At 44.5% G+C, this 288,358-nt stretch overlaps 4 protein-coding genes and 1 long non-coding RNA gene across 18 annotated transcripts; 2 read left to right on the top strand and 3 right to left on the bottom strand.

Moving 5' to 3' along the window:
- Positions 1-78,827: 78,827 nt before the first annotated feature.
- IER5 (immediate early response 5) lies at positions 78,828-80,499 on the bottom strand. The gene has a single exon (XM_083511292.1). It carries the CDS (start codon positions 80,305-80,307, stop codon positions 79,510-79,512), a length of 798 nt encoding a protein of 265 aa, XP_083367418.1. The 5' UTR covers positions 80,308-80,499; the 3' UTR covers positions 78,828-79,509.
- Positions 80,500-95,133: 14,634 nt separating this feature from the next.
- On the top strand, positions 95,134-121,061 carry STX6 (syntaxin 6). Of its 3 annotated transcripts, none has more exons than XM_083507234.1 (8): positions 95,134-95,332; positions 98,493-98,662; positions 99,213-99,307; positions 99,731-99,793; positions 100,744-100,866; positions 102,664-102,770; positions 103,666-103,764; positions 120,450-121,061. In XM_083507234.1, exons 1-8 carry the CDS (start codon positions 95,298-95,300, stop codon positions 120,499-120,501), a joined length of 744 nt encoding a protein of 247 aa, XP_083363360.1. In that variant the 5' UTR covers positions 95,134-95,297; the 3' UTR covers positions 120,502-121,061. The 3 variants fall into 3 exon arrangements, with proteins under 3 accessions (XP_083363360.1, XP_083363359.1, XP_083363361.1); XM_083507233.1 differs by lacking the exon at positions 120,450-121,061 and adding an exon at positions 105,011-110,543 and having other exon boundaries at positions 103,666-103,760; XM_083507235.1 differs by lacking the exon at positions 120,450-121,061 and adding an exon at positions 104,180-104,978 and having other exon boundaries at positions 103,666-103,760.
- KIAA1614 lies at positions 117,464-157,086 on the bottom strand. 8 transcript variants are annotated; one of them, XM_083507044.1, is made up of 11 exons: positions 156,723-157,086; positions 149,143-149,254; positions 144,803-145,795; positions 143,327-143,390; positions 139,945-140,079; positions 135,867-137,566; positions 133,700-133,880; positions 127,662-127,923; positions 125,405-125,532; positions 124,041-124,225; positions 117,464-119,501 (listed from the first exon to the last, which is right to left on the bottom strand). In XM_083507044.1, the coding sequence occupies exons 3-11, from the start codon at positions 145,767-145,769 to the stop codon at positions 119,308-119,310; spliced, it is 3,816 nt and encodes a 1,271-aa protein (XP_083363170.1). In that variant the 5' UTR covers positions 145,770-145,795; positions 149,143-149,254; positions 156,723-157,086; the 3' UTR covers positions 117,464-119,307. The 8 variants fall into 8 exon arrangements, with proteins under 8 accessions (XP_083363170.1, XP_083363167.1, XP_083363171.1 ...); XM_083507041.1 differs by lacking the exon at positions 149,143-149,254 and adding an exon at positions 143,618-143,701 and having other exon boundaries at positions 156,723-156,859; XM_083507045.1 differs by lacking the exon at positions 156,723-157,086 and adding an exon at positions 149,399-150,033 and having other exon boundaries at positions 149,143-149,298.
- On the top strand, positions 152,521-166,439 carry LOC310708650. Of its 5 annotated transcripts, none has more exons than XR_014527114.1 (5): positions 152,521-152,688; positions 153,230-153,710; positions 156,251-157,379; positions 158,431-158,552; positions 161,506-166,439. It is a non-coding gene; the product is annotated as an uncharacterized lncRNA (long non-coding RNA). The 5 variants fall into 5 exon arrangements; XR_014527115.1 differs by having other exon boundaries at positions 153,209-153,710; XR_014527116.1 differs by lacking the exon at positions 152,521-152,688 and having other exon boundaries at positions 153,017-153,710; positions 161,506-161,726; positions 162,296-166,439.
- XPR1 (xenotropic and polytropic retrovirus receptor 1) lies at positions 162,423-265,754 on the bottom strand. The gene is made up of 15 exons (XM_083507130.1): positions 265,377-265,754; positions 253,899-253,950; positions 214,975-215,076; positions 211,669-211,892; positions 205,331-205,480; positions 204,557-204,640; positions 203,089-203,170; positions 199,613-199,800; positions 197,936-198,112; positions 195,530-195,695; positions 194,856-195,050; positions 176,015-176,181; positions 172,841-172,980; positions 170,979-171,200; positions 162,423-169,137 (listed from the first exon to the last, which is right to left on the bottom strand). Exons 1-15 carry the CDS (start codon positions 265,443-265,445, stop codon positions 169,077-169,079), a joined length of 2,079 nt encoding a protein of 692 aa, XP_083363256.1. The 5' UTR covers positions 265,446-265,754; the 3' UTR covers positions 162,423-169,076.
- Positions 265,755-288,358: the final 22,604 nt, after the last annotated feature.

Genomic DNA, 288,358 nt, shown 5'->3' with positions numbered 1-288,358 from the left:
GTGCCAAGTGGTTGCAAATGCTCCCCTGAGAGTTTTGGCGGTCGAAAGAGAAGGCTTTTTATTACAGGAAAAGAAATCAGCCCTCGACAACTTCACCGGCAGAAAAATTTTTTTTTGAAAAAATCCCTAAGCCCCGGGGTCACAATTTCATAGAAAATCTGACTTTCGGCAATTCACTCAAAAATGGTGCCAAACGGTTGCAAATGCTCCCCTGAAAGGTTTTTCGGTGGAAGCAGAAGTCTTTTTATTACAGGAAAAGGAATCAGCCCTCAACAACTTAACCGGCAGAAAAAGATTTTTTTGAAAAAATCCCTAAGCCCCGGGGTCACAATTTCATCAAAAATCTGACTTTCGGCAATTCACTCAGAAATGGTGCCCAACGGTTGCATATGCTCCCCTGAGAGTTTTGGCGGTCAAAAGAGAAGGCTTTTTATCACAGGAAAAGAAATCTGCCCTTGACAGCTTAACTGGCAGAAAAAGATTTTTTTGAAAACATCCTTAAGCCCCGGGGTCACAATTTCATAGAAAATCTGACTTTCGGCAATTCACTCAGAAATGGTGGGAAACGGTTGCAAATGCTCCCCTGAGAGTTTTGGCGGTCAAAACAGAAGGCTTTTTTATTACAGGAAAAGAAATCAGCCTGCGACAACTTAACCGGCAGTAAAATATTTCTTAGAAAAAATCCCTAAGCCCCGGGGTCACAATTTCATAGAAAATCTTTCTTTCGGCAATTCACTCAAAAATGGTGCCAAACGGTTTCAAATGCTCCCCTGAGAGTTTTGGCGGTCAAAAGAGAAGGCTTTTTATCACAGGAAAAGAAATCTGACCTTGACAACTTAACTGGCAGAAAATGATTTTTTTGAAAAAATCCCTAAGCCCCGGGGTCACAATTTCATAGAAAATCTGACTTTCGGCAATTCACTCAAAAATGGTGCCAAACGGTTGCAAATGCTCCCCTGAAACGATTTTCGGTGGAGGCAGACGTCTTTTTATCACAGGAAAAGGAATCAGCCCGCAACAACTTAACCGGCAGAAAATGATTTTTTTGAAAAAATCCCTAAGCCCCGGGGTCACAATTTCATCAAAAATCTGACTTTCGACAATTCACTCAGAAATGGTGCCAAACGGTTGCAAATGCTCCCCTGAGAGTTTTGGCGGTCGAAACAGAAGGATTTTTATCACAGGAAAACAAATCAGCCCTCGACAACTTCACCGGCAGAAAATAATTTTTTTGAAAAAATCCCTAAGCCCCGGGGTCACAATTTCATCAAAAATCTGACTTTCGGCAATTCACTCAAAAATGGTGCCAAACGGTTGCAAATGATCCCCTGAAAGGTTTTTCGGTGGAAACAGAAATCTTTTTATCACAGGAAAATGAATCAGCCCTCGACAACTTAACCGGCAGAAAAAGATTTTTTGGAAAAAATCCCTAAGTCCCGGGGTCACAATTTCATCAAAAATCTGACTTTCGGCAATTCACTCAAAAATGGTGCCAAACGTTTGCAAATGCTCCCCTGAGAGGTTTTTCGGTGGAAGCAGAAGTCTTTTTATTACAGGAAAGGGAATCAGCCCTCAACAACTTAACCGGCAGAAAAAGATTTTTTGGAAAAAATCCCAAAGCCCCGGGGTCACAATTTGATCAAAAATCTGACTTTCGGCAATTCACTCAGAAATGGTGACAAAACGGTTGCAAATGCTCACCAGAGAGTTTTGGCGGTTGAAACAGAAGGCGTTTTCTCACAGGAAAAGAAATCAGCCCTCGACAACTTCACCGGCAGAAAATCATTTTTTTGAAAAAATCCCTAAGGTCACAATTTCGTCAAAAATCTGACTTTCGGCAATTCACTCAAAAATGGTGCCAAACGGTTGCATATGCTCCCCTGAGAGTTTTGGGGGTCGAAAGAGAAGGCTTTTATTACAGGAAAAGAAATCAGCCCTCGACAGCTTAACTGGCAGAAAAATATTTTTTTGAAAAAATCCCTAAGCCCCGGGGTCACAATTTCATAGAAAATCTGACTTTTGGCAATTCACTCAGAAATGGTGGGAAACGGTTGCAAATGCTCCCCTGAGAGTTTTGGCGGTCGAAACAGAAGGCTTTTTTATTACAGGAAAAGAAATCAGCCCGCGACAACTTAACCGGCAGAAAAATATTTCTTAGAAAAAATCCCTAAGCCCCGGGGTCACGATTTCATAGAAAATCTTTCTTTCGGCAATTCACTCAAAAATGGTGCCAAACGGTTTCAAATGCTCCCCTGAGAGTTTTGGCGGTCAAGAGAGAAGGCTTTTTATCACAGGAAAAGAAATCAGCCCTCGACACCTTCACCGGCAGAAAATCATTTTTTTGAAAAAATCCCTAAGCCCCGGGGTCACAATTTGATCAAAAATCTGACTTTCGGCAATTTACTCAGAAATGGTGCCAAAAGGTTGCAAATGCTCCCCTGAGAGTTTTGGCGGTCGAAAGAGAAGGCTTTTTATTATAGGAAAAGAAATCAGCCCTCGACAACTTAACCGGCAGAAAAATATTTTTTTGAAAAAATCCCTACGGGGTCACGATTTCATAGAAAATCTGACTTTCGGCAATTGACTCAAAAATGGTGCCAAATTTTTGCAAATGCTCCCCTGAGAGTTTTGGCGGTCGAAACAGAAGGCTTTTTATCACAGGAAAAAAAATCAGCCCTCGACAACTTAACAGTCAAAAAATATTTTTCATCAAAAATCTGACTTTCGGCAATTCACTCAAAAATGGTTCCAAATGGTTGCAGAAAAATATTTTTTTGAAGAAATCCCTAAGCCCCGGGGTCACAATTTCATCAAAAATCTGACTTTCGGCAATTCACTCAAAAATGGTGCCAAAGGGTTGCAAATGCTCCCCTGAGAGTTTTGGGGGTCGAAAGAGAAGGCTTTTATTACAGGAAAAGAAATCAGCCCTCGACAACTTTACCGGCAGAAAAATATTTTTTTCAAAAAAATCCTTAAGCCCCGGGGTCACAATTTCATAGAAAATCTGACTTTCGGCAATTCACTCAAAAATAGTGCCAAACGGTTGCAAATGCTCCCCTGAAAGGTTTTTCAGTGGAAGCAGAAGTCTTTTTATTACAGGAAAAGGAATCAGCCCTCGACAACTTAACCGGCAGAAAATATTTTTTTTGAAAAAATCCCTAAGCCCCGGTGTCACAATTTCATCAAAAATCTGACTTTCGGCAATTTACTCAGAAATGGTGCCAAACGGTTGCAAATGCTCCCCTGAGAGTTTTGGCGGTCGACACAGAAGGCTTTTTATCACAGGAAAAGAAATCAGCCCTCGACAACTTAACCGGCAGAAAAATATTTTTTTGAAAAAATCCCTAAGCCCCGGGGTCACGATTTCATCAAAAATCTGACTTTCGGCAATTCACTCTAAAATGGTCCAAACGGTTGCTAATGCTCCCGTGAGAGGTTTTTCGGTGGAAACAGAAGTCTTTTTATCACAGGAAAAGGAATCAGCCCTCAACAACTTAACCGGCAGAAAATGATTTTTTTGAAAAAAATCCCTAAGCCCCGGGGTCACGATTTCATCAAAAATCTGACTTTCGGCAATTCACTCAGAAATGGTGCCAAACGGTTGCAAATGCTCCCCTGAGAGCTTTGGCGGTCGAAACAGAAGGCTTTTTATCACAGGAAAAGAAATCAGCCCTCGACAACTTCACCGGCAGAAAATGATTTTTTTGAAAAAATCCCTAAGCCCCGGGGTCACAATTTCATCAAAAATCTAACTTTCGGCGATTCACTCAAAAATGGTGCCAAACGGTTGCAAATGCTCCCTTGAGAGTTTTGGCGGTCGAAACAGAAGGCTTTTTATCACAGGAAAAGAAATCAGCCCTCGACAACTTCACCGGCAGAAAATGATTTTTTTGAAAGAAATCCCTAAGCCCCGGGGTCACAATTTCATCAAAAATCTGACTTTCGGCAATTCACTCAGAAATGGTGCGAAAAGGTTGCAAATGCTCCCCTGAGAGTTTTGGCGGTCGAAAGAGAAGGCTTTTTATTATAGGAAAAGAAATCAGCCCTCGACAACTTAACCGGCAGAAAAATATTTTTTTGAAAAAATCCCTACGGGGTCACGATTTCATAGAAAATCTGACTTTCGGCAATTGACTCAAAAATGGTGCCAAATTTTTGCAAATGCTCCCCTGAGAGTTTTGGCGGTCGAAACAGAAGGCTTTTTATCACAGGAAAAAAAATCAGCCCTCGACAACTTAACAGTCAAAAAATATTTTTTTGAAAAAATCCCTAAGCCCCGGGGTCACGATTTCATAGAAAATCTGACTTTCGGCAATTCACTCAGAAATGGTGCCAAACGGTTGCAAATGCTCCCCTGAGAGGTTTTTCGGTGGAAACAGAAGTCTTTTTATCACAGGAAAAGGAATCAGCCCTCAACAACTTAACCAGCAGAAAATTTTTTTTTTGAAAAAATCCCTAAGCCCCGGGGTCACGATTTCATCAAAAATCTGACTTTCGGCAATTCACTCAGAAATGGTGCCAAACGGTTGCAAATGCTCCCCTGAGAGTTTTGGCGGTCGAAACAGAAGGCTTTTTATCACAGGAAAAGAAATCAGCCCTCGACAACTTCACCGGCAGAAAATGGTTTTTTTGAAAAAAATCCCTAAGCCCCGGGGTCACAATTTCATCAAAAATCTGACTTTCGGCAATTCACTCAAAAATGGTGCCAAACGGTTGCAAATGCTCCCCTGAAAGGTTTTTCGATGGAAACAGAAGCCTTTTTATCACAGGAAAAGGAATCAGCCCTCAACAACTTATCCGGCAGAAAATGATATTTTTGAAAAAATCCCTAAGCCCCGGGGTCACAATTTCATCAAAAATCTGACTTTCGGCAATTCACTCAAAAATGGTTCCAAATGGTTGCAGAAAAATATTTTTTTGAAAAAATCCCTATGCCCCGGGGTCACAATTTCATCAAAAATCTGACTTTCGGAAATTCACTCAAAAATGGTGCCAAATGGTTGCCAATGCTCCCCTGAGAGTTTTGGCGGTCAAAAGAGAAGGCTTTTTATCACAGGAAAAGAAATCAGCCCTCGACAACTTCACCGGCAGAAAATGATTTTTTTGAAAGAAATCCCTAAGCCCCGGGGTCACAATTTCATCAAAAATCTGACTTTCGGCAATTCACTCAGAAATGGTGCCAAACGGTTGCAAATGCTCCCCTGAAATGTTTTTCGGTGGAAACAGAAGTCTTTTTATCACAGGAAAAGGAATCAGCCCTCAACAACTTAACCGGCAGAAAATGCTTTTTTTGAAGAAATCCCTAAGCCCCGGGGTCACAATTTCATCAAAAATCTGACTTTCGGCAATTCACTCAAAAATGGTGCCAAAGGGTTGCAAATGCGCCCCTGAGAGTTTTGGCGGTCGAAACAGAAGGCTTTTTCTCACAGGAAAAGAAATCAGCCCTCGACACCTTCACCGGCAGAAAATCATTTTTTTGAAAAAATCCCTAAGCCCCGGGGTCACAATTTCATCAAAAATCTGACTTTCGGCAATTTACTCAGAAATGGTGCCAAACGGTTGCAAATGCTCCCCTGAGAGTTCTGGCGGTCGACACAGAAGGCTTTTTATCACAGGAAAAGAAATCAGCCCTCGACAACTTAACTGGCAGAAAAATATTTTTTTAAAAAAATCCCTAAGCCCCGGGGTCACGATTTCATCAAAAATCTGACTTTCGGCAATTCACTCAAAAATGGTGCCAAATGGTTGCAAATGCTCCCCTGAGAGTTTTGGGGGTCGAAAGAGAAGGCTTTTATTACAGGAAAAGAAATCAGCCCTCGACAACTTTACCGGCAGAAAAATATTTTTTTCAAAAAAATCCTTAAGCCCCGGGGTCACAATTTCATAGAAAATCTGACTTTCGGCAATTCACTCAAAAATAGTGCCAAACGGTTGCAAATGCTCCCCTGAAAGGTTTTTCAGTGGAAGCAGAAGTCTTTTTATTACAGGAAAAGGAATCAGCCCTCGACAACTTAACCGGCAGAAAAAATTTTTTTTGAAAAAATCCCTAAGCCACGGGGTCACAATTTCATAGAAAATCTGACTTTCGGCAATTCACTCAGAAATGGTGCCAAAACGGTTGCAAATGCTCCCCTGAGAGTTTTGTTGGTCGAAACAGAAGGCTTTTTATCACAGGAAAAGAATTCAGCCCTCGACAACTTCACCGGCAGAAAAAATTTTTTTTGAAAAAATCCCTAAGCCCCGGGGTCACAATTTCATAGAAAATCTGACTTTCGGCAATTCACTCAGAAATGGTGCCAAAACGGTTGCAGATGCTCCCCTGAGAGTTTTGTCGGTCGAAACAGAAGGCTTTTTATCACAGGAAAAGAATTCAGCCCTCGACAACTTCACCGGCAGAAAAATTTTTTTTTGAAAAAATCCCTAAGCCCCGGGGTCACAATTTCATCAAAAATCTGACTTTCGGCGATTCACTCAAAAATGGTGCCAAACGGTTGCAAATGCTCCCCTGAGAGTTTTGGCGGTCGAAAGAGAAGGCTTTTTATTACAGGAAAAGAAATCAGCCCTCGACAACTTCACCGGCAGAAAAATATTTTTTTGAAAAAATCCCTAAGCCCCGGGGTCACAATTTCATAAAAAAATCTGACTTTCGGCGATTCACTCAAAAATGGTGCCAAACGGTTGCAAATGCTCCCTTGAGAGTTTTGGCGGTCGAAACAGAAGGCTTTTTATCACAGGAAAAGAAATCAGCCCTCGACAACTTCACCGGCAGAAAATGATTTTTTTGAAAAAAAATCCCTAAGCCCCGGGGTCACAATTTCATCAAAAATCTGACTTTCGGCAATTCACTCAGAAATGGTGCCAAAAGGTTGCAAATGCTCCCCTGAGAGTTTTGGCGGTCGAAAGAGAAGGCTTTTTATTACAGGAAAAGAAATCAGCCCTCGACAACTTCACCGGCAGAAAAATATTTTTTTGAAAAAATCCCTACGGGGTCACGATTTCATAGAAAATCTGACTTTCGGCAATTCACTCAGAAATGGTTCCAAAACGGTTGCAAATGCTCCCCTGAAAGGTTTTTCAGTGGAAGCAGAAGTCTTTCTATTACTGGAAAATGAATCAGCCCTCGACAACTTAACTGTCAGAAAAAGTTTTTTTTTTTTTAAATCCCTAAGCCCCAGGGTCACGATTTCATAGAAAATCTGACTTTCGGCAATTCACTCAGAAATGGTGCCAAACCGTTGCAAATGCTCCCCTGAGAGGTTCTTCGGTGGAAACAGAAGTCTTTTTATCACAGGAAAAGGAATCAGCCCGCAACAACTTAACCGGCAGAAAATGATTTTTTTGAAAAAAATCCCTAAACCCCGGGGTCACGATTTCATCAAAAATCTGACTTTCGGCAATTTACTCAGAAATGGTGCCAAACGGTTGCAAATGCTCCCCTGAGAGTTTTGGCGGTCGACACAGAAGGCTTTTTATCACAGGAAAAGAAATCAGCCCTCGACAACAGAAAAATATTTTTTTGAAAAAATCCCTAAGTCCCGGGGTCACAATTTCATGAAAAATCTGACTTTCGGCAATTCACTCTAAAATGGTCCAAACGGTTGCAAATGATCCCGTGAGAGGTTTTTCGGTGGAAACAGAAGTCTTTTTTTCACAGGAAAAGGAATCAGCCCTCAACAACTTAACCGGCAGAAAATGATTTTTTTGAAAAAAAATCCCTAAGCCCCGGGGTCACGATTTGATCAAAAATCTGACTTTCGGCAATTCACTCAGAAATGGTGCCAAACGGTTGCAAATGCTCCCCTGAGAGTTTTGGCGGTTGAAACAGAAGGCTTTTTATCACAGGAAAAGAAATCAGCCCTCGACAACTTCACGGGCAGAAAATGATTTTTTTGAAAAAATCCCTAAGCCCCGGGGTCACAATTTCATCAAAAATCTGACTTTCGGCAATTCACTCAAAAATGGTGCCAAACGGTTGCAAATGCTCCCCTAAAAGGTTTTTCGATGGAAACAGAAGCCTTTTTATCACAGGAAAAGGAATCAGCCCTCAACAACTTATCCGGCAGAAAATGATATTTTTGAAAAAATCCCTAAGCCCCGGGGTCACAATTTCATCAAAAATCTGACTTTCGGCAATTCACTCAAAAATGGTGCCAAATGGTTGCCAATGCTCCCCTGAGAGTTTTGGCGGTCAAAAGACAAGGCTTTTTATCACAGGAAAAGAAATCTGCCCTTGACAGCTTAACTGGCAGAAAAAGATTTTTTTGAAAAAATCCCTAAGCCCCGGGGTCACAATTTCATCAAATATCTGACTTTCGGCAATTTACTCAGAAAATCCCTAAGCCCCGGGGTCACAATTTCATCAAAAATCTGACTTTCGGCAATTCACTCAAAAATGGTGCCAAATGGTTCTAAATGCTCCCCTGAGAGTTTTGGCGGTCAAAAGAGAAGGCTTTTTATCACAGGAAAAGAAATCAGCCCTCGATAACTTCACCGGCAGAAAAATATTTTTTTGAAAAAATCCCTAAGCCCCGGGGTCACGATTTCATAGAAAATCTGACTTTCGGCAATTCACTAAAAAATGGTGCCAAACGGTTGCAAATGCTCCCTTAAAAGGTTTTTCGGTGGAAGCAGAAGTCTTTTTATTACAGGAAAAAGAATCAGCCCTCGACAACTTAACCGGCAGAAAAATATTTTTTTGAAAAAATCCCTAAGCCCTGGGGTCAGGATTTCATAGAAAATCTGACTTTCAGCAATTCACTCAAAAATGGTGCCAAACGGTTGCAAATGCTCCCGTGAGAGGTTTTTCGGTGGAAACAGAAGTCTTTGTATCACAGGAAAAGGAATCAGCCCTCAACAACTTAACCGCCAGAAAATGATTTTTTTGAAAAAAATCCCTAAGCCCCGGGGTCACAATTTCATCAAAAATCTGACTTTCGGCAATTCACTCAAAAATGGTGCCAAATGGTTGCAAATGCTCCCCTGAGAGTTTTGGCGGTCGAAAGGGAAGGCTTTTTATTACAGGAAAAGAAATCAGCCCTCAACAACTTCACTGGCAGAAAAATATTTTTTTGAAAAAATCACTAGACCCCGGGGTCACAATTTCATAGAAAATCTGACTTTCGGCAATTCACTCAGAAATGGTGCCAAACGGTTGCAAATGCTCCCCTGAGAGTTTTGGCGGTCGACACAGAAGGCTTTTTATCACAGGAAAAGAAATCAGCCCTCAACAACTTAACCGCCAGAAAATGATTTTTTTGAAAAAAATCCCTAAGCCCCGGGGTCACAATTTCATCAAAAATCTGACTTTCGGCAATTCACTCAAAAATGGTGCCAAATGGCTGCAAATGCACCCCTGAGAGTTTTGGCGGTCGAAACAGAAGGCGTTTTATCACAGGAAAAGTAATCAGCGCTCGACAACTTAAAAGGCAGAAAAAGATTTTTTTGAAAAAATCCCTAAACCCCGGGGTCACGATTTCATCAAAAATCTGACTTTCGGCAATTCACTCAAAAATGGTGCCAAATGGTTGCAAATGCTCCCCTGAGAGTTTTGGCAGTCAAAAGAGAAGGCTTTTTATCACAGGAAAAGAAATCTGCCCTCAACAACTTAATCGGCAGAAAATGATTTTTTTGAAAAAATCGCTAAGCCCCGGGGTCACGATTTCATAGAAAATCTGACTTTCGGCAATTCACTAAAAAATGGTGCCAAACGGTTGCAAATGCTCCCCTAAAAGGTTTTTTGGTGGAAGTAGAAGTCTTTTTATTACAGGAAAAGGAATCAGCCCTCGACAACTTAACCGGCAGAAAAATATTTTTTTGAAAAAATCCCTAAGCCCTGGGGTCACGATTTCATAGAAAATCTGACTTTCAGCAATTCACTCAAAAATGGTGCCAAACGGTTGCAAATGCTCCCGTGAGAGGTTTTTGCGGTCGAAACAGAAGGCTTTTTATCACAGGAAAAGTAATCAGCGCTCGACAACTTAACCGGCAGAAAAAGATTTTTTTGAAAAAATCCCTAAACCCCGGGGTCACGATTTCATCAAAAATCTGAATTTCGGCAATTCACTCAAAAATGGTGCCAAATGGTTCTAAATGCTCCCCTGAGAGTTTTGGCGGTCAAAAGAGAAGGCTTTTTAACACAGGAAAAGAAATCAGCCCTCGATAACTTCACCGGCAGAAAAATATTTTTTGGAAAAAATCCCTAAGCCCCGGGGTCACGATTTCATAGAAAATCTGACTTTCGGCAATTCACTAAAAAATGGTGCCAAACGGTTGCAAATGCTCCCTTAAAAGGTTTTTCGGTGGAAGCAGAAGTCTTTTTATTACAGGAAAAAGAATCAGCCCTCGACAACTTAACCGGCAGAAAAATATTTTTTTGAAAAAATCCCTAAGCCCTGGGGTCAGGATTTCATAGAAAATCTGACTTTCAGCAATTCACTCAAAAATGGTGCCAAACGGTTGCAAATGCTCCCGTGAGAGGTTTTTCGGTGGAAACAGAAGTCTTTGTATCACAGGAAAAGGAATCAGCCCTCAACAACTTAACCGCCAGAAAATGATTTTTTTGAAAAAAATCCCTAAACCCCGGGGTCACGATTTCATCAAAAATCTGACTTTCGGCAATTCACTCAGAAATGGTGCCAAACGGTTGCAAATGTTCCCCTGAGAGTTTTGGGGGTCGAAAGAGAAGGCTTTTTATCACAGGAAAAGGAATCTGCCCTTGACAACTTAACTGGCAGAAAAAGATTTTTTTGAAAAAATCCTTAAGCCCCGGGGTCACAATTTCATAGAAAATCTGACTTTCGGCAATTCACTGAAAAATGGTGCCAAACGGTTGCAAATGCTCCCCTGAAAGGTTTTTCGGTGGAAACAGAAGTCTTTTTATCACAGGAAAAGTAATCAGCCCTCAACAACTTAAGTGGCAAAAAAAGATTTTTTTCCAAAAATACCTAAGCCCCGGGGTCACAATTTCATCAAAAATCTGACTTTCGGCAATTCACTCAAAAATGGTGCCAAATGGCTGCAAATGCACCCCTGAGAGTTTTGGCGGTCGAAACAGAAGGCGTTTTATCACAGGAAAAGTAATCAGCGCTCGACAACTTAAAAGGCAGAAAAAGATTTTTTTGAAAAAATCCCTAAACCCCGGGGTCACGATTTCATCAAAAATCTGACTTTCGGCAATTCACTCAAAAATGGTGCCAAATGGTTGCAAATGCTCCCCTGAGAGTTTTGGCAGTCAAAAGAGAAGGCTTTTTATCACAGGAAAAGAAATCTGCCCTCAACAACTTAATCGGCAGAAAATGATTTTTTTGAAAAAATCGCTAAGCCCCGGGGTCACGATTTCATAGAAAATCTGACTTTCGGCAATTCACTAAAAAAATGGTGCCAAACGGTTGCAAATGCTCCCCTAAAAGGTTTTTTGGTGGAAGTAGAAGTCTTTTTATTACAGGAAAAGGAATCAGCCCTCGACAACTTAACCGGCAGAAAAATATTTTTTTGAAAAAATCCCTAAGCCCTGGGGTCACGATTTCATAGAAAATCTGACTTTCAGCAATTCACTCAAAAATGGTGCCAAACGGTTGCAAATGCTCCCGTGAGAGGTTTTGGCGGTCGAAACAGAAGGCTTTTTATCACAGGAAAAGTAATCAGCGCTCGACAACTTAACCGGCAGAAAAAGATTTTTTTGAAAAAATCCCTAAGCCCCGGGGTCACGATTTCATCAAAAATCTGACTTTCGGCAATTCACTCAAAAATGGTGCCAAATGGTTGCAATTGCTCCCCTGAGAGTTTTGGCAGTCAAAAGAGAAGGCTTTTTATCACAGGAAAAGAAATCTGCCCTCAACAACTTAATTGGCAGAAAATGATTTTTTTGAAAAAATCGCTAAGCCCCGGGGTCACGATTTCATAGAAAATCTGACTTTCGGCAATTCACTAAAAAATGGTGCCAAACGGTTGCAAATGCTCCCTTAAAAGGTTTTTCGGTGGAAGCAGAAGTCTTTTTATTACAGGAAAAAGAATCAGCCCTCGACAACTTAACCGGCAGAAAAATATTTTTTTGAAAAAATCCCTAAGCCCTGGGGTCAGGATTTCATAGAAAATCTGACTTTCAGCAATTCACTCAAAAATGGTGCCAAACGGTTGCAAATGCTCCCGTGAGAGGTTTTTCGGTGGAAACAGAAGTCTTTGTATCACAGGAAAAGGAATCAGCCCTCAACAACTTAACCGCCAGAAAATGATTTTTTTGAAAAAAATCCCTAAACCCCGGGGTCACGATTTCATCAAAAATCTGACTTTCGGCAATTCACTCAGAAATGGTGCCAAACGGTTGCAAATGTTCCCCTGAAAGTTTTGGGGGTCGAAAGAGAAGGCTTTTGATCACAGGAAAAGTAATCAGCGCTCGACAACTTAACCGGCAGAAAAAGATTTTTTTGAAAAAATCCCTAAGCCCCGGGGTCACGATTTCATCAAAAATCTGACTTTCGGCAATTCACTCAAAAATGGTGCCAAATGGTTGCAATTGCTCCCCTGAGAGTTTTGGCAGTCAAAAGAGAAGGCTTTTTATCACAGGAAAAGAAATCTGCCCTCAACAACTTAATTGGCAGAAAATGATTTTTTTGAAAAAATCGCTAAGCCCCGGGGTCACGATTTCATAGAAAATCTGACTTTCGGCAATTCACTAAAAAATGGTGCCAAACGGTTGCAAATGCTCCCTTAAAAGGTTTTTCGGTGGAAGCAGAAGTCTTTTTATTACAGGAAAAACAATCAGCCCTCGACAACTTAAACGGCAGAAAAATATTTTTTTGAAAAAATCCCTAAGCCCTGGGGTCAGGATTTCATAGAAAATCTGACTTTCAGCAATTCACTCAAAAATGGTGCCAAACGGTTGCAAATGCTCCCGTGAGAGGTTTTTCGGTGGAAACAGAAGTCTTTGTATCACAGGAAAAGGAATCAGCCCTCAACAACTTAACCGCCAGAAAATGATTTTTTTGAAAAAAATCCCTAAACCCCGGGGTCACGATTTCATCAAAAATCTGACTTTCGGCAATTCACTCAGAAATGGTGCCAAACGGTTGCAAATGTTCCCCTGAAAGTTTTGGGGGTCGAAAGAGAAGGCTTTTTATCACAGGAAAAGGAATCTGCCCTTGACAACTTAACTGGCAGAAAAAGATTTTTTTGAAAAAATCCTTAAGCCCCGGGGTCACAATTTCATAGAAAATCTGACTTTCGGCAATTCACTGAAAAATGGTGCCAAACGGTTGCAAATGCTCCCCTGAAAGGTTTTTCGGTGGAAACAGAAGTCTTTTTATCACAGGAAAAGTAATCAGCCCTCAACAACTTAAGTGGCAAAAAAAGATTTTTTTCCAAAAATACCTAACCCCCGGGGTCACAATTTCATCAAAAATCTGACTTTCGGCAATTCACTCAAAAATGGTGCCAAATGGCTGCAAATGCACCCCTGAGAGTTTTGGCGGTCGAAACAGAAGGCGTTTTATCACAGGAAAAGTAATCAGCGCTCGACAACTTAAAAGGCAGAAAAAGATTTTTTTGAAAAAATCCCTAAACCCCGGGGTCACGATTTCATCAAAAATCTGACTTTCGGCAATTCACTCAAAAATGGTGCCAAATGGTTGCAAATGCTCCCCTGAGAGTTTTGGCAGTCAAAAGAGAAGGCTTTTTATCACAGGAAAAGAAATCTGCCCTCAACAACTTAATCGGCAGAAAATGATTTTTTTGAAAAAATCGCTAAGCCCCGGGGTCACGATTTCATAGAAAATCTGACTTTCGGCAATTCACTAAAAAATGGTGCCAAACGGTTGCAAATGCTCCCCTAAAAGGTTTTTTGGTGGAAGTAGAAGTCTTTTTATTACAGGAAAAGGAATCAGCCCTCGACAACTTAACCGGCAGAAAAATATTTTTTTGAAAAAATCCCTAAGCCCTGGGGTCACGATTTCATAGAAAATCTGACTTTCAGCAATTCACTCAAAAATGGTGCCAAACGGTTGCAAATGCTCCCGTGAGAGGTTTTGGCGGTCGAAACAGAAGGCTTTTTATCACAGGAAAAGTAATCAGCGCTCGACAACTTAACCGGCAGAAAAAGATTTTTTTGAAAAAATCCCTAAGCCCCGGGGTCACGATTTCATCAAAAATCTGACTTTCGGCAATTCACTCAAAAATGGTGCCAAATGGTTGCAATTGCTCCCCTGAGAGTTTTGGCAGTCAAAAGAGAAGGCTTTTTATCACAGGAAAAGAAATCTGCCCTCAACAACTTAATTGGCAGAAAATGATTTTTTTGAAAAAATCGCTAAGCCCCGGGGTCACGATTTCATAGAAAATCTGACTTTCGGCAATTCACTAAAAAATGGTGCCAAACGGTTGCAAATGCTCCCCTAAAAGGTTTTTTGGTGGAAGTAGAAGTCTTTTTATTACAGGAAAAGGAATCAGCCCTCGACAACTTAACCGGCAGAAAAATATTTTTTTGAAAAAATCCCTAAGCCCTGGGGTCACGATTTCATATAAAATCTGACTTTCAGCAATTCACTCAAAAATGGTGCCAAACGGTTGCAAATGCTCCCGTGAGAGGTTTTGGTGGTCGAAACAGAAGGCTTTTTATCACAGGAAAAGGAATCAGCCCTCAACAACTTAACCGCCAAAAAATGATTTTTTTGAAAAAAAATCCCTAAGCCCCGGGGTCACAATTTCATCAAAAATCTGACTTTCGGCAATTCACTCAAAAATGGTGCCAAATGGTTGCAAATGCTCCCCTGAGAGTTTTGGCGGTCAAAAGAGAAGGCTTTTTATCACAGGAAAAGAAATCTGCCCTCAACAACTTAACCGCCAGAAAATGATTTTTTTGAAAAAAAATCCCTAAACCCCGGGGTCACGATTTCATCAAAAATCTGACTTTCGGCAATTCACTCAGAAATGGTGCCAAACGGTTGCAAATGTTCCCCTGAGAGTTTTGGGGGTCGAAAGAGAAGGCTTTTTATCACAGGAAAAGGAATCTGCCCTTGACAACTTAACTGGCAGAAAAAGATTTTTTTGAAAAAATCCTTAAGCCCCGGGGTCACAATTTCATAGAAAATCTGACTTTCGGCAATTCACTGAAAAATGGTGCCAAACGGTTGCAAATGCTCCCCTGAAAGGTTTTTCGGTGGAAACAGAAGTCTTTTTATCACAGGAAAAGTAATCAGCCCTCAACAACTTAAGTGGCAAAAAAAGATTTTTTTCCAAAAATACCTAACCCCCGGGGTCACAATTTCATCAAAAATCTGACTTTCGGCAATTCACTCAAAAATGGTGCCAAATGGCTGCAAATGCACCCCTGAGAGTTTTGGCGGTCGAAACAGAAGGCGTTTTATCACAGGAAAAGTAATCAGCGCTCGACAACTTAAAAGGCAGAAAAAGATTTTTTTGAAAAAATCCCTAAACCCCGGGGTCACGATTTCATCAAAAATCTGACTTTCGGCAATTAACTCAAAAATGGTGCCAAATGGTTGCAAATGCTCCCCTGAGAGTTTTGGCAGTCAAAAGAGAAGGCTTTTTATCACAGGAAAAGAAATCTGCCCTCAACAACTTAATCGGCAGAAAATGATTTTTTTGAAAAAATCGCTAAGCCCCGGGGTCACGATTTCATAGAAAATCTGACTTTCGGCAATTCACTAAAAAATGGTGCCAAACGGTTGCAAATGCTCCCCTAAAAGGTTTTTTGGTGGAAGTAGAAGTCTTTTTATTACAGGAAAAGGAATCAGCCCTCGACAACTTAACCGGCAGAAAAATATTTTTTTGAAAAAATCCCTAAGCCCTGGGGTCACGATTTCATAGAAAATCTGACTTTCAGCAATTCACTCAAAAATGGTGCCAAACGGTTGCAAATGCTCCCGTGAGAGGTTTTGGCGGTCGAAACAGAAGGCTTTTTATCACAGGAAAAGTAATCAGCGCTCGACAACTTAACCGGCAGAAAAAGATTTTTTTGAAAAAATCCCTAAGCCCCGGGGTCACGATTTCATCAAAAATCTGACTTTCGGCAATTCACTCAAAAATGGTGCCAAATGGTTGCAATTGCTCCCCTGAGAGTTTTGGCAGTCAAAAGAGAAGGCTTTTTATCACAGGAAAAGAAATCTGCCCTCAACAACTTAATTGGCAGAAAATGATTTTTTTGAAAAAATCGCTAAGCCCCGGGGTCACGATTTCATAGAAAATCTGACTTTCGGCAATTCACTAAAAAATGGTGCCAAACGGTTGCAAATGCTCCCCTAAAAGGTTTTTTGGTGGAAGTAGAAGTCTTTTTATTACAGGAAAAGGAATCAGCCCTCGACAACTTAACCGGCAGAAAAATATTTTTTTGAAAAAATCCCTAAGCCCTGGGGTCACGATTTCATATAAAATCTGACTTTCAGCAATTCACTCAAAAATGGTGCCAAACGGTTGCAAATGCTCCCGTGAGAGGTTTTGGCGGTCGAAACAGAAGGCTTTTTATCACAGGAAAAGGAATCAGCCCTCAACAACTTAACCGCCAAAAAATGATTTTTTTGAAAAAAAATCCCTAAGCCCCGGGGTCACAATTTCATCAAAAATCTGACTTTCGGCAATTCACTCAAAAATGGTGCCAAATGGTTGCAAATGCTCCCCTGAGAGTTTTGGCGGTCAAAAGAGAAGGCTTTTTATCACAGGAAAAGAAATCTGCCCTCAACAACTTAATCGGCAGAAAATGATTTTTTTGAAAAAATCGCTAAGCCCCGGGGTCACGATTTCATAGAAAATCTGACTTTCGGCAATTCACTAAAAAATGGTGCCAAACGGTTGCAAATGCTCCCCTAAAAGGTTTTTTGGTGGAAGTAGAAGTCTTTTTATTACAGGAAAAGGAATCAGCCCTCGACAACTTAACCGGCAGAAAAATATTTTTTTGAAAAAATCTCTAAGCCCTGGGGTCACGATTTCATAGAAAATCTTACTTTCAGCAATTCACTCAAAAATGGTGCCAAACGGTTGCAAATGCTCCCGTGAGAGGTTTTTCGGTGGAAACAGAAGTCTTTTTATCACAGGAAAAGGAATCAGCACTCGACAACTTAACCGGCAGAAAAAGATTTTTTTGAAAAAATCCCTAAGCCCCGGGGTCACGATTTCATCAAAAATCTGACTTTCGGCAATTCACTCAAAAATGGTGCCAAATGGTTGCAATTGCTCCCCTGAGAGTTTTGGCGGTCAAAAGAGAAGGCTTTTTATCACAGGAAAAGAAATCTGCCCTCAACAACTTAATTGGCAGAAAATGATTTTTTTGAAAAAATCGCTAAGCCCCGGGGTCACGATTTCATAGAAAATCTGACTTTCGGCAATTCACTCAGAAATGGTGCCAAACGGTTGCAAATGCTCCCCTGAGAGTTTTGGCGGTCGAAACAGAAGGCTTTTTATCATAGGAACAGAAATCAGCAATCGACAACTTCACCGGCAGAAAAATATTTTTTTGAAAAAATCCCTAAGCCCCGGGGTCACAATTTCATCAAAAATCTGACTTTCGGCAATTCACGCAGAAATGGTGCCAAACGGTTGCAAATGCTCCCCTGAGAATTTTGGCGGTCGAAACAGAAGGCTTTTTATCACAGGAAAAGAAATCAGCCCTCGACAACTTCACCGGCAGAAAAATATTTTTTTGAAAAAATCCCTAAGCCCCGGGGTCACAATTTCATCAAAAATCTTACTTTCGGCGATTCACTCAAAAATGGTGCCACAACGGTTGCAAATGCTCCCCTGAGAGTTTTGGCAGTGGAAACAGAAGTTATTTTATCACAGGAAAAGAAATCAGCCCTCAACAACTTAACCGGCAGAAAAATATTTTTTTGAAAAAATCCCTAAGCCCCGCGGTCACGATTTCATAGAAAATCTGACTTTCGGCAATTCACTCAAAAATGGTGCCAAATTTTTGCAAATGCTCCCCTGAGAGTTTTGGCGGTCGAAACAGAAGGCTTTTTATCACAGGAAAAGAAATCAGCCCTCGACAACTTAACAGTCAAAAAATATTTTTTCGAAAAAATCCCTAAGCCCCGGGGTCACAATTTCATCAAAAATCTGACTTTCGGCAATTCACTTTGAAATGGTTCCAAAACGGTTGCAAATGCTCCCCTGAAAGGTTTTTCGGTGGAAACAGAAGTCTTTCTATTACTGGAAAATGAATCAGCCCTCGACAACTTAACTGGCAGAAAAAGTTTTTTTTGAAAAAATCCCTAAGCCCCGGGGTCACGATTTCATAGAAAATCTGACTTTCGGCAATTCACTCAGAAATGGTGCCAAACGGTTGCAAATGCTCCCCTGAGAGGTTTTTCGGTGGAAACAGAAGTCTTTTTATCACAGGAAAAGGAATCAGCCCTCAACAACTTAAACGGCAGAAAATGGTTTTTTTGAAAAAAATCCCTAAACCCCGGGGTCACGATTTCATCAAAAATCTGACTTTCGGCAATTCACTCAGAAATGGTGCCAAACGGTTGCAAATGCTCCCCTGAGAGTTTTGGGGGTCGAAAGAGAAGGCTTTTTATCACAGGAAAAGGAATCTGCCCTTGACAACTTAACTGGCAGAAAAAGATTTTTTTGAAAATATCCTTAAGCCCCGGGGTCACAATTTCATAGAAAATCTGACTTTCGGCAATTCACTAAAAAATGGTGCCAAACGGTTGCAAATGCTCCCCTAAAAGGTTTTTTGGTGGAAGTAGAAGTCTTTTTATTACAGGAAAAGGAATCAGCCCTCGACAACTTAACCGGCAGAAAAATATTTTTTTGAAAAAATCCCTAAGCCCTGGGGTCACGATTTCATAGAAAATCTGACTTTCAGCAATTCACTCAAAAATGGTGCCAAACGGTTGCAAATGCTCCCGTGAGAGGTTTTGGCGGTCGAAACAGAAGGCTTTTTATCACAGGAAAAGTAATCAGCGCTCGACAACTTAACCGGCAGAAAAAGATTTTTTTGAAAAAATCCCTAAGCCCCGGGGTCACGATTTCATCAAAAATCTGACTTTCGGCAATTCACTCAAAAATGGTGCCAAATGGTTGCAATTGCTCCCCTGAGAGTTTTGGCGGTCAAAAGAGAAGGCTTTTTATCACAGGAAAAGAAATCTGCCCTCAACAACTTAATTGGCAGAAAATGATTTTTTTGAAAAAATCGCTAAGCCCCGGGGTCACGATTTCATAGAAAATCTGACTTTCGGCAATTCACTAAAAAATGGTGCCAAACGGTTGCAAATGCTCCCCTAAAAGGTTTTTCGGAGGAAGTAGAAGTCTTTTTATTACAGGAAAAGGAATCAGCCCTCGACAACTTAACCGGCAGAAAACGATTTTTTTGAAAAAATCCCTAAGCCCTGGGGTCACGATTTCATAGAAAATCTGACTTTCAGCAATTCACTCAAAAATGGTGCCAAACGGTTGCAAATGCTCCCGTGAGAGGTTTTGGCGGTCGAAACAGAAGGCTTTTTATCACAGGAAAAGGAATCAGCCCTCAACAACTTAACCGCCAGAAAATGATTTTTTTGAAAAAAAATCCCTAAGCCCCGGGGTCACAATTTCATCAAAAATCTGACTTTCGGCAATTCACTCAAAAATGGTGCCAAATGGTTGCAAATGCTCCCCTGAGAGTTTTGGCGGTCAAAAGAGAAGGCTTTTTATCACAGGAAAAGAAATCTGCCCTCAACAACTTAATCGGCAGAAAATGATTTTTTTGAAAAAATCGCTAAGCCCCGGGGTCACGATTTCATAGAAAATCTGACTTTCGGCAATTCACTAAAAAATGGTGCCAAACGGTTGCAAATGCTCCCCTGAAAGGTTTTTCGGTGGAAGCAGAAGTCTTTTTATTACAGGAAAAGGAATCAGCCCTCGACAACTTAACTGGCAGAAAAATATTTTTTTGAAAAAATCCCTAAGCCCTGGGGTCACGATTTCATAGAAAATCTGACTTTCAGCAATTCACTCAGAAATGGTGCCAAACGGTTGCAAATGCTCCCGTGAGAGGTTTTTCGGTGGAAACAGAAGTCTTTTTATCACAGGAAAAGGAATCAGCCCTCAACAACTTAAACGGCAGAAAATGGTTTTTTTGAAAAAAATCCCTAAACCCCGGGGTCACGATTTCATCAAAAATCTGACTTTCGGCAATTCACTCAGAAATGGTGCCAAACGGTTGCAAATGCTCCCCTGAGAGTTTTGGGGGTCGAAAGAGAAGGCTTTTTATCACAGGAAAAGGAATCTGCCCTTGACAACTTAACTGGCAGAAAAAGATTGTTTTGAAAAAATCCTTAAGCCCCGGGGTCACAATTTCATAGAAAATCTGACTTTCGGCAATTCACTAAAAAATGGTGCCAAACGGTTGCAAATGCTCCCCTAAAAGGTTTTTTGGTGGAAGTAGAAGTCTTTTTATTACAGGAAAAGGAATCAGCCCTCGACAACTTAACCGGCAGAAAAATATTTTTTTGAAAAAATCCCTAAGCCCTGGGGTCACGATTTCATAGAAAATCTGACTTTCAGCAATTCACTCAAAAATGGTGCCAAACGGTTGCAAATGCTCCTGTGAGAGGTTTTGGCGGTCGAAACAGAAGGCTTTTTATCACAGGAAAAGTAATCAGCGCTCGACAACTTAACCGGCAGAAAAAGATTTTTTTGAAAAAATCCCTAAGCCCCGGGGTCACGATTTCATCAAAAATCTGACTTTCGGCAATTCACTCAAAAATGGTGCCAAATGGTTGCAATTGCTCCCCTGAGAGTTTTGGCGGTCAAAAGAGAAGGCTTTTTATCACAGGAAAAGAAATCTGCCCTCAACAACTTAATTGGCAGAAAATGATTTTTTTGAAAAAATCGCTAAGCCCCGGGGTCACGATTTCATAGAAAATCTGACTTTCGGCAATTCACTCAGAAATGGTGCCAAACGGTTGCAAATGCTCCCCTGAGAGTTTTGGCGGTCGAAAGAGAAGGCTTTTTATCACAGGAACAGAAATCAGCAATCGACAACTTCACCGGCAGAAAAATATTTTTTTGAAAAAATCCCTAAGCCCCGGGGTCACAATTTCATCAAAAATCTGACTTTCGGCAATTCACGCAGAAATGGTGCCAAACGGTTGCAAATGCTCCCCTGAGAATTTTGGCGGTCGAAACAGAAGGCTTTTTATCACAGGAAAAGAAATCAGCCCTCGACAACTTCACCGGCAGAAAAATATTTTTTTGAAAAAATCCCTAAGCCCCGGGGTCACAATTTCATCAAAAATCTGACTTTCGGCGATTCACTCAAAAATGGTGCCACAACGGTTGCAAATGCTCCCCTGAGAGTTTTGGCAGTGGAAACAGAAGTTATTTTATCACAGGAAAAGAAATCAGCCCTCAACAACTTAACCGGCAGAAAAATATTTTTTTGAAAAAATCCCTAAGCCCCGCGGTCACGATTTCATAGAAAATCTGACTTTCGGCAATTCACTCAAAAATGGTGCCAAATTTTTGCAAATGCTCCCCTGAGAGTTTTGGCGGTCGAAACAGAAGGCTTTTTATCACAGGAAAAGAAATCAGCCCTCGACAACTTAACAGTCAAAAAATATTTTTTCGAAAAAATCCCTAAGCCCCGGGGTCTCAATTTCATCAAAAATCTGACTTTCGGCAATTCACTTTGAAATGGTTCCAAAACGGTTGCAAATGCTCCCCTGAAAGGTTTTTCGGTGGAAGCAGAAGTCTTTCTATTACTGGAAAATGAATCAGCCCTCGAAAACTTAACTGGCAGAAAAAGTTTTTTTTGAAAAAATCCCTAAGCCCCGGGGTCACGATTTCATAGAAAATCTGACTTTCGGCAATTCACTCAGAAATGGTGCCAAACGGTTGCAAATGCTCCCCTGAGAGGTTTTTCGGTGGAAACAGAAGTCTTTTTATCACAGGAAAAGGAATCAGCCCTCAACAACTTAAACGGCAGAAAATGGTTTTTTTGAAAAAAATCCCTAAACCCCGGGGTCACGATTTCATCAAAAATCTGACTTTCGGCAATTCACTCAGAAATGGTGCCAAACGGTTGCAAATGCTCCCCTGAGAGTTTTGGGGGTCGAAAGAGAAGGCTTTTTGTCACAGGAAAAGGAATCTGCCCTTGACAACTTAACTGGCAGAAAAAGATTGTTTTGAAAAAATCCTTAAGCCCCGGGGTCACAATTTCATAGAAAATCTGACTTTCGGCAATTCACTAAAAAATGGTGCCAAACGGTTGCAAATGCTCCCCTAAAAGGTTTTTTGGTGGAAGTAGAAGTCTTTTTATTAGAGGAAAAGGAATCAGCCCTCGACAACTTAACCGGCAGAAAAATATTTTTTTGAAAAAATCCCTAAGCCCTGGGGTCACGATTTCATAGAAAATCTGACTTTCAGCAATTCACTCAAAAATGGTGCCAAACGGTTGCAAATGCTCCCGTGAGAGGTTTTGGCGGTCGAAACAGAAGGCTTTTTATCACAGGAAAAGTAATCAGCGCTCGACAACTTAACCGGCAGAAAAAGATTTTTTTGAAAAAATCCCTAAGCCCCGGGGTCACGATTTCATCAAAAATCTGACTTTCGGCAATTCACTCAAAAATGGTGCCAAATGGTTGCAATTGCTCCCCTGAGAGTTTTGGCGGTCAAAAGAGAAGGCTTTTTATCACAGGAAAAGAAATCTGCCCTCAACAACTTAATTGGCAGAAAATGATTTTTTTGAAAAAATCGCTAAGCCCCGGGGTCACGATTTCATAGAAAATCTGACTTTCGGCAATTCACTAAAAAATGGTGCCAAACGGTTGCAAATGCTCCCCTAAAAGGTTTTTCGGAGGAAGTAGAAGTCTTTTTATTACAGGAAAAGGAATCAGCCCTCGACAACTTAACCGGCAGAAAAAGATTTTTTTGAAAAAATCCCTAAGCCCTGGGGTCACGATTTCATCAAAAATCTGACTTTCGGCAATTCACTCAAAAATGGTGCCAAATGGTTGCAAATGCTCCCCTCAGAGTTTTGTCAGTCGAAACAGAAGACTTTTTATCACAGGAAAAGAATTCAGCCCTCGACAACTTCACCGGCAGAAAAAAATTTTTTTGAAAAAATCCCTAAGCCCCGGGGTCACAATTTCATCAAAAATCTGACTTTCGGAGATTCACTCAAAAATGGTGCCAAACGGTTGCAAATGCTCCCCTGAGAGTTTTGGCGGTCGAAACAGAAGGCTTTTTATCACAGGAAAAGAAATCAGCCCTCGACAACTTCACCGGCAGAAAATGATTTTTTTTGAAAAAATCCCTAAGCCCCGGGGTCACAATTTCATCAAAAATCTGACTTTCGGCAATTCACTCAGAAATGGTGCCAAACGGTTGCAAATGCTCCCCTGAGAGTTTTGGCGGTCGAAAGAGAAGGCTTTTTATCACAGGAACAGAAATCAGCAATCGACAACTTCACCGGCAGAAAAATATTTTTTTGAAAAAATCCCTAAGCCCCGGGGTCACAATTTCATCAAAAATCTGACTTTCGGCAATTCACTCAGAAATGGTGCCAAATGGTTGCAAATGCTCCCCTGAGAATTTTGGCGGTCGAAACAGAAGGCTTTTTATCACAGGAAAAGAAATCAGCCCTCGACAACTTCACCGGCAGAAAATGATTTTTTTGAAAAAATCCCTAAGCCCCGGGGTCACAATTTCATCAAAAATCTGACTTTCGGCAATTCACTCAAAAATGGTGCCAAATGATTGCAAATGCTCCCCTCAGAGTTTTGGGGGTCGAAAGAGAAGGCTTTTTATCACAGGAAAAGGAATCTGCCCTTGACAACTTAACTGGCAGAAAAAGATTTTTTTGAAAAAATTCCTAAGCCCCGGGGTCACAATTTCATCAAAAATCTGACTTTCGGCAATTCACTCAAAAATGGTGCCAAATGGCTGCAAATGCACCCCTGAGAGTTTTGGCGGTCGAAACAGAAGGCGTTTTATCACAGGAAAAGTAATCAGCGCTCGACAACTTAAAAGGCAGAAAAAGATTTTTTTGAAAAAATCCCTAAGCCCCGGGGTCACGATTTCATCAAAAATCTGACTTTCGGCAATTCACTCAAAAATGGTGCCAAATGGTTGCAATTGCTCCCCTGAGAGTTTTGGCGGTCAAAAGAGAAGGCTTTTTATCACAGGAAAAGAAATCTGCCCTCAACAACTTAATTGGCAGAAAATGATTTTTTTGAAAAAATCGCTAAGCCCCGGGGTCACGATTTCATAGAAAATCTGACTTTCGGCAATTCACTAAAAAATGGTGCCAAACGGTTGCAAATGCTCCCCTAAAAGGTTTTTCGGAGGAAGTAGAAGTCTTTTTATTACAGGAAAAGGAATCAGCCCTCGACAACTTAACCGGCAGAAAAAGATTTTTTTGAAAAAATCCCTAAGCCCTGGGGTCACGATTTCATCAAAAATCTGACTTTCGGCAATTCACTCAAAAATGGTGCCAAATGGTTGCAAATGCTCCCCTGAGAGTTTTGTCAGTCGAAACAGAAGACTTTTTATCACAGGAAAAGAATTCAGCCCTCGACAACTTCACCGGCAGAAAAAATTTTTTTTGAAAAAATCCCTAAGCCCCGGGGTCACAATTTCATCAAAAATCTGACTTTCGGAGATTCACTCAAAAATGGTGCCAAACGGTTGCAAATGCTCCCCTGAGAGTTTTGGCGGTCGAAACAGAAGGCTTTTTATCACAGGAAAAGAAATCAGCCCTCGACAACTTCACCGGCAGAAAATGATTTTTTTTGAAAAAATCCCTAAGCCCCGGGGTCACAATTTCATCAAAAATCTGACTTTCGGCAATTCACTCAGAAATGGTGCCAAACGGTTGCAAATGCTCCCCTGAGAGTTTTGGCGGTCGAAAGAGAAGGCTTTTTATCACAGGAACAGAAATCAGCAATCGACAACTTCACCGGCAGAAAAATATTTTTTTGAAAAAATCCCTAAGCCCCGGGGTCACAATTTCATCAAAAATCTGACTTTCGGCAATTCACTCAGAAATGGTGCCAAATGGTTGCAAATGCTCCCCTGAGAATTTTGGCGGTCGAAACAGAAGGCTTTTTATCACAGGAAAAGAAATCAGCCCTCGACAACTTCACCGGCAGAAAATGATTTTTTTGAAAAAATCCCTAAGCCCCGGGGTCACAATTTCATCAAAAATCTGACTTTCGGCAATTCACTCAAAAATGGTGCCAAATGATTGCAAATGCTCCCCTCAGAGTTTTGGGGGTCGAAAGAGAAGGCTTTTTATCACAGGAAAAGGAATCTGCCCTTGACAACTTAACTGGCAGAAAAAGATTTTTTTGAAAAAATTCCTAAGCCCCGGGGTCACAATTTCATCAAAAATCTGACTTTCGGCAATTCACTCAAAAATGGTGCCAAATGGCTGCAAATGCACCCCTGAGAGTTTTGGCGGTCGAAACAGAAGGCGTTTTATCACAGGAAAAGTAATCAGCGCTCGACAACTTAAAAGGCAGAAAAAGATTTTTTTGAAAAAATCCCTAAACCCCGGGGTCACGATTTCATCAAAAATCTGACTTTCGGCAATTCACTCAAAAATGGTGCCAAATGGTTGCAAATGCTCCCCTGAGAGTTTTGGCAGTCAAAAGAGAAGGCTTTTTATCACAGGAAAAGAAATCTGCCCTCAACAACTTAATCGGCAGAAAATGATTTTTTTGAAAAAATCGCTAAGCCCCGGGGTCACGATTTCATAGAAAATCTGACTTTCGGCAATTCACTAAAAAATGGTGCCAAACGGTTGCAAATGCTCCCCTAAAAGGTTTTTCGGTGGAAGTAGAAGTCTTTTTATTACAGGAAAAGGAATCAGCCCTCGACAACTTAACCGGCAGAAAAAGATTTTTTTGAAAAAAACCCTAAGCCCCGGGGTCACGATTTCATCAAAAATCTGACTTTCGGCAATTCACTCAAAAATGGTGCCAAATGGTTGCAAATGCTCCCCTGAGAGTTTTAGCGGTCAAAAGAGAAGGCTTTTTATCACAGGAAAAGAAATCTGCCCTCAACAACTTAATCGGCAGAAAATGATTTTTTTGAAAAAATCCCTAAGCCCCGGGGTCACAATTTCATCAAAAATCTGACTTTCGGAGATTCACTCAAAAATGGTGCCAAACGGTTGCAAATGCTCCCCTGAGAGTTTTGGCGGTCGAAACAGAAGGCTTTTTATCACAGGAAAAGAAATCAGCCCTCGACAACTTCACCGGCAGAAAATGATTTTTTTTGAAAAAATCCCTAAGCCCCGGGGTCACAATTTCATCAAAAATCTGACTTTCGGCAATTCACTCAGAAATGGTGCCAAACGGTTGCAAATGCTCCCCTGAGAGTTTTGGCGGTCGAAAGAGAAGGCTTTTTATCACAGGAACAGAAATCAGCAATCGACAACTTCACCGGCAGAAAAATATTTTTTTGAAAAAATCCCTAAGCCCCGGGGTCACAATTTCATCAAAAATCTGACTTTCGGCAATTCACTCAGAAATGGTGCCAAACGGTTGCAAATGCTCCCCTGAGAATTTTGGCGGTCGAAACAGAAGGCTTTTTATCACAGGAAAAGGAATCTGCCCTTGACAACTTAACTGGCAGAAAAAGATTTTTTTGAAAAAATCCTTAAGCCCCGGGGTCACAATTTCATAGAAAATCTGACTTTCGGCAATTCACTGAAAAATGGTGCCAAACGGTTGCAAATGCTCCCCTGAAAGGTTTTTCGGTGGAAACAGAAGTCTTTTTATCACAGGAAAAGAAATCAGCCCTCAACAACTTAAGTGGCAAAAAAAGATTTTTTCCCAAAAATACCTAAGCCCCGGGGTCACATTTTCATCAAAAATCTGACTTTCGGCAATTCACTCAGAAATGGTGCCAAAACGGTTGCAAATGCTCCTCTGAGAGTTTTGGCGGTGGAAACAGAAGTTATTTTATCACAGGAAAAGAAATCAGCCCTCGACAACTTAACCGGCAGAAAATGATTTTTTTGAAAAAATCCTTAAGCCCCGGGGTCACAATTTCATAGAAAATCTGACTTTCGGCAATTCACTGAAAAATGGTGCCAAACGGTTGCAAATGCTCCCCTGAAAGGTTTTTCGGTGGAAACAGAAGTCTTTTTATCACAGGAAAAGTAATCAGCCCTCAACAACTTAAGTGGCAAAAAAAGATTTTTTTCCAAAAATACCTAAGCACCGGGGTCACAATTTCATCAAAAATCTGACTTTCGGCAATTCACTCAAAAATGGTGCCAAATGGTTGCAAATGCTCCCCTGAGAGTTTTGGCGGTCGAAACAGAAGGCTTTTTATCACAGGAAAAGAAATCAGCCCTCGACAACTTCACCGGCAGAAAATGATTTTTTTGAAAAAAACCCTAAGCCCCGGGGTCACAATTTCATCAAAAATCTGACTTTCGGCAATTCACTCAAAAATGGTGCCAAATGATTGCAAATGCTCCCCTCAGAGTTTTGGGGGTCGAAAGAGAAGGCTTTTTATCACAGGAAAAGGAATCTGCCCTTGACAACTTAACTGGCAGAAAAAGATTTTTTTGAAAAAATCCTTAAGCCCCGGGGTCACAATTTCATAGAAAATCTGACTTTCGGCAATTCACTGAAAAATGGTGCCAAACGGTTGCAAATGCTCCCCTAAAAGGTTTTTCGGTGGAAACAGAAGTCTTTTTATCACAGGAAAAGAAATCAGCCCTCAACAACTTAAGTGGCAAAAAAAGATTTTTTTCCAAAAATACCTAAGCCCCGGGGTCACAATTTCATCAAAAATCTGACTTTCGGCAATTCACTCAAAAATGGTGCCAAAACGGTTGCAAATGCTCCTCTGAGAGTTTTGGCGGTGGAAACAGAAGTTATTTTATCACAGGAAAAGAAATCAGCCCTCGACAACTTAACCGGCAGAAAATGATTTTTTTGAAAAAATCCCTAAGCCCCGGGGTCACGATTTCATAGAAAATCTGACTTTCGGCAATTCACTCAAAAATGGTGCCAAATGGTTGCAAATGCTCCCCTCAGAGTTTTGGGGGTCGAAAGAGAAGGCTTTTTATCACAGGAAAAGGAATCTGCCCTTGACAACTTAACTGGCAGAAAAAGATTTTTTTGAAAAAATCCTTAAGCCCCGGGGTCACAATTTCATAGAAAATCTGACTTTCGGCAATTCACTCAAAAATGGTGCCAAATGGTTGCAAATGCTCCCCTGAGAGTTTTGGCGGTCGAAACAGAAGGCTTTTTATCACAGGAAGAGTAATCAGCGCTCGACAACTTAACCGGCAGAAAAATATTGTTTTGAAAACAACCCTAAACCCCGGGGTCACAATTTCATCAAAAATCTGACTTTCGGCAATTCACTCAAAAATGGTGCCAAATGGTTGCAAATGCTCCCCTGAGAGTTTTGGCGGTCGAAACAGAAGGCTTTTTATCACAGGAAAAGGAATCTGCCCTTGACAACTTAACTGGCAGAAAAAGATTTTTTTGAAAAAATCCTTAAGCCCCGGGGTCACAATTTCATAGAAAATCTGACTTTCGGCAATTCACTGAAAAATGGTGCCAAACGGTTGCAAATGCTCCCCTAAAAGGTTTTTCGGTGGAAACAGAAGTCTTTTTATCACAGGAAAAGAAATCAGCCCTCAACAACTTAAGTGGCAAAAAAAGATTTTTTTCCAAAAATACCTAAGCCCCGGGGTCACAATTTCTTCAAAAATCTGACTTTCGGCAATTCACTCAAAAATGGTGCCAAAACGGTTGCAAATGCTCCTCTGAGAGTTTTGGCGGTGGAAACAGAAGTTATTTTATCACAGGAAAAGAAATCAGCCCTCGACAACTTAACCGGCAGAAAATGATTTTTTTGAAAAAATCCCTAAGCCCTGGGGTCACGATTTCATAGAAAATCTGACTTTCGGCAATTCACTCAAAAATGGTGCCAAATGGTTGCAAATGCTCCCCTCAGAGTTTTGGGGGTCGAAAGAGAAGGCTTTTTATCACAGGAAAAGGAATCTGCCCTTGACAACTTAACTGGCAGAAAAAGATTTTTTTGAAAAAATCCTTAAGCCCCGGGGTCACAATTTCATAGAAAATCTGACTTTCGGCAATTCACTCAAAAATGGTGCCAAATGGTTGCAAATGCTCCCCTGAGAGTTTTGGCGGTCGAAACAGAAGGCTTTTTATCACAGGAAGAGTAATCAGCGCTCGACAACTTAACCGGCAGAAAAATATTTTTTTGAAAAAAACCCTAAGCCCCGGGGTCACAATTTCATCAAAAATCTGACTTTCGGCAATTCACTCAAAAATGGTGCCAAATGGTTGCAAATGCTCCCCTGAGAGTTTTGGCGGTCGAAACAGAAGGCTTTTTATCACAGGAAAAGGAATCTGCCCTTGACAACTTAACTGGCAGAAAAAGATTTTTTTGAAAAAATCCTTAAGCCCCGGGGTCACAATTTCATAGAAAATCTGACTTTCGGCAATTCACTGAAAAATGGTGCCAAACGGTTGCAAATGCTCCCCTGAAAGGTTTTTCGGTGGAAACAGAAGTCTTTTTATCACAGGAAAAGTAATCAGCCCTCAACAACTTAAGTGGCAAAAAAAGATTTTTTTCCAAAAATACCTAAGCCCCGGGGTCACAATTTCATCAAAAATCTGACTTTCGGCAATTCACTCAAAAATGGTGCCAAGTGGTTGCAAATGCTCCCCTGAGAGTTTTGGCGGTCGCAACAGAAGGCTTTTTATCACAGGAAAAGTAATCAGCGCTCGACAACTTAAAAGGCAGAAAAAGATTTTTTTGAAAAAATCCCTAAGTCCCGGGGTCACAATTTCATCAAAAATCTGACTTTCGGCAATTCACTCAAAAATGGTGCCAAATGGTTGCAAATGCTCCCCTGAGAGTTTTGGCGGTCAAAACAGAAGGCTTTTTATCACAGGAAAAGAAATCTGCCCTCAACAACTTAATCGGCAGAAAATGATTTTTTTGAAAAAATCGCTAAGCCCCGGGGTCACGATTTCATAGAAAATCTGACTTTCGGCAATTCACTAAAAAATGGTGCCAAACGGTTGCAAATGCTCCCCTAAAAGGTTTTTCGGTGGAAGCAGAAGTCTTTTTATTACAGGAAAAGGAATCAGCCCTCGCCAACTTAACCGGCAGAAAAATATTTTTTTGAAAAAATCCCTAAGCCCTGGGGTCACGATTTCATAGAAAATCTGACTTTCAGCAGTTCACTCAAAAATGGTGCCAAACGGTTGCAAATGTTCCCGTGAGAGGTTTTTCGGTGGAAACAGAAGTCTTTTTATCACAGGAAAAGGAATCAGCCCTCAAGAACTTAACCGCCAGAAAATGATTTTTTTGAAAAAAAATCCCTAAGCCCCGCTGTCACAATTTCATAAAAAATCTGACTTTCGGCAATTCACTCAAAAATGGTGCCAAATGGTTGCAAATGCTCCCCTGAGAGTTTTGACGGTCGAAACAGAAGGCTTTTTATCACAGGAAGAGTAATCAGCACTCGACAACTTAACCGGCAGAAAAATATTTTTTTGAAAAAAACCCTAAGCCCCGGGGTCACAATTTCATCAAAAATCTGACTTTCGGCAATTCACTCAAAAATGGTGCCAAATGGTTGCAAATGCTCCCCTGAGAGTTTTGGCGGTCGAAACAGAAGGCTTTTTATCACAGGAAGAGTAATCAGCGCTCGACAACTTAACCGGCAGAAAAATATTTTTTTGAAAAAAACCCTAAGCCCCGGGGTCACAATTTCATCAAAAATCTGACTTTCAGCAGTTCACTCAAAAATGGTGCCAAACGGTTGCAAATGTTCCCGTGAGAGGTTTTTCGGTGGAAACAGAAGTCTTTTTATCACAGGAAAAGGAATCAGCCCTCAAGAACTTAACCGCCAGAAAATGATTTTTTTGAAAAAAATCCCTAAGCCCCGCTGTCACAATTTCATAAAAAATCTGACTTTCGGCAATTCACTCAAAAATGGTGCCAAATGGTTGCAAATGCTCCCCTGAGAGTTTTGACGGTCGAAACAGAAGGCTTTTTATCACAGGAAAAGGAATCAGCCCTCAACAACTTAACCGGCAGAAAATGATTTTTTTGAAAAAATCCCTAACCGGGGTAACAATTTCATAAAAAATCTGACTTTCGGCAATTCACTCAAAAATGGTGCCAAACGGTTGCAAATGAAAGGTTCGGTGGAAACAGAAGTCTTTTTATCACAGGAAAAGGAATCAGCCCTCAACAACTTAACCGGCAGAAAATGATTTTTTTGAAAAAATCCCTAAGCCCTGGGGTCACGATTTCATAGAAAATCAGACTTTCGGCAATTTACTCAAAAATGGGGCCAAACGGTTGCAAATGCTGCCCGGAGAGTTTTGGCGGATGTAATAGAAGGCTTTTTATCACAGGAAAAGAAATCAGTCCTCGACAACTTAACTGGCAGAAAAATATTTTTTTGAAAAAATCCCTAAGCCCAGGGGTCACAATTTCATAGAAAATCTGACTTTCGGCAATTCACTAAAAATGGTGCCAAACGGTTGCAAATGCTCCCCTGAAAGGTTTTTCGGTGGAAACAGGAGTCTTTTTATCACAGGAAAAGGAATCAGCCCTCGACAACTTCAGCGGCAGAAAATGATTTTTTTGAAAAAATCCCTAAGCCCCGGGGTCACAATTTCATCGAAAATCTGACTTTCGGCAATTCACTCAAAAATGGTGCCAAACGGTTGCAAATGCTCCCCTGAAAGGTTTTTCGGTGGAAACAGAAGTCTTTTTATCACAGGAAAAGGAATCAGCCCTCAACAACTTAACCAGCAGAAAATGATTAGGGAGGACCGGTTGGTACAAGGAATACAGGTCGGAGTGAAACAATATAAATTGAAAGCTTTTGCAGATGATTTGGTTTTAACATTACAGGAGCCAGAATCTAGTACAAAAAGAGCTTTAGAATTGATTCATGAGTTTGGTCGGGTGGCGGGATTTAAGTTGAACAAGCAAAAAACTAAGGTTTTGGGGAAAAATTTGACATCTTCAGAAACAGATGGGTTTCAGAAGGAGACAGAATTAAGTGTGGTTAAAAAAGTGAAATACCTAGGGGTTCATTTGTCTGCTAAAAATTTGAATTTATTCAAAGACAATTATGAAAAATGTTGGTCGGAAATCAAAAAAGATTTGGAAATTTGGTCAAGACTGAAACTTTCCTTGTTGGGTAGAATCGCAGCTATAAAAATGAATGTATTGCCGAAAATGTTATTTTTGTTTCAAACCCTACAGATTGTGGACAGAGTGGAATGTTTTGGAAGGTGGCAGAAGGATATATCAAGGTTTGTTTGGCAGGGCAAAAAGCCCCGGATAAAGTTTAAAATATTAACTGATTCAAAAGAAAGAGGGGGGTTTGCCCTGCCAGACCTGAGATTGTATTATGAAGCTGCGGCCTTCAGTTGGATGAAAGATTGGTTACTTCTTGAGAACACTGATGTCCTAGATCTGGAAGGGTTTGACAATGCTTTTGGTTGGCATGCATATTTGTGGTACGACAAGGCAAAGGTTCATAAAATGTTCAAAAATCACATTGTCAGAAAATCAATATTTATGGTCTGGATAAAATACAAGGACTTACTAGAAGGTAAGACTCCGAGGTGGCTATCACCAGCAGAGGCCAAGGCCTGGAAAAAACCCAATATGGAGGTTGGTTGGCCAAAATATGGGGAAATCATAGAAAAAGTTGGAGAAACTTGGAGGCTGCAGAGTTTTGAAAAACTAAAGAACAAGGTGCAAAACTGGTTTCATTATGCTCAAATTCAAGAGGTCTTTAAGTTGGACAAAAAAATAGGTTTCCAGGTGGAAAAATCGAAACTAGAGACAGAATTGTTAGAACCAAGGACCAAGGTACTTTCGAGAATGTACAACTTGCTGCTTAAATGGAACACTCAGGATGAGACAGTCAAATCAGCAATGATAAAATGGGCTCAGGATATTGGGTACAACATTATGTTTGAAGACTGGGAAAGGTTATGGACCACCGGTATGAAATTCACGGCATGTAATGCCCTGAAAGAGAATATTATGAAAATGATATACAGGTGGTACATGACCCCAGTCAAGCTTGCTAAGATATATCATTTGTCTGATAATAAATGTTGGAAATGTAAGGAGGCTGAAGGGACATTCTTTCACCTCTGGTGGACTTGCCCAAAAGTGAAGGCCTTCTGGGAAATGATTTATAATGAGTTAAAAAAGGTGTTTAAGTACACCTTTCCTAAGAAACCAGAGGCCTTCCTCCTGGGCATTGTTGGCCAGAAGGTGTTAAAGAAGGACAGAACTTTTTTTATGTACGCAACAACAGCAGCAAGAATTCTTATTGCAAAATACTGGAAGACACAAGATTTGCCCACACTGGAAGAGTGGCAGACGCAGTTGATGGACTACATGGAATTGGCTGAAATGACCGGCAGAATCCGAGATTTGGGAGAAGAAACAATGGAGGAGGATTGGAAAAAGTTCAAGGACTATTTACGAAAATATTATAAGTTATATGAATGTTAAGAATTTGCATGATTTGGAAAATCTAGCTTCAGCAACAAGATTCGGTGATATGGGAAATTAAGTTATAATTATGAAGGGACTAAGGTTTAAAATGACATTACATTTATATCAAGGTAAAAGTAAATTGACAATAAGTATTTTAAACCTAAAACATAACTATTTGAAAGTACAAAGAAATGCATGAAACAAGGTAATAATTTGTTGATATTTTTAATATAAAGAATGCAGGGTGAGGAGGACGTGGGGAAGTCCGGTTGGTGATGAAAAAATGTCTTGAAAAGATGGATTCTTTTTTCTTTCTTTCTTTTTCTTTTTTCTTACTACTGTTATATATCTGACTTCATTTCTGTACCTGAGAAAAGCAATAAAAATATTTATTAAAAAAAAGAAGTTTTTTTATCACAGGACAAGAAATCAGCCCTCAACAACTTAACCGGTGGAAAAGATTTTTTTGAAAAAAAAACCCTAAGCCCCGGGGTCACAATTTCAGCAAAAATCTGACTTTTGACAATTCACTCAAAAATGGTGCCAAAAGCTTGAAAATGCTCTCTTGAAAGGTTAGGCAGTCGAAACAGAAGGTTTTTTATCACAGGACAAGAAATCAGCCCTCAACAACTTAACCCGCAGAATTTATTTTTTTTGAAAAAATCCCTAAGCCCCGGCGTCACAATTTCAGCAAAAATCTGACTTTTGGCAATTCACTCAAAAATGGTGCCAAAAGCTTGAAAATGCTCTCTTGAAAGGTTAGGCAGTCGAAACAGAAGGCTTTTTATCACAGGACAAGAAATCACCACTCAACAACTTAACCCGCAGAATTTTTTTTTTTGAAAAAATCCCTAAGCCCCGGCGTCACAATTTCAGCAAAAATCTGACTTTTGGCAATTCACTCAAAAATGGTGCCAACCGGTTGCAAATGCTCCCCTGAAAGCTTTGGCAGTCGAAATAGAAGGCTTCTTATCACAGGACACGAAATCAGCCCTCAACAACTTAACCGGCGGAAATTTTTTTTTTGAAAAAATCCCTAAGCCCCGGGGTCACAATTTCAGCAAAAATCTGACTTTTGGCAATTCACTCAAATATGGTGCCAACAGCTTGAAAATGCTCTCTTGAAAGGTTTGGCAGTCGAAACAGAAGGTTTTTTATCACAGGACAAGAAATCAGCCCTCAACAACTTAACCGGCGGAAAATATTTTTTTGAAAAAATCCCTAAGCCCCGGGGTCACAATTTCAGCAAAAATCTGACTTTTGGCAATTCACTCAAAAATGGTGCCAAAAGCTTAAAAATGCTCTCTTGAAAGGTTTGGCAGTCGAAACGGAAGGTTTTTTATCACAGGACAAGAAATCAGCCCTCAACAACTTATCCCGCGTAAAAGATTTTTTTGAAAAAATCCCTAAGCCCCGGGGTCACAATTTCAGCAAAAATCTGACTTTTGGCAATTCACTCAAATATGGTGCCAACAGCTTGAAAATGCTCTCTTGAAATGTTTGGCAGTCGAAACAGAAGGTTTTTTATCACAGGACAAGGAATCAGCCCTCAACAACTTAACCGGCGGAAAATATTTTTTTGAAAAAATCCCTAAGCCCCGGGGTCACAATTTCAGCAAAAATCTGACATTCTGCAATTCACTCAAAAATGGTGCCCAGCTGTTGCAAATGCTCCCCTGAAAGGTTTTTCGGTGGAAACAGAAGGGTTTTTATCACCAGACCAGATATATGCCCTCCTAAATTTAACCTGCGTAGAATTTAAAAAAAAAAAAATCCCTAAGCTGCGCGGTCACAATTTCAGAAAAAATCTGACGTTCTGCAATTCACTCAAAAATGGTGCCCAGCTGTTGCAAATGCTCCCCTGAAAGGTTTTTCCATGGAAACAGAAGGGTTTTTATCACCGGACCAGATATATGCCCTCCACAATTTAACCTGTGGAAAAACTTTTTTTTGAAAAAATCCCTAAGCTGCGCGGTCACAATTTCAGCAAAAATCTGACGTTCTGCAATTCACTCAAAAATGGTGCCCAGCTGTTGCAAATGCTCCCCTGAAAGGTTTTTCGGTGGAAACAGAAGGGTTTTTATCATCGGAAAAAGAATTAGCCCTCGGCGACTGAACTTGTGGAAAAACTTTTTTATGAAAAAATCCCTAAGTCGCGTCGTCACAATTTCAGCAAAAATCTGACGTTCTGCAATTCACTCAAAAGTGGTGCCCAGCTGTTGCAAATGCTCCCCTGAAAGGTTTTTCCATGGAAACAGAAGGGTTTTTATCATCGGAAAAAGAATTAGCCCTCAACGACTGAACTTGAGGAAAAACTTTTTTTGAAAAAATCCCTAAGCCGCGCGGTCACAATTTCAGAAAAAATCTGACGTTCTGCAATTCACTCAAAAATGGTGCCCAGCTGTTGCAAATGCTCCCCTGAAAGGTTTTTCCATGGAAACAGAAGGGTTTTTATCACCGGACCAGATATATGCCCTCCACAATTTAACCTGTGGAAAAACTTTTTTTTTGAAAAAATCCCTAAGTCGCGCAGTCACAATTTCAGCAAAAATCTTACGTTCTGCAATTCACTCAAAAATGGTGCCCAGCTGTTGCAAATGCTCCCCTGAAAGGTTTTTCGGTGGAAACAGAAATCCCTAAGCAGCGCGGTCACAATTTCAGCAAAAATCTGACGTTCTGCAATGCAGTGAAAAATTGTGCCGAACTGTTACAAATGCTCCCCTGAAATGTTTTTCGGTGGAAACAGAAGGCTTATTATCACAGGACCAGAAATATGCCCTCCACAATTTAACCTGCGGAAAACCTTTTTATTTTATTTTTTAAATAATCCCTAAACCGCGCGGTCACAGTTTCAGCAAAAATCTGACGTTCTGCAATTCACGCAAAAGTACCGTTTGCTATTTATATGGCACCTGAAGATGTCCCAGCGGTTGTAACAGCAGGCAGAGTAGAAGCTGTGCCTGAGGGATCCAGCAACTACAGTGATACCTCAGGTTAAGAACTTAATTCATTCTGGGATTCTGTTCTTAACCTGAAACTGTTCTTAACCTGAAGCACCACTTTAGCAAATGGGGCCTCCTGCTGCCGCTGCGCCGCCACTGCACGATTTCTGTTCTCATCCTGAAGCAAAGTTCTTAACCTGAGGTACTATTTCTGGGTTAGTGGAATCTGTAACCTGAAGCGTATGTAACCTGAAGTGGATGTAACCTGAGGCACTACTGTATACATCTGGCAGAGAACAAGTTCTGGCCAGGTATGGCAAAGAGTTTCCTTGCCACATGTCGGCAACCACACCTACTGCGCCACATCTAGCTCTGCCATTAGGCAAAGTGGTGCTGGAGGATCAGAAGTGGGGGCAGCAAGTCGCTGGGTAAGGAGAAACCCTCTCCGTTGTAGACTCCAAGTGTAAATATGTGTACAATAAACCGTACAGTGGTACCTCGGGTTAAGAACTTAATTCGTTCTGGAGGTCCATTCTTAACCTGAAACTGTTCTTAACCTGAAGTTCCACTTTAGCTAATGGGGCCTCCCACTGCCAAGGTACTATTTCTGGGTTAGCGGAGTCTGTAACCTGAAGTGTCTGTAACTTGATGCGTCTGTAACCCAAGGTACCACTGTATTTCTTAGAGACACTGCTCTGCAGGGGCGGAGGAAAGAGGGCAGTGGGGGTGGTGTGCCCCGGGTGTCACCACTGAGGGGGGTGAGAAGATGCCAGGCAGCACTCACTGCAAGGCCTGCAGCGTGCCCGAGCCACGCAACTTCCCTGGGAAAGACGTAGTGGCTTGGGCGCTCGCAGGCTACGCGCTGCCCAAACGGTCCCCCCGCTGCCTCCCCCCGCTGTAGGGCGTCTGAGTGGAAGGAGGCAGGCAGACTCCAGAGGCCCCGCAGTGTGTCCCGCCCTATGGACGGCTTGCCCCAGGCACCCGAGCGGCTTCCTCCATCACGGCTGCTGTGTCTCAATTTTCCCAGTGGAAACACAACTCAGTTATTTCCCCTTCCGAAACAAAGCAAGTGGAATGATCAATAATAATAATAATTTATTATTTATACCCCGCCCATCTGGCTGAGTTTCCCCAGCCACTCTGGGCGGCTTCCAATCAAGTGTTGAAAACAATAGAGCATCAAACATTAAAAACGTCCCTAAACAGAGCTGCCTTCAGATGTCTTCTAAAAGTTGTTTATTTCCTTGACATGTGATGGGAGGGCGTTCCACAGGGCAGGTGCCACTACCGAGAAGGCCTCTGCCTGGTTCCCTGTAACCTCACTTCTCGCAATGAGGGAACCGCCAAAAGGCCCTCGGAGCTGGACCTCAGCGTCTGGGATGAACGATGGGGATGGAGACGCTCCTTCAGATATACAGGACCAAGGCTGTTTAAGGCTTTAAAGGTCAGCACCAACACTTTGAGTTGTGCTCGGAAACGTACTGGTGTTTTGTGGTCCCGGCAGTCGCTCCCAGTCACCAATCTAGCTGCTGCATTCTGGAAAACTGATTGTCCCTCTGTCTGTCTGTGCCTGTCTGTCTGTGTGTCTGTCTGTCTGTCTGTCTTTGTGCACACACACTCACTTCGTCTAATGTGGGTTAAACCACAGAGCCTAGGGCTTGCCGATCAGAAGGTCAGCAGTTTGAATCCCTGCGACGGGGTGAGCTCCAGCTGCTCCGTCCCTGCTCCTACCCACCTAGCACTTCGAAAGCATGTCAAAGTGCAAGTAGATAAATAGGTACCGCTCTGGCGGGAAGGTAAACGGTGTTTCCATGCACTGCTCTGGTTCGCCAGAAGCGGCTTAGTCATGCTGGCTGCATGACATGGAAGCTGTACGCCAGCTCCCTCGGCCAATAAAGCGAGATGAGCGCCACAACCCCAGAGTCGACCACAACTGGACCTAATAATGGTCAGGGGTCCCTTTACCTTAAATCTGCACATGACTTTTGCAAAGTGTGCAAGAAGCCATAGAGAAGGAGGGAGGCTTGTAATAAGAGGTTGGAGAGTGTCTCCGTGCCCAGGTTTTATGTCCCACCCTCCTCAAACAAAAGGAATCGTTCTATGGCAACTGTTGCTGTGGCTACTTCGTTCTCTGGTGCAGTACCACATGTGCCCAAGAGAGGGCTATATTCCACCAGTAAAAACAACCCACCACTAGTGTGTTGAATTGTTCAACTTTCGAATTCGATAAATAAGGCGTGTTATAAAATTGTCTCATGATTTAGAAATTCAAAAGTTTTTTTGGTTAAATCATTATAATTTTGTTTGGTCTGGTAAGTAATATGTGTGTAAATTACACAGAATTCATTAAAATGATTGCCAACTACTCGCAGTTATATTATATATTAATCTTATTATTGTTGTTACTTAGCATTACCTGACATTTCCAAAAACATAAAATTTAAGTTATTTGGTTTTCTGAAAGCAATCAAAAGTCAAATTTTGAAATGTTAAATTGATTGTAAAACTAATGAAATGTATAAACTTCAAAAGTATAAAAACTTTTTTTAAAAAAACACACCTTGATTTCCTTTTCCCTCTTTCTGCGGTTCCTTAAAATTATTTTTAATATTTTCTGCATATCCAAATTAACTTAATTTGCTCATTTATTCATCTACTTTAAATATATACTCTTATCAAACTGCATGTTATTACAGTAATCCTACCAATGTTCTTATCTGTTTACAGTTTGTTTATAAACATTCAATGAACCATTTCCATTCTTTTATTAAAAGTTTATCTTGATTTCTTATTTTTCCAGTAAGTTCCACCATTTCTGCATATTCCCTAAGTTTTTGTATCTGTTCTTCTTTTGCTGAGACTTCTTCTTCTTTCCATTTTTGGACAAGTAACATTCTTGCTGCTGTAGTCACATACATGAATAAATTTCTATACAACTTGGCTAGTTCTGTCCCTATCATCTTGCGTTGCTCTTTTACATGAATTAGTCTGCCATGTGCCTAGAAAGCTTGGCTCTGAGTGGTTTCCCCCCTTGCCCTGCTCCTTTTCCCAGAGGAAAAAAACCTGTGTGCTAGCTTTAAAATTGGAACAAATGGGAAAACTGGTAACTGTTTGCACGTCAAATGTGAAAACCATGTCCAAATTAAATATGGCTCTTCGTCCACAAGGACCAGCAGAGGGCACCAGAGAGCTGCTCATGTACCTCAAAGATAAAAAGGTTGTTATCTATACCAGTGATGGCTAGACTTAGCCCTCCAGCTGTTTTGGAACTACACTTCCCATCATCCCTGACCACTGTTAGCTAGGAATGATGGGAGTTGTAGTCCCAAAACAGCTGGAGGGCCAAGTTTGGCCATCACTGATCTATACTAAACAAGCCTTCTCTGACCTTATGCCCACCAGATGTTTTAGACTGCAGTTCCCTTGTGCCCCTGCTGATGGGGGCTGTCATCATGAAAAGAACCAACCCTGAGCAGGAGACCCATGTGACTAGAAATCACAGAAGGGTTTTAGAAAACAAGAGACTGGGCCAAGAATTTATATCCTCAGATGTAAAAAAGAAAAGGGGAATTGTGATCTATGTGAACCCTAAACTAGATGCAAAAAAAATCTTTAAAGATGATGAGGGTAGATTACTAGGGGTAAAAATAACAAAAGGTAAAGAACATTTAATTATAGTAGGAGTTTATTGCACCGAATGGTAACAAAACAGATTTTTTCAGAAAAGTAGAAGCTAATTTACTGGAATTTATAGAAGAGGAAATTATTTTGATGGGAGACCTAAATGGTGTCACATCAATAGAATTAGATAGGACAGAGAGAGAAAGAAAATTTTAAAAAGGCAGACTCCCAGACACCTTCTTTCAGATGGTAGAAAACTTAAATTTGATTGATACATGGAGATATAAAAACCCAGGAGAAAGACAGTATACACATTTCTCGGAAGTTAAAAAATCAGCCGGCAGAATTGACAGCATATGGATATCAAATAACTTAACAACTAAAATTAAAAAAGCAGAAATACAGACCAAAATTATTACAGATCACAACCCAGTCACATTAGAATTAAAGGAACACAAGAAAACTAATAAAAGATGGAGACTTAATGAAAGACTATTAAATGACAAAAAGATTGTGAAAAAAGCGCAAGAACTATTGAGAGAATTTTTTGAATTAAATAAAGAACAGGATACAGACTTCAGGACAATATGGGATGCAAGTAAAGCTTTTATAAGAGGCTTTTACATACAACAAAGTGCAATAAGGAAAAGAAACAGAGAGCAAAAACTAGAACAAATAAGGAAAGAAATAGGAATAAATGAAAAATTATTAGCAGAACAACCAAAAAATGAATTAATAAACCAAAAACTAAAAATATTACAAACCCAGGCTTCAGCAATATTAAATAGCGAAATTCAGGACAATATCAAATGGATGAAACAAAGGTCATTCGAATTTGCAAATAAACCTGGAAAGATGCTAGCCTGGCAACTGAAAAAGAGACAAAAGGAAAAACTGATTGATAAAATAGTGGAAGAGGGGAGAACTTTAGATAACCCTGAGGAAATTAAAAAGTGTTTTACAAAATATTATAATAAGCTATATAAAGCAGGAAATGAGACAGAGGTTGAAATAAAAGAGTATTTATGTGGAAAGGATATACCTAAAAGTAAGAAAGAAAAGATTCAAGAGCTAAACTCCCCAATAACCACGACAGAGCTTCACCAAGCGATAATTAAGATGAAACTGGGAAAATCCCCAGGCCCAGATGGTCTCACCGCAATACATTACAAAAAATTAGAGGAATCACTATTATCACCTATGAAGACACTCTTAAATAGAATATTAGAAGACGGGAAGATTCCCAACACCTGGAAACAGGCGCACATAGTAGTAATCCCAAAACAAGGACGAAATAAAGAGTTTATAACTAATTATAGACCAATATCATTATTAAATAACGATTACAAGATTTATGCACAAATATTGGCAACAAGACTAAAGACAGTTTTGCAGGATTGTATAAATAAAGAGCAGGCAGGGTTCTTACCGGGCAGGAAAATGAGTGATAATATAAGAACAGTGATTGATATGATCGAGTATTTAGATATGAAACCAAGTAAGAAGGTAGCCTTTGCTTTTGTGGACGCGGAAAAGGCATTTGACAAAGTATCATGGAAATTTCTAAAAATATTATTAGACCAGATGGACATGGGAGACCAAATTACAAGAGGGCTAAAAGCTATTTATGAACAACAAGAAGCAAATATAATAATAAATAATGATGCGACTGATTATTTTAAAATACAGAAGGGCACCAGACAAGGGTGCCCACTTTCACCTTTATTATTCATTTTGGTTTTGGAAATATTAAATCAAGAAATCAGATTGGATCAAGAAATAAATGGAATATCCCTAGGAGAGAAAATATACAAAATAAGGGCATTTGCAGATGATTTAGTTTTAATGGTGGAAAACCCAAAGGAAAGTTTAGCAAAGGCTCTAGAAAAAATGGGAAACTTTGGAAGGGTATCAGGTTTTGCTTTGAATAAAGAAAAAACGAAATTAATGGTAAAAAAACATGGGAGATCAAGAGAAAAAGGAACTGGTAGAAGAATTTGGATTACAAATCGTAAAAAAGTGAAATATTTAGGTATACAATTAACAATGAAAAATATAAATTTGTTTGAAGATAATTATAAAAAAATTTGGGAAGAAACAAAAAGAGAAATGGAAAATTGGACAAGATTGAAATTAACACTCTGGGGTAGAATTTCGGCCATTAAAATAAATATCTTACCAAAACTTCTGTTCCTTTTTCAAATGATTCCCATAATAGGTAAAGATGATTGTTTTAAAAAATGGAAAACGGACCTAACAAAGTTTATATGGCAAGGCAAAAAGCCACGGATCAAACATAAATTACTAACTGACATAAAAGAGCGGGGAGGTTTTGGACTCCCAGACCTGAGATTATACTACGATGCAGCATGCTTTACTTGGATTAAGGATTGGATCAAATTGGATAACAGTGACATTTTGGATTTGGAGGGATGGAATAACAGATATGGTTGGCATGCCTATCTAATTTATAACAAAGTGGCAGTTCATAAAGAATTTCTAAGCCATGTAATTAGAAATGCATTATACAAGGTCTGGGTGAGACATAGAAGGTTGTTAGAACCAAAAACCCCATGGTGGGTCTCACAGCTAGAAGTAATATCGATTAAAAAGATAAATACTATAGGAAGAATGGCAACATACCAGCAGCTCCTAAAGGAAGAACAGGGCCAATTAAAACTAAGATCATATGATGAGGTGACCCAATACTGTACCACATGGTTACAATATCAACAAATTGCACAAATATTCCACCAGGATAAAGTAATAGGATTTGAAAAGGAAGAATCAAAATTACAAAAAGTATTACTACAAAACTCAAAAAAAAATTATATCCAAAATGTATAATTTACTATTAGAATGGGAATTAAAGGATGAAGAAGTAAAAGAAGTTATGATTAAATGGGCATGCGATATAGGATATGTAATTCAGCTGGACCAATGGGAGAAATTATGGAAATATGATATTAAATTCACGGCATGTTATACAATAAGAGAAAATTTTATGAAAATGGTGTACCAATGGTACTTAACTCCGGTAAAATTGGCAAAAATTTACAAATTAAAGTCAAATACCTGTTGGAGATGTAAAAAAGAAATAGGAACAATGTTTCACATGTGGTGGGAATGCCGACCTATTAAACAATTCTGGAATGAAATCTATGAAGAACTCAAAAAGATGTTTAAATTATCTTTCAGTAAAAAACCGGAGGCATTCCTTTTAGGTTTAATTACAAACGAGATCCGCGAAAATCAAAGGAAAGTATTCCTTTATGCAACAACAGCTGCCAGGATGCTTATAGCTAAAAACTGGAAAGGCAGAAAGATTCCATCAGTGAAAGATTGGCAAGTTAAATTATGTGAATACATAAATCTGGCAAGACTCACAGCTTATATAAGGGGACAATCGGACCAGAAATTATTAAAAGAATGGGGTTGTGCCAAAGAGTATATGAAAAAACATTGTTCTGGAGTTAGTATATTGGTATGTAATGAATGATGCTTTACAGGGTTAAAGAAAAAGAAAAATGGTGTAAAAAAAAAAAAGTACCAAGGTGGAAGTAATCTAATTAGACACAACAATACAGTAAGAGTAAATTTTTTGAGGTCTTAGAACAAAGGAAGGAAGTCAATTTGTGTTTATGTAGGTAATGATATGGTTTTTTTCTGTAGATGTGTGCTTTTTCATTTTTGTTTAGTTTAGTTTTGTTTCCTTTGGTGTTTTTTTCCCCCTTTCCCTTTTCTGTTTTTTTTCCCTTTTTCTTTTTTCTATATGTTCCGGGGATTTTTGTTTGTACAGTATTATTTTGGATTCAATGTTTGTAATTTTTGTTATGATTCTGCATTGAAAATTTAAAAAAATCTTTTAAAAAAAGAAAAAAGAAAAGAAAAGAACCAACGCTGAGCTAGGGGGGATCCTGTTAGGTTTCTGTTTGTGCCACTGTGCAGAGCTTGGAGTCACAAGACTCTGTTTACATTCCACACATTCCATACTGTTGGAAGTCTCATGGGAGACGGGAGATGGATGTGATGTTAGTGGTTTCCTGTTCCTTTGTTCCGGTTGCCTCTCTGCTTTCACAGAGAGAGGGTGTATATTATTTTCTGTCTGCGTAGTTAGAAATAAAACTCTTAGCAATGTAGCTCATATTTCTCGTCCTTCTGTTGCTGCTTGTACACTCTGTGTAATGGGAAAGTGCCTGGAAAGCCTCATCAAAGGCTTAGGTCGTTAATCAACGTTGGAGGAGATTCCGGAGGACTCAACAGGAGAAGCAGTTCGGTCATACGGAATTCTGACAAATCCTGGGTGAGCAGAGCTGGGCAGGCTGGTGGGAGATGTAGCGCAAAACATCTTGTAGGCGCCAGGTTGCAGAAGACCACTTTAAATTCTAGACGGGGGAACAGAGTGCCTCACATGTTCCTCAACTTCCTTCAGATTTCAGTGTTGCTGAGAAAATACTGCAGCTCCCAGGATCTGTCCATAACTGATGGAAAACCCCAGAGGTCTTCTGTGGGAAAGGAGAAGAAAAGCAATCACTGTAGGGGTTAAATAAAACACAGCCAACAAGGAAGGAAAGTTGCGCGCAGATGTGACCTGTACACTTCTCAAGGACATCCTCTCAGCTCAGCCATTCCTGTGCTGTGCTTCCTTCTATAACATGGTAAAAGGTGAAGGATCCCTGGATGGTTAAGTCCAGTCAAAGGCGACTATGGGGTTGCGGCGTTCATCTCGCTTTCAGGCCGAGGGAGCTGGCATTTGTCCACAGACAGCTTTCCGGGTCGTGTGGCCAGCAGGACTAAATGCTGGTGCAATGGAACACCATGATGGATAGCAGAGCACGTGGAAATGCTGTTTACCTTCCCGCCGGAGTGGTACCTATTTATCTACTTGCACTGGTGCACTTTCAAACTGCTAGGTTGGCAGGAGCTGAGACAGAACAACGGGAGCTCACCCTGTTGCGGGGAATCAAACCACCGACCTTCTGATTGGCAAGCCCAAGAGGCTCAGTGGTTTAGACCACAGCGCCACCTGCGTCCTCCCTTGACTCCTCCCTTGAGTTTGGAGTGAACTTTGTGTCTCCGAGAGCCTCATAATTTGCATTTTTTCTGCTGAGAACTTTCTCACCAAGGAAGGGGAAGAGGAATCCAAATCACAACCTCCTCCAGCGCCCCTTCCTTTTCTCCCAAGCGTTGCCAATGAGCCAAGAATATCACCTGCCACTCATGGTTTAAAGAGGTGTGAGGGCCACCCCCCCTTCTCTGCTCATGTTTCCCTCCTGCTCTTTGTCAAAAACGAAGACAGGAAAAAAGTAGCTCTCCAGTTCGTTCCTTCTCTTCCACTTTTCTTGGCTCCATTGCCTGCAATCCTAGCTGACAAACCGAAAACCGTAAGCATTCCCAGAAGGGTGACTCTTCCTGTCTGACCTTAAAGTGTCTATTCCTGAACAAAGGAACTTCAAAAGGAGACTCTGCTAAATTACAGCTTTCAGATCCATCACCTGTGGCCTGAACAGAGAGGGTGCTGCTGTGCTAATCCTACGGCAGGTGTTAATTAGTTGATCAGTGTCATTATGTCGGTGTTATCATTAACACTGCTTTGCAAATGGTCGATGTAAGCTTTTAAGCTGTAATGCAATTATCACCATTTTTATTTGTCTTTTTTTGCATTTCATTTTTCTCTGACCTCACTTTGTACATCTCTCTCTCTGAACCCATGTGTTGGTATACGTGCCAACTTAGCATAATACAGTGGTACCTTGGTACTCAAATGGCTTGGTTCCTGAACAAATCGGCTCCCGAATGCCACAAACCCAGATGTGTTCAGGTTTGCAAAAAATTTTCAGAAGCTGAACATCCGACGTGGCTTTTGCTTGAGTGTAGGAAGCCCCTGCAGCCAATCGGAAGCCGCACCTTGGTTTTTGAATGGTTTCGGGAGTCGAATGGATTCCCGGAATGGATTAAGTTTGAGAAGCAAGGTACCACTGTACTTCATGCAAGGTAAAAGGTAAAGGACCACTGGATGGTTAAGTCCAGTCAAAGAAGACTCTGGGGTTGTGGCGCTCATCTTGCTTTCAGGCCGAGGGAGCTGGCATTTGTCTGCAGACAGCTTTCTGGGTCATGTGGCCAATAGGAGTAAACCGTTTCTGGTGCAACGGAACACCATGACGGAAACCAGAGTGAATGGAAACACTGCTTACCTTCCTGCCACAGCGGTACCTATTTATCTACTTGCACTGGCGTGCTTTCGAACTGCTGGGTTGGCAGGAGCTGGGAGGGAGCAACAGGAGCTCACTCCTTTGTGTTGATTCAAACAGCCAAACTTCTGATCAGCAAGCCCAAGAGGCTCAGTGTTTTAAACCACAGAATCATTCGCACCCCATTACCTTTAACTTCATGCATCTGATGATGGGGGCAGTATGATGATGATGATGATATTTATTAAAACAGTCCAGTGAAAGCTCGGTAGCTTTTAAGGAAGGAAGAGGAGGAAAGAAGACTCTCCCCTAAGCAGGTGCTATAGGAGCTGTTGGAGGAGGAAGCTGGGGGGGGGGGATTCATAGCCAAACCCTTCCTTTTGCTCCTGGAGTGTCAGGGAACTGCCATCAGTGCCAGAGGGAGAGAGCAAAATCCAGAGGGATTCCAGAGAGCGTCCCGGGAGTAGGAGATGTTTCTTCCAGTCAGGGGAAGTAAGAGGAGGCCCACCCATTTGTCTCTATGGCAACGCCGCCCACTCTTTAAGTCATGCAAACAGAGGCCCCCATTTTGTAGATACAAAATGGTTGGCACCAACCCCTCAATCCCATAACGATATACTAACACTTCAAGGGAGCAAAGCTGTTCATAATTATAGTAATGAGGAATTGGTCAACTGGTATCAGAGGCCAAGAAAAGCTTGAGGAACCAGATGTTTCTAACAACTGCTGGAAGTCACCTCAGCACATGCCAGAGAGAGACATGTGGAAGAGAAGTTCCTACTGTCCAGTAGCAGAGTTAAGTACAATGACAACTGCTCCAAGCACATTAAAACTAGGCTAGATTTGCATCTGCCTTCACCTACCCTTAAACAAATGTTGCCCACAAAAATACTTGGGCTAGAATAAATCTTAGCTTTGCAAATAAGGGAACGTTTTGCTCACAGAGTTTCCGGAAGTTGCGTCAAACAAGTTTCCATCCGCTGGCAGTAAAGCAAAGAGGTGTAAAGGTTCTAAATGCGAGGGGCCATTGTGGAGAAGGTCCTCCTCCAAGTTGCCACGAGAGGGACCTTTGCAGGCTGCAGCTTAAGTAAAAGGGCCTCCATCAAAGATCTCAGTTAATGTGGAGGTATTCTTGGGAGAAGGCGTTCTTTCAGACCTGGTCCTAGCGCATGACGTGATACCATTCCTCGCCCCCACCAGGCAATGACGTGGAACTGAGGGCAAGAAAACCACAGAGCAAGCACAATGACGTCACGCTGCTGTAAGTGCTAATGTGCAATTTTAGAGGGGAGTTGGGATTCCCTGGGTTGAGTCTGCTCCTCCCCAGCACAATGTGCTGGGCCCAGGGGTAACCCAGGTAACGCAGTCCAGGACCGGTCCAGAATCCAAAGGTTCCTCTGGGAGTCAGTCCGGCAGGACCAAAGCAGGACACGGGGCAGGAAACCAGGTGAGGCCAGGCACAGGATCTCAGGCAGGATCTGGCATACAGGACTGTTGCTCCCGCAACCTGGGGCAGGGTCCGACAGCCTTTTATCTCTGTCGGGGTAACGGCCAGTCCTCATCCCCCAGTGACTCACCTCCCTGTCTCGCCCAAAGGCGAGCACGCCTCCTGCGAGTACTCAGGTCCCTTCTTCTCTCAGACCTCAGTCTCTGCAGCCCGGGAGACGTCGTGGGTTACTAGACCCAGAGGCCGCCTCAGCCTCCCCTGACCAGTAGTGGAGCAGCTGTACTTGATTGCCCAGTAGAGGGCAACGAGGTAATCCCCACATCTGGAGCCAGCTGGTGTTTGTTGCAGGGGAACCTGTGCAGACCGGGACTCTTCAGGATCAGGCCCCAGACTCGGTTCAGATGCCGCCTGAGACAGAGGATCCGGTGCGGACTGAGACTCCTCTGGTTCCGAGTCCGAGCCCAAGTCCCAGGCCATCACACACAAGCCCAGGGGCAAAGAGACTCAAAAGCCTGTCTGCTTCCCATTGCTGGCAACTGGTTTCACCCTTGCAGTGGCGTAGCGTGGGGGGTGCAGGGGGGGCCGGCCGCACCGGGCGCAACATCTGGGGATTAGGGTTAGGGGGCGCAAATCCATGGGTTAGGGGGCGCAAATCCATGGGCTAGGGGGCGCAAATTACTTGCCTTGCCCCGGGTGCTGACAACCCACGCTACGCCACTGCACCCTTGCAAGCAGCCCTGGGGATTTCTTCACCGTAAGACCAATCAAGGTTTATAACAGCAGACCGGGATGGTGAAGAGAAAGGCTCCAGGCATTTATGTATTAGGAAAACATTTGTTTCCTCCATGGGGACCCTAACGGTGGACATTTTCCCCACTTCCATTTTATCCTCACAGTAACCCTGGGACGCGGGTGGCGCTGTGGGCTAAACCACAGAGCCTAGGGCTTGCCGATCAGAAGGTCAGCAGTTCAATTCCCCTCGACGGAGTGAACTCCCATTGCTCGGTCCCTGCTCCTGCCCACCTAGCAGTTCGAAAGCACGTCAAAGTGCAAGTAGATAAATAGGTACCACTCCGGCGGGAAGGTAAACGGCATTTCCGTGCGCTGCTCTGGTTCGCCAGAAGTGGCTTAGTCATGCTGGCCACATGACCCAGAAGCTGTACGCCGGCTCCCTCGGCCCATAAAGCGAGATGAGCACCGCAACCCCAGAGTTGGTTACGACTGGACCTAATGATCAGGGGTCCCTTTACCTTTACCTTTAACCCTGTAAAATAGGTTAGAGCTAGGCTGAGATGCAATGGACTGGTGCAATTTGAGGCAGTTTCCTATATACCTGGCTGAAGCACTGTGAGATGCCACCTATTTTAGGGGGGGGACCAATATGGACGTCTGTCCAAAGCTTTCAGGATTTGGGGGGGCAGCCTTTGTCTGCATAAGATGGTGGGGCCTTTGTGTTTTCCCAAGCCCAAGGGACGCAGAGGGTTCTAAAACTAAGAGTAGGGTGTTCAATTGGGTTCACCCCCCTAGCTAGTCCTCTTCCTGCATTTACAAGGTGCATGGGAGGGAATCTACAGAAGTGAGTAAATCAATGCTATTGCCTCTCCATCAGGGAAAGTGCAGTAAAAGGACTGGCACTGGGGAATAAAAAACGAGTCTCTTGTTTCTAAGACCACTGAGCCCCAGCTGGAGACATTAACCTCAGGATTTTACTGCCTCCCATTTACTAGCTAGAGAATGGCGAGGAGCAATTAGGCAGCCCAGTGTCCCCATACCTTTTAGCGGGAGACCTTTTCACCTCATTACCTATTGGTGCTATTTATTTTTACAGCATTCCCTCCTGGGGACGATCAGGTTCCGTCTTTCTACATTTCCCCCCCAAAGACGCGTCTGGGGGTGGCACGTCCAGCAGCGTCTCGGCCGCCTCTCCTGCACTAATCCAGCATTAATCTCCCTTTTCGCCATCCTCGCTCAGCAAACCAAGGCCAGGTGTCAATCAATCTTGGAGAATCCATCTGAAAGGTTTTTTTTTTAAAAAAACAACGGAAAGAGAGGAACGAAAGATGCTTTAGATGAGATCACATTATATAGAAAGGTGTGCTGTGGAAAGGGTTTGAGAACTTTTCTTGTTTTCTGATCTTGATCCTTCGGAATTTTGAACAGTATTGTTATGTACTGAGTTCACCAAGGTCAACTATCCAGACTGGTCCTACGTGGGCCAGAAAAAAAGCCAGAGAAGTCCCCAAATAGGAGTTCCATCATAGAAGGAAAAAGGAAAGAGGGGGAGGGGATCAAGTTGATTCCAAGCCAAAGGCCAGGCGGAACAACTCTATCTTACAGGCCCTGCAGAAAGAAATCAGATCCTGCAGGGCCCTGGTCTCATGAGACAGAGCGTTCCACCAGGCCGGAGCCAGTGTTGAAAAGGCCCTGGCTCTGGATGAGGCTAATCTAACTTCCTTAGGGCCCGGGACCACTAGGGTGTTGCTATTTATGGACCTTAAGGTCCTCCATGGGGTATACCAGGAGAGGTGGTCCCGTAGGTAGGTTCACCGTAGGTTCATCCCATAAATGAACCATCTGAAGGTAACTGATGGGTCCCAAACCCTCAGAGAGTTATGGACTTGCCCAGCATACAAAGACAGACTCTGGTGGATTGAACGAATGAGACCAATAGAAGGTTCAACAGTCAAGAAGGTGTTTTCTGCACATGCTGTGGAGCAGCCTTTCTCAACCTGTGAGTCCCCAGATGTTGTTGGACTACAACTCCCATCACCCCTAGCTAGCAAGGCCAGAGCTCAGGGACGATGGGATTTGTAGTCCAACAACATCTGGGCACCCACAGGTTGAGAACCGCTGCTGTAGAGGGAAGTGAGGGGCAGCTGGGGCTCATCACCCTGGGAAAGTAGCCCATCTAGGAGAAAGAAAACTCTGGTCCAAAACCTCCACTGCCTTGCGAGATATCTTGGGGAGAGGAAAAGGCAAAGGAGTAAACGCTACACAAATCCAGAGTGGAGTCCCTAAGATGGTTGGGTGGTGCCCTTTCTGGCAACTCCTGCAACCAAACATATTGCCCTGCTTTCCTTTGGACTACATCAGAGAGGCAGAGAGGGGGGTCTTGTCACCTGGGCAATCAAGAACGTACCAGACACACTGCCCAGTCTTGCACCCCGGGGAGGTCACTTGGGTCCTGTCAATGCAGTAGTTCACCCCTGGAGGCGCACTCCATTGTCTCTCGAGACAGACAGATGCCAACAATTGCAGGGACTGTTAAACCAGGCAGGGAACACACGAAGGAAATGCAGAAATGAAGTCACTATGAGCATCATTAACTGCAAAGCACAGTGTTTTGGATTTCGGGGTTTGCAATGAATAAAGCTGCAGCTGTACAATGGTGTGTAGAGTGAAAAGGAGGAATCTGTGGGGCTGAATCTCTCTCTCTCTCTCCTGGAGGTGTAGCTTTGCTGCCCTAAGGTGATGTTGTCTTGGGAACAGGAAGGTGCAAATAGGAGGGAATGAGGGGGAGACAGTCTCCTGGAAATACGATCTGAAGAGCAAAGCCCTTGGGATCGGCATCAGGGGCTGCTGCTGCTGTGGCAATATAATTTCACTCAGGGGAACCATTAAGACTGGTTATATGCTTAGAGGAGTGAGGCGATCCTGCCCCCAGCCTCCACCTCCTCAATTTGGCAACATAAAATGGTCAAAAGGAGTTTCTGTACGAAACAGGCAAAGCCCAAGCAGAGCACACAATATATTTTTCAACGCCCTACGTTAATTTAACGCCATTTGCCATGGGCATGGGAACTGTGTTGCCAACTTTTGAGGTCTTTCCAACTGCAGTCCTTTTCCTGGCTCCATTTCAGGAAATGGAGGGAAGGCGATGTTGTTAGAGGTGTGGTAAGGATAATGCTGCTTTAAAACACATATTAAGTTTTAAAACACTTATTAAGTTTTGGGAGAAAGTAGTGCATTTTATAAACATGACAGTGCAGAAAAAGTTTAAAAAATTTCAAAGGAAAATATTCTTTTGAACTACATTTCTACCAGATGGAATCAGACAACTGGACAATGTAAATGGATTGTGTGCGCCCTTATTATAAAGACTGATACTTATGCACTGGAAAGATAAGGGTACAGCTCTCTTTTAATCAATGAATTGAAGAAATGACCACACTTGCAACTTATGGATTGCTTATAGATAATGTAGACTTTGCATGGACAAGTATAATGATATCCGGAATGTGTTTAAACAAAATACAATAGATTAAAAATAAACATACAGTAGTACCTTGTTTTGTGACTGGGATCCGTTTCGGAGCCCCGGTTGCTGGCCGAAAAGGATGCTGGACAAAGCGTTGCGTCTGCGCACGTTCGCGGAGCGGTTTGCGCTTCTGCGCATGTGTGAAGCACAATTTATCGGGTCTGCGCATGCGCGAGCGGCAAATCCGGAACTAACCCATTCCGGTACTTCTGGGTTTGCTGTGGACGTTCGACAGAATGAGTCCTTGACGAGGCAGACGCTAGACGAGGTACCACTGTATACGTATTTGGATGATGATAATAATAAGAACTACGTATTTGATAAGTATACAGTCATACCTCGGGTTACAGCCGCTTCAGGTTTCATTTTTTCGGATTGTGGACCGCCGAAACCCAGAAGTACCAAAACGGGTTTCTTCCGGGTTTCGCAGTCGCACATGTGCAGAAGCACCAAATCACGCTTTGCACATGCGCAGACACAGGTTGCGAACGCTGTGGGTTGCGAACGTGCATCCCGGACGGATCCCGTTCGCAACCCGAGCATCCACTGTATATGGAATTGTAAATGTTAACTCTTATAATGATATAGTATATCTTCTTTTCTTTTCTCCACCCCCCTTTTAATTTTTATTTTATGTTGTTCAATTAAACTGTTCTTAAAATAAATATTAAAAATGGAGGGAATGGGCTGCCTCTTCTGGTACTGGGAAACAAGGGAGGAAGGGAACATATTGCACAGGAGGGGAGGCACCTGTGACTCTTCAGCAGCCTGAACTCTCTGCCTCTGGGCCTCCCTTCTCCTGCATCTGCTTCCCCTTCTGATTCTGGACTTCTCTCTAACACAGTCTCTCCCAGCTCACTAAGCCCTGTTGCCTCTTCAGCTTCCAGAACCCAGGGGCGGAGAAAGGGAGGTGCAGGGGTGCGGTGTGCCCTGGTTGTCACCACTGAGGGGGTGACAAAATGCCAGGCAGCACTCACCATGGGGCCTGCAGCACGCCAGAGCAACATGTCTCTCCTGGGAGTGACACGGTGGCTCGGGCGCACGCAGGCTCCACATTGCCCAAACGGTCCACCCACCACCTCCCCCCCCAGCTGTAGGGCAGCTGAGTGGAAGGAGGCAGGCAGACTCTGGAGGCCCCTTGGTTCATCCCACCCTACCCCTATGGGTGACCCACCCCACCCCTGGGCGTGCCGCCCCAGGTGCCCAAGTGGCTTCCTCCGCCGCTGCTAGAACCTCTTCTCCCACTTCCCACTCATTATTGTCCCACCACATATCCCTGGGCTCTGAGTCTTCTTCTCTTGGTTGTTTGCCAGCTGGTTCCTCCCACCATTCCTCTAAATCAGCCTTTCTCAACCTGTGGGTCCCCAGATGTTGTTGAACTACAACTCCCATCACCCCTAGGAGTTGTAGTCCAACAACGTCTGGGGACCCACAGGTTGAGAACCGCTGCATCCATCAACCGGCCCATGACATTGGGTGGAAGAGGGTTATGCCTCTTAGTCTTTTGGTTTATTGGACTCATAGGCTCATTGAATTGTAGTATTGGAAGGAAATCTCAACAGGCAGTTTCCCATCCAGTTTGAAACCTTACTGGACCCTGCTTAGGTTTGCAAATATGCTAGCAGTTTCATTGCACACCACTAGGACTCTGCTATCTTTGAAGAAGAAGAATTGGATTTGATATCCCGCCTTATCACTACCCGAAGGAGTCTCAAAGCGGCTAACAATATCCTTTCCCATCCTCCCCACAACAAACACTCTGTGAGGTGAGTGAGGCTGAGAGACTTCAGAGAAGTGTGACTGGCCCAAGGTCACCCAGCAGCTGCATGTGGAGGAGCAGGGAATTGAACCAGGTTCACCAGATTACATGTCCACTGCTCTTAACCACTACATCACACTGGCTGACATACTATCTTGGTAGAGAACCTCAGGCCCAAGGGCTTCCTCTCTACCTGGTCCTCAAGACTCTTTCCAGCCCTAAATAAATAAATAAGGTATGCACCAAAGCCTGTCCCCACCAATTTAGAACAAAGCAGCATGGCTTCTCTGTCGAGTCCTAGATCTAGGCCACAAACGTTGTGTGTGTAATTGGTTGAATCAGTTGAAAAGATATATTTAAGTATCTGCTACCATCTACAGGGACGTGGGTGGCGCTGTGGGTTAAACCACAGAGGCTAGGACTTGCCGATCAGAAGGTCGGTGGTTCGAATCCCCGCGATGGGGTGAGCTCCTGTTGCTCGGTCCCTGCTCCTGCCAACCTAGCAGTGCGAAAGCACGTCAAGTGCAAGCAGATAAATAGGTACCACTCCATCGGGAAGGTGAACGGCGTTTCCGTGCGCTGCTCTGGTTCGCCAGAAGTGGCTTAGTCATGCTGGCCATATGACCCAGAAGCTGTATGCCAGCTCCCTCAGCCAATAAAGTGAGATGAGCACTGCAAACCCAGAGTTGGCCACAACTGGACCTAATGGTCAGGGGTCCCTTTTACCTTTACTTACAGACAGGTGCATCAATTATCTCTTGGCACAGGAAACAGGGCACAAGATGGAAGACTCAGGCAATTGGCATCTAAAGGTTGGAGAAAGTATGGGACTGTTGCCGGGAGGTTTCTCAGACAGCTGACCTAGGGGCAGGTGGAAATGTGTGTGTGTGTTGCTGCCCACCCCCTGACCCCCTAAGCAGCCCAGGCTGTTTTTGACCAGGGGTCAGCAACTTTTTCAGCTGTCCCTCAGGCCATGTAGTGGGCCAGACTATATTTGGGGAGGGGGGGAATGAATGAATTCCTATGCCCCACAAATAACCCAGAGATGCATTTTAAATAAAAGGACACATTCTACTCATGTAAAAACACACTGATTCCCAGACCATCTGCGGGCCGGATTTAGAAGGCGATTGGGCCGCATCCGGCCTGCAGGCCTTTTGTTGCCTACCCCTGGTTTTGACAAAAGCCTAAAGGTCACAGTGAAAGAAGGAGACTAATTTCAGCAGCTCCTGCAAATGTTTTTTTTAGTTTGAGGAGGCGACAAGTGGCTGGTCACAGACAAAAGGAAGAACTGATGAATGAACTAGGAGAGGGGAGGGAAGAAACTCAGACAGAAAGAAAGCAAAGAGAGTTCATACTACTGTATTTCAACTTTGCCCTCTTACAGGCTAATGCGCCTCCAGGGAAACAAATGAGCTGTGTTTTAAGGGGCTCTTCCTAGAAACTGCCAGTTCAAGCCTCCTGCTAACAATTCTTACATTATGGGAATTTCTGCTCTCTCCCCTCTCTGCCCATGTCTCCAGCCTATGGTCCTCTGGCATTGAATTACCTTGCACAAGTGAAGAAATCCTGTAGCTGAGTACCACCCTTAGTTTACAGAATGGGCCAATAATGATTAAAACAGTGTTTCCCAACCTTTTTTGGGCAAAGGCACACTTGTTTCATGAAAAAAATCTCGAGGCACACCACCATTACAGCCCCGTGACGTCAGCGCGCAGCGTCACGCCGGGAGGGACATGAATTGCTAGCAAATTACATAATCACCTCCTTGAGGGCTGGCTCATCTTCTCCGAAGGCAGAACCCCATTAATTAACAGCACAGACTCACACCATAGCCAAGATGAGGGGGGGAAACCTCAGTCATGCACAGTCATGCACATGTGGGGGCTAAATGAGGACGAAGACCGGGCAGAGAGCAGGGTTCAAATCACCCCACCTGGCCAGGACAATCCCTGGGTGCTCCCTTGGGCCACTCGCCTGACCCACCTCGCAGGGCTGTTGTTGTGAGGATAACACGGGGAGAACCACGCGCGCCCCTGGGAGCTCCTTGGAGGAGAAAGCGGGCGATGAATGCAATGCACGAAATATATGAGAGGCGACCAGGTTTTGCAGGTGAGGGGCCCCCGCCAGCCTCCGCTTCCAACACCCGGCGCAACGACGCCAAAGTTTCCCCCCGGGCTCGGCTTGGGGAGCAGCGCTGCTCCCCCCCCCCGGCTCCCCTTCGCTCTCCCGGCTCTCTCTGCCGCCCACTGGGGACCCCCCTCACCTGCCAAGTCCGGAGCGCCGGTGGAAGTTGCATGCATGCATGCAGGGCGCCGCGTTGCCATTGCATTGCACTGCACTCCATGCAACGCCTGCACGCATGCATTGCCTTGCACGCCCGCCAAGGGGTCTCCCCGCGGTCCGATGCGTCCCCTCCGGCGCGGATGCAGCATTGCAAAAATACCCCCCCCCCCCGATGCAGCCCTACCTGGGGGGCAGCCTCCGCCTCCACCGCTCCGCCTCCGCGGGGATCCCCGGGCTCCATCCTGCCGCCCGATCTCCGCGGGGGCGCAGGCAGGCTGCGCGGGGTCTGCACGGAAGAGCCCCTGCCCGCCCGGCCGCCGCCGCTGCGCTCATTCCATGGCCGGGAGAAGAGCGCTTCAAACAAAACGCCCGGCCCGCCAGGCCACGCTGGGAAACGTAGTTCGCGCACCCCGTGCGGGCGCGGAGCCCAAGGGCGAGGGGACTACGGATCCCGGCAGCCCCCGCGCCGGGGACGGAGGGAGAGAGGCCGGGTGCAGGGATGGAGGGACGGGTGGGCGAGCGAGTGAGTGAGTGGCAGCCGCCAAGCCTTGGCCGAGAGCCAGGAAGGGCCTCCCCGGAGGAGGAGGAGGGAGGCGCAGAGCGGGAGGGAGGGAGGGAACCCCAGGGGTCATCTAGTGACGGCGCCCCAATCGAAAATTTGACTTTAAAAAAAAAAAATCTTTCAAATTTTTTAATTTTTCCCGCGGCACACCAGGCAACATCTCGCGGCACACTAGTGTGCCGCGGAACAGTGGTTGGGAAACACTGGATTAAAAGGGTAAAGGGACCCCTGACCATTAGATCCACTCACAGACGACTCTGGGGTTGCGGCGCTCATCTCGCTTTATTGGCCAACGGAGCCGGCGTACAGCTTCCGGGTCATGTGGCCAGCATGACTAAGCCGCTTCTGACAACCCAGAGCAGTACACGGAAACACCGTTTACCTTCCCGCCGGAGCGGTACCTATTTATCTACTTGCACTTTGACGTGCTTTTGAACTGCTAGGTGGGCAGGAGCTGGGACCGAGCAACGGGAGCTCACCCCATCACGGGGATTCGAACCGCCGACCTTCTGATCGGCAAGTCCTAGGCTCTGTGGTTTAGACCACAGATTCAATGTCTAGCACCCCAGAATTAGAAGGGGAGCCCAGGCTGCCCTGAAGGTGTGTTTTTCTCTCCAGCTGCTGATTTGGCGAGGTATCATGTTTACATGCCTCTTCCTTGCCTCAGAGTAATGTGTTGGACGTGGGCCATGATTGGCGCATCTCCCAGTGCTGTGCTGACCTCCCTGTGGCAACACCAGGGAGACAAAACAGCACCTCCTCGTTCTTCCCAGACTCACACAGCCAGCCTGGCAGGCCAGACTTGGGCTCCCCCTTCCTTGCATGCTTTGACCTGCTGTGATCTGCTCCAGGAATCTGGCTCCCAAGTTTCCCTGGTAACAGGTTGTCAGCAGAGGAGGGGAGCTGGAAATGGAAACGACAGGCCAAGAGGCAGGAGGGAAAGGAAGGGCCAAGACAAGGCGCCACATGGGACAGGGACAGGAAATTCTCCTCCCCAGCTAGCCAGCCAGCAGGCAAGCCCTGGCGCCCAGCTCCAGAGAGCAAGGGGGAAGGAGGGAGACCGCTGCAATAATATTTTTCCTTCCACCGCCAGCTGCTCCTCATCCTTCCTCTCCAGCCAGCATGAAAACGGAAGGCCAAGAGGAGCTGCTGCCAAGGGTGTCTAAGGCCATCTGAGGCCACCTATGATCACACCCATGGATTCCCAACTAACACTTTCCTATCACTGTTAGCTCACACTCCCATTTACTCTGTGCACAGAGCGTTCCTGCCACTGGTTTGGGAAGCTGTGTACGCAAGACAGTAGCCACAATCCATATCTAGTCTTTTGTTCCTTATGAAATAAAGGTAAGGGGACTCCTGACCATTAGGTCCAGTCGTGGCCAACTCTGAGGTTGCAGCGCTCATCTCGCTTTTTTTGGCCGAGGGAGCCGGCGTACAGCTTCCGGGTCATGTGGCCAGCATGACTAAGCCGCTTCTGGTGAACCAGAGCAGTTTTTCTTGCCACAGAAATGGAGCGTCATCTCCACGCATCATTTTTTCTCTCTCTCTAGATAGGATATCTCTAGATAGATATCTATCTCTAGTTAGATAGGATATTTATACAGACACAGTCCAGGCCCAAGCTGAGAGAAATTAACATACAACATTCAGGCTTGGTTAAGAATTTCCCATGCCCACCATACTGTGAACCGCCCCAAGACCTTTGTTTAAAGGGCAGTGTCAGGGAACTGACATCAGAGCGAAAGGAGAAGGAGAGGCTCCCCGATTCTGCAGGAGAAGGTACCAGCACCAGGGGGAGACGCAGCTTGGTAGAGGGGGAAGGAAATCGGCGTAACACCAGGGATCCAGGAGGGCAAATGGGGGAAGCGGAGGGAGAGCTCCGGGATTCTTCCCTGGACATCAGTGAGGAGAGCACTGGTCCTCCACTACCCATGCCCTCCCTGCGCAGAAGACTCCCGCTCAGTGAGAGGCGGAGACGACTGGGAGTCAAACAGCTTTTATGCTGGAAAAGGTTTAAGAAACGCCCACAGACAGATTCTGCTAGCGACTGAGGCAGCCACGCTGAGATGGGCTGTGCAGTCAGGATGGTTTAACCCAGGCAATTAAGCTCCCTAACGGGGACAGTTTACGCACGAGTAACTCAAACCCACTACAGGCAGTATACAAAATGTATTAATTGATTGATTGATTGATTGATTGATTGATTGATTGATTGATTGATAGGTGAGGGATTAATACAAGCAGTGTGCGGCTGCCAATAAGCATGGAGGACTGGAATAATGAGACGCCCCAACTTCCCCATTCCTCCAAAGTCCTAGGAAGAAGCAAACTTATCCTAAGATAACAGAGGAGACTTCAGGGTTTGGTATCTTCCACTAGAGTCTCATTTAGGGCAAGTCATCTGCTGCAGTCCAGCCAGCGCACCTCTGCACAGCCATGCAAGGAGAGCCTGGAAAATTAATTTCCCTGGTGGAAATTAAATGGGGATTTTGGCTGCAGGCTCCGGGCCAGAAAAACAAAACAAAACCCCTGCCAAGACAAAAACCTAGCTTTCCCCATGGAGAGTGACAAAAGGCAAAGACAGCTCCGATCAGCTGGAGACGAGTGGCAAAGAACAGGAAGATAAACAAACAAACAAGCAATTAGGAAAGGGAGAGGAAGGAAAGGAGAGACTCACAAGACAGAGCAGCAAAAGGATTTGTTGGTTCAAACGTTTCCACGCCACGTCATGTCTCCCCTTCATCTCACCCTTGTCACCCTTTCGAAAAATAAATTTTCTCACGGCGGCCAACTTTGGAGAAAGGCTGGAATCAGCGTTTGACCTCTGCAGCTCCATCTTAGCCCTGCTTAGGTTGCAATTTCCATAGGGCAGGGACTGACCTCCTTCTCATAGGAGCGCTAGTGTGGCAGAGTGGTTAAGAGCGGTAGTCTCATAATCTGGGGAACCGGGTTCGCATCCCTGCTCCTCCACATGCAGCTGCTGGGTGACCTTGGGCCAGTCACACTTCTCTGAAGTCTCTCAGCCCCACTCACCTCACAGAGTGTTTGTTGTGGGGAAGGAAGGGAAAGGAGAATGTTAGCTGCTTTGAGACTCCTGAAGGGGAGTGAAAGGCGGGATATCAAATCCAAACTCTTCTCATATGTAAGGTAAAGGTAAATGTAAAGGGACCTTTGATTGCTCTTTCAAAGTATAATCAGGAATCATCATCATTGAATATTGTTCAAATATTCCAGGTTAGAGTTCATATAACTGACAAGGCCACATATTTCCTCTAGATACTGTATATGTAAAGGCAAAGGGACCCCTGACCATTAGGTCCAGTCGTGGCCGACTCTGGGGTTGCGGAGCTCATCTCGCTTTACTGGCCGAGGGAGCCGGCGTACAGCTTCCAGGTCATGTGGCGCTTCTGGCGAACCAGAGCAGCGCACAGAAACGCCATTTACCTTCCCGCCGGAGTGGTACCTGTTTATCTACTTGCACTTTGACATGCTTTTGAACTGCTAGGTTGACAGGAGCAGGGACCGAGCAACAGGAGCTCACTCTGTCGTGTGGATTCGAACTGCCGACCATCTGATAGGGAACTCCTAGGCTCTGTGGTTTAACCCACAGCGCCACCCGCGTCTCATATGTACGTGCATGTATATATCGACACATTCTCGCATGCATGGGCACTAAATGCTACGTCCATGAGTGGTGCCTTGGAAATAAATGAGGTGCCTCTGTGGGGCGCTGGCCAGAGCAACATTGAATTGGCAGCCGTGGGTTCCCAAAGCACAAGCGGCTGGGGGAGGGAAATTTGGTGGGCAGAATGGGAAGGCTGTGCAGCTCAGTTGCAGAGCATCAGCCTTGCGTGCAGAACATCTCAGGTTCAATCTTCAGCAACACCAGGTGAGACTGGGAGAAATGAGCCACTGCTAATCAATGCAGGTAATACTAGTTTAGATCAATGATGGTCTGGCGCATACTGTTTCCACCAGGGCATTCATACATATGGGGTTCGCTGCTTCCATATGCATGTTTGCGTGTCTTCATCCACACTTGAGTGTCTTCAATCTTCTGCCTTCTAAATCTATCCAGGTGTTTCCCCAGCCGCCACCCAGAAACCCAAGGTGCGTTATGAACATGTCATTAACCTGTGCACCAGCACCTTTTACTTTTTCATTTTCGAAAGAAAGGTTTTCCAGTGTTCCAGATTTACGCAAAACTGCCGTAAAAAAACAAGAAATGTGTCGCTCCAAATCAGGCATCAACAGGAAAGACGGTCACTTCTATTTCCTCCTCTTTTCCTTCCTTGCCTCCTGGCACCTCCAAGGACGTGCTTTATTTTTGACGCAGCTGTTCTGTGCAAAATCTCTTCTGTAGGAAGGAGCTGTTTCTAATATAGAAAAAAAATACCTAGAACCTGTGTTCTTACCCGAGTGTAGTGATAGCTGGCACCAAACCACACCAGAACCTGCTGACACGTTGCGCTCCTACAATGCATCCACAATCAAGTTACGTTGAATTTACTTACCCGTTTCAGATTTTTCTTGGATTTGGGGAAATCTGAGTTTACTGCTTCAAAAACTGTTAGGTAGCTGAGGAGAATGTCAAGCGGACAATGAAGCCCTTCCAAATCAAATCCGCATTAAATTCCTGGGTGGACGAGCCCAAACTATAATACAGGTTCCTGCACACCTTGTTGTTGTTTAGTCGTTTAGTCGTGTCCGACTCTTTGTGACCCCATGGACCAGAGCACACCAGGCACCCCTGTCTTCCACTGCCTCCCGCAGTTTGGTCAAACTCATGCTGGTAGCTTCAAGAACACTGCCCCACCATCTTGTCCTCTGTCGTCCCCTTCTCCTTGTGCCCTCCATCTTTCCCAACATCAGGGTCTTTTCCAGGGAGTCTTCTCTTCTCATGAGGTGGCAAAGTATTGGAGCCTCAGCTTCAGGATCTGGCCTTCCAGTGAGCACTCAGGGCTGATTTCCTTCAGAATGGATAGGTTTGATCTTCTTGCAGTCCATGGGACTCTCAAGAGTCTCCTCCAGCACCATTAGCCAATGGCCATAGCAGCAGTAAAACATTACAGTATACGCAGAAAGGAAGTTTGATATAAGAGCACAATTTAAAGTCCTGAATCAGCCGTCAGTTAGTGGCCCTTATTCTGATTGCCCCTGCTATGAACCCAGCAACCTTTGCTGTTATCTGCTCATTTTGATCTGATAGGAGAAAGGACATTGTGGCAGTGGTTGAGCGCCCTGGGATGGTTAGTACGAGTGGGTTGATGATCTTGTTCCTCAGGTCTTTGCAGAGAGTACAAGACAGGAGGGCGTGCTGTCATCTCCACAGGGGCAAAGACGTTTCTCAGGTGGGATCTTTTGGAATCAACCCTCAAGTACCGAAGATGGCAAAACATCCAGACTTGCAAGTATAAAAGCACATCTGTACAGTCATACCTCGGGTTAAAGTCACTTCAGGTTGAGCGTTTTCAGGTTGCGTTCCGCGGCGACCCGGAAGTAACGGAATGGGTTACTTCCGGGTTTCACCGCTCGCACATGCGCAGACACTCAAAATGATGTCATGCGCAGAAGCAACAAATTGCGACCCGCACAGACGCGGGTTGCGTTCTGCTCAGGATGTGAACGGGGCTCCAGAACGGATCCCACTCGCATCGAGAGGTACCACTGTCTTTTGGGAACCTAAATGTAGTCACAGAACTGGTCCTCCATGTTCCACTTGGCATGTAGGGTTGCTAGCTGTACCCCACACTTATTCCACCATGGAGCTGTGCAATCTTGTTTTAGTACGGAGCATTTACAAAAGAAGCAGCTGACATTTTCCAGGCTTGAGGATATTTGTCGTTTGCGTCTTCAGGGTTCAAAGCCTTCCCCGTGTCCTGTCGCAACGACCCTTACGAAATCTAAGGCAAGCCGTAAACCATCATCTCCATATTGCAGGTAAGAGATGGCAGAGACGAAGGCTGAAAAGAGAGAGGCTTGCCCTCCAAGTCAAACTGAACGGGGCGGCAGCAGATGCACATCTTGAAGCCCAGGTCTGGACCAGTGATTTAGAAAGCAGCCCCCCAAATTAAACCGCAAAGAGGGTCCATGGGCACATGATGCTAAACTGCCCCCCTTCCATGATGCTAAACTCCCCACAGCCTCTCTTCCCAGGTGCTTTTCTTGGCAACAAAGATCTAGAATTCTGCTTGGCTGAGAGAAAAAATGAGGTATTATGTGGGTGAATTATATACTCTATTCTGTACAGTGGTACCTGGGTTACAAACGCTTCAGGTTACAGACTCCGCTAACCCAGAAATATTACCTCGGGTTAAGAACTTTACCTCAGGATGAGAACAGAAATCGTGCTCTGGCGGCGCGGCAGCAGCAGGAGGCCCCATTAGCTAAAGTGGTGTGTCAGATTAAGAACAGTTTCAGGTTAAGAACGGACCTCTGGAAGTACTTAACCCGAGGTACCACTGTATTCCTCTTTTGCTCATATAAAGCAGCAAATCTGTCTCATTCTCTTTCTCTTTCTCTTTCTCTGGGATTAGAGAAGATCTGAGACTGAGTCTAGTTTGGGCCTTAGGCTACCTTCCAAACTGCTGGCCAAGGCTAGATTTCCACCAGCAACTCCCTAAGTCTCTGCCTGTGCCCTTAGTCACAACGCCTCATTCCCCATATTCCTTTATTGACAGCCTGAGTACGGTAAATTGCTCCATTGTCCTTCCTCCCCTGCCAGTCCTTCCTCTGTATTAGACATGTCCAAACCTGTCCTTAGGCTCAAGATTAATCCCATACGAAACCGAAGATGACAGCTGAGGTCGCACATTGTTGGCAGAGAGAGAGGGAGGGAGGAGGGGAAAGAGATGAGGTGGAGGAGGAGGAGAAAAACTCGCAAGCTTCGTGCCTCCCCCAAACTGGATGCAGAGAGCAGATGGCTGGGTGGGTTTTTCCGCGGCTGCATTAATAACTGTTGGCAAGAGAGCTGAAACCTTGCTCAGCTCCGGCACTGAGCTGCACGAAGGCGGAGGGAAGCACACGCTGTCTGTGACATGCAACCAGAATAACCTTCCCTGTGGGGAAACTCCCATCAGCTCGGCTGAAGAATTAAAAGGAAGAAAGGAGCGCTTAGGAGACTGCTATTCTCTTTGGCATCTAGAGGTCACTTTGAAAGCCAGGAAGGGAGTTTGCAAGGCTGGTCCCCGGCTGGCGTTGCTCAAGGGTGGAAACCTTCATTGCTGGCAACAGCCGACAAGGTCGCCGAGGTGGATTTAGCAGCATCTCAGGGTCACTTCTGTCTGACAGAAGAAATGGAAATCGGCTGGGGAAGGAGCAGGGAGAGAGTTGCTTCTATCCGCCAAAGACAGAAGCTGCTTACATGCAAGGCCTGCTTTTCTTCCAACCATGCCAGACGAGTTTGCATGCACAGAATTTCCACGTGGCTTATAAGGAGGCAAATAGGGATGCCTGAGGATCTTGGGTTCCATTTTGCAAAAAAAGAAGGCAGAGCAAGTTTCTAGAACTCTTTGAGGCTGCGCTATTCCCTTTCAGCTCTTCTGAGCAGGCATTTGGTTGGCGGGGTTTAACTGGAGTTAGAGCATAGCATCTTAAAAAGCAGAGACATCACCTTGCCAACAAAAGTCCGTATAGTTAAAGCTATGGTTTTCCCAGTAGTGATGTATGGAAGTAAGAGCTGGACCATAAAGAAGGCTGATTGCAGAAGAATTGATGCTTTTGAATTATGGAGGGCACAAGGAGAAGAGGACAACAGAGGACAAGATGGTGGGACAGTGTCAGAGAAGCTACCAGCATGAGTTTGACCAAACTGCGGGAGGCAGTGGAAGACAGGAGTGCCTGGCGTGCTCTGGTCCATGGGGTCACGAAGAGTTGGGCACGACTAAACGACTAAACAACAACAACAAGAAGGTTCACATACACCCGCTGCCTTGCAAAGGATGCTCTGGCCGAGGCACCAAGGACCACAAGCCCCGCCCCATGGGGTCACAAAGAGTCAGACATGACTAAACAACTAAACAACAACAACAACAACAAGAGCATAGCACAAGCTGCTGCTGTTATCCCTTGGCTTTTTTACAGCAAAGGGGTTGCGCTTGCAAAATGTGTAAAGAAAAAAAATTAAAAACTAAGTGCTTCATCGCTGTGAGTGCAAGGGCAAGCTACATGTTATGTGGGATATTGTTGATTAGGACTCCTGGTGCTTTTAAGAACAAAAGCTGAAATGCAGTCAGGGGCTCTGTATGTTTGCTTGATGTTTAACTCTCACTTCCCACACTGTTTTTCCATCAGAAGCACTCCCTGAAGGCCAGTTTGTTGAGTATTTTCCTCCCTTGTAGCTGGGGAGAGAGTCAGCTAAAGAAAAGGGGAGGGGAGGGATAAACACCCCTCCCCTAGTGTGGCCCTAGGAAGCCTTGGTTTGCATGGCTGCAGTGCTCAGGTACTTGGTTATAAAATAAAGAGATTAGCAAATGTGCTAGAAGTTCCTGTTCAGAAAGCCAGGCTCACTTCTGTCCCCTAAACATAGCCTTCTAGTCACATGACGCTCTGCACCATGACGGAAGCCAGCCGTCACAAATGGCGCTCAGCATAAAATAAAGACACAGAGAGCCAGCAATATTTTCAGGATGGTATGAGCAGCTCCTTCGACCACTCTCCTCCGATTTTATTCTCCTTTGTTCTCTCCTGTCGCATGGCCGTTTTCCATTGTCTCACGTTACCTCATCCGGTCATGGCTTTTGCCCATCCATCGCCATATAAGGTAATTACTGCCCAGAGGAAACACAACTCTATATAAGGTCAATACATTCTATACATTGTAAGGCAGAGAGTGCTGGTCAGCCGAGGTCAGGGGGCACCCTGCAGTATTACAAGCCTCTGCCATGGCTTTATGACTCCCACAGCACCAGCCTTCAGCAACCTAGCACCCTCAGTGCTGTTGGACTACAACTCCCATCAGTCCATGACAGCACGCAGGTTGGCAAAGGATGCTCTACATACATGGGCACATGCCTGCACATGTGCGCACAACTTTCATTGACCAATGTCTTTTTTTTTAAACCTACTCCTTTTCCATTTCCCACATCACCCACCCAAATTTAGCAATTCTGCACCTTTCAGAAAGATTGCATTCAGAGCCAAACATGCAAATCAAGGAGATCCATGCCTGAAATTTCAAATCTGCCTCTCTCCAGAAATTCCTTAGCAACTCTCATTGCCAAATCCAATCTCTCCATGGCAAACTGGCTTTCAAAGCCCGGGCAAGATAATGTGTTGTTACACATTGCAGACCGGGCTCCCCTTGCCCATGGGCAAACAACCAGGCTGTGCCAGGACTCCCTTTCTTACATTACTATAAGGACAACCAACATTGGTAAAATGTACCATGTAAAATGATGTACTGCTGTCCTCAAGAGCTACAGCATCCCTAATGGAGCCTGAGAGTAACCAACAGGTTATCATACTTCTCTACTGGTCGGGCTTGCCCCATCTCTGGCACACTGGTTGTGGTTGGACTACAACTCTCTTAATGCCCAACTAGTGTCCATGCTGGTAGGGGCTTTGGGGAGCTGTTGTTTGGCGGTGACTGATATAGCTGTTCTACGTTTGCTAGATGAAACTGTTATTTAGGACCTCTGTATACAGCTGAGACTAGGGACGCGGGTGGCGCTGTGATCTAAACCACAGAGCCTAGGACTTGCCAATCAGAAGGTCGGCAGTTCAAATCCCCGTGAAGGGGTGAGCTCCCGTTGCTTGGTCCCCTGCTCCTGCCAACCTAGCAGTTTGAAAGCACGTCAAAGTGCAAGTCGATAAATAGGTACCGCTTCAGCAGGAAGGTGAATGGCGTTTCCGTGCGTTGCTCTGGTTCGCCAGAAGCGGCTTCATCATGTTGGCCACATGACCCAGAAGCTGTACACTGGCTCTCTCGGCCAATAAAGCGAGAGGAGCGGCACAACCCCAGAGTTGGCCACGACTGGACCTAATGGTCAGGGGTCCCTTTACCTTTTTATACAGCTGAGAACTGACTGAACTTCTGTTTTGGTGACAAAATGCCCCACTGAATGCAAAAGCTTGCACTGTTGCCCCCCGAAGTTTGGTTTTGAGAGCCTCAGGCTGAAGTTTGGAATGAAGCCAGTCGATTTTCCAAGCAACACACTCACTGGTAAAGGTAATCCAATCCAAAATTATCACTACCCTCCTTGGTGCAGAAATGCGATGACAATTGCAGGCATCTGAAATTAGGGGAGGACTCAAATGTCCAAGGTTTTAGCAAAGACACCCTGTGCATTGCCATTACAGAGAAGCTTGGTTCAATTTTCTCTTATAAAGTTCCTCCTTTCCTCCCCATCTCAGATCGCAGCTGTTTTCAGGCTGAAATCTAGCACACTCACTCACTAAGAGAGGAAGAGTAACTCTGGGATCCCAGACAAGCAGTGCTCTAATATTTCAAAAAAAATGCCTCCCCCTCCTTCCTCTCCCCTCAAGAGTTAACCCCATGTGGTTCAAAGAAAGATCCACAAAATGAGATGAACCAGAATAGAGAGTGGCAATTGCTAACAAAACCAGGGTACTAAATCCACTCTGGATTTCGTCCTTTGCACATTTATTCTCAGTGTCTCGTAAACCTTCGTTGAATGAGCTACCCACTGTCTTCAGTTCCACGACTTACTTTCTTCTCTGGTTCGCAGGACAAACATTTTCTCCGTCTGCTCCCATTCCAGGTTGTCATTGTTCTGTAGCTTCCAATCCTATACCCACTTACGTAACCGGTGCATTCAAAACTGTCATTTTATCTATTGGTATTTTAGCTATTCCACTGTCTAGATATTTTTGCATTTCATCTACCGTATTTTTCGCCCTATAGGATGCACTTTTTCCCCTCCAAAAATGAAGGGGAAATGTGTGTGCGTCCTATGGGGCGAATGCAGGCTTTCGCTGAAGCCTGGAGAGTGAGAGGGGTCGGTGTGCACTGACCCCTCTCGCTCTCCAGGCTTCGCGGACCTCTCCGCAAGCAGCGGGAGCGCTCCCACTGCTTGCGGAGAGTTGCCGGCATGCCGAAGCCTGCGCGCACTGAGATCAGAGCGTCCAGGCTTCGCGGACCTCTCCGCAAGCAGCGGGAGCCAGCGCTGGGCTCCCATGGCTTGCAGAGAGCTGCCTGTTTGGGGGCTGGGGTCGGGGGAAGCTCGGGCCTCCCCCGCCCCAGCCCCGCGCCTGGGGGGGGAAAATAATTTTTCCCCCTTTATTTCCCCCCCAAAAAACTAGGTGCGCCTTATGGGACAGTGCGTCCTATAGGGCGAAAAATATGGTAAATTGCCCCATTTCGCTTGATATAATTCTGTATAAAAACTGATGAATTGATCTCTTATTTCTTTAGGACAACTCTAGGGCACAGGACAACTCTAACTCCTATGTTAATTTTGTTTCTACAGGATTTCTCTTGCCTTTTTTAAATTTGCCGTGCTAATAATTTCCCTGGTTGGAGCAGGCTAATGCCTGCTCAAATTGTTTCCATTTTAAATGTTTAATTTTCCACTCTACTTCTTGATTTAACATCACTGAAAACTGTGTTTGCAATTATTTTAATATCCTGTTTTAATATCTCTTTTCGAGGGGAATTTATCATTCTTTTTCTTTCCTTTTTATTTCTTGTAGAATTGCTTGCTTTTTCAACTTTTTGGTATGCACTTTGCTGAATACATCACTGCTTTGCTCGCATCCCATACTACTTTCACATTTGTCTCCTGATTCAAATTAATTTCAAAATAATCTTTTAATATTTTTTTCGCTTCCAATCCTATGCCCACTTTATGGAGGGACAAGGAGTATGTGACCTTATGCTTAAGGGGTTATGGAGGCAGGGGGAGCCCTGGCTTCCGCTCTTGCAGGGACGTCATTAGCCATTGGAACCAAGGAAATCGGTCAAACTGTTGAATTTTGGCGTTTATTTGAAATTTCTAGTTTTCTGTATTGGACAGTCAGAAGAAACAGAATGATATATGGTGAAATATACTCAGAGTCGAGAGTGGATTTCATGCTTTTTATTCAGCTCATAGTGGTGAGGAGGAATGGAAGTTCCCCCACAATATCTGCTTTATGTACATTTACACAATGGGCTGCACATGATTGGCTAATTCCGGGATTCTCCTGTAGGCCAATCAGGTTGTGGATTCACTTCCACCTGGAGCTGGATTGGGTGGCTCCTACGGACCAATCAGACTGCTGCATTATGAATCCTGTTGTTCTAGGACCAATCAGACTGCTGCATTTTGCATCCTATTGAACTCAGTACATAACACATGGCACCTGCTTATTGCTACCATTTTATAGACTGCTTTTCTGAGCCTTTGCTGTTGTGTATGTACGGTGCCTGTGTCAACTGCCATTGTCCTGGCCTTAGTTCAAGGCTATGGTGGGGACTTGGGGTTTTGGGGGTCATTTAACTGCCCAATTCCTGGTTTTAGCAGTGTGTGTGCTTTCTTACTGCCCTCCTAGAACTGCCTTCCCTCCTGAGAGTCTTGATAAGCACTGCAATGGTCTTGTCTCGTGTCAGACCAGCTGGAGCCATAGCTGTCAACCGTCCCTTATTTGGCGGGAAATGTCCTTACCCCAGCGCCGTGTCCCACTGCTGTCCCTTATTGATGATGTCCCTTAAATTTCCCGGGTTTCATGCTAACCTGGCTCGGGAGGGAAGCAGCAGCTTGGGGCCCTCCGTCACGAGAGAGAGCGCGCGCTGGCGCCATCGTCCTGGCGCGAGGAGTTCCATCGGCCCTTCCCCGCCCAAGGGGGGGGAGGGAGACTCTCGCCCACGCCGCCCGCGAGCCCGGAGGCGGCAGCGGTGGTGGCAGCTGAAGAGGTGGCCTGAGGGAGGAGGAAGAGGAGGGGATGGGGAGGGGCACAGAAGGGCGGCACTTCAGGGGCCGCTGCAACCGCCTCATGCCGGATTGACAGCATCTGTCAATCCTACCAATGTATGTTTACAATAGCAAAATCCCTTTTTTGGCTGCTGATCCCTTATTTTCGAGGCTGCTGGTCCCTTATTTTTAAATCTGTAAGTTGACAGCTATGGCTTGAGCCCCAAGCAGGAATGTTCTTGCTAGGTGCTAAGGATATTCAACATTTCATTGTGGATACCTACCTGTGTCCTTTAATTCTTTCGCTGCTCTGAAATGAATCCACAAAGTTAAGCCAAGTACTTCCCTGCGAAATGCAGGCCAATTGACTTGCCACTCCTCATTCTGAAAATGGCTTGGGCTTTAGATCTTGACAGGGGTTCCAGATTTATGCTTCCCACTACCCCAGCGTTTCTAGCGTTATGGTGGTTCCAGTTTCCCTAAAGTGGCCAGCCAGCTGTTTCTCTGCAAGCTAAGGAGGGGCTGCATGAGGAATGCGGACCCCCGGAAGTGTCCTTCTCCCTCCTGGAAGTTCACAGAATTCCAGACTGCTGAGACAAGCCACAAACCCTGAATAGACAGAGTTATATTTCGCAGGACAATGTGGGCCGATCGGGGAGGTCATCTCAGGTCGTATTTTCCCCACGTGGTCATAAAGGGACAGAAAGACTGTTCCGTTCCGTGGCTGCCGGCTGGATTCATTGCAAACATGGTTCGCCATTCCTTGAAAGCAAATGTGGCCAACCTTTCCTCCTCCCCCAAGAGCAACAGGTGGGTGAACAGGTCGGGCTTTGTGGCAGAGGGCATGGCTGGAGCCCTTGGTGAGAACTGCCTGGGCTCATTCGCTAGCACACAGACACTGGAATCATACTCCCCAAAAGTTTGCCAAATTCCCAGAATTCCCTGGGGAAAGGGATTGTTAAAACACTCTGGGAACTGTAGCTTTGTGAGAACAGGGACCTCCTAACAACTCTCAGCAACTACAGTTCCCATGATCCTTTGGTGGAAGCAGTGGCTGTTTAAAGTAGTCTGTAAAGGTAAAGGGACCCCTGACCATTAGGCCCAGTCGTGGCCAACTCTGGAGTTGCGGCGCTCATCTCACTTTATTGGCCGAGGGAGCCGGCGTACAGCTTCCGGGTCATGTGGCCAGCATGACTAAGCCGCTTCTGGCGAACCAGAGCAGCGCACGGAAATGCCGTTTACCTTCCCGCCAGAGTGGTACCTATTTATCTACTTGCACTTTGACATGCTTTCGAACTGCTAGGTTGGCAGGAGCAGGGACCGAGTAACGGGAGCTCACCCCGTCGCGGGGATTCGAACCGCCAACCTTCTGATCGGCAAGTCCTAGGCTCTGTGGTTTAACCCACAGGTCTGATAATGCTTTAAATGGATAGTGCAGATGGAGCTTCTTCTCCTCCAGGATTGTAATAGCACTGTAGACTAGGAATAGCCAAATTCAATAGACTAAGAAGAGAGCCCACTACGAGCCAGACACTCGACCTTGGAACTGCCACGGTCAAGCTCTGAAATAAGTTGGCCTCACCTAGCAGAAATGGATTCACAAAGCACCAGAGCTGAGATTGAACGAGGGCATCAGGAGGAGTTGGTGAACTAAAAATGTGTCTCTGGGAAAATCCACAACAACCCAGTCCAAAACCTCATGCTGTAATGTGTACACACACACATACAAAATGCTCTTTGCACCGTGGAATATTGCACAGCTAAACAGATGCATTTTCTATACTAAACTATCACCCAATAGCACAAGGAGCCCTCTCTGAAAGCTCCCTGCCAACTGCACATTTTAGCATGTTTAAAACAAACACACATGAACATCGCGGAAATAAGCATGCCTTAATTTAGAGAGCATTGAAAATGAGAGGCCTGGAGGACCCAGGCTAATGATAGCAACTGTTCTTCCCATTTAAGCTTTGAGTCTCTCATCCCCCACATTCAGAGATTATCCAAAAGGCAGTTATAGAAATGACCCCTAAACCTATTCAGGTCAAATGACCTTTTCTGCTAGTAACTGGGTGGAGCTCCTCATTTCCTCCAACATCCTTACTCAGTCATTTCCACAGGAGAAACCACACCTTTCCCACAATTATTTTTTAGCCTTGCTTCCCTTCATTCTTCACACACTTGCACAAGGAATCTGTTTGGGGTCTGTTAGCTGGTGGCAAAACCTGCTTACGGTGTCAGACTCCATCCTAGTTCTCACTGAGGTGGCTAAGTCACGCCTAGGGTGGTACCTCTGTCATCCACAGCTGGAAGCAGACATCAATTCCTGTTCCAAATATTAGGTGCAGCGAGGCATTGGGATGTGTGCGCGTGCAAGGATCTCTTAATATGCCAAAAATCCCTCTTCCACACCACTATAAAAGAATGCATTAGTAAGGAACATTTGAGTTCTCACATTGCAATCTATTTCTTCTTTCCTCCTTCCCCTCCCCGCAAAAAATCAGCTGGGGTCAAGATGTAGCTTGAACTTCCATTCATATATACCAATTTTAAGGCTAATATTCTATTACAAACTAAATGGAGTGTCCAAGTGGGTGACTTAAATGCTCATCTCACTTACCCTCAATTACAAATAATGGTGTGTGTTTTTTTAAAGGAAAGCTTCACTATTAAATTCAAGAACTGCAAAGCAAGTTAAATTGCAACCTCTAGCAGTGTGCTATTATCAGCTTGCCCCAGGATAATACACGGAATCTGTGTTGTTCATCCTGCAACTGTAAAACATCCACTCACGCATGGGGAACCTGTGGCCCTGCAGAAATTGCAAGATACCAACTCCCATCAGCTCCAACCAGTATGGCCAACGATCAGAGATGATGGGAGCTGTCAATACCTGGGGGGGGGGGCTAGATGCAGCTCTTTCCTTTCCCTTCCTGCTGCTTGGGGAACAGTGAAGACATAGCAGCAGCCCAACAGAGCCTTGGGCTTGCCGATCAGAAGGTCAGCGGCTCAAAGCCCCGCGACGGGGTGAGCTCCCGTTGCTCGGTCCCAGCTCCTGCCAACCTAGCAGTTCGAAAGCACATCAAAGTGCAAGTAGATAAATAGGTACCACTCTGCCGGGAAGGTAAACGGTGTTTCAGTGTGCTGCTTTGGTTCGCCAGAAGCGGCTTAGTCATGCTGGCCACATGACCCGGAAGCTGTACGCCGGCTCCCTTGGCCAATAAAGCGAGATGAGCGCCGCAACCACAGAGTCGGTCACGACTGGACCCTTTACCTTTACCTTTAAGCGTGATTTGGCTTCTAAAAAAATGGTACTTTTATTCTCCATCGGAAGGTTTCATCTCAGCTTTTACTCCAAAAGGAAAACAAGGTGAGAATCATGCTGCGATTTGATAGCCAACAAGACAGATTCAGGATCGGTTTAAGTGGCTACTAATAATTCTGCTCCCATACAAGAGAACTACTCAAAGCACCTTTACTTTGTTCAGTACAGGCAGATCACAAAAATGTGTGGTTTCCTTCAACACCACCTCCAATACCCAGCAGCTCGAAAACTCTCCTACTCAAGTTGCCACCCATTTCCCAGGTCCTACTGCTCTACCTGTAACAGCAGCCCTGCAGGAGGAAAACGTAGCCGGTGCCTACACTGCGGGAAACTCTGTGCTAAGAGGGAAGCAGAGAGAAAGGGAGCTTCAGGGCCAAAGCAGGGAGGCCAACTGAGAAATTGCAATTAAAGTTCTTAAACTGAACAGTCACAGATAGGAAGGAATTAGCCAGCCTCCCCAGAACAATCCCAACGAAAAAACAACCTTGCTTTAAGCCCCTATTGCAGCAAAGCAGACAGCTGTCACGTTGCTCTTGTGTAAGCATGTGTTGCTGCTTGTGTGTGTAACATGTAGCTGAGCCCTCAGCTCTGATGCTGTAAGTATCAAAGGAATAATGGATTTGTCCCATCGTAGCAATGGGATCGTGAAGCTGAGGCTCCAATACTTTGGCCACCGCATGAGAAGAGAAGACTCCCTGGAAAAGACCCTGATGTTGGGAAAGATGGAGGGCACAAGGAGAAGGGGACGACAGAGGAGGAGATGGTGGGACAGTGTTCTCGAAGCTACCAGCATGAGTTTGACCAAACTGCGGCAGGCAGTGGAAGACAGGAGGGCCTGGCGTGCTCTGGTCCATGGGGCCACGAAGAGTCGGACACGACTAAACAACAAAACAATGGAAGACAGGAGTGCCTGGCATGCTCTGGTCCATGGGGCCACGAAGAGTCGGACACGACTAAACAACTGAACAAACAATAACAAAAGCACTAGTGTTGCTGAGAAGCAGATAAGAGCATCTTCCTTCTCAAATTCATGTTTTCACCTTTTGATCCAAGCCGCAATCTCCCTACCTCAGCCATGCATAAATGGAAAAGGATTCCCCCCCCCCCAAGCCAGTCTGCCGTGCAGGGAGCAATTTTCAGAGAACGGGCAGCTGAGGAAGCCTTAACCCTACATGGAATATTGCATCACATCAAAAGGTATGGGTCTTGCAAGCTGCCCTTGATAGCTAAATGACTTGTCATCGAGGCCTGAAAGGCACTGCTGTGAGTTCAACGGGCAGGCAGACATCTCCATGGAGGGCACGGGTAGGTTTGTATTGTGACATTAGCAAAAAAAATGTTTCATTGACCTTGATTGCCACAGCTGCAGCCGAAGAAGAAAACTCTTCCAGGGACCTCTTTAAGTTACCTGAGGCCAACTGCAGGCTCAGAACTAAATTCTTTTTCAGAACAGCCTTCTAAGAGCCAGCTTTGAGCGTTGCCATCCACAAAGGCTGAGACATTCCTTCCCCTCTTCAGCCTCCCAGTTTCTCATTAGACAAGCTCCCTGAGGGCACAAACTACCAAGAGAACCACAAAAATTAAGGGGAAAAGATTCTGCTAGGAAGCTTTTTCCAAAAAGCAAGCCTCCCCGGCATTTTAGTATTGATTGAGAGCGGCCACCAGTTCCCAATTCTTCCTTCAACCTACCACCTGTTTTTTCTGTAAAGCCTTGACTTGATCTTCAGCCCCAAATGAAATGAACCTGAGCTGGGGGTGCCAAATTTCCCCATAACCTCCACTGCCAAAGGGCAGTAAACCAACACATTCAGTTCTCAAAATAGTAAGCAATTGTGTTAGGTAAAGGTACCCCTGCCCGTACGAGCCAGCCGTGTCCGACTCTAGGGTTGTGTGCCCATCTCACTTAAGAGGCCGGGGGCCAGCGCTGTCCGAAGACACTTCCGGGTCACGTGACCAGCGGGACGAAGCTGCTCTGGCGAGCCGGCACCAGCGCAGCACACGGAAACGCCGTTTACCTTCCCGCTAGAAAGTGGTCCCTATTTATCTACTTGCACTTAAGAGTGCTTTCGAACTGCTAGGTGGGCAGGAGCTGGGACCGAAAGATGGGAGCTCACCCCGCCGCGGGGATTCGAACCGCCGACCATGCAATCGGCAAGTCCTAGGCACTGAGGTTTTACCCACAGCGCCACCCGCGTCCCCACAAGCAATTGTGTTAGCTGCTCTCAAACATCTGCCTTCATCTACACATGGACCGTTTTTCAAGTATTTAAGAAGTATTGAAGAAGAGGAAGAAGCAGCATAATTTTTAAAAAACCCAAACCTTTAAGGACAACTCACCATGGAACCATGCATTGTATCTTTGGAATCTTAGGGGGAAGGGAGACAAAATTGTCTAGGATATTCTAAGTGGAACTTGCCCGGATTCCTTCATTGCAGAGGGCTGAACCAAATGACCGTCGTGGGCACTTCCAATGACCCCGTGCCAGCCATGCACCATCAAAATATTTCCCAGAAAATCAGATTGCATATTTTGAGGGAACACGGACAGAGGGAAGAGTGAAAGGAGAAGTTCCATCACATCAGCTGAGCTCCACACAAACAGCACTGGTTCCAATCCAACTCAGTCGCTAGGAGACTTGCTGCTAGTCTAGGCCTAAATCTCACAAACAGCAGGTGTACTGATAAGTCTCTGTGGCCTCTTACCACTCCAGACGGCACATGTGTGTGAGGGTGCTTCACATGATGGATTGCTCTCCACCCAAGCAGATCCTAGACATTGAAAACTAGGCTAGACTTCTAGTCTTACATCCTCAAGGACTTGGTATCCTGCACGTGAGAACATTCAGCAAAAAGAGGCTGCATCTGCAGTGGTTCCCAATCCAGGTTTACAAGCTCATCTCCTTTTCGGGAAAACTAGCCAACCGAATCCCAGAAGATACCTTATTTTGAGGCTTACAAGAATACCAAACTTTTGTGATCTGCAGCTGGTAGAAAGCAGGGGTGTGCCTAGAAGTTAAGGTAAAGGTAAAGGTACCCCTGCCCGTACGGGCCAGTCGTGACCGACTCTGGGGTTGCGTGCTCATCTCGCTTAAGAGGCCGGGAGCCAGCGCTGTCCGGAGACACTTCCGGGTCAAGTGGCCAGCGTGACGAAGCTGCTCTGGCGAGCCAGCACCAGTGCAGCGCACGGAAACGCCATTACCTTCCCGCTAGAAAGCGGCCCCTATTTATCTACTTGCACTTAGGGGTGCTTTCGAACTGCTAGGTGGGCAGGAGCTGGGACCGAACGACGGGAACTCACCCCGCCGCGGGGATTCGAACCGCCGACCATGCGATCGGCAAGTCCTAGGCACTGAGGTTTTACCCACAGCGCCACCCGCGTCCCCCTGCCTAGAAGTTGGCAGGGTGCAAAAAACCACCCCTCTCCGCTCTGGCTCAGAGGAGCTAGAACAGGGGTCCCTAAACTAAGGTTCATGGGCTGGATCAGGCCCGAGGGACTCATTTATCTGGCCCGCAGCGACCCCCGCCACCCACCTGCTCTTACCGGCGCTGCACTGTTGCCCACTTCTGGGTTGGAGGAGCACCGGAAATAGCTTGTGCGCATGAGCATTATTTGCACATGCACAAACGCTATTTCCGGTGCACATCCGGGTCGGAGGAGGCACATGCACACAAGCTATTTCTGGTGCTCCTCTGACCCGGAAGTGCGCCAGAAATAGCATGTGCGTACATGTGCTGTTTCGGGAAGCTTTTAATGTTTGATGTATTATAGTATTTTAATATTCTTTTGGAAGCCGCCCAGAGTGGCTGGGGAAGCCCAGCCAGATGGGCGGGGTATAAATAAATTATTTATTATTATTATTATTATTATTATTATTACACGTATGGGCACGCACTCCCCCACCCTCCGGCGCTGGAGACATCGGCCCGAGGCACAGTAAGGTTGCTGACCCCTGGGCTAGAAGCCCATTGGCACATTTCCTGGGCTATTCCTCTGCTGCTCTGGGCAGCCAGGCAAGGCTCACAGCGCCTCTGGGAGCTCCTTGCCAAGGGCGCAAGGGATGGCAGGGGTGTGTTCCAATACAGCTCCTTGCCTAGGGAGCTTAGGTATGCCTCTGGTAGAGTTCATGCTAGGAACTTGCGGATCCGAGGCTGAAATTTAACTTGGCGAGTTACCTGGGACTGTGGCCTTCTCAGGCCTCAGAATCCTCTCCAGACACAGGATGGACACACAACATCACCCCTCTTGCTATTTGCACACTCTAGGAAGGTTTTGCGTTGGCCAAGCCTGGTGTTAAGTATTAGATGCCTCCTAAACTTCTGTCTGTGCCTTATGAAGGGTACATTCAGAATGTAGGAAGCTCCTTTGCACCAAGTCCAACCAAGGATCCATCTAGATCAGTATTGCTACACTCCCTAGCAGCGGCTCTCCAGCTTTTTGGACAAGAAGTCTCTACCTGAAGATGCCAGGGATCTAACCTGGGGCCTTTGACATGCAACGCAGATGCTCTACCACTGAATAGTGCCTTCTGTCTGCTCCACTTGGAAGTTCCACCCCTGGATAACTGCCTCGGAGACCTTAAGTTGGAAAATGCTCCCTCCAGATATGGCTGGTCAGGGATCGGCTATAAAGAATGTCAGTCCTCAAGAGGGCGAGGAGTTGGCCAACTTGGGATTTGGAGAACTGGTGTTGATTAAAGTGGAGCAAAGCCTGATAAGGCAGGGAAAAGGAGGGTATTGTTTATAAATACCTTGATTTATCATACAGATATAGAATTGTAGAGTTGGAAGGGACCACAAGGGTCATCCAATCCAACCCCCTGCAATGAGGGAATCTTTCACCCAATGTGGATTAACAGTCTCTAGCTATACCAACTGAGCTATATATACAGCAGGCTTTTTTGGCCTGGTATACTCATGGCAACCTAGCAGTTCGAAAGTACGTCAAAGTGCAAGTAGATAAATAGGTACCACTCCAGCAGGAAGGTAAACAGAGTTTCCATGCACTGCTCTGGTTTGCCAGAAGCGGCTTAGTCATGCTGGCCACATGACCCGGAAGCTGTACGCCGGCTCCCTCGGCCAGTAAAGCAAGATGAGAGCAGCAACCCTAGTTGTCCGCGACTGGACCTAATGGTCAGGGGTCCCTTTACCCTTTACTCAAGACAGGATCTAGCATCATACTCTATTTAAAATATGTAAATATCACTGCTCCAAAACATATGTATGTACTACCCCACCAATGGTTTACAAGACAGTTTACTGGAGGCGGGGGGCAGAGAGAGAAAGACTAACATAAACCATAAAAGAGAATAAATTCAGGGTAAAACTAGTGACAATGCAAGACTAAAGTGGGTACCAGCTGATCCTCTTTAGGGACAGCATTCCACGCCCATCTTTCTAAGGACCACCCATTGTTCCTCATTCAATGGGAATATCCAAAGAAAGCCCTCAGTAACTGGAGTACAACTCCCATGCGGTCATTTGTTCTTCTGGGATAATGTTACAAGAGCCTTTTGGATGAAATCTGCCCGTGTCGCGAACAAAGGGCAACACCACCAACTGCCCAGTGTTTCTAACCATTTTGACGTGCTCTCAGCAGACATCCACATCTAAGATCAGCTGAGCCCTTTAAAACATTTAAGCTCTGCCATCACAGGATAGCACCACTCTTTTTCAAGAATTGTGAATGCGTGTCTCAGCTTTGAATGGCTCTTTCCCAGCAGAAATGCCTGTGTTTGTTATTTCCATCTCTTATGCTTGCAGTCTGCGTGGTTTGTGCAGACAGTCTAATGGCATCAAGAGGATGTTTTGAGACAAACCCCACATAACTCAGCCAAAGGAAGGACATTTGCTTCCTTTGCCTCCAACCTGTTTTCCCCCTCTATATCCCTAGTTGCTATAACCCAGATCAGTGCTATGCCTGCTGCATCATTTTATTATTATCATTATTATTTATTGAATTTAGATACCGCCCTATACCCGGAGGTCTCAGGGCGGTTCAAGAAGCGACCAACTGCTGCCCCACCATTTGAAGGGGGAAGATAAATTAGCACCCACGCCCTCCCCAGCCCAGAGACGGCAGACACACAAGTGCAGCTTAAACAATGTCAAAATATTTAATACGTGTTGCACACGCCAGAAGTTTACAATTGCCATACAAAAACACATCAGCCGGAGGAAGAATATTGTACAAAGTGTCCTCTCTCCCATAACCTTTATAAAACAAAGGCTGGGAAGTAATCGCCCCAGGGAAGCGTCGCTGGAGAGGTCTGCAAACACAGTTCCAACACACCTTCTCAGCCCTTCAAGCCTAGTGCTTTAGGGGCTTATCCTCCCCCCACAAAAAACGCCTAATCTTACAGCAAACTTTCCAAGGGTTGCTCGGAAGAACATGCTCTGCGCGGCACGAAAACAAGGCAAGGGTATGACCTTCAGAACCGCTTTGACCGGAGGATGGATGGATGGATAGAGGGAAGGGAGGGCAGGAAAACGCTGAGCTGCTTCCACGCAGACTGCAAAATCACAGCCGGGGGGACGGAGGAGAAACCATCCCTCCAGCCCACCCCGTCCAAAGTTTTAAACGCCGAATACTGCCCTGGTCCAGTCGCGCCCGCATCCCTCCGCGGGAAAAGAATGGGTGGCGCATGGAGGGAGCTTCTCGTCGAGAGCAGCCGGGAAGCTTTAAATCCGAAGCAAACCCGGATCAACGTGCAGGCCCCCCCTCTTCCGCCCCCCCCCCAACCCGTGGTCCCAATAATATGCAACCGGGGGAAAATAGGCAAGTTCAGAAAGCCACGATGGCCGTGCTCCAAGGGTTGAGATTGCGCAGCATGGACTCGTCGCAGCAGATCGGCCCCGGCTCGGCGTCCGTTGCTGCTCCGGCCGACGCCTCGTCCTTGTCGTCGTCTTCCTCGTCTTCCCTCCGCCGGCGCCGCCCGGAGCCCGAGGGCTTTTTGCCGAGCAGTCCCGAGAAGCTGGAGCCGAAGATACTGATGAGGCTGGCCACGTTGCCCGTCTCCAGGTCGCCGCCGTCGTGGTGCCTGGGGTTCTGCGGCTCCCGCTGCCTGCGCGGCTTCTTCAGCGGGGAGCTCCCCGACGGCGCGCCCTCGCCTCGTTGCGCAGCGGCGCCCCGCTTCCTGGGGCAGCAGGGCGGAGAGGGAGCCTCGGCCGGCTGCTTGCCGGCATCCCCCGTCGAAGAGCAGCCACAGCCGCGCCGCGCCAGCCGATTCGCTTCCCAATCCGGCGCCAGGTTCCGCGGCGACGGGGGAGCCCTGCGCTCCGAAGGCAGCGCCGCCGGCTGCAGGAAAAACGGAGGCGAGGGAGGAAAGACGGGCAGCCTCGAAGGTGGTCCTCCTCCTCGGAGCGGATCCGCACCAGGCGCCATCGGCCCCGGAGCAGCAGCCGGGAAAGGCGCCGCCTGCGCGCCATCCAACTCGCTCAGGTAGACCTGCCGGGCGCTGCGCAAGACGAGCGAGACCAGGAGGTTCCGGTGCAGCTTGACGCCGCCGCGCTGGCCCCGCGCGCCGTACATCTTGCCCAGCGAGATGCTGACGATGCGCTGCGCCTCCAGCTTGCAATCCATGCCCGACGGGATGCCCCCGGCCCGGCGCGCAGGGCCAGGAGGGGCGGCGCTGCGAGCCGCTCGCTGCCCAAAGCGAACGCAAGCGGGAGCAAAAACACACTGTCCGCGCAAAACACACTGCGCGTCTCCGTCGAAGGAGCAGCCAGCAGAACCTCAACATCTGCCGCGCTCCATCCCGCGGCCGATTGAAGGCAGCCCAGCCCGGAGCGCGCGGTTTTGAGAACGCAGCGCATTGCGCCGGAGCCAATCAGAGCAGCGGGCGGTTGCCCGGCTCCGCCCACCCCTGTCTAGCCTCCGGCGCGCGCCCGGCTTCCTCCCTCATGCGCGCGCCCGCCCTGCGAGCTCGGCCAATGGGGAGCGTGGGAAGCGAGATTCGAATGGGTCCTTGGCCCCGCCCCTCCCGCCTGCTGAGCCCGCGCTTCAAAGAGGCGAAGCGTTCCTTGAGCGCTGGGGGCTGCAAAGAAGGGGTTGCAAGAGATGTTTTTTGTGCAGATAAACGAACCTCTCCCAATTCAGCAGCAGCGCTTGTTCCCCCGGGAAGCGTGCGTGTGCAGGATCGCAGCCTTTCTGCACCCTCTTGGCGCTTCCAGATGATGCAAGCTTTTTTTATTCTTTTGATATTGCTCACTCCCTGTTTTATTTCCTCCAACATTTCTCCATTGAAAATAGGGACCTCCTACTCCATACCCTCCAACATTTCTCCATTGAAAATAGGGACCTCCTACTCCATACCCTCCAACATTTCTCCAGTGAAAATAGGGACATCCTATTCCATACCCTCCAACATTTCTCCAGTGAAAATAGGGACATCCTATTCCATACCCTCCAACATTTCTCCAAGGAAAATAGGGACACCTTTGGAAAAGAAGGCATTCTGGGATCAAATCAGAAATAGGACAACACCTGTAAATCCGGGACTGCCCCTTGGAAAATGGGGACACTCGGATGGTGGACTATCACCCTAATCTCCCCTCGTGTCAATTTTTACAGAGCAAAAAGTGGGCATTCACACAAGATGAAAACATTCCCCATATGAACAGCAAATGGTTGGACTGAAGTTAAAGCTGTTATAACCCGCGTGGCATTAACTTCCGTTTAGCCATTGGCTGTTTACATGGAGAACGATGCTGACTTTATCTTAAGGAATGCTGATATAACTCAACCAAAAAGCCTTGAACACAATGTCGTTATTGCAGAGCTTTCAATGTGTTTTGAATTTTACAGTGCTGAATCCTAAAGTATCAGGTAAAACACGGGTCAAAGTCTCAGCGACTTCCTAGCAGAAAGCTCCTTAATACTTAGCCGATGAAAAGGAAAGCTCACACAAGGAGCCTGTTTCCCCATTACAGAGGAAGTAAATAACTATGCTAATTTTACCAATGCTCATGCATACTCAATGAATCAGCGCTCAATGAACTCTTCTGATATTTTGAGTACCTTGGTCCACAGAAATGCATTGCTATGTGCCACAGCAGCAATTATTGCCATAACTAGTCATAATTGCTGTAGCGCTTGGTCATGTAAGCACTACTGACAACACCTGACAGTTGTACCCCTGCAGGCGCATAACAACTGTCAAAATGTTTGCATATATGACTCTTCAGGTATACTGATTCCAACCCCCATAATTATAGTCTTAATTCATGGTGCTCCTCAACAACTATTTAGGATGAATCAGGATTAAGTGCAAACTCAGAGAGCCAAAATCATTATTACAAAATCTCACTACAGCCAAAGAGAGACAGGCTGCAATCGGTAATGATCAGTAATCACTTACCCCAGGCTGCAATTCCAGAGTTTTATATTGATTTTTTGCACTCTCTCTCTCTCTCTCTCTCTCTCTTTGGAGGGGGGTAGTAATAGGTTTCCTTGCACACTCAGAACACAGTGTGACATTTCTGAGTAAACCTGCAATTGGACTATGCAGCTAAATAATCGGAGGTGTACAATTTGTACATTTTAGTAGATTTATTTATGAGCTGTAGCAGGCCTACCCAGGATGAGAACATGGAGAACATCAGGTGGTGGCTGTCCTTGCGTTTATTCCTTGTGAGTCCCTCAGAGCTAATTCTCAGATAAGAGGCAACTCTATATTTCGGCTGCATGACTTCGACTGCAGATGAGGGCTCACACACAAAGGTTTAATATTCCTTCCTGTTAAAAAGAAAATCTAGAAGGCTAGGTAACAAGGAGCAAGGTACTAAGTTAGTTTTATCCCTGATATCTAGAGCTTTCTATGGGGGAACATCAGACATATGAGCCAGTCTAAAGTGGCAAAGTCCAGCAATAGGTTCTGGTCCTACTCTGAGTCTGATTATTAGAATGCAGGCATGAAAAAGTCATGATTCTGTTTGCATTTTACAAAAAAAGATGTCTTTTTATAAAAAAAATATATCTTTTGAAAATATCCCTAGAAACGTTGCTGGATTTGCCGCTTTAGCACCTGAAGTTTAATTGCAAGCTTTAGCTAGCTGATATAAGCACAGGAATAACTGGTGACGTTGGAGGGGTATTTTTGTTGGGGGGGGGGTTGCAAGGTGTATATAAGGCTTGGGGCACAAGCCCATGATGCAAATTTGCATATTGCTAATCTGTGAGGGTTGCCATATTCCCAAAAGTGTTGTTGAGCTCCACCACCACCCCTAACATCCCGCCCCCCAAAAAATCGTTTTGGGGCTTTTCTTTGATTTTTTAAAAATTAAATAGCTCAACTTGCCATATGTCCAGGTTTTCCTGGACATTTTGCCGAATCAGCAAAAATCTGTCTGGATGCCATTTTTCCATAGCTGTCAACTTACAGATTTGAAAATAAGGGACCAGCGGCCTCAAAAATAAGGGATCAGCAGCCAAAATAAGGGATTTTCAGAGCACAGGTATGTTCAACTTCTGAGCCCCTCCAAGCCAAAGGCAGAAAGCCCAGCCAGCAGCCAAACGAAACCTCAAGCGGTGGTTCCCACAACGCAGCAACCCGGCAAAGGGGATGCAGCAAGGAAAACCACCGTCACCTCTCCGCTGGGAAGCACTGAGCAAAGGCGAGTCCCCAGGCAACATGGCCGATTTGATCGGCACAAAGCATGCAAGCTCCACCCCCCCAGTCCTTCTTAGACTCCTTATTGGGTGAGCAACGCAGCCAAGCAACACAGTTGGAGCCTCCTCCCTGGCCAGCAGGGAGGGAGGGAGGGAGAGGAGCTGCTTCCTTTGAAACCTGGGAAATTTAAGGGACATCAATAAGGGACAGCAGCAGGACATGGCGCTGGGATAAGGGACTTTCCCGCCAAATAAGGGACGATTGACAGCTATGCATTTTTCTTAGCGATTCCCGGATGTGTCCGGGAAAACCTGGACGTATGGCAGCCCTAAATTTATATCTACAGGTGCGTGAGGACAAATTAAGATGGATAGTGCCTGGTGATCTCACCATCCCCACACTTTGCTTATATGGTGGTTGGACCCCCTGCAAATTAAAACATAAAAATTATACAGTTGGTTTTTTAAGGGGGAAAGGGGTAGGTGATCTTGGGCCTGGCACAAAAGACAAGGGTCTCAAGCCCCCCCCCCTGCCCCCAGCTACCCCCTAACAGGGTCCCTGGGCTGTGATTACTTTGGGGGGTGGATTTGGCCTTTTAATGCCATCTGGCGAAAGACAGAAGAACTAAAGAACTAACAGTGCTGTTCTATATATCAGTCCCACTGGTAGTAAGAAGCAAAGATCACCAATGTTGAAGCAATGATTCTTCAACATCAACTTCGCTGGACTGGTCATGTTGTGCCGATGCCTGATTATCGTCTTCCAAAGCAACTACTCTATTCCGAACTTAAAAATGGAAAGCGTAATGCTGGTGGTCAACAAAAGAGGTTTAAAGACTCTCTCAAAGCAAATCTAAAAAAAAATGTAGTATAAACACTGACAACTGGGAAACACTGGCCTGTGAGGGCTCCAATTGGAGAACAGCCTTTACCAAAGGTGTCGTGGACTTTGAAGACGCTCGAACTCAGGATGAAATGTGCTAAGAGGAAGACATGTTTGGCAAACCCTCACCGTGATCAACTCCAGCCGAGAAACAGAGCCGTCTTTCCCATTGGGTTTACTGGTGTGTTGCGCCAGGGCGCCGGCCTCTCAGGGGTGCCCCAGCGAGTGGGGGAGCTGTGCGGCTTTGCCGGCGGCCTCCCCTTTCCCTCCTGCACACCCACCAGCTGCGCCCCATCAACCATACGGCTGGCAGGAGTGCAGCTTGCCTCCCAAGCCCCCGCGGGAGGAGAGCAATCCCTGCAGAGGCTTCGGAAAAGGTCAACAACTCTGGGAAACGGGAGGTGGGGCGCTGGAGGGATCTTTGCACCACAGCGCCGGATGCTTAAGACCGCCCTGCCCAGAAACCCATGTCCCCACCATGAAAGGACGTGTGGATCCAGAATTGGCCTCCACAGTCACTTACGGATCCACTGTTCATGGAAGACAATCTTACTCAGCTACGAGGGATTGCCAAAGAAAACTACCTGCAAAGATGGTTGCAGCCTTAGCAGCTTCCTCACTGGAAATGAGATAGGAGGAGAAAACGGAAAGGGAAAGGATGGAACAGAAGCAAATTACTGCTTATGCAACAATACCCTGAACAGCAGGAAAGGTGAAGGACGCTTGGGTAATGTGTCCTTCCTGTTGAAAGCCACTGGTACTATATAGAGAGATGAAAAACTATTGTTTCAGAAGGATGTGAAGATAAGGTGATTGCACCCTTAATCTGGGTCTCATTGGCTGGACACAGGGGGGCAAAACAGTGGTCACTTTTAAGAATCCTAATTGTCTTTAGGTACATGTGTGTGTGTGCTTGTGTGTTCCACAAACAGAAGAGGTCCATACACACAACAGAGTGCAACAGGTTGTAAGAGACAGGTAAGAGCCCTTTAGACCCTTTGAAGAGCACACATTCTTTAGAATACCAGTCACACCTCTTTCTTAAAGTAAAAAAGTCTTCTTTCACTGGGACTTCTTTCCCTTTTTGTGCAAGTAAAATTCTTGCTGCTGTAGTCGCATACTGTCAGACCCCAACTCCTGAATGCCTCCGTTTTGGAAGAAGAATAAGAAGAAGAGTTTGGATTTGATATCCCGTTTAGCACTACCCTAAGGAGTCTCAAAGCGGCTAACATTCTCGTTTCCCTTCCTTCCCCACAACAAACACTCTGTGAGGTAAGTGAGGCTGAGAGACTTCAAAGAAGTGTGACTAGCCCAAGGTCACCCAGCAGCTGCATGTGGAGGAGCGGAGACACGAACCCGGTTCCCCAGATTACGAGTCTACCGCTCTTAACCACCATACCACACTGGAAAGTTTCGGCTCCTGAACGCCGCAAACCCGGAAGTAAGTGTTCTGGTTTTCGAATGATTTTCAGAAGCTGAATGTCCGACACAGCTTCTGCTTGAGTGCAGGAAGCTCCTGCAACCAACTGGAAGCCATGCCTTGGTTGCTGAACATTTCAGAAGCCGAACTGGCTTCCAGAACAGATTATGTTCAACAACCGAGGTTTGACTATACATGAATAAATTTCTATACCCTTTGGGTCGTTCTGTCCCTATAATTCCCAAAAGGAAAGCTTCTGGTTTTGTTTTTTTACAAACGTTATTTTAAACATCTATTTCAATTCATTATATATCATTTCCCAGTAAGCTTTAACCCTACTACAAGACCACCACATATGATAAAAAGAGTCATCTTTCTCTTTACATTTCCAAGCCTAACTCTTGGCCTTCCATTTTAAATATCCCAGCAACAGCAACGACGCTTTGCTTCTTCTCAGGATCACTGAATGGCTGCTCTCAGATTGTCGAAAGAGGAGCAGAACGCATTGCCCTTTTAAGAAGGCAGGTGTTTTGGTCCTGTTTCCCCCTGTGGCTTTCTCCTTTCCTTTCCCTCCTCCAGACCCAGATTGATGTCATGATTAAATTTCAGTTGGAGTCAGTCCCATGGCTGCTTGGGAGTTCAGATCCTCTTGGGTGGCTTTGTTGTCTGTCTCAGGGAGAGGCAGAGGCTGTGTGTGTGTGTGTGTGTGTGTGTGTGTGTGTGTGTGTGTTGTGGACGCCACACGAGAGCTGTGTTTCTCTTCCGCAGAGCCTGTGATTGGTTCAGAACTGCTGCTGGGGTTCCCTGCCTCTAGGCATTGATTGGCTAGATTATATTATAATCTTGGGTACTGATGCACTACATGGTTGTGGTCTGAGCTGTGCTGTGTTGCTTTTCTCACACTTTCTATGCCTCTGTCCTGGAGAAATGGCTTCTCCCCCCCCCCACCCCACTCTCGCATGGCGGTAGGGGAGAGGGAGGAGTGTAACTTTATGTGCTAATCTCTCCCTTGTGATCTAACTGTTCTGGAAGGGTTTGACAAACAATTAACAATCCTCTCTCCAGTGCTCAGCTGTGACAAAAGTGTTCCTCTCCCCCCCCTTTTTTTTTAAGAAGGGGGGATTTGATTTCTTAGTGACTGCAGAGCAGGTGATGACAGAGACATGGAAGGAATAAATCAAATTGTAACCCCACCTAGAAGGGAAATCGGACCACACTATAACCAAGCGCCAAACAGGAAACAGCTTGCGGTGTGCATTCATAATTGCAGAAAAGTGTGCTCATGACAGATTGCTTGTTGTCCTAAATTTGCATTTGTCATCCATTGAAGAAGTGCGTAGTGTAGCCTTTAGGCAGTAAAATATTGTCGACTAGGAACGTGTGGCATCCACATCCAGGCTGGTCAAAAGCCGCCGTGAGACTTATTCTCGCATACAGCATGCAGAATCTTGTCTAGAACCAGTGGAAACAGAATGACAGAGCGGCATTAACGATTCTCACCGACAGCATTTGCAGAGCAGTGAGGCAGGGAAACAAAGCCGCTGTCAGACAGAAGCTTGATTGTTAGAAGCCTGTGTTCGGATTTCTACTTCATCATGAAGCTCTCAGAAGACTTCTCTGCCCCCCCCTTCCTCTCTCTTCTTTTCTCTCTCTCTCTCTCTCTCTCTCTCTCTCTCTCTCTGCCTTGACAACCTTGCAAATGTGTTGCAGGGGTGAAACTAGGCTTTATTTCACCCACGATGCCCCTCTGGAGACTTAACCCAGGGCAAAAAAAAACTGCCTAGCCTCGTAGCTCTGTTTGCTGTGAACATTAAAATGGAAAAATTTAAAACAGGATCCAGTGTCCACATAGCCCTGCTTTAGGTGAACAAAAAAAGCTCCGTTGGGATGGTACAATTTTGTTTTTTAAAATCCTGGCACAGGGTAAAAGCTCTAATATGTATTGTTGACATCTGTCTGTCTCAAGAGACAATGTCGTGCATCTCTGGGGGTGAAGCCAAACTGCTGTTTTAGCAGCACCAAGGTGACCTGGGCATTGTGTAGGGAGGTCATGGGCTGCACAGACAACAAGACTCCCCTCTTGGCCTCACTGATGTGCTCCAACTGAGGTCTAGGAGAGACTCAGAGACAGTGTGGGCTGCTGTTGCTACACTGAGTAAACCACAAAAGTGTAGGTTGAGCCAAAGAGTTCTGGCACAGAACCCTTTGAAAAAGTCATTGTTTTAGTGGATTGCAAGTTCCCTCCCATCTGGGTTGCAGGAGTAATTGGGAGGGTGGTGGCAGCAACCATCAGTGAGTAAGACCCTCTTGGGCAGCCCTGCAAGGCTGTGGGGCAACGAAAGAGGTGTAAAAGCCTCTCTTGGGAATCTCCGCTTTGTCATAAGCCTCACTGCTGTGCTGGTAACCAAAAACGAAGAAGGCCTTAAGGATAGCTCAGTCTGTAGGATGTGAGACTCTTAAACTCAAGGTTGTGGGTTTGAGCCCCAAGTTGGGCGAAATCTTCCTGCATTGCAGGGGGTTGGACTAGGTGACCCGCAGGGTCCCTTCCAAGTCTACAATTCTTTGATTCTTGCACCACTTTGGGTTTTTAGCAACTAGTAAGGTAAAGGTAAAGGGACCCCTGACCATTAGGTCCAGTCATGACTGACTCTGGGGTTACAGCGCTCATCTCGCTTTATTGGCCAAGGGAGCCGGCGTGCAGCTTCCGGGTCATGTGGCCAGCATGACTAAGCCGCTTCTGGTGAACCAGAGCAGTGCATGGAAAAGCTGTTTACCTTCCCGCCAGAGAAGTTTATCTACTTGCAGTTTGACGTGCTTTCGAACTGCTAGGTGAGCAGGAGCTGGAACCGAGCAATGGGAGCTCACCCCGTTGCGGGGATTCGAACCACTGACCTTCTGGTTGGCAAGTCCTAGGCTCTGTGGTTTAACCCACAGAGCCACCCGCGTCCCTCACTGTATGTGCTACCACTGAGCTATAACTCTCCCCAAAATGTAGAGTAACTAGTATTTTAGTATTTTAGCAATTAGCATTTGGCCAATAAATATGTTGTCTTCGTTCCTGTAATCTATTTATCGTTCTTGGAGGCGTTGCTGGCAAGAGTCCTCTCCCATCTCTCTTTTTCTGTAGCTGCTGTTGTGTATAAGTTACAGGAGGGAAGCAAAATGTGCACATCAAGATGTGCGTGCACGCAACTACAACACAACACCCCTTCCTCTCACTAGGTAATACCAAAAAAAAGAAGAAAAAAGAATTAATATAGTCAAGTGTTGCCACTGGGAAACAAACTGTGAGCACACAGCAGCACTGCCTTAACAGATTAAATTGCCTTTGTGGGTGGTTGTGAATGCATAGCCACCCCGTCCTGCCACCCTCACAACACACACACACAGCACCCCATCTATAGAAAGTATACTTAATGAGTACCTTATGGGGCAACCTTTTGAAAGGAAGGGATGGAGTCCAGCTGCGTCTCCCCTACCTCCCTCAGCATTAGGGTTTATTCAATCGCTTCCTCCTTGCATTTCCCTGTACACCAGTGCGCCATTCTGCCCTGCAACAGCAAAAATCTGCAGCACTTTTTAAATGCTGGTGGGAATAAGGCAGGTTCTTCGATTAGGAACTCCCTGAACCCCTGAAGCCGCAATAAACATTCTGGCACATACAGAGGAGCATTTAAAAATAGATTTTTTAAACCGTAAGTAGGGCAGAATCGGGAAATGGAAGGTACCTGTCAGGGAACTGACATTGGAGCCTGAGGCGGAGGGAAGGCTCTCAAATGATGCTGGAGAAGGGCCCAGCAGGGAGAGAGGCAGCTCAGCAGAGGGGGAAGCAAATCAACGTTACACCAGGGATAAAGGGGGGCAGATGGGGGAATCGGCGAGATGGCTCCAGTGTTCTTCACTGGACACCAGCAGGGAGAGCACAGGTCCTCCGCTGCCCATGCCCACCCTGCACAGAAGACTTCCACGCAGAGAGAGTAGGAGACTGGGAGTCAAACAACTTTTATGTTGGAAGAGGTTTAAGAAACGCCCACTGACGGATTCTGCTAGCGACTGAGGCAGCCACGAATTGAAGGGCTGTCCAGACAGAAAGGTTTAACAAGGCAACATAGCCAGGAGAGGCGGCAACTTACGCACGAGCAACCCCATACCCATTACAGTACCATTCAACAGAGTAACAAGGCAAGGTGAAATATTTGCCGTGATGCTCGAACTTTTCACTTTCCCCTTCTAAGGCAAGGGAAATATTTGCTGCCTGAGGCAAGGTTGCAGAAAGGAGGCACAGCCCCGGGGCTCTGTGCAAAAAACTAAAGCCAAGAAGCTTTGTTAAGCTGATAGAAGTCTGCAGAAAGCACCCGAACCGAGATCTTTTAACAAGCACCTTCAGCTACTCAGATTTGATTGTGGAAACGGGTTTCGGGGTCCCAAGGTGTCTGTGCAGATTAAAGGATCCCCTCCACGAAAAAGGTTGACAACAAAGTCCTTCCTCTAACAAGCCCTCTGCAAGGGAAGCAGCTTTTCAGAATAAGATCAGAGGTGCCGGTGGGATGAGACAGAAAGGACTGCTTATGGCGGCTGGCTCAGCCGTGGACCTGTGTCTGTGTCTATTTTCCCTGTGATCGGATACCTGGCGCTATAGCTCTGCGCCTTCACGGCCCTCTAACTCCCTCGAGAGCATGTCACAATAATGAGCAGAATCTTAAAGCGCAGGAGACTGCCTTTGAAATATTCAGTGCGGCTCCAATTCGTATGTATGTTTGTTTCTGAAGTGCAGAGAGGGAAGGAGGCAGACGGTTCCCACTTCTCCTCCACCGCTGCCCCCACTTCCCTCTGCCTTCTTTCAAAGACAGGCCTTGGCGATGCTTTCAGCTTCTAATAATCCAGCGCTGGATGACAATGGAACACCTGAGGGAGATGACAGCCGACCAAGCCTTGGGAGTTCCACTTCAGTTCACAATGAAAGCAAATAGGTCAGGCAAACCCCGAACAAAGGAAGCCAGAGCTGCAGGAGGGTCCATGCAAAATGGTGCAAGGGCCCTGGCGGTCTTGCTGCTTTAACAGAACAAAAAATGGGAAGCACAAAGGGGCAGGTTTTGTTTTTCTTCCACAAAAAAACAGTGGAAGTGTGGTTGACTCTCCAAAGTGAGACCAACCTATGTATCCTGTGTTTGGGGCAGGGATTACTTTGCATTTAGTGAGAGAGAGAGAGAGAGAGAGAGAGAGAGAGAGAGAGAGAGTGTACCTGGGAGTTTCTACTATGCTGAGTTAGTTAGAAATCGTTGTGCAGCCTTGGTACCGCACAAATTGCTCTGTGGGCAACTGGACGCAGGGGTAGGATGAGTTACAACTGAAGCTAAAGGAGCACATTTGCCTCCAGTCTGCTTGTATACAGTGTTACCTCGGGTTAAGTACTTAATTCATTCCGGAGGTCTGTTCTTAATCTGAAACTGTTCTTAACCCGAAGCACCACTTTAGCTAATGGGGCCTCCCGCTGCCGCTGCGCTGCTGGAGCACAATTTCTGTTATCATCCTGAAGCAAAGTTCTTAACCCAAGGTACTATTTCTGGGTTAGTGGAGTCTGTAACCTAAAGCATATGTAACCTGAAGTGTATGTAACCCAAGGTACCACTTGTATTTATAAATATCATTGCAAAGGCACACAGCATCAGTCTCTCTCAAAAAAGGAAACAAAACCAACGAGGCCCTCAATGTTGTTGTTGTTGTTGTTGTTGTTGTTGTTGTTGTTGTTGTTGTTGTTTTATACCCTGCCCATCCGGCTGGGTTTCCCCAGCAACTCTGGGTGGCTTACAGCACATAAAAAATGGTAAAACATTCGACATAAAAAAAAATCCCAATAAAGGGTTGCCTTCAGTTTCCTTCTAAAAGTCAAATAGTTGTTAATTTTCTTGACATTGGATGGGAGGGCATTCCACAGGGTGGGCGCCACCACCAAGAAGGCCCTCTGCCTGGTTCCCTGTAACCTCACTTCTCACAGTGAGAGAACCGCCAGAAAGCCCTTGGAGCTGGACCTCAGTCTGAATGATGGGGGTGGAGACGCTCCTTCAGGTACACTGGGCTGAGGCCGTTTAGGCTTTAAAGGTCAGCACCTGAGGTTGGCAGGGTTCAATTCTGTCCCCCATGCTGTTTAACATCTACATGAAACTGCTGAGTGGGGTCACCTGAGCATGTGGTCAGCAACATGTGGATGACACACAGCTCTCCTTCTTTACATCTGCCGGTGAGGCAGTCATGTGCTGAACCAATGTCTTCTTGTTTGGGTAATGGACTGGATGAGAGCCAACAAACCGAAGCTCAGTCCAGATAAGATGGAGGCACTGTTAGTGGGAGATTCCCTAGGCAGGATGGATAGGACGTTTGTGTGCCCTTCATGAGGTTATACTCCAAGTACACAGCTTATGTATACTCCTGGAACCAATGTTCACGTGAGGTTCAAGTGCCTGGCATCAGCTTGGGCTGGTGGCTCAGCTACACACCTATCTGGACAGGGATAGCCTGACTTCTGTTGTCTATGCTCCAGTAACTTGTAGGTTGTTGCTGTTGTTGTTTAGTTGTTTAGTCGTGTCTGACTCTTTATGACCCCCTGGACCAGAGCACGCCAGGCCCTCCTGTCTTCCACTGCCTCCCACAGTTTGGTCAAAATCATGCTGGTACCTTCGAGAACACTGTCCCACCATCTCGTCCTCTGCCGTCCCCTTCTCCTTGTGCCCCCCATCTTTCCCAACATCAGGGTCTTTTCCAGGGAGTCTTCTCTTCTCATGAGGTGGCCAAAGTATTGGAGCCTCAGCTTCACGATCTGTCCTTCCAGTGAGCGCTCAGGGCTGATTTCCTTAAGAATGGATAGGATTGATCTTCTTGCAGTCCATGGGACTCTCAAGAGTCTCCTCCAGCACCATAATTCAAAAACATCAATTCTTCAGCGATCAGCCTTCTTTATGGTCCAGCTCTCACTTCCAACTTCTAGGTTAGATTACTGCAATGCACTATAAGTGGGGCTGCCTTTAAGATGGTTTGGAAACTGTAGTTAGTGCAGAATTCAATGGCTGGGTTCTCCACCAGGGCAAGACAGTCTGAGCACAAACGCTTCTGGAGTTTAGTGCTGCAACTCCCATGTCTGTGCTGGCAGGGGCCAATGTGAGTTGTAGTGGGCACCAGGTTGGGCAGCAGTTTGGTGAAGACTGGTGTGGGGCCCAGGTGCGCTGGGTTCTGCTCCACGTTGTGGGTGCCTGGTGCCCATGTGATGATAAACACATTGCACGTATGATGTCACACGGCATGTTGAGTCGTGTGCATGACATCACACAGTGCGGCCAGCACCGCCAGACCCTCCTGCAGCTGCAATGAGCCCTTTCGGGCCTTGGCACACTATGGGACGTCAGGCGCATGCCACATGGGGTCACCCAGCTGGGCAGCCACAGTAAAAAATTTGTTGGTGCCTCGGCACCCAGGCCCTCCCAGAAATGGCGCCTATGGTGGGGCCACTCTTGTAGCTCACGTTGGGGTCATAGCTGTCAACTGTCCCTTATTTGGCGGGAAAGTCCCTTATCCCAGTGCTGTGTCCCGCTGCTGTCCCTTATTGATGATATCCCTTAAATTTCCCGGGTCTCAAAGGAAGCAGCTCCTCTCCCTCCCTCCCTGCTGACCAGGGAGGAGGGAGGCTCCAACTGTGTTGCTTGGCTGCATTGCTCACCCAATAAGGAGTCTAAGAATGACTGGGGTGTGGAACTTGCATGCCTTGTGCTAATCAAATCGGCCGCATTGCCTGGGGACTCGCCTTTGCTTCCCAGCAGAGAGGTGACGGTGGTTTTCCTTGCTGCATCCCCTTTGCCAGGTTGCTGCGCTGTGGGAACCACCGCTTGAGGCTTCATTTGGCTGCTGGCTGGGCTTTCTGCCTTTGGCTCGGAGGGGCTCAGAAGTTGAACATACCTGTGCTCTGAAAATCCCTTATTTTGGCTGCTGATCCCTTATTTTCAAGGCTGCTGGTCCCTTATTTTCAAATCTGTAAGTTGACAGCTATGGTTGGGGTCCCTCAAACGCACCAGTGGATTGGATCATTTTGTGTTTGTAGTCCAGAGAGTTTTGTAATGTTTACCTTAAATAGCTGAAATATTTGTGTAAGCCCTGCCTCCAGCCTTCTGCTCCCCAAGGCTAAAAACTAGCTATCTTTCCACACTAGCTGAGGTACAGGGGCCGCTCCCCCTCCCCCCCCGACAGTGCATTTAACGGCTACATGCCAAGGAAATACTCAGGGGGCAAAGCATTCCCTTCCACATGCATTTGCAGTATGGGGTACAAGGGAACTTTCAGGTGGTGAGTTCAAATAGTGATGAATTAACAAACAATGGTTAGAAAGGAGGATGAGTCCTGCCAGGAAAAGGGGAGAGGGGGCAATCCTGATCGGATAACCGATACTGTGCCATACAAATTGGTCCAACTCAATCCATCACTCAGCCAGTTTTATCTCTCATTTTGGCGGTCCAACAAGCGCAGCCTGCACGGAAAATGCAATTGCCACTCCAAAGAAGAGTAATAAATCATGTTGCAGCCACTTTGGGGCAGACTTGTCAAGCCTGCAGAACTGTGAACAAATTAGCCTGTACTCGTTTCAAATTAATGGATCATTTTCCGGGGCTAACATAAACCATCCCTTCCACTCTCTGTACCTGAGCAATATCCGTTTCCATATTCTATTTAAATTAGCACTAGGTATGAAGGAGATTAGTGATGTATAGAATGTATGTATGCCTGGATTAGTGATGTATGGAAGTGAGAGCTGGACCATAAAGAAGGCTGATCGTCAAAGAATTGATGCTTTTGAATTCTGGTGCTGGAGGAGACTCTTGAGAGTCCCATGGACTGCAAGAAGATCAAACCTATCCATTCTGAAGGAAATCAGCCCTGAGCGCTCACTGGAAGGACAGACCCTGAAGCTGAGGCTCCAAGACTTTGGCCACCTCGTGAGAAGAGAAGACTCCCTGGAAAAGACCCTGATGTTGGGAAAGATGGAGGGCACAAGGAGAAGGGGACGACAGTGGACGAGATGGTGGGACAGTGTCAGAGAAGCTACCAGCATGAGTTTGACCAAACTGCGGCAGGCAGTGGAAGACAGGAGTGCCTGGCGTGCTCTGGTCCATGGGGTCACGAAGAGTTGGGCACGACTAAACGACTAAACAACAACAACAAGAAGGTTCACATACACCCGCTGCCTTGCAAAGGATGCTCTGGCCGAGGCACCAAGGACCACAAGCCCCGCCCCTTCCCTCCCTCCTCCCTCCCTCGCCTTCGCCCCGCCCGTTTCAGAAAGGGGCGGGCCTTCCTTCGGCTCCCGCTTCACGTGACTGGAGGCCTCCGCCTTCCTTCTCTCCAATGGGGAACCTTCACTTCTCTCCGGCCGCGGCCCCGAGCTTGGAGAAAGAGAGGGCGGGGAGTCACGTGAGCAGAGGGAGCCTATAGCCGAGCGGGCTGGCGGCCGCTGGGCGGGAAAAAAGGAAGGCGGTGGGGGAGGGGCAGCGGCTGCCTCTGAGGGGAGAAGCAGCGGCAGCGCCGACCCTCAGCAGCCGCCTCCGCCGCCGCCTGAGGGACCCGGCGGGCTGGCCTGGCCGAGGCTCGGGACGGACGGGGCGGGCCGCTGCGAGCGGAGCCATGTCCATGGAGGACCCCTTCTTCGTGGTGAAAGGGTGAGTGGGCGCCGAGGAGGGCAGGCCTCTCTCTCGCTCCTCGAGGCCTCGCTCTCCCCGGGGTGGTCGGCCTGCGCCCGGGAGGCTCCCGGGGACTCCGCGGCCCACACGAGGAACCAGGGCCGGAGGCGGCCCGGAGACGTGGAGAGCGCCGCTCTCGCGGTCGGATCCTGCCGCCCTCCTCCCCGCGAAGGGGCAGCTGCGAGGGGCGGACAGATTTAACTGATAAATGATAATTCATCAATAAGCATCGTTATATTAGCTGCTGCTACTACTACTACTATTATTATTATTATTTAACAGCAGCAGTAATAATAATAATCATCATCATTATATAAACAAAAACAATTATTATTTGACAACAGCAGCAGTAATAAGAAGCATAATAATAATAATAAGCATCATTATATAAACAAAAACAATTATTATTTGACAACAGCAGCAGTAATAAGAAGCATAATAATAATCATCATCATTATATAAACAAAAACAATTATTATTTGACAACAGCAGCAGTAATAAGAAGCATCATTATATAACCAAAATAATTATTATTTGACAACAGTAATAAGAAGCATCATTATATAAACAAAACAATTATTTAACAACAGCAGTAATAATAATAAGCAGCAGTATATAAACAAAACAATTATTTGACAACAGCAGTAATAATCAGCAGCAGTATATAAACAAAAACTATTATTTGACTGCAGCACTAATAATTTGCATCATTATATAAACAAAACAATTATTATTTAACAACAGTAATAATAAGCATCAGTATATAAACAAAAATATTATTTAACAACAGCAGCAATAAGAATAAGCATTGTATTAACAACAATAGTTGTTATTACTGTTATTATTTCACAACAACAATAGTCACACTGCTACTAATGACTGGGCTGCCATATTTTGAGGGGCAAAAAAGAGGACGCATTTGCCGACTTCTACTTTAACCATGGATCCCTTTGACAACATTTTACATACCCAGGAAAGAAAGAGGACATATGGCAACCCTAATTGGTGGCCTGATCGAGCAGGGCTCTTAACTGTGCTGTGAGGACAGGGTGCTGGGCTTGGATGTATGTTGCCTCGGGACTGATAGATTTAACAGATAATGATAGCAGTAATGACAGTGATAATAATGATAAAGTTAATACTACTAGTAGTAATAATAATAACGACCCTCTTCCTGATGGTTTGCTGCCTGCCCTGGTTCAGGAAGGGTTGCCCGGGTCTGGGTCCTGAGGGGGACATGGACAGCACTGTGGAAATGGCACATTTTTTACTACTGCATTTGCTCCCATTTCCCCCCTCCCATTGTGCGTTCATTCATAGCCTTTTGGTTATAGCCCTCAGGAATGCACCCATCATTTTATGAGCATTTTGCTGACCCATGGGCATTTATGAGACTAAAGACTGAAACAGGGTTGCTGATACTCTGTCATTTTTCGTGTCCATCACGTTTTTTGAAAGATCATCATGTTCAATGAAGGAGATTAAAGTTTTTCATGATGATCTTAATTCTCAGCCTATCATTAGAATATGGATTTGATGGTCACAAGAGTCTCACACATTAGCATCTGGGTTCCCCGAGTTTCCAGCAAGCATATTTTTCCTTCTTCAGAACTAGCTGTGTGAAAGATGGATATAAGTTGAAAAGATGACTCTACAAAGCAAATTATAATGACAAGGTTATGCATTCTTTGAAAGCTTGACATTCAGGGGTTTTAAGGACAGAATCGAAAGTCTGTTTCAATTGAACATAACTTGACAAGCTAATGATTGCCTAGAGATGTTTGTTAAATTTGTAGGAAAATGGGGGGACACACAATTGTTTGTGGCAGAAGGATGAGGATAAGTTCGTGAATGGCAAACTCCCTATTTAGTGAAAATGTTGTTCTAGAAAGTTAAACATGGAAATTAGCATTGTTTAGCAATTTTGAATCTTTCCAACATAGTTTGCCCACAGTTAGATCTGAAGTGTCATTGACATGTTACCTGAAATGAAAGTCCTCAACCCCTCACTCACCCTAACCCTAACCCTGCCTTTCAACTAATTGCTTTTAGATGTTTTTAATTGTAATTGTTGTTAGAATGTTTTAACTGCTTTAGAGTGTTTTTTTGTTTCTTTGTTTTTTGGTGTATCTGTTTGTCACCCTGGGATCCTTTGGGAAGAAGAGCAGGATTTAAATAAATAATTTCAACTTGCTGGATATTGGTGCATTTGACTCCTGTAGGTGATGGTTGAAAGTTTAGGTCAGAATGAATTTCCCTTCAAGTACACTTCTTAAATCCACTTTGAAAGCTTGTCTAGCATGAGCAAAGAGGCAAGAACAGTGCACAAGTTCTATACTGGGAGCCATGTAGGAAGAGCATTTCCAAATATAGAGAACTGGATTAACAGGGACTAGAATTGATAGCTAACTAGAGGTGAAATATGTTTGGCTTTTACCATTTTCAGAAAATTAAGGATTCAAGAAAGGACGTTGTAAAGTGACGTTTGTAATGTTTCTCTTCTAATTGAGGAGAGAGCATTGATATCTCTGAGCTGTATTGAATAGTGTAAACGTTGACTATAATGGTAAGCTGACCAGAAAAGTCTTCAGAAAGTATGTTAGTGAAAAGCATGCTAAAGACCCAGAAACAAGTTAAGTCATCCAGGTCAGTGATTTATTTTCCTAATGCTTACATTGCTGATTTGTACACTGCACATCTATTGCTTTGCATAGTATAGAGGTGGGAAGGTATCTCTCCACTGCACATAGAAAGGTAGCCTTTCATAGACATAAAGGTTCAACTACCCTATCTTGCTGTCTTCCCATAGCTGTTGCAAAAAAATTCACAATTTGGACCTGCAACCACAATTATCTTCTGTAGAAAATCTTCTGTAGATATGCACACAGATTTCTCTTGCATGTGAGAAACATCAGGCTGGGGAGGTAGTATATGACCTGGCTCATATTTGTTGCATACATACACCAGTATTTTCAAGGGGAGGCATCCAATGATTTGTATTTTAATATAGGCAAATAAGAACATTGTTCTATAAGCGCAGATGATCAGCAGTTGTAAGTTGATGTCTGTATATAAATAATTATGAGGCCACCAAGCAAATTTTAATGTTCTATTTTGTTCATTTTTCCTTCACTTCCAGGGAAGTTCAGAAGGCGGTGAATACTGCACAGGGGCTGTTCCAGAGATGGACAGAACTCCTGCAAGATCCATCCACCGCTACAAGAGAAGAAATAGACTGGACCACTAATGAACTGAGGAACAACCTAAGGAGCATTGAGTGGGATCTTGAAGACTTAGATGAAACTATTAATATCCTTTGGGTTTTCAGATGTATAAATACAGAAACCTACATTGTACTTACCCAGATGATTTTGGCACAAAGTTACTCAGTTCAACAAATAAGCAAGTTTTGCTGGAACCAGAAAGTTAATTCTTCTCACACCACAAATTATTCTTTACAGTGTGCGTTCATGTTTGTTCTCCCATATGCTATCATTTAAGATAAGAAAGCATTATTAGAGGCAAAATCCTTTATTAGCTATAATATCTACTCACTCAAATGGCATCAAAATTGTTCAAATTTTAATTCTGAGTGCATTAAGTAAAAGTTTTTCAGTCCAAAGGCCCTCCAAGGGGTGTACAAGAATATAATTTTCTTTTATCAAAAAACCGAATCTGTTGTTAAAAGATGACATATACGCTCAGCACATATCCTGAAAAATGTTTCTAGAATGCATTCCTCCTTTTTTTTTCTTTGTGTAGGAAAAGTAATTGATTTTCAAAGGCCACATTAAGAATGGCTATATGTTATGTAGGAACTGTATTTCAAATATAGTTTCCTTTACTGACTATTCCCAACGCATTGTTGAAGCAAACCCTCGAAAATTCAACCTTGATGCAACAGAGCTAGGAGTAAGAAAAGCCTTCATCACAAGCACACGGCAGGTGGTCAGGGTAAGGTGTTTGGCTTTCCTAAGTCTGAGGAGAAATCACAGCTTTTTGTGTCTTAAAAGTGTTTAGTACGCTTGGTTGGAGCAAGGCAGGTCATAAGGGCCACTTACAGAGCAATCCTTCTCATAGGACAGTCCAATTGTATTTAGGATTGTAGCTTTCATCTTCTAATGTTAGCTAACATTACAAACAGACTTGTACTAATAAAATGTTATACTTTAAAATAAATATCCAGGCATTGAGAAGCTCTTAACAGCTGTTATTGTGGGTAGATGCCTTTTTGTTTGTTTGTTTTTGTTTTTGTTTTGTAAAAAACAACAACCACTGCCCAGTATACAATAGAGCATCTTTATTTTAAAAGTTAGCATGTCTAACTTATGCTAACATCAGAATAAAATTCTTATTCTTTATTTCTTTACTAAACAGGATATGAAGGATCAAATGTCAAACACTTCTGTTCAAGCACTGGCTGAAAGGAAAAACAGGCAGGTCAGTATTGCTGCTAGATTGCCTTCGGACTTGACTGCAGAATTTGTGAGATATGGCTGGTCCATTTGTATTAGGTATGAGCATTTAAAGATTGCGCATTGATCATGCTTCATAAAGAAGCCCCATGTTTTAGAGCATGACTTACATCCTTGCTCAGAAGGGTGCAATGAGCCTGCAAAAAATAGGAGAACATTTTCTTTTGTCCTGCCTGTTTGAACTACCAAACTTTGTTCACACATGTGTGGGAAGGAGGAGTTTGTTTTCCTTATGTCAATCTTCCCCAATGAAGCAAATGCAGCAGTTGCCTACAGATAATTGTAACTCTTGCTTCCCGGAAATGACCATAGTTTTGTATTTTGTAGAATAGATAGGAGCGGGTCTGGGACAGCTTATTCTCCTTTCTCCTCTGCCACAGAGGGGGCAAGGTGATGGTAAGTCAGTCCCCAGAGTCTCTCTTGCACTTACTGACCATGATGGTGGTGGATTGAAGCCCCCTTCCTCTCCTCAGAATTTAAAACAAACAAACAGAAGACGTCAAAGCGTCATGTGAAATTCTGCTGCGGCAGGAAATCTTAACCACATCTTCTGTTGGGAGCTCCCCTGTGGAGCTTGTCCTAGTAGGGCACTGACCACAAGGCCACACTTGCCATTGAATAATTAGGAGCACATTTTAAGGCTACTGGTTGTTCCTTTGCAGTTGTGGCTTTACCTGCTGTTCTTCTTAACGTAGGAAAAGTCAGCTTTCATAGCAATCTGTTTGAAAATCAAAAGACAGTGAAAGAAGAACAGCATGTCAGGTGCACAGCATTCAAAAGAGAAATGCCCAGACACGTTGCTTGACCCTTTTTTAAAAGTCTGGTTCTGGGAATGTGTTGTGATCTGACTGTGAGATTTTTTTCTTTATACGCAGAAACGGCTCACTTGTTTCCCCTTTGTTCACTGATGTGCAGGTCCTTCTGGGAGAAAGTGGAACTCATGGCTGGAGTTCTGGGGCTGACAAGTACGGCCGCTTGGATCGCGAAATGCAGTCGGTAAATTCCCACTTCATTGAGGAGCAGCAAGCACAGCAACAGGTAGAATGTTTCCTATGGACAGCTTCGTCTGGATAGATGCCTTTGCGCGTGTGTGTGTGTGTGTGTGTGTGTGTGCATGCGTGCAAGCAAGCAAGCAATCAGAGACAGACAGCCACTGACGTTGGAGGATTTCCAGAGAAGCTTTGGCCTCAGGACTGATGTGTTCTCTAGGACACACAGGCACAACTTTTCATAGCTCAGTTGAGGAACCGGGATGAAGAGGGAAGGAGTAGAGGAAAGTAGGTGACAGAGGGAAACTCCTGCAGTCCTTTAGGAGATGGATTCATGGGGTGACACTGAATAAAAAGTGACCACTAACCTCTTCCATCTGTTTTGTTGTCTGTGCTCTGGCAACCTCTAAGTTAGATTACTGTGGTGGGTGGGGTTGTTGGGTTGCTTTTGTTTCGTTATCTATTTTATTTTCTCATTTTGTATTTTTATGTTATGAAACGCCTTGCGATCTTCAGGTGAAGGATGGTACACAAATTTAACAAAATAAAATAAAATTAATAACATTGCTAAAGACCAAGTTTACAGCAGAGTTATTATACACCTTCCTGAAAAACACTGGTAATTTACACCCAGTTAAAATAAACACATATTAAAAGGTAAAGGACCCCTGACAATTAAGTCCAGTCGGAGACAACTCTGGGGTTGTGGCGCTCATCTCGCTTTACAGGCCGAGGGAGCAGGCGTTTGTCCGCAGACAGTTTTTCCAGGTCATGGGGCCAGCACAACTAAGCCGCTTCTGGCAAAACCAGAGCAGCACATGGAAACACTGTTTACCTTTCCGCCGGAGCGGTACCTATTTATATACTTGCACTTTGGGGGGTGCTTTCGAACTGCTAGGTTGGTAGGAGCTGGGACCAAGCAATGGGAGCTCACCCCGTCACAGGGATTCAAACCGCCAACCTTCTGATCAGCAAGCCCAAGAGGCTCAGTGGTTTAGACCACAGCGCCACCCGTGTCCACATATTACTGAGAGTCAAAGCAGACGATGCTCAAATGCAAACAAAGGAATCCAGTCTTCCTCCGAGCATGCATAGCTTAATATTGAGGTATCAGTACCTTTCAGAAAGGGAGACGTTCTGGAAAGGGAGTTTGGGACATGAAACTGGGAGCAGACTTTCTGGTTGGAAGTTCTGTACTTTTTCTTTAAAGGTAGTCCTTAGAGCCCTTAATAAGGGACACGGGTGGCTCTGTGGGTTAAACCACAGAGCCTAGAGCTTGCCGATCAGAAGGTCGGCGGTTCGAATCCCCGCGATGGGGTGAGCTCCCGTTGCTCGGTCCCTGCTCCGGCCAACCTAGCAGTTCGAAAGCGCATCAAAGTGCAAGTAGTTAAATAAGTACCGCTCCGGCGGGAAGGTAAACGGTGTTTCCGTGTACTGCTCTGGTTCGCCAGAAGTGGCTTAGTCATGCTGGCCACATGACCCAGAAGCTGTACGCCGGCTCCCTTGGCCAGTAAAGCGAGATGAGCGCCGCAACCCCAGAGTCGGTCACGACTGGACCTAATGGTCAGGGGTCCCTTTACCTTTACCTACAGCCCTTAATGTTAGTTCTTAGAGCAGCCTTTCCCAGCCTTCGGAAATTTAGGACAACATCTCTCATTACCCCTGACTGTTGTCTATGCTGTCTGGGGCTGATGGGCGCTGTACTCCACCTGGAAGGCTTCTCTAGATGCTCAAGAAATTAAGATTGGATGTGTAGGGAGGTGCTATTAGCACTTTAGGCTGCCAATTGCAGTTGCATATCATGAGTCTTAACTACATAAATCCCCTCCTCTTTTCTGGGTACCAGTTAATCATCGAACAGCAGGATGAACAGTTGGAGCTGGTCTCTGGCAGCATTGGTGTATTAAAGAATATGTCCCAGCGTATTGGAGGAGAGCTAGATGAACAAGCAGTGTGAGTATTTGAATATAACATGTTGCTAGCCACTGTGGAGAACAAAGCACTAGATGAGATGAGCTTTTGGTCGCATCCCCCAGGGCTTTTTTAAGTACAGTACTCAGCCAGCACCAAAAGCAATGTGACGAATTCAGTGTAGTGCTATGGCAATTATTCCGTCAGTCCAAGCATTTCAGCTTGCCAAACAGAACAATCTTTTCTCTCCTCCCCTCATATCCTGTTCAGTGAGAGGGGGTGTTGTTTCTCCTGACATCCAGCCCCAAACAAGTTTGGGGTGTGTGCGGCGGGCTGGGAGGAAGAATCCCCGTTTTGCCAAGTGGAAGTCCTTGCGTGGGTTTCTGCTAGCATGACTCAAATTAGTTGAATTCAGCCCTCCAAAATATTCTAGGCCAAGATCCACCAGATTGTCTGGCATTTATCAAGAATATTGACTTTTTCAGTCCTGTTTATTTTCCTGTTATGTGGCAGGTAGCAGGACATAAGATATATTTCTTCTGTTCGACCTGCAGTATTATATGCTAAACCTTGGAAGGCAATGTCACCTTGGCTTGTGTTTCACCTTTAACCTAAGCTTTTGATTATAGTAGTGAAGTGTAGAATGAACAGTCAGAGAGACTCAACTATGTTTGGGGAGGAGGCATGTGGAGATGAGCCTCCGCAGAAGATACTGGAGCATGGGCAGGTTGGGAATGGGCATTCCTCCAGTTATTCGGGTCCCAAGTTGTTTGGGTCTTCTGCAACTCAGTTAAAGACACAAAGCAAAACAAAAAACCTTGGTGGCTCCCACCTTATAGCTATTTCCCCATGTAGTTGCCAGATTTTTGTAACAAACTCTTCTACGCTAAATTAAAAGCTTAGTCTGAGGTACCCTGCTCTCTTCTTGTGGTTCTAGCATGTTGGATGACTTTTCTCATGAGCTGGACAGCACTCAGACACGACTAGATAACGTTATGAAGAAACTTGCAAAAGTGTCCCATATGACCAGTGGTAAGTAGCCTGAAGTGGAAATGGCTGGTGTTAAAATGTTATTGCAGGGGGCTCAACTAGGACATCACCACTCATGAGCAAGAATCGTTTTAAGCTGATACAGGTAGGTGCCAGACCTTGTTTCTTCTGCTAGTGCCATCCAAGCAGACTGCTTGTCCCAGACCTGTAATGGTTGGAATTCTAAGGCAGCTGGTATAGGCCTGAGCTACTCTGGAAACATAATTCATCCTTCCTTCCTTCCTTCCTTCCTTCCTTCCTTCCTTCCTTCCTTCCTTCCTTCCCCAGCCACTCTGGGCGGCTTCCAACAAAAGATTAAAAATACATTAAAAACAGCAGCATAGCACTGCATTTAGAAGAAAGCAGGTGCTATATCAAATCCATTTTAGTGTATATGATGCAGAGTAATTGTTTGTTTCCAGGGACGCATGCAACATGATAGACATACTCTTCATTCACAGTCTTGTGAAATGCCAACTGTTCGCTATCCCTGAGTGTCTTTAGCTGGAGACTGAAGAGAAAAGGCTTTAGAAACCTGTGCTTGAAAAAAAACAGAAAAAAAGAAACCTGTGCTCAGGTAGTTTGACTTGTGTGTCTACCGCTAAGGAGCTTCACAATCCTTTATATCATTTCTATTTTGTGTGTTTTACAGTGGTTGCATATTCAATAACTAAACTTCAGAGATATTTGAATGGTTTGAGGTTTCCAGCTGCTACCTGATTCCCAGAGTGTGGAGTAAAATTGTGTCCTGCTTTTCCTGCTGCAAGTTTTAGAAACTAGATGCAGCTCTGTTTATGTGGAAGCATTTACTTTGGGGAATTGCTTTTCCAGCTGCAGCTGTAGGCACAAGATGAACACAGCTTCTTGAAATTCTTACTGCACACATTTCCAAGCTTCTCTATTTGTTCCTCTTGTTGAGGGATACTAAGAGCAGCAGCTCAGCTGCCATATGCCAGGCCCTTCTGGGATCTTAGTCTTGGAAAGGGATTATGGACCAGCACCAGAGAGAAGGAGGGAATGCATTGTGAATCAAGGAGTTTGCCTACCAAGGAGCCTATCGTTTGTTACATGAATTCTCCTGACATCTGATCGAACTGTTCCAAATACAGCCGTTTCTTTAAAAAGACATATAACAACACCATGTCTACTCTTGCTGCTGGCTTTTCTCACCTCAGTTAGGCTCCTAGCACTGTAGCACATGGAAAGCTTCTTTCATGGCAGCAGAGAACTAATCCGTATGTGTTCTATTGCAGATCGGCGACAGTGGTGTGCAATTATCATTCTCTTTGCTATCCTGCTGGTGGTGCTTATTCTGTTTTTTGTGCTGTGATGGACTGGCACGTCGATACTTTTCCTAGCTTCCTTCTTGATGAAATAATCAGATAACTCTTTCTGCCCAGAGAGAATTCCCATAATAGAAAAAGGATGCTCTTCTGTGAATGGAACACTGGTGACATGACTCACTCGCTCTCTCATGGTTCTTCTGCCTATCCTCATCAACTTTCTTGAGGTGCAAAAATGGAAGACTAACAAATGCCCAAACTCTGCTGTCACTGGAAGCGAAGGTTTTGGGTTTTGGACATTGCTGTTTTTCTGTACTGCTCTGTAAGAGAGGTGGTTCAGCATGGAAGAAACCAATATCTGGCCCCATCTCCATCCTGCCGCAGGTATGAACCTTTTCCAGGAAGCACTCCAGACTCCTTTCTTCCGCTTGTCAAAACAGAATTCTTGGCAATGTTAAACCAGCATGTGCACTCACAGAGAGACATGTCTTGCAGGAAAGCATTCCTTCATGGGCCAGCTACACAGCACTGCCCTGGAAATAAGTGTGGGTCCTCAGTAGGAGAAAAGGGGCAGTAAATGCAGGGACTAAATTCACACTACAGGCATTTTCCGTTTCTCCCCTGGAACAGGAGTTCACAGTTAACTGCCACGTGTAAAGAGCTGTGTGCCACACTGTTGAAATGCTGAATTACAAAAAAGTACACACCTGAGCCTTTAAAACAAAAAAAATCATGCAAGGCAGATAGACGTGTGCGAAAACGGTGGGCCCTGAATGTTGAAAATAAACCTAAGATTAATCTTGGCACATATGAAAGCAGGGCCATTGCTAGTCCTGTTGCTCTAATCTGGGTTGGTGGTGCTGATTTCTGCATTTCATTCAGTGAGGCAGACTTGGCTCTAGCAAGTTAGTATGAATCTTGAGCAAACCTACTGTTGGAGTTTGAACTGTAACCAGACTGCAGGGTCTGACCCCCAGGCAGCTAGAGCTCGACTCCCAATTCTGAGAGCTTTAAACTCAGTTTTAGTGCACTGCAAAGTGGAAACGCTTTAAAGCGTACTGTAGCTAAAATCTTGCCTTTTTTTGCGTGAGAGAAAGTTTTGGCTTTGAAAGTAAGCCTTCTGAAAATAGCAATTTACCAGGAGGGGTTCTGCTCCTTTTTTGTTTCTGCTGCTTTTTATTAACAGCTGCCTCTAATGACTGACTGGCAGATCTAACATTTAAATAACAGTTAAAGGAGAAGAAAAATGGGTTCTGCTCGGTTAGGGCTTCATTCTGTCCTGTTATGCATTTCTTTCCTTCTTCATCTTTTTTCTTTCTTAAACCTTTTGATGTGTGAATAATTTCAATGATGATGTCTTTGCTAAACTGACTTTTTATGGGGGATGTCTGGAAACTGGATGATAGTTTCCCCAATGATTCTACCAGATTTTGAGGGTGTGTGTGGTTTCCATCCCCCTCATGGTTCACTCAAGACGGAAACCTTGACCCCCCCCCCAATGTCCTGCTGGGTGTAGTCTGCTTGCACAGCTGGGATCAGTTTAGGCCCCCTCCTTTTCATCTCTTCCTGAAGCTGCTGGTTGACAGGCATGTGAAGGAGCCAGGCAGCTGCAGTTTCTGCCCCAAGTCACATCTCCCCCCCGCCCCCTGCCGCCGCTGCCAATACATCCTTGCTCTGGGCCTTTCCTCCTGGACTCCGAATCCCTGGACTCCCTTCCGTTCTGACTTGTTTACACATTTAGGGAGGGAATCAGAAGTTGAAGGAGTCAAACCTCAGCAAAGCCAAACAGCGCTGCCTCCACAGCCTTTCAACCAGAAGAGTGATTGCATAAAAGGAGAAGCAGAAATAGTAACCTCTGGTGAGTGGAGTTTACACTCCCCTGGAGAGAAACTGTGATCTATGAAATACGCCAAGAGGGTATGTGGCTGAAACAGCCAGCATTTCCTCCTCTGGATGGATAAGCAAAGGCAGGCTCCTTGAGAGCCTATGGGTGTTATTCCAGGAAAATATCATTAACAGATGACAAGCTTAAAAGAAGCACTACCAGGTCCGTCCATCCCCTGCAATGCACAGCCAGAGCAGAGCAGCGGCAGTGAGCTCGGGCCTTTTTCTAGTTCATGCCAACAGCAGGGAAGTTGAGCAGGCCTAGCTGATGCCCCATAGGCCCTGAGCCCATAACCTAGAAGCTTTTGCAAAGTGCCGGGGTTCCCTGGGAGATGTGGAGAGGTCTATAGGAACACAGCAAGCTGCCTTGGTCAGATCATTGGGCTACCTGGCTCAGTAATAAAAACAATGACTGAAGAAGAAGAGCAGAGTTTGGATTTGATATCCCGCTTTATCACTACCCGAAGGAGTCTCAAAGCGGCTAACAATCTCCTTTTCCCTTCCTCACCCACCACAAACACTCTGTGAGGTGAGTGGGGCTGAGAGACTTCAGAGAAGGGCACCCAGCAGCTGCATGTGGAGCAGGAGGGAATCGAACCCAGTTCACCAGATTACGAGTCCACCGCTCTTAACCACTACACCACACTGGTAGCAGCTTCCCAGTATTTCAGAGAAAGGCCTTTCGCTGCCCTTCTTAGAGACTGAATCTGGGGCCTTCTGCATGCAAAGCACCCGCTCTACTGTTGAGCTCCAGCCCCTCCCGGAGGGGTTACCTGAAGGTAGAAAGTTCATAAGCAAGCCTCTCCATCCATGAGGGTGAGGCCAGGCACCTTACTCCCAATTGTGCTCATGGTGCAGAAAACCTCCTTTTATTTATTTTACCCATAAACAGAAATGGTTGAAAGCTTGACAGTTCTCTTGGCACTAAAACACAAAGCTACCATTTACTTAACAGCTGGAGATTAAGCCTTCAGATAAAAAGCTGGTTCAGGAGTGAGAGTTGTGCCTCGTTCACATATTTCCACACTCTACGGCAAACAGCTTTTAAGTTTAAGCTCTTAACTTTTGAATGGACTGCCTATACACCACCTTTTTTATAAGAGCGTTAATACTGCAATGCTCCCTGAGCTATATATATATATTCGCCAAAGAGGCGAAGTATTGAACTAACAAAAGTCTGCAGCTCTAAATGCACCCCTTTCAATGGCTGACTCCTCAGTACGGCGGTAACAAAGGGGGCTTTTGTATAAGTGGACAACCCTGGTGTGGCTGCCCCTTCAGAACAAGCGAAGCTTTTGTTTTGGACTACATTCCATGAAACAACTAATTTTAGACATGAGGTTAGAAGTCTTTTGAAAATTGCTTTCAGAAACAAAACGGTGCCTCTTACCACCACCACCACGAGGAAGGAAAAAGCTTCAGGTGTTTCCAGCACCGTGAATACAACAAGTTGATCATCCAGATGACAAGAGAGTACTGACCCACCCAACCCTTCCACATGAAGCTGCTATTTTTAATTTTCTGCTCAGTTTTGTATGTGCCTTATTGAGAACTTATAACAGTATATTCCTAATGGGATGAAGCCTGTAAGATAATTGAACTGAGGATGCTTTAGAAGGGAGACATTGATTGTCCAAATTGTGCGCTGAGCCACCCAGATGTGACCGGGGAGAAGAGTTACTGGGGCCCGAGAGAGAATTTTAAAATGTCTGGATCTCGTAACCTCTGGACCTACTTGCTGCCTACCAGGCTCCCCTTTATGTCTGCCCTGGGGGCGATTGGCTCACTCTGACACTGCAGAGATGTCCTTTCATTGTTTTAAGATTAGTTCAGGAAAAGCACTCCTCTGCTCTTCACAGTTTGGAAACGCCTGAAGCCTTGGTTCCTATCAAGCAGGTACATTCCAGGTGGTTCGAGCAACTTAGTCGCTCAGATTTTGCTGACATGCTTGGGCACAGCCAGCGGGCTGCGTGTGACAACAAGCCAGCCGTGGACAGACAGCTGCCTCCTTGGTGTCCCTCCCCGCCCCCCTTTTTCTGTCGCTGTCATCTTTACTCATCCAAAACACTGCTCCATTGTTCACTTATTTTAGATGTATCCAGGCACTCCAGCAGCCATAGCCCTATATGCAAACTACAAGTGGGCAGCAGCTGCTACTTATTTTGGAGTGTGTGTGTGGGGGGGGGGTGGTTGGTTCCTTTGGCTCACCTCTCTGATAGCTGCAGAGCAAACATGTTCACAGCCATACTGGAGAACGCTCACAGTGTTTCGTGGTGAAACATGTTGAATGCTGCTTAAGTCAAATTGCTATTTTCCCTTTGGCTGTTTTTTGTTATAATCCACTTCATCAAGGCCTTGAAAAATGGGGCGGGGGGGGGGGAGAGCAGAGCTCAACCTATACTGGTCAATGGAAACGGATTAGAAGTCAGTTATGGGTGGGGTGGGTGTAGGGAGAAGAGGAGAGGAGAATTCTGCCCCTCTGCCAGGCTCTGGGTGCAGCTCCACCTACATGGGAATGGCATAGGAAAGGCAAAACGGCACAGACTAAAGGAGCTTGTGCCATTTAGGAGGATGACGAGCTGCAATGGAGGAAAGGCTTTGTGTATTTTCAGAGGTCATCTAAAGGAGGAAGTATGGCAGGTGCAGCTTTAGCACCTTCCAAAATTTCCCCAGGAGCTGGTGTTACCATGGCCAACAGCGTGAGCAGCCAATTGGGAAGTCTCCAGTGCAGAACTTGCCCTCAGCCTGGAGGTGCCCTCAAGGAAGCCATAGTCTTGGCCAGACTCCTGCCTCCCAGAGTTTGGAGGCTGTAAAGAAAGGAACTCTTCTTCCTCCCCACCCGCCTTACCTAGCGTTGCGGGCTCAAATCTTCCTTTTTCTCTCTAAAGAAGGGAGGTCCACTATTTATACGTTTTTAAGAAGTGGTGTTTTAATCTATTTCCTGTGCAGGTTTTCTGGGAGTAGAGTATCATGCACCATTCCATTTAACCATTCTGTAGAAAATTTTAATTGGGCATGGTGCTTACGGATGTGCTTTTGCACCTAGACTTTGTTACCACTCGGACTGAATAACTTACTTTGGGCCTGCTATAAAAGGGAGAAACCAACCACAAAGGGGGTGGGGGCGAAACAGCCATTTTGCTTGCAGCAAGATACAAATCAAAAAAGAATATGTGTGTGTGTCTCCTCTGTTTGAAGGTGGGCTCTCAGCACCAAAGATGGTGCTATATAAAGAAATAATCTTTGACGATTGCCTGTCTGCATCGCTTGGGTATCGGGTTCTGAAACTGGTTAGCAGGGAATTCAAACACGGAAAAACATTTGCAGATAACCTTTAAAATGCACTGTGAAGATAATCTGTGGCCAACATTTCCAGTGAGGAAAACCTGTGGGTGGCAAGATAATAACAGGACCGTAGTATAAATTCTCAGGTGAAAACATCCAGGCAGGGGGACTGAGTTTAGCAGTTACAGCTAAATTAAATAGTGCAATCCTGAAATGTCGTCGCCTGCTGTTTCCTGTTCTTGCTGTTGGAATCGTGGTGTGTGTGTGTGTGTTTGTATATATATGTATATCTAAAAGATCTTGCCGCAGTATTAAAAGAAAATGATTGACTTACCACCTGTAGACTTTCAATTGTGTTTCAGCTGGTGGCAGTTTTAAAGTTGTTGAGATTTATTTATTTTTAATTCATTTTGTCTCTAGTCTAAGCACTTAACAGGGCAGATGTCAAACATTCATACTGGCTCTGTTGATACCTATGCTTCATAGACTCACGGAAGCATAGAACTGTAGAGTTGGAAGGGACCCTCAAAGACGTCTAGTCCAACTCTGCAATGCAGGAATCTCAACTAAAGCATCCATGGCTGGGCAGAAGGATTCACATCCAAACATTTGCAGGTAGTACATTTCAGCGTTCACCTTCCCGTGTCATTTTGAAGCCACCAGCTTTTGTAGTTGCCTTTGCCCCCTAAGGACACCTTCCATTTGCCTCCCCTGCACGCATTAGAAGTGAACCCAAGGACACGGTACCCACAGAGCTGCAATAGACCCACAGAAATGTATGCCCCTCTTTCGGATTAACAACCAAGTCTCTCAAGTAAGGCAGGGCTAGTGTGGTTGGCCAATGAGCTGGAACTACCGCTGGGGCAGGAGAGGCGAAGCTGTGAGTAAATATTTGGGAGGGGGTGCTGCTGAAGGGAGCTCAGTCCCTAGGATATGGCGCCTATGATCTGGGATAGCTTAGCTGGTAGAGCATGAGACTAGTCTCAGGGTTATGAGCTTGAGCCCTGTTGGCAAAAGATTCCTGCGTTGCGGTGGGTTGGACTAGATTACCCCAGTGGTCCTTCTAACTCTAAAATTCTATAATTGCATAAACCAGGGAAATCCAGGGAATCTTTCCTAATCCCACCCACATTCCCCGTTCCCCCCCCCCCAAGTGACACTTCTGCAGACCTCCGTGCTCACCTGTGCTTGCCCTATGCACCCTCCCTTCTTGGGCTCCATCCCTGTTTGCCCTCAGCCACCTGAGTTCACTATCAGAGGGAAGGATATACCCAAGAGGGAGCCTCTCAAACCTTCCCACCCTTCAGGGACAACTGAAAGAGAGGCAGCCCTGTCCTCGCATCCCCCAGAATTTCCTCAAAGGGCGGTTGCAAACAGCCACCCGCTCTCCAGGGCGGCAGGAGACAAAAGCAAGATGCCATTCAAACGAGGAGTGGGAGGCTGTTTTGTTCTAGTTCACAGGCTCCTTCCTCCAAAGAAAAGCGCCACAAGAAGCCGAGAGAGCTCTTCCCTCCTCCTCCTCCTCCTCCTCCTCCTCCTCCTCCTCCTCCTCCTCCTCTTCTTCAGGGAACAGCCAGCCAGGCAATCTGTCCAGACACCCTGGAGTCATTAGCATTGGAATATGCGCTTCTGAAGGCAAACAGAGAACAAAAAAGCTGAAGTTACTCATCCAGGGAGCAGGAGCAGCCCTGGAAAGAAGGGGGTGTGGGGTGTGAGAGGCAGCTGGAAGAGCCGAGGCAAAGCTGGAACCGGGCAGGTGGCTTCTTGGCTTGGCTGCCAGCCCAGAATTGTTTGGCACAGAGCCTTGTTTGCTCCTGCGCCCTCCTGATCTCTGCTGTGTGTCAATGGAAGCCATGGGCAATTGGAGCAAGGCTCCCCTCCCTCCTTCCTTCCCTGCTGTCAAGCCCTGGCTGGCTGTGGAAAAAGCCAGCAAAAGCAGGAAGCCTTCCAGGAAAGAGGGAGCAGCACCTCTGGTGGGGTGCCAGCCACGTGATGCGCTGCGGGAAGTGGGGCAGGGCGGTGGGGAGGATTCAGGGGGGTCTCTTGCTCCTGGGGGAGCAGCAGCCCTGATCCCCTCGCCCGGCCTGGTGGCAGGGCAAACGGACAGAAATCTCTTGCAGCCTTTTGTCTCGCTAGCAAAAGCTCATCCCAAATGACAGTGCCATCCTCTGCCCAGAACTTATTTTTTTATTTCATTTATTTACAAGTCTGTATCCCACCTTTTCCTTTCAGGAGCCTGAGGTGGTGTATAGGGCTCTTTCCCTTTCTTTATATTGTCACAGATCTAGGGCAAGTTACTTTTCAATCTTCGTTCTCTTGGATGCTGGCAGTTCTGTTTATCTCCGCTTTAAAAAACGCACACACGCAGTCTCTTGGCACACAAAACGGGGGGGGGGGGGATCATAGCAGAATACTTGAAAAAATTATTTTCTTTTAAAAGGACTTGCCCATTGCCACTATAGACATACATTGTGGGCTGGAAGATACCAAAGGAAGCAAGCTTCACAAGCCTATTGGGGCTGCAGCAATTTTCCTTCTTAGCATTTACAGTGGTACCTCGGGTTAAGTACTTAATTCGTTCTGGAGGTCCGTTCTTAACCTGAAACTGTTCTTAACCTGAAGCACCACTTTCCCTAATGGGGCCTCCCGCCTCTCACCGTCGCGCAATTTCTGTTCTCATCCTGAAGCAAAGTTCTTAACCCAAGGTAATATTTCTGGGTTAGCGGAGTCTGTAACCTGAAGCGTATGTAACCTGAAGCGTATGTAACCCGAGGTACCACTGTATGTCATGCGGCTGTACTCCTACAGCACGGCAAACGCTGAGAGGCATTTGAGCTTATTCTGACACGGAGATCACGCGTGGCTGCCAAAGCAAGTGGAAATTGTCCATTAAGCGAGTCCAGACCCATTTGGATAGAGCCAATCACATATAGCAGTTCTCGAACTCTGTTGCTAGCGTGCTGCAATCAATTACAAAGGTTCCAAACACCCATCCCAAAAGAGGTGGCCGGCTGAATTTCTGAGAATGATTCACTGATTTTGGGAAGGAACTGCCCACTGTCTCTCTGCATGCGTCACTGCTCTAGGTTGACCTGTTTCAAATCATAATGAACGCCCAGACCATGCAGAAACAGCAGAATGCGTATCTCTGAGGGTAGGTGTTGGGGTGGGTACAAGCTCGTACCTCACCCTTACATCGTTAGTACAAAAATATCTCCAAAGACATCTTAAAGGCCTCTGATGATGAGCCATTTGCCTCCCAATCCAAGGATGGCCTCCATCCATGTTGGAAAGGCAGCAAGACTGGCAGTCATTATAACCCACCGGCAGAGGAAGAATGAACAACCACGGGTCATCTCATTAAGAAATGAACAGTGATGTCCTCTTTGCCTAGACACTATTTGCTTGGTTGCTTTTGCAACCAAGTAGGGGCCACTGGGGCCTCAAATTTCAGCAGCACCCTGCGCGATGCCAAAATTCTCTTGTGCTCCATTTTAAATCATAGCTGCCGCCGAAACGATCATACTCCCCAAAATTTGCTCCTTAGCTGTCAAGTGCTCACCCTTGAATCTGCTGATAGCCATAAAGCCTTATGTGCTCTAAAGGATGCACATGTGCACTGGATTATGTGTGCGCATGAGAGATCATTTGCAGAGGGTGATTTGCCATATGTAAATGGGTAGGACAGAGTCTCAGTGTAAGGTTTGGTTCCAGCAGTGCTGTAACGGGGGTGGGGGGGTGGGCTGGCTAGCCAAGGTTGTTTGCCCTGGGCGAAGCCTCCCGGGGGGTGCCATTGAGGCTGTCCGTGCGCAAATGTGCATTGGGTGTGTGTGTCAGACTGGGTCTTTGACCCACGTGAAATAAAGCCTAGTTTCACCCCTGGGTTCCAGTGTAGGTGAATCCTTTTCTCTCTCCCCCCCCCCCCACTTGCCATAAGTAATTTAAGGCCCTGCTGGCTCCAGAGAAAAGCAGCTTGCCTTTCGATACCTTTGGCATACGAATGCTTTGCAGAAGCCGGAGGTGCAACTCCCAGGAGCCTTGCTGGGTCCAGGCAGGGGATCCATTGACTAAAGCATGGGTAGGCAAACTAAGGCCCGGGGCTGGATCCGGCCCAATCGCCTTCAAAATCCAGCCCGCGGACGGTCGGGGAATCAGCGTGTTTTTACATGGGTAGAATGTGTCCTTTTATTTAAAATGCATCTCTGGGTTATTTGCGGGGCATAGGAATTCATTCATCCCCCCCCCCAAAAAAATACAGTCCAGCCCCCCACAAGGTCTGAGGGACATTAGACTGGCCCCCTGCTGAAAAAGTTTGCTGACCCCTGGACTAAAGGGTCACTGGAACACAACCATGGTTCTCAGGTCAAGTCCCTTTCAGACCTAAGAATTAGGAGCCAAATCATTTCTTGGATTTGGGTGGAACTCTTGCAAGAAGCACTGCAATGCAACTGGTAGTTTTCCAAAAATTGTTTTCCTATATGCCATTGTTTTAACTGCTTACATTTGTTCAGGGAAGTTTTTAATGGTTGTTGTTTTCTTGTGTTTTTAATATTTTGTTGGGAGCCGCCCAGAGTGGCTGGGGCAACTCAGATGGGCAGCATATAACTAGGGTTGCAATGTGTCCTCTTTTTCCAGGACACTCTTTTTCAGGGGGGAATTTTCTGCCCAGGTGAATTTTTTAAATTTGCCAAAATGTCTCTGGCTATACTTTCTGGATGAGACATGGACATGGGCAGCTGAAGAATTGCTTTCCTCTTCTCTTCTCCTGCTCCCCTCAGCAATATATCACAGCTTCTATAGCATACATAAAGGTAAAGGTAAAGGGACTCCTGACCATTAGGTCCAGTCGCGGACGACTCTGGGGTTGTAGCGCTCATCTCGCTTTATTGGCCGAGGGAGCTGGTGTACAGCTTCCGGGTCATGTGGCCAGCATGACTAAGCCGCTTCTGGTGAACCAGAGCAGCGCACGGAAACGCCGTTTACCTATTTATCTGCTTGCATTTTGAAGTGCTTTTGAACTGCTACGTTGGCAGGAGCAGGGACCGAGCAACGGGAGCTCACCCCGTTGCGGGGATTCAAACTGCCGACCTTCTGATCGGCAAGCCCTAGGCTCAGTGGTTTAACCCACAGCGCCACTCGCGTCCCTATACATATAGTAGGGGTATTTAAAATGAGAGTCGTCATAGCGGCCTCTTTTTTGCTCTTCAAAATATGGCAACCCTAAAATAAATAACAATAATATTAATAATGTTGTTGTTAGTGTTACTATTGCAAATTGCTTCAGGGTGCTGCATGGGAAGCGATTCATAAATTAAATGAATGAATGAATGAATGAATGAATGAATGAATGAATGAATAGCATCTGTGTGATCTGTAGTGAGACAGCACTCTGCCAGGTCTTCAGAACGTAACCCAAAACATCCAGTCCAAACAAAATGCTTCTAGCATCTGTTAGCAAAAACCTAAGGAAAAGGCAAACGGGGGGTTAACATTGGGCTGCCTTCGTGGTCCTTTTTCAGGAAAGAAGCTTCTGGAAGCCCGGCTGTCCATCTGGCAGCAGCATCCTTCTTTGGCGATCTCTTGCCTGCTTCAGCGAACAATTAACATTTCAGTTGAAGGGCAAGATTGCTCAATATTGCCATTTGTCAGACAAAGGGGTGACCTAGCAAAGCCTGCAGTGGTGGGAATAGTCATTTGTTATCCAATACACAACTAAGGGTCTCACCCAAACTTTTTGTGTGCAAGTGGGGTTTTTTTTACCCTTTGTCCTGGGGAAAGCACTGGGACAAAAAAACAATATTCAGACACAGAGCTGCATGAGCCCTAAGTGGTTACATCAGAAACTCTGATGGCCTCACTAATAAAAGTGTGCCACATAAGCTATAGGTGCCCCCCCCCCTTTTATGAGTCAGTGTAGTGCAATGATGAGGATTATCTATGACTGGCGAGATTTAGGTTCAAATCCCACTCCCGCTTGGGCCAGCCAATATCTCTCAGTCTAACTTACGACATTTGTCTGTTGAGGGTTACAATTGCAAGGAGGGACAAGAACTATGCAACGCCACCTTCAGTTCCTTGGAGGAAAAGCCAGGAAATAAGCTGTAAATCTTCGACTCCCTTGACAATGGCTTACCTGCTCGAAATGATCTGTTGGTACTGAACAGCTAAGCCCAGAGTTCATCTTGAAAGAACTACACTGGCTCCCAGTACGTTTCCAAGTACGATTCAAAGTGTTGGTGTTGACCTTTAAAGCCCTAAACGGCCTTGGCCCAGTATACCTGAAGGAGCATCTCCAACCCCATCGTTCAGCCCAGACACTAAGGTCCAGCGCCGAGGGCCTTCTGGTGGTTATCTCGCTGCGAGAAGCCAAGTTACAGGGAACCAGGCAGAGGGCCTTCTCAGTAGGGGCACCCGCCCCGTGGAACGCCCTCCCACCAGATGTCAAAGAGAAAAATAACTACCAAACTTTTAGAAGACATCTGAAGGCAGCCCTGTTTAGGGAAGCATTTAATGTTTAATAGGTTATTGTATTTTAGTGTTTTATTGGAAGCCTCCCAGAGTGGCTGGGGAAATCCAGCCAGATGTGCGGGGTATAAATAAATAATAATAATAATAATAATAATAATAATAATAATAATTATTATTATTATTATTATTATTATTATTATTATTATTATTATTATCTGGCACACCAAGCGGGAGCTTCCAGCGAAGCCATCAAGAGGCCACATTTTTCTTCTGCAAGTTGTAGGGGATATGACTGGGCTCTGGTCTTCCCCAAGTCCATCAGCCTGACAAAACACCAGCAGAACATGGCATGTGGCTTGCAGCATGTCTCCTCCATGCTCGCCTCTTGCGGCTCTGTGAGTTCCAATGAGCCCAGCATAGTGCAACAGACGGCGATGCAACACACACCTGCTGTAGGCTTCGGTCCTTTCCCCAAAGATGCTTGCCACTGGTGCTGGGTGGAGACCCTGGATTGAAAGCTGCAATGGAGGCTTCCCTGTACTCAGCTGTTCTTCCCATTGAGCTGATCTGAACTTCAGAAACCTTTAGTGGCTGTAGAAATGTGCAACTGGAGCTCCCATAGTGGGTGCCATTTCTTTCTGGAGCCCTGCTTGTTTCTTAACACACCCAAAGGTCAAGAAACGCAAAGCAGCATTATGGCTAGCCTACCCCAAAGAGGATAAAAAAGGATTATGTCGATTTGCAAAACCGCTCTTTCATCAGCGACCGAAGGCCAAGAGCACCAAGTTCTCTCAAAAAATAATTTAATCAGAGAAATACAGTAAAACAAGGTAGAGAGGCTTTCCAGCACGGTCGAGAGCAGCCCACAGGAGTGCTCACAACAGTCGTAAGAGAATCCTCTCCTGTCACAATCAGCTCTTGGCTGCAAGGCTCAGGGGTGAAGCTGGTATTGGGGCCTAGTAGGAAAGCAAAATGGTTTCAACACACACAACAAGAGGGCACATCTTCTTCACCCTGGCAGCAAATCCAGACCTTCGCCTCCTTAGGCTGCACCCAACTCTGGGCTGTGCCATTTCAGACATGAAAGTGGGGGGGGGGGGGGTCATCACAGAACTGAACAAAAATTTCCCTTCATGTAGAAGACTAGCATGCTAGTTTTTTTTTTAGCACGCTGGTTTTCTAACATGCAGGGATTTCCTCTGTATGGAGGAACATTAAATCAAGTGAGCCCCCAGCCTCAAACTGAAATGGTACAGCTCAGACACAAGTTTACCATGCCATGAGAGCTAGGACATTGTCATAGGCTGAAAATGAAGGGGGTAGGAACATGAGGGCCAGGTTAGCTTTTTTAGAGTTGGATAGGGCTGCCTAGTGACTACTGAGGAAGAATTCCCCCAAGTCCAGAACAATACAGGCCACTGGAATCTGCAGGGGCCTCAAATCCTTGATTCTGGCCTGCTTGTAAGAAGAAAACCAAGGCCGTCCACCCTTTTTGCTTCCCAGACTGCGAATGTGTGGCTGCTGCTCACGATAGGATTCAGCTCTTGCTGCTGCCACAGTTTGGGGACATGTACACCACCAACATGAAGCAATTTCAAACCTGTTGTGAATCTCTAAAGAACCCAGATGTTTTGCAAGGGTGCTGAGGGCTCTGTGGTAAAGACGTCAAGCCCCTTTAAAGAACAAGTTCTACGATCCTTTCTGTAAAGAAACTTAGAAATTACAGTTTGCAAGGGCAGGCGAAGATTCTTCAACAGGGACCCTGAGCTCCCCAACAGGACAACTGATGCGCAGATCTCAATGTGGTTTACATTTTTGGTGTAAGATGCTTGTTTACAGCACAGAGGGAGATTGGGAGTCTGCCCAGGCAAGCTACAACCTCCTATAAGGGCTACATGCTATTTCACAGAGGGATGCTGTTTCCATAGCTATCCAAAACAGATTCACTGGCTTCTCAACTCCTGGAAACTTCCTGAGGTGAATACTTGTTGGCAGTGTGGCTGGCTGTGTGCACGCTATACATTTAAAGCACATGACTTTCGCCAAAGAATACCTGTAGCTTGTTAAGTGTTGGGAATTGTAGCTCTGTGAAGGGTAAATTACAGTTCCTAGGATTTTTGTCCGCGCTTTTCTTCAATGTGCTGAACAAATCCACAATATGACGAGGTGGAGCAAAACTCATAAACAAGGTCAAATTGTGCCTTAAATATCTCCTAGGGCCTTTTAAGCTTAGCGTATCAATTTGAAACAACCCAGCACCCTTCAAACTTTATAGAGGAAACATGGGTGCATTTGGAAAGGAGAAGGCAACGCCCGTCACTTCACCCCGCATATGCAGGAAAGCAGCTCAGGGCCTCAATACTCCCTGCTAATTCTTGTTCCTTGGTTGCAGAGGGGCGGCTGGGGGAGGGAAGAGAGAGACCCATATCTTTGCATAAATTAAACATTCAGCGCGCGCACTGGCTTGCATTGCAGCATCATCCAGAGGGCTGGCGGTGTCACAGCCAACATTCAAGTCAGAAAGGCATTAGTACAGAAGTTTGAGCTGGGCTCTGCTCCAAGTCTCAGGCAGGCCCAGTAGGCACGAGAGGCTCCTCTGCACTGTGCAGGGAAAGCGTTACACTTCTTTGCTACCGCCGGACGGGCCTCTGCCTCAGCACTCTAACCGAGAGGGTGTCTGCCCACAAGAGAAGTTCATTGATCTGGGCCAGGCCCAGCCCAGCAACCTTGGCACCGTTCACCTCCAGGATTTCGTCCCCAACGCCAAGGAGTCCAGCATACAGCTTAGCTGTGCTGGCATCTGCCATCTCCTGGACGTAGATGCCTGCCAGGAAAACAAAATGAAAATAACTTTAAAAAGCAACCAGCGCTATTCATGCACGCAGTTTCAGTTCCAAAGCAACAAAATCACTCCCTCTCCATCCTTTTCTTGGTCTCAATGGATCCTGGTTTGAGCATATGAAATGGTCCCCCCTTAGCCGGAGATTTTGGGGATGGAAGAGTCTTGATGTCACATTCCTAAGCAAGATGTTACTACTCAGTGGAGAGGCACAGTGGCCAGCTGCTTCTGTTCATGTGGCATGTGCCATCTCTCAACCCCCAGCAAATTGGATCCTGCGTCTTACCTCCTGTGCCATCGGTGGTCTGTTCCCAAGGCAAGACTGGCAGACTGAGCTCTGGGTTTCAAGAGTACCATCTAGACTGCGGCACCAGCCTACCTAACTCGACTGAGCAATCGTGCCTCACCAGGTCCTATAAGGCCCTTTGAGCTTGCTCCTGAGCTTGAGGATTTTGCTCCCTCCCTTAGATTTTGACTCCTGCCTGGCTTTGACTACACACCTGTTTTGGGCTCACTTGGGCTGATAGCCAGCTCTTCTGACTGCCTGCAGCCTGGCGAGACATGTGCACACCTGCTCATCGATGCACATGTAAGATGAACTGCTACCCTTGTAAGAATGATTCTCTGCACACAATGTTTTAGTAAATCCTCCTTGTGGCAGCCGATCTGGAGGTTCCTTAAACTCCAGTGTCCATCTGGCTGCACATCACGGCGCATAAGAGATGCCAACAGCAGTGGATCAAGGTGCTGAAACCCCAATTCCAAGTTTCCACTGAAGCACCGTGTGCCAACTGGACTGCGTACAGGCATCAAGGGGTTGTAGCTCCTCGACTGAGCTCTCTCCTTGCAGCTCTGATCAGGAATGTGTCTACATGCCCTTCAGTAATGCCTCCGCTATGTCTGCTTACGCGCCTCTCCTCTCTCTCCACACAGCTCAGGATGGATTGGGAGTAAGAAACCGTGGAACCTGAGCAGTAATTCTTAAACGAAGAAAGTTGCTGGTGGTGAGACTCCTGCCTTGACATGTCCTCTGCCTCCCCCTCCTGCTTTTGGAAAGGACTGCTGATGCATTAAGGCAGTCTTTTTATGTAGTGCAAGAAGATCTCAAATCCCATCTATGCTAAAACTCACATGCATTAAGCATCCTTGAAGCTATCTGAGACCCAGGAAGAGGAGTGGGAGAGGATTTTACGATGCTCTTCCCTCCCACTGAAGGCTAGGTTGCCAGGGTAACGGGGGACATCCGAGACCTGAAACGGTCAAAAGGCCTAGGCACTTCTGGTCACCCCTAAGGTGACAGCAGGGGAAGTGGAGAGCAGGAAGACACCATATGTGTTTTCTATCTCATGACCTGTAACCTTTCCTGACGTATGTGAAGATGTATTATGACCCTTCGTTTGCTGCATTTGAACGACTATATAAGCTTTAGTTCTGAAGTGCCTTGGGGCAGACCTTCTAAACTGGCATGGTGTGTGCAGCTCTGCCCTATTGCAATAGCTATAATAAACACTGGGTCCCTAAATCCGGATGCTGGACTTGAAAACAGTTTCTTTGGTTGTGTCATTTCTTTAAAAGGTGGCCCTCACCTGGGTAACGAACAAGGCAATGTAGAAGTGAATTCTTACAACACTGATAAGAATGCTGAACTGCGAGGGTCAGACTAAACTGAGGCCCATATTGATGCGTGTTTAATCTGACAGCTTGAATGGTGCTGAGTTTCTTATTTCTGCGGTTCTTTCTTCACAAAGAATCTGTTCTCAGCCCAAATTCTCAAGTGTCTGGAAACATAGGCTTTATTCTCACTATCTTTCAAGCTATCGTGCTTTCTCATTGCCTTTGCCATTGCACTCCAAAACACTTGAGAAGTATACATGGGCACTGAGGTTTTGTGTTAGCACGTAGTGTCAGCCTCCAATCTCAGAGGCTTGCGAAACGCTCTTTCAACCGGGGAACAGCTTCACAAGCGATGCTCCTGAAAAGAGCGCCATCAGAAGCCAGGCAAGCTCAGCAACTGCTCCAGCCCCATGCTTGCCAAGAGACCAAAATGATTTCTGGCAGTTATGGGGCTTGCTGAGGTGTGTCTACAATGCACTTATATAAATTCGATATTAAAGAAAATAAGAGGCCACAGTTATGGGAGAAACACGATTAGTAGCAGGAAACCTTAGATGGAAGGACTGTACTTCAGCAGTAGGTTATCTGCTTCACATACATAAGGTCCCTGGACCAACCCCCAGTATCTGCCAGTATTTCTGTGCAATAAAGCCCTGAGCAGCCATACTTCAAAGACTGCAACTAGGCTATGGGCCTTGGCAGCAGTGCTTGGATTATGCCCCTATCAGCTAGTAGTCTTTCTGGTTGTCCCACAAAATCCTGGAAGTTGTCCTGCATGCATCAGAAGGAACCCCTCCTGGCCCAGAAAGGCTGCAGATAAAGCACAGTAAAAGCAATGGAAGAAACTCAGAATTACCCCTTTTTGGACTTCTCCACCCTCGTGGCATGCTGGCTGCACTTCACTCTGGTTTTGTATCTCATTAGGAGGGAAATAGGGACGCAGGTGGCGCTGTGGGTTAAACCACAGAGCCTAGGGCTTGCCGATCAGAAGGTCGGCGGTTCAAATCCCCGCGATGGGGTGAGCTCCCATTCCTCGGTCCCAGCTCCTGCCAACCTAGCAGTTCGAAAGCACGTCAAAGTGCAAGTAGATAAATAGGTACCGCTCCGGCGGAAAGGTAAACGGTGTTTCCGTGTGCTGCTCTGGTTCGCCAGAAGCGGCTTAGTCATGCTGGCCACATGACCTGGAAGCTGTACGCTGGCTCCCTCGGCCAATAAAGTGAGATGAGCGCCGCAACCCCAGAGTCGGCCACGACTGGACCTAATGGTCAGGGGTCCCTTTACCTTTACCTAGGAGGGAAATATGAGGAATCTCCAACCATGTTTTCCACCTAGTAAATGCTAACGTTGGCCTTTTGCAGGGGAGAGTCCTCTGCCTGCTGGTTCTGCTCTTACAAACACTCCCTTCCCTTCTGGAATTGCAGGTACCTTTTCCATCTCTTAGATATGTTGAACTTAAGTTCATTCTATGTTCACCCCCCAACAAGTCCATATCCAGAAACAGAGTGTGAACAGGCACACCATGTTTGGTGGTGATGATGGGGGCATAGGGGAGGCCCTCTATCCAAGTTTCTCTGAGAAAATTCAGGGAGGGGGCTGGACACTGCAGCACCCTCCCCACAAGACGCCTCACTAAAATGCATGCAATGCGCTGAATAAAGATGGGCAGGTGACACAGTCTGGATTCTATGATCAAGCAGGTCCTCTCCAGCTTTGGTTTATGCTTAATACAGTGGTGCCTCGCAAGACGAAAAGAATCCGTTCTGTGATTCTCTTCATCTAGCAGTTTTTTCGTCTTGCGAAGCAAGCCCATTGACGATTAGCGCTATTAGCGGGTTTTAGCGTCTTATCGGATCAGCTGATAAGCGGCTTAGCGGCTTAGAAAAAGGGGGGGGGAAACCCGCAGGAACTCGCAAGACATTTTCGTCTTGCGAAGCAAGCCCATAGGAGGTTCGTTTTGCGAAGCACCTCCAAAACGGAAAACTCTTTCGTCTAGCGAGTTTTCCGTCTTCCGAGGCATTCGTCTTGCGGGGCACCACTGTATATATTTCATAGCTGGGCAGAGGAAGCAAATTCCAAAGGCGCACAAAGAGGAAAAGTTTTGGATAGGAGGAATGGGATAAGGGCTGGGGAGAATCTTCTCCAAATATATTGTAGAAAGGTTTTACCTCTTTAATGACACAAAAGCTTCTGGAGAAGTGGAAGCCAGGAACTGACACTGATCAGTTTCAGCTGTACCCCAAATAATATCTGAAACCTCTTAGGGTGGGGACAGTATCTGAGAAGTCCAGGGCAGTGCAATGAAAACACTCAATTCCTGGAGCCAGAGTGCTTGAGGCCAGGAAAAACATTTGTCATCTTAGTCCACAAATATTGCAATACTCTCAGGAGCCTGCCTGGGAAAAGAACGTGGAAACATCTGTGTTCAATTATTCCCGCCATCTGACCCACTTTGTGACAGGCTTAGCCTAAAAAAAAAAGGCTGAGTCGGACTCTCACATAACAAGGGAGTGTTCCACAATCTGCTTTTCTGCTCTTGCACATCAGGGCACCCCAAAACAGTGCATGCACTGGGAGTTATGGGAGACCAGGGATGAAGCCTTTATGTTTGGGGAGTATTTCAACTGTCTTTGCTTCTCAGCAGAAACAGGTGCACACCTAGGAGTAGCTGAGAGACGAAGGGCTGACGGACATGCCTTTCCCTGACTTATAAGTCTGCTGTTGACAACAAAGAGCTAATTCCTTACTCCGGATATTCTGTGCCTGACATCAGAGTTCAAGGACACACTCCAGCCAGACAAAAACACGGGGGGGGGGGCAGGGCAAGGTGGGGCCTGGGAAAAGCTCAGAGACCAGAAACAGAAGCACAGAGGGCCTGAGGTTCTGCCCCTCTGCCCTACACTGAACATATACCTGTGTCAGGACGACCATTTCCTGACGAGACACGAAATCCAAAGTTGCCCTCTGGGCGGTGCTGCAATTCCAGCTGGCTTGTTCCGTCTGGGAAAACTTCCACCACCCGCCCGACGGTTCTCGCCAAGTTGGGGGAGCCAATGTCCTCCACGCTGAGGGAACGGCGATGTGGGGCACCTGCGTTCCTGGGAAGAGGAAGGAATACTGGTGCAAGCAGGAAATGCATATTTAAATGGCCCAACTCAGACACAACTCTAAAAGTTGGCTTAGCATTGTGTGCACAAACTTTCCCTCTCTTCCTCCAGTGTGGCTATTGCTTCTGTTAAATTATATGTAGTTTAACCTGCCGACTAGGCAAACCACGGTTAGTCCTAATTATGTGACAGGGAAATGAAGCAACTTCATTCTGCAGCGTACGAAGCTGGCTTGTTTCTGTAAACCATAGTTAAAATTACCTACCGTTTTAAGGTTTGGCAATGGAAACGAAACTTCTGACCGCTTCCTAGCAGTAACACGGGAGCAGGAAGGAAGGAAGGAGAGGGTGGCGACAAACAAACCCAATGCTCAAGCACGTAACATCCAGTCAGTTATACTGAAACCAAGCCAATGTGAATTTTGTTAAAAATAAAAATTAGCAGCAGAGTAATGTGGATGAAGGGACGTGATGAAGGACGTGGGTGGCGCTGTGGGTTAAACCACAGAGCCTAGGACTTGCTGATCAGAAGGTCGGCGGTTCAAATCCCCGCAATGGGGTGAGCTCCCATTGCTCGGTCCCTGCTCCTGCTAACCTAGCAGTTCAAAAGCACGTCAAAGTGCAAGTACCGCTCCAGCGGGAAGGTAAACAGCATTTCCGTGAATTGCTCTGGTTCGCCAGAAGTGGCTTAGTCATGCTGGCCACATGACCCGGAAGCTGTACGCCAGCTCCCTCGGCCAATAAAGTGAGATGAGCGCCGCAACCCCAGAGTCAGCCACGACTGGCCCTAGTGGTCAGGGGTCCCTTTACCTTTAATGTGGATGAAAAAGAACATGTGCAAAAGTGACAAGGAGCAGAAATAGGCTGGTTCACCCACAGGGCAGGTAGATTTTAAGATGCCCAATTTCCTTCAGAACATATATAATCAATGATCAGGGGCAGGATTGGGTCTGTTCTTCCATGTTTATTGCCGAAAAGGCCACCCGCTGGCTCCCATTCTGAATGATACTATTGCATATGTAATGTGTCGCTTACAGCCTAGTGTGAGTGAGTTGTAAGGTCAAACATGGCATCCAAGATGTCGCAATAACTAGGCATAGCATAATCTGCTGCTTTCACAGTGTTTCAGAAGAAATGACAAAAATGGGAGATTTAGGATTTTCAGCATTACCTGTTTAGAGCAGCTTCCTCCTCCTTTGGTTCCCCCAGTGCATAGAGACTGGACCGGTCAGCCTTGCCCAGTAAGGAATGCAGATTTTGAACAGAAGAGGCTTTTCTTGGTTGGCGGAATGGTGACACCTAGCGGGAGAATGAAAGAGCTGAGCCAGAGCAAGGGTTGAGAAAACTAACCCCGGGATTCTGCTTTTTAAAAAAGCAGACACCGGGCAAAGAAAGCCTAACAACTGTCATTTCCAATCCCAAATATGTTGGATCAGACTGAATGTTTGGACAGTATGAAAGGCAGTGGCTATAACTCCTTTTTAATCTGCACAGTAGTCTGGGAGGCATGGAGCAGTTTGTACTGGAATTTACAAAGAAGGGCATACTGTGGGCACCAAATTGGCTGCTTCTATGGTAGGGCATGTATGGCAGTGCAACTTGGGACTCTGGCCAGAACTATTGGGCTTCGCCATTGTACTGGGGAACTGAGAGAATAACTACAAACACTGGTCTTCAGCTGGTGGGTTGCAACCCCACTCCTGGCCCGCAGCCTGACTTAAGGGTGGCCTTGCCAGCAGCGCAATGACCGCACAAATATATGTTTAAAAAACCTTAAACATACGTTTAGGCTAAAATATGCTTCCCGGGCCTGAAAAGGTTAAAGGCTGCTGTTGTGGGCATGAGTCCGCCTTGAGAGACAATGGAGTGTCCCTCTGGGGGTGAAGTCAAACTACTGAATTAGCAGGACTGAAGGGACCTCCACTAGCTGCAAACCTGGAGGTGTTTGTGGAGGTCCTGGGCTGACCAGACAAGTATCCCCTCTCTTTTTTTTTTTAAATAATTTTTATTAACAGGCCAATCACATCACATTATCCAAATCACATTAGTTCCAAATTATACAGCCAAATTTTAAATTTTGTTGGGGGTACCTATACATCAAGCTCCACACGAGTCCAAAACTCCGAACGAGTCCAAGCATCACTTATATTACTGCTTTAATTAGACAGTTCTATTCAGTTCAATCCAGATAGTCCTTTATTACTTTCTTTCTCTTCTTGTTGTTATCGTATATTCCTTTCTTTGCGATCTCTGATAATTTTCACAAGCAGATTGAAAACAGGCATCCTTTGTGTGGGTTTTGTACTCTCCAAAGATCGTATCACTCAGGGACAGCCTTTGTTCAACGCTTCCAAAAAAATAATAATAATAATCTTTGGTCTGTCCTTTACTTTTCTCAGGCTTGCCAAATAAATCAAATGAAGCAGGAAGCTCTGTCAGGTCAAGCTTGCGTTCCAACATTCCTTCTCTTTCGAATGATCCTGATTCTCCTCCCCCTGTCCTTCTTTCTCTGGCAAGCCTGTCTTGGCGAGACGCCATTTTTTAACTGCGTCATGAAAATTTTCCTCTTTCTCACCGTTCACCAATCCTCTCTCCTGTTATAATCCATCCCACACAGTTCTTGAATTCCTGCTTGTGATTAGTGAAAACGCAACGATCTTATTTCTATCTAGGGTGAAGGGTTATTAATGACAAGTCTCCCCTCTCAGCCTTCCTGCTGTGGTCCAAAGGAAAGCAGAGCAAGACGTTTGGCACCAGCTTGGCGGCAGGAGGAAGCGTACGAGGAGCTGTCCAACTGCCTTAGAGACTCTAGAATTTCTGCAGGATGGGGGAGGAGGGAATCAGTGGAGAGGGGCAAACTGTCTTTTGAGAAGAGGTTCCCCACCATGACACCCCTGAACACAATTTGATAGTCGCTGCCCTACATAAAGTAGGCTGAGTTTTTCCTGCCTCTTGAAGTCCCAGATCTAAGCCACCTAGTGCAAGGGTGGAGAAACTTCTGACCTGAAGGCCAAATTTGCCCTGCAAGGGCTTCCTCCACTTCTCCACGTCTGAGGTCACACAGGTAGAGACGCAGCCTGCCGATGCACAACGGGGAGCCTTTAAGGGCGCTCCTGACTGTGCACTGGTAAGGGAAAGCAGACTTTGGCAGGAGAACCAAAGCTTGCTGCATCAGCTGCACATGGCAGTTCCCACAGGGAGGAACTCAGTTGCGCAGCCAGTGTCTGTACAAAGTGAACTTCAGTTCTCCAGGCCCTCAGCTGATAGGTGGGAGAGCTGAAGCTGTGTGGATTGGCTGTGTGGGTGGTTTGCCCCACCAACCTTTCAAAGTTGGCCTGCAGGGATGGGAACGGGCAAAGATCTGACACGCATACCCCAGCCAAAAAGTTCTCCGGTCTCTGATCATGAAATGCACCCTTTGGACTCACCAGCTGCAAGGACTGCAGGGAAGGCGCTTTCTTCATTTTGGGCGTGCTGGTGGCGCCTGGGCCTGGCTCCTCAGTGGGCGCTGCAGCTCCCGGCTCCGGGGCACAAATCTGCTCCATGCTGTAGCAGCGGAACCTGCCCAGCCTCTGCTTGGTGCTCTGACTCAGAGCGGAGAAGAACTTCTTCAGTCCTGAGGAGGAAGAGGAGCCACCTTTCTTGGCAAACATTTTCTTCTTTGGCTCTGGGTAGATCTCCAGGGGTTTGCTGGAAGGCAAAAGAAGTCCGCCAGGCCAGTTTAAGAGTCAGGGATAACTCCCAGCTCCGTTTGCCGGAGATCACAATAAGCAAACGACAGTAATAAAACACGAGGGAAGGTTTTAAAAGGCATTCAAAGGTTTCAAACAAACAAAAACAGCAAAGGCCACCAAAAGGCCTGGAGTGCAGTTCCCTCCGGCAGTTCCATTCTAAAACTGAAGGGCTTTCAGGGCTTTTGCTGCAGAGGTGCCAAGGAACGGAATGATGCCACTCTGTGACCACACACTTTCCCCCTTAGATGCTCAGCTTCATGAAATTAGTATTTTCCTGCATATAATTTGAGGCTGCAGGCAGGGGTCTTCATGCCTGAATCAAGGACCATCACGGAAGAAGGGCAAGGGATGCAGTCTATCTCCCATCCCATCTCTTATTTCTCACGTAATGATGACAGCACCTATATCCGTGGCCAACCAATCTGCACACTGACTGGGACAAAGGGTCAGTGTGAAGCCAAAGGCATAAATCCTTTGGGGTAAAAAGTGTGGGAGACTGACCTTATGAAAGAAGAGAATTGGAACACGTGCTCTTAAAGATAGGCTGTGCACACCCTAAGCACATTTAAAGCACACTCACTCTCCCCCAAAAATCCAGAGAACTGTAGTTTGCTTAAGGGTGCTGGGAATGATAGCTGGGGGAGTAAACTACAGTTTCCAGGATTCCTCGGGGGAGAGGGACACAGATGTTTTAAATGTGTGCTCAGTTCACAGCCACGTGCTCTTCCAACCGCCCCAATTTATTTTTGAACATATCCAAATATAGGTCTTTGAACACTGGCTGCCCTTGTCTTCTCCCCAGTCTTCCTCACTAACCTTAAATTGTGTCCCCTGGTTTAGGAGCTCTCCAATTTTAAAAGCATAAAACAACAACAACAACAAACCCCCTAAGTTCACCAGGCAGAAAGTTAAGCCAAATTATCATGCCCAGATACAGCAGTTTTTCTTTCAGCATTCAAAATGCCAATATGCACACAAAGCCTGAAGTGGCTGAAGACTGGCGGAATGGAGCTTCATACTTTTAAAATAGTAATAGTAATAATGAATGGGCACATTGGCTCTCAGGAGTTTACCAGACTTGTTTTTCTCAATCTGCGCAACGAAGATCCACAGGAAATCACAGCTTCTACAGAGACCTTCTCCAAATGCAAGGGGCCTTCGTAACAAACTCTTAACAGCAGGCAAAAGCCCAAAATCCTCAATTCACCAGGCAATACTGTCTTCCTCTGAGAGAGGGGCCCTGGCAGATACAGCCACCTGACAGATGCTGCCTCACCTGTCCCAATGAGATCTTTCTTCCACGGCTAACAGCGGGGGGGGGGGGCAGGGGGGAGGGGAGAAAAGGTTTTTTTAAAAAAAACTTTCAAACTTGCAGTGATCCAAATTTTGCTTGCTTCCCAGCAGCCTCTGTTTTCTTTTAAGTAAATGCATATTCATTGCTTATGCAAAACGTTGCACCTGGCTTGCTCCTCATTCTGCGTATTATTCTGGCCAAACGGTTAGGGCCGCATGATGCACTTAATGAGTTAACAAGTTTAAAACGAAATTGAACTTCAGAAACTTGGGGCGGCGTTCCCTTCGAACTGTATGTGTGCCTCGTCTCGTCCACACCCGCCACGCACATTCCATTTCTAAGCATGAGGAAGTGTGCCTTGTGAAACGTGGGTATGGGCGCCTTTATGAAAGCAACATGAGAAGCGAGAATAAAAGCATTTTGAACTTGGTGGATTCCCTCCTGTAGAACCAGAGGCATACCTAGGCTCCCTTGCACCCGAGGCAAGGAACTGTATCAGCGCCTCCAAAGCCCGGAGGGACTATGAACCAGAAACTCAAAAGGTTTGCTTTTCATCGCCTTTTGTGTTCCACCAGCGACTTCCTCTGTGTCGAGGTCTGCTCTGCTCTGCCTGCCCCAACTTTTCCTCCTGTGTCGTCCCTCTGCCTGCCTGTCTGCCTCTGCTAGGTTCCTTCCTAGCCACTCGGAGCCAGAGTGGAGAGACATGATTTTTGTGTTCCCCTGGGCCTGCGCCCTTGGCGGGGGCCAACTTACAGAGACCCCCTAACTCCGCTCATGTGTAGATTCACTTCTGAGGAAACTCCTCAGCGCCTAGAAGCAAGCAAGCTGGTTTGAAGGCAAATGTTTCTGTGTTTGAATGCTAGCCAGAAAATCTCATTTGTCCGGATAACCGTATCAAGCCTTCCCTTGTGACTCCTCATAAGGGAGCTGGTCCTGGAGGAAGAACTGTGAGGGGAGAGACTTCATCAGGCAAGACCACCTTCCACCTGCCTTGCCCCACCCTCTAGTCTCTGCTTCTCAATTTGTATTATTTTATGTACTGTGGCTTGCCATTGTTTTATTGATTATAGTTTAGAAATTATTTATTGTAACTGTTGAGTGGACTTCTGTTTAACTTTTATATGATGTTGTTGTTATTATTTAATACTATTCTAATGATTGTCAAATGTTACTTTTTTGATGTAGGTTGCCTATTTTAAAGTTATGTTTTATTATCACATTTTTGTATTGCATTAGATTGTTATAAGATGTACATTTTTGTTTCTTCAGCTTTTAAACCGCCTTGAGTATTGTAAGATAGAAAGACGGTATACAAACTAAAAATGATGATGATGATGATGATGAAAGTATTTTTTCTAAAAAAAGTTATTATGCAAAACTGTAACCATTAGCAGGCTGTTGAATAACCTTTCGTGTGAGCGGGGTATGCATAGGCCCACCCCACCGCCATGTCCCTGGGACCTCTTCAGGAAAACCCAATGCACATGCTGGGATCAGAAGGCAGTTTGGCACACTTATCTGCCCTATAGCAGAGGTTCTTTTTATTGTGGCCACAGGACTCTATTATCTCTATAGCCGCATCGGTATGGATGAAACTTTACAGGGTTAGGTAAGCAAAGACGAGAGAACCCCAAAAGCTTATGGTCGTTTTGACAATAGAGACGGAAGAGAGAAAAGGGGAAAGGAAACAAGAGGCAAGAGTAGCACGGCATAAATTGCAACAACACATATTTAAGCTTCGTGGAAAAGTTTACATGGATATGCAGCCACAGGTAAGGCAAAGGCAAAGGACCCCTGAATGGTTAAGTCCAGTCAAAGGCAACTATGGGGCTGTGGCGCTCATCTCGCTTTTAGGCCAAGGTAGCTGGCGTTTGTCCACAGACAGCTTTTTGGGTCATGTGGCCAGCAGGTCTAAACCGCTTCTGCTGCAATGGAACAGCGTGATGGAAACCAGAGTGCACGGAAACGCCGTTCACCTTGCCACCGCAGTGGTACCTATTTATCTACTTGCACTGGAGTGCTTTCAAACTGCTAGTTGGCAGGAGCTGGGACAGAGCAACGGGAGCTCACTCCGTCACAGGGATTTGAACATCCGACCTTCTGATTGCCAAGCCCAAGAGCCACAGAAACTGGGGAGGGGAGGGAGCGGAAGGGATGCATCCTATTACAGACCCTGAGGGAGGTCCACAAGATCCAGGACAGAGAGACACCATAACCTACTAATCCATGTTCTATGTGCTCCTCCTACTTCTCCCCATTCCTGCTTCAGAATTCCTCTACCTCTCCTGTACCCCATTGACTTTGTCTGCGGCTGAAAAATGAGCTGCTTTATCCTGCCAATGATTCTGTTTTCTTACCAGGGTGCGCCCAAACCTGGGGGTTTCAAGAATGCATACAGAATTTTGAGATCTGGCTGCTATAGCCTACAGACTAGCAAAATAAGCTATCATTAGGACAGATGGCAGTGTGGGCATGTTTGTGTGGGCGTGGGCATGTGTAGGGATGCCCACCCCTCACTTATCAGACATAACCTCCCCTTTTCTAGAGAACCTCAGGGTTGTGTGTTCAAGTCCCATGTTGGGCAAAAGATTCCTGCATTGTAGGGGGTTAGACTAAATGATTCTCGTGGTCCCTTCCAACTCTGCGATTCCACAATGCAACGACGTTTTAAATCGAGGGGAAGGAAAGCACCCATAGCAGTCACTTAAAAACCACCGTGCTTCTAGCAAACGCTATACGAAGTTTGCGTATGATCCAATTACTTTACTCACCATGTCAAATAACTAGGTAACAACGTTAACTGAATTGTGCCCAACAGTTTACTCTGCTAAATTTGGCTGGTATGAAACTGGACTTCTCTAAAAACTTTCTACTGGAGAAAACAATACTGTGCGCCATTACAGCATTTCCGATATAATCCCTGGGTAAGATGGAAAAGCCTTAAATTTCCGTTGATTCAGAAAGGTAACCATAGCAACAGCTGTCTGGAGATTTTGGCAGGGAGGGAGAAGCAGGCCAAGGCGGATTTGAGGGGTGGGGGTGGGGAGTGAGAGGGCAAAAGCAGCAGGGAGAGTGGCAAGGTCTAGAGCCAGCTGGCAGCGCCACAGGGCTGTGCTAACTGGCAGCGAGAGGGAACAGCCCAGGCTGAGAGAGCAGAGGGCACCTGCAGACCTGGCTGCATCTGGATGAAGGAAAGGTTGCAGCACCGAAGGAGAGGAAGAGCTGGCATTTTATTCAAAGAACCGGGTGGCGCTGTGGGTTAAACCACAGAGCCTAGGGCCTGCTGATCAGAAGGTCGGCGGTTTGAATCCCCGCGACTGGGTGAGCTCCCGTTGCTCGGTCCCAGCTCCTGCCAACCTAGCAGTTCGAAAGCACGTCAAAGTGCAAGTAGATAAATAGGTACCGCTCCAGCGGGAAGGTAAACGGCGTTTCCGTGCGCTGCTCTGGTTTGCCAGAAGCGGCTTAGTCATGCTGGCCACATGACCCGGAAGCTGTACGCCGGCTCCCTCGGCCAATAAAGCGAGATGAGCACCGCAACCCCAGAGTCGGTCACGACTGGACCTACTGGTCAGGGGTCCCTTTACCTTTACCTTTAAGGGACCCTCTCACGTGGGTGGCGCTTTGGTCTAAACCACTGAGCCTAGGGCTTGCAGATCAGGAGGTCAGTGGTTCGAATCCCCACGACGGGGTGAGCTCCCATTGTTTGGTCCCAGCTCCTGCCAACCTAGCAGTTCGAAAGCACACCAGCGCAAGTAGACAAATAGGTACCGCTCCGGCGGGAAGGTAAATGGTGTTTCCATGCACTGCTCTGGTTTTGCCAGAAGTGGCTTAGTCATGCGGGCCACGTGACCCAGAAGAACTGTCTGTGGACAAATGCCAGCTCCCTCGGCCAGTAAAGCAAGATGAGCGCCGCAACCCCAGAGTCATTCGCAACTGGACTTAACTGTCAGGGGTCCTTTACCTTTTTTTTTAAGGGACTTTGAGTGTCATCTGGTCGAGCCCCCTGTGATGCAGGAATCTCGACTAAATCATCCATGCCAGGTGGCCATCCAACCTCTGCTTAAAAACCTCCAAGGAAGGAGCGTCCACCACATCCCGAGGGAGACCATCACACTGTCAGTTTTTACCATCAGAATGTTCTTCCTGAGGCTGAACTGGAGTCTCCTTTCTTGCAACTTAAAGGAAAGTAAGAAAAACCCTCCCAATGCACTGATGAAACACTGTTTGGCCACATCACCGGTTTGAAGAAAGGTCTTACGCTATCAGATCTGAGCTGTGACTAGTTCTCCATCAGGACAAAAGGGAAATTCCGGAACGGAGGTACATGCCGCCAGACGCCCCTTGCGGGTCCTGACTTTAGAAAAGGAAGGCTTGATCTAACGGCTGCCCTCCAAACCCATCGCTTCATGGCAATGTGCGGCGGGGCATGTTTACTCACCACTGGGCTGCACTCGGTGGCTTTGTCTTTGGAGCCTCGGCAGCTGGAGCTTCCCTACGGATTGGCTGAGCTGAAGTTGTCAAGTTGGTCTCCTCCCTTGTTGGCGAGAGACTAATGGCAGCAGAAGTGATGGCATTGGCAGCAATAGGGGGAACACCAGGGGCGGAGGAAGACAGTGGACCTGTTGCAACAACACAGACACTTCCAATGGCCTCTGCTTTAAAAAAACAGACACACACCCTGGGGGTGGACTTGCACCATCAGCTAATGTGCCTGGGCATATTCTTATTTATTAAGAAACGTGGTTCTCCCCGCCACCCAATCTCATATCAGATGCTGCCCAGGCTAGAGTAGGAATCCGGCTTTGGAAATCTAAGGGTACATCTTACCCTTACAAACTTAGGTTTCGTACTATCTGACTGCCATCGCTTCCCCCATGCACCACCCCAAAGCTAGATAAAGGTAAAGGTACCCCTGCCCGTACGGGCCAGTCTTGACAGACTCTAGGGTTGTGCGCTCATCTCACTCAAGAGGCCGGGAGCCAGCGCTGTCCGCAGACACTTCCAGGTTACGTGGCCAGCATGACGAAGCTGCTCTGGCGAGCCAGCGCAGCGCACGCGGAAACGCCGTTTACCTTCCCACTAGTAAGCGGTCCCTATTTATCTACTTGCACCCGGGGGTGCTTTCGAACTGCTAGGTTGGCAGGCGCTGGGAACGAGCAACGGGAGCGCACCCCGCCGCGGGGATTCGGACCGCCGACCATGCGATCGGCAAGTCCTAGGCGCTGAGGTTTAACCCACAGCGCCACCCGCGTCCCACCCCAAAGCTAGAGCACTGTAGTTTGGTGAGGGTGCTGAGAACCCTGCGAATTCTTTGCTTCACTCCTTACATCCCAAATGCAATTGCTTGTGAGGACGTAATGGCTTTTAACCTTTTAAGTTAAATAAACAGGTTTTGCAGAAATGGGTTACAGACGGAGCAGGGGGAAAGTAAGGTTCTGAATCATGAAGAGAAGTCTGAACGACTGCATTTTCAGTGACCAAACTTTGTGCCTTCCACCACCCTCATGCTAAGGTCTGACTAAAGCACATCTCCAGTAGAAGCAGAAGTTATGTGCAACAGGCACATCGCTGCAGTTTGGCAACTATGATGTCCACAAAAACAATACACAAGCTACATCAACAGCACGACTACAGTGGGCCATTTGGTTGTGACTGCTGAATAGAGCTCATTTAGCTCCTCTGGAGGAGCAAAAAACATCTGCAGGGAATCACTTGGAAAGAATGAGCCTGCTAAAAGCTTTTTTGGAGAATTCTCTGAAAGAGCTAGGGAAGAACAAGCATGCCCATTCTGAATCAAGATGTGAGGAATTTGTATCTAGTGGAAAATGGGGTTTTCCAGAAACTGTCTCTGTTATGTGACATGTGACTAAACTTAATTAAAGCCTGGTAATTTTTGAGAAAAACCTAACTTTTCAGGCATGCTAAGATCTACTTAAATTTCCAACTGACACCTGGAAACCAAGGTGTTTATTGGCTCTTTTTCATATAAAAGAAATCATAACTACTATTCAGGTGTTTTGCTTGGTAAGTGGAACTATGTTTTAATGCTGAATTCATTTAATTCATCTGCATTCTTCGTCCACTAAAACAGGTAATCATCTGCAATTCACAGGTGCCCAGTTTGGGACAGCATCTTGGGCGTCTCCACATTCCCTGCCCCTGAAAATAGGCTTTTCAGTCCTGGTTGCAACAGCAGATTTGGAAAGCAAGAGGAAATACCCAGCAAAGGCACCACGGTTTTTTTCTTATTCGCATGCCACCTTATTAAACCTCGAAACTTGCTGCTGCAAGATCCTGTGATGACCCTCAAAATTTAGGTTGCTTTAAAAGGAAGTTCATGGAGGATGCTTCCCCCCCCCCTTTGCTTAGCTCTTTTCACCCGCCCTAAAGGTACCCTTAATCAAAATTTGCGGAAAAACTTAAATACTGTATTCACAGTCAGGGTCAGGCATGCAAAACAAGCAAATTCATGCAAGTTCAACAACTCTGAATAAATAAATATTACTTACACAAATTATCTAGAGTACAAGTTCTCAACTGCCTTGCTGGACGGCCCACCATGATGCCCTCTCTACAGTTGTCCAAAGGGCAACATTACCTCTTACCTTGATTTTCCCCCAGCTTCTGTCTTTCCTGGGGCTGTTCCTCTCTGCTCTTCGCTGTAGCAGTCACTAAGGTTTTTGGCTCGTGCTTGGCATATGTGTTGTTGCAGTTGTTGGTGGACAAGGCCAGGAGCTGGTTCTTGGAGAGCATCCTTGGACTCTGCTGGCCACTCTCCTCCTCCTGTCCAGACACACACACATTCTGGAAGCTATTAGGGGAGGCCGAGTAAATTGATAGTTCATTGGCTTGGTCCACCCGCCCAGGATCCTGGCTAGTGAGCTTGTGGCTGCCGCTCAGAGCAGCCCTCCTGTAAGGCATAGGGGAAGGATGGGCTTTTCCAGTGGTGGGCGGGGCAGGAACTCGGTAAGCAAAGTTGTAGCCGGCACTCATCTCTTCAGTTAGCTGCTGGGAAGGGCCCTGCTCTTGCTTGGTTTGACTTAAATTGTTCGTTGGCCTACGAGTTCGGTTGGAAGTTTCCACCGGTTTCTTGTTCACGGAGCCTGCGGCACCATCAGGGACCAGATGGGAAGGCAACTGCTGAGGGTGGGAGGAGGGTGCGGATTGCTTTAATGGGGCCTTGGACAGCTTTGGATGTTCCTGCATCTTGCCTTTCTTCACCAGTTGATACAGATCTACTGGCTGGTTGCTTCTGGGAAAGGCTTCTGCCTTACCGGTTGCCATTTTCATCACCTGATCTCTGACTTCAGAGGCCCCCTTCAAGGAAGAGTCGTTGGCTTGATTAGCGCTCGATTCAATTTCCCCTCTGCGAGGCACAATTTCCCCTCCACTAGCACGACAGGTGCCATCTGCTCTGGGCCTCTCCCCGTTGGCCTTCCTGTTCTTGGCTTCCCCCTCTGAAGGGGAAAACGGCCTGGGATCCAGACCAGGCCCACCGTGCTGGGAGCTTTTGACCACTGACCGTTGGCTGCTGGCACCAGCCTCCTCGCTGTCTGTCCTGTAGCTGTCCGATGTATCTGTGGTGCTGTCCAGAGCAGAATCCACCTCATCTATGCAAGTCACTTCCCCTATGTACGTCTCCTTGATGCGCTCTGTGTAAACACGCTGGCGGGAAGGAAGGATCCACAGAGGAGTTCCTTTGGGACCCAAAGCCCTGGTTCGCGAGTCCTCCTGGGTAGCATTGAGCTCCTTTCTTTCATTGGCCCGATCTAGCTCCTTGCCCTCTTGGGGGATGTTGCAAGACTGATGCACGCTCTTCACAGTCTGCTTTGCTCCGGTATCTGGGTTCTGACTGGCAGCCAAATTCCTGACGTAAGACCCACAAGCGCTGCACTTGCCTTCCTCATTGACCACCAGAGGCTTCCTCTTCTCGGAGCGCCCCCTGCTGCCTTGCTGTTCCCAGCCTGGTTTGCTGCCGCCGCCGCCGCTCTCTTTGTGGTGAAGCTCACCGTTGATGTAATCCGAAAGGTCCGGTTTGGAGACCAGCGGGCCACGGCCCAGAGACAGGAGGACGGAATCCAACACCCGCTTCTGACGCAGCTGCAGGCGCTCCAAGTAGCGGACCTCGGCATCTCGCGCAGACTCATCCTCGAAACGCACTCGGGACGGGGACGGCCCTCGCTTCCTTTGCTGTTCGCTGCTGGATTCCCCGCTGGACGAGTCGCTCAGGTTGCCGCCGGTGTGGGGGTCTCCATCCGTCAGAGCAAAGTTCTTTGCGTCTGCAGCAGAGATCCCGCAGCCATCCCTGAGGCACACAACAGACAGAGTAAGACTGCGCGCCTGTTCACACTGATCATCCTTACCTCCGACTGAGCTGCCTCCAAATGCTGGGCAGAGGGCACCACTTGGCTTACTAAGCACCCAGGACGCTTACCAAGGTGGTACTTGTAACTTCTCTACTTGCATGCAGTGTTCCTCAAACTGTTGGACTACAACTCCCATCATCCCTAGTTAGCAGGACCAGTGGTCAGGAATTATGGGAGTTGTAGTCCAACAACAGCTGGGGACCCAAGTTTGAGAAACAATGGCCTAAACTTATCTCCTTTCTTCCAAGATCCATTCAGCAAGATAAAGGTATCCTGACTGCCTTGCGAGCATCACACGGACATGGAACCTGGCATCTCCTTCACCAGGATCCCAATGCTGTGCCAATACTCTCTGCAGCTGAATTCTCATTCTAGCAGGAAGGGCCGCTCAGAGCTTATGCATGTGTACTGAATGCGGGGAAGATCCAAGGAACCGGTTAAGATTGACCAACAGGCTTGTGCAAAGCCAATTGATTCAGAGTCTCAAGGCTTTTTTTAAAAGAAGCATGTGTCGGCAAATTGGCGAGATGGATTTACTCTTTTAAAATCAAGGGTGGCTCGGGACTGGATAACTAAGCAATGATACTACTCATGCTCAACACACAGCAACTGCACAAGTAACCAGATGGCGCTCTTAAAGGGGACTTGCTGATGTCAGGCCCCCACTGACACCTTGATTTATTCTAGCTCCCTACAGCTATAGGAAAAACTTCAAGTGCTCTCCTTACATGCAAGCCTTGGTCTTAGGAGTGGCTACATCTCCAAGTCAGATTTCAGTTAGGCCAAGACACCCAGCCGGCAGTCACGTACGCTTCTTAGATCCATGTGATCATTTTCTATGGGATCTGGAACATCTGTGCTATTTATATTAAAAGTGCTTTTCCTGCAGAGCATAGGAGGAAGGGTAGAATATAGAGCAACAATGCAAGAGACAGGGGAAAGTTTGCTGGTGGAGGTTATGTTTTCGTTTTACTCTAGAGATGATGTATGATATTGTTCAGCAAACACCACAAGTGTGCCTCAATGCAAAGATCTTATAGCTGGCGCCTCCCTTGTTGTCATGAAATAAAATCAACATAATCCTCCAGATTCAATAACTCTGCATAAGCTGCCAGTGTGCTTGGCAGAGGGGATGGAGAATGTGTTCCACTAGCGCTTACAATAATCTTTGGTGTGCTGGCCATGTGAGAGTGAGCGATACCCTCATCTGTTGCACAACAAAAGACCAGCACACTGGTTTGTTTAGCATTAAACAACGGTTTCACAGCACGGTGGCCAGGAATTCAGCTACCCATGAGATCCAGCAGCTTGCCACACATTTTGTAAACACCCATGACAAGTTATGTTTCCCCTCCTATGCTGAAAGACCTTTTAGCTGTCACAACGGTGCTCATCGTTTCCCCCCTAAATCTTATTCTAAAAAGTTCGGTCAAGTGAATTTGCCATATAATATGTTCTTATGTTTATATTCATGACTACATTTCTCTACAGGAACCAGCTGGTCCCTGTTTTGGTAATTATAGATGCCTAAGTCATATCAATCAGATCATGAAGCTGAGGCTCCAATACTTTGGCCACCTCATGAGAAGAGAAGATTCCCTGGAAAAGACCCTGATGAAAGGAGAAGGGGACTACAGAGGACAAGATGGTTGGACAGTGTTCTCGAAGCTACCAACATGAGTTTGACCAAACTGCGGGAGGCAGTGGACGACAGGAGTGCCTAGCGTGCTCTGGTCCATGGGGTCACGAAGAGTTGGACACGACTAAACAACAACAAAGTCATATCAATGGTGTGACTGCAATTAATAGAATTGATGATTTCACTCCATCAAATGTTTGCATCTCAATCCAAAGTTATGTTTTTCATCACATACATTGTTGTTGTTTTCCTGGTCCAGAATCAACACACATTATAATTCCTGGGGTGCTCTCCTTGATTAGTTGGCACAGCACCTCACTCCGACCATAGTTTTAGACTAGGCAGTATGTGCTAACACCTTGATGAGATGAAGTAAGATAGACAATATAGCTCCCCCAATGGGGGGGTGGCTGACAGAAAATCCCCTAGCACTAGGTACAAATGTATTCAATAAGCACAGCAGACAGGTACACGGTTGGCAGTGTATTGAATTTTGGGAGTGGAGAACTATAGATGCAAACAGCACAGGCGGTTTACAAGTGTGAAAGATGAAAAGGCAAGAAATGCAAAAGCAAGAACGGAGGGCTGCGGACAGGAAACGCAGTACAGATCCTTCCTTCCTGCCCTCTTCCCTGATCTGCCTCCCAGGCCCAGAGGAGGATAAACCACTGGCCTTACCTCCTTTCCTGAGGCAGGATGTTATGGCTTGCTCGGAGGGGGTTCGTCCTGGCCTTCATGCGAGCTCTCTGCAGCAGTTGCTTGGCCTGTTCATGCCTGGGACTCAGCTCCAGCTCCTGGTTGGGAACAAAGGCCCTGCAGGCAAAGCAGCAGGGAGCAAGGAAGCAGCGGAGGATTAGGAAAAAAATAACAAGGATTAAGAGTGGTTTAACAGTGACGGTGGCAGCAGTGTGGTGGGGAGACAACACACGCATAGAGGCTGGGGTTAGGTCCCCTGCAGCTGCCTGAGTTCACACTAGGTGGCATCTTTTAGGTCAAGATATAGCCAGATTGGTAACATCCATCTCAAAACTGATTTCTAGACACGCAGCCAGGATGAAAAGCTGCAGGGAGGTCAAAGCATTTAAGGCTGAAGTTTGAACATTCCAGACTAAAAGAAGCCGTTCAATTACATATGACAGCAAGTAAAAAGATGTACTTGGTAGTTCCTTAAAAAATGCCCCCCATCCCCACCAAAGAGAGTCCCAAGCAGTCTTGCATGCCCATTTTTAAAAGAATTGGGAGGCTCTGCAGTACCCAAAACACTGGAGTGGAAGACTATACATTGTTAAAAAACACACACAGAGATTGATGATGATGAGATAGATAGATAGATCTCTGGCACATATGATGGAAGACATCCTGCAGGTGCCCGCAACTGGCAAATTCATATCTTCTGAACACAGGGCTAGTTGTGTTGCCAGGGGCCAGCTCTGGTCTTTCAAGCACACCTGCACCAAATAAACCTGAAGAAGTGAGTTTCCCCACAGATCAGGGCAAGACTAAGCAGCCAACATCCATATAATGGGCAATAGGTCTTCTCTACTAAATTGCTTCCACATTCCCAAAAGATGTCACCTCAAGACTCAAGGAGACACTCTGGTTTAAAGAAAAGGGAAAACAAACAAGACAGACAATCCAGGGAGCATTTACCCAATGCGTTTTGAGGCCAAGGATCTTCTCACTTCAGGAAGTAATCTCACCCACTCCCACAAAAAAAGCAAGGGAGCACACTATACATGCCTAGATGAGATGTTTTGCTTCAATTTCCCCCCTAAAAAGGGTATTGTGTTGCTCGATAAATACTGACTTGCACCAGTCTTTATTTATTTAATGAACAGCTTACCACGAGGCGTCCCAAAGTGATTTATAACACAATAAAAACCATACAGAGAATAATTACAGATACAGAAAAAGGAAAAATGATGGGTTTGTTCTTAAACAGATATTAGTATTCTGCCCTTCCTTCAAGAACTGAGAGTGGTGTCCATGGGTTTCTTTCAATCTGCTTTTTATCTACTTGAACTGGTGTGCTTTCGAACTGCTAGGTTGGCAGAAGCTGGGACAGAGCAACGGGAGCTCACCCTGTTGCGGGGATTCGAACCGCCGACCTTCTGATCGGCAAGCCCAAGATGCTGAAACCGACCCCTTTCCAGCCCTGGGAGGAGCGCAGGGAGCGTTTGTGCATCACACCTACACTGCAGCTGGCACACTAATGTGTTGAGACACACAGTTTAGAAAGCTCTGGTCTACTGACTGACAGCATCTCTCCAGCATGTCGGATCTGATTCTCTCCCAGTCCTGCTTCTTTCAGACATACCTGGAGATCCCAGGGATTGAACCTGGGATGATGTTATGGGGGGAGGGCTAGAATTAATCAAGGTTTGGTTAAATTTTGCCAAACGTGCGACACCCCTGGATTTACTTACGCTAACAAGCTAAGCCAGCTCAGGCAGAGCTAGCTGGATGGCCCATTAGCAGGGGACAAAGGCCACCCGTGGCCAGTCCAGGAAACCACCAGAGGTTTAGGGTTTCAACTTTGAATGGCACAGGTTGTTGGGAGGTCCTTGGAGTTGGTTAGCAATGGGGAGAAGGAAGAGGGTCAGCGCTCCACATGAGCTAGGGATGGCAGGCTGGAACAAAGAGACCCAGAGGGTGGCTTTTTGCAGTCCTTTCATCCAAAGCTGCCCTTAAGGCAGAAACCAGACCTCATAGGATGTGAATAGCCAGCAATCCCTCCCTCTAGGTGCAGGTTGTATCTATGTATAAATTAAACCACGTATCATCAAGACACCACAGTCTCTGCTGTGTCTCATGGTCTCCAAAGGGAGCACAGACCCTGGTAAGGGCACCTGCAACCCCTGGAATCTTGCGCCGCTTGGGGATCTTGGGGTGGCGTGGAACAATCTCACGCCTGCAACGCAGATACTCTGAGAAAAAACTCTTCCTCTGAAGCCTGTGCTGGATCTGCTGGTACCACCCTCTAACGCTGTGCTGAGTCCAAAGCCCCCTACCCACTCCATGCATTGCTGCTGGCATGCCAAACATCGGCCTGCAATGGTTTTCTTTATCCCTTCCCGTCTTCTGAGCACTGCAACACTAGAAACGGAAAGGTTTGGGTGGGTGGGTGGGGGAGTTCCACCATCTTAAAGCTTTCACTGTTTCACCATGTGACCCATTTCTCTCTGCACACTCAACATGCCTCTCGCTCAAACCCTTCCCCTATTGGTCTTCACCCTAATCTTCGTGATTATTTTAATCCGCTCACAGACTCACTTCAGCTGGCCTGAGCTTAACTCTTTCACTGCAGTCTGCACACCTCGCGACGCACACACGGAGGCTCGCATCTTGCTCTGCTGAGGTTTTTCGGAAGGAGCAGCAGCACAATGAAGCCGACTGCTGTTTTGCAAAGAAAACACTCCCCCAATGATGTGTAGAAGCCCCTTGTGTAATTTCAGTTCAAAATTTCCCAGATGTTTTGCCCGGGGGGGGGGGGGCGGTAATGTTATTTTCAGCAACAAACCAACTACGATGGCCTTTAAGCAAACCACTCTCTCGTCGCATCCATAGTGTAATTTGAAGCAGCGGTTCCCAAAGTGCGGTCTGTGGATTTGTGGTTGAAGATGGGAGATGGAATATCCATATGTTCGCACTGACTTTTAATTGTATTTTTATTTCTTCCTTCGTATTTTATTGCATTACAATTTGAATTCTAGAAAATACAATATATAAGAAATGAAAGAAGCTATAAAAATGCTATTAAAAATCGCACACCATCTAGCATGGCGTATTGCAATTGCTGCAACAGGCAGAAAAATCATTAAGTGGTCTGCAATGACCCTCATCAATATTCAAGCAGTCTGCGGGGTAGGGATTAGAACCAATCATTTAAAGCACATATTTTTCCTAAAAGAATCTGGGGAACCGCAGATTAAATGGGAACACAAACAGCTGCAAACATGCAGTCAACTCCAGTGTGAAGTCCCAAGTTAGAAATGGCTATCAGCATTTTTGAATTGTGTCTCCTTGCCTTAGCAGGGGAATGAGGATACTGAAATCTTACCGGTAGCCTTCAGAATCCTGTAACGAAACTCCAGAATCCCAGTCTACATCATTTGCCAGAATCTCTGCAGACACAAGACAAGAGAAGTGCATGTTATTATTGTGTATATTTTAGCCACATGAAATGCAGCATGGTGTGTGTGAAAAGACACATCTCATACTGAGAAAAGGCTATTTATATTCAGTGTTCCTCACCCCAAAGATTTGGGCCCAATTCTGCTCTTAGTGTCCCAATTCTGCACCACCCAAGCATCCTGCTCCAGGCTCTGTACAAACTTGTAAGCCTACATACCTGGTCTGCTTTTTGGGTGGGAGAAAGTAATGGGCTCTTTGTATTCTTTAGGTCCCTTTGTATATTTCTGGCTGCCTGATCTGACTGCAAGACATGGTATACATATATAGTAATTATTCCATGGGCGATAAATGTCATTGAGAAACTGCTCCTGGCCTCTCAAATCTAATGACTGCTGCACTCCGAAGACCAGAGGCCTAACTCATTTACGCACATATATGCTTGGGCTTGCAAATCCTATTAATAGTCTTGGCTCCTACTGCCCTGGGACCTCAATGTCCCTGATTATTATGGGACTTGTCCCTCCCTCCTTCTGCCAGCCAGCAGCCAAAACCTGAAGGCTCCTCTTGCCAGTGCAAAGAAAATACCAGCAGCAACTGAGGAATCCTGGGACTTACGTTCTTGAGAGAGTATGTGCTTACTATTAGCCCTAGGAAGTTGGTTCCCATTGGCGCCAGAGGAAGCTTCCTTCTTGGGGCTAACAGTAGCAGAAAAGGGGACATTTTTGCTGGGATATTGCGGGGGGGGGCGGGAAGGTTAAACCTATTCAGCCCCCTCTCACATGCCGCTGTTGTGACAAAAATCTTAGCCCATCCCCACAATTTTAAGACCAAAGGCAAAGGGATCTGTGGCATCAACATGGACTAGGGGCCATCAAATGGATTGCAGGGTGTAGAGAATGGAAGAACAGCATAAGCTGGGACATGGTGGGGTGGTTGCATCTCCTGAGGATCACACCAAGACGTTTGGGGGAGGAAAAAGCAAGGATCAAGTGGAGAGGGAGGTGGAAATTCAGTTCTGGCGGGTCCCCCCCTTTTTGCAATACCGCATTTTTCGCTCTATAAGACGCACCAGACCACAAGACGCACCTAGTTTTTGGAGGAGGAAAACAAGGGGGGGGGGGGAATTCTGAATCTCAGAAGCCAGAACAGCAAGAGGGATCGCTGCGCAGTGAAAGCAGCAATTCCTCTTGCTGTTCTGGCTTCTGGGATAGCTGCGCAGCCTGCATTCGCTCCATAAGACGCACACACATTTCCCCTTACTTTTTAGGAGGGAAACAGTGAGTCTTATAGAGCAAAAAATACGGTACTTTCTGAGCTCTTACAGTATTTCTCCCCACTACTACCCATCCAAGTTGCAATCCTGTTCGGTTTCTGAAAACCTCTTCACCCTGCTTCCACATACCGTTACTGGGCCCATCTCTCCCACGGCCTGGGCCATCCTTCTTGTGACGACGCAGAGTATGCAGCTCCCGCAAGGAATGGCTATTAAACTGCGTCGCATTCAACATTTCCTGCAGCATCGACCGGTTCCTCTCCACTCTCTCTGCCAGGGACAGGGTGCTGGCATTGCTTCCGCCGCTGCAGAGACTGTCCCAGCTCTCGGTTCGCCAAAGGCGGCCGGTTCTCCCCACCCCACAGGCGTCGTCTTTGTGGAGAAAAGGACCGCTTTCGAAATCCATACCATGAACCAGGTGCTCTTCTCTGCCGTTTGCATCCTCAAAATATTTCTGGTTGAAGGAAAGATCCTTTAAGGAGCTGGCCCCACAGAGGCCATTTTGCGATGCCCTTTTTGCATTTCCTGACGAGCCCCTTTTATCCATCCTGTCGCTTCCTGGAAGCCTCTGGAATGCCTCGGGTGAGCTCCAGCCCATGCTTGCAGGCTCTTCTGCCGCCTTAGATCCCTTCAGAGGTTCAAAGTCGTCAACAAGCAGGCTTGTACGTACTGCCCCTTGAGATCCCTCCTGCTTGAGACGTGGGTAGTCAGTGCTGTCCAGCAGCACATCTGTCAGGTAGGTGCGGATCTGGGCCTGAGGTTCTACCACAGCATCCTGAGGAGCAGGCTCCGTCAGTGGCTTCCCTTTCCGGGCCTTGGCCTTTTTGGGAGAAGCCCGCTCCTGGGGTGCTGCCTCCGCCTGCCTGTGGACGGCACTCCTCTTCTCTTTCAGAGCTTTAACTTTGGACTCCAGAACAGAGGTGCCCTTGCTTGTATCCCGCAGCAGCCCCAGTGGAACCCAGGATGGCCCGTTGAGACAATGCTCCCCTGTATCATCAATGTTCTCGGGGGGCTGTTTCGCTCTAGGAATATTTCTGACACATTGCTTCAAGGTGTTCAGCGTCCTTCTCTTTTCAGTAGCGAAATTCCCTTCCATGCTCCCACTTCCAGGTGGTGAGGTACCTTTTTGGTGGGGGAAACAATAACAGACGTTTCAATACGCTTGCTGGGCAAGAGAACATTGTCTGAAGGGCCTTACCAGGGGGCAGGGTTGGCTAAAAGAGGACGGGGCCCCTGCACCTTTAACAGTTGTCTAGAATTGGGAATTATCAAAGGTGCAATACCTCTGTTCTCTTTTGCATCTGGCCAACCTAAGAGGGACCCAGACAGAGGGTTTCATGCTCTGCACTCAAATATCCATAACTATTCAAGATAACCAAAATTCTGCACAAAATAACTCCTGCCTAAATTGTGCAAATTTATGTATTTTGTTAATTTTACACCATTTATTCTGTTCTCTCCAACCTCGGGGACAGAAAAGCAGCACAGTGAGAATTAAAGGCCCACTCTGTGGTTACTCCCAGGGTCATATTTACTACATACCCAAATCATAATCCAGATTTTCTGTCAAGAAAAGCAGAATCTTACAGCCTACATACATTATGTAAATAAAGCAAACAGCAATTTAACATAATTTAGTCTTCAGTTTTATTATTTTGCCTAATATATTCTGTTTTTGCTCGGTCATATGAAAGTGCAAGGAGTTTTGCAGGGCACCTGATCATAGCCACCTGGTCATTTATTCAGCCAGCACTCTGGTTTTTAAGCAGCCATTCTTTGAAGCATATATCTATTAGCAGCTGAAAGAAACTTCCTTGTTTTGCAAATGAAAGCAGGGAGCCTCAGAAAGGCCCATTCTGCATCCCATACCACATTTCATGGCTGGAATCTTAAATGCATTTACCTTGGAGCAAGTCTCATTGAATTCAATGAGCCTTAATTCCAAGTAGGACCACACTGCACGGTTTTTACTGCATGCCTGCAGAATCACAACACACACAATCCTGATTGTTTTCAACCTCATTCAGACCCACACTTGATTCCTGAGATTTCACAAAGTGATTTGCACACAGTATGAACTCTACCCAGAAACTTCCTTTTTTAAAAAAGCAAAGAGAGTCTTTGGAAGAAAAGATATTCAGACCAATAGCAAAAATTTGGTTCCGCACCCCCTTAATTTTGGCAAAATCATGGTATAGAGAAGGCCTTGCTATATCATAACTAGTAGCTGTCACAGTGAGCTTAGTACAACTGTTGGCTTTCCAGATGTAAGGAATTCACAGAATAATTTCCATCACATAGAAATAACAGATAGTGCAGATCTCTCTACTAGAGAGAGATCTCTCTACTAGAGAGAGATCTCTCTCTCTTTCTCTAGTCAGAACTCTCTGATTCAGAGAATGGCTCACAGCAAAATCATAACACAGTAAGGAGGAGGAAGAGTAATTTGGGGTCTTGCTGAGTTACTTTTCTTGTTCTTCAGGAGTGGTGCTTTGGGGCACAATTCACCCCCCAAAAAGCAACTCACCCCTTCTTAAGGTCTCATCAACATTGGAGTTTAATGTGGATTTAGAAACATCTTGTGTCTCTTTTTTTGTCACATCTACAAAACATCCTCCTCATCCAAGCGGCAATCCACACTTTCCACCTGCTAAATTTGAATTTCCTCAATTCATGGATAATCTGGCCAGGAAATAAAACGGTACTACAAAACTTGCAGTTTTGATGCTACAGCACTGAGGGAGGGGGCAAAACAGAGCTGCAGGGTCACATACTCAGCTGCACCCCTCCCAGTTATCAACTTCCACAGCCATCTCCAACAAAGCTATCTCAACAATGTCCACAGCATGCTTTAAACATCTGAAATATACTCCGGGTTGGAAAAAGGTTTGCAAAGGAGGGGGCCATGGAATTAAGAGCTTCTTTTCCCGCTTGCTGCTCTACTGGGTTGTTGCAGCAGCGACAAGCAGGCAAGCATGAAAAAGGAGCACTGTGCCCATGGCAACGGGCACGTTCATGTCGCTCTTTTCAAAGGCATGGAAAAGAACGGTTTCCTTATTACTTCTGCACCGTCCCACTGCCTATTACACACAATTTGGATTTAGAACAGGGCAACACAGTTTAACGGAGAATGTGCCAGAAGCCAATGCAAGCTGCGTGTAGCTACAGTCAATTGCTATCCTCATTTTCAAAGCAGAGAACCCATGGCCATGTTCACGCATCACTACAAACCATGGTTTCTGCACCGCACAAACAAATGACATGATTGGCTGGGGGGGCGTTCTGGCTCAGGGACACTAATCACAGCAAACCGGGAGGGAAAGAACGAGAGTTCTTCCAAGAAACCACCCCTGCAATGAAAAATGCAAGACGATGGTGCTACACAGTATGGATGCTCCACATTTGCCATCCCGTCCTCCTGCCACACCAATGTGGCACACCGCACCCTTTGAGGGCCACTGCTGTAGAAAGAGCAACGAGACAGAGCTCTTGGTTTCAAACCAACTTCATTTGAGGTTCAGGACCCGTCAACTTGCCTTGCCGAACCACCATCTCGCTCGCACACAACCCAATTCTTGAGCCAGCAGCTGTTGCCTCACTTTCTCCATCTGAGCCCCAGCCTCATTTGTAACTGCCACAGTAGGAAGCTTCTACTTGCGCATGCATTCAGGTTTAGGGAGCGCAAAGCCCACAAGAGCATCATTTCTAACTACAGTACAGTCATACCTCATGTTGCGTTTGCTTCAGGTTGAGCGTTTTCAGGTTGCATCCTGCGGTGACCCGGAAGTACCGGAAAGGGTTACTTCCGGGTTTCGCCGCTCGCGCATGTGCACACACAAAATGACATCACACGCATGTGCTGAAGCAGCGAATCGTGACACATGCAGACGCGGGTTGCGTTCTGCTCATGTTGTGAACGGGCCTCCGTTTGCAACCAGAGGTACCACTGTACCATGGTAGGAAACCTCTACTCACGCATGCATTGAAGTCAGCAAGCAAGCCTAGGGAGCGCAAAGCCCGCAAGAGCATCATTTGCAACTGCCACAGTAGGAAGCTTCTACTTGCGCATGCATTCAAGTCCAGGGAGCGCAAAGCCCGCAAGAGCATCATTTGCAACTGCCACAGTAGGAAGCTTCTACTTGCGCATGCATTCAAGTCCAGGGAGCGCAAAGCCCGCAAGAGCATCATTTGCAACTGCCACAGTAGGAAGCTTCTACTTGCGCATGCATTCAAGTCCAGGGAGCGCAAAGCCCGCAAGAGCATCATTTGCAACTGCCACAGTAGGAAGCTTCTACTTGCGCATGCATTCAAGTCCAGGGAGCGCAAAGCCCGCAAGAGCATCATTTGCAACTGCCACGGGAGGAAGCTTCTACTTGCACATGCATTCAAGTCCAGGGAGTGCAAAGCCCGCAAGAGCACCCCCTGGAATTTGCAATCCAAAGAGACAAATGGGGAAGATTCGTGCTCACCAAGCCTTCTCCGGCCGGCTGCCCTTCACTTTCCTCGAGGGGGAAATGGGCACGGCTGCAGCCTGCGCAACTGAGTCCGGGAATCGCAGCTCTGCGCGAATCCATCCAAAACCTGAGAGAAAGAGAGTTTTGCACCGACTGGATCCAGCAGAAGACCTGAAAGGACGGAGCAGCCGCTCAGAAAGGCAAAAGGGACTTTTCTTGAGCCCTTGGCACCCCCTGAAGAAAACCAGGAGTCTCTTCTCACTTCGCTCACCTCCTCATGGGCCAGTGAGAGAAGATGCCAATACAAATATCGTTTTGTACACGCATATATATAAATATAAATATATATATATATATATATATATATATATAGCACACGCTTAGGGAGAGGGGTGCCGAAAGAAGATGCACGTATAAATATCCTTTTATATACACACATATATCTAAAAAAGCACACGCTTAGGAAACGAGGGCGCCCAAAAAGCGCGCCAAAAAAAAGCAGGGCCTCAAGATGTAGGGAGGAGCACTCGGCCTCTTTCCCCAGCCAGGCAAACCCCCCTGCGCCCTTGGGACCTGAGAAGCGGCGTGCCGGGGAACGCGAGCCCGGCGCTCCCGCTCACGACTAGGCCGCGGCGCCAGGCCTCGCCGGTCTTGACTGGGCCGGCAGGGAGGCCGAGGCTCTGGCGAGGCGGCTGAGGGGGGCGAAGCTGGAAGGCCGCTGCTCGCTCCTGAAACCCCGGAGAAGGGAGGGAGAGAGGGATGGAGGAGGAGGAGGAGGAGGAGGGAGGAAGCGGGCTGGCTCTGGCTCTCTCTCAGCGGCCGCTGGCTGCCCTTCAGGAATGCGCCCTTCTCTCGCTCAGGGAGATGATGGCAGGAGTTGGAAAAGACCTCGGAGGTTGGGGACGACGAGGCAGGAGGCGAAGGCCGCTCTCTGGAGGAGAAGCGGGGGAAGCTGAAAAAGAATTATTATTATTATTATTATTATTATTATTATTATTATTATTATTATTATTCGAAGTCCACTCTGAAGAGAAGGGGGGAGGCTGAAAAAGAATTATTATTATTATTATTATTATTATTATTATTATTCGAAGTCCGCTCTGAAGAGAAGGGGGAGGCTGAAAAAGAATTATTATTATTATTATTATTATTATTATTATTATTATTATTATTATTCGAAGTCCACTCTGAAGAGAAGGGGGAGGCTGAAAAATTATTATTATTATTATTATTATTATTATTATTATTATTATTAGTCCGCTCTGAAGAGAAGGGGGGAGGCTGAAAAAGAATTATTATTATTATTATTATTATTATTATTATTATTATTATTCGAAGTCCGCTCTGAAGAGAAGGGGGGAGGCTGAAAAAGAATTATTATTATTATTATTATTATTATTATTATTATTATTCGAAGTCCACTCTGAAGAGAAGGGGGGAGGCTGAAAAAGAATTATTATTATTATTATTATTGTTATTATTATTATTATTATTCGAAGTCCGCTCTGAAGAGAAGGGGGGAGGCTGAATAATAATAATAATGTGAAGTCCGCTCTCTGGAGAAGGGGGGGAGACTAAAAAAGTATTATTATTATTATTATTATTATTATTATTATTATGCGAAGTCCGCTCTCTGGAGGAGGAGAAGGGGGGGAGGCTGAAAAAGAATTATTATTATTACTATTACTAATATTACTACTATTATGATGCAAAGGCCGCTCTCTAGAGGAGGAGGAAAAGGGGGGGAGGCTGAAAAAGAATTATTATTAGTATTACTAATTATTATTGCTTTGACTATTCTACCCTTTTATCTAAAGCTCCCCAGGGAAAGAACTGCCCCGAGACCTCCAGTTATAGGGCGGTATATAAATTCAAAAAATAATAATGATGGGATGCTTCTGTCTCAAACAATAGTGGTCCTAAAAAGATGGGCGAGGGCATTCTCAGGATACCGCCAAAGAGGACAGCTGGCTATTTAGCTTTAACTGATCAACTGCATTGCACATAAATCGGTTCTGCCCCCCGCCCAACATAAAGGCTGCCCCCCAAAACAAAATCCTGTCTACACCCATGGTAAAGAAGAATGTTTTCCCGTTGCACCTATAGATATGTAATGGTAGTACCAGGTGAGTCTCTCCATATTTATACACTCCAAGTTTTGCTTTGAGCCGAAGTTCAGGGCTCTGCAAGGATGCGGCCTTCAGCTTTTGCATTTGTTCGTAGGACTGAGCTTCTTAAAAAAGCGACATTATTCCAAAACCTACAGAGGCACAGCTCTCCTGTTCTCTCTCTGGATATTATTATTATTATTATTTATTACATTTGTATACCACACTTCAGGGACGTGGGTGGCGCTGTGGGTTAAACCACAGAGCCTAGGGCTTACCAATCAGAAGGTGGTTGGAATCCCCGCGATGGGGTGAGCTCCCGTTGCTCGGTCCCTGCTCCTGCCAACCTAGCAGTTTGAAAGCACATCAAAGGGCAAGTAGATAAATAGACACCGCTCCGGCGGGAAGGTAAATGGCGTTTCCATGCGCTGCTCTGGTTCACCACTCTGATCTAGAAGGGACTTTATCACTTTTCCGTTGTTTTTAATTGTGGTATACCAATATATTTATAAATAAATGCAGACCTTTCAGATACCAGCAAATGATAAATGCAATTGCGTGACTGTGATCAAATCCTTTCAAATATCAAATATTTAAGTATTCAATACAGGTACCAGATCGTATGTAAATATTCCGGTAGTTAAAGAAGCAATTTAAAGACTGTAAAGTCAAGGACTCTGTAATATTGGCTCACTTTGTCTATATGGCATTTAATAGATGATAAGTATATAGAAAACTCCTGCCAACCTAGCAGTTTGAAAGCACGTCAAAGTGCAAGTAGATAAATAGGTACCGCTCTGGCGGGAAGGTAAACCGCGTTTCCGTGCGCTTCTCTGGTTCGCCAGAAGCAGCTTAGTCATGCTGGCCACATGACCCGGAAGCTGTACGCCGACTCCCTCGGCCAATAAAGTGAGATGAGTGCCGCAACCCCAGAGTCGGTCACGACTGGACCTAATGGTCAGGGGTCCCTTTACCTTTACTTACCACCCTTCATCCAAAGCTCTCAGGGCAGTTGGGGGGGGAATACAAGATAAAAGCAAAAGAATCCAAAGACGCTCTTCTTTTGGACGTTTTCATAAGATGTGTAAGAGCTTTGAAAATGCTTTAAAACGGATAAGCTCGAAAGCAATTTGAGACGCTTAAGATAAAATGTTAAAATTATTTATTATTTACAGCAGATGATGCTACCTTTCCATTCAAAGAGATGCTCAAGCTAGTGTACGATCTACCGTAAATCCTGCTAAACAATAAAAAAAATTAAAAGGCAGCAGCAGCAAAGAAACGAGGCAGTAGATAAAAGAACAAGGCAAGGGAATGAAAAAGAACAGATGGGCAGGTTAAGCGCCTGCCTGTAAGGTTTTTCCACAGCAGCAACAGGCTGTCAGAGAAGGGGCAAAAGAGGCCTCCCAGTCTCTTGGCAGGGAGTTCCACAGTCCAATCTTCTCATGTAATGGTCCCCATTGGCAAAGCTGGAGGAGCCAGGAGAGAAATAGACTAAGCAAGAAAACAGTGGAGGGAGGGTGTCCATGGGATTTGGGGGGGGGGGCAGAAAAAGCAGGGAGCCCAGCATGTATGTGGAGCCAGAGCCTCGGCCCAGTATACCTGAAGGAGCATCTCCACCCCCATCGTTCTGCCCGGACGCTGAGGTCCAGCGCCGAGGGCCTTTGGCGGTTCCCTCATTGCAAGAAGCAAAGCTGCAGGAAACCAAGCAGAGGGCCTTCTCGGTAGTGGTGCCCGCCTGGTGGAACGCCCTCCCACCAGATGTCAAAGAGATAAACAACTACCTAACATTTAGAAGACATCTGAAGGCAGCCCTGTTCAGGGAAGTTTTTAATGTGTGACACTTTAATGTATTTTTAATCTTTGCTGGAAGCTGCCCAGAGTGGCTGGGGAAACCCAGCCAGATGGGAGTGGGGTACAAATAATAAATTATTATTATTATAAATGACAGGGAGAGCCAACTGTAATTCTAGTTTTCTCCCCATTTTCCTGAGTTCTACGGCACATCACTGAGCCCGAGAAGGAAGAAGCTGATTGGCGGGGCAGGGCACCAATTACCCTAATGGAACAGCCTCCGCTGGCAGAAAGAGGTGGGTCAATGGCAGCCTGGAGGCAACTGGAAGGTCAGGAGAAGAGTTAAGAGTATGAAGAGGAATGGGCAGAGCCTGTCATGTGGCAGGTTGAACTTGGCAGAACCAGAGGCTGCAAAGTCCAGAGTCGACCGGCCCCTTTGGAGACCAGTATTGGCTACAAAGGGTAGAACAGTGCTCCTGACGTGCCTTGCAACCCTGCAAAGTTCACAGCTCTCTTCCAAAATTGCTTCCCCCTCTCAGCTGCTGTCTGCAAGCAAGGAACAAAAGCACTGCTAAGGCTACAATTGGATGTGATTACTCCTTGGAAGGAAGGCCTTTATTTAAAGCACTTGCTGTAGAAAGAGAAAGATGAAAGGATAATCTTCCCTGCATCTACATTCTGGTACGTCCTGAACCTAGTGAGGCTGAAGGCATAAAATCCACGTTAAAATTTGCTAGTTTTCCAGACCAGTAACTCAGACTTTGAATCCAAAGACTGCTATTTGGGGTCAGGAGTCTTTTCTTTATTTCTTCCAGGGAATTCATATTGATCTCTTGTTTAAATACTTCCCTAGTTACTTCCTAAACAGCCCCTTTTCCCTTGTGCACAATAAGAAAAGCAAGGCAGACAAAGCAGCATTCTGTGTTCTCTCCTGTCCAGAGATCTGACCACCCTTTATGTGCTACTGCAGAACTACAAAATGTAATAAGTAATGCTGGAGGTTTTTCTAGTTCAACTGTGATAATAAGAAATGTACCTTAAGCTATAGGTGCAGCTGTAGCCTGGGAGCCTTATGGATGCACCCAGAATACGCAGTGGCCTCGTGTTGCTACCAAGGCTGCAAACAATAAGTTCACATAGCTTTGTGTGTGACTGAAGCTCTTTGTGTGGGTTATCTTGTAATCCTCCAGACCCCCCTGTTTGGTAAGACACATAGCAAGCATATATGGGGGCTGGGTGAGGCTGAGAAATGTTTAGTAGGAAGGGACCCCTTCATCCAACCACCTGCTCTATGCCGAACGCATCTCCTGTACCCCAGACAGATGGCCACCCATCCTCTGCTTAAATGCAAAGAAGAGTCTACCATCTCCCAGTCAGTCCCATGCTGAACATCTTTTACCATTTGGAAGGCTCTCCTAACACTTAGCTGGAACCCGCTTGCCTTCAATACGGTTCTAGTCCTGATTTCTAGAGTGACAGGGAAAACAAGTCTGCTCCATCTTCTGTGTGATAGCCCTGCAGATTGTCTCCCCTTAATCTTCTCCAGTCCTACCTCTCCTATTTCCACCATTCATAGAACATTGGTTTCCAAACACCTTATCATTCTGGTTGCCCTCTTCTGGACATCCTTGACTTCGTCAGTGTCCTTTCTAAAATGTGGCACTCGGGGCTTTAGATGTGGCCCAGCCACCGCAGAACATAGCGTAACTATTTCTTCGCCTGATCTTGGAATTACACTTGTGTTAACGAAACCTAAGACTGCCCCTCTATCATCACCACTGCTGGTTCACAGGCTGATCCATGAAGACACCTAAATACTTTTCACGTGTACTGTTTCCAAGCCAGGTTTCTTTCCCCAATTCCACCTCGCCTATTTTTTGTTACACTTATCACTGCTGAATTTCATCTTGTTGGTTTCGGCTCAATATTTCACGTTCTTGAGATGGTTTGGAATCTTACTTCTGTTCTTGATGCGATTCTTCCCAGCATTGTGTCAACTGAAAAGTTGATAAGCAGCCCCCTGACAAATCCCAAAATAGTGCCTTCCATAGATTTTATGGACTACAATTCCCATCATCCTCAGCTATGTGATGGAAGCTGTATTTCACAAAACGGGGGGGGGGCAGCATTATATTGGCTAACCAATATTTTCTCTTCTCACAACAGGCTAGCTGGTTTGAAATGACTCACACTATTTTAATGGAAGTGCAGAATCATTAAGTAGGTGGGATCAGCCTCTTGGTAGATTTTTGGCTCATAGAACCACTTAAATCAGATAGAGTTTATTTCATCACTGATCCTATACTCTGCTTAAGGAAGAAGTTTCCATCTCTAATTCCTATAACTATGTAAGCTGCCCCTTTGGTTCCTTTTGCCTCTTCGGAACCATCCTTTCCAGGTAACCAAAGATGAGCCCTGTCAAGACTTTCACACTCTCAGAACATCTTTCTTGTAAGAACTCTGCACATGTTCTGAAACCTAAGACTACAGTCTTGGCCTGTCAAGGTTCCCCCACTCTCCTAGCAAATCCTCCTCAAAAAGGACCGGTCTAGAAAGGCTCTCCCCACACCTTGCTAAATTCACCCAAGCTTCCTACCTCCCTGAATGGTGACTGTTTATCTAGCACCTTCCATTCGCATGGTGGTTTACTGAGTACAGTAAGACAGTTACCTGCCTGAAGGAGCTTACAGTCTAAACTCCAGCACAGGAGAAATAGAGGCAAAGGAAGGTAAAGAATACATGGTTGTTGCAGGTGCTTAGGCTTATTTACGCACCAGGCTAAATGAGCAAGATTCAAACCCAATGCCCTCCAGATTCATAGCTCAGCTTCTTAGCCACACTATTACACCAGCTCTCAAACCAATTTAAACTGGCTTCCGATGTCGTGACCACTGTTATTGTCCTACAACAGCCATCCTCCTTCACCATTGGCTGTGCTGTCCAGGGCTGATGGGATTTGTAATAATAAAATAATTATTATTAGTGCCACAGGGCAACAGCACCACATTTACTGCTCCCTCGTTAGCATATAAAAGCAGCGGACAACCACCAGTATATCAGCAAATTACTTGCAAGTGCGGTTTTTCTTAAAGTGATCCTGCTGTCTTCATTCTGATTCTGGTTAGAACACTCTTATTTGGGGGTGTCAAATGGGGCAGAAGACGCGCCACAGCCATCCAAGTTTCTTAGAGCACATTCTCTTTTTCTAACTCCCAATACAGCTGCCGAAGAGTAACACTGAAGATGGCCAAGACGTCATCTGGTGAGAAGGATGCATACATTGGATGGTGACGGAGGGGTTTTGTTTCACAGTGCAAACATGTTTTAAGCATAAGATAACCAAAGATACAGCAGGCCATCAAAGGAAGATTTTTTTAAAAAAATTATTACCCTATGATGAAAAACCAGGCAGCTTTATTACATCAGTGTGTGGTAATGTAGAAGAGATTTTGAATTGCAGTACTGCACAGAAAATGCCAGTCCAAGGTTTTTGTGCAGCTCTAAATTTTGAGCTTGTTATCCTTTGGTATCAATAGAACAATAGCTGCCTGTAAGCATTAAAACACTGCTCACACAAATGCCCCTAGATACACACACACACCCTTTCCTTGCTTTCCCAAATGCATAGTTTTGTCTTTAGCTTTGTTTCGGATCAGCAAACCGCCGTGGATGTTTTAAAGAAGCAATTCTTACCTGAATATTGATCATGCAGCCATTCCAGTTAAACCCAGCAGCCGGTAAGGTGACCGGAAAGGGGAATGGGAAGAGAAGGGCCGAGAGACTTTCCCTAAATGAAAAGGAATCCTCCGCTCTTCATTCTTGCTGTGTCCATAGCTGCAGGGCATCTGTCCCAAGTCGCTGGTTTAAGCTGCAGCTTTTGATATTCATGATTGGTTTCATAATCCCGATCAAAAAAGGGAAATCGCTAGGATTATGAAATTGTTTTAATCCACCCCTGCCCCATCCATGGCTGTTGACTTCAGCATCACCTTTGTTGTCGTCTTTAAGTGCTCACCTAAACAGAAACTCCTTTATAGAAGTCCTGGTAAAGTGTACTAGAAACGCAAGGCCTGTTTTTCCCCCTTTCCTTTCCTCCCCCCCCCTTCCCCCCCCTTTTCTTTTTTTTTGGCTAACCGCTGTAGCAGCAGAATGGAATGTTTCAATTTCCGGTATACTCTGCCCATTTTGCAAATCTCATCAGGCTAAAGAAAACCAAGGGCTGATTTGTCACTGGAGTTAGCACAGAGACTATTTTTGACAGAGGACATGTGCGACCGGCTAATGGGGAAGATTACAACCATGTTCACAGGAGTTGTCGCTGTGTAATTTAAAGCTGGCATGGATAAGATGGTTAGTTAGATGTCCTAATTTTTGCTGCTGCTGCTGTTGTTTGAATAAAGCAAGCATTTGGTCTTGCAGTACATGCACTGTGACTTTATGCAGCGCTGAAACGTACTCAAGGGAAAAGGGCAATTGTCTCCATGGGCACATCCACACACACACGCCTGCTGCTGAATGTTATTATCCTTCTCACTCCCCTTTTATCAGAATAAGGGGCAGCAGCACACCACCCACAACTTTCAGAATTTTATGATTTGGCATCCACAGTGTTTCATCCACACCAGCGGGCCATTCATATGACCGAGTATGCCTATTTTACTTATGCCTATAACCATCACTTTCTCCATGCCTCCTACTTACGGCTTGTTGTTTTATTTTTATTTTTAGAATTTATATACTGCCCTATACCCGGAGGTCTCAGAGTGGTTCACAGAATAAAATTGAAATACAAAACCACAATATACATAAGCAAAATAAAAACAATAACCACCCCACCCAAAAAACCCACATTTTAAAAGGGCATAGGATCCTCACAACATTTACAAATGTTGTAACAAACCTGGACAAAATCGTTGGAAAGACCATGATTTCAGAAATGTCTGTAGCAATATTTACTGGCAACCAAATTGGCCGGGTGCCTTTCTGATACAAAGACAAAAATAGATTTGAAAGAAGAGTGGGAGGGGAGAAATTACTAGCTTTGGTTGTTGAGCAGATGTAATACTAGTGTTTCATGTTCTGCAAGGGAAAGACCTGTATCTAACGTTGCAAACAAGTCCTCTTTGCGGAGTTTCATCTTCTTTCTTCTTGGCGCTGTTTCTACCACTGATGCGCTTCCACCAGAACGCTGTTTGTCGATTCCAGGGCCACCATGGCTTTCTGGCTCAGCCTCTTGGTCAGAGTCTGTATATCGGTCGGGGTCTGGAAGGATGCTTGGATCAAATTCATCATCACTTTCACTGCATCTTATTTATATAGTAGACAAAAAAATCTGGCCAGATCTACTGCACCAGCAACACCTTGGGGCGTTTTATCGCTCTCCTCTCCTTTCCCTTGACAGGTGCAGCCGGCTGAGCAGAGCATTTGGGACTGTTGAGTGGAAGGACAAAGAGCTGCCTTGGCCAATGGTATAAGAAGATCTGGAGAAGCACAGATGAGGAAACTTCTCCTGGGGAACAACAGGTCCAGCGACTGAGGAGTTAACACACTTCCCACCCTCCACCCCCGTACTGCCTTGCAGTGGAGCAGTGGTGCTGGTTCATGGGAGTAGGAGAAAGGAAGAGAAGTAGAAATTGTGGGGGGGGGGCACACCTCATTTCACTCCAAAGGACTTTGATCCCTCCTCTGTTTCATTGCAAGCTTCACAAATGACTCAGCTGGGGTATAAAACTGCCAGGAACTGTTTTTTCATCATCTTCTTAATGTTGCAGAGCAACAAAAAACCTAGCAATAGGCTAGACTTTCTGACGTTGCACAAGTCCTTCTGGTACCGAGAAGAGGGTGGGTGTTAGAAAACAAAAAGCTGTTATCCTGTGGCTGTTCCTGGAAATAAAATGTCTCTGGTGTGCCAAACTGGGCCCGTGAAGGTGTGGCAGTAGAACACCCCCATCCCCATACGTCGCATAATGCATCAAAAACAAACCCCTCCCAAAATGGAATACTGTAGTTCCACCTTGAAAAAGCTTGTGTTGAGTTTTCATGTCCGTACCAGTCTTAACAGTGCCAGTCAGTGGTTTTTATCTCAAAGGGGGGAAATTGGGATGTCTATACCTCAAGCATGGAACGCAGGTGGCACTGTGGGTTAAACCACAGAACCTAGGACTTGCCGATCAGGTTGGTGGTTCGAATCCCTGCGACGGGGTGAGCTCCCGTTGCTCGGTCCCTGCTCCTGCCAACCTAGCAGTTCGAAAGCACATCCAAGTGCAAGTAGATAAATAGGTACCGCTCCGGCGGGAAGGTAGACGGCGTTTCTGTGCGCTGCTCTGGTTCGCCAGAAGCGGCTTCATCATGCTGGCCACATGATCCGGAAGCTGTACGCCGGCTCCCTCGGCCAGTAAAGCGAGATGAGCGCCGCAACCCCAGAGTCGGCCACGACTGGACCTAATGGTCAGGGGTCCCTTTACCTTTATACCTCAAGCATGATGTCACATGGATTCTTCCCCCAAAGTGAGTACCTTGAGCCCTGCAAATATGCAGCAAATGGCTTGTGTGGGAGTGCCCTATACAGTGGTACCTCGGGTTACAGAGGCTTCAGGTTACAGACTCTGCTAACCCAGAAATAGTACCTCGGGTTAAGAACTTTGCTTCAGGATGAGAACAGAAATTGTGCAACAGTGGCAGCGGGAGGCCCCATTAGCTGAAGTGGTGCTTCAGGTTAAGAACAGTTTCAGATTAAGAACGGACCTCCGGAACAAATTAAGTACTTGACCCGAGGTACCACTGTACTGCCATCCTGCAGAAATTCCCTACAAGTTTTGTTGTTTATTATTGACCTCTTCAGTTAAATGCATCAATGCTTGGCAATTCACACTCCTTGAAATAGCCAATGAACCCCTTTGCTTTTGCTCCATTATGTTTGATCAAACAGAACTGGTTGTTTCAGCTGCCAATCCTGCACCAACTCGTTCCCCTTGGTCAGGCATAGGCAAACTCTGCCCCCCCCCCAGATGTTTGGGACTATAATTCCCATCATCCCTGACCACTGGTCCTGTTAGCTAGGGACGATGGGAATTGTAGTCCCAAACATCTGGAGAGCCGGAGTTTGCCTATGCCTGCCCATGGTGCAGAAGAACTACAGTGACATTAATAGTGCATGTGCAACACTCATTTTGGGACACGGGTGGCGCTGTGGGTTAAACCACAGAGCCTAGGACTTGCCGATCAGAAGGTTGGCGGTTCGAATCCCCGCGACGGGGTGAGCGCCCGTTGCTCGGTCCCTGCTCCTGCCAACCTAGCAGTTCGAAAGCACGTCAAAGTGCAAGTAGATAAATAGGTACCACTCCGGTGGGAAGGTAAACGACGTTTCTGTGCATTGCTCTGGTTCACCAGAAGCGGCTTAGTCCTGCTGGCCACATGACCCGGAAGCTGTACACCAGCTCCCTTGGCCAATAAAGCGAAATGAGCGCCGCAACCCCAGAGTTGGTCACGACTGGACCTAATGGTCAGGGGTCCCTTTACCTTTAACACTCCTTTAAAGCACTCTTGTATCAGGCATAGGCAAACTCTGCCCCCCCCCCAGATGTTTGGGACTATAATTCCCATCATCCCTGACCACTGGTCCTGTTAGCTAGGGACGATGGGAATTGTAGTCCCAAACATCTGGAGAGCCGGAGTTTGCCTATGCCTGCCCATGGTGCAGAAGAACTACAGTGACATTAATAGTGCATGTGCAACACTCATTTTGGGACACGGGTGGCGCTGTGGGTTAAACCACAGAGCCTAGGACTTGCCGATCAGAAGGTTGGCGGTTCGAATCCCCGCGACGGGGTGAGCGCCCGTTGCTCGGTCCCTGCTCCTGCCAACCTAGCAGTTCGAAAGCACGTCAAAGTGCAAGTAGATAAATAGGTACCACTCCGGCAGGAAGGTAAACGGCGTTTCTGTGCATTGCTCTGGTTCACCAGAAGCGGCTTAGTCCTGCTGGCCACATGACCCAGAAGCTGTACACCAGCTCCCTTGGCCAATAAAGCGAAATGAGCGCCGCAACCCCAGAGTTGGTCACGACTGGACCTAATGGTCAGGGGTCCCTTTACCTTTAACACTCCTTTAAAGCACTCTTGTATTACCTTGTAAAGTCAGGGCTCCCCCCTCCCCATGAAAGAATCCTGGAAATGTAGTTTAAGGGTGCTGGGAATTGTAGCTCTGCGAGTAGTCTAACAACTCTCAGCACCCTTAAACCACACTTCCCAGGATCCTTGGGATGGGGGCACAACTGCTACAACGGTGCAGGAGTGCTTTAAATGGAAAGTGTGCATGCGACCTCGGGAGGTTCGCTTTCAGCATCATTAAGAAAGATCAATGAGAGGCGGATTCAGTCCACGGGGCGCAGAGCAGCTCCCATTCACTTCAACGGGGCTTGCGAATCCGAACTTTCCAGAGCACTGCACTCATGTTAATCAGCTGCCACTCCATTTTTCAGGTACCAAGAATTCTTGGGCCAGCCCTGCTCACTGAAGTTCAAATGACAAGCAACTTGCATGGCAACCTTTGCAATCTGGAAGAGGAGGGAGCCTTTTGCATTGAAATGCACGAATTCAATCACCACTTTCGATCGTGCTTCTTATCCCTGCCCTGTACAGATCCTTCCTGCAGCCCAGCTGTTGCCAAACGTATTGCTCTGCTCTGCTTTGGACCGCATCAGTGAGGCTGGGGGGTGGGGGGGTCTTGTCGTCTAGGCAGCCCAGAACTGCCACACACACTGTCCAAGGAGGTCCCTTTGGTGCTGCTAATGGACTTCACCCCCATAGATGCACTTCATTTTTTCTCGAGACAGATGGGTGCCATCAAGAAGTGGGGAAGCAGTAACCTTGCTAGCACTTAGAAATTCCCCATAGGGACTTAATTAAGATGTGACATGCGTTGTTTTTCGGGAGGGCAGTGGAAGAGCATCTGCTTTGTATGCAGAAGACTCCATGTTCAATCTTCATCTTCATGAAGGGTTGGTGAGTCCCCTGACTGAAATGTGGGAGAGTCACTAGCTAAACCGTCTTGACTCAGAATGAGGCAGCTTCCTAGGTGATATCAAGTTCTGTTTTTAGCTAGTATTTAGGATTTTTTATTGAATGGTGTATTCTTAAATGTTTTTATATAGAATACTTAGGTTTTCTATTAAAGCAGCATAAAAACTATATAGATAAAACAACAGGAATTTATCCAATGTAGGGTTATCTGAATCCACGAAGCTGTATTTGAAGGTGGTGTTGTCCCAGGTCTAGAACAGTCTATTCCCAGGTAGGTTGTGGCCAGTGTTATTATCATCTATATGTTCAAGAACCAAGTGGTCAAGGAGGGTCAGTTACTGTGCACAAAATGCAAAACAATGAAGCAGGCACGAAGTTATTGGAAAACAAAGCTTGTAATAATGAAAAAGACAGATTAATAAACCAATCACTTTTTTTCCTTTTAAAAACACAAACCACATTAACTTTTTTTTATACAACCATCTAGGAACTATGAAACAGTACCACATTGTGCATTTTTTTTTAAACCTACTTATCAAGAAAGTTAATTCCACACTTCAGAAAAGTCTTATATCCATTTTGGGGGGGAGGGAGGGGAGGGAGAAGGAAACAGCTAATAGCGCAATCACGGATAACATCATCATGAGTCCAAGCAAGCGGCAAGTCTTTGTCCTCACCTTTTCCACTGAGCCAAAACAGGAGTGGAGAAGGGGATAGAGAAAGGAAGAAAGTAAAGAGAAAAGCACCCACAAGAGGACTAAATCACATTCCATAGTTACTTTTGACACCTATAGCTCAGGGCTTCAAACTTTATATAATCATCATGTAGACCAACACACTGGAAGGGTGTAGAGGAATGGGAATGAGGAAGAGCAGGGCAAAGGTGTGAACGAAAAGTTCGTTGCCACCTCCAAGCACCGTAAGAAGAATCTACACAGTATAAAGCTAAATAGGTTGGAGGGGATTTATCATATAGATTGGTAAGCAGGCTCATCCACTAGCCTGTATGGGCACGAGAGGATTACATTTTCAGTCTAATTATCAACCCTGCAGCTCCCTTTACCCACAACTACTCCGGCAGCGCAAAAAAAGAAAAAAACTTCTCAATCGAAGGCTTGGGTTTGCCAAATTACACACCCTGCAATCAGAAACTGTAAGCGCCCCGGTTGCTTTTTCATAGCGCTACTGGAGTAGTAGGTTCATCAGTCTTGCCCCAGAATGTGTGACATCTCTTTGGGCTCGTCACATTTATGGGGAGAGTTGTAATAGAAGAGCGGCAAAAAGACACTAGACACAGATATTAGCATTATGGAAATGACCCTTCCCTTCCGGATCAATGAGGTCTTCCTCTCCTTTCCCCCTCTCATTAGCCAGCTGAGCCCAAAGCTCCAGTATTTAAGGCCGAGCAATTTCTTTCTCCACATGGCTGATCAGCTGTTTGCAGGTGAAAAGGATATATCAGTTCTGGTCAAGCAGAGATAGGGGCCTCATAGCCCTCTAGGTGTTGTTGAACTCCAACTCTCATCAGCCCTACACAAAATGGTCAAGGGATGATGGGAGCTGTAGTCCGGAAATATCTGGAGGGTCACGTTCCCCACCCTGCCAAGTTTGCTGCTCATAAAGTATGAGGTCTGTCGTCACAGTAAAGGGGTTCAGTTGCCTTGTGTAGCTGCAACAGACACTGCTACCCCACCTCCTGCCAGCAACCAATCACGAGAGGGGCAGTTTGCAATGTCTAAAATTAGGCATTTTAATTTATGCCTCAGATGAATCTCAGAAAACTTTGGCTTTCCTCAACATTCTTATGGGAGTAGGGGATTATCACAGTAGCAATGTTGCCCCCCTGGAACACATCTTATCTGCCCCAGTTTACTTATGGCAATGAAAATCTGTGGCCCTCCTTGGTAATGTTTCCATGCGAAGGAAAACGCACATGTTAAAACCGAATCATTTGTATCTTTGGGAAGATCTAGATCAGTGTTTTCAAACCTACCCTTTGTTGAACCTTGTCGCTGTGGGTTTCCTGTACTCTGCATTTGGTTCTGGGGCATATGCTTTAGGGGACAGTTTACAATGGATGTTGGCAAGGAACGCTGGACCTACTGTTGCCCCATGTAACCGCTCTCGGCAGCAGTACACTAAAGAGAAATAATAGCTGACAAATTCTATTTCGAGGAACCATTCCTGCAACTATTGACTTTCCAATTAAGGAGCACTAGTGTTCCAAGAAACACAATTTGAAAGCAACAGAGCTTCTAAACAAGAAAGAAGTCTGTCCCCTGTTTGGGCTTGTTATCAGTGTCAAGTCCTGACAAACAACAGGCAGTTTGTAAGGGAGACTGGGCATTCCTACCCCTAGAATCCAGAACCACAGAACTTCTCCTGAATACAAGTGGAAAATGCAGCACCAAATGGAGATATGCTGCTCATTTTTCTGCAGAGCTTGCTTGCTTGTGGCAGTCAAGAAAACTGATCAACAGGGATAGCAAGCAAGGTCTGAAAGATTATCAAAGCCTACCTTTATTGTATGCAAAAAAAAAAAAAGAGTCCTGCTTCTAGAGGTGCGGGAAAATTCCTACTGCTCTCCATGACCAGGGAACCACCATGGAGAAGGAGGGAAAGAAGACAGCTGGGGGTCCCATGATTTGAGACAAACCTTTCCTCCATTCGCTCAAACACAAGAAAGCGAGAAACCCCTTTTTAAAAAGGAAAGCCAAAGTAGCAAAGTGTTTCTACACATTCTCACATAGGATGCTTCTAAAATGCCCATGGCAGGCAGAAGGCAAATCTCACTAACCTGCTTTCATTTAAGCCACGTGTCTCGATTTTTCTAACATAGTTCCACCTAAGAAAGTTGCAGAGAGGAAGACCACCCTAAGCTTAGAGGCTGCTGAAACAAAAGCTAGAGATGAACAAGCTTCTAAGACAGTCGAAAGTCATTTCAGAGAGGCATTGTTCCACAGACAAGTCTTTTGTCCCTGTGTCTCCTGAGGCTTAACATGTTTTACCAATTAATAAAACCCTTCCAGACTGCTGATCAGAGGTGGAAGTGGAATGAATAAGCACACCAGAAGCAACATTCTCCTAATGTCCATGGGTGGGTGGGTGGGCGACCACTGCATGTCTCCATCAAAAGACAGCCTTTTCAATACAGGAAGGAGGAAGCAGTGTCCTGGCAGTCCCAATATTCCATCTTTAAGTTTAAACCAGCTTTTTTTTTAAAAAAAATGAGGGGTTCAGGGAACACCACCTTTCTGGCACAACTGTGGATCCCACCCTGCACTGACCACTGTAAGAACGAAATAAGAAATTCAGAGAAGAGGCTCTTTTTAAAAATGATTCCAGAAGCATGAGTGACTCATTTCAAAACACCTGAAGCAGGAAGTCAAGGATCTTGTCCACAGCTAGCCTAGCATGCTTGATATGTAATCTGGAAAGGAATTCCAGCACTGGCAAGACCTGCAATCTCCTAGTTCGTATGCTACATATAGAAATCCGAGTTAGTACTGAAACTCCCATTCTTTTTAAAATCCATACTGGAATGGAATGCCCAAGGCATTACAGCAGCTAAAGCACCGCTGGAAGAAAGACTGTATGGGCTTCCTGGTAAAAACCTGCCACTCCAAACAGTAGTCTTGAATTTTGCCTTCTTCTGAGAACGTCATTAATGTTGGGAGAGTGAAGACTATCCCTCTGTATCAGAATCAAATGCAACAATGCAATGCCCACAAGAATTGAGAAGGGTTCCCATAGACACAAGGTCTGGATCAGCTGTGCAGTCGTTTCCGGATAAGCTGGATGCATCCCACTGCTAAGAATAGCTTTTTTTCAGAGTACTGATAGCGGCATAAAAGGGGCACTCTTGCCTGTGGCATGTTCCGTTCCTATTATCTGGTGAGCAAGGCTTTTCAAGTTTTTAATGCTGCAGAAACCTACAAGGCCAGTTTGGCCAGAGATGACGCTATGACAAAGCGCAGAAAACTTTGCATGTGCTCCTAAGGCCAATGACGTTTGCCGGACACTGTTTTCAGTTCTCTTTATAACTATCAGCTGTCTCCAGATAAAGCCTTTCCCTTCATCCTACCTGAGTTCATGAGCTGCTGAGAATTCTCAAGCGACTGACTGCTCCTCCTACTCTACCCTTGTTCTTTCAAACCCCTCTGCCAAGTTCCTTCTACACTAGCTTAAGAAGCGTTGCATTGCTTTGGCAGGTGACACATGATTTGCTCCGACCAGAATCCCAAGGGTACGTTGATCCTTTCGTGCCGTTAATCTTCCTAAATTTTATAATTAGTCACCATTATTCTCAGACAGTCAGCGGTAATTATCAGTTAACAACCAGATTGCTGCATAAAAAAAAATATAAATCAACTATTTTCGTAAGTAAAATACAAACAAAACAAAGCAGACCCCTGGAATAGAAAAAAGAGAACAAAGCAAAAACCCTTGAAATATCTCAAAGGTTCTCCTTAATTGCAAATGCATCTTGTCTGAGAAAGGCAGCACGGCTAGGCTGGAGCTTCTGAACCCCAGGAGGACATGTAGGGTCTATTGTTAAAAACTGTTCTCAGAATTATTTCCTCTTGGAGTAGCTTGGTTTTCGTATACCAAATGGGCAGAAGAACTCATACTGCACAACTCCCATGTTTTCTACCAACATCCACACACCTCTCTTCCTGGCCATCCATCATGTTAAAATTTGTGGGGGGGGGGGGTTTGCAGTTCTCCCAGCAATTATTTTGATAGGCTAAAGCACAATACAAGTGACTGTGATTCTAGGACTCACTCTTCTGCCTGCTAAGAGGCCCTAATTTGCAGCCACTGTTTTGCTGACTTGTTTTGCTCTGTTGAAGAGTAGCAGATTCCAGTCTCTAGTTCCTCTGGGATACAGGCACGTTATGAATACTTTTTTTTTTTTTAAGCCACAGTTGCCCTACAAAATGAATGGCTTGAGAAGATAAGTGGGCAATAAATAGGTAAGCAGGGACACAATTATCAACTAAGAAAAAGGGGGTAATGATTAAGGAGGAGGAACCCTCTTTGCTTAAAAGTGTGCCTCTGATCTGCAGACCCTAGACGACTCCGCAGGAGAAAAGGAACTAGCAAGAAGTTACAACCTGAAATGGCTAAAAAAAAGAGAGAGAGAGAGAGACAACACAGTCCTTGCTGTGAAGTCTTGGAATAGAGACAGAGTTCAGGGAAATTTAGTAGCTTCCCCACTATATGGTGTTGACCTCACATACGCACACACTGTGTAACAGAGCACAAATAAGATTTCGTTTGCTAACATTAAGCACAAATGCGTGGCATACACAACAAGGCTTGCGACTACGAGGGGTGGATATGGTCATCTTAAGACATTCATGCTGCTCTATCCTATGGGCTCTGGAGGCCAACGTGGATTAAAACAAAATCAAGCTGGAAACATTTCCTAACGAATTTTCTAAACTGTATGGCCATCTACCCTTACTCCCATTAGCAGTGCCACTTAATATAATACTTGCAGAAGTCAGGTCTAACACTAAGCTTGGCAGGATTTGGGGTAGATAGGTTAAAAAGAAAAAAAAGAAAAGAAAGCTAACCTGAGGATGTTCTTGGCCAGTGATTGTCAGAAGAGTATTTGCCAAAGTATGGCAAAAGTTTTTTTTTTAATTATTATTATTTTTAAAGCATTAAAAAGCCCTTTCTATTGCAATACCAATTTCCGAGACCACAGTCTCCAACTCACCTAAGTGACAAGGTCTTGAGTGTCTGCCTAACCCCCATTTGGACTGATGAAGGCATCATCCTGTATCCCCAACAAGGCAGACCACTTCTTCACTTAATCCCAAGCTTCACTCCTATTATGTAGCTGAAGTAAATGGAATAATGCATGTATCCCCTGTTTAAAAGGGTAATGTCCTAAAGACTCAGCTCATTAAAGCAAAAAACTTTTCCTAATCTACAAACTAAGGCTTTTTTTTGCACGGGTATCTGAGGAACTGCACGGGATTAACCTCCGTCAGAAAGCTGAAGATCATTTGTACTACTTCTGCACAGCTACATTTTAAAAAACAAAAACCCAAAGAGAGACAAGGATGATCCGGCTAAAATCATGCCCAGGTTTCTGAGGGACCGGCAGCAGCGGCAGCAGCAACAGCAAGTAAAACCCACAAGAGAAACTTTGGTTTAAAAGAAATCAAATGGAAAAAGAGAAAGAAAAAGTCAGGTCAAAGCGGTGCAAATTCTCTCGTCAAAGAGGTATTTTAAAGGGGCGCAACCTCACAGGAAGAGAGATTCAGGATCTACATCCCCTCTCCCCCCCCCCCCACCACTTGCCTTGTTTTCAGAGAGCTACCACCTTCATTGCACAGGACTCGAAACCATTCTCTTATAGTTGGTTAGCTATCATAAATAATGTGAAAACTATGTGCAACAAATACATCGTATTTCCAAAAAATGATAAGAAAGTCACATCAAATTAAAAAGTAGCTTCATGAATGAAGGTACTGCCCTAAGTGCACTTTCCCGGCAAGTGCAACCAGTGCCTTGGTGCTGGGATATGAAGGAGAACACCAAAAACCAGAGCATGAGCCAGAGTTAAAAATGCGGGACCAGCTTCAACCCGTCAAAACTGGACCGAGCAGAGACTGAGTGAGTTCTCGGTAGAGTCCCCTTGGGGAGTCCCGACGATGCTTCCTCATCGAAATTGTTATGTCCTTGAAGAGATTGAAAACAATCTTTAAGACAGTTCCTTCCATAAGTGTCCCTCTGATTGGCAAAACGAAGTAACCTTTTTATTTTAAAAACAAGAAATCAAATTAAAACCAGAAGAAAAGAAAAGGAAACACAGTGAGCTTGTTGGAGTCCATAGGATCCGGTCCGGAAGAGCTCAGAAAGTGTGTTCAGATTTTTTCTCCTGTTTTCTGCTGGAAATATACCAGAAGTTGGGTTGTTGTGGTGTTGTTGTTGTTGTGCGGGGCGGGGGGGCAGGGAGAAGGTAGTAAAGCGAGAGAACACAAGGGATGCGGAACTTGGTTCTGTGGACATTTCATGTGTTTGCTTCGTCATCTGTGTCTTCTATTAACACCTTGGTGTCACGAGACTTGGACCTGGGAAAACACAAAATTAAATACAGCTGAAGAAAAAATATATAACACAAGATAGAGACTTTGTTGTCTTGCATGAGGATAACAATTAATTTATTTTTTAACGACAGCATCTGTGTTTGATCCCACAACATAAAGGTTCTCTGGCTGGCTTATAGCAAAGAAGTAAAACACAAAATAGGGATTTTATGCCCACTGTCCAATTTATAGAGGTCTAATGTGTGTCATCCTTACTTCTCAAGATCAGGAGCTAAAGTTCACGGAGGCTGGGTGTGTAGACTAGGACAAGGGTGTCTGAGCAGGTTAGGTGGGGGAGAATACGTTTACTCCTCAGCTAGACGTAGATTCTACACATTTTGAGGTCTCTCTGAACAGAGCTATAAAGTCAAACTGCAACCACGCCTCTGCCCATAACGTAGGTAAAGTTTGCCTATAGCTTGGCATTCATACACTGAATCGATCCTGTCCTAACTGTTGCATCTTTGGTGCTCAGCCTGTTATTGAGCTTCGCTGATCTCCAAATTTAAATTTCTTAGAACTTCCAAAAAGCCAGGGATATTGCCTTAATCACAAGGGTTGTGGTTTTTTTTTGGAGAAAATTAGAGCAACGGGCTTCTAAGGCACCACTCACTACAGACAACTAATTCTTTCATTTAAAAAAAATAATGGGGGGTGTTTCCAGTTACTGCCAAAGTGCTGATGTTAAAAACATAAAATGCGGTAGGTACTAAAACTTGAAGGTCAAAAGTGACCTGATAGGTAGTTATCAGAAGGACTTTTCTCTTCAAAAAATCCTGCTTTTCCCTTATGTGTTGCTCACAATCTCCCCCTTTTCTAAATTTTGATAACTCACCTAGCTCTGGAATAAAAATTGTGATCACGTCTATTGGCAGTGACTCATAATCAAACAACACTTGCATAATTTGTTCAAGCTGTCCTCCTTAAATTGGCCTGCCATGAGCAGATTTTGCAGTCTCTTCCTAAAGACTGTGCTGAGCAGAAGTATTGTGCAAGTCCACTTATCGAGTCCATTCACATTGGCAGTAGAGAAGGATCTGTCAGCCATGCTTTGCAGATGCAGTATAAGTTTGCTTAGGGCACATCGACAGCTTTGCTTGTCCCGTGCCTGAAAAGCATGGGTCTGAGTGGCTTTCTCCTTCTCCTTCTCCTTTCCCAGGGAAAAGCAGCTCTTTAGCTTTAAACTGGAACAACGCAGAAAACCTGGTTGCCATTTGCTCCTTTGTTGTTGTTGTTGTTTAGTCGTGTCTGACTCTTCGTGACCCCATGGACCAGAGCACGCCAGGCACTCCTGTTTTCCACTGCCTCCCGCAGTTTGGTCAAACTCATGTTAGTAGCTTTGAGAACACTGTCCAACCATCTCTGCCGTCCCCTTCTCCTTGTGCCCTCAATCTTTCCCAACATCAGGGTCTTTTCCAGGGAGTCTTCTCTTCTCATGAGGTGGCCAAAGTATTGGAGCCTCAGCTTCAGGATCTGTCCTTCCAGTGAGCACTGAAGGCTGATTTCCTTCAGAATGGAGAGGTTTGATCTTCTTGCAGTCCATGGGACTCTCAAGAGTCTCCTCCAGCACCATAATTCAAAAGCATCAATTCTCCGGCGATCAGCCTTCGTTATGGTCCAGCTCTCACTTCCATACATCACTACTGGGAAAACCATAGCTTTAACTATACGGACCTTTGTTGGCAAGGTGATGTCTCTGCTTTTTAAGATGCTGCCATTTGCTCTGACTGAGGGCTAAAGAGCTGTTTTCCCCGGGGAAAAGCAGCGGGACAAGGGGAAGTGTGGACAAGCCCTCACTCTCATTCAAAAAAGAAACAAATACGTACTGAGAAGCAAGACGCGGTCTATGCAAGGACACACTCTGGCTACGCTTCCAGGCCCGGTTTTTCTGACGATTCCGGACACCATCCTCCTGGTCCATCATCTGTTCAAGCAGGGTCTGATCATCTGCGTTGAGTGGTGCCACCGAGATGTCCCGGACAGCTCGGAATTCACCACAGTTGTTCAGGTGCTCATTCTCCAGTCGGAAGAAATTCCACACAAATCGCCTGAAAGATACAGAACCATAGTAAGCGACGTACCGTATTTTTCAGTCTATAAGACGCCCCCTGTTTTGGGGGCCTCAAAATATAGAAAATAGGGAGGATTGAGCTTTTGGGGAGGATTATTTTGGGGGAATGCCGAAAATCGCTCACCCGCCAGAACGCAGAACACAACTGCTTGCGTCGCTTACAATCGCTGCTTACAATCTCGGGCTCACACTTTGTTCTGGCGGGTGAGCGATTTTCAGCACACACACCCCCCCCAAACAATCAAGCAGCCAATCGCTGCTTACAATCTCGGGCTCGACATAACCAGATGCAAAAGAGGCAATATGGAGTCACCAAAGATCTGGAAGTCTCATATCTTGACTGCTGACTTGACTTTGATTTCCACTACCTGTATTTGTTTCCTTTCTTTTTTTGTTTATTTCCATAAAACCACAAGACTAGTCTTTCAATGTTTTGCCCTCCGCCTACTCTCAGCCTGAGCCAGCAGGCCACATCCTTATAAGGGAGGTTTGCCTGGTGCCATTGTTACATATCTCTAGGCGCCAGAGAAAAACATACCTTTTCCCGTTAGGGCTTTGTCTTTACTTATCTATGGCCTTTTTGCATGGCTGGGGTGTTTTAGTCTACTTCTAAAAAACAGAATTGTTTTTCCCCACTGGCTTTAATGTAGGTATGTATATATGTGCACATGTGCTTGAATATTCTAAGTCGCTTTGAGCTGCTGTGGCAAAAAAGGCAACTAATACATTTAATAAGTAAGTAAGTAATAATAATAATAATACAAATTAAATTCCGATAATGACAACAGGTGGGGGGGCAGGTGGGTGTGGTTTGGGGGAAATGGCCAGAGGTTCCCCACCCCAAATGATGTGGAGGTCACCGAGCAGGGGAAAGGCTGCGATACAGGAACACACAATTATAAGTTCACAGATCCTGGAGTGTTCATCTGGGAGATTAGAAGTTTTTGACTCTATGAGGTAATGTATCACTCACTATTAATTGCAAACAAGGTCTGCAACAAGGTGGATAAAAAGCAATGATTTTTTTAATAATAATAAAAAATCGGATATTTTTAATTTAAATTGGATTTTTGAAATACAAATGCTTTTGGAGGAAAAATCTTTCTAAATATAGTTTTCTATTTAAGTTACATTATAGTCCAAAGGCTATTCATCAAGAAATAAGGATTTGTTTTAAGTTTTTCATGTGTGCTAAAACTCATCTAAGATTTTTTTTTAATTGTTTAACCACATCAGTTAACAAACATGGATATATATGCTATAATGTTATTGTTTTAGTTAAATAAATTGTTTAAATTGTTATTAAGGAAATGATTATTTTTCTCCTTCCAATAAAGTACAGCAGAAAAGTTGTCCAAATATAAACGGTTAACCTATTAAACCTCACAATAATTTTGTAATTATCTGCCTATGTATTTCTAATAGTATAACCAAATTAGTAATTTTTGATATAACTGTAAATTTGTAAATATAACTGTAAATCTGAAAATTTATACCAGCAAAAATGCGTCTTTCTGTTAAAAAATGATTTAAATCAAGTCTTAGTGACTAGTGATTTAAATCAAATCCACCCTGGTCTGCAAAAACTGGGGTAGTAGTTTAGGTAATGGATCTTACCGGAAAACCTCAAGTGGTGCAAACACAGTAGCAATGATATCCCCGGCGTAAGGGTGGATTGGCATGGAAGTAAGAGAGATCTGGATAGTCCATGCAAAGCGCAGAATCACATCCTCGACAATGGCACAGTAGTAATAGGCCTGAGGAAACAGATGGAAAAGACCGCTGTGATGCAGAGCAAGGTTATCGGCCAGATCCACCTTCAAATAAAAGTGTAGCGCAAAAGAAGTATCCAGCCCTTGGATTTGCTTACTCTGTATGCTCAGTGTGGTTTCTGTGCAGACTTTTGTCTGCATTCTATATTCCCATATAACATAAAAGTATCGTCACAAAAAAGCGAGATAAACAGCTGATTTGTCGAAGGATCGACATTACACTAACAACAGCAGCAACAACAACAGCTTCATTCCTTAAGATTTGGCAGCGAGATGGCATGCTTCTTGATTGGCTGTTTTCCAAATACCCTGTTGCCAGAGAGTACAGTGGTACCTTGGTTTACAACCATAATCCGTTCCGGAGGTCCGTTTGTAAACCAAAACAGGTTGTAACCCAAGGTGCGCTTTCGCCAATGGGGCCTCCAAAAAATTTTTGTTCGTAATCCCCCCCCCCAAAAGGGGGGGTGTAATCCAAAAAAAGGTTGCAAACCGGGACACGAACTTCTGGGTTTGACATGTTTGTAATCCAAAACGTATGCAAACCAAAACGCATGCAAACCAAGGTACCACTGTACTTTAAACGTTTTTCAGCCTGAGGACTGCATTCTCGGGAACCACATGCCAGTGGTGGGAGGAGCAAAACATGTACAGTGGTACCTCGCAAGACGAAAAACGCGCAAGACGAAAGAGTTTTCCGTTTTTTGAGTCGTTCCGCAAGACGAATTTCCCTATGGGCTTGCTTCGCAAGACGAAACGACTTGCGAGTTCTTGCAAGTTTGTTTCCTTTTTCGTAAAGCCACTAATAGCCGCTAAGCCGCTAATAGCCGTGCTTCGCAAGACGAAAAAACCGCAAGACGAAGAGACTCGCGGAACGGATTAATTTCGTCTTGCGAGGCACCACTGTAAATGATACCTTTGTAGAGTAAGCTAGTCTGTACACACATTCATCATCAACATCATCATCATCATCATCATCATCATTATTATTATTATTATTATTATTATTATTATTATTATTATTATTATTTATTGAATTTATCTACCACCCTATACACGGAGGTCTTGGGGCGGTTCACAGAAAATATCAACACAAAAACCACAATATATATAATCAAAATAAATATAACAACCCAATAACACACCCCCCCAAAAGAGAATCACATTTTAAAAAGGCATAGGATGCCAATGGATCCAACACACTCTTCGCTCTCCTTCATTCAGGCAAGCAAGATACATGATCAGAGTTCTAGAACACTGTTCAGCCAGGCAAAAATGATCAAGGAGGGTGCAAAATAGGACCAGTGAGGGGCATGGCTGGGGCGTGTGAGTGGACTTGTTGGAACCCTGGTGGACTGCATTTGACTGCATCTGTAAGCAAACCATTGTAACTATTAACAACAGATGGCCATGACCATGGTTTCTGTCTATACTGCCCATGCCTGGTGTTGGGCAACGGGTTAGCTATGAGGAATATAGCACACCTTCCCTGAAGAAGGATGTGACAACTTGAAAAAATTGCCTCTTGCCTATGAGGGTTTCTCCGTACGACATGCCCCCTTGTTGCTGTATCTAAAAGCAATCACTTACCGGGCAGCCCCTGCTCTCCTATCAGACCAACCAAGACCCAGCCTGTTTGTCTTGGGGTCACAACCTGCCACTGGTTCTTGCTTCATGTCAACCGCAGGTAAGTGAGAGGGGAAGAGAGGCAAGAGCAGAGCTGGACAGGAAATTCCCATATGGCTCTGTTGCGATGTGTATGTACAAACAAGATAATCTCGTAAGGGCTGACGTGGTGGGGGAGAGGGGAGGGAGAAGAATAGAAACAGATCCCCGCCCAATTGTTCCAGTACTTGCTTATGTGGATACAGTGGTACCTCGGGTTAAGAACTTAATTCGTTCTGGAGGTCTGTTCTTAACCTGAAACTGTTCTTAACCTGAAGCACCACTTTAGCTAATGGGGCCTCCTGCTGCTGCCGTGCCGCCGGAGCACGATTTCTGTTCTCATCCTGAAGCAAAGGTACTACTTCTGGGTTGGTGAAGCTGGTGAAGGAAAAGGAAAGGGGTGAGAAGGTGAGAAATGGCTTCTTCTGTTTCAGTGTATCTGAAGAAGTGTGCATGCACACGAAAGCTCATACCAAGAACTAACTTAGTTGGTCTTTAAGGTGCTACTGGAAGGAATTTTTTTATTTTGACTATGGCAGACCAACACGGCTACCTATCTACAGATAGGTAGAGACATTGAACAGAGACATTGGATTCTTATCTCATTATACATGACTAAGCCATTTCTCACCTTCTCACCCCTTGCCTTTTCCTGTAAGACCTATTACAGTCGTTAAGAGTCGTCAACAGGCTCATCTCAGCTATCTGCCAATCTCCAATTCCCACCACCCCTCTGAGTAATACCCCTCCCCACCTTCTCACTATATAGAAGGATCTGGCAACTTCTGTTTCAGTGTATCTGAAGAAGTGTGCATGCACACGAAAGCTTATACCAAGAACTAACTTAGTTGGTCTTTAAGGTGCTACAGGAAGGAATTTTTTTATTTTGGCTACCTATCTGTAACTGTATATCCAATTATTGACCTAACAACAATGTATACACTGAATGTGTTAAAATGAAAGTTACGTTGTTGTTGTTGTTTAGTTGTTTAGTCGTGTCTGACTCTTTGTGACCCCATGGACCAGAGCACGCCAGGCACTCCTGTCTTCCACTGCCTCCCACAGCTTGGTCAAACTCATGTTTGTAGCTTCGAGAACACTGTCCTGCCATCTTGCCCTCTGTTGTCCCCTTCTCCTTGTGCCCTCAATCTTTCCCAAGTTACTTTATTTTAGCTAATTCTCTCCTTCAAAGGCGCATGTATTTTTGTGACAGCTCCAGTGTTCAATATGGGTGGGATTCATTTGCTCAAATGGATGGCATCACAAGCAAATGCCCTCAGGGTGTGAAAGTGCCAACAGTTCAAATCCTCCCAAGTTTTCAAATAAAGATCTTCACAAAAGCAACCTGCATACGCACCTTTTGTGGGTAGACAATCTCTTCCCGCAGGAAAGTATTTTCGCCAGCATTCCTGTCAAAGAGACCCCAATCCATCTTCAAATCCCAGATGAGGGTGTAGCAGGAGCTGACAAAATAGAAGACGATCCACAGGTAGAAGAACACTTGGGAGTCACTGTGTTTTCGAACTGCAAGAAAGAAGAACAGTGTCGCTGTATCAAAATGAGCAGACCATTCAGCTGGAATGAAGTTTAGTTATGAGCTTGGATACATCTGGGAGCAACCTTAATAGCAATTTACACAAGGAACACAAAATTATGTCATGAATTTGAGTAACACAGACATGAATTTTGACAGTATCTGTTTCTATATAAATATGAATAAACTGTCTTCTGAAAGAAATTAACCCGAAACTTTAAGAAAATGCAGGTTATTGAAAGGAGGCCACTTTCGTATTGCAAAAAAAGGAACCCCAACAGTGTCTGCCCCACTTGCCCCAAGACTCACAAGTATGATGGAGGCTTATTTTTTGGAAATAATTCAGTAATGAATAGAGTAAATGTTATCCATTGTTTTGTATGACTACTTTGTAATGGTTACTGCTGTGTAGTATACACATTTCTTTCCCATTTTAAATGGGATTCACCTGGCACCCTGCAAATGACAGCAGTTTCATTTGAATTCTTATGAGATGATTTGTTCTGATATGCCCTAGCTTTTAAATGGATCTTTTAGGTAAACAAATGGATAAAGAAGAAAAACGTGAACCCATGTTGTCTAGCACAACTGGGAGTCTAAGCTGCAAGGTCCCAGTTCAAAACCCTGCTCAGCCAGGAGCAAGGCATATTCTCAGCCAAAACTTCCTTCTGCAATACAAAAATAATACTGGACTACTTTGCAAGATTGATATTACTGGAATGCTGATTCATTTTATTTAATTGGTAAATTTAGTAAGTTCTCCTGCAGCATAAGGTTCGCAAGGTAGAGGACACTTAATTAAAAACTAAATACAACTAGAAACAGAGATTTAAACAGTAAAATGGTAAAAGCACCAGGCTGTAACTGGACAATCAAAATCCAACACTAGGCATAAAAACACAAACACATATGCTGGGTTGCCTTGACAAGGGAGAAAATGACACTGCTGTTGTTGGGTAAGGTTCTTTAGGGGAGCATTACAAATGCAAGGCAGCACAATCATATAATTGTAGTGTCCTAAGGATCATTTAGTCCAATGCCTTGCATTGCAGGAATCTTTTTGCCCAACCCATGACCCTGAGGTTAAGTCTCATGCACTATGAACTGAGCTGCCATCAGCTTTCTTCCTTTTTTCTTTTCTAAAACTTTTTCAAACTAAAGGTTTTCACACAAAAAAAACATGCAAAACAAACAAGGTGAGAATACACGAAACACTGTATAGGAAATACATCATTAAGGTAAGCAGACCACACAGGATCATGTAATTTAATAAGGGGTGTTCATGAGACCCTTTGAATTATGGTGCTGGAGGAGACTCTTGAGAGTCCCATGGACTGCAAGAAGATCAAACCTCTCCAATCTTAAGGAAATCAGCCCTGAGTGCTCACTGGAAGGACAGATCCTGAAGCTGAGACTCCAGTACTTTGGCCACCTCATGAGAAGAGAAGATTCCCTGGAAAAGACCCTGATGTTGGGAAAGATGGAGGGCACAAGGAGAAGGGGACGACAGAGGAGGAGATGGTGGGACACTGTTCTCGAAGCTACAAACATGAGTCGGACCAAACTGCGGGAGGCAGTGGAAGACAGGAGTGCCTGGCGTGCTCTGGTCCAGGGGGTCACGAAGAGTCGGACATGACTAAATGACTAAACAACAACATTCATGAGACCCCCGAGGGCAGATGGTGCTATCGCCACCTGCCTGACTTCTGATGGTGGAGCGATCCGTTGCTTAACATATGGTTCTGAATAACCTCAAAACTCTACGTAAGGACCTGTAACCCCTAAACTCCCTATATTTCAGCCCCAAGCTTAGTGATAGAGTAACTATGGATGCATCAAGGTCTCTCTTCTGGAACAGCATGTAGACATCATGCTTAATGAGTGTTACTTCAGAGTGAAATACCCTGCAGGATCAATAATACTGGCTGCAGGATGGTTTGTTTGTTTATGGATGTGAAATGTTTTGAGTGTTTGGGAAAAACTTAAATCTGAATTACTTTTATTATTATAATCACTGACAAGGCTGCCATTCACATTTTGCCCAGTAGATGGAAGCATATGCTTTTGCACATAGGAAAATGCAGCAGCAATGTTCAGTTCAGAAAATTTCTTGAAGTAACAAAAACGTATTAATTCCACTGGCCAATTCTAGTGTAATGAAGGGCAGGTTATACAGGGTAGTACTTGAAATCTGCCTTGCTGGGGTGGCGGCCGGGGAGACTTGAGCCACCCTGGGACTCTGAAGACAGATTGATTGTGACAGAAGCTTGCACTCTGTAGAGTCTACTTCAGATGTAGACCAATATTTTACAAGTATTAAGAAAAAAATATGTGTAAATGCCAAAGCTGGGCTAGCCTATCCCAGCTTTTCCATCGCTTAACACATGGTTCTGAATAACCTCAAAACTCTGCATAAAGAACTCTAACCTCTAAACTCTCTATATTTCAGGCCCAAGCTTAGTGCTCTAAGTCTGGATGCATCAAAGTCTCTCTTCTGGAAAGACACTTGTTTTTAAAGACATGTAGGCAAATTCCGTGTCTCAGCTTTGATGAACAAAGGCTAAACATTGATGAGTGAACAAAGACAGTGAAATGTTGCTGACATCTGAAGAGGTTCTGCACAAGAAGTGGCGTAGCGTCGGTTGCTGATGCCCGGGGTGGGCAGCGGAGAATTTAAAACTAGAAATTTGAAGACAGCCTGGAATTAAACCTGCTCTAAACAGATCTGCTACCGCCACAAGGTCCAAGCTACTACAATATTAAGCTTATAAAACAGACTAGTTCCTGACATGTAAAATAAAATTCAGGTTCCACAGAACCTTCATCAGGTAAGTGGAAGAATTAGCTAGTTCTCCATTACACAGTGAGATAATCTGTATTCACAGCCAAGCTTGTTCTGCATATAGTTGAAAATCACTTTACTAATGTGTCTAAAGAAAGAACACTTTAGTTGTACTAACATTTGACTTGCCCAGAGGCTCTTCCACAATATTTAACCCCTGAGATGTTCATTTTCCTCTGTCAAATAAATTTATTGCCCACCAATCTTACATTCATAATAGCAAATCATGCCTCCTAGCAACCTCTCAACACTAGCAAGGCCTTTGAAGAGAAAGCTTATTAATCTAGTTGCAAGCATGCACACAAAATCTCTAGAATAATTCTAGCCATGAATAAGGAGAGACAAATGCTGCCTAATTCAGTTTCTCTCTGTTCATCATCTTCACAGTCTTTAATTCAGTTCCTCACATTTCCGCATCAGTTTGCATTTTTTAAAGGCCCTTGTAAAAATGTGTCAGCACTTTAGCAAACATTTCACCTAATACACACATTTTCGCAAGCAATTTCCCCCAACGTAAAACATTTGCGTTATTTGTCTGGGTGTATGCATATGCATACTTTCCCTTAATATACGTATTTTTGGACACCTTTACTGAGTTGGGGAATGAAAATTTTGGACAAGCGCAAGTATTGAAGGATCAGTGGTGGTCTTTTTATCAGTTTTATACATCTAGGTTCTGTGTGAATCGCAGCTCTCTCGTTCACTCATTCCATTTTCTGCCGTGCTTACGCACTGTTCCACATTTCTGGCACTACTTAGGAACGTAAGATCCCATCTATTCCAACATCCTGTTCTCAGTGTGGCCAAACAGATACTTACAGGAAGCCCCAAAGCACAACAGCACTCTCCCCATCTATTCCCCTATATCACCTCCAATACGTGAGGTAGCACATAGTTATCATAAGCAATAGTCATTGATAACCTTGTCCTCCATGATTTTGTCAAATCCTGTTTTAGAGCAACCCAAGCCGTAGGCCATCATTCCATCCTGTAGTAGCAATTCCCATAATTTGCCTGGTGAATATTTGCCATTTTACCACGCGGCTGCAGCTATCGAGCTACAAGAGGATTCCTCGTACCCTATACAAAAAACTCCAGGTTTTTTTTTTTGTTTTGTTTAAGTATTCCAAACGTGTTTACAGTACAGTGGTGCCCCGCAAGACGAATGCCTCGCAAGACGGAAAACCCGCTAGGCGAAAGGGTTTTCCGTTTTGGAGGTGCTTCGCAAAACGAATTTCCTATGGGCTTGCTTCGCAAGACGAAAATGTCTTGCGAGTTCCTGCGGGGTTTTTTTCCCTCCCCCCCTTTTTCCCAAGCCGCTAAGCCGCTTATCAGCTGATCCTAAGCCGCTAAGCCGCTTAATAGCTGATCCGCTAAGCCGCTTAACAGCTGATCCGCTAAGCCGCTTATCAGCTGATCCGCTAAGCCCGCTAAGCCGCTAATGGGCTTGCTTCGCAAGACGAAAAAACCGCAAAACGAAGAGACTTGCGGAACGGATTCTTTTCGTCTTGCGAGGCACCACTGTATTCCTCCAACCTCCCAGAGCACTGCAATTACCGTACTTTTCCGTGAGTAAGACGAGGTTTTTTTTACTCTAAAATAATGTTCAAAAACGTGCCTCAGCTTATACATGGATAGTGAATGGGTCGGTGATTGGTTTGTGAAGCAAACACTGTTGTGGATTGGCTGTCGTGATTGGCGGCTGCCAATGATTGCGATTGTCAGCAGACAGCTTTTCTCAGTTGGGTAAGAGATTTTTTGCTGGGAAAGGCTCTGTTGGCAATTGGCTATCGCTGTGGCAAGTGAGCAATTTTTAGCAATCCCCCCCCCCCCAGCTGTAAAACTCTGGTCAATTCTCTGCAAAAAAAGCTCAACAACTCTCTCTGAGCCATCTCCCCACCCCCATTTTCTTAAATTTGAGTCCCCCAAAATAGGGGGAGTCTTATACATGGGGACATCTAATAGACACAAAAGTACGGTATTCTCTGCGCTCTCACGCTGTATTACTGAGATCTTATCAGAGCATCACCTAGAACTAGAAAATAATAATAAAAAATTCTGGCAGGAGCAATAGCTTGGTATACGGCCAAGTCAAACAGAGCAAACCCACTAAAATGGGTAGACTTAATTTAGTCAGCAGTAACTTAAACCCACAGATTTCAGTGGGTCTTACTTAGGGAGTGGTAAGTCAGTCATACCAACCATATTATAAAAATAAAAAAAAGAGAGGGGGGTGGGAGTAAAAATAGGTTTGTTCTAAAGGCAGCCTCAAAAGTAAGATCAAATCATTTTCAGAAATTGATACTAAAAAGGGCAAGTCCCTGTGAGGAAGGCATGGCAGAGAACTCTATTAACATCTTGCGCTGCATTAGCAGCCAAGCTAATTCAAAGAAGCAAGCTTTTCTGCCTCCACATCCCCAGGCCATAATTCTCTTCCACAGCAGCTGAACTGGTCTGTACCCTCTGGTAGTTGAATTATTGACGTGGGCAAATTATAATTTATGCTAAGATTTCACTACAAATAAAGGAACCAGGAAGCTCGCAAAACACACACACAATGAAAAGCACACAGCTTTCCTCGCCTCTTGGTCTCACCTCTTGAATTGTTTGCCCACAACGCTATCACTACCCCTGCTCCCCAACCTCCTTTCCTGGGGTTCTGCCTGCCACCTTTCTTCCCTATTGTTTCTCCTTATTAGTATTCAGGTGATGTAGCGGAAAGATGTTGCTCTAGGCAGGCAATTATATCTCAATCTCCACTAGCGAGTCCTACCAGTCCTCTTCAGTGCTGTTTGGAAGACTGGAAAATCAGGGCATTGGTATTCCAACCAGAGTCCCCAAGCAGCCTGCTTCATTTGCAAAAAGGGTACATGTTGTGTGTGCGCTTATGATGATGTCTGTGTGTATTTGGAAACAACAAACCCTTAAATAAAAAGCAGCAGCAAGAAGTGCAGGTGATAACGAGTTAGGAAAAGCTGTTGTGCTTTAGACCCGCCACTCATTAGCAGTTCAGATTATTAGAAGATGGAATTTTAAAAAACCTTTATTGCCTATTTCAAATAAGTAGTTGCTTCATTTTATTTTTCAAAACAATAGACAATTCATCATAATCCACCCTTGTTATCGTTTCCATTTTATTAAGCTAATTCTAGTTAAGATCTGGGGGTTTAGTTAAACCACTCTACAAAACATGTATATGCATGTTTTAAAGGCCTTATTGCATAAATAATGGCCACAATAAGCATATGTACCAATTTGTTTCCTGGTGTGGGTTTTTTTGCATGTGCATTCTAATGACTTCGTTTATTCTTTATTCCATTTATTGTAGAATGACAATATATTATTTTGCGTTAAGTACTTGGTTTTTCTGGCATCGGTACAACACAGGAAGACGACTGGGCTCATTTGGCGCAGAATCTCAAGTTCTCTTTTAAAAATAACTACATCTCAAAAGTGTAAAAAGCATTGAGGTCTGCCTCAACACATCTTTTCCCATAAGACAATCCTTATGCAGAGAAAAAATGTCTCCATCATACACTTGGAAGGTGACGTGCTCAGAAGCCTCTAATTTCTGTCATACTTTAAGAAGTGACTGTACATGTTTGTTTGTTTTCTGATAGTATTTCTGTGTCAATCAAAGTCACAGACAGGCAACACACAAGCACTGGCCTGCAAAGCCTGCAGGTTTATATCAGTGATATATTACCACGCACACTTCATGGTGAACTAATCTTTCGTAATAAACACCTGTCATGTCCTTTGTGAACTTATAGCCTTACTGTGTCTCACTCACTCATTTTTCTGCCATCACATAAACAAGTCACACATTTGACTAATGTGCTCAGAATATTGCGTTGAAATGAAAAAATAATAATACAAATTTGCATCCTTTTCTAATGTGGATTGATAAGTTCTTGAAGTAACTGCCAGGCAATATGGAAGGCAGAAAGCAGAATAGCTTCCTTCCGATACATTCCTTTTTTTATGCATTGTGAAAACGGCCGCTCTATAAAATAGAAACATTTCCGCCGTACAAACTGTTAACATTACATTTGCTTTGAATGAATTTACTTTATTTACTCTCTCGATTTATCTTAGAGAAGGCAAACAATATATTCTGTTCAATGCAGCTTGAGGGGAAAGGGGCAGAAAATCAATGCCCTGTGTTATTGAAGAACTGGCACAGAGCACAATAGCATGTGATAAGTATTCTGGGAGGGTCAGTCGCTGCAGGTAGTTGCGGTTTCTGCTGATTGTTAAAGCCATGATAATAGGACCAGGAAATCTGAGGGGTTATCAGAAAGCTGCCTTAATCTTCAGATAAGTACTACAGTAAGATACAGGCCTTCTGACTGAACATGAATCATATTGTTCCACCTACTAAGTCAGAAGGGTTTCATTCATCCTAAGCTACATTCATTTCAGCTTTAGCCTAGGCTATCAATTGCTCAGATGAGAAGCTAAACAGAGTATAGTTAAAGGACCACGAAGCCCCACGCTGAACTCCCTGTCTTGCATTCACTTTCACCTTCCCTTGTAAGGGTACAGAAGCAGTTCTGCCAGCACCCTTATCACATCCTGCTAATTTTAGGCAGTCATGTGGGATGCAAAGCACCAGCCCTACCACTAGGCAAGAGTGAAGCAGCAGATACTAAGGGGCAAAGAGCAATGGGGAGGTGCTGGGAGAATAGAGCTACGTGTACCAAGCACCCTACCCTTGGCTAACCTCTCAGGTGTAGCAGAGGACACTGCCTTGTATACAAGTGCTGAAGAAAGATCCGACTGCTAGTCCGACTGACTTCTGTGCACAGAACATGGAAAAGCACCACTTCATCCTTTTGTCTCAGGCAGCAAAAGATCTTGGGCTCACTCCTGAGAAGGAAGGATCATTTAATACTTGTTATACAGTGGGTACTGTATAACACGGGTGGTGCTGTGGGTTAAACCACAGAGCCTAGGACTTGCCGATCAGAAGGTCGGCAGTTCGAATCCCCGCAACGGGGTGAGCTCCTGTTGCTCGGTCTCTGCTCCTGCCAACCAAGCAGTTCAAAAGCAAGTCAAAGTGCAAGAAGATAAATAGGCACCGCTCTGGCAGGAAGGTAAACGGCGTTTCCGTGCGCTGCTCTGGTTCGCCAGAAGCGGCTTAGTCATGCTGGCTACATGACCCGGAAGCTGTACACTGGCTCCCTTGGCCAATAAAGCGAGATGAGCGCCGCAACCCCAGAGTCGGTCACGACTGGACCTAATGGTCAGGGGTCCCTTTACCTTTTTATACAGTGGTACCTCGGTTTATGAACTTAATCCATTCCAGAAGTCCATTCTTAAACCGAAACTGTTCTTAAACAGAGGCGTGCTGTCCCTAATGAGGCCTCCCGTCGCCAGTGCCCTTCCACCGTTCGGATTCCGTTCTTAGACCAAGGTAAAGTTCTCAAACCAAGACACCATTTCTGGTTTTGCGGAGTTTGTAAACCAAATCGTTCTTAAACCGGACTGTTCTTAAACCGAGGTATCACTGTACTTGCAGCTTGCCCTGCCTTGCAAGGAAGCTTACATATGGTTTACCTGGCTAGAGCAAGACCTGCTTAGCTTTAAGAGTAGAAGAGTACCTTCAGGCCATTAGTTTCCGTTGCCTGCTAGAAACATTTTATTTTAGACAAGCCTACCTAGGATGTTGGGACGCAGGTGGCGCTGTGCGTTAAACCACAGAGCCTAGGACTTGCCGATCAGAAGGTCGGCAGTTCGAATCCCTGCGACGGGGTGAGCTCCCATTGCTCCGTCCCTGCTCCTGCCAACCTAGCAGTTCAAAAGCACGTCAAAGTGCAAGTAGATAAATAGGTACCGCTCCGGCGGGAAGGTAAACGGCGTTTCCGTGCGCTGCTCTGGTTCGCCAGAAGCGGCTTAGCCATGCTGGCCACATGACCCAGAAGCTGTACGCCGGCTCCCTCGGCCAATAAAGCGAGATGAGCGCCGCAACCCTAGAGTCAGTCATGACTGGACCTAATGGTCAGGGGTCCCTTTACCTTTACCTAGGATGTTTAGAAAACGGATGCAAGTTTTAATCTGTTTTTAGTCTATTGTTATTTTAACTTTTTGAAAGTTTTAAATTATTGTTGTTTTGATAATTTTATTAACTTTTTTTGTAACCAGCTTTGAGGGGTTTTTTATTTTTTTTACAATCAAGCGGTGTATAATTTTTAATGAAATATCATGATCTCTGGTTCAGATGCAATATGAAGCTAATTTTTTCTCATTTGCCTGGAAAAGTGGGAGCAATGAAGATAGCATGTTTCATCACCATGCTGAATCCTTAAAAACTACAATAAGCCAAAGAGTCAGGTTCATCTTTACATGCAAATGTGGCCTTTGAGAAAGTCTTCTAACCCACAACTCCCAAAGAATAAGAGGCAGAAGGCTTGGCAGGCATGAACCTATGTCTTCAGTCAGAACTACCACTTCCTCAAAGAAGTTTGAGCAACAGCCAATCTCATCTTCCCTGAAAGCACTAAACCTTGCAGGAGCAGCAATGACGGAGGAAACATGCACTCTAACCTGGCTTGCAAGACTCTTGGAGCCTCGGCATGCGTATTAAATATTTTCCTAAGCTTCCTGAGTCAGCAGGAGAGCAGGCAATCTGTTGATCCTTGTGTCTGTTGATCCTTGTGTGCGTAAGATTTCATGGTGAAGGGCCTTTGGGACCTTCAACCTTTCTCTTAGTGTGCTTGCTCACTCTTTACATGGTTCTCTGTCTGTGTGCCACTTCCTCACTCCATGTGTGTGTTCACCAGAGAGATTATTATTATTATTATAGTATTCGCTCATGCTCTGCCATTTTCCTCTTCCCATCCCCAGCTTCTGCTTAATCCAGGCATAGGCAAACTCGGCCCTCCAGATGTTTTTGGCCTACAACTCCCATGGTCCCTAGCTAACAGGACCAGGGGTCAGAGATGATGGGAATTGTAGTCCCAAAAACATCTGGAGGGCCGAATTTGCCTATGCCTGGCCTAATCCTTTCCTTCCTGTTTAGCAGCTCTAGGTTGTTTTGAAGCAGCAGCCACTCAGCCTCTTGTGAAATTCTGAATGAGGCTTCAATAGCTGTCCCACTCCTCTGTCCCCCACATTCATGTAAACTGCACATGTATCTGACATCCTAGCAGAGTGTACAGTGGTACCTCGGGTTACAGTCGCTTCAGGTTACAGAGGCTTCAGGTTACAGACTCTGCTAACCCAGAAATAGTACCTCGGGTTAAGAACTTTGCTTCAGGATGAGAACAGAAATCGTGTAGCAGAGGCGTGGCGGCAGCGGGAGGCCCCATTAGCTAAAGTGGTGCTTCAGGTTAAGAACAGTTTCAGGTTAAGAACGGACCTCCAGAACGAATTAAGTTCTTAACCTGAGGTACCACTGTACTTTAGAATTAATGAACGGAAGGGGGAGGAAATGGATTTTCCTAAGTTAGCCTTTTTCACAAGAAGGACAAATTCTCAATAATTATAAGGTGCTACTGCTCCACCACCCCGAATATGATGATGAACAGGCACTCTGCTAGGAATGTAACAGTTACGTAGGTATCACATGTTTAAGCTAATTTACTAAAAGTCCTGTAGAAAAGAAAACGAAACGTTTAAGCCATTATTTTAAGACGGGATTTGTGTCTGCACATCCAGCAGTTCTAAGCTGTCTGAAAATAATTTACTACGTTCAGTAAGTGGCTTTAAGGTTTATTCCCCTCCCCAATGTGTTTGATAAGGATTAGACCTTTCCCCTCCTGAATTCCTAAGAACTGGAAACTCAGCACATTGGTCTTTCTGTTCACACCTTGTTCACATGTCCTGTCAAGACTTCACAGGGTCCATTGGCAGACCCTATTAAGCAACATAAACAGCATTTATCAGACTTTGCAGCTATTAAAATTCAGCTGTCCTGAGTTATAAGGCCGCTGAAAATAATTTCATTGCAAGGAGGCAGAAATTACGCCTCGCTCCATCGGGCATCTGTCATAATTAAGTACTCAATTAGTAAGCTTTTGGTATTCAAAAGAGATTCACACAGCCATGTTATCATGTGATTATTTTCAATTAACTGGCTACCTGGATTTCTTCCATTTTTGTTGCCTTTCTATCACACACAGACAGGGCCTTTAAATGGAGGAACATGACCTCCGCAACGTTTAACCATCATGTGAATAGGTTGTAAGATATATTAAAACCATTACTTCTTCCGTGCTATCCCTCAACCATCAGAATTTGGTGGAGCATGTCAATCGAACCTTTAGTTTGGTGGTGCTTATTTTGGTCCAAAATGAGTCATCTATCACCCATTACTTGATTGTGGATGAGGGGGCTGGCTTGGCAAGCATCACCGAGACCTGGATCAAGTGGGAGGCCCTGTTTTCACTCAGCTCTACTCACCTGGGTACTCAAGCAAGCACCAGTCCAGAGCAGTAGAGGTTTAGCAGAGCTCTTCCAAGTAGTGAGAAAACTAGTAACTTCAGGCCAGAAGGAGGGTTCATTTTGAACCATCGGTAGTAGCCTGCCATGACAAGCTTGCAAGGTACTTCAATCACCCAAATATGAAGGGATTTGAAACTACAGTGGTGCCCCGCAAGACGAATGCCTCGCAAGACGGAAAACTCGCTAGACGAAAGAGTTTTCCGTTTTGGAGGTGCTTCACAAAACGAATTTCCTATGGGCTTGCTTCGCAAGACGAAAATGTCTTGCGAGTTCCTGCGGGTTTTCCCCCCTCCCCCCCTTTTCTAAGCCGCTAAGCCGCTTATCAGCTGATCCGATAAGCCGCTAAAAGCCGCTAATAGCGCTAATCCGTCAATGGGCTTGCTTCACAAGACGAAGAAACTGCTAGACGAAGAGAATCACAGAACGGATTCTTTTCGTCTTGCGAGGCACCACTGTATTGTTAGGATTCATCCTGACATATTCCGTGCAATGTCTGTTCTTGTTTCAATTGTAGCCTAATCAATATGGACAAGCTATTGAAGGGGCCCAGCTGATCACCAAACTTCTTGTCCCTTGCCCACCAGGCTCACAGAAGCATGCCAGAGAAGGTTAACTGGAGGAGTTCATGCCTCAATGCAGGTGGGGAAGGTATTGCCCCCCCCCCCCGCCCTGTTAAAGAGGCAGTGGTTCGCCTTCTCCTTAAGAAGGCCTCCCTGGACCAGGAATTGTTGGAGAACTATTATGCAACTGTTAATATTTCCACCTTAGGCAAGGTGTTCAAGAGAGTGGTCACAATTCAACTACAGGCATGCTCAGAATAAGTGGATTATCTGGTCCTTTTTCTACATGGGCTCAGCCTTGGTTGACCTGGCTGATGAACTTTGCACTGGAAGAGGCACAGTGAGGAGTGCTATTCTGTTGACCTCTCTCAGTGGCTTTTGATACTATGGACCCGGATTGGCTCTGTGGGTTGAGAGTTGGAGGTACTGCAGTGGTTTTCCTACTGCCTTCCAGGTGACTTCTAGTGTGCAATGGGAAACGATTACTTTGCACCAGGAAAGTTAACTTGTGGTGTCCCATGAGGCCAATACTGCCCTCCATGCTGTTCCAATGTCTATATGAAACCATCAGGGGATGTGATCTGGGATTTTGGAGTGATGTATAGCTAAGCTGACGACACACAGCTCTATCTCTCCATACCATCTGAACCAGGAGAGGCTGTGCAGGTGCTAGACTGCTTCTTCAAGGTTGCAGTGGGCTGGGTGTGGGCTAGTAAAGTGAAACTGAATCCAAACAAGATGGAGGTGCTACGTGTCACAAGTTTTCAAGTCTGGGAAGTGAGTACATAACCAATTCCAGATGGGATGCCATTTCCTTGGAGAGATCAGGTTCATAGCATGGGGGAGCTTCTTGATTCAGCACTGTTGCTTGAGGCACACATGTCTTTATTGGTTAGGAGTGCCTATTTCTGGCTCCCCATAGTTCACCAACTATGGCTGTTACTGGATAGACAGCTTGGCTTCAGTGACCCACACCTAGTACAATTGTGCTGTGCTCTATATGGGGCTCCCCTTGAAGACTGTTTGAGAGCTTCATGTGGTACAGAATGCAGTAGCCAAGGTGCTGATGGGCACTAATGGCTGGGCACACTGGCTGTATGTATGTATTTAATGTATGTATGTATTTAATGGCCCATAATTCTCCCAGGGCAGGACCCAAGGCAGCCCACAGCAAAATTTTAAAAAGATACAACTAAAAACACACAATAAATATTTTAAAAACTTTAAAAGCTTTTTATCTTTTAACTTTTTATGTTTTGAAGTGTGGCTGTGAGGTTTTTTTTAAATAAACTATCAAGTGGTATATAAATTTTACAAAATAAACAACATGTACTAATCTTCTTGAATGCGATTGTATTGGGCAAATCTTTCATAAGCTGCTCTGAGAGCCTCCTGAGGCTATAAAGCGGAATATAAACATTCTGAATAAATATCAGACAGATCTCACGGGGGGGGGGGAATGGGTGCCTTAAAAAAATTATTGGCTTGTAAGTAATTGGTTTGGATTCACTGTTGACTTGTGTGCACTAAGGGAGTGTCTCAGAAGAAATCAAATACTCCTCTGGCCCTGTGTATTATTGAGTAAATAACATGTGGGCAAATTATTTTTTAATTCAGGAACCCTGACAAGCTCCTGAGAGTCCCAGGTTCCTTCAGAACAGTTTGAAAGCGATTGCTTTCAAGGGTGCTAGTTTCCAAAGCACTGTTTAATTCTTCCAGTCAAGTTTGTATAATCATTCGTAATTATTATAATAGATAAGGGTGTTAAGAAAAGGCCACACAATTTAAGAGATGAAAAAGGTAATTCACTTGTAATGTTGTAATAGCTAACTTAATCAAGCTGTTTGGTTAAAAGATTCTCCCCATCTTAATTACTGTTGGTTAGGGAACCCATTTAATGAAAAAAATAGATGGTTATGCAACAGCCTGAAATAGATCTGGGATGATTTAGTATATTTTCAAGTTGCCGACATCTCACTTCTATTGTTTAGATCTTTTTAAAAATGTATCAAAGTGAAGGCAGTGGCTCAAATTTTCAATTTGACTGGTTCTGGAATAAGCAGCTCACCTGTGCTTTAAAATAATTCAGAATTATTTGGCAATAGATTATGGGGGGAAGCACCCACAAAACAATGAAAGACCCATTTTCTCATCCACACACATGCAGGACTGTGGCTTGTATTCAAAGTAAGGTGGCCCATCAATGCAAAGGCTTTCTGCTTCTACAATGGGATTTCAACTCCCTTTTCCCCTTGGCCCTAAATCTGTTCTAGATGTTACTTCAACCCTCTGGAGCAGTTATGGGAAGGGTGCAGGGGTGGGGTGGGGAGAGGGGAAGTCCCACTGTGCAAATGGAAGTTCTTGTGCAGACCAAACAAGGCAGTTGATTATCACCCAGTCAGTCAAACTTTCCCCCGCAGCCGTATAGAGTAGACTTTGCTTCAAAAAATGTAAAAGGGAGCTATCCAGAATGCATACATGCCTTATTATTTATTTTAGAAGATAATCAACATATGCAGAAGGAAGTACAAAGCCAGTATAAAGTAGAAGCGATAGTAGAAATTTGTCCTCTTATATTAAATGTAATAATTATCTGCAGATGACAATTTAGCAACACATGTTACTAAGTCATAAACAAGTACAGTCGTACCTTGCTTCTAAAACAGAATGATTTCCGGGAGTCTGTTCAACTCCCAGAACCATTCGAAAACCGAGGCGTGGCTTCCAATTGGGAGCACCCTGAAGCCAATCAGAAGCTGCGCTGAATGTTCGGTTTCTGAAAATTGCTCAAAAACCAGAACACTCACTTCTGGGTTTCAATTGTCCAGGAGCCGATTTGTTCGGGAGCCAAGGAGTTTGAGATCCAAGGTACTTGAGATACATAGACTTGGCGCGGTGGGAGGTAAAATGAATGATTTGTATGGTTTCAGTTTGGTCAAATAAATGCTTTAGGGTTTGAAGCTGGACGGGAAATTTACAAGATAAATTTCTGCCTGGCTTTAGGATTTCTAGCACTGCATATGTGCTTGCCTCTCTGCTTTCCTCCTCTTAGAAATCTTCTGAGAAACTACTGAAAAAATCAGAATAATTGAGACTCCTGTGTAACGTTCCGCAGCTCAGGATATTGGGGAATACAAACAAAACATCTAGTAGGATACCATCCCTACAAGTAATGGTTTAAGAGGAATTCATATCCATTGACATGTTTTAGTTACAAGGCTGAATGAGAAGAGAGCACACTACAACCTTGGCTGTTGATTTTGAAGGGTAAATGTTTTACCAGAAGCAACAAGTTTCAAGAAAAGAACTGCTAATATCCTACACAAAGAATTATCTCCCCTTGCACTCATATGGGTAAAACTTTCCAGTATCCCAGGCTAAACGCATGATATGCAGCAAGTCCTACTAATTTCAGTCACAATTACACGCATAAATGTGCTTGGATGGCTGCCATAGATAATGCAGCTTAAGTGCTTGATGTGGCTGTTCAAAACTCTGTCCCAAAGGAGTCTAGCTAATCTATATAAATATGCGCGTGAGAATCAGACTCTGGGAAACAGCCAGAAATTTCCTTGACTGCAACAATCAATGAAGGAAAACAATTCCACCAGAACAGCTGTAACATGTTCAGCGGCTCCTACACAAAGAGATGATGGCAGCCAACAGCAACCTGACCTTCCATAAAGAGGATTATTGGTTTCTAGGCTGGTGGCTGGGAGCTCCCCTCCCCCTTCTCCCTGAAGCTAGCAACTGCATATAAGAGCGTAATGGGGTGGGAGGCCTTTGAAAAAATAATGAACATACTTCTGTCACCATGGCAACCATTACAGGCCTGTTCTTTTGCACAATTTGAGCAGTAAGCAACAAGGTCCTCTCCCCGGGTTTTCATACTAACGCCCCTTTAGAAGCACATCCATTCTTAATGGCAAAGGGCTGACTTCCCAATTTCACATCACCTTCCATTTCTCCCTATTATACCACACTGATGACCTGGGGTGCTTCCCTCTATCGGTACTACCCTGGCATTTTACTACCAGCTCTGAACTAGGCTATTGCTCTTGTTGTTTAGTCGTTTAGTCGGGTCCGACTCTTCATGACCCCATGAACCAGAGCAGGCCAGGCACTCCTGTCTTCCACTGCCTTCCACAGTTTGGTCAAACTCATGCTGGTAGCTTCGAGAACACTATCCAACCATCTCGTCCTCTGTCGTCCCCTTCTCCTTGTGCCCTCCATCTTTCCCAACATCAGGGTCTTTTCCAGGGAGTCTTATCTTCTCATGAGGTGGCCAGAGTATTGGAGTCTCAGCTTCAGGATCTGTCCTTCCAGTGAGCACTCAGGTCTGATTTCATTAAGAATGGGGAGGTTTGATCTTCTTGCAGTCCATGGGACTCTCAAGAGTCTCCTCCAGCGCCATAATTCAAAAGCATCAATTCTTCAACTAGGCTATTAGTTTCTGGCTAATCAGGCTAAAGAAACACAGAGATGAACGCAGCTCGAAAGGCACACTTTATAATGGAGCTTTCAATTATAATAAAATAAGCTAAAGATGCTCTATTATTGGAATGATTCCTCTTAATCAGAGAGATCTCCCAACTTATGTGACTACTTGAGGGAAATGTGTTTTGTTTTTGAGTCCTGATATGTTTTGACCCCCTGAAGACAAGTCTATCTATACTTAAGGAATCCAACTTTGAAGCCTAAAGTCAAGAGTGGCAGTCAATATGACCAAAAACATCTCCTTATCAGCATAACTAAGCTGTTCAAGTTGCAGCTTAACCAATTTTGATGAAATTTATTTCAGGCAAATATTAGACCTAACATTTATCCCAAAGCTTTTGAGAAGCCTAAGTTGGAAAACTATGAAATGGCAGCCAACTGAATATTTTTTCAGGCAGCAATGCAAAATCTGTACAAAAATACATTGTGAAACTGTGTCAGTCACAGAATATTAAATGCCACATAGTTCTGCACATCTGTCCTGCTTCTAGTCAGCTTAGCTTGGGCATTTTTCTCTGCAGGAAAACCTCCTGTTTTGACTTCTTGACCACTCTTCTTGTGGTCGTTTTGTTAGGTTTTTTTTGCCTCTTTACCTACTTGTTTGTCTTGTCGTTCCCGCCCCCTTTCCTTCCTCTGTTGAAATAAATAATTATCTGGGTGCACACCCCAAAGAAATGTGCTGTGCACATGTATGAGTAGAAAGGACTGGGGGGTTTTTTATTCTTAACTCCATAACCAAGGTTCTAGTGCTAAAGCCAAAACTCCCCCTTCCCCAGACAAGCCCTCCAGAAGAAGACAGCACTGGTGCTGCAAATAGGAGTTTGGGACTGTCAGAGGGCAGAAATAAAAGTGTGTATCGTTGTGCTTGGTGTGTGTGTGTTTTATGTGTGTGGTAGGAGCCACCCCCTGCCTTAGGTGGCACAATTTGTTGTGCTGAACCTGAAGAGGAGGAGGAGATTTAGAAGCTTACTGGAGGACTATTTTAAAAAGTTGAGATTCTGCAGCTCAAATTCTGCTTTTGTTGTACCTACAAGCATGCAGATTACTCAAAACATGCACTTTTGCCTACATGTGTGGATAAATCAGCATGTGTTTTAAAGGCAGTCTGAAATCTCTTGACTCATATGGGAGTTGAGGGGAAAAGAACAAAGACAAGCACTGTGACTGCCTAAAGCACAAGGAAGAAAAAGCCTTATTCTTCTGCAAGAACAGCAAAAGCAAATCACTGTGGTTTCCACGGAGATGTGGAAACATGTTGGTTCAGATACCTCAATCTGCAGATTAATGGCTTGGAAGCAATTGCCCATCATTCTGAGTAAAAATTACACCTGGAAGTCAAAAGGTACTGGGAACATTTCTCAACACTCGTATGATTATGGTCACTTTTCAGTTTTATCCAGCACTGTTAACGCCCATCCTAAAAAGGTGGTTAATTACAAAACATAGTCTTGAACCATTGTTAAAAAATTTTCAATATCTAGCAGCTAAACCATTTTTGTTCACAGCAAAAACATATGAGGGGAGGGATCTTTTCCTACCTTGATAGGAAATGTTTTGCAACCATGATTTTTTACGCTCACAAATTTTCCTAAATCTAGGAAATGGCAATGATGATTTACAAGTTTCCCTGAGATGCTTAAGATGGTGTAGACTGCATAAATATAAATTCCATATAGGCTGCAATCCTAACCCTACTTTCCAGAGTGTGAATTCCATTGAATTAAACAGAATTACTTCTAGTATGATCTTAATTGTTAATGAGAAACAAATAATTCTTTTCTGGGGCCAACTTGCAGGTTTAATAGATTTAGAATTCATTTTATGATTCCCATTTTAAAGACATTTAACTGCATTTACTCATGTTCACCTGCTGCTACCCTCATCTCTTCCCTCCCTTAGTTTCTCTGCTGTTTAAACTTTGATCGCAAACTTCTTGGGAGTATGGACTTATTAAGCATCTGTAAAGTAACCACGGTCTTGTACAAATAGTAATTTGGGAAGAGATAAATTGTAGTACTCCGACTATACAGAAATAAATACAAGTGTTTTAAACGGTGGGCATGAAGAACTAACTTGAATTTATTGAGCCATGCTCAAGTTTAAACACAGTCCACAGTGAAATGTGTGGGGGGATTGAAAGGCAAGTGAACTATTTCCCCAGAAGCTATGATTGAGTCTTAACCTGTAGCCCCTGAATTCTGCAACGGTTTCTCCTCTGTGTCCCATAAATATACACAGCCAACCGTTCTGAGAAAAAAGATGTTGGTATTTAAAGTAGAAGAATCCAACCGACCAGCAAAGGCTCTCAAACCAGTACCTTTATGAGTGCTGTAAAGGGCTGCAAATGTCACCATAAAGAAGGTTGTGGAGTATTTGCCAGCATTAACAAGGTGGGGAAAGGCCCGCTTGGTGTCACGGTATCGGCGCAGGCACTGGACGAATCTCAACCACGCAGGAATGCACTGGACAACTGCTCGCACTCCATAGGCATAGGTGTTGCAGATCTGACCAACTGCAAAAATAAAGACAAGCTTCTAAATGCAAGGCAAAATACGTCCTGTAGTCTCCTCTTGAAATTGTCTCATTTTACCAAAGGAAAGTAGCTTTGTGGTTCAAGCAATGGCCCAACATTATTAATCGAATGCTTCTCCATTCCAGGGATATTTCATATCAATGCCTTATCACGTGAAGTCATGGCATGGAAACTTAGCAAACAAATGAAGCAAACACAACACCAACAATTCGACCACACCACCACCCTAAACTGGACCTTAAAACCTAGCTTATCAGAAGCACTTTCCTTTAAACTTTAAGTTCCTAATTAGGTGCTATAAACAAACACCATTCCCACACACCAACTAAATATGTGTGGTTGTGGTTTTTTTTGACTGCATGCCAGATGCCTATATTTGTTATGGTTTTCCACTGAGCAAATAAGCCTAAATTTGCCTGCACATGGCCGTTAATGAAGCTCCCTTCTCATTGACATACCTGGATCTGCCAGCAATGCGTCATTGGCTGCCCACTGGAGCTCAAAGCTATAGAAACAAATCATGTATTCAAGGTCCATAAGTATCACAGCCAGACTATTAAGCTGGTCGGCCAGCCAGAAATCTGCAAAGCCCACCTTGTGGAAGGGGGCAGTGAACACCCGAAACTGCAAAAGAAAAAGAAAAAGTGTCATACACATTTAGTCACCACAAAACATAGTTTTTCTATAGAAATGATCAAATTATCCAGCATAATAGGACAGATCTGTGGCAGTGTAACTATGTAAATCCTTTGTCTATTATATGTTCCTGATTGATAGAATCATTTGGCCATCATACAGTTTTTGGATAAATGCAGCTGTACAGTGTTGGCAATTGGTAATAAAATTGGTAATAACATCACATATTTTTGTAAGGTGAGTGACGTAAAAAGTGAAATATTGTTGAGTATCCTGCCTACAAATATACCAAGTGTAGGAAACGTGTTCAGCATCAAGGACCACCAATAGAAATGTTTGCTGTCAGACACTTCTTCAACCATGATGGCTGGAGGGAATTTGAACTAAATAGTAAAAACAGATTTTTCTCCATCTCAGTCCATTTCCCCCTCAAGGTCTGAAATCAGCTATGCGCCCCTCAAGCTAGACCATTTCATGCTCCATTTACCTTAGATTACAGCTCTTCCTGCCTGCTTAGTTGTAACAACAAAACGCTAAAAGGGCAACATCAAGATTATCTAGTCTTGATGCTCAGTTGGACACAACGCAAACAAGCAGGGGATACAGAATAATGCTTGCATTGTTGAAGATTCAGACATGTTCCAATCAATACCTTGTCGATTTCCTAACAAAAGACTAACACATTTGGTAAATGTGTAACCAATAAGATCATCGTCCTTTAGATCCCCGCCACATTCGAGCTAACTAGTAACAACAGTAGCACAGAACTCAACTCAGCAAGTGCAAATTTTCATGAAAAACGCCCATTTGTGTGCATGACACACTTATTGCAGACTAAGGCTGTGTACAACCTTCTTTAAACAGCAGATCTGTGTTTTACCACAGGATGTGTTTGATATCCAGATTTTGGCTTACATTAACTCAGAATTCCACATTATGACCAAACAGTGTAGCTTGAGCTTAATTTTAGCTAACGAACAAGAATAGTGACATAAACTCAAGAGTTCCCTGAATTCAAACTGTACAAGGAACTCCAGTTTAATACACACCAGGATTTGGGTACTAAAGCTTGAGCACAGGAGGGGCAAGGGAAGCGTGTGCACCCACAGCTTCATAAGCAATCATTTATGCATCTACAGACAGTCATCTGAACATGGCTTAAGTATTAATTTGCAAAGACTAAACCAGATTAGGCTGCTTTCTTTGCACAACTGCTTGGCAGTAAGAAATCACTGGAAAATTTACAAAGGAGCTTCTGAATGAGGCTCTATGGGAAGCTATTGGATATCTTTTGGTTCCGACACCTCTCGCAAATTCCCATGCCAAGAGCATCAGGAGCAAATGCCTTGTCCTATTCTACTGGAAACCGCTGTGCCCACAGCAGCTGCGAGAAGCAACAGTTGCTAAAGATCCCCCAAACCTCTAGTACACATAGAGCATAGTAACATATACAAATAAGCTGAGAAATTAATTGCCACTGTTGTTACATGACCAAGGTTCAACCCTGAAGCTTCAGAACTGTGAAAACATGATAGAACGGTTCTGTTTTTATTACCAAGGCAAGAGTCTGCAAGTGCAATTTCTTAACAGTCACTACGATGTGTGACTATAGGGCCTATTAATAATAATAATAATAATAATAATAATAATAATAATAAATTATTTATACCCCACCCATCTGGCTGGGCCTCCCCAGCCACTCTGGGCGGCTTCCATAGAAACCAAAAATACAGTAAAATATCACACGTTAAAAACTTCCCTGAACAGTTCCCTGCCTTAAGATACAAGTGCAAACAGACACTTTAAATAATTTTAAAACTATCAAAATCGCCAGCATTTTCTACTGAAGTGTTTGTACAATATTCTTCATACAAGAATCTTTAACTTCAACCTGAAACTTTGATTAGCTCATACCTGGAATTACTACTTCAGTAATGACTGCAGAACTGTTATATCACAAAAGTTTTAATTTTTACTTGCAAAAGAGAATGTTATGGTATCAGCAGTGACCGCTATTCCAAGGGTATCATGCCAACTTAACCTTTTGCTCATTTGCACATACATTTGCACACACAGTGAGACCCTCAATCATGTTTAACAAGCATTTTGTGTTGATAAGTAGGACAGGTGTCTCTTGCCACACATGAACAACAGCACTGAGTCACTGCTGTTTTTACAGCGGAAAAGCAAGGTGTCATTTTATGGGTTTTGAGCATGTCTCAGCTTACCAAGAGTTTGAGCAGCCAAAAACGGGATTTGTAGTAGAAGGTTTTGGTAGGGTTTATGAGAAACAACAACATAAATCCATACAATATAAGTGGGTTTGCCTGCATAGGAACATAGGGGTGACCATATATACATGCCAGCAGACTCAGGCACCACAATGTTCCAAGAAATCCAGCAACCTAGGCAGATGAAATAAAAACACAAACAATTCATTTGTAAAACAGCAATATATTCTCAAATCTGAACTATTTGTTCTGCACTATATTTTCATAAAGGTGAAGATTCCAGATAGTTATAATCCATAGAAAAAAACATGGTTTTTTTAAAAAAAATGTACACAACGCACTTTATCAAACTTAAGTTACCTGACTAGTTAAACTACACAAAGTGTATTATGTATAACTTTTAAAGCACATGAAATTATGTTTTGTACACATGTAAGATTTAGATATATAAATGCCTTATTTTTATTCAAATAATAATTACCAGTAGAAATATTGCTAGACATGGAGCTGCAAGATGCTGTTATGCATAGCCCCATTTTTGCCACTTGGGAAAAAAGAAAACAAACAAGTAGAACCCATAACAGAATGTTTCACTGCAAGATTCTGGCTAGCTCATTCAATTCTCCCTCTCCAATGTTTTGAATTTTCTCCAGCAGTTGGCATTCCATACCCACTGAGTATGCTCAGTCCTCACTGGGCTGTTATTAGGGGGGTTTTCAACCTTACATACAAGTCTGCTGGTATCTCCTTCATGTGTGTGAGTGGTGCCATCTTAGCGACACAAATAATGGCATTTGGAGAATCAAGTTCTCTATTAGTGTATAACCGGTAATGTATCCCTGGTGTGCACGTTAACTGAGTCTGTAGCTGAGAGGGCTGAAAAAACAAAAGTTGGCATCAAAGGCAGGAGACCCTAATCTTACTTTATGTGCATTTTCAGTTTCGTGTTTTAATATTTAAAGGAGCTATCAGTCTGCATGCAAATCAGCAAAGCATGAAGCTTCTGTATGCAACTGAGTGCTTGATTTGACCGGGAAGGAGGTGTGAGTGGGAAATTTCAGAAGCTTGACCTTTGCTGCAACCTGATAAGTATTATATGTTTTTGACTGGGAATTCAAACCAACACGGCTGATTGTCTGAGACTACAGTGTAGGGCTGGCACTCAGCACTATAAATTGAACTATACTGCAGGGGTTGTTATATTCACATTGGGCTACAACAGCAATTGATAATGCTACAGGGTTGTTAACAAAAGAAGAAACATGCTGGATCAGGCCAAGGCTAATTCAGCAACCTATTCTCGCAGCAGCCAACCTGGTCACAATGAAATTCACCACACACTACCTTGAAAAAGCATGCTTGGGATTTAAAAGCATTATCTCCTGATGCAGAAAAGAGACAATGGATTTCCTGCAGCCTCCTGCTGGATAATGTATTTTCTATTTGGATGGTAAAAGCTTTACAACTAGGGCAGTATCTGAAGAACTAAGAGTTGTCTGCATTCGTAATCAAGTTCAAGAATAATCTACCGAACTATATTCCTGACAAAGTGTCCTGTGAAAATTGACGCTAGAAAGGTAATCTGTTTTGAAGATGATATATCAGGACGATCAAAGGGGGATAACAACATCTACTGCTAATTAGGGGGCTCCAACACCCTATTGTACTACTTACCTCAAAGAGATGTTGATGGGACAAATTACTGCGAGGGTTGAGCTCAAAGATGAGGACATGATTCACTCCAGCTTGCCTCCAGCCGTATGTGTTAATCCCAAGGAGAAAGAGGAATTCTATCAGGAGAAAGCCACCTCGATAGATTCTTATGAGTGGCCACACGTTCAATGCTTTCAGAAAAATTACACCTGTCAAGGAGAAGATTCAAATCAAACATGTGCAGAATGGACCGCTCACGGGAGACAGTCAATTTTCTGCTCCCTCGCAATAAAAAAAAATACTCCTCATCTGGACTTAAAATATCAGTAAAAGGCTGTGCATGACACCACACAACCTAACCACTGATCAGAACCCACTGCCCAAATACTATGCCTAAAATTAGGACAGCAGAAATTTTGGACCCAGAAAACCCACATTCTGGGATAATTTACCTTCAACGGGCATACCTGCAGAAACTTAAGCAAGTTGAAATTAACAGCTTTTGTCACACCGGACTTACAAAAGGAGGAAGCTGCGGAGAAATTTGTACAAGGCTAAAAAGGGAGGCCATGGACAGATTTATTTTAGAAAATAAAGAGGGATCTACTCAGGTCAGTAGTTCCTGTTTTAAATACAGTCATACCTTGGGTTGAAGTAGCTTCGGGATAAGTATTTTCGGGTTGCACGCTGCGGCGACCTGGAAGTAACGGAGCGCATTACTTCCAGGTTTCGCCACTCGTGCATGCGCAGACGGTCAAAATGACGTCACGCGCATGCGCAGAAGTGGCGAATTGCGACCTGCGCATGCGCAGACACACAGACGCGGGTTGCATTCGCTTCTGGATGCAAACGGGGCTCCAGAACAGATCCAGTTCGCATCCAGAGGTACCACTGTACTATAGTTGGTGAAGATTCCCAAGCAGCCAGGGCTCAAAATGTTCTTGATAAGGTCTGCGATTGACTCACTAGGAATGAGGCATTTGCAGACAGTGTGCATCCCCAAATGCAGAACCTATACTAACACAGCAAGGCTGAATGCATTTCTGGGGCTCATGCCCCTTTCATCACAATGTACAGTGGTGCCCCGCAAGACGAATGCCTCGCAAGACGGAAAACTCGCTAGACGAAAGAGTTTTCTGTTTTGGAGGTGCTTCGCAAAACGAATTTCGTATGGGCTTGCTTCGCAAGACGACAATGTCTTGCGAGTTCCTGCAGGGGGTTTTTCCTTTCCCCCCCCCCTTTTTCTAAGCCGCTAAACCGCTTATCAGCTGATCTGATCAGCAGATAAGCCGCTAAAAGCCGCTAATAGCGCTAATCCGCTAATCCGGCAATGGGCTTGCTTCGCAAGACGAAAAAACCGCTAGACGAAGAGAATCACAGAACGGATTCTTTTCGTCTTGCGAGGCACCACTGTATATGGAAGGCAATGAACAAAGTGCAAGTGGAGCAGAGTTGACAACCAGTCAAACAAGCAATCTGCTAACTGGAGGAAAACACTTGCTTTTAAAAGGAGCTGCGTGTCCTGGCCTATGTAGGAAGCTTCATTATCCTGATTGGGTCTGCTTTTCCCGGCTTCATTTGCTCCTATGTACTGTGAACGCTTGCATATGTAAATGGGCCCCCACAGATAATCTCTTTTCCTGCACCTTCAGCCACTAATCTTTGCTTCCCCTCCTCCTTTCCCCTTCTCTTTATTGCCTTTTGAGCTTCTGTAAAACCATCTTTATATTCTTCCATTTCCCTTTAAAAAAAGAAGAAAAATGCATGAGTGAGAGGGCTTCTAATAAATTGAATTAATTTAGTGTGATTTAGATTTCTCATGGCCGGCATCAGTTGTTCCTTGAAGCACTTTAATGTTATCTCTTCAGTTGTAAAATTTAAAACAGCAGTGAGAAAAACTGTTCATCTGATTTTGAGATCTACCATGCCAAGCAGTATAAAGGATGAGTTCTTGAGAGACAAATGAACATTATTCCAGACATCAAAAGGATGAAGAGGTAAGAACTGATCAGAATGCTAAATACGAGCGTAGTAAGCATGGTAGCAATTATCAAATATTAAGTACAAAAAGAATTCAGCACACTTCAGACTCTTATAAAGAGCTTCTCTGGCACACAGTTACAAACTGCCACAATCTTTTCTAGAAAGTTGAGAAACCCTATTTTATGCCTAAATTGATTCCACACCCCCACCTCAGAAGGGCAAATGAAGAACTAAATCAAACAGAAGCTACATAAGATGATACTCTAGAGCTTTTCAACAAATTAAAAATAAATTGACAGACCTAGATGACATTTGCCCAATAATTCTGAAAGAAAGCCCCAACTGTAGACTTTCAAACAATGTTATGCGGTTATGCGAAAGTATTCTACATGTGATCAAAGGCACTATTTAAAAGTTAGTTAGCAATTCCAGAGTTGAGCCCTGGCATAGAAAAGTTGTTGAGCTTATTTCGGGTAAGCTCAAGTGAAAACCCTGCAGTCCCCAGATCCACCTTTAACTAGTAGACTGAAAGGGTTTCGGGGAAGAGGGGAATATAGCAGTATATCACCCGGAGCGACTGGTCTTTGCAATCAATGCCTGCTTTCTCACAGAAATTTTATGTGTAACTTTAAAATCATTTTTAGTATTAATGTTTGATTGTGAGGATTATGCCACCACAAGCCTCATTTGGGATACAAGCCTGTCCCCTTTCTGAACACTTAAAGTATTCTTTCAAGTTTTAACTATGCAAATTAACACAAATACACAGATGGTTCTAAATACACCCAGAACTAACAAGAGCTACATGATATGAAAAGATCAATGAGCACATGTTTCACAGGGCCACTGACAAATATGCAAAGTGAAAATAGAATTTTTTGATTACAAAATACAGAGGAACAAGTATGAAATGGGGTATTGAATATATTGGATTAAATATATTGCTTTATGCAGAATGCATAAAACACTGCAAGAGATAAAAAAACTGTTTGTTAATTATTTACATTAAAGTGCCTAAAAACCAGGAGGTACCATACAAAAAAAACTACGAGATTAGCATATTCAGTGAATCATTTAGATAGACATTTCAAGTCATGTTAAAATGGCACTGATGAAAATGTGCTACTAGGCCCAATTTGCACAAAATATGTGGAATAATGAGAATATTTTAACTTCAAGAATTTGGTGAAAAGTACTCGAAGACAAGGAATTTTCTGTGAATTTCAGAGAACAAACTAAATTATACACAAGACCCCCCGACCCCGAGACTTCTGTCTTTTGTCAATGTCTCTCCCCGATGTCCAACACAGAAAGATCCACAGAAATCTGACGTGGTTCCTAATAGTTCCTAGCAGTCCCAATAATCCTAGTAATCACAAGCACAGAAAGCTTTGCCAGAAGTTGAAGCTACATTAAATAATAAATAACATTAACTTATGGTGAAATTAATCACCACATGATTAGGTCATTCAAACTGACCCATGGATTCAGGCTGCAAGTGTAGGATGACTAACCTGAAATGATGACTGTAACATTCAACACGATGAATATTCCACAGAATAACCCGACCCTAAAGGTAGTCCATGCTGGTGCAGGCTGCAGATACAAGAGAAAGTTGGTTTAAACAAAATCATATTCTAGTCAGCTAAATTAAACTGTATTGTTGGGTTGTTGTTTTTTTAAAAAAAAAGATTGGAAAAATCCTCACGAAATCAATAGTATCTCACAATTTATAACTCTAAACTCCTCTTGGTTTGTTTTGTTTTGAAGACAGATTCCATACTGTCAACTGAGTGAGAGATGAGGGGTCAATAAACACACACTCATTTGTTCAATCACTACTTATTGTTCTCTGACATAAAACAGCATATGGACACATCCACACAAGTGTACGAAGCTCTGATTGGTGCTGAGCAGGCAGCATGTTTTATCTTTATAATGAAATGTCAGGCAACCGATGGTAGACTCCAGAAGATGAAACAAGGTGGCTCCCCAGAACTAAGCACCTACCTTGCTGGGAGGCAGGTGTGCCAACTCAAGGGGGAAGAAGTGTATTTCGCCCCCTCAATATTTGTTTGAAGGGCTCCTCCCCAATACTGAGGGGGACTGGTATAATGTTGTGGAAGGCTGAACCAGCCTGCGCGGTGTTGAGAGACGCCATGGGGACTGGCGCGCCTGGCATGAGGCCACACAGCCCTGTGCAGTGTCTCCCGGTGCTGCAGGGACCAGCGCAGACTAGCAGAAAGCTACATTGGCCTGTGCAGTGTTGGAAGACGGGCGTGATGGGAGCCGACACCCCCCAATCTTGGGGTGCCACTGCTGGGAGGGGGTGACCGGTCACTACAGCGCTGCCAGGGGCAGTTCCCATGTCACTGGAGAGCCCACTGCAGAACAGCTGGGGGGAAATGTTGGTGGAGCTCTGGGCAAGACATTAACCCCTAGGGACCCAGCCTTTGCCCAAGTATGCCAGGTACTGACACCAGCCCAAATGAGCCTTCTGTTTGTGTCTTAGAATGAGTGACGTGTCTAATTAAGAGACAGCTCCATCAAGGCCTCTGGTACGCTTCATGCTGGTGGGAGTTCTCGAGCTCTTTGCTTTAACTTGTGAGCTTGCATGAAAATAAGCAGCAAGAATGCAAAACAAAATCCGCCCTTGAAACTGGAGAGCACACGAAGGTCAGATAAAAAGCTTCCAGGCTTTAAAACCACATGCAACTTTCTCTTGATTTGGGGACACTTTTTGTCCTCTCCCGGTCCTCTGAAGCCAAAATCAGAAATACAGAAGTGGAAATGGAAGAATTTGTCCATGCCAGTTCTTATAACTGCATATGCTCAATTCGCCCTGTCACACCAAAAAGCTAAAATGCAGTTGTTGTTAACAACAACAACAACAACAATAATAATAATAATATATTACTTATACCCTGCCCATCTGGCTGGGCCTTCCCCAGCCACTCTTAAATCCAGCTAATTTTTCATCACCTGTGCAGCTCCCAGTGGTGGAACACGTAACCGCTTCATAGCTTTCTGTCGGTCTCCATCTTCCAATTCGTTAGTCACCACTGTCTAAAGAGCCAAATAAATAAATAATCAATCATGCCTCAGTTCAAGACCTGTTCATTCAAAGATGTTTGGCAGAAGGAAAAAACGTTCAATAACTCAGTTGCTATCAACGATCACAACAGCAGAACGTATTTAAAGGTACAAGTTCTTCGGTTTATTCAGATATACCACATTGTTGCCATAAGCTGGTGTTAGGGATTGATTAGCTGCTTGTGCGTAAAACGTGCTCCCTCAGAGTTTGTGCGACCCCACAAACCTCCGTGTGTGACGGAGCTCCTCAGACATGTCTGCTCTAGTCACTAGTAGAGTCCGACAGTGGCTGTCTGCGGAAGCGTTTCCAGCAAAGGAGCTCCTTAACGGAAACGCGTCTCCTGGACTCACGGCGTGACAGTTTCCGGCGAGGTGTGGGTCTCCCTATGGGAGACTCAGATACCTCCCCACTGTTCTCGCTGGAAGCGTCCCTGAGCCCTCCCTCCTGCTCGCATTCCCTCAGAGATCCACTCCTCCCCCTGCTGGTCCCTGCTTCAGCTGTTGAGTCTCTTTCTTCCTCCCTGAGCCCCTCCACCACCTGATGCTCCGATGGCAGTTCCCTGACATCCGGTTAGCAGCATTTCGAGAAGATAGAAACGCTAGCGAATACCCGAGCGAATTTTGTCTAAGGACAGGCGAAACAAACAGGCCAACGTACTCTACCTCTGTTTCAGAGATGAGCTGGTTGATTTTTTTGCAAGTATAAAACGGTGCCACTTCAACGTGTGCGACTCTCCAATCTGCACCTCGGGGAGTCTCCAGGATCTTGTCATGTTTCTTGAGGATTTTACGGAATCCTGTGAAGTTTAGGTTCTAAAGATACAGAAAAACCCACCACATTATTTTCTTTCAATCTTTACAACATTAACTTTGATTTGAGATCAGAGAACAGGAAAAGTGAATAAATCTTCTTGGGGGGGGGGAGCATTTAAATGCCATAGTTTGTACAGACTGAAGCCTGGCAAAAAATAACAAATGCAGTTAAATTAAATATTCTGCCCTGTTGTAGGAAGCAAGTCTTTTCATTTACTGACATCAAAAGGAGTCTACACTCAGTAACAGAATGAAATTAAAGACCATCCTAATATTTCCAGATAATAAGCTAGGCAGAAATTGTGAAGGAGTGCCTAATTCAGATTAAATGACACATCTCTGCTACTGAAGCCTTTAGCGTTTATTTTGCTAATTCTTAAGAAATCAGCTTTAAAAGAAATATCCATTAATGCCCATTGGGGTTGTCTTCATAAGCAAAACACTGCATCATGCACATCATGTTTTAAAATTAAGAGTAATCTTTGTCTATGACCTATATTTGGTTGCCTATTAAAATCCGATTGGTAAATTAGAATAATCAAGTTTGGCTGAAGGCCAAACCCTGTTCTCCAGAAACCCTTTAATCCAGAAGGGGTGGGTGGCCTTGGTTACCATGGGCTGTTCAACATATTAAATGGAAAACAAACCAGGGTTTGCAAACAAGCATTTACTCCCATGCTCACCAAAGAGTGTACCTGTATCATATGTCAAAGGACCACAGTGCAGAGGTAGAGCATCTGCTCTGCATGAAGAACCTTTGAGGGGAAAACCCTGGAACCTCCAACTAAATAAACTAACGTGTCTAGATAAACTACATGTCTTCTGGAATGCTTGTGTTTCACAGTTTTGTTTTTGGGTGTACATCTTAATATCTTCAACATACACCCCAAAATAAGTAAAGAGTCTCAAATGGCTCTTAATGGGAAAGCCACTCCAAATTTCAGGCACCCAGATATCCAGAGCATGGGCATTTCTAGAAACTAGAAGGTAGCTATGGCTTTTGCCCTCTTTGCTGTCTGCTGCCAAATATATCAAGACTGTTCACTGAAGATTTCTTTACTTGGATTGGGGCTGAAAATTATAAACACCAGAGACTAAAAATAAGAATGCATAGTGACATGTAATCTGCATAGCTATTCAATGCTTAATTAAACCTGAACCAGCTGTTTTTGTTCAATTTAGGGGGGGGGGAGCATTGTTTACAAATTCAGTCTTCCACGTCAAAGGACATTTAGAACAGCTGGCATTGAGAAAAAGCAAATACTAAGGATATGTATATCTTGTTTAGTTCATGCTCAGTAGTACCTCTAGTGGAGCACACGTTATGTTACTTCTGGGGTACTATGTCAACCTTTGGTCTCCACCCTACACTCAGCTGTGGCTTCTAGAAACTGTCAGCATATGGCAGCAGTCACATCCTAGGAAACTGCTTCAACTGGCCAACTAAACCAGGTGAAGTTTTTCGATGGGTCTCAAACACTCAGTGAGTTATGGACTTGCCCTGCATGCAAAGACAGACTCCAGTGGATTGAGCGAGGGAGACCAATAATGGGTCCAACAGTCAAGAAGGCAGTTTCTGAACATGCTGTGGAGGGAGGTGAGTGGGGCTTGTCCACGTGGAAAGGTAGCCCATCTAGGAGAAGGAAAACTCTGATCCGAAACATCTGCTGCCTTGCAGGGTATCTTTGGAAGAAGGAAAGGCTAAGGAGTAAAACCGACACCAATCTGGAGTGGAGTCCCTAAGATGGTTGCATGGAGTCTTGTATGCCTCCTTCCGGCAACTCCTGCAGCTAAGCTGGTGCCAGTGAAACCCAGAGTGGGGTCTTGTCATCTGGGCAGTCCAGGATCTCCATACACACTGCCCAAGCTTGTGCCCTGAGGAAGTCACTTTATTGCTGCTAACACAGCAGTTTGACTTCACCCTGAAGTGCACCCCATTATCTCTCAAGACAGACAGATGCCAACAAGTTCGTGTTCTTGTAGTATCTGGGACTGAGCTGAACTGCTAAAAGGCACAAAGATGCACCACTACAGAGCTTTTATGCTATGGCATATTTCTCTCTCCAACCTCTTTCTGTGTGGATATGTATATATACTCTGTTGTATAAAAGTTTCTTTTTAACCATGTATCCATAGATTGGTAATAATTATGCTGAAAAAATGATTCCATTTAATGCAGCCACACAAATTCAAGACCAAATTTGAAAGCAAACAAAGAACAGCAGAATACCGTGCCTATGGGAGAGGTTATAAGATTTCAGCTCAGCTGAAATGGTTTCCAATTTAATTATGCCTGGAGTGATTTAATATTGGAGCTTCGTAGTATGGAAAGGAAGGAAGAGGACAGGGATATGGGAACAGGAAGCCAATGCATTAATGATCTATATTACTGCCAATGAGAAACCTTAATTACTTTCTCTTGAAGGAACCCAGCATTTCCCTCCCTTGGGGCAGTTGTGACTTGTTTCATAAAACTAAAATGGAAAATGGAAGCAAAATCATGGTTTTGGCCATAGATTTCTCTGTGACAAGTAATTTTTCTTGATGTGGGAGTAATTATAGCTTTTTTACATGTCACAAGAATCTGAAGCTATTGTAAAGCCTATAGTGAAGCTATTGTTAAATCATCATTCGTATTTGAATTCTTGCAAGTGTCTTTTTACTCCAAATGCACTCCAACTGAAATAAAGAGTTCAACACAGAGAACATCAATCTTAAACATTTCAGAAAGAGGAGAAATGAGAGCAGACTGAGGTGGTTCTGGGAGCAGTCACAGGGCTGTTTATATAGCACCAAACCATGGTTTGGCATGCTATCTAAGTGACCCAATTCTAAAAAGCTATTTGGTAGCCCAGGTGTTGCCCTCCAGATTATCCCTGACCATTGGCCAAACTGGCTGGGGAGTGGGAGTTCAATCATATCAAGAGGGCACCACATTGACTATCCCTGTGTTTCAGTGTCAGTAACAAATTTTGCTGTCTACTATCCACATTTAGATTATAAGCCACAAGGCAGGACCCCGTTTTCATCTTATTTTGTACAGTCAAAGTGACAATAATAGCACTATATGTGTATTTTAGCTAGTTCAACAGTCTTTCCAATGTCCTCTGTTCCTAATAGACATCCATAAACCTACAGTGGCCAACTGCTAGTGCCCCCAACCCTCTGGCAAAAAGAGTGCCCAGTGGCACATATCCCCTGAGTCTCTTAAATGCCCCAGAGAAAATACAGCACATGATGACATAAGGTCATTTTAAGGGAACTGTACAGAGCAAATATGGCTGCCCCCATTGTTTTCCAGGGACATTTTGAGGTTCTGCTTTTAAAGTGCATGGCACAAAACAAAGACAGATCACCCAGCTACCTCACCTAATAGTAAGTAGTCCCCCCTCCACACACAACATTCATCCCCCTCCCAGTCCCTGAAAGGTTGATTTAATGCTTGGTGTACAATTCTCAGCCACTTACATGAAGCTACGCTGGTGGAGGAAGTGAATTAGATAAGGGTTGTCAATTCTCAATAGCTCCCTCCCACTTATCCTTTATTTTAAGAAACAAAGTACTCTAATATCTTGTTCTAGTCTTAGGAAGGAGCCGATGGAACAGGTCACTATCACAGCACCAAGGACAGCTCCTAGTGATAAACTTGCTCCAACAAGAGTGGAATGTGAACTGAGGCCTTGTGAGCTCTGCCTCCAGTCCATCTCTCCTCCTTTTTCAGAACTAGAGTCTGGCCTGAAGACAGGCGATTTTCTTGCACTCTATGACATCTCACCTAGTGCACTCCCTGCACCATTGGACTAAAAAAGGTAGCATGGCAGATGCTTGGAAGGCACCCATAAGGATCCTGGCTTTGGTTCTATGGGCCCTGATGCTGTGGTAGCTGGGTCAGTAAGCTTCTGCCTGCCAGCCTTGGGTTCAGTGGTCCTCTGATCACCAGCATCCAGTTCAGAGCCAGGAAATGTCTGGCTCCTTAGCAGTTGACAATGTAGCCTCAAACTCTGTCCTGATTAACAGGGCCATGAAAATCAGTTGAAGTCTGGGACATGGTTGAGCGCTTGCTTTTCTCTCTATGCAATGGCTTCTACCCCAGTAATATATTGGAGTGAATGCCATTATTTCTTCCACATTCCTGAAGGGCTGTCATTGATTCTTAAGGGAAAAGTAAATCACTGTGCTTGAAGACAATGCTGTAGTGGATATAAAATGTGCGTATCCCAACTTTGGTGCTATAGCCCAGCCTTTCTCAACTTGTGGGTCCCCAGATGTTGTTGAACTACAACTCCCATCACCCCTAGCTAGCAAGGCCAGAGCTCAGGGATGATGGGAGTTGTAGTCCAACAACATCTGGGGACCCACAGGTTGAGAATCGCTATAGACACTAATAATGGGGACCCCATGGGGGAATAATGCCTATCTGCCATCTTGTGAAAGCAATCCCAGGCTTGCAAGGAACAGAGCAGCTCATTTTTCATGCTCCCCACCAATACCAATGCAAATGTGCCACCCACTGTTCCTTCTCAGACTGCATTGAATTTGTAAGAGGAGAAGACAGGACCAACAAGACAAGCCCAGCACTGAAGTGCAACCCCTCATGCTGCATGGGTTATTACTGCTTGAGTAACAACATGCCTTGGAGATATTGCAGGTTCGGTTCCATACCGCTGCAGTAAAGTGAATTTTGAGTTACGCAATTTTTATTGTTTCCAATTGCATACAGAAGTTATGTTTGCACTATACCGTAGTCTATTAAGCCAGCCCCCCACCCCTGGTTGCAGGGATGGGAGGGGGAAAACTCAGCTCCAGGCCTAGCCAGCTCCACTTCCATGGCCAGACGAGGGGTAGCGGTGGTGGGGACCTTTTCCCCTAGAAGCAGACTGGCTGCCTGCAGCTGCACCCACATCCTCAACAGGAGCAGTATCTCTGAAGCACAGTAAAATAAGGTATGACTGTTTTTCCTCAAATAAGTGCCCCCCTCAATAATGAGCTGACTACACACCTAACAGGAGAAGGGGGAACTTGGCTGAGGTATGTGGCACAGAAAAGAACCTAGGTTATCTCAATCACCCTGTTTTCAAAAAACACAAATGAGCACCCAGTTTCCGATTTCCCATGCAAAATCATAAGGCCAATGCCATAGTTCCATTTCTCTAGACTGAGATTCAAACCTTTGTACCATTTCCCTTTTAAGTGTTCTCTCTCTGAACTATTGGACTGCTCACAGGGACCTTGTTATGCTAAGTTATATTCTTCCTTGTCCAACTGGCTTCCTTCCCTCTTCCTTGCACAATGTTTGCTCCAGTCACAAAGACAATACCAAATGTGCTGTACTGCAACAATGCCTGTGTTGACGCTTTGGTGCCGCAGAAGAACTAACTGTTCTACTGGGGTGGGGCGGGGTTGTCATCTCTCTTTCTTCATGCAAGTCTCCTACCCACTAGGCTATGAAGTAGGCTGACTGCTGTGTTTAGAATGAAAATCCTTCCTTTCCTGCCTGACCAAGGCTTTTGTTAATGTCCATGGCCAAAAATGTTCTGCCCAGATGGCTGCTGGCAGCATTTTGTGTGGCAGGGATTCAAATCCACACCCGAGAGGAGCCCTTGAGATTGTGACTACAGGTGTCAAAGTCACAGTCCACCTGCTTATTGGGCTACAGAATGCCTGTGATTGGGAAATGCAGTGGGCTTCTCTTGGCAACATATAGGAGGGGGATTGACGGCACAACTCTGTGATACAGGACACGCTTTGAATGCAGATGGAAAATCCCACATCTCCAATTAAAAAGTACAGGCATAAATTCATCTGCCTGAGCCCTTGGAAAGTTTCTCCAACCTAACTAACTGAGCTAGCTGTATCAGCAGTTTGACACAGTGGTCTGGTTCACATGCCACAATAAACCAAAGTTAAAAACTCTAAAGCTCCTGTTGCACTGTCCCTAGCTCCTGCTGTTGTCACACCAAGGACAAAACAAGCTAGATTTTGGCTTGCTGTGCCATCTGAAAGGGTTCAGACAACATAAGCAGTCAAACTCTGGCTTGTTTTATCTGTGGCGCAGCATAAATGCGGAAAGAGCACTATGAGAACTCTTGGTGTCACTCATTGCAAAGATCTGGCTTAATCACTAAAAGCTATTTGGTTGGAAAGACTAGAAAATAAGATCACAATGCTTTAAGGAGCACAGGTGATACCTGATAGTTCTGCAGTAGGATGAGGCTGAGGTAGAACTCACTAAAGGCCAGTTTCAGGTCTCTGATGTTCCTGTGCTGAACACGCTCCTCATGGGACAGGTGGAAGACTGGCATTTTACGTTGCCGCAGTGTGGTGAGACCACTGTTTTCTCTCTGTGCATCCAAAGTAGACTGCAGTTCATTCTGTAGTGTAGCAAACCTGCGCTGAGCTTCGGCAAGCTTCTCTTTAGAAGGGAAGAAGAAAGCAACAGAGTGTGATCATACAATATTACAAATGAGTACTCAGTCAAGTTTGTCAGGATATTTTCTTAGGAACTCTGTATGAACACATGCACATTATGTTGCATTTTTCTAACTGTCTTGACAGGAAACAAGAGTTTAACATCAGCACCTGCAGCTAAAAACTGGAGCTTTCACCAATGAAAAATGGGAGGGGGTAAAACACCCATGCTTTTAATGTTTTGTTTATTACTGCTTTGATGGTATGTTGTTGTTGTTTAAAAAAAGACAAAAAATCTGGAGGCTTCTTCCCTAGCCAATCAGTGTAGAAGGTGTGCCATCCCACAGTCAATTTGAGTTGTCTATAAAATTCCAAACTCAAATCAAGAGTTATGGAAATGCTTCCAATATTCCCTGAGAATGGAGAACATTTTCACCCTGTCTGCAGGTCTCCAGAACAAATACAAAACACTGGTTTTGAACATGAAACCAGTTCGCTCAACATGAGGGGAAATTCATGACCTGCACTCCCTATTTTGGCTCATACTATTACAAATTGTGAATGTATACTGGAAAAGTTTCAGCCTCTCTATGTATTCTCTGAACTCAACTTAAACCTCTGTCTGATCGTTTGTGTTGGAAGAAGGCTGCTTTTAGATTCTACAAATGACTGATGCTGCTCTATGAAGGAATTATAGTTACATTTTATTATTCATCATTCTAAAGTACACTGGGGGTGGAGGAGAAACTGGAGGGACCAGAGGTCTCCCTCTGCCCAGCCCAAAATATTTCTGCCAGCCTCTGCCCATAAGCATGGAGCTCTTTCTGTCTGCCAAAAGTGAGGGCAGAAGTACTGCCAGTGGGATTGGCACCAACAGTAGTCTGGAGAGTCCCCAAACAGGGCATATTCCAAGGGTGAGGGCAGGCTGAACTGGTCTGGGATCCACTGGATCCCAAGCCAGCCCCACTGCCATCACCTGATGCCATCTGGCTGAAATTCTACAGCCTATACTCCCAAACCTTTTCACCAGAGCCAGCAAAGCAGTGTGGTTGTGGGAGGGTTAGTAGTTGCACTGCCCAAGTACACTCTGTTGCTGTCCAGCTGGGCTATGCTTGGTCCATACCCATCTTTAAGGGTGACTCAAAATATTGATCCAAATGGCAACTTTATATCTCTAGGAGGTTCCTTGTATTTCACTCATTATCTTCTTCTTCTTCTTCTTCTTCTTCTTCTTCTTCTTCTTCTTCTTATCTCTAGGAGGTTCCTTGTATTTCACTCATTATATTCTTCTTCTTCTTCTTCTTCTTCTTCTTCTTCTTCTTCTTCTTAATTAAATTTGTATGCCACCTACCCATAGCACTCAGGGGAGTTCACAACATAAAATTACAATATAAAATACACAATACTTCAGACTTTTGATTCTTCGTCATAAAAGGTGGGAAAACCAGAACAAACATGATCACTGAACTAGTAGGACTTCACTGGGAGCTACAGTTTCTACTTAGGATCTAGTCCCTGGACTAAGTCAAGAGTCCCGGGCTGCTTTGGGAGGAGGGCAGGGTACACATTTAATAAATGATAATCAAAATAAATGCTTGTCCTCAGTGCCTATGCTGCTCAGAAAAGAAATCTGGAATCCAAAGCAAGCTTAATATCTGCTGTTTATTAGTACTGCACTTGTTATGACACTTGCTGGCTGTACTATTAAAAGGGAAACCTCTTTGGCTAAGACACAGGAGAAGCAATACCTTCTGGGACACCTTCCAGATTCTGTCACTGTCAGTCACATTCCCAGACTGCCCGAAACTTCCTGACCTGACAAATGAACTTCTATTGCTGTGAATCTGTAAGGCTGACTATACAAACAAATTCTCTCCATATAAACAGAAGGTCAGCAGCCAAGGTGTGGTTAGTGTTTGCAATGAAGAGAACTAAATATGATAATTCAATAACCTGTCTGTGAAGGACTTTAGCCTGCAGAAGAGATGGTGAACTACATCACCCCCTCTTCCGCAAGCTTTGCTAACTTATTCAAGACTTGTGGGGGTGGAGGGGGGTGATTGTGGTTCCTCTGTGGGGAGGAGAAAGTATTTTGCATATGTTCAGATGTACTCATGTCTTAATTATTGCTTTGGATTTTCTGTGTAAAACCTAGCTGAGCACTAGCTGTATGACATAGGGTCTCATCCGATCTTAGTTTAGCACTATGGGGCTCACACACTCCCCACCCCCCAGTGTAGCCTATGAAGATGTTGGAAGCTTCTGCTTAAAAAAAAAAAAAGCTCCTTGTTATATCCAAACTTGGGGGAAGGTTGCTTATCTTAAACAAGATTGGATCTATGCACCCTGCTTATTTACTAACCAGGTTTTCCCAAGTTCAGATAGATGTTCTCGGCTGTTTCCAGTGGGGTAAGATACGTTTCTGCAGTGGCTTCACAAGGAACCTGTAACACTCTGACATGATAACAGCATCTACAGAAGATCCTTGATGTCTATCCTACATCTGAGATGGATCAGGGCCATCAAAGGAAAAGTTACAATATGTGCAGCTTTTTAGTTTGGAAAAGAGACAACTTAAAAATGAGACTACAGGGGACATGATAGTGGTGTTTGGTGGGGGGGAAATGGAAAGACAGGTTTTTCCTCTTTGATAATAAATAAGTAATAAATTTTTATTTGTACCCCGCCCTCCCTGGCCGGAGTACACATATTAGAACATGGGGTCATCCACTGAAGATAAATACTGGTCACTGTGCCATATTATTTTAAACCCATATGAAGAGATGGGCTTCATCTTAGAGCTGAATCTGCAAATCCCCCAGCTAGGGAGATAAGAAAGGGAAGATGTCAGACAAGAATAAGTGTTTTGTTTTAAAGAAATGGAAGTTCCACAAAGCTCCTGTTGAACCTTACTTCCTACTTAAAAGACCAGTTGAGTCTGGGAAACCAGTCACAATGACACATATTACACCTGTGTTAAAAGTTCTGCACTGGTTGCCTATCGGGCACTGAGCCAACATCAAGCTTCCGCTGTTGACATTTAAACCCTGAAACTTTCACATATTAGCTCAATGCTATCCTCTTACCTGAATAAAATGTGTTGATTTTGGCAAGTTCCTTTTCACAGGTTTGAAAGAATTTCTCTTCAAACTTGGCAAAATACCTTTTTACAGTGTCTTCATCTGTGACTGGGGGGAGGAGATACAAAAATAAATTTAAATAAATATATTTGTACAGAACTCATAGCACAGAAATTGATGAAATGTTCCATCTTACTCTTTCATATTTCTCTGATGGAAAAGTTACGTGTGAACTAGCAAAATTGTCACAAAGGCCTCAGACTTGAAAGAGTATTATTAATTATTAATTATCATCATCATCATCATCATCTATCAGAATTTATAGACCTATCCCCAGAGGTCTCAGCAGAGCAGTTCACAGAAAAAATCAACATAAAAGCCACTATATATATATATATATATGTATGTATGTGTATATATATGTGTGTGTGTGTGTGTGTGTGTGTGTGTATATATATATATATATATATATATATATATATTCAAAATAAAAACAACAACCCAATAACACCCCGCTCTTTCTAGTTTACATACCAAGAGAAAACAAAAAGGTAAACTAGATGAGCCCGTGACATACACAATTGGAGCCTAAAAGAGCAATTGACACCTCCTTAGCCTGATTTTATTATTGTCCCTTCTTCCCATGTACATTTGAAAGTAGTTTTCCCATTTGTTCCACCATAAAGTGATTTGAAACAACAATCTATATATAAATTCCACCAATGTGCTTGGAATTTGAGCAAGGCAAGCTGACCTCCCACGAGAAAACAATGCTTGGCAATCAGCACTGGAACCAATGTTGAACAATTCATGGCGGTTCCACGTGGATCATCATTACGAAAGGACTTATAATGAAGAATGCAAACACTCTTACCATCTCCAATGGTAAGAGAAAGGCAACCATATAATTCCCCCCAAAGAGGGTAGATAGAATACTTAAGAAAAGTAAGTTTAAAGTTTAAACTGAAGTATGATAATTTCTGGTTACACTTTATAACTCCCCCCCTCTGACATTTAAAAACTGAACAATGGAATGTGTCACGCAGACATGTTGTTGAACCGGAAGATTTATAAAACAAATGAAAACAGTTTCTGTAAGGAAGGATTAGATACAAAAAAACCCCACCACTTCCTCATTGCAAGGGACTAACGTCTTTTACAGGGCTTGATTTTACAAGATATGTTCTGTTCGCAAACGAATATGAACATTTGAGGGTTCTTCCAACAAATGTCTTTAAAAGCTAATTAAGTCTTTCCTTTCCAATATTACAAAAGCATAGCAAGAAGAGAGAAACATTCAACATCCTTAAGGACAAGAGAGAAATTTCCCATTGTGGAGAAGCAAAACCACATGACGACGACTGCAAGAGGCAGCATGAAAACATTTGCAGAAACTGCAGTAAGTCCTGTTCCTCGTAAACTAGTATGCAGGATGTGTGCATGGGTAGAACAGAACAGAATGAGGTGCACCAGAGCCTGATGAGGAAGATTTCAATTTACACATCTGCAGACCTAAAACTGTACTATGGTAGTGAAGAACATTTGATTAGGGAGATCCAAGTTCAAATTCCATGGCTGAGCAGGGCTCAATACTTACAGGCTTACATGGTGTCAAGGATTCATTTTCTTGAGTAGCTGAGGCAAATAAGGGTCAGTTACGCCTGACAAAGTCAGTTCAGACCCAACGCCAGCCATAGTTTAATAACTGGTACCTTGGTTTCCAACCGCTTTGGATAACAACTGTTTTGGATTACAACCACGTCAAACCCGGAAGTGGATTGGATTTGGATCACAACCTATTTTTTGGGATTACAACCAATTGGGGGGGGGGAGGCCCCATTGGCGAAAGCGCTCCTTGGGTTACAACCTGTTTTGATTTACAACCGGACCTCTGGAATGGATTATGGTTGTAAACCAAGGTACCACTGTATTGTGGGATCCTGTGCTCCCTCCTTGCTCTTCCCCTCTGTTTTACAAGGGCCCCCCTGTCTCCATTGACTCAGAGATACATGTCTGACCCTTACCAACGGTGATCAAAGAAGCTCCTAAGTTACCTTTTGGAAACTAAATTACTGTACACCGTCATTGGGTGATCTCTGTAGTAGTCTATGAAAGGTTACATTTTCAATCAAGTCTCACTTTTGTGCTGGATATTAACAGCAAGCAAGTAGCCTTGCTTAAAGCATCACCCTGTCTATCTGAGTATTTGTCGTCGTCCCCCGTCCCCCCCACTCACACCATTTTGTTGTGGGGCCTCACTTGCATACAGCAATAGTGAACTCATTCTTTAGCGTCTATATAGCCAAAATGGCACTATCCACGCAGGGAGGCCTGGTGGAGTCACAAGCCGTACAAAGAATCTTTAGGGAAAGGGTCCTGAAAACGAGTGAGGGGCTGGACCAGCAGAATGAGAAATGAGCCACCTGACGAGTTCCTGGCTAAAGCAGTATACAAAGTTCAAAGCTCATTCTTAGCCACTACACAGAACGTGGTACATAGAGTTATGCAAAAGCATGAAGGTATTTGAGAGACAAAAGTAAACCTTGAACACAAGGCAGAGCTTTAATTTTATACAAAGATTTATTCCGCATTCATAAGCCGTAAACATCTAAATGGAGCAGGGTCATATTAAAGCTGACCTGCACAAACACTTTTCATAACGCTTACTTTCTAATCTGTTTTCACACAGACGCCTATTTACTGGCTTTCAACAGGAGTGCAAGCAATACAACCTGCCATCAAAAGGTTTCCCTTTGCTCCCTTGGCAGCTCAATAATTTAACTGTGCTAGAGTAGTGCTGCTCAAGGCTACTGTGCATTTATTTTGTTCAAAGCCAGCCAGGAAAAAGATGCAAAAGCCTTTCTAGGATGCCAAAAAGTTGGCTAAGCAGCTCCATGACAATAGATGTAGTTTTCAAAAGTTGGTTTCCAAAAGAATTCCTTTGGATTTTTTTTTTTATTCAAATCTTTATAGAGTGGTTGCCCATGGATAGGGCATCTAAGGAAAATCAATCAACATTGCAGGCTTGCTGCTATCTCCCAGAGGTTGCTATCTAGAAGCTGATTTAATTTTATAGATTAGAAAAGAACAAAGTGCTTATGCAACAGAAGCTGGAGATATGTGCCTGATTGGCATTTTATGCTGCTTTGATTCATTTAATGTACTTATATTTTTATTGCATATTTATTTTGTACTAGGAAGTGTTTTTATTTGCTAATGCTTTGCGGTTATTGTGAGATGCTCAGTCTGGTGGCATACAAATACTGAAACAAAAAAAACACACACGCCCAAAAATCCATCCCTTGCTGCAAAGGCTGGCATATTTTAAGCTCCTTTCTTACATCATGAAGATTGCAACAGCCCATAGAAGGTTACATGGCTCATCCTTGAGTAGCATGAGACGCCTTATGTAGGAATAGTCTGTGCCATTATGACCATGCTACAACCACCCTAAAACCTGCAGCACACCAATGTGGGAGTCATTTAGAGAACTGGTCTCTAAGTTAGTTAAGATTTCATTGTGGAAAAATTTCAGATGGACTATACCGTTTGTCACTTATAGAAGAGAAGAAATGAAGTAAATAGGAAAGGAGGAGAGAGAAATGTGGGGGGGGGGGAGGGAAGGAAGGAAGGAAGGAAGGAAGGAAGGAAGGAAGGAAGGAAGGAAGGAAAGAAACATAAAACAGAACTAAAAAACCACAATACACCAATATCCAAACTAGGTCTCATGGCTAAGTTTTAAGTACTAGAGCAACTAAAAAAATGTAACTAAATATACTTAATTCAACTGCTATGCAAAATTTGTATTACATTGTATTACATTATTCAACTGAAAGAAAAATGTACTACAACTTGTTCCAGGGCTTCTAGTTTACTTAAATGGGGAAAAATCAGGTGCATATCTGTTACAGATGTATTGGTCATCTATCACATACAGGTCCAGTGCCTATGCAGAGAAATGTTCAGAACTTTCTAAAGTCTACAAATTACCACTCCACTCACATGCATCATGTGAATGCTACAGGGAAGGGTTCTGTTCTGTTCTCCTTTGACTGCCTTGGGAGAATCAAGTCCCATTCTCCAGTGACCTTAGTCCATGTGCCAGGATGAAAATGCTTCCCAATATTTGATGAGTAATGCTGAACCGGATTTTTGGCAAGGCCTGAACCCCAAAAGATGGAAAATAGGTGGTAGAAATGCAACAGTCATAGAGTTTTGTGCGTAACTAGAATTTTAAACACTGTACCCAGGACACAAGTCCAGACTTGCAACCTTCCTAAAGCAACTGCAGCAGGGCAAAATACAAGACTATAACAGAGCACTGTGTGGTCACCCACATTCTATTACAGTAACCTCTGAGCAGACATACCATTTCATCCAGCCTTCATTCAGGCACAAGGCACTGTCAGCTGATCAATGCCACCCAAAGTATGCAGAAATGAATAATCAACTGGGCATATGCATCCCCCAAATCAGCTTTGAGTCGCTTGTACCTCTTGGAGAGTCTTCTCTATGAGAAAGCTGTTGTTGCTGTTGGTGACACCCACCTGTCTCAAGAGACAACAGAGTGCACCTCCAAGGGCGATGGCAAACCACTGCATTAGCAGCACAGAAGTGACCTCCCTGGGGTGCAAGCCTGGGCAGTTTATATGAAGATCCTGGGCTGCCCAGATGACAAGACTCCCCTCTCGGCCTCACTGCTGTGGTCCAAAGGAAAAGCAGAGCAATACATTTGGCACCAACTTGGCTGCAAGAGTTGCTGGAAGGAGGTGTAGGAGGTACCATCCAACTGTCTTAAGGACCCCACTCTGGATTTGTGACAGGTTTAACCTTTAGCCTTTTCCTCCCCTGGAAATCTCCCTCCAGGCAACCAAGGTTTAGGATTAGAGTTTTCCTTCTCCTACCTTCCCAGGTTGACAAGTTCCACCTGCCCCTCACTTCCCTCTACAGCACAGGCAGAAACTGCCTTCTTGTGAGAAAGTAGCGTGTGCATATTTGATATGCCTAAGTTCCTTATTCATTTCTACATATTTAGGCTACTGTTGGCACTGAGGTCATCATGCTTGACAAACAAAAGCACTGGGCTAGATGCAATGGTATCCCAATTCAGAACACCGTTCTGGGGTGTGGGGGACCATACAAAGCTTTCTGGATCAGAAATTCCTTGTGCTGGTGCTACCTTAAGCAGATTGCTTCATCAGGATGCATGGCATGACTTGCACTGGGTAATATCTATGTAAATTGGTTAAACACAAAACCATGTGATTGCTGCAGGTCCATCAACTATTTTTTTGTCACTTGGAGTCAGATCTTGACAAAAATCACACTCAGTGTTATTCATACAAGGTAAAAATTCACCCTTTGGGGGTAGAATGACTCAATGCCCATCTTCTCCTTTAGATTCTCTTCCTGCTGTCCTAGTTGTAGCCTCTGCTTAATTTCGGTTTCTATTATTTTTGTTCAGGAAGCATTTTCTCACACTCAGGATGCAAAAGACTTAATTCAAGTAATGTTGAGGGCACAGAAGTAAATGGCAAGTACAGACTGACATGACAGCTGTCTCCTTTCTAGGAAATGTGCACAAAGTAGCCTTGTGTCTGCTGCCAAAAATTCACAAAGCAGGTGCATTGCAATAGATCTTGTTTGAAAACATGTCTCTGGGAGCATGTTCTATTAGCTTCCAGTGCCATACCTTCTAAGATTTAATGTATGTTTTCAATATCTCTCTGCTACGTTTGTGCACCACTTGTTGCCAGGTCTCAGTTTCTAAAAAGTCATTAAGGCTCTTCCACCACTGCAGGAGATGATGCTCCTCCCCCCAAAACAACAACAACAACACAAAGAAAGAGTTTTAGAGAGTACTAACAAATGAAAAAGCAAATAACCTGGGGCTGGTGAGAACTGTAGTCCAAAAAATCTGGCAACCACCAGGTTGGGGAAAGTGCTCTAGAGCTAAGATCAAGTGTTGAGATCAAGTGTTAGAAACTCAGATATATATATATATATATATATATATATATATATATATATATATGTGTGTGTGTGTGTGTGTGTGTGTGTAGTGTGTTTGTATATATATATATATATATGCATGCTACGCATCAAATGGCTTCTTAAACCAGGAATGCCTAGCTGCCATTTTTGGGCCAGATGGCTCAAAAGTCATATTTTCCAATACAACGTTTTGGTTCCTGAAATTCATTCTGATTCTGCAGATAAAATATAATGGGTAGAATTCTACAGGATGTGTTGCTGGTGTGTGGAAACAGTAAAGATCCAAGAATCCCCAGGTATGCACCTCCAACCTCCAAATGGTAGAGATTCCCCCACCCTCTCTCTGCGTGCCCTTTAAATCTGTTCTAGAGGTTCCCCTAACCCTCCAGAGCAAATTTAGGGGGCAGAGAAGTTCCACTGCACAGCTAAAACACCTTACGCTTGTGGAGCTGTTTTGCTGGATGCCTCCCACTGCTTTAAAACTACTGGATTAAACTGGTCTTCATCTGGTACAACTGAGTCAAGCCCTGATAAATGGTGCATTACACCAACAACCCTAATACAGTGTTACTGTTTAAAGAGGGTATAGGAAAAGGAAAATGAGAGAGGGGAGGACACAGATAGAGAGAGAAGAGACATATAAAAGCAGACTCCCACTCAGAAAAGGCAGAAGCGTAATTTTGAACGCACAGATAGGTTCCGGGGGGGGGGGGGGATGGCGATGAACACCAAAACAACATTTCTAGGAAATGCAACTCTTCTAGGGGGTAAAACCTATTAGAAGCTGTCATTCTGCAATTGGGATAAACATTTTTTGGGGACATGAACTGTCAAGTCATATTGTTACAGACCCCAAAGTAGGCTGTAAACAGCTTTGAAATCCAGCATGTTTAAAAGGATACTGAAGAAAAACAACTGAAAAGCTTTGTCCATGCCAAAAGGCCTTTAAGGGAGCACAAAATCTTGAACTTCTGCCAAATTCATTCCTCTGCTTTCAGACTAGGTGGCCCAGATTTCACATTTCATTTCAACTTGCTTATACCGAATTTTGTACTTTGAGTCAGTTTTAAACCTCCCTATTCACACCTTCAGTGAAGAATAATCACATGGTTGGCACACACAGCATTAGCACAACCTGCCATTGATTCAATTTTGCTACTTAGTTATTTACAACCAAATCCCAGGGTAGGGCAGTGGTCTCGAAACTTTTTGAGCACATCTGCAAACTATTGAAATTGTTGTGGGCACCATGCATACCACAACCAAGCAAGGCATTACTGAAATCTGGACATGCCCTTTACACCTAGTTTGGAGTTATCCATTGTTACAAGAGGAGGGGGAGGGGAAAATCACAGGCGTATTGAAAAGAAATTGGGCTACGCTATACAAAAGCTCTGATAGAACCTTAAAAACTGCTAGATAAAAGCATTTTGATACAGGAATAATAAACTGATTAAGGAAGAACTACAGCTGAGAGCTGTATCTAGGAATTCTCAAATGTTGTTATAGTCACTGTTGCTATATATCACTGCTGTGATACCCCATGAGTGCAGAAGAAACACAAAGTACTGGGCAACTTATATTTTATTTTACTTAACTCAGGTGGCTGAAACAATTTCATAACCTCTACATAGCTATAGAAATAGGTCTTTGTGCCTGAAGAAATACATTTTTTTAAAAATGAAAGAAAAGGTATTGGCGGCATTGGTTGCCAAGAACATGACTTTACTCTGCACATAGTGAGAAATCACTCTCTGCAGGAGCATCAATTTGAATATATGTAAATGCTTAATCAGCCGCCAGAAACGTTGCCACATTTAACATAGGCATAAAGCTTAATTTGGTCACCAGTGATCTGATTAAGTAATATTCCATATCCCCTGAGAAAGAGTCACCGCCTCTTCCCACATGGGTGACCTGAGTTTGTTATGAATATTTCAGGAAACCCCTATAACTGAAGCAGGAACTTTGTATTATTATATCTGCTGGTACCTGTCCACTAAGCTTGTCTCAGAGGCCACCTCCCTTCAGTAAGTGATGTTCTTTAACTGCATTGCATAGGTGAAAAAGTACTTACTGTATAAGACTCACTTTTTCCCTCCTAAAAAGTAAGGGGAAATGTGTGTGCATCTTATGGAGCGAATGCAGGCTGCACAGCTATCCCAGAAGCCAGAACAGCAAGAGGGATTGCTGCTTTCACTGCACAGCGATCCCTCTTGCTGTTCTGGCTCTGAGATTCAGAATATTTTTTTCTTGTTTTCCTCCTCCAAAAACTAGGTGCGTCTTGTGGTCTGGTGCGTCTTATAGAGCGAAAAATACGGTGCCTTTGTGTACCCTGAATCTTCCAGCATTCAGCTTCACTGGATGACTCCAAGTTCCAGTATTCTTCCGTCTCTCAAAATATTCTCATTCTGGGATATCAAATGAAGCTGAATACAGTGGTACCTCTGGTTGCGAACGGGGTCTGTTCCAGAGGCCCGTTTGCAACATGAGCAGAACGCAACCCACGTCTGCATGTGCGCGGGTCGCGATTTGCCACTTCTGCGCACGTGCGTGACGTCATTTTGCGCGTCTGCGCATGCGGCAAAACCCGGAAGTAACCCTTTCCGGTACTTCCGGGTCGCCGCGGGACGCGACCTGAAAATACTCAACCTGAAGCAAACGCAACACGAGGTATGACTGTTTTGGAAAATTTGGAACAGATGAAAGAAAGTTATTTAAGCTAAAAATCCTCAAATACTGCAATCTTTCCTCATAGGAGAATTGCTCCAATCCCTTGATCATTTTGGTTTCCTTTCTTCTGAAGCTATTCCACCTCTACAAGGTGAGGTATTCCAAGTGCAGTATTCCAAGTGCAGCTGGCAGTTTTATTTTCAAAAAAGTAATTATTATTTTTTAAAAAAATCAGTCTTGGATTCCACCTCACTGCTTTAAATGTTGCAGAGCTGTGACATTCCAGACTGATGGCATCAACTTCATGTCACATTTAAAAAATAAAATAAAATCTAGACGCATAGTACAGTGGTACCTCTAGTTGTGGACACAATCCGCTCCGGGGTGGTTTGCACCCCGAAAAGTCTGCAACTAGAGCGGCGCTTCCGTGCAAGCGCGGAGGACGATAGAGCACTTCTGTGCATGTGCGAAGTGTGAAGAACACTTCTGCACGCGTGGCAAAACCCAGAAGTATACACTTCCGGGTTTGCTGTGTTCGCAAGCCAAAAAGACGCAACATGAACCTAACGCAACACGAGGTATGACTGTATTGAGAGCCAGTGTGGTGTAGTGGTTAGGAGCGGTAGTCTCGTAATCTGGGGAACCGGGTTCGCTTCCCCGCTCCTCCACATGCAGCTGCTGGGTGACCTTGGGCCAGTCACACTTCTCTGAAGTCTCTCAGCCCCACTCACCTCACAGAGTGTTTGTTGTGGGGGAGGAAGGGAAAGGAGAATGTTAGCCGCTTTGAGACTCCTGAAGGGGAGTGAAAGGCAGGATATCAAATCCAAACTCCTCCTCTTCTTCATCATCTATTTTTTATTTCTAGCCCATAACATTTGGGTTTAGTGAAGAATGGCCACATGACCTTGTGTGTAAGGCATTCAGCATTAAGAGAGAAGGTGGACAGTTTCAGGTAATATCATGTCTTGGCACTGCCTCCCAGGAATCAAGCAGTTTTATTATGAGACACACAAAAGGTAATGATGCATTCTCATGTTCACTGCTTAGCTTCTTGCAGCTCTTTATTGCATGCGACGTTACTAAAACTGTAAGATGCCTATTTGTAAACTAGGTTATGCTGTTAGATGCTTTATTAAAATATCATCAAGTTGGCTTTCCTCTCCTTCCATACTTACCCAGCTGTTGGGAGTGATCATGTGCATAATTAGCCAGTAGAAAACTTGAGGCATTAGTATGCCACCTTATTATGCAAGTTTGAATGTGTTGCGTTTGGTGGACAAGCCAGAAGTAATTGTGGCAATTAACAGTGCCTCGGGGATACGGAGATGCCAGTGTTTTTCCGACTGTGTACTACTAGATGGCTGATATCACAGCTTTCTTCATTTCTCTTGCTGCATTATTATAGCTTCTGTCTAATTCATTAGGATTTTTATTGTTAAGTTTATAGACAGCAACAAAAACAGACTTAATAGGCAAATCATGAAAGTTATAAACCAGCAATTAATCAAAGTAGACACAAGCTTTCTATAATGTGGTTGATGCATTTGATGCTGCTTAAAGAAGGCTGATCGCCGAAGAATTGATGCTTTTGAATTCTGGTGCTGGAGGAGACTCTTGAGAGTCCCATGGACTGCAAGAAGATCAAAACTATCCATTCTGAAGGAAATCAGCCCTGAGTGATCACTGGAAGGACAGATCCTGAAGCTGAGGCTCCAATACTTTGGCCACCTCATGAGAAGAGAAGACTCCCTGGAAAAGACCCTGATGTTGGGAAAGATGGAGGGCACAAGAAGAAGGGGGCGACAGAGGACGAGATGGTTGGACAGCGTTCTCAAAGCTACAAACATGAGTCTGACCAAACTGCGGGAGGCAGTGGAAGTCAGGAGTGCCTGGCGTGCTCTGGTCCATGGGGTCACGAAGAGTTGGACACGACTAAACGACTAAACAACAAAAGCCCTAAAGTAAGTTTTAGGTGGAGAAACAAACTGCATTTGGACTGAGGCAAAATGGCCGCCCATATTCACCCCCCACACATAATTTTGACTGTCATTTGTGGGGCCCTGGAACGTTGAAAGCCATTTGCAGTCCTCCCCCTTCTCTAGTCAACTAGTGCATTTTCAAAGGGAAGGGATGGCATCATTTGAACTCCAGAACAACAGTTTGCAAACACTTTGACACTTCAAAGGAGATCAACTCTCCTCAGTCTGCAAGTGCTTTGTCTCCTTAGAGCAGGGGTCTGCAACCTTTAAGACAAAAAGAGCCACTTGGACCCGTTTTCGAAGGGGAAAAAAAACTGGGAGCCGCAAAACCATTGCGACATTTAAAACAAATATATCTCCGGAGCCGCGATCTGACAGCGGGCGGGAAGGTGACGTCGGGACGGTGCGTGACTAACGCACGCACCGCCCCCATGCGACATCACAGCCAGTACAGTGCCCGCCACAGTGGGGAGTGTCGGGGCGCACAATGCGCCTCCTCCCCTCGCTAGTATCCGCCCCGGAGCCGCGGCAAAGGTGTAAAAGAGCCACATGCGGCTCCGGAGCCGCAGGTTGCAGACCCCTGCCTTAGAGTGTAGTGCACTCCTGATTGGTTAGAATTATGTATTTGACTATAGTGTGAGTGGTCATTATGATCTTGGAAGATGTTCAGTAGGGCCAATTCTGGGGTGAGTTCTAATACCTGTTTAGCTATTTTGCATATCTCTTACAGGACTTGCTGTCCAGAAGGGTTGGGTTTTAGGGCATTCCCACCACATGTGGAGGTATTTGCCTGTGGAGGTGCAGCCTCTCCAACATCTTGGTGAGGTTCCTGGGCATATCTGCGCCAGTTTCTATAATGTTAAGTACCACCTGTAGGTGAGTTTCAGAGTGAGTTCCCTTCTTTTGGCTGATATGGACTTAAAGGGAGGTTTATACCACATTCTAGTCCATTGGGTGGGGTAATTTCATAGCCTATGTTGTGCTCCCATTGTTCTTTGATTGAGTCGGGGGTGTGTGTGGAATTTTGGAGCAGTATTTTGTATACTGTGGATACATCCCTTTACTATGTCCCTCTGCTGTCCACTATACAAAAGAATATAAGCAGCACCACCTGACCCCTCCTCTCCCCCCTCTTCTTCTTATACTGTAATCAACACTAATGTCTCACAACAAATGCAACTGATTTGTAAGAAAGACTGTACAACCTGAAATAAGACAAAATGCATGTACTTTTGTAAACCAAGAAAATCTTTATGTATTTGACTAATTAAGGATATACTCCCTTACTCTAACTTGCTACATCTGTCTCCAGTGACAGCACCATCACTCACATGTAATCTCTGATTGTAGGAGTTTGCTCCAAAAAGTAGAGATTAAAGTTAGAGGTAATACTGAAGCAACAGAAGCAATTTGGGAAAACAGTGATTGTCAACAGTACCCCCACCCAAAAAAATCTGGAAGCTATTTTAAAGTGTCTTTTAAAACACACTGTTGGTAGTATAATGTTGTTGAGTACCAACCCTATGTTAAAGTCATCTTACAGATGAGTTAGGAACAGCTGAAAACATATTTTTTGCCTAATGAGAACTTAGAGGCACTACTTTGAATAAAGACAGGCCTGGTTCCACATCAAGAGGGTATCAGAACCAGTAAAGTACTGGAAGTGCCTTTATTCCAAAACTTTGCAATTTACTTTGCAGATGTTGACTGAGAATGATTCAGAGAACCGTTTGTTTGGGTAAGGGAAGGCTTTTTTTATACATTTCCCAGAAGGAACAGGGTGTAATCGCAATAGAGAAAAGATAATAATGAAGGAGTATGTTGACAGTTTAATTTAGGGTCGAGCAAAAATGGCCTTCCAGCCCTATTTGCAACTAGTGAATTGGGTGGCAGAGTTTTCCCAGGTATTCTCGGGGCTGGGGCTGGGGCAAGGGGATAGGGCAAGGGCAAGAATCTTCTTATTTATTTATTTAAAGATTTTTATTGAAGACTCTTCAAGAGACTGGGGAGGCTGAAAAAATTAACTTTCATTAAATTTTAACTTTGTTATTACAGAATGAAACTATTTGGTGCTGGTGAATGAAGAAAAGCAATGAATTTAGAGGGGAAGACTTTTGCCTTGGCTCTTCTTTAATTACTTTGAATAATAACTAGAAAGCATCTGAGTGACTGGTTAGGGCTTTCATTCATAACTTTCCTTTTCTTCTGCCATGTCCTTTTTGTGAGAAGAAGGGCATTCTAAAAATTACCGTATTTTTCGCTCTATAAGACGCACCAGACCACAAGACGCACCTAGTTTTTGGAGGAGGAAAACAAGAAAAAAAATATTCTGAATCTCAGAAGCCAGAACAGCAGGAGGGATCGCTGGGCAGTGAAAGCAGCAATCCCTCTTGCTGTTCTGGCTTCTGGGATAGCTGCACAGCCTGCATTCGCTCCATAAGACGCACACACATTTCCCCTTACTTTTTAGGAGGAAAATAGTGAGTCTTATAGAGCAAAAAATACGGTATATACTCTCCAGGTGGGACAGGTGGCAAAACCAGGCATTATTACATCATCTCTTTCCTAAGTTACCGTACCTCTTAGGGGCTGGGGAAACCCAGCCAGATGGGCAGGGTATAAATAAATATTAATATTAATATTATTACGCTAGATAAAATCTAGACAGATTTTACACACACTCAAAAGTAAGTGTTAACCTGCTACCTTAACTGGTTTTCAAAATGGTGTATTTGGTCTAAAAGAACTCCAGTGCTCTCAGCAAGTTACTTATTTGACCTGATGAATGATTCTCAATTTGTCCAAGACCAGTATGCATAATTAAAAATAGAGCCCTATTTCAGGAACAGGACATTTACTTTGAAAGTTCAAGCAAGTTCATATGTGCTCATTTAATCTTTAATTTTTTTGTTTCACATAAAATTTAATAAGTTCTTTCTTGGGTTAGGCCTTCTATTGTTGATTTTCTAATAGATGTATATAATGTAAGTATTATCTTTGTTCTCAGAACAAATATACTTTAACAATAGTTGACCATTATTTTACTGGTGTTTGAAGGATTTGTGTGATGCAGTTCACAGGAATATCTTTGTTATCTGTATCACTCTGGTCAATATTTCCCCTTCTCTGTTCTGGGGAACTACTATTCTTCTAATGAGTGACCTTTTAAGCAATTGAGAATATGTTTCGTGGGTAATTTTAAAAGCTTTTCTCCTCCTGTTTTCCAATATAAACAACTTTCATTCTCCAAGCAGAGTTCCTGGGAGATAGATGTTAACAGATTGCAAGTCAGACAATGGATAATTGGTCAAAAATTCAATACATGACACTAATTACAGCATTGTAGACATTAACAAAAAAAGTTTCAGGGTCTAACGCTCAGTTATATTGTTGGTCTGATCACTAGAGCTTGCAAAGCACTGAATAACAACGTGCAGACTGCTTTTAGGTTGCTTCTTGGAGACAGAGGGGTAGTGATAACCAGCATTCCCAAACTGTTGATAAGGTTTTATTCTGCCAACACTTTGGTAAAATTAGAGCTGGTTCTAGTAATATGGTAGTGCCAACTTCTGAATATGACAAAAATGAAAAATACTATTTGTATTAGCAGTGTAATAATATTTTTGAATTTCCATGAACTGGGAAATTGCATCATGTGAACAGATTATTCCATGTGATGTGGAAGTACATGAGTTATAGGCTCAGGAACCTAGGGGGAGATTATGTCAATGCCAATGCTCTAAATGTAATATGTTCTAATGATGTGTTCAGAAGAATAATGTTTTATAGTGTTTTTAAATTGCTGAATGTTTATATGTTCCTGTTTTTTGGAGATACCATCTTTGTATTGTAAATCACCTAGAGATTATGAGAGTGAACTTAATAAGCTTAATAAATAGGAACAGTTCCATATGTACCCGCTTCTACTTGTGGAGCATTATACTAATCATTGCAGGGCAAAACCACAAGGGATCTGTAACAATTTAATTGGATTGCTTTGTGAATCCATTTGGAACAATACAGGCAGGTAGAGGCAGCTGCCTGGGCTCCCCACAGCACGGAGACTGGTTGAGCATAACTGCATAATTCAGCACAGGAACAACTCAAATGTTGCCGTTGTTGTGTTTCTTACCCATCTACCACCACGAGATTGCAGAGTGGGTTACGACAATTTTTTTAAAAAAGTATTAAATACAGCTGAAACAATCTGCAGTCAAGAGGGGTTTGTGGATCCTAAAATGTGCATCTCAGGGATAAGGGTAAAGAGGCCAGGGTAAAGAGATGCACCTTCAGAATATTGGATGGGAGAGGAACTTAATAATGAAAGAACAAATTCCACAACTTAAGGGCTGCCACACAGAAGACCCTCTTTTGGGGCCAGCACCCTTCTGAACTTCTCAGAGCAGTGGAACTACCAAGAGGCCCCCTTCTGATTATCTTAACTTCTTAGTTGTTTTATAGGGGAAAAGGTAGACTTTCAGATATTTGGGACCTAAATATGTTCATGGTTGCTTTTAAAAATATGGTCATGTGACTGGGATGAAGTGAATAGACATGAAAGGATGGAAGAGCAAGTTCAGGTTGGATATTTAGAATGCAATAAGTACCACTGATGACAAATATTCTTTTTTGGTATATCAGATCATAAAAACATATGAACCTCTTTTTAAACAGGGGTATCTACAGGCGAGAGCTTCTCTCCTCATTTAGACATATCATAGCTTGTGGTTTGCATGTGGTGTAGCATAACTTTGGTGTCATGCAACTCTCGTTTCTTCTGTAAGACAAATTCAATGCACTGGAGAAACAGTCCAAATAAAGCCACGTGAGTAGAATTCTGATTGCACAACTTGGCTTTCCTGTCCCCTTCCAACTGCAGCCCTCCAACCTCCTTGAGGAGATACTTCTGAGCATCTGGGGATCCTTAACCGGCCTGGAATTTGGTGCTGAAAGTTGCAGGTACATCCAGTAGAAACTGAAGTACCTTCACACACAAGTTGTGGAGGCAAGTCATTGCTTTGTTAAGCATAAGGCACAACGTTTCCCAGGAGAAATACAGAATACTGTACAGAGTTTACTTCTCTGGAAAGCGGAAATACTGCCTTCTTTTGAAACGGTCAGCATCACAGTTAGTGGTGATATGTTTGAGGATAGTAGCATGCATCACTGTTTATAACCTATAATGCCTTAGTTTAAGTCAGTAGTAGAATAAAGGCATCCATAGAAAATTGGGCAACAATCTTGTGACTTATTTTGTATTATGAAACTAGCCGGTAGTGCATTTTTTTTAGTGGATGATACAGTTTCCATTTTACCTTTTTTTCAACACTGAACACAATACCTAACTTTTTCATAGTAACAGTGATCTGAATGAACCCAGATTGCTGATTTACAACAGGCCAATTAAATGCCAATCAGGGGTAAAAACATATTGTTCAGTCACTAGGGCGTCTAAAAGCTGATCCTCTATATATGATTTGATTGTTTGATCATAAGACTTGCATGATGGTAATAGCAGTAATCTCTACAGTGATATCTGAGAAATCTTATTCTCCTTTTGGATAACAGCTTGCTTTTTATCTTCTGAGGTGTACTGATTTTTTTTAGAATAATAATGGCTTGGATGATGACTGCTCCTTTGGGTGTATTTAAGTCATCAGTAACCAGGTGAAAATAGACCTGTCTCCTTGCAACCTTCTCTTATTTCCCATGCTTGGTTCACCATAATCTCTCTTATCTCAATACCAATTAAAAATCTCCCAGAAGTCCATTTAATTCTCTTGCCCAGCCTTCTGTCCCTTTCAGAATCTCTTCTCCAATAGATAGAAATTAACCAAGCACAAGTGTTAAGAAGCTATGGTGTTAAAGTTGTCTAGTTCTAAAAAGGAACATGACATTTATTCTAGTATGCTTTTCCCTTTCCTGCCAGGTCATAAGCATCCTCTCCAGTATAACAGGTGAGATTTACCTCTTTTCGGACAGGAACCCAAGAGGGCTCCCCCCCCCCCATTTACACCTCTTAAAGTCACATTAACTTTTCTAATTCATCTTCTGTTAATAATTACGTAGCGATTACTTTCAATCACATCCTATAATATAGATCACAAATGTTTTGACAAGCCTCATGGACATAGTTTCAACAATCTGAGTTAATTACTTTGCTGTTGTTGTTTAGTCGTTTAGTCGCGTCCGACTCTTCGTGACCCCATGGACCAGAGCACGCCAGGCACTCCTGTCTTCCACTGCCTACCGCAGTTTGGTCAAACTCATGTTGGTAGCTTTGAGAACACTGTCCAACCATCTCATCCTCTGTCGTCCCCTTCTCCTTGTGCCCTCAATCTTTCCCAACATCAGGGTCTTTTCCAGGGAGTCTTCTCTTCTCATGAGGTGGCCAAAGCATTGGAGCCTCAGCTTCAGGACCTGTCCTTCCAGTGAGCACTCAGGGCTGATTGCCTTCAGAATGGAAAGGTTTGATCTTCTTGCAGTCCATGGGACTCTCAAGAGTCTCCTCCAGCACCATAATTCAAAAGCATCAATTCTTCGGCAATCAGCTTTCTTTATGGTCCAGCTTTTACTTCCATACATCACTACTGGGAAAACCATAGTTTTAACAATATGGACCTTTGTCGGCAAGGTGATGTCTCTGCTTTTTAAGATGCTGTCCAGGTTTGTCATCGCTTTTCTCCCAAGAAGCAGGGGTCTTTTGATTTCGTGACTGCTGTCACCATCTGCAGTGATCATGGAGCCAAGAAAGTAAAACCTCTCACTGCCTCCATTTCTTCCCCTTCTATTTGCCAGGAGGTGATGGGACCAGTGGCCATGATCTTAGGTTTTTTTATGTTGAGCTTCAGACCATATTTTGCACTCTCCTCTTTCACCCTTAAAAGGTTCTTTAATTCCTCCTCACTTTCTGCCATCAAAGTTGTGTCATCTGCATATCTGAGGTTGTCGATATTTCTTCCAGCAATCTTAATTCCGGTTTGGGAATACTTTGTACACAGTGACTATTTAGACAGTCATTGTGACTAGTATACAACTGGAGCTATTAGCTCTTATCACTGGTAGTAATATGATACCACAACTGGTGAAAAAAGGAGGCGGGGGGAGAAGCTGCAGACTAGCTGTATAGTTGAAACCAGGCAGTTTTTATCTTCATTAAATTGCTATCCTGCCCTTCCTTCCGAAGGAGCTTAAGGCATGCTGAACTAAAAAGATATAATCATATTAAAACCATAGCCACCGACTAAAATTCTGTCTCAAAGTACAAAACATAAAAACATAATGTCACTAAACAGATAAATTCCTTATTCCTGTGATGTACTATTAGAAGACGGTGATTGTGGTAAAATGAGATCTAGACCGGGGTGGCTAACCTCCTTTTAGCCTCAGTGCCACATTCACCCTTGGCTAACTGTCTGACGGGCAAGTGCCAATGGTGGGTGTGACCACTCCACACCCTTGCCTTTTTGGACATGTGCAGCCAACAACCCCCCTCCCAGCTGATCTGCACAGATCATCTGATGAGGGAGTTATCATGCCTTCTCTGCTCATCAGGTGATTGATCTGGAAACCAAGAAGTGAGCAGTTTGGATCCCTCTCAGGGTGCTGGGCTTCACCCATAATCTTACATTTACTTTAATTTTTGTTTTGTGCTTGCAAATCCCTCTCCCCACCCCCAAATGGCAGGGATTTGCAGGGGCAGAAAAAATCACTGGGGGTTAGATTAGGCCCTCTAAGATGGCATTAGCCACCACTGGTCTGGAAGCACCATGCAGAGCAGGCTTCCTCAAACTCGGCCATTTTTGGCCTACAACTCCCATGATCCCTAGCTAGCAGGACTAGTGGTCAGGGATGATGGGAATTGTAGTCTCAAAAACATCTGGAGGGCCGAGTTTGAGGAAGCCTGATGCAGAGCAATACCAAGGTTTACAAAGTGAAGGAGAAAGAAAGGATGTAATAAAATGACAATGGTTACCTGTTACAGTCAGAGAAAGAAGAGAGAAGGGGTAGCTTTCCTGATATTCTAGGCAAGCAACCAGTGGTCCATGAATCACCTCTAAACAGAAAAGCACTTCTTGAAAGAGAGCTCTAGGCTTGTCTTATCTTAAGCTTCCTGACAAAGAGAAATGTGGAGAAGAGGCAAGGAGAAGGGATCTAGCTGGGACTGAAGGAGTCTGCTCTCCTGAGCACCCACAAAGACAAGCAGGCTTAGAAGGGAGAAGTGTGGTGCAGCCTCCTAAAGAATCTTCCAAAGCTGAGCAACTTGACGTCTAAAGGTCAAGGCAACCTTAAGCTATTTTAATGTTTATGGTTGCACCCAGCAATGTTGCTCAACTGACAACAGAGCTCAGCTGACAGAGAAGACTGTACAGTCAGTGAAACAGGAAGGGAAAGAGTTTTCAGGGATTCTTCCTTCCTTGCTACAGTCCCCAGCACCAGAAATGTTCTGCAGAGTTTGCCACCCCTCTGTAACAAGATTTAGATGGGATGGGGAGGTTTCCTTCCTACTCCTTTGCCTTACCACCAGCTGTTGGACACAACCCAATGAGTGGGCAAAGAATCTCACACATTTTGCATGGGAGTACACAAAACACAAGAACGTCCATAGATACTTTCTCCAGAAGGCAAAGTAGTTGTCCATGTCAATATTTCATGTTGTGTGGAAGGACACAAAGCACAGTATTTCATGCAAGCCATCAACTGGTGATTGGTTCCATCACTATGCCACGAAGCATAGTGAGCCCTGGTCATAAGCAACTAGGGCTGTGTACACACTGTACCTTTAAAGCACATTTCCCCTCTCAGCAGCTGGAAATTATAACTGTGGGGGATAAACTACAGTACCCAGAATTCTTTGAGGAGGGAAATGTGCTCCAAATGTGCTCTGAAGGTATAGTATGTTCACAGCCTAGCTCCCCTGAAACAGAACAAACTGTTCTCAGATCTCAAGTTGGAATTCAGATGACTTTCTATCCAAGAATGTATTGCATACCCAACTGCCAAGTACTCACTTCTCCAACTTCACACTGCTATCATTTGAGAGTAACTATTTCAAGTAACTAACTGCAAAACAGCAACATTGATTGGAGAGAGCAACAGAGGTCTAGGCAAGACTCATACATTTTAGTTATTAGAATTCACTTCTTCTACAAGACAAACCTTAAAGGCTGGCTGCCAGTTTCTTTCATAAGTATCTGTTTAGCTTGTTAGCCAGCCTCTATTTCTCCTTGCAACCAGCAGGTGCTGTTTACCTTATTCAAACATCAGCACAAGTGAAGGAGAAATCCATCACTACTGCAAGCCCTCTGCATTTGCTTATAAGAAAACCGGAATCCTTGTACAGCACAGAAGAGAAGTAGCAGAAGAAAGTTTCTTCCCTTCTCCATGCCACAGTGAAACAACTCTGTTATCAGATGGCCAAGGACGCTCGTGCCTGCTGAGAGGAATTGGGGATGCCTTTTCTCAGCACTCAACACTAAAGCCTCAATGCCAGGAAATATGCCAGTTTATGAATTATATTCAATAGGCTTACACTTCAACACTGTAGATACCTTTTCAGTGGCAATCGTACTTTCCCTGCTTCTCTCTCTCACCTGGGTGCCAGGTATGTCTCTCAATATGGGAAGTATAAACGCAACAAATGTCAACTTTGTTATCAAATGAAACTATCTGTCCTTTCATACAATTCAACTGCTATTTGGTACATTTTAAAAATGTAGGCTGCCAAACATAACCACACAAAGTCTTTCTACAAGGGGTTTTCTTGCACTGCTTTACTCAAGGGAGGATATGGGAAGTTCTAATGCTCCTGTTAAGATGTAAGTGGGATACAAATGATGCAGACAGAATAAATGTATTTGAAGTATAGTTATTAAGAGGTGAATTGCAAAACTTAAATAAGGTAATTGTCTACCTAGAACATTACTTTACCAAAAGTAATAATTTGCTGTGGCTACAAAGTTAAGCCAATTTAGCCACAGAATTATTATAAGATTATGTAATTAACTTCTTCCAATCATCGTAATTGTTCTAAAATAGCAGGGTATACTACAAATTATTTGCTTGTGGTTCTTTGCTATTAGCAAATTCACAAAACGTGTCAAAACATGATTCTCTATGTAACGTGCCATTTCCAAGGGTAGTCAACGTGGTGCTCTGTGGGTGTTGCTGGACTTGTGATTGCAATCATCCCTGACCACTGGGAGAAGTCTCAGGCTCGTGGGGGCTGTAGCTCAATAACGTCTGCAGGCATCACATGCCTAAGCCTTCCAATTTTTGTACTTCAGTGGGTTAAAGCTCTGGAATACAATTTGTGTTTTTTAATCTTTCACACATTTGGTAGTTCAACATAAAGCATGCTGTTCATGTTCAGTTTCCATACTGTTAGGATTCTGAAGTGGTCTATAATTCACACACTCAGATTCAATGCCTTTAAGCATTCTTCTGTAATAAAATCACTAACTGCCTAGCTTTGTTTAATTTACACCAGCTTATATGAAGTTTTATGTAACTAAGGAATATTTTTTCATTGATTGCATGTTCCTTTCAACCAAGAAAGTTTGCAACACTCAATCTGTTCTGCAAACCAGTGTTAGGTGATAGTTAAGCTTATTGCCAAATGGCACCTTAAACCTAGGTTGCGGTCGCCACAATGGAACATCTAGGTGCTATTTTCTCCCCAATGAGGTTTATCATCATCATCATCATCATCATCATCATTCTTATTCATTTCATTTCTATACCATTTATATTTTAAAGAAAATAATCTCAAAGTAGTTTACAACACATTAAAACATTAAAAAAAAACCAACAATCCAGAACAAAACAAATTCAAGCTGCAAGGAAAATATTTCAGAACCTTCTCTAAGTGATGTTTTGCTTTCCTCGTAATTATTTACCTACTTAATTTATATAGCTACCCCATAGCAGAAGTACTCTAGGAAGCCAGTTTGGTGTAGTGGATAAGTGTGTTGGACTAGGAGATCAAGGTTCAAATTCCCATAGGGTGACCTTGGACCAGTCACAGCCTCTTAACCTACTTCACAGGGTCATTGCAGGGATTAACTGAGGAGTGGGGTGAACCATGTACTCCTTGGAGAAAAAGGTGGGATATAAATGCAATCAACAAGCTCTTGTGCTTACCTGCCTAAGAAAACTGGAGAGGCCAGCCAGATGGAGATGTCAGTCGCCATCCTGGCATCCAAAGATCTCCACATGGTCGCAATTGGACCTGCTTTAGTAGCAAAACACGCCTGGCGTGTAATTTCTGACACTGCTGCAAACTGATAGGCTGCATTAAAATCTGAATTTGCATTGACCAATAATGTATTTTATAGGTGATCTCACAGACTTTGATTTAGCTCTGGACAATTTATAAAGGCAAGAGCCCAGCTGGATCGGGCCAGCTGCGCATCTAGTCCAGCACTCTGTTCTCACAGTGGCAAACCAGATGCAGAACCCAAGTGCAACAGTACTCTCCCCACTTGTGATTCCCAGCAACTGGCATTGCAACTGGCATTGCTGGGAAAAAGAACACAGTGGAAAAAGAACACATGGCAGAAATAAATTTCACCTTTATATCCCAAACTATCTTGATTAGGTGAGCAGCAAAGCCCATTGCCCACCTCCTTTACTGTAGACCCTGATCCTGCTCACAGTTAGGCAACTTAATTTATTCAACTGTGTGAAGGACAGCTACCTCTATGTCAATCAAGCATTTATTGGATCTTAGCACATCTTGTACATCCTGGAGAGTTTCCACAGGAAGTGTTAACTCCACACACACACACACACACACACACACACACCCCATGCAGCTGCCTGCAGCGGATTCACTGCTGCACTGAAGGATCCCCAAGCAGTGCAAGGGACTGCCCTGGAAAGTGGGGTTGCAAAAGCAAATGACCACACACAATCATTGAGATCTAAGCTATTGCGCTTCTTGTTTAGAATGCTGAAAACATTAGAATTTAAATTGCTGGATAGCCCAGAGTGAAAGTCTATTTCTAGCAGAAGCAAATTTTCAAAATTCACAAAGGAAAACAATGAATACTTCAGCCTTACAAGTAAGGAAATAGGGAACTTCTTGGTGCTAATTCACATACAATATCATCTACCTAAACAAGTCAATGTTGTACAATCAATGGACATGACATAATAGCATTTACAAGTGGCTTAAAATCTAATGGTGGCTCTCAGGCACCCTTCACCACCTTGCACAGCTCTCAATATGAACTGCAGCCCCTGCACATAACATGCCAAAGCAATGGTGCACATGAAGAGATCTACACATAGTGGGGCGATTGTGGCATGGTCCTCAAAAACAACACGTAGAGATTAGTGCCCAAGACATATTAAAGTGCTTAAAACAAGTATTCAACAACAATAAGTTAACAGGCAAACTTTACTCTTCTAAATTCCTAGGCACCTTGCTTTAAGAGACCAAGTTTAAGAACAGTTTGCAAGATTGTACAGGACAGAAGTCACGGGGGGGGGGGCATGAAAGCTCTGCTGTGCCTATGTAATCCCATGCACACACATAAAAGAGCTTGCTGGATCAGCACCCATATTTACATATAGGCTTATCACTTAAATTACAAGCCACTATATTCCTCCCCGCCCGTTTACTTTCAAAAGTACAATTTACTTTCAAAAGTACAATTTCCTTCATAAACCTTGGTGTGAGCAGTTTGTTTTATGAAAACATCACAGATGACAACAACTAGGGCACTGCTGATATAGGCCTATATCTTAGTGCAAAGTTAAACCAATCCAAATATAATTTTTATCAACAAAGCGTTTTAGTTGGTTAAATTCTAACATGACCTGGAGATGAAGCTTTGGCAATGTGAGATTACCATTTTAATTAAGATGTGGGCTTCTGAAACTGAGAAATGTAACATGATCTTTTGGTTTGAAAATACATATCTATTAACAGTCCTGGCCATGACATGAGCACATTGGGCTTACTATCATTAAATTGGCAATATGCATAGCACAGTTCTTTATTTTATTTCTGACACAGCTTACTATAATTAACATGCATAAGCAACAGTCAAATATAGAGAGGATTCACTGCACTCTACCAATTAAGTGCACTAAAATTACTAGTTGGAAAAATTTAGGTAGACAAGCTGGGCAGCATAAGTTTTGAAGTTGGCGCCAGAAATCATAATACCCCAAGCCAAAAAAGCCAACTCTACAGTAAACACGCCAGGTATTATCCATGTCAGGCATTTACTCATTTGATTTGGAATTTTAGCAGCTACTTTGCAAGCTAAATGAAGGGGTTTTCTGAAGTAGTTTACACTGAGCAGGTGAGTTATAATTAAGAGTAAGCTGCCTTTTCTTTACTTCAGATTAAACAACACAAAAAAAGGATGGCTAAACATGGAAGTAGTGACTTATGTGAAATATTCATTTTTCCAAATTATTTTTAATCACAGCAACCCCAAATCTAATCAGCTTCTTTCACTTGTGTTGAACTCATCTACTCCCAAATGCCTATAAAAATAGATTATACAGCATTGTGCAAATTCACACACACAGGAAAAAGCTCCTTTCTGCTGTGTGCAGAAGCTTTCCAAAGTGCTTCTTACCCCTCACTCAATCCATGCTGGAACCTTCTGCATCTTCATCTTGATAACAGCCATCAACATACACTGCTATTTGGAAGTTTCACATGCAAAGCAGTAGAGTCAGCAAAGAGGCTGTTAGCAAGCAAGTCCTGTTAAGTACAGAAGTGGTAAGGTTGCCACATGGGCACTAAGACAGGTGCCACTAACATAAAGGAAGGACTCTGCTCCAATACTATGCTCGCAGAACTGGAGAAATATTTCCTATAGTTCCACTAGTTGAGAGCCAGACATTTTTTAGGCCTCAACCTTATACAGTGGTACCTCTGGATATGAACGGGATCCATTCCAGAGCCCCGTTCGCATCCTGAGTAGAACGTAACACATGTCTGCGCAGGTCGCGTTTTGCCGCTTCCGTGCATGCGCGTGACATCATTTTGAGCGTCTGCGCATGCACGAGCGGCGGAACCCGGAAGTAATGCGCTCCGTTACTTCCGGGTCGCCGCAGAGCGCAACCCGAAAATGCTTAACCTGAAGCTACTTCAACCCAAGGTATGACTGTACACAACTGAATAAATATTTTTAAAAACATCATCATCAAATGAGCTAATATTTGCATGTTGCATAGTGAGCATCCATCTATCAGGAGAAGAAGGCAGAAATACAGGGACAATTCTCTACCGTTGCCCTAATGATGTTATGAAAATTAAGACTTCTCATTGAGTAAGCAATCTTAAGTACTGGTTACAGCATCTGCAAAAATTGAAGCTCTAACAACAAAGACTGATGTTAACACATCAGAGAGATCTGCTACATGCACTCACTGCAGAAATTCCCAGACTACATGAACCCCATCCTGTTAAAATGAATTAGCAGTAGCTACCCTGCCTGTTTCAAACAACTAATGCCTCTCATTTCATTATCTGTACTCTCCATGCATAATACAACAGCCACTGGTTCTATGTTGTACAATCGCTTAACTGCTCAAATGATTATTTCAGTATGTGACATTCTTACTGATCAAGCAACTTCAATTTATATCTCTATGGTGCAGAAAGAGAGCACACAGATGCTAGCAATATGTTGGCTGACAGACATGTGAAGCAGAATTTTTCAGACCTCTACTCTTTTTAAAACAAATGCAGTCTTTACTCTTTTTAAAACAAATGCTGTCTCTGACTTGTATTTTAAATCAGGGTTTACCATTAAAATTGTCCCATTATGATAGCATGACCAGAGTGGCTAAAGCGTTTCAGAAGCAAAAATGTAGTAATTAATGCCATGAAGGCACAAATGAATAAACGTAACACGTTTACACCTGCATCAACAGCTTGCCAGATTGACAAAGTTACTGCCTACCATCTGCATATCTGCACCCCTTTCTTAGTTATTATGAACAATGATGTTTTAGATGGGCGTTGGCCTGGTTGCCAACACCTTACTAAGCCAAACCATGGTGGCTTAGTGAGAGTGCACAAGCTCCTGGGGAGGAGATTGGAGCCACTTCATAACTACCGTATTTTTTGCTCTATAAGACTCACTTTTTCCCTGCTAAAAAGTAAGGGGAAATGTGTGTGCGTCTTATGGAGCGAATGCAGGCTGCGCAGCTATCCCAGAAGCCAGAACAGCAAGAGGGATTGCTGCTTTCACTGCACAGCGATCCCTCTTGCTGTTCTGGCTTCTGAGATTCAGAATATTTTTTTTCTTGTTTTCCTCCTCCAAAAACTAGGTGCGTCTTGTGGTCTGGTGCGTCTTATAGAGCGAAAAATACGGTACTCAGTTTTTACTGCTGTGCTGAGCTCAGTTACTGCATGGCTTGATATTGTTGTCTGACCCCAAGCGCATGGTTTCGCTTTCTCCGGACTAAGAATGGTTTGTTCTTGGTTTACAGCTTGTCCAGGAGAGCCACATGACAACACCAGAAAGGAGGCCTGGGTGCAACCTGAAACCTGCATAGCATCTAAAGCTGTCTCTTTTGAATGGCTGCTGTATCCTTCAGTATTCATGACTCTTACCAGATGCAGGCACAGAAGAATTTTATCTCAGGTCAACTTTTTCTGTGTGCCCCCCACCCCCTTGATTACAGTATTGAATGAGGAGATCTAGAAAACTCAAAAGTATTTGAACTATTTTGTGACACTTTGGCTGGCCAAATAAAGCTATTGCCCTAATACATATGTTTTCTTATGGGTCAACACAACTACCTTTCCTTTTCCTGTAGCAGAGATTCATCCACCTGGCAATGTGTTAATACAGGAACATGGACTATCAGGTGGAATATAATTTTTGAGTAAACAGCATCCAGGACATTTTGAAAGAAATGCTAAACCTGCTTCTTCTCCTATGAAGAATTTTTGGTATATAAACTTGTGATAAGCAACCCACTGTAGCGGGAAGGTAAACGGTGTTTCTGTGCACTCTGGTTTCTATCACAGTGTCCCGTTGCGCCAGAAGCGGTTTAGTCATGCTGGCCACATGACCCGGAAAGCTGTCTGTGGGCAAACACCAGCTCCCTCGGCCTGAAAGCGAGATGAGCGCCGCAACCCCATAGTCGCCTTTGACTGGACTTAACCATCATAGGGTCCTTTACCTTTACCTATATAAACCTCACATTATCGAAAATGAAACTCCTGTATCTGTACAAATTTCAAGTGGATTCCATCTATTTATGCCCCTTCTAAGCAGAAGCATTTAGTATCTTACTTCTCTCTCACACAAGGTGTATAAAAATGATCCCTATAAAGAAAAGATATGCATAAATGAGGATGGAAAGGTACATAACCCTTTAACTGAACTGCTGTTCTCCCATTACAACAAAAACACTTTACATTAAGCTCAAAATTCCATGCCAAACATACAGAAACATAACACTATTATTTCAAATCCCAAACACTTTTAATTACATAGTAACTACTATAACAAAGCTTAAGTACAGTCTAAATCACTCTCCAATAATGAATTGTTTGTATTATTTAATAGATAAGAATCACAGGGCATTGATATTTCATAGGCTGAGGCATCAAGAATAAGGGGGGAAAGACATAACAAAAGGAAAAACTAAGCTGATCTCTGTCAACATGTTAAACGTGAAAGCAAGCTCTAGTTAACTAATATTTTTGTATGAACATAAATTTCTGTATTAAAGACATTATGTAAAGGTTAAGTCCAGTCACGGACGACTCTGAGGTTGCGGCACTCATCTCGCCTTATTGGCCGAGGGAGCCGCCGTACAGCTTCCGGGTCATGTGGCCAGCATGACTAAGACACTTCTGGCGAACCAGAGCAGCGCCTGGAAACGCCGTTTACCTTCCCGCCGGAGTGGTACCTATTTATCTACTTGCACTTTGACGTGCTTTCGAACTGCTAGGTTGGCAGGAGCTGGAACCAGGCAACGGGAGCTCACCCCGTCGTGGGGATTTGAACCGCCGACCTTCTGATCGGCAAGCCCTGGGCTCAGTGGTTTAACCCAAAGCACCAACCGCGTCCCTATTTAAAGACATTAGTCTGATTCTAATTAAGGTCAGAGTTTATTCATTCTCAGATTCCAAAGCTCACTTAACATTTCTTCATTTTTACAAATAGTTTTCAGTGACGTTCCAAGCAGCTTTAGATTTCACCCTTTGTAAACTGCAAAAGAAATTAATTTCCAAGTACACCAATGCAATCTACTCAAGTTTTTGATCCTAAATAACAAACCAAATGGACTAGTTTATTTCCTACTTGCCCATACGCATCACCCCCAGTTTTACATCAATATACAGATTCTCAGTGCCTGAAAGACTGAGATAAGCAACCAGTTACAAGTAAATATCTTCACCAATGCAACATATCTGAAGCTCTTTGAAAATAAAAAGGAGCGTGGTATTAAGGAAAGCACTGCCCCCTCTCTTTGAATTCTGCTGACTGGAAGCTGCCTAGGCAGATAACAGCTGACATGTCAGAGGATGAACAAGTTATTTAAGTTTTGGAAGCTGGGGCTGTCTGAAGTTCTGCACACAATTTCCCCACAGGTTGGACGAAGAAAAACAAAAAGTGACCCCAACAGCTTATTTAGCAGTTTAAGTTTTCGAAATGCTATCCAAACACTCTGCTCAGAATGGTTCCATACAAGACTACCAGCCTGGATCAGGAGCCTGGTAAGCGAAAAGGCACAAGGGCTACCACCGTTTTACATTCTGGCTTATAGTAATCAGTGTTAAGCTTTACTGCTATTAACATCAGCGACAACCACTGTTAAAGAGAAAATTTGTTCCAGAAAATGGAAATAACTATCCTCCCAAAAGTATCTGGCAATTTGCTTTGCAGGGCATTGACATTACATCTCCTAGTCCAAGGTATATGGGAAGACTCATTCACCCACATTTACTCAAGTAGGACAATGTCACTCGTACACTGTTTGAACAACAAAGTTCTTCTTAGCATGTGGTAATGTCTTCTACTGCACAATACATATTGGCTATTTGGGGGAATCAATTAAGCAAAACAATTCTCACAATCTATTAATTTCATTCCAAGAAGCTTAAAAGACAGTAATGCATAGAATAGCATCAGGTGAGTTTGCAAACTTTATCCAGGATTTGCATAATATAAGATTTACACTGACTTTTACCTGCATGGAAACTTTGAAGTGCACTTTACTAATATGTCCCAGGTAATCTACGTATTTTCCCCATTCTAATTCATGTGTTTATTTCAGCATTTGTTTTAGCTTTGAATGCAATGAGACTAGCAAGCTCAAGTGAACACAAAGGAACTTACTGTGGTGTAAAGTGAAGATTATCTTTACAACTGATTGCAAATATTCCACATTATTCTGTTTACACTGTTTACCCACTGCAGTGACTGTAATCCTTCATGAACATTTTTCATATAGCAGGAGAAGGGAATGTGAACATTTACAGAGATGATAAAAAATATCAACACAGCAGCTGGCAAAGATCATAAGGAAATTGGTACAACAAGAGAGCCAAGTTTTTGCCTTGCATTCTCTGGAACTAAGATGCCAATAGATCTTCACCAATTTAATGTTTGTTACCCTCTCAGATCCCCATCTCCCCATCCCCATCTGACTATTTACTTTAGGTGGTCAGTGAATCAACCTCTGAAGCAAATGTTTTAGGATTATAGTTTTAGGGAAATCTGCACAGTAGCCTTTTGCTATTGGCTAATGGTTAACCAAAAGATTATATTGTTCTCAACCAGGAAAACCACCACAAACTAGCCTACCTGGCAACCTTTAGCTCAAGTAGTGTAATGGGGTTTTTTAGACACAAACTTTAAAAATACATGAATATAGGATGTAAGATTACATTGGGCAGTATCCAACTAACTCATTACATCAGTGCAAGAATTTTTGCTTGCCCAACAGAACTCCACTCCCTGTCCTCTCCCCCTGTGCTCCCCAAATCTGTTCCAGATGGCTGGGGGTAAACTCTCAAATCAGACTTAGGGACTTGTATTGTGATTAGCTTTAAAATCAGATTTTGAGAAGAAGCACTTCTTGTAAATAAAAATTTAAACCCCAAAAAACCAAAAGCCTTTAATCAGAATTCTTGAATCAGCAACTCATTCCACAGCTGGGTTGCAGTAGTCTCTGCTTATATGGCCCCAGGAAATAAATCCCATATCTAATCAATGCTTTTTACTAGTATTTGCAATTGGGCAAGTCTTAGCAGAGATTAGCACCCCTTTCAATATTAATTACATTTTAGCACATAGATGTGCTAATGCATATCTTCCACAGATCACCACTGAAACTGAGCTTTTGCAGCAATCTGTTAAGAGGCATTTAAAGCAGGCAACAAAAACAAAACAAAAAAAAATTAGATACGTTGTCTTATCTCCATGAGGTGTTGTTCATGTTTAATGGCAAACAAAACTCCAAATTTTAAAAATGAAGCAAGTCACTACTGAGTACACAGGCTGTGGATCATCACCATATGCGCAAGATAATGGAAATATGAAACTGACATCAAAACCAGGAAAAAAATCAGCACTTAGGCTTCTCAGTATAGACTGTAGCTATAATCCAGACTCTTGGCAGGCTGCAACTTTGTGCAGACAGCTAACCCCGGCAACCTCTTCTTTAATTCTCTCTCATTTATCCTTCGCAATGTGAAGGGGACATAAGGACAGGTACCCGTGTGGCTTATCACTTCATGATTGATTAGTTACATGAGTGTGAGACCAGCAGTATTCAAACACTGTGGCAGCAAACCTACTGTTCATGTGAATATGCTACAGTGCAACACACACCACGGGGAGTAGGATTCCAAGTCTATCCTATGCTGCTATAGCATATTTAACAATAGCTAGCACAGATTACACACAGGCCTCTTAAAAACCTCTCTTCTCAACTCAAACAGTTGGGAAATTAATATTCCTTTGCTCCTAAACTTTTGAAAGACTATTGAGAAACTTTACTTTTGAAAGACTATTGTGAGGCTGTCCTTAAGACATCTGTTTTGAACACACGGCTTGACGGTCCTCGCTACCACTCTGTTATATTGTACATATGAACTTTGATTGGCTTACTCCTATAATTTGAATGATATCATTACTCTATTATGTATTTTCTACTATTACCCTACGTGTTGTGTTTGTATTGTTGTGATTTGCTCCTAAGGACCTGAGAGTGAGTGTGAGTGTGTGTGTAGGGAGAATCAGGGCTCACAACAGGGCTCTGAATGGGGTCAGAGGGGTTCTTGGAGGTGCCAGGTAAGGCATCCCTGAATGGGGTTATTAAGACTAGTTTTGGACTCCTGCAAGTCCCTCACAGTTTTCAGAGTGGGGGTCTCTACAAGGCCCCAAGCCTCTTTCTCTAAAGAGGTCTCTCCAGGGTCAATGTTGGATAGATCCTAATTGCTACATGCCTGAAAGTTCATGCATTGTTTTTCATTTGCAATCAATCCATATTTACCCTTAATGGCCAATGTAGAACTGTTAGCAGACCTGAACCAACTATGAGGTTGTCCAATGCATTTTTTTATATACCACTGTGGACCACTGGCCTGATCCAGCAGGCTTTTCTTATGTTCTTAAAGAAGCAGTGGTAGCCTATGAGGGGTATAGGGCCCAAGCAGGTAAGAACTTTAAGATTAACTATCTCTTGGATAGTTCCATTCATGTGCAGTATTTCAATGGCAAAAGCCTTCTTGATGGCTGTCCAACAACAAGGGGCGATTTGCCTTCTAGCGCAGCAGGTCCTCCAGATACGCAAGTCAGTTATCTTCAATATGGAACCCACTTTTAATTTTGGACCATATATCAGTCTGCCTCTCTATGGTAACAAGATGCAAAGATAAAGGAAGATGGATCCTAGTAATTGTGTAGGAGGGGAAATCAATATATAGCTTCTCATACAGGGCTGGCTGAGGAAAAACTGTATTTCCTAAAGTTCTAATGAGGATTGCATTACCAGAACTGTATGCTCATGATTATGCTCTGCTTGAAATCATATAATGAACTAGCCCCCCTGCCAAGTATCTGATAACACTATGCGATTATAATTAGTCCATTGTTTTACTTCAGGCTATTAGTCTTCCATGGGGGACGTGGGTGGCACTGTGGTCTAAACCACCGAGCCTCTTGGGCTTCCCAGTCATAAGGTTGGCAGTTCAAATCTGCACAACGGCGTGAGCTTTGGCCAAAATGGCCCCTTTCTCGCTGCTCGTCCCTCTGCCTCTGTCTCTGTCTCTGGCAAGAGCAGGCATAGGAGCCTGGTTGGGAGAGGCACAGTGCAGCGCAGTGTGAGAGGCGGGCGGCGGCAGGACTAGCAGCGAGAAAGGGCTCCTTTCTTGCCACTCGTCCCTCCGCCGCCCACCTCACTCGAGTATAAGCCGAGGGGGGCTTTTTCAGCATAAAAAACATGCTGAAAAGCTCGGCTTATACTCGAGTATATATGGTAACTTGGATATTTTATTCAGCTGGCAAGAAGAAACACAAGAGATGCAAGGGATTGAGCTCCTCTCCCCTTGCACCAATTTGTCAAGCAATTGTCCCCCACATTACCACTTGTGAAGCTAGCATCCAGTTTTACTCTGTACCCTTCAGATTTGGGTACTTGATATTGATCCAATTTCATCTTCCGATCTTTATATAAACTAAATTGCTAAAGTTCAAAAAGAAGAAGAAAAATCCACAATCAGTATTCTGTTGATTGCAGAGAATGCACAGCTGTTAGGCACAATAAAAATATCAGATGTTGCAACATCTGTCAGGATCTAGAAGAACACAAGAGGAGCAAGCAATGTCAGTTGCTGGGTATGATGAGCGGGCATCTTAGAGGTTAGGCCAATACTCAGCCCCCCTCTTCCAGCTGCTGTGGGCCGGTAGCCCTTGATGCTCTTTCAAAATAGCTTCTCTCGAGGAAGTGGACCCCAACAAATATCAACTGGGCAACAATGGCTATCTTCATCCCAAGGGGCCCTATAGCAATTAGTTCTTGATGAGCACTGGAACATTTTAATGGTAGTTGACTGCACCATTGTTAACTACTCAAAACCTATAAAGTGTCTGAATGTTTCTAAGCCTGTACGATATTAAGAGGTAAGACACTGTCTATCCACTGGCGCCTAAAAGTCTTTATTGCTCTTTTCTAATTTAATTGTGTCCTGCACACCCATCTAAACAATGGATAAATTTAATGCATAAGTATTATTTTCTAAATTAATATGGCCATCACCAAATCTTTAATATTCAACCAAATGATGGGCAGCAACAGGAAGCCAAATATTTTACTTATACTGTGTATGCATCCTTGTTTACCTTTGAAATACCTTAGAAATTTAATCACAAAAACAGCTATCCAGACGCTCTGCTTAGCACCGCATGGTGAAAGCTTTAAACAGATTAACAAAATGAAACTGGCACTGCTGTCATGGACAGCATCAAAGGAGAGTAAGTTTTTTTATTAAATTGTTTTAAGAAGCTTTTGTTTCACAGGATGTTGGTAAGAAGGAACCGTATCTGGCCAAACAAAATTATATTTCAAGACCATTTTGTCTTCTTCTCAACCTCTACCATCCAACCAGTTACAGCAAATCATATGTTGTTTTTTTCAAATTCTGAAGAAATTAAAGTGACAGGATTGTGCTGTTACAGCAAAGGAATTCATACCTTATTAACGAAGTACTAAATGCAAACAAACCATAGCAACTATTCATAGGAAGATGGTAAAACTTGGTGATATGGTCATTTAAAAGTTATTTAAACTTTACTTTAGAAACAAACATTTAAAAGATTTTTTTTAATTAGAATGTAAAAGTGTTAGTGTACTGAGAGAACTAAAGTTACTAATAAATAGCAAAAATACATAAATTATTATAGTTACAACACAATTCAGGAACCATATCAATAAACATGTGGCAGAGGAGGTTATTGGTTTGTTTTTGGCTGTCTTGTATACCAACCCTTAAAATTATAAATTTACTGAATATGGCCATTTCTATAATCATCTACATCTGCCTGTAAATTAACAAATTTTGCTACAATGCATGTAGCACTATGTTCTGGGGGTTCTTTCAACCCTCCAGAGCAGATTTAAGGGGCATGTGAGGAGAGGAGAGGAGGGTGAGAAGAAATTCCAATGTACAGTCAAAAGCACTTACACTAGGAGAACCGTTTAGTTGGACACTGTCCATGACTCATCTGTTCTCAATGGAAAGCTACAAGTTAGTTCTATTCAAGTTCTAACCAGTAGGAACATTCACACATGAAGTTAACATTGATTCAAAGGTGGTGAATCTTGAACCTGCTGCCATTTCAATTATATTCAGCAAAGACATTGTTGTTCATGTAAGATTTATGTACTAGTATGAGAGGGGTGGAACTCACAATGATAACCTGCAGACCATGGTTCAAATAAACCATGACTAAGCATATGTGCGAACTACGCCACAATTTGCAGCACAAACTATGGTTTTTCCAAGAAGCCAGAAGTCATTCAGAAAATCACAGGGCATAAGGGGAAGAGAACATTCAAACAGTAAGCTGTTTGTTCACATAAACAGGCCGGGAAGCAGTGCCAGTCTTAGACATTTCTGCATCTAAAACAAAAACTCAGTTTAATGGCACACAAATGCAGGCTGAAGATAGGAAAATGGTGATTCTCAAATCTGCTTCCTGAAGGAAGTGTTTCATGCTCCTGCACAGAGAAATTTCTGAAAAAGCTAGCCACAAAAGTGCAGAATTGCCACTCACGTTTTCTCATTACCTGCATACCATCACAATCAAAGCGAACAGTATGCTTAGTTCCCAGGATTTTTAACTGAAGTGGGATTGAAATCACAAGATGACAGCATTTGTTTTAATCAATCAAAAAACAAACCTAAGAAGAATCCATCACACTTCAGTCTGCTTAAGGTCATCCAAATCAGTAGTGTTGCAATTAACTTGCCTACTAGTCACAGGCAACAAGGAATTCCATCCAAACAAGTAGACAGGCTGGTAGATTACGAACACAGTCCTCCTCTGCCAGCCCACTTGGTAGAATTAAAAAAAAAACAAAAACCTAGCTTGTTAGGAGACCAACATCCTGCATTTTCATGCTGCCATGAAGGTAAAGAAACCAGGGCTTTTATATATATATATTAAAAAAACTGCCAGCTAATCACTTTTGTAGGCGTATTTACAAGCATGCTTTAACATTCTACCTCCAAGTTAAGAGCACACAGCAAGCAATTTTTTTTAAAAAAAAGCTTTTGCTAATGGAAATGGTGCCGACTCAGACAACATGTATATGTATCACTGACTTCTCTTCCCAGTACAGTCATCTCATATACTTTTTATAGACAATTTCCTTTGTCTTCGTCTCATTCCCTCCATTGCCCCACTCCTTCTGGTTGTCTGGGGGCATATTTACATACTGTTTCTTTGAGTCAGTCTCTTCTGGGCTAGTCATTCACATTTAATCATCAAGATCTTTTAACTGCAAGGGGGAAATATCTGCTTAATGCAAACAATTATGCATGAACGAACAGAAAAAATACCAAGCATAATCAAAATTGTTGTTTATATGGACTACAAAGAGAATGTTGTCAGATGTGCTGGTTCTGGTCACAAAACCCAAAGGACAGTGAGTTATCTCCCACACCCCCACACCCTTAATGCCAATTTTAAAACATTCAGCATGAACTCTTTAGAACAAAGATCCTTGGAAAATATCAAGTGTGGACCCTGGCCATTCAGGCACATAATCAGAATGAATAATTTACAGACATTTCACTTCACTGCCACAGAAAAGAGCTGAATTCCAAGAAGCTTGGGGAGTTAAACGCATATCTGCTAACCAAGTAAAGAGAATCAGTCAGTGTCCAGTAACCAGTCTTTCTTAGGGGCAAAAGAACAAAATACAATTTGCTCTGCACTAATGAGATTCCATTCCTTTGTTGTAACACTTCCCACTGACCCCTAACCCCTCTCTTGACCCAAGGCAATAAACACTGCCACACACTTTTTTTTAAGTTCGTTCCCAAAGGAAAGCCACTACACTCATTTAAGTCATATGTTGACTTTATAAAACAAAAATAGTCAGGCATTCTAAGAAGATGAAGCTGGGAAGAGACATGGGACACCAGCAAGTTTTCAAGCTTCAAATAAGTACCTCTGAATCTATGTTCATCTACTATGGCCATCAGAGGCCATATGGGGTGTTAGGTAGTCAACATGTGGAGGTAAATTGTAGTAGTTTGATGATATAAAGACAAAAAAGTTTAGGAACGTTAAGCTACTTTTGTATCTCTTTACCTTCTTTTTCTTTAAAACAAAATACTGTTTGATTTCTTTCATATCCTTGTTGACAGCATCACCTGACTGCTACAAAAGTGATCGGGCAGAAGGATGTCATGAATTCAACTGGTTGTGCCCAAAGGATTTCTTGCAGAAAGTTGTGTGTGGTCAACTAACAATGTGTGCAACACCTTATTACAGAAAACACTTGTGCCTTATTGTATGGTATGAAAAACCTTTCTGCTTCTCACAGCTCCTGGGATAATGAAAGAAGAATTATACCACCTGCATAAAGCAGCACAGGAATTTTTTGACCACCAATTTGCGGCAAGGGAAACAAAAGAGATTAAACAATTGCAGAGTCAAAAGATAGCTTTGAATTTTAACACCAGTATTAGAGCAGAGCTGGGGAGGGGAGAGCAGTAGTTTATCCAATCAAGTAACTCCTAGTTTTTCACACAAATAAAGACAGCCAACGGAGGAAGAGGCAATTGAGAGATGAGCCCTGCTACTGAGATAAACAAATGTTCCTAAAGACTGAAACTAAAACATTAGATGTCCAGTCAGATGCAGCATTCGGTGAATCCATAGCCAGCACAGAGAACAACGGCAGGGAAAAAACTATCATTTTTATTTTCGGGGGGGAAACACCACAAGACACCAGGTTAGGTGCATCACCATCAGACTGATTGTTCCCTTTGTTCAAATAACTGCAGTTCTATTTCTGGAAGAGCATTGTGACTGCCCTTTAACAGAAAGAGTTTAGAACAGCAGATCATGCTGCTTAGAGCTTTAAAATGCAATACTCCGTTTGCCACTGACTAACCCAGTGACACTGGACAGTGCTTAAGTTCTATTTAGCAATGTTACAGACAACTCACTGCCCCTTCAATATACTGAATGAAGATGGCAGGTTTTAATTGGGGGGGGGGCAGGAAATCACTTTGAAGAGGAAAGTCTGTAATTTACAAGTTTAGCGGGTATGTTCCCAGAAAAACTGGCAGTGCTTAGATTCAATCTCCCAATTTTCATCTGACCTCATTGCTCACATTTCCCCACTGCTTCTATATGTGTATAAACCTATCATCTGAGCATGCTTCATGCATCTCATGTAAAGGAGACTCCAGTCCACAATGCCATAAAGAAGATTTGTTAGTCTAAGGGGTATCCTAAAAAATCACAGAATTCAGCGTAAGACAACTTCTGTTTTGTGTGCATTCAAAGAAGAGGGTGGGGGCATAAAGGAGCCAGGGGCAGGCTCACTCCGACACATGTAATGACCCAGAACATAACCCCCGGGGCAAAATGGGGGTTGCCTGTACTAGAGAGAGAGAGAGAGAGAGAGAGAAAGAGAGAAAGAGAGAAAGAGAGAAAGAGAGAAAGAGAGAAAGAGAGAGAGAAAGAAAGAAAGAAAGAAAGAAAGAAAGAAAGAAAGAAAGAAAGAAATTCTGTTCAATAAGGCTAGCTATTTCTTAATTAACTAATATGTGATTAAAGCTTTAGCTAATAAATCACACCAATCCGTAAAGGCTTACAGCCCTACTTCTTCTCTCTGGTCTGTGTGCAATACTTTAAATCTGTGCTTTCTAAATTTCATTCTTATCAGATTAGCTCTCCCTTTAGCAATATTTAGCTGTTCCTCTAGGGTAGCAATAGCGATCATTACCAACCACAGGCCACGCTGGCTGGAACTGAAGAGTCCAGCTCCTGGAGGGCCAAAGATTCACCATCTCTACTCTAGTGAATAATAAGTCTTCCGAGTTGCTGGCAAGTGGCCATTCTACCACCATCATTCATGAAGATGCTGAACGGTATGAGACCCAGAATTCCCACACTGGATACCTGTTTCCAGTTCATACCTTTTGCCAGTTCAACACTGGCCCACTCAACTTACTCTGCATGGGTGTAGCCAGGATTTGGGGGGGGCAGACCTTTTGTTGGGGGGCAGAACCTCAGTTTGCTATGCCAGTGGTGAGCGGAGACAGAAGCAAAAGTGACCAGAGCAATAGATGTATATTTTACCCTCATACACCTCTCTGGGGTGGAGTTCCAGGAGCCGGATAGAGCAATCTTGAGGTCCATATTCTGCCCCCAAACCAGAGGTTATCCAACCCTGATCTACAGATACACCTAATGGCTCGTTCCATTTTGGAAATTTTCCAGTTGGCTGTTAGAATGCATTTTTAAAAACAGTTTATTCACCATATGGTTACCTATCTCATTTTGCTGCATAACACGGAGATTGAGAGCTTTGACTCTTTGCTTGCAACAAATTACAGGTGGCACAGGCTACATCAAAAGAATGTTTTCCATTAGCAGTCTTCAACCTTTTTAGACCCAGAAGCATCTTTAACCCAAACATGCATTTGGGGCTCCATTTATTTTTATTTATTCATTTGCATGGTCATAGTGACGCTTTTGCAACCCACTTTAAGCCACAACACAGAGTATCTTTGGTTACTGAAATGGGGGTGCCAAAATTAATCTTGTGCTACCTCATAATAATTTGGAATCAACATTTTTTTTGAGAGAGAGGAATTAAGTGACTACACTCATTCTATCAAAATAGAAATCCTAGGCTTTCCGATGATTGCAGAGTGGCTAGAAGCATGCCCGGGTTGTGAAACATCTAACAGCATATCTAATACTCTTCCAAATGAAAATAGGAGAAGTTTTCCTGGAATGTTTTGACTACTATTCAGTGATCACATAGAGCTCCAACTACCTCCCTTTCTTCATTTTTACTCTTGGCAACTCTTCCCCCCCACCACCACCTTTTCCCCTACGCAAATGAGCAATAACCAGACTAAATTGGATTTTGAAAACAAAACGGGAAGATGATAGAAATTTTAAGATTATGCAAGAACATAGATGTACTTTAGCCTCTGACTTATTATGCAGCCACTTTGAAACAGCTTTGTTCAAAAATGTGATGTATGGGGGCTCCAATTCCAAATGCTAAGGGAAGAATTGGCTCACTTACCTTCTATAGAAGGGGCCTGATCCTGAGCTGCATACAGCATCTCCTTGAAAGCCTGCCCAAAAAAAAGAGGGGGGGGGGAGAGTTAAATCTGTAAGCACAAACACATTCATCAATCTATCTAAAATCAAGTAGCAATGAAAGTCCTTTTATGCCTCCAGGCTGACATGGAATGTGAACTTTTATTTCATTACACCTTTTTGTAGTATCAAAAATTAAATAAATACCGCACATTAACCAAAAACATGTAGTACAGGCAACAACTTGCTGCATAAACTTATAGAGCAAGGAAGCTGCTAGGCTTCTAAGATTCTCCATTTTCTAAGTAGTGTTATTCAAGTAAGTGTTTAACAGATTGCCTCAGGATTAGTTGGAATATAGCAAAAGGGGATTATCTCAGATTATATTAGCATTATGCAGCACTGCAATAATGTAGCTTTTGAACAGAAAGTCAAGATATTATTATTAAAATCAGTAAGGTCACTTATTTCCTGGCAGAATTTCATCGTGTTACAATAGAGATCAATTCAATCCAGTTTACAAGACAACTGAGCTGCAGTCATGTCTTTCATAGCTGAGCTATTTGGTTAAAGTCCAGGCTTTCTAATTACAACACACTGTTGTTTTTGCAAAGCTTACAGTTTGTCTATTGCTCCCCAGGATGCAACAACTGCATGCAAGGAAAGCAGATCCCGTGCGTCCTTAGGGCTCAACAAGCTTGGCTTTGGGCTTTTCCAGAAACATGGTACCAACTTTGGGTGTGAAGGACTCCTGAAAGCCTCAGGATGATCAGAGGTGCCTGCATTAAAAGTAAGGCTAACCTACGTAAACATTAGCTTTTAAATCATATGCAATCTAGATCCTGAATAGCTGAGGTCTTATTGCCATAATCTGTTTAACATGTAAAACTCGGTATGCCCTTTAACTTCTTCACTGTACTCAGACATTCAACATAAACTAAGAAACACACACACACAAACCCATCAGAAAGCATCCAAATGAAACATTTAAAAAAAGATTACGTCTCAGAATGATTATGTTTATTGACAGCCCAATGTATTTCAGCCAAAAGGGCTTTCTATGAAAGGCAGACAATATACACATGTATAAAATTTATGCGTTATTTATTGGGCAAGCTTGAAAACTTCAAAGTTTTTAGCTTTGTTTACTAAGTATAAGTAAAATTAAATATTAAAAAATGGGTCAGCTCTGGGGAACCCTGCCTAGCCAACAGGTGGGTGCTTAAGTCCCATAACCCATGTAGGCCATTCTGACAGTTCGGCAGAGCTTCCTATCACCTGATATCACCATGACTTTAGCTGATACAGTTTGAAACCACACAGGACTTTGAAAGTACGATAACCAAGTGACTGATGGTGCCTGCAAACCCCATTTTCAGCAGGGAGCCGAAAGAAGAAAAATAACCAGCACATTTTATCCCCAATGACAGATTCCCTGCAAAACTTCTGCCACCTTTCTTTTCACGCAAGTTTAGGCTACAACACAGGCTTAGCGTAGAACAAGCTTGGTGAATTCACTGGGGCTTACTTTTGAGCAAACCTACATAGAACCCATGCTATTCCAGAAGAGTGAACTGAAGTCTCTTCACAACAATTTAAGCGTGACAGCATTAATTCATATGCAGAACTCAGAAAATTACTAGAAGTACAGCAACTACAACACAATCTACAAATCCTGTTACTTTCTGGTCACCTCCACTCTTTGCCAAACACATAGGCAATACACTCAATTTCACTGGCTTCTTACAGTAGTATATGCTTGTAAAGGAGTGATGGGCAAGCAACAGCTCTATTATAAAAGTTCCTTTCCTGCCCTCACAATGCCAAAAGGCACAAACATCTTCTGGAGTTAACTCTTATTACCACATTCCAAAAAGTTCCATTTTCACAGATCTACCCTTCCAATCTCATGCTGCTCTGCTTGACCCAATGCAGACTTAGGGCTTACATGCAATTAAGTCTATCAATTTCAAAAGGCTTAAGCACTCTTAATTCTGCATAGGAAAAATGCCACACATATCACAATAGAGTCATCCGACTCTTTAATCTTGTTTACCTGATTTAAAAGTATACTCACTGTTGCAAAGTTGGCTGCCTTGTCAATATGCCTGCAAAAGTTACTCTTCTGCTAACAACAACATTTAATTCCATTCCCATGATGGTTATGGAGAGGGAAAGTTTTTAATGTGTTTTACTGAAGAAAAGGAAACTTTCCTTCCTCCGTGGCTAGCTTTTGAAATCAAGCAGCCTGACATAAGAGCACTGGAAAAGTCCATCTCTCCAACACCTCGCTCACCAGCATGGAATTACTGGTCACCCATATGTACCAGGTGAGTTGTTAAAATAAAAGGCAGGTGTAGCCAACAGAATGGTAATCTAAAAAAGGAACAGTGGGTGATGAAATGGTTGGAACTGCATCAGTTGCAAGTACAGTGGTACCTCAGGTTACAGAGCCTTCAGGTTACAGATGCTTCAGACTCCGCTAACCTCAAAATTGTACCTCGGGCTAAAAACTTTGCTTCAGGGCGAGAACAGAAATCATGCGGCAGCGGCACAGCAGCAGGCCCCATTAGCTAAAGTGGTACTTCAGGTTAACAACGGTTTCAGGTTAAGAACAGACCTCCAGAACGAATTACCGGTAAGTTCTTAACCAGAGGTACCACTGTATGGTTAAGTCACTGAGTTCCCACCAGAAGGGATAAAAATTGTTAATTCCTCAAACTATTAAAATTTGGATTTAAAAAACACATTTCAGTTTTCATTGGCATCCCTTTGAGATAACCTGGCTTTAAATGAAATATCAACATAATGCAAACACGTAAAACTGAACTGATGATATTCATACAATTGCTTTTACGCTGCTTCTCTTTGTAACATAGTTGGGGAAAATATCCTTGCCTGTCATCACTGCATAGTAACCCATGTGCTTATATTATAGCTGGGCATTGGGAGTCAAAGACTGGCAGGTCGCCATGGGTTTTATCTACTAAGCCATCTGGGTGACTTTCTATGTCTATTATGCTTAGCAACTACCTGATCTCTACAATTGGCTCAGAGTTAGAACTGCATTGTCACTGTTTCTATCATTATAGCAACCTGACTATTTAGGAATTATTTTAGTGTGTGGATTTTTTTTTTTTTACCCCTTGGTGATTTAAATCAACCAGATTCATGCTACTGAAACTGCTGGAGAATTAGTCTTGATTACTTGTAAACACTGTAGGACTATGGACTTTAGTCTGACAAATCCAACTTTAGAGTCTTTACCTAAACTCTGATCCCAAGAAGAAAGTAATGATAGGTCAGAAGCTACAATTAGAGAGACACAAACAGTAGTGGCAAAATAGATATTAAAAACTGCTAACTAAGTATGTGCATTAGATTTGGAAAAAATCCAAAATCAATAACAAAAGCAGGCTGCTCTGAACAGATTCAGGACTTGTCAGAGACAAAGCAATTTCTCACTGGTGTCACTTTGGGCATTCAGACTGTGAAGTGCGTCTGCAAAAAGAAACATTGCTCCCTAAGCAAAGGAAGACTCCAGAATGGGGGAAAGAGGAAGGAATAGCTCTTGTGTAACTGACAGGTAGGGCTGGGCAATATATCCTCCCAAACTGGTTCAAAGTCCATATCATGAATTTTTGATCTGGCAATATACTGTGAATCACAATGTACGTATGTTTGTGTGCTATGCAAAAATCACAATGTGGGGGAAAACGTGAAGCCAACCAATGCTTCTCTCGATTCCTGCACCAATATTAACTCTGCTGGCTCAGCTCTCCACTGCCTCCTGCAAGGGGCAGCGAATCACAAGAGCAGCCACTGGAAAAATCTCAACACAGGAAAAACCATGAAGCCAGCCAATCCCCCTCTATAGCTCCATCCTTATTTCAGACATCTTGATATATTGGCGATGTTTACCTGGCGATATATCATGATGTTGAAAACCAGCTATCTCCCAGCCCTACACGTAATAGATTTGTTTTTCCAAATCAGATCACCCCCAAAGTGCTTGAGACTGAACTGGTCTGTTTTCTGAAGCACCCAGTTGGAGTCCAAACAGAATTTTGTGGTTGGTGCACACACACCCTGTCAACTAAAGTTTGTAATTTTGCAAAGTAGATATGAAAAGTCATTTCTTTGTTAAAGAGTAATGAGGGAACAACATCTCTATCTGAAAAGTTTAGCAGATAAACACCATTAAGTTCATTCCCCAAATCAGTTTCCTGATTTGTGTATTAACTGCTTCCCAACATTTTATTTCAAGGATAATGCAGCATTACACACACACATGCACAAAAAGTAACACCAGGAACCAACTGCTTAATTTCCTCACTTGTAGACATGTTATTCCCAATGCTCCACCGCCTCTTTTTCCTTGCCTTACTTTATCAAGTCAGACAGGCCTCTAGAGAAATTAAGGAAGGAGAAAAAGGAGAGCTGGAGCTGCAGTCCCCAGCATAACAAGATTTTTTTTATTTAGCACTCCAAGCTTCACACCTTGTAACAGTAATTCACACTGCTAAGCTCCAACTAACATTGCACTTGCACTGCTCATCCTAAGAACTGCACTGATCAGTCATAGAATCACAGAATTTCATAGCCCAAACATCTACAATACAAGATTGTTCTAAAAAGCATATTTAGTATTATTTGCACCATTTCCTTACTTACTTACATTTTCTTACTTAACTTATGGAACATGGAGAACATGTTGTAAAGAATTATTATCATTATCACAAAAAATCTAGCCTCTAGCCTTTACTTAAGAGAAATTTTGAAATCATTGGCATTATCTGCTATAGGTTTTGAAAATGGGGCTCAAGGCAGGAGGATGCTAATGAGAAATACATTAGTCAAAGCAAAGGACCACCTGCAGTCCCTGTTCCTTATCACTTCCTATTTCCACACCCTCTACTACTGCTTCACACTCCTCGACAGCAACTCTTGTCAAAATTTGTGAAAAAAATTATCAAGTCTGAAAGATATAATGTAATCAAGAGGAGTGCAAAGTTCACGAGTTAGGCTGAAGTGCATGAAAAGAGAGAGGGGTGTACGCCTCAAAATGGGATAGAAGAAGAAATGGAAACAGCACTTTCCTTTCAAATGGAGAGAACAGAAAAAGTGACAAAATACAGCCTAAGGCATTGGATCCATTAGCACATCATCTGGTTTTTGGACCTCAGCAAGCTAATGCTCAAGAAACTGTCAAGCAAATCCCCTAGGATTGAATTTGCATTCATAGCTACTTAAAAAGAAAGTTATCCCACCAGCTGTCTGGACAGGACAAGGCAGTGCAGCAAATATTAGTTGGGATGCTATTTCAATGCTTTAGTGTTTTTCATGTGTCCTTTTGACATTGCAAAATCTACAATGACCCTTCAGAATCAAACAATTTTTCAATTTAGTTAAATTATTGTACAGTCCGGCTTCCTTGTTATTTACACTATGCAAATTCTACTCTTAAATTTTAAATAAAACAGGTAATTAGACATCATACAAAATTTCCAAGTTTGACACTCTATGCATATTATCACACACATTCTAAGCATTTCCTTTAAAAGTTCAGTACACATCACACCTCAAATTAGTTCTGTAACTCAGATTTAACAAACCGAGCTACAGTTTTGGCAAAAAGACACCCTAACTTGACATTCGGAATTCACCACATAACCTACAGGCATAGAATCAAATACTGATGAGTTCGAATTAAGTGTAGGGGTGGCAATAAAGAGTCAGTATAAAAATTGTAATTTGTGAGAATGAGTTGTCTCCTTTTCAACTCTTCATTCTTAAATCAAAATAAGCCAACGCATTCATGAAACCTTCTGTCTCCTCTTCTACAGACTACTGCCTCCATATGGAGTCAGTCAAGATAAATGTCTTTTCTACAATATCATAAAGAAGAGCAGCGTATCAGTCATGTTCCGTTCTAACAAAGTATAGGCTGAGAAAATGAAACATATGTATATGCATAATCTATTGTGTTCATTGATGGCAAAAGTGACTAAATCTACTCCCATCTGATGTGCCAGCAGATTATAGAACAGGGATCACAAACATGATGCTCAGGTGTCAGTGTGTCCACCAGCACTCCCTTTGGGGCCCACAAAAGGTGTCATAAAACTCTCAAAAATCCACAATACACGAGGAGCAGTTTGCTCTTCCTGCCACATTCCTGTCATCAATTGTTCAGCATCTCATAGACATCCCCTCAAGTATGCCCCCATTTCACTAGATGCCAGAATTGGATGCCCATGCTCCCATCTATTCTGAACAGTTAAGAGGTGCAAATAGCTTCTTTGTGAGCAAGTGTGGCTCTGGCTGATGTAGGTGCCTTTTTCCACAGGACACCTCACAGAGGCCACACCCTCAGAATTTTGTGGTCCTGTTGCTTCTTCTTCCCTTTAAGAAGTGGCAGCCATTATGCTACACACACACACACACCCCATCAGTCATTTTGCAACTAGCACCCTCAACATTTCCTCAAAATTCCAAAAGTTCCCACTGGCCTCAAAACATTGGTGACCCGCACTATAGAAAATAATAATTTTGTTAACTGTATGCACCTGCTCTGCATTCAGCAATAAAGTGTAAAGGATATTTGAAACAAGCCTTTTGTGACACAATTAAGCCATGCCACAATGCAACACCGATTAATAAAACCTCAATATGAAGGACTTGGCTGAAATCCTGCTAAATGTGCTGGGCCTAAACCATACTGGGACAATTCCACAGTTGTCATGGTGGACATCCTGAGCCAAACCGGACAAGACAGCCTTGACAGATATTGAAATCCCTCCAGAACCAAAAGCTGGGGGACAGTGTTCCAGTCACCAGACTTGAGACCATCCATTAGGCACTAGAGTGGGAGTAGACCAAGTATCCAATGTGTGCCCTCCAGATGTCATAGACTATGACTCCCATCATTTCAGGCCACTGGCACTGGCTGACGGGGGTTAAAACAATTAACAGTGCCAAGTAACTAGCCCACAAAAAAAGAATAGTAAAGGTCTAACCCTCCATCATGCCACAGATCCATAACCGGACCTCCCAACTTTTTTAACACTTTAATAACAGACCCAGGTTAGGGAATTGCATGTCTTGAAGCTGCAAGCAAGATAAAGAACTCAAGCTGAATCTCACAAGCAGTAAACAGTATTAAAAAAAGAACTGGGCATTTGTGATAACAACCTTATGAGATGGGGTTTGCAGAGCAGAGACTAAACAGACTGAGTTTGCTGAAAGCCACTAACAAGTTCATGGCAGAGGCAAAGTCCAAATCAGACAGTTTGCAACTAGTCTTCCAGCCACGGTGCTATATCAGCTCTCAGGGTGGAAACTCTGTGGCATGTCAGTGTTGATGGCAGGGGTCCAACAACAACATGTTATTAAGATGCTGCCTAGCAGAGCTTTTTCAAATGGTATTGATTTTTAGAGCCTGGTCATCCCCCATCTGCTCCTGCAGTGGGCTACTTTACAGCTAAAATTGTTTGCATCCTCTTCAATACATTCACAAATATTATTAATATTAATCTGTTCTGGAGGTATTCAGGGTTTAGGTTAGATTACAATGTGCATGATGATGCAGCACGAGCACAGAAAAAATATGGAACTTTGCACTGGTTATGAAGCAGCTTCTCTAGAGCTTTAATGTTTAAATCAGCACCTTGTTGCTGACTGAGGTATGTTTGAAGCATGAACATGCAATGGCTGGTGAAGACTCAGTAGCCTGAGGCGGCACTGGCTTGTCTGTTGTAGGCAATTATCACTTCTATGCCAAGGCATAAACTCCTTGTACCTTCCCATGACTAATAAAAACAAAATTATGCAAAAGACCGGAGATGCTAGACAAATTTTGCTTAATGTATAGCAAGTCACAGAAACCAGCTTTCCTTGGAACAGCAACTGGGTTACGTAAGCATGAATGGGAGTGTAAAACAAGTTGCAGCAGCAGAGTTTTTTAGCCTATCCTTTCTAGAATTTGATCAGGGCTCCAGGGATAGTCCTCCCTTTTTATCCTAACAACCCTGTGAGATGGGTTAAGCCAAGCATGCGCTACCAGCCCAAGTTCTGCCTCTAAGCTTTGCGCTAAATAGGTATTTGAACCCAGTTGTTCATGCTACACTATAACCACAAACTATACCAACGCCTTTTTAGGAGGAGCTATGGTTTCATAAACTTGAGGTGACCTGCAAAAGACCTATGTTTACTTTCTACTTCCTATGAACAACTTTTGATGTAAAACAAGCCTCTAATCTGGGGCAGATAGTCACTAGGACTAGGATTTCCACTAGGTAAAGGGACCCCTAACCGTTAGGTCCAGTCGCGGTCGACTCTGGGGTTGCGGCGCTCATCTTGCTTTATTGGCCGAGGGAGCCGGTGTACAGCTTCCGGGTCATGTGGCCAGCGAAAAAGCCGTTTACCTTCCCGCTGGAGCAGTACCTATTTATCTGTTTGCACTTTGACGTGCTTTCGAACTGGCATGGCAGGAGCAGGGACCGAGCAATGGGAGCTCACCCCATCGCAGAGATTCGAACCACCCACCTTCTGATCGGCAAGCCCTGTTAAACCACAGAGCCACCCGCATCCCTATTATTTCCACTATGGCCTATCGATTGTGATTTATTGTGTGTGTGTGTGTGTGTGTAAGAACTTCTGAAAAATAGCTTTTTCTAAGTTGTCCTTGACAAATAGATAAGGTTATCTGAGTTTTGCTTAAGCTGCAGAATCTGAGTAGACATATTAACATGAATAAGGTACAAATAAAGGCATAGTTTGCCTTCAAGATCCTTACAGAATCCATGTCCCCATAAAACTCCAAAGCAGGATCACAGCTGGCAATTCCTAGACCAATTCAACCCTCCCGAAAGTTGTTGTCTCCCTGACCTCAACAAACCTCAACCAGGGTGGGGGCAAACACATGAACACAATGGCATGTGCTGTAACAGCCAGAGTTTATTAAACACTTAACAGAAAAAACAGAGTTTTGAAAAATACATATCATTGTATGTATAATCCCTTCTAATAGTAGCACTGTTATGAATATGCCAAACCTATTTAGTCTCAACACTGAAGTAGCAATATTCTTCATTACTTCATTTTTAGGAGGAGCTATTGGAAAACTACATTAACGCATTTTGCTCAGTGTCTACCGGACTGAATATAATTCCAAGCTGTTGCATGCAGAGAACTGACAGTGGTGCTGAAAAGCTACTTATGCATTAGGCAAAAGTCAACTGACTGAGCATTTCAGGCCATCTAAAAGACCATTTGAAATAAAGTTCTCACAGCCCTTGAGCTGCTTTTCACACTTACGGAGACTACATAAAATAAAAAAGTCTCTTGTTCTTGTTTATTTGTAGGGGTGAATGCAATCTGTATGTTTTCCTACTAATTTCTCCATGCATCTAAATTTGAGATGTTACGCCCACAGCTTCAGTGCTGTCCTTTAACAAAGATCGCTTTAACAGCCACTTGGCCTTCCTCAAATTCCAATGTCAGTGAAAATCATAGGCTGATTTGGAGACTACATGTACATGGTTATCTTCTTGAGAATCCAAGTGAAAATGACAGGATAGCAGACAATCCAAGAGAATCTAAGCTCTTGCTAAAACCCAAGTCTTTGTATGGCAAACTCACTAAGAACATGCTCCTTAAAGCTTATCAGGCATTTTGTGAAGCTATTATTTTCCCCTAAGCAAAGAAGAAACAAGAACAAATTTCAAAAGGGTAACTAAATAATTACATGTGACCTTTTTTGTATATAAGTCTGTGGGGGGGGGGGGTGAGCTGAAACACCTGACTAAATATGTGGTCAATTCCCTCTTGAAATACTTGCATTCATGCTTATGCTATATTCCTTATACGGACTTGAAGTCAGTACAAACACAAACAATGGAAACTGTAGGAAGAAATGCCCAGATATATTTTCTAGATTCTTGAAAACTGCCTAACCCAAATAAAAACCACAAAAGACAGAGCAGCTGAGACTCACAAAAACAAGGGATAGCATGAGTGCTCTAGGTGGATACATGCTTGGCTTGTACAGTTGATTACTTTTTGGAGAAAATCCATGCCACAGATATGACAAATGGAAAGGTGTTGCATTATTGGAGAAAGCCTCAAAGGGATAAAACACAATGAATAATCAAAACTGCAACAGAAGGTACTGACAGAAGGAAGATAAAATCTTCGAGGCAAACTATAGACATTAAAGCCAAACCTCAAAGAAATATGAGGAGTAGAGATGAGAGGGTCCAGAAAAGAGGGGAGGGAGGGATTGTATTTTTGCAGGCCTTCATGTATCTAGTTTGATGCTATGGGCCTGGCAACCAGTCTCCTTGAACCAGTTCCAGGAATCACCACACCCACAAGGGCAGCTCACACTCGGATCCTCACACACTGCCCTCAAGCCCAACTCAGGCAAATTCTCAAAACGTGGTTAAGCAACACTAAGCCATTGGTATATAGCAACTCGGGCATCTGATCAAGGACAGTTACAAACAATTGATATGGAAAATTCCAAGTGTCAGAATTGGAGGGTATTGATAACCCTGGGATAGGGTGCCACCTAGCTTCCTTCCCAAGCGCTTCCCAGATAACCTTTACAGTTCCTCTCTACCCGCAACCCAGCAATGTTCTATCACAGCACTGATACAGGGGCTTTGCAGCCATTAAAAAATAATAAAATTCCAGTGGCGGAGGAGACCAGCTTTGCACCCTTCAACAAAGGAGGAATGAGGCTGCTTGAGCGCCTGTTCCTTCCCCACGGCTAAAAGGACACACATATTCATTCCCCCCCCCAAGCCTCGGTGCCAAGTTTCCCGAAGCGGATTGCCATGGGGGTGCGGGGGGGGGGGAATATATATATGTGCTTTCAGGAAATCCGTGGAAGAACAGACTAAATGCAACGAGGCAGGTGAGGAGGTCGAAGCTGCGGCTGCACCACCACCTTGCGCGGCAGCGCCGCAAACTTGGCTCGCGCGCGAGAGATGGGAGGGACCCGAGCCAAGTCCGGGGGGGGGGCAGAATGCGGCGCCCCAAGGGGGGCGGGGGCGGCGGAGTTTTGCGCTTGGGGCGCACCTGAGCACCCGCAGATAGCCTAGAATTGGGGGTGGGGGGGATAAATTGGGAGCTGTTTTTTTTTCCTCCCCTTCGAAAACAAGCGCTTTCGCCTCTCCTGTTTTCTCACACCCACCCACCATACTTTTCAGCCTTGCGCACCCATATCCTAAGCCATATCCTAACCCCTTCGCCCTTCCCCGCCCGGGGTGACTTCTCTCCACCGCCCCCCACCCACAAAGACCCCTTGTTTTCCCTCCACGCCTCCTCCGAAGCCCAAAACACCGCTCTATTCCCACACCTCACAACCACACACAGACCCCTCGCAGCCATTCATCCCCCCCCCCCGCTTTCGCCGCCCCTCGACCCTCACAAGGGCGGCAGCAGCAGTAGCTACCTCATACTGGATGTACTGCTTCCTCCACTCCGGGGTGATGTGCGCGGAAAGGTGCTCGGCGAACTTCATCCTGCCGCCTGCCCGCCCGGGGTGCCGACTCAGCGGACGCAGCGCCGGGATGAGGCGCCTCTTTCTCCTCCTCCTGAGGGCGAAGGACCACCGCCGCCGCACATGAGACCCCTCAGACAGGCACACGCGCGCCGCCCTTCCCGGCAGCAGCAGCAGCCCACAGGCACGAAAGCGCGCCGCCGCTCGTCCCCGCCTCGCTCAGGGTCTCCTCAGCGCCGCCGCCACCGCCGCCGCCCGCCGCGGCCCCGCAGCCTCCTCCGGCGCCCCTGAGGCAGTAGCGGCGCCCGCCGCCTCCGCCGCCATTTTGCCTCTCCGCCCCGCTGGGCCCGCCTCCCCATCCCTAGGCCGGGGCTGACGTCATCGACTAGGTAACCGCCCCCCGAGAGAGAGAGAAGGGGAAAGGGCTCCGCGGTGGGCCACGCCCACCGCTCTTCCCCAGCCTGCGCGCGCGCGCGCGCGCGCCACCCTAGGGAAGGGGGCGGGACCGACTCTTCTTTTTTTTCCCCCCCAGCCAAAGCGACACGCCCCTTCTTCGCCGCCGAGAGAGGGACACGCCCCTTTCCCCCGCGAGGTTCCGCTGCGGTGGAAGGATTGGGATTTCGCAGCCTGCGGGGAGCGACTGTTTAGCGGGTGCCGCGCTGCAATTCTTCAATGGTGTTTTAATGCAAGGGGAGGGGGGGATATGTACATACCGGTATGTATGTATAAAGGTGTGCGCGTGTATATGTAATATATATATATATAGAGAGAGAGAGAGAATCAGCCACTAGCCATAGCAATAAAAGAACAGAAAATGTAGATAGAGGTAAAAAAAAAAACCTTGACTACAGAAAATACATTTTGGAGGCTGACATCAAGATATAATGGGGGGTGTTCTCATTGCCCCTGCTGAAAACCTTGCAGTTTTTGCTTTTACCTGGTCATCTTGGATCTGCTAAAAGAAAGGACACAAGAGCAATGGCTGAGTGACCGCCTCAAAAGTGTGTGTGTGTGTGTGTGTGTGTGTGTGTGTAATAGGGTTGCCAGCAGGGTTTGATTTAGGTTTGATGAGGCCCTAAGCCAGGGGTCAGCAACCTTTTTCAGCCGTGGGCCAGTCTACTGTCCCTCAGACCATGTGGGGGGCCGGACAATATTTTGAGGGGGGGGAATGAACGAATTCCTGTGCCCCACAAATAGCCCAGATGGATGCATTTTAAATAAAAGGACACATTATTCTCATGTAAAAACACACTGATTCCCGGACCATCCGGGAAGGCGATTGGGCCGCATCCAGCTACTGGGCCTTAGGTTGTCTACCCTTGCCCTAAGCTACTGAAGGTAATGGGGCCCTTTATATGTCCAGCTGTCCTTTGTCAACCACAAATTGTCACTTTTTTTTGTGCTGAATATACAGTATGCTATATGGTAATCTATGGATCTAATGGGTATCTAAAGCCATTTGCACAGAACAAAATATGTATTTTATCAAATTAATTGTTGAACTGAAATACAATTAAGAAGTATATTAATAGTGATATTTTAGGGAGCAGACGAGACCCATTACTTACATCTTAGCAACCTACGCAACACAAAACACTGCTGCTGTATGTAGGTTTTATTTTATTTGCTTTTTATCTTATATTTTGGAAATGTACATCCAGGTGTTGTTTTTTTCCTTTAAAATTTTTTGGGGCCCCCAAGAGAGTGGGGCCCTAAGCTATAGCTTGTTTAGTTTATACGTAAATCCGGCGCTGGTTGCCATATTTCAGAATTCCTGACACCCGCAAAGTTGTTGAGCTGTTTCTAGGAAACCACCCTAATTATTGAGCTTCTTTTGAGAACAAACATAAATTTGGGGAAAACTTTAGCTTTCTGAGCTGTTTACACTGCTTTTTCCATTGCGTCGCCATACAGCCGGGTTTTCCCTGACATTTTGCCATTTTTACACCCAGAAACCTGGACATGTCAGGAATTTTCCTAACGTGTGGAAAGCCTATACACACACGTATGCCTATATCTATTTATACATGCATATATTGTTCAGTTTCTGTTAATTGGTTCTCGTGGGAAACTTGCAGATTCTAGCTTCACCAATTAACTCAAGCTGGTGTCAATTTACTCTTGGCAGAAAGCCCAGGTCTGCTTGACCTAGAAACTACTCACTCTGATTGGTTAACGACCAGCACTCAACTCTGTTATCAAGGGATTGTTAGCTCAGTTTGATGTGAGGTGTGTTAGGAGTTAGAAGTGCTGTGTATGGTTTTGAGAGAGAGAAAGAGAGGATTTATTTTGCTTTTATTTGTATGCAGGGACTCTGCTGGTTTTATTTTTCCTTTTAATAAATCCTGTAAATAGTTATTCTGAGTCTAGCTGACTAGTCATTACTGCCGCAACTAGCTTCTTCGCTGTGCAGGAAAACTCTGCTACGTTTGGGCTAAAGCCAATAGGGCTATGCCTGACACTTCAAAGTTCCATGAGGTTATGGGCATTGTGCTGCCAGCCTGAGTTGTGGTGGTGTCAGCATCAGCGGTGTTGGTTCCAGTAGTTCCAGAAGTTGTTGTTCCTGTTGGTGCAGCAGATGGACACTGGCTGGTTCCTGACTGTGGTGAGCTGGTGACGCAGTGGATACAAGGACAACAGCTGCAGCGTGTGAGTGCTGGGTGCTGTGGTTCCTGTTTTCTCTCTCGGTGGTCGTGAGTAGCTGGTTCCGGGTTCCAGGGACATCGCTCTCAAGATGGCCTCACAACCAGTTCAGATGGCTTTTGAGCGTCTGAATGACTCCAATTACTTGCTGTGGTCGGAACGCATGCAGGCAGTGCTGCAGAGGGATCGTCTCTGGCAAGTGGTGAGTAAGTTTCCTACGAAGCCTGATGATGAAGACCTCGATAAAGACCAAAGAGCAAGGGCCACAATTGTCTTGGGGCTGGAAGATTCCCAGTTGCCGTATGTGAGGGGAATCAAGACAGCTAGAGGTGTGTGGCAAGCACTTAAAGAACTCCATGTGCGTGAGACAGCGGTTTCCAAGCTGTTCATTCGCAAGGCATTGTACAAGGCAATGTTACAGCCTGGGGTTACAATGCAGGAACACCTACACAGTTTACAGTTAAAGTTTTCTGCGCTACAGGAAAGAGACTGTGCGTTAGACCAGCAGGAGAAGGTGGCTATTATTTTGAGTTCTCTCCCGGAAAGCTGGGATAATTTAGTTTTGTCTCTAGAAGGCATACAGGAGCATGATTTATCAGTCAGTTACGTTACTGGGCGTTTGATTGAAGAATGGCAGAAGAGGCAAGAAAGGTCGTTGGCTGCAGAGACTTCTACTGGCGGGCGGTTTGGAAGGAGTTCTCATGCCGTACCAGAGGTGAAGCAAAAGCAGCGTACTGGTGAGGAGTCAGCGTTTGCTGTTAGGCGTTGTTTCCGATGTGGGTCTTCAGCGCATCTAAAACGACAATGTCCGGAGTTGGTCAAGTCTCAGTTGCCGGTGCAGGAGCAGAGACGAGATCAGCAGCAGCAGCAGCGTAAAAGGAAATTCTTCAAACAAAAACAGTCGGCTCAGCTGGTGACCGCCAAGGTCAAGGTTGCTGATGAGAAACAAGCGGTCTGGGTGGTCGATTCGGGAGCATCTCGCCACATCGTGAATTCAGATGAATTGTTTGTTTCCAAGAACTCAGCACAGCGCAGCCAGGTGGCTCTAGCAGACGGAAGTACTTCCGAAGTGATTTCGGGGGGTGCAGTTTTTGTTCCTTGTCTTCGTGAATGCCTGCAAAATGTACTTTGTGTGCCTTCATTAAGGAGCAATCTGATGTCTGTAGATTGTTTGCTAAAAGCTGGGTTTAAAGTGTATTTTGAAGGAGACAGTTGCATTATTAAGAAGGCTGGTGAGATTTTAGGCACTGCTAAGTCAGAGGGAGGCTTGTTTTGGCTTAAAGCAGGATCTCAAGTTGCAGCAGTAGTCAGTAAATCTCAGCCTGCAGTGAATAACAAAGCTATACATGACAACTGTGTGCACTTATTGCATAGGAAAATGGGGCATGCTTGCTGGAAAAGTGTACTAAAAATGTCTGAATTGGCTGATGGGGGTAATTTAAAGAGTTGTAACAAGTACCTTGATTGTAATGTGTGTAAAAAGGTTAAAACCCACAGAGTCTCTTACCCCAGAAGTGACAGAGTTAGTGAGTCACCGCTACAGCTGGTTCACATGGACGTAATTGGTCCATTTGCTGTAAGCAGGGGTGGATCGCGTTTTTCACTAACAATTGTGGATGACGCCACGCGTTATTCTTGGGTTTTTCCCATGAAGAATAAGGGTGACGTGTTCACTAAGTTTAAAGGCTGGGTGGCATCTGTGGAAAGATTTCTGTCCATTAAACTTAAAAGGATTCAGACGGACAGAGGTGGCGAATTTATGTCAAATGCCTTTAAAGATTGGTTACAAAAGCGTGGCATTGGGCATAGAAAAACGAACGTTTTTTCCCCAGAGGAGAATGGCGTTGCAGAGCGAAAAAACAGATCTTTACAAAATATGATGTTTGCCATGCTTGATGATGCTGATTTGCCCATGTCTTATTGGGGGGAGAGCATGCTCACCGCGTGTTATCTCCAAAATAGGCTCTTTCACCAAACAATAGGTACAACCCCGTACTTTAAATTGTTTCAGAAAAAACCTAAAATTGACCATTTGCATGTGTTTGGATCAAAAGCCTGGGTATTAATTCCGAAACAAATGAGAAAGAAGGGAGATCCTAAGACCAAACAGTTAGTGTTTGTGGGTTACCAGGAGCTGGGAAAAGGTTTCCGCTTTGCTGAAGGGACAAATGGCATTGTGATCTCCAGGAATGCCAGTTTTTGTGAACATAGTGGCTGGGAGAGACTACATGCCAATACTGAGGTTTGGTTTGAACCTTCCCAGGAGCTTCATGACTCTGAAGGTAGACACAGAGAGTCAGAGTCTGAGGGGGAGGAAAGTTCAGATAAGAGCTCTCAAGAAAGTGGAGTTAGCCAGAGACCAGTTGCTAAGCAACAAAAGAGAGGTCATAGTTCTGAGGAGGAAAGTGGGTCAGAAGAAAAATTTTCTCCCAGAAGATCTAAAAGACAAAACAAAGGAGTGCCTCCGGTGCGTTTTTCTCCTGATACTGCAAATGTGTTTAGTGTAATTGCAGAGCCCAAGAGTTTTCAGGAGGTGTTAAAGTTACCAAAAGAGGAGGCAGAGCTCTGGAAACAGGCAATGGAGGAAGAGATGTCCTCTCTGAATGAGCACAAGGTTTTTACACCAGTAGCAGCGCCTGAGGGGGCAAAGATTGTAGGCTGCAGGTGGGTGTACAAACTTAAACCTCTGGTGACAGGAGAGTACAAATACAAAGCTCGTTTAGTGGCTCAAGGATACTCTCAGAGGCCTGGAAAAGATTATGACGAAACTTTTTCCCCTACTGCTAAGGGGGACAGTGTAAGGCTGATTTTAACGCTTGGAGCAAAGAGAAAACTCCTGTTAAACCATTTTGATATCCAGACTGCATATTTACACGCATCAATATCAGAAGACCTGTATCTAGCCGAACCGCCTGGTTATGAGACAGGTTCCAATAGAGTGTTAAAATTAAACAAAGCTCTATATGGTCTCAAACAGGCTGCAAGATCTTGGAACAAATGTTTCCATGAGGCTTTAGTGTCATTTGGTTTCAAGCAGAGTACAGCTGACAATTGTGTTTATGTACGTGGTACAGGCAGTGATCAAGAGTTTTGTCTGATTTATGTAGATGATGTATTGTATGCCTGTAAAACAGATAAACAAACTAAAAGGTTTGCCAAGCAATTGTCCAGTAAGTTCAAAGTGAAGGACTTAGGCCCGGTTAGGACATATCTAGGGTTGGAAGTGTGCTGGGCCCAAGATGGCAGCTGCCTAATTAGTCAGCAGAACAAAGTTAAACAACTACTGACTACATACAGGATGCAGGATTGCAAAGGGGCAGCGGTGCCTATGGATCCAGGTTTCATAAAAACACTTCACATAGATGAGAGTCCTGAATTTGAACATCCTGATGTATATCACTCTGTAATTGGAAGTTTATTGTATCTAGCACAGTGGTCCAGACCTGATATTAGCTACGCAGTAGGCATATTAAGTAGATTGGTCTCAAAACCCACACTAAATGCCTGGAAAGGGGTAAAACAAGTTCTGAGATACCTCAAACAGACAATTGGCTATATGTTACAATTAAATTCTTCCGAGGACGAAATGTTGAGTTGCTACTGTGATAGTGACTGGGGAAATTTGCCGGATAGAAAATCTGTCACAGGACTAGTCATAATGGTCGGTGGAGCTTTAATCAGCTGGCGGTCACGCAAGCAAGACGTTGTAAGTGTGTCATCAACGGAATCAGAGTATGCCGCATTGAGTGAATTGTGCAACGAGGTGATTTATTTCAAGCATTTGTTAGCAGATTTAAATGTAAATTGTGGAGAACCAGTACGAGTTTACATTGATAATCAAGCTTGTATAACCTTAAGTAAAACAGAGGGTTTCAAATCGCGTTCCAAACATATCTCTGTAAAATACCAAAATGTACGTTGCTGTGTACAAGACAATGTAATCACCTGTACTTATGTATCAAGTGAAGAAAATGTAGCAGATGTGTTAACTAAACCATTGGCAAAGATAAAGAACAAGCGAATGTGCAAGGGTTTAGGTTTGCTGGAAAAATGATCTCCTACATAGGTGTATTTGATGTTAATTGTTCAGCAGAATCTGTGAGGGGGTGTTCAGTTTCTGTTAATTGGTTCTCGTGGGAAACTTGCAGATTCTAGCTTCACCAATTAACTCAAGCTGGTGTCAATTTACTCTTGGCAGAAAGCCCAGGTCTGCTTGACCTAGAAACTACTCACTCTGATTGGTTAACGACCAGCACTCAACTCTGTTATCAAGGGATTGTTAGCTCAGTTTGATGTGAGGTGTGTTAGGAGTTAGAAGTGCTGTGTATGGTTTTGAGAGAGAGAAAGAGAGGATTTATTTTGCTTTTATTTGTATGCAGGGACTCTGCTGGTTTTATTTTTCCTTTTAATAAATCCTGTAAATAGTTATTCTGAGTCTAGCTGACTAGTCATTACTGCCGCAACTAGCTTCTTCGCTGTGCAGGAAAACTCTGCTACGTTTGGGCTAAAGCCAATAGGGCTATGCCTGACACTTCAAAGTTCCATGATATATATATATATATATATATATATACACACACACACATGCATATATATATATATACACATACACATGCATATATATATATATATATATATATATATATATATATATATATATACACACACACATACACAAACCCATATGGATGTAGGCAGTGCTATTTTTCTAGAAAATGAGGTGGCGGAACTCACCTCTTTCTCTTAGAATGGCAATGACACCCACCCAAGAGTTCCCCCGGGGGGGGAAGCCCCGGGTGTAGGTATGTGTACAAGTGAGCTTTTGTTGGCATCCGTCTGTCTCAAGAGACAATGGAGTGTGCCTCCAAGGGTGAAGTCAAACTGCACCAAAGTGACCTCTCCAGGGTACACGCCTGGGCAGTGTGGATGGAGGTCTTGGGCTGCCCAGACGACAGCATTCCTCCTCCTACTGAGAGTCCATGACTGTAAATGTGATGGTGAGGATAGCTTCTGACTAGCACAACAATGGTATTGTTATGCCAGTGTAAATTGTGTTCTGCCAATTCTTGGTGATTTAGTAGCAGTTATTTTCCACCCAAACAGGTACAATGCAAGGATCAAATCATGTTACGATAGGTTCTCTGACTCCTATTCAAAACTCTGGCATATGTTACAGGTTTTGCTTCCCTCCATGCTACAGCATGCTTGCAGATTTTGAAAAACATGTATACTGTACACAGGACCCCTTTTGTGCTGTGGAAATTATATGCCAGCCATGTAACATGTCTGTGCCTTCCAAATTTTTAGAAGGTGTGCCAAGGCTTAATTATAATTATGAGCGATAAAAACATTTTAGAAAAAGCTTATTCTTAAATTGCAGACATTATAAGTGCATGATTGAATATAACTGAGCAATGTATACTTTTATTGTGACTGTAATAAAATAGCCTTGAGAGTTAGCTAGTTTTACACAATATCATGTAGGAAAGTACTGCCCCACCCCATGTTTTCCATATGTTTGTACCCACCCACCCCTATTTCTCCCTTTCAGTTAATTTAGTTAGGCTGAACCTGGAATTGGTTGCTGCAATCCTAACCCCATTTACCTGGCAGTAAACCACACAGGTGGCGCTGTGGGTTAAACCACATAGCCTAGGACTTGCCGATCAGAAGGAACCAGAGCAGTGCACAGAAACGCCGCTTACCTCCCCACCGGAGCAGTACCTATTTATCTACTTGCCCTTTGACGTGCTTTCGAACTGCTAGGTTGGCAGGAGCAGGGACTGAGCAACGGGAGCTCACCCTGTCGCATGGATTCGAACCGCCAACCTTCTGATTGGCAAGCCCAAGGCTCAGTGGTTTAGACCACAGAGCCACCCACATGGTCTAGCAATAGAGAAATACTTGTGTATTTTTTCAGGGGTAGCCCATCCATGAGGCCAGGCCTCCAATGAATGGATTGTCCACTGCTGCTTCTGCTGTGCTGGTAGCGACAGCTTTGTTGCACTCCTTGGAGGCCTCTTGGCAAATAGGAGGTGCTGCTGGTCTCCACCCACCCCTGTAGATCTTCTCTCACTCTTTCTTCCCTGTCGAGGAGGGTCGTCGTTTTGTGGTTCAACTCAAGTGCCAAAATGTCTAGCGCCAGCCCAGGTAGTTTCCCACCAGGCTATTCCTGGTGCTAAGTCTGGGTAGAGTCACCAGTGGTGGAATACCTTCAAGATCTGTCCATTTAGGGGTTTTGCACCAAATCCTAAAGCACTCCCCATTGAAATGGTTGGTACATAGGACCATGCCAGTATGGTGTAGTGGTTAAGAGCGGTAGACTCGTAATCTGGTGAACCGGGTTCACTTCCCCGCTCCTCCACATGCAGCTGCTGGGTGACCTTGGGCTAGTCACACTTCTCTGAAGTCTCTCAGCCCCACTCACCTCACAGAGTGTTTGTTGTGGGGGAGGAAGGGAAAGGAGAATGTTAGCCGCTTTGAGACTCCTTCGGGTAGTGATAAAGTGGGATATCAGATCCAAACTCCTCTTCTTCATGCTGCCAATCTTTCACAAATGGACCGGAATCGTTCTGTGTTGATAGAGTTTGTCAAGATGATGTTCAGGGGGGAAAACAGTTGTGACCAAGGTAATAATAAAAAAAATAATAATAATTACCTCAGAAGAAGTGTTCCAGTTTCTCTGCTGCATTAAATGCTCTGTGTTTGTAAGTGCTATGCCAAGGTCAAGTCTTAACAGCTCCTAGATCTGTCTCAGCTTTTCAAGGTGTTTCCTGAACAGGATGGCTAAGGAGGCTGTCTAAAGGTCAAGCATGTTAAGATTTCCAAAATGATAACATAGCTAGGGAGAAAGAATGAAGGTGGCAGATGAAGGGAGGGAAACAGTATGTATGTATGTATTTAAAAATACTTTAATTTTTTTATCCCACCTTTCTTCCAAGGAGCTCAAAGCAAGGTCACACAAAGGTGGTGGTCAGCTTGTGCCTGGGCTGTATAATTTTGCACCACAGGCGAGGGCTCCCAGGATTTGTTAAAGGGGAAGGGGTTGGCAATATTTCTTAATGCTCCTTCACATAAAAAAGGCAAAAGCCCTTGTAGTATGATAACAGATCAGGGGGAGGGAGCAGCAGTAAAGCCTTCCTGTGTAAAGTCCTAATTTACTAAGGGCAAAGCATGATTTTCCCTCTTCCCCAAACATACACCTTCAGTCTGAAGTCCAAAATTCTGCCACCTCAGTCTAACGCTTTCTTCTTCTTCTTCTTCTTCTTCCTCTTCCTCTTCCTCTTCCTCCTCCTCCCCCTCCTCCTCCTCCCCCCATAACTATCAACTTACAGATTTGAAAATAAGGGACCAGCAGCCTTGAAAATAAGGGACCAGCAGCCAAAATAAGGGACCTGCAGCCTCACCTGTTCCAGGCACTCCAGTCTTCCTGTCCTCCTGCAGTCTGGTCAAACTCATGCTGGTAGCTTCAAGAACACTGTCCAACCAACTTTGTAACCAGAGGTTCAACTGAATAGAATCTGAATCACATGCACCACAAGGCCTATGCAGCCTCAACTTAAGATGGCTCCCCGGCCTGGCTTTGCACTGCAAAGTTTGCAGCAGCACGTGCAACAAAATGACGTCCAGCATTCAAAAAACCCCTCAGCTTGCATTAACTAGCCACACACAAGGCATGCAAGCTCCACCCCCCCAGTCGTTCTTAGACTTCTTATTGGGTGAGCAACACAGCTAAGCAACACAGTTGGAGCCTCCCTCCTCCCTGGCCGGGAGGGAGGGAGAGGAGCTGCTTCCTTTGAAATTTAAGGGACATCATTTAAGGGACATCCATCAATAAGGGACAGCAGTGGGACATGGCGCTGGAATAAGGGACTGTCCCTTCAAATAAGGGACACTTGACAGCTATGCCTCCTCCTCCTCCTCGAATTTATTTACTGCCCTACACCCGGAGGTCTCAGGGCGGTTCACAGAAAAAAATAGCAGATTAGCTTGTCATGTGAGGAAAGAAGCATGGAAAGCAAGTAGAAGAGAAAAATAAGGAACCGGTGGGCACTGATGATGTGACTTTGCCATTGTGCATTCCTAGCAAAGGGAAGCAAAATGCAGAGAGTCAACAGAGAAAGATTATTAAAACAATTAAAATAAAAAAATAAAAATACTATTTAAATGCACCCATAGACTTTTTGAAACCTCTGTTTATGTGCGTTCAAGAGGGGAAAAATAGTAATGCAGACAAGTGAAAACATTTGAGGCATTGGAGGGGGTTGGACTAGATGACCCTTGGAGTTCCTTCCAGGTCTACAATTCTATAATTCTATGAACCTGCTATGCTTGGGTCTGCCTATCTAAAGGCAATTGTTCTGGCTTTTTCCCACTGGTCTCTGGGACAAAAGCATTGACTTCAGAGGCAACAGAATTAATCTACACAACACAATTGCCATAAACATTTTGCAAAACGTGGCCAGAGATTCCATTCCTTTTAATTTGTGAGCAAACAACACCCTTGGCTTGGGATTTACCCAACATCAATAGCAGATTAGCTTCTCCTAGGCTGGGTCATTGCTGTTATCTGTTTTTATTATGTTTGTAGAAAACATTTTAATGAATGGCGATTAGGTGCCCTTCAACAGAAACTTTAGAATCAGCAGTTCAAAAAGTACTGACCTTAGAGAGCTGAATTCTTATCGCCGCTTCCTGGACACAAAAGCATTTTCATACATTACATTACAGAAGAAATTGTGGGGGAGGGGGAGCCAAGCTAAGTTACACAGATAGCATCTTAGCCATTTAAACTGGGAATCAGAAGAAGGTTTTAGAAGTACAGTGGTACCTCGGGGTAAGTACTTAATTCGTTCCGGAGGTCCGTTCTTAACCTGAAACTGTTCTTAACCTGAAGCACCACTTTAGCTAATGGGGCTTCCTGCTGCCGCTGCACCACTGGAGCACAATTTCTGTTCTCATCCTGAAGCAAAGTTCTTAACCTGAGGTACTATTTCTGGGTTAGCGGAGTCTGTAACCTGAAGCGTATGTAACCCGAGGTACCACTGTATACAGAACAAAAAGCTGTGACTCTCCACATAACAGTTGTACGAGAGCCTCGGATGCTTTAAAATAATTTCAAATCTATTTCATTATTCAATGGTTTTTAAAAAAAAAAAAATTGCCAGTTTAAGACCAGGGTTAAGGTTATCTTACATTGCCTCAAATTCCATTTAGATATTGGAAACCTTAACAGACGTGCCTCACAATCAGCTATGGTGCTGTGCAATGTCAGAAACATTCAGACAGGCAGTAGAAAGGCCCCAATCCACACATTTCCATTCCCCACCCTATGGAAAGGAAGAGCAGGGAATGGGCATTTTTCTGTTGTGTAGAAAAAACATGGAGGCTGCAATCCTCGGGCTGCCTTCTTGCCTTCTGTGTGGTGTGGTGGTTTGACAGGGTTGCCAGCATTTGGCGGCAGGGTGTGTGTGTGTGTGTGTGTGTGTGTGTTGTCATGGGCACATTAGGGCATTTGGAAGCTGTCATGCATACCACGACTAAGGTAAAAAAGGTAAGTTAAGTTAAGTCCAGTCAAAGGCGACTAAGGGGCTGCGGCACCTATCTTGCTTTCAGGCCAGGGGAGCCGGCGTTTGTCCAGACAGCTTTCCAGGTCATGTGGCCAGCATGACTAAACCACTTCTGTACAACGGGACACCGTGACAGAAACCAGAGCGCACAAAAAAGCCATTTACTTTCCCGCCACAGCAGTACCTATTTATCTACTTGCACTGGTGTGCTTCTGAACTCCTAGGTTGGCGGGAGCTGGGGCAGAGCAACGGGAGCTCACCCTGTCACGCGGATTCGAACCACCAACCTTCTGATCGGCAAGCCCAAGAGGCTCAGTGGTTTAGACCACAGCGCCACCTGCGTCCCATCACGACAAAGTAGCTACCATTGCAGGGATGGCAAGTCATCTCCCCAGTTCATTTGTCAATTCCCATTTAATTAATTTCCCCTTTGCCAGCCAATGCACCCTTCCCATGATCCATCACTATTCCCTCCATCCTCCTTTCTCTCCAGGATCATCACCCATGCACCCATGTATATTCTCTCTTCCCAAAGATCAGCAATGGGATGCGGGTGGTGCTGTGGTCTAAACCACTGAGCCTCTTGGGCTTGCCGATCAGAAGGTTGGCGGTTTGAATACGTGCGATGGGGTGAGCTCCCGTTGTTCGGTCCCTGCTCCTGCCAACCTAGCAGATCAAAAGCACGTCAAAATGCAAGTAGATAAATAGGTACCACTCCGGCGGGAAGGTAAATGGCGTTTCCGTGCGCTGCTCTGGTTTTGCCAGAAGCGGCTTAGTCATGCTGGCCACATGACCCGGAAAAACTGTCTGCGGACAAATGCCAGCTCCCTTAGCCTGTAAAGTGAGATGAGCACCGCAACCCCAGAGTCATCTGCGAGTGGACTTAACTGTCAGGAGTCCTTTATCTTTTATAGATACCTTTATAGATCAGCAACCAGACACGCAGGCACCCTCTCAGGATTATCCACCCCCAAAACAATATATCTCTGAATCACCTTTTTTTCCTCTTCTGTTCCACCTACAAACATCTAACCAGTCCAGACACCCATCCCTGTTGTTGTTTGTCCCATCAAGACGGAAGCAGGGTACTCTCAGAAAGAAGAAGCCCAGCATAAAGTCCCGAGTGATCCTTGGAGCAGCTAGATAAGCCATTTTGGTCAGCAGTTAGGTAAGGGCAGTAGCTGACACTGACATGGGTAGATGACCCCTCTCACAAGATGTAGCCCCTTTCCCTCCTCCGTGTGAGCAGCGACTGAGACTTTGCCCTCCTCCTCTGATGTAGGTCAACATTGACATTTTCTTTCCATTTACATTCCTGCCATGCTCCCCAATAATTCCTTAAGCTAGGAAATGTGAATAGAGACAGAGAAGACACTTCTTGCTGGCATACTTTAAGGAGACCTTTCTATGTAAGATTGACACAAAGAAAGCCTCTGGAACAATGTCAATCCCTCATACACATTCCCAATTGCCTTTTTCTTACCCCCCCCAGCAGTAAATTATGTTCACTGTGGTCCTCAGTTGTAACATTTCCTCCTTCTCAACAAACGCATCATTTGCATTTTAAAATTTGAACTGGGACTGCCAGAAATCAGCTTCCTGCTACTGCAGAGTCTTGCACCTGTTTTGTCGAATGCATGAAGAGACCTTTATAAATAGAATAGGTCTTTAAAGTAATTACACTTTTTTCTCACACTGGGGGGGGGGGGAGTGCAGTTTTTCAACAAGCTGGTCCACAGGGAGGGGGGGGAGAGAACACATTTTCTGCCTTTTTTTAAAGGTTGCTTTTCACACAGAATATTGGGGTAGGTTGCTACATATGTATTTGTGACTGAAATCAACTGATGACACATGATCATTTGTACAGTCATACCTTGGGTTACAGGCTCTTCGGGTTGCGTGATTTCGGGTTGCGCACTTCGCCGAACCTGGGAGTACCGGAACGGGTTACTTCCGGTTTCGGCGCATCCGCAGAAGCGCTAAATCACGCTTTGCACATGCGCAGAAGCACCAAATTGCAACCCACGCGTGCGCAGACGCGACGCTGCGGGTTGCGAACGTGCTTCCCGCACGGATCACGTTCACAACCCGAGCGTCCACTGTATTCGATTGTGTCCTTCACAGGGGTGACCATCACCATTTTTAAGTTTGCTGACTTTGTTTAAGAGAAGAGAAAGAGAAAGACGGGGAGGGAGAGAAAGAGAGAGGTAATGTTTAATAAAATTAGGTTCCATATTGCAGTTTGATGTTGCAGCAGCCCAAGTTTGAAGAGGCTGAAGGCTACAGGTATCAATGATTTTCTGGTTTTACAGGCTATAACCTTCATAAGACAAAGACACACACACAAAAAGCAGTTGCCTATGTCGAGCAACATCTGGAAGCCAAGGATTCCTCATGCCTGTTCTAGACACAAAGGAGGACAGGGGTCCCACACCTTTAGCCATTGTGCAGAAGAGATTTGGGTTTTTTTACTAATTGCAGCTTCTCATATAATTATGTGGAAAGCTTCAAAATGGCCTCTCCCATACAATTATTAAAAAGTACAAGGAACTTGCTATCCTTTGCATTTGGTCATCCTACATTTGCCAGTGGTAACCGAAGTGCCCACTGCTTAATGTACCGAGTTCCAAAATGAAACATTGACTGGGTACAGGGGGGAAATGTTGTCTTTTACTGGCTGTCTGAAGAGCCAAGAGTGTGCCAAGTAATACCTGAACGGAGCTCAGCTGGCGCACCAGTCATCAGGTATGAGAATATTATGTTTCAGGGGCCTGAATCAAGAGAGCGGGGAATGGCTGAGCTCTGCCAGCACCACGGAGAGTTCCTAGACAAGCCATGTGCTGCTTCCACCAGCCTCTGAGCACTTAAATAATCAGCAAAACTGCCCTGTTGAGTGTCTAAACCCCTTCCCCCACCCCCAAGTTAAGAGCTAGCAGGAATGTAAAGACACAGAGCCCTGGCTTGGGCGCTGCTGAGTGGCGTCCTTGTACATCCTCTGCGGTTTCTGCTTACAAGGAAGCGAAAGACATCAGGCAGTTGGAGAAATGGAGGAGTGGAGATTCCTGCCGCTTGCTGGAGGAATTTGAACTCCTTGCCTCAACCGCCAAGTCAGAGGAAAGTCGTCTTCCTCTGGGACTCTAGAAGAATGTTTCCTATCCCACTCAACAGGAGGCCAGCTTGGGTTTGTGGGAACTCTTGATACATACTTGAAATTGAAACACTTTATTGTCACTTCTACAACTTGTATACAGTGAGATTACACAAGCACCCCCCCACTCAGTTCTCTTAGTCTTAATTCCCCTCGTTTACTGACGCACACCCAGCAAACCCGGAAGTCAGTTGCCCTCTTGTTATCTTTTCATTCAGCAGCCTAACAGCCCACGGATAGAAGCTGTTCTTTACCCTGTTGGTGCGACTAATCATGCTTCTATATCTTCTGCCTGAGGGCAGGAGATCAAGAAAGTGCCGGCCAGGGTGTGAATCATCCCTGGGAATTTTCCTCACTCTCCTGAGGCAACGTTCTTCCACTATTTCATCCAGCAGATTCACGGGACAGCCCATAATATTTTGTGCTGTATTCACCACCCTCTGTAGGCACTTCCTATCAGTTGATGTCAAACCAGCGTACCACACCGTGATGCAGTATGAAAGGACATTTTCTATTGTTGACCGGTAGAAGGAGATCATCAGATGTTGATTGACATCGTTCTTTCGCAGTACTCTGAGGAGATGGAGTCTCTGTTGGGCTTTCTTAACCACCTGGGTTGTACTGATTTTCCAAGTAAAGTCTTCACTGAGATAAACTCCTAGGAATTTAAAGGAAGAGACTCTCTCCACACAGCCCTCCCCGATGTACACTGGGGCTAGTTCTCTCTTCCTCTGAAAGTCCAACACCATCTCCTTTGTCTTGCTGATATTAAGGTGCAAGTTGTTCCCTAGGCATCATGTAGATATTTTTTGACCTCCCCTCTATACGATGTTTCATCTCCACCTGTTATTAAACCCATTATGGTGGTGTCATCTGCAAACTTAATAATTGCAGTAGACGGGTCAGATGATACACAATCGTATGTATACAATGAATACAGGTAGGGACTTAGCACACATCCCTGTGGTGTGCCAGTGCTGATTTTTAAGGAATTAGATGTTACATGTCCAATCCTCACTGTCTGTGTCCTGTTGATCCCCCCCAGTAAAGGTGTCTTCTGCTACAGAATCACTGCCCATGGCAATTGGGAACTGCAAGGAGCCTAGCAGCAACTGGGCTCAGTGGTGGCTCCACCATTAGGACTACTGGGAACTGCAACACCAACCTCAGTCCACACCCAACTGCCTTCTTTCAGTCCAGGGGGAGGCCCTGGCTGTCAGTTGCCTTCTCCTTCTCTGACTCGGTGTTGCCATTGCAGAACTTTGCAGAGAAGAGGATGGGGACTAAACTAGAAATAGTTGACTCTTCTTGTCATTTGCTCTGGCTGGGCTGTCTTCCTGTCTTCCACCCAGTGGCATAGCGTAGGGGGTGCAGGGGGGGCGGGCCGCACCAGGCACAACATCTGGGGGCTAGGGTTAGGGGGCGCAAATCCACGGGTTAGGGGGCGCAAATTACTTTCCTTGCCCCGGGTGCTGACAACCCATGCTACGCCACTGCTTCCACCCTACCCTCAGTGGGGCCTTAGTCCCCACTGTGTAGGGCTAAATGTCACATTGCCAAAAGAGAGGTGAGGCTTTGCACATGTGAACCATACCCTTACCTACTACCTCTGGTGTTAATTTTATCTTCTCTGCGTTGAGCATGTGAAAAGCTTTCAATGAAGAAATCTTTTTAAAGACCTGATCCTGAGGGACGTCGTTCAGGTAATTGACATGCTGTCTGAAAGAGAACAAAAGACAGCTAGAGCAAAGCTTAAGCTACAACTGAACAATTACCCACTCTCGTGCCAGTCAAGGAGAATGCACGCAGCCCCCCACGTAGCTCCTGATCCTGCCGAGAAAGACTTTGCGGTTATTCTTTTTTTCCTGGAGAAAGCGACAGAGGGATCAGAGGAAGGGGGAAAGCTACAACTCTCTTTCACATGGCCACCCCCAAGACAGATTTTACCTGCTGAGGCAATTGCTACTCAGCTTAAAGTTAGGAATGTGAATTCCGTGCAAAGAAAAGATCTGAAGGAAACACAAGGCAATAATTATGGTGATGATAATTTTTTTAAGCAGGTGATCAGAGTCAGAAATTACAAGAGGATTTAGTGAGTCCTACCTCCAAGGAATTGCATAGCCTACCAGAGAGTGGGAGGGAGGGATAGCTTTAGGCTTCCAGCAAACAAGCAATGGCAGCTGTTGTAGGGAGTTGCAGGTAGGCAACACATTCATTGCATCAGGAGACAGGGAAAAAAGCACTTGGATGCAATACCTTGTCAATATAGTGAAGCTTCTAGGAATGCCTGCATCTGACAGTTTTGGTTTCTAATGTTTCTAATCTGCAGCACATTTCTGCATGTGTGAGATTTTTTTTTAAAAGTCTGCATGAAAATTTGTATGCATTCTTGTGCACGTTTCTTTTAACAGACATACAGTACGGTGGTATCTCAGGTTACAGACGCTTCAGGTTACAGACTCCGCTAACCCAGAAATATTACCTTGGGTTAAGAACTTTGCTTCAGGATGAGAACAGAAATCACGCAGCAGCAGGAGGCCCCATTAGCTAAAGTGGTACTTCAGGTTAAGAACAGTTTCAGGTTAAGAACAGACCTCCAGAATGAATTAAGTTCTTAACCCGAGGTACCACTGTACAGTGGTACCTCGGGTTAAGAACAGTCCGGTTTAAGAATGATTTAGTTTACAAACTCTGCAAAACCGGAAACAGTGTTTTGGTTTGAGAACTTTACCTTGGTCTAAGAATAGAGTCTGAACGGTGGAAGGGCACCGGTGGTGGGACGCCTCATTAGGGAAAGCGCCCCTCGGTTTAAGAACGGTTTTGGTTTAAGAACGGACTTCCGGAACAGATTAAGTTCATAAACTGTATTTTTGCATGCTATTTTGACTAATATATGCACTTCTGCAAGCAATCTACGTTAATATATGCACTTTTGCTTGTACTTTTCATTAATATATCTATCTTTGCATCCCTCCTTTGGCTAGAGAACTACATTGCAAAATTCAGAGAAGTGTGAATTTCAAAGGAGAGCTATGTTTTGGTTTGCATGTTTGTTTGGGGAAATGCAAATTTGATAGGTTCATATTAAAATGTGAACAGCACTTATGTCTCCCCTATCCCTAGAAGCTTCTAGACCAGCCTTTCTCAACCTGTGGGTCCCCAGATGTTGTTGAACTACAACTCCCATCACCCCTAGCTAACAAGGCCAGAGCTCAGGGATGATGGGAGTTGTAGTCCAACAACATCTGGGGACCCACAGGTTGAGAAACACTGTTCTAGACAAAAATCTGGCAGGTTATTTAAAATTACTATGTGCCCTTAACACCTCTGAATCTCTTGTCTCACCTGCAATTTTCCTGTCTGTCTAGCCTCAAGCGACCTTTCCTCTACCTGACTTTTATATACTCCCCCTCATTTCTGTAGACTTTCTCTTTCAGTTCTCCTTTCCAAGTCTCTTATATTCTCAGGTCCCTGCCTCCTTCTTTCCAAGTCCCCCTGCTTCTTCTGCCTCCAAGGCCCACCTCCCTGCCTGTTCTGCGCTTCTCTCAGTTCAGAACAGCTTAGCCAATGTGAGCCAGAGATTATTCTGCCTCTCCCAGCCTTCTGCGACATTTGGGCAGCTCAGCTAATCATTGCCAAAGGCTTAATTTTAAGAAACCCAAGAGTTGGACCTGCTGAAACCCAGGGGCAGGATCTGAGGACAGTGAGGAGGAGAAATCGGGTCCTCCCTTAAAGAGGGCACGTATTGCGGTGAGACCTGGAAAACCGACACCCTGTGTTGTGGGTGGGAACGATTGGTCAGCCACAACACCCGATTGGTAGGTCCCTCAAAGCTGGGTGCAATCTGGCCAATGGGACGCAGTCCAAACGGTTTGAGGGACCTATTTATGCCCATGCACGTGACCCAGAGCTTCCTCTTTCGGCGCGTGCATTCGGAACACCCGCCCACCTCTCCCTACTTTTAGGGCTTTGCGCTTGACCTTGCTATGCCGCCGTGTGTTATCTGTCGTTGGGACAGGGGCACGGCAGGAATTTTCCCCACTTGGCTGATTGGCTGTTGCCATTTGGGTTTCGTCTGCCGCGTAGCACGTCGTCACAACTTGTAAGGTTGTGGATAGGCTGTGGTTCAGGTGATAGGGATGGGAGAACGCTCTCACCATCCCTATGTGAAGGGTATTACGTTAAAGGATTCCAGGGACCCGATGGTTTGGTCAACCTCTGTGAGGGGGTTGTACCCGTGCCTGAGTCCAGGCGGACATTTGGGTGGTGGAGTTGGCCCATTCCCGGCTTTCCGCTTATCCAGGTGTTCCCCCTTGGCTGACCTATGCTGGTGCCCTGGGTCAGCGCTATCTGCATGGCAGGGAGCTAGTCGAACCAGAGCCTATGCAACCAGTCACTTTCTGTAATCAATAAAGTTGTGGCCTAAATTCTGCCAAAAAACCAAAATTTGAGTCATGTGTGAATTTATTTAGGGGGGAGGTTTCTGGGTCTGAACACGCAAAGCCTGAACACAAGAACTGCCTCTGCTACCTGTTCCTTACATCTCTCTAGGCTTCACCTCTAAACCACTGACCAAACAAGAGTCAAACATGGTCTTTTTAACTACCCCTGAAAGTGTCAGAGCCAGAAGCCCTGACCAGCTCCACTTGTAATTAGACATGAAAAACATGAAAAACTGAAAGGGCGATTTCACTGGGAAAGGGTTAGAGGCCTTTGAGACAAAAATCCGCTTTGTTGCAAATGCCAGAAGACCAAGATTAGATCAGCCCTGTGACAAGCGGTGGGGGGTGGAATGTGAAGTCATAGTGAGCCTTTGCTGTCTGCTCAAGGGAATTCCATGTGCAAATTGGAGCAAGGCAGCACTCTGGCCTGCTGGGCTAATAAGACGGCTGGTATGTTTGAGTGGGGGTGGGGGTTGAATAATCCCAAGCATCTGTTTACTACTGTTATAAGAATTTTAAGGTCTTAGATATGTAATAAATGTTCATAAATGTACCAAGCAAACACGTACATAAATATATAAACCACGTCTGGAGCAGCACAGGAAGACTGTCCTGATACCATTTTGATGCCCAAATGTTTTCTCTGGAAGGAGGGAGGGGGTGAGGGAACCTTCCCATTGTCTCAGGAATTAAGTAATTACCATCTCAAAGGAATGGCCAGACTACCAGGAAAGGCATTATCAGATAACCTGGCAGACAGGAAAAACAACAACATTCAAATTTCTGTTGTAGACCGCCTTTTCTGTGATGCAGGTATGGTGTTTGTGGGGGGTGGTCTTGTGTTACACCCCTTCTGTGATGTATGTGTGATGTATGGAGGGGTGGTCTTGAGCTCCGGGGCAGGGAATTTAAAATATCTATATAAGGGCAGGCACACCTTTGTTCTGGGTCCTCCTCTTTCCTCCTGCGTGTGAGGGTAGCACCCTGTTGCAACAGATCAATAAAGATCAGGCTTACTAGCTGCTTTGCTTCTCAATATTCTCTGGCTGGCCTCTGTTATTTTCTCCTACCAATAGGGAACCCACTTAAGGACTCTATATGGGCTCTTGGGTACCCCATAAGGGGAAAAGGGCAGATTTTGTTTACAAGACTACAGAACTGTGGGGAGGGGGGGCACGCACACACATACACAAATTAAACTTTCTGAGGTCTGTGCTACAACAGCTGCAAGAATTCTCATTGCAAAGTATTGGAAGACACAAGATCTACCCACTTTGGAAGAATGGCAGATGAAGGTGATAGACTATATGGAATTGGCAGAAATGACTGGCAGAATCCGAGACCAGGGAGAAGAGACTGTGGAAGAAGATTGGAAGAAATTTAACGATTATTTACAGAAATATTGTAAAATTAATGAATGTTAGAATGATGTTGGATAGAAATTACGTGGTTTCTAGCTGTAATGCTTTAAGAGAATATGAAAAAAAGGCTTATAAATGGGTAAAAGCTTAATGGTAAGGATTTGCTGGACTAATAAATTTACGGTAAGTGGAATACAAAAAAGGGAGGTATGAGGAGGTCCGGGGAAATAAGCTTAAGGAAAATAAGAAACAGAAAATTAATGTGTTTTTAACTGTTTTTATTTTGTATTTTTCTTTTTCTTTTTCCATTTTTATTGTAATATGTTAAAAAATCTTAATAAATATCTTATTTAAAAAAAGAAAACTTTCTGAGGTCTGATATAAAAGAAAGAGCACAGAGGCAAACAACAAAGTTTAGTCAAAATACAAACGTGACTATATTAAGATTCCTCATTGCTACAGGCTCATCTCACTGTCAGAGAATCACAGGCGTTACACGGGAGCCCAAATCCCAAGAGGTTTCCCCATTGTGATAGCACACATTTGCAGGAATTGACTCTTCTCTCGTCTGGTCGCTGTGATTATTCCTAAGCTGATCGGCAGCGGGGGGTGAAGCAGAATGATAAGCACCATGGCTCCTCAGTCAAGGTACCATCATCACAATTGCTCATCACGCCCCCATTACTCACACCCTCCCTCTTGTGTCTGCCTTGTCTCACGTGGGCATCACATCTGGAACTGCAGCTGTGAAAAATGTCACTGGACAGAAGAAATGATTTGGCAAGAGAACAGACATTGTGGTGTGTTCCTACTTGCTTCCGCTCTTCAGCAAGGACGTTATTACAAAGCAAATTATTTACTTTTCGCCATCACCTACAATTTGGTTTTCCTGCATCCTTCCCCCACTTCCCCAGCAATCTTCTGTATTTGCCTACTCAAATGTTCTAAATTCATCTCTAATTCACTTGCAGCCTCACTGCAGAATTGGTTTTGTAGTTCCAAGACTGCATGCAGTTAGTTGTACTCCCTGTATACATGCATGTGCTGACTTGCAAGGATGTTTTTGCATGGAGAGGTAAAATGTCACAAGAATCCAAAATGGTTAGAAGAGCGTAAGAATGTGTAATGCTAATTTATTGTAATTTATTTATTTTTTAAAATTGAATTTTATTTTTTATATTCAACAGATACAGTCAAGGGTTGGAACATTACTTCCTCCTGAAACCACAGAATAGGAAAAGATAAACAATGAAATCTACATGTTTACTTGTCTGCAGAAACAGCAGAATTACAAAAATACAAATCATAAGAATGTAAAATGCAAACAGTAAAGAATGTAGGGCATCCAAAGTAATGGGTTGTCACACTTTCAAAGAATACAGGTGATTATGCTAAATACACATAATTTAAACATATATATTTTGAGAGAAGGAGTTGAAGAAAAAGGGCATTAATATAATAATAGCTTGCTGAATAAACCATTTCCATTTGAATGCCGGTTGTGGAGCCAAGTTATATACCGTATTTTTCATCCCATAGGACGCTCCGTCCCATAGGACGCACCTAGTTTTTTGGGGGGGAAATAAAGGATTCCCCCCCCCCTTATTTACACCCCAAAAGTAGGTCGGGGAAACCGAACCAGGTCGAGGAACAGCGGGATGTCGGCGCTGCGCCTCCCTGCTGTCCCCTGAGCTTGTGGGGCTGGCCGATGTCTGCCCGGCACGCGGGGCGCTCTGCTTCAGGGCGCCCCGCCCGCCGGGCAGCAGGCTGC

The sequence above is a fragment of the Podarcis liolepis genome, assembly GCF_965112155.1.
Source record: "Podarcis liolepis genome assembly, chromosome: 6".
Classification (NCBI taxonomy): Eukaryota; Metazoa; Chordata; class Lepidosauria; order Squamata; family Lacertidae; genus Podarcis; species Podarcis liolepis.
This window is presented reverse-complemented; position numbering and strand designations above follow the sequence as displayed.

Coding starts and splice junctions, on each gene's coding strand:
- IER5 (XM_083511292.1), bottom strand. CDS start 80,307: ATGGATTGCAAGCTGGAGGCGCAGCGCATCGTCAGCATCTCGCTGGGC.
- STX6 (XM_083507233.1), top strand. CDS start 95,298: ATGTCCATGGAGGACCCCTTCTTCGTGGTGAAAGG. Junction 99,794..100,743: donor CTGAAAGGAAAAACAGGCAG/GTCAGTATTGCT, acceptor ACTGATGTGCAG/GTCCTTCTGGGAGAAAGTGG. Junction 103,761..105,010: donor AGTGTCCCATATGACCAGTG/GTAAGTAGCCTG, acceptor GTTCTATTGCAG/ATCGGCGACAGTGGTGTGCA.
- KIAA1614 (XM_083507041.1), bottom strand. CDS start 145,769: ATGGAAGGGAATTTCGCTACTGAAAAGAGAAGGACGCTGAACACCTTG. Junction 140,080..143,326: donor CAGGATTCTGAAGGCTACCG/GTAAGATTTCAG, acceptor CTTTGCCTGCAG/GGCCTTTGTTCCCAACCAGG. Junction 124,226..125,404: donor GAGGAAGCTGCTCTAAACAG/GTAATGCTGAAA, acceptor TCCTCTTCCCAG/GAACGCAGGTGCCCCACATC.
- XPR1 (XM_083507130.1), bottom strand. CDS start 265,445: ATGAAGTTCGCCGAGCACCTTTCCGCGCACATCACCCCGGAGTGGAGG. Junction 215,077..253,898: donor TCAGGCCCCTTCTATAGAAG/GTAAGTGAGCCA, acceptor TCCTCCCCCCAG/TCACAGATGAAGACACTGTA. Junction 172,981..176,014: donor AGATTGTCTACCCACAAAAG/GTGCGTATGCAG, acceptor CTGTTTCCTCAG/GCCTATTACTACTGTGCCAT.